This window comes from Rhinolophus ferrumequinum, chromosome 18 (assembly GCF_004115265.2).
Source record: "Rhinolophus ferrumequinum isolate MPI-CBG mRhiFer1 chromosome 18, mRhiFer1_v1.p, whole genome shotgun sequence".
NCBI classification, from domain to species: Eukaryota; Metazoa; Chordata; class Mammalia; order Chiroptera; family Rhinolophidae; genus Rhinolophus; species Rhinolophus ferrumequinum.
In genome coordinates this window covers 24,300,950-24,525,050 of record NC_046301.1, presented here as the reverse complement: position 1 = coordinate 24,525,050, position 224,101 = coordinate 24,300,950, and the positions used below count along the sequence as shown (strand labels likewise).

Genomic DNA, 224,101 nt, shown 5'->3' with positions numbered 1-224,101 from the left:
CCCTTGTCCTGGAAGGAGTGGACAATGCCCTGAATACAGAAGCTCCTGGGTGGGAAGTGATGGTGGGGTAGGGGAGGTGGAGATGCAGGAAAAGCAGGCTCCCCCAGCAGCAGCAAAGCAACGACAAGGTGAAAGTGAGGTCTGGTGGGTCCAGGCCCTGGAAAGTGGTGCACCTGTGACAGTGAACTGTCACTGTATTTGCACTGAAGAGTATTTTATTTTCTCTGCCAAGAACTTCCTAACTGTTCAGGATGATATAACTGCCTTCTATTGAACACATGCTCTGTGCGACAGCACAGTTCTAACTGCTGTGTCTACATTTCACTTATTTCTCCTAAAAAAAATCAACCTCTGGGGCCAACTGTTTTATCTGCATTAAGAAAGAGGGCATGAAGGCTTAGGGCTGTTAAGTAACTTGGCTAAATTCACACAGATAGAGCCAGCACTTGAACCCAAGCTTGTTTGACTCCAAATCCACTATTCCACATTGTTTTCCAGGGATTTAGGGAACACTTCCAACAGCTTATTGTTTTGTTTTCCATTTAAGAGTCTGAATTAAGGCAGTAATTATCCCCCTCAACGAATGGACTGGATTAACTGATTCAAGAAATATTAAGTGCTTTCTATGCAGATAATGCAAGGAGGTATGTGCTGGAAAGCTAGTGGATACAACAAGATGTCCAAACATGAACATTTAAGTAACTTTACGGAGCAGCAGATGACTGGTGCCACCTGAATGGACATACCCTGCTGTGTAGAGCAACTGGTCACAGGAGGTCGCTGCGAGCTGGCATTATCACAGAAGACCTGGTGAAGGACGCTGGACCTGGAAGAAATGGGTGTAGATAGAGCAGAGGTCTGATGCTAGACTCAGATGAGCAAAATTAGCATGCTGAGTCTTTAATCAAGAGACAAGATTACAGAGAAATGGAAACTAAGATCAGAAAAGTTGGGGACAGATGGTGCAGATACCACTAGGATTTCTTTGTTATAATTTAACTTTTTGAACAAGTAATGTACATAGTTCAAATATAAAATTTATAAAAAGGAACAGAGGAAACTCCTCTTCCTCTCACATAGGTAACCACTGTTAGTAAGTTTCCTGTGCATGCTTTCAGTTTTTTATATGTGCATATACAAGCAATTATAAATGTATGTTATTTTCCCCGTTTATTAAAAGGTAGCATATGGCCTATAGAAATTTTGAATAGCAAATAATTTACTTAAATATATATATATATATATATATATACACACACACGTTTTTTTTTACTACTTAAAATAATTGTTTATTTATGAAAATATAATGGTGTTTCCCAGTGTGCATTTATTAAACAAATATCAAGAACTGGGATCCAAAATAGAGACAGTAATTTCCAGAGGTGAACTCAGCCAGCATAAATTTTCTATCTATGGCTCTAAACCCTAAAAAGTGTGGGTTTGGTTGGTGGGGTAGATACTCCTCTTCAGGTTATCGTAACACCCTGTGCATTCCTCTCCTTGGCTTTCTTCTTAGCTTTATAATTACCTGTTTGTGTGGCTGCCTCATTTACTTGATTGGAATTCTTTGAGGCAAGGACTATAGAACTCATTTATCTTTCTGATATAATGCCTGGCAGATTTGAGATTCTTAAATGAATGTTCTCATGATTTAATGAATGGAGAAAAAGGTACGTTGAATGAATGTGAATAACATGTTCCAAGGAATGACTTAAACAATATAGCTAAACCCTAGGGTGTCAGAAATTAAGGGGAAGGAATGGTATTTTATTCTATCTGGTAAATATAGTTTGATGAAACACTGTAGGGATATGTTAGGAAAGATCGGGCAGTAAAGAGGAAAAGTGAAGATATTGGGGGGAGGGGAAGAGGAGGAAAATGAAACAAGACCTTGGATCAACCAGGAGGGAGTTGGATCATGGTAAGTAGTGGAGAGGTTGGCTTAAACAGGCAGTACGGGTGTGAAAACAATTGTAGGTGGAGGGGTTAGGGAGTTCAGATTATGTTTGGAGGGATCAACTTTAAAATAACAAAAAAACATTTTTTAATAGAGAAAATTGAGGAAAGTGGGGTTAAGTAGTGAAGCCTGAGTGGTAAATGTATGAAATAGTTACAGGGACTGAGAAGAAAAGCTGATTGATAGCAACGGCTGCCTTATAGCCTTTCTGGAATAAGGCCAATTATGAGTTTAAGTAGAAGCTTTGATAAGCAATGCTTAGAGTCTATTTGAGGCTGGAGATTATGAAGTTGTAATTCTTTTGTGTCAAATGCTACCTGAGGTGTGCTGGGCTTACAGAGATGAAAAATCAACATGCCCTCACAAGGAGCTTTTGTCTAGTCGGGAGAAAGTCATCCAACCCTTCAAAACATGTTTAGTTACAATACTATACCACCTTACTCATAAATTGGTCTTATTATAACATAGTTAACATTGAAATATAATATGGCTGTCACTGATTCTAAACGTTCTGTTCTTACATGAGAAAAGTTAAACAACTTAGATATTTTCAGTTATGGTTATGCAAAGTAATTTTGATATACTTTATTTCCTGAAGCTGTTCTATGTCAAATGTTGACACCATTCCAAAAAAGAAGTTATCTTTCTGGATCCATTAAGGGAATTGTTGTTATTAAAAGTATATTTTTATCTGTTAAAAAACAAACAAAAATAGGCCATTTCAATCACTGTAGATACAAACTGATTTTATTAGGGTACTTAAAGACAAAATATTCTTTCCAGTTGACCTAAGAATCAAATCAAATCTGCTTGGATGGAAACTTGCTAAGAAAGTTAAACTCAGTCAGGTGTGGGTCCCCAGAGCTCACATAACACAGAAAACACATGTAAGCAAGAAGTACGTTTACTTAAACACGATAACAACCACAACTGGACAGAAAAAATTACACATCTGTTCAACTGAAATGTGTAAAAAGTTCCCATAGTTACTTTTCAAAATGTTATGAGAAACATGATGCCTTCCAAGTTCAAGCTTGCAAAATAACTCACCCTTTTTGTAGCAGATCCAGTCTCCAGATTGGTAAGGTGTATTTTACAGAGGTTTCTCAGAAAGCATTTGGGCTTTAACTTTTGAAAGCCAATCTTTAACCTAAAGAAAATTGAACATTAATTATAACTTTTCTTTTTCATTAATAAATCCCAGCTAAAAGGCAGTATTTTTAAAAAATGTGTTTTTGACAATAGATTCCCAGTTCATTTTATACAAATCTTTTGAACTAAAGATTACTTAGAGTTCATTTCTGAAAACCCATGGAAAAAACTATATAAAAAGTCCTTAAAACCATTACGCTTCCTCTTTTTTTCTATAAAATTCAGCTCTGTCTTACACTTCTCATATTCTGTTTAGAGGATCAGTTCTTTTTTGAATAGGACTCTTTTTGTGATCAAGGAATTCACCCTCAGAACTCCAACAAATGTGGAAACAGATATGTTTGAAAATGTTCTTTGAAAATATTATTTGAAATAGCATGAAACTGAAAACAAACCAAATGAACATCAATCTTAGTACATCTTTATGAAGAAATACTAAATAGCAAGTAAAACAAACTTTTTGAACAAACTTTTAGAACTTTTAAATGAAAAACAAAATAGTGTTGATCTATATTTATAGAACGATCTAATTTTTGTTTTTGTTCTTGTTTGAATTTATCGTTGAGTATCTTGAGTATCTTTGGAGACCAGATAGTCCCGATATTATATAAATTGTTTCAGAGCAAATGAAGGAAAACTTCCAATTTTTTTTAAAGAAGCAAGTATAATATTGATACCCAAATCTATAAAGACAGCACAGAGAAAAAATTATAGACCAGCATTACTTGTGAATATTGATGCAAAAATTCTAAATAAAATGTCATCAAATAGACATTTATATCACATTAAGAAAATAATTCACCATGACCAAGTAGGTCTATGCCAGAAATGTATGGATGGCTGAGCATTAGAAAATATGTTAATCATGCACCTTATTAATAGATTTAAGGAGAAATCATATGCTTATCTCCATAGATGGGGGGAAAGCCTTTGACAAATTCACCCATTCCTTATACAAATACTTGAGAAAATACAACTAGATGAATACTTCCTTAACATTATAAATTGTATATTATAAAAAGCCAGTATTTTATTTAATGCAGAAGTACTAAAGGCATTCTTAAGGTCAGATACAAATCAAAGATGTCTCTATCTCCACTAGTTTTATAACTGGTATTAACCAATGCAATTAGATAAAAACAATTAAGAACATAAGAACTAGAAAATAATTAAGACATCCCTTGTTCTTGAACAGGACGTTTCATCATCATCAAGCCATCAGTTCTCCCTATGTTAATTTAGAAATTTAACACTATCTCATTTTAATAAATAGCTTTTTTTTTTTAAGGAATTTGAAAAGTTGAAAATAAAGTTTGATTTCAAGTCAGTTTGTCAGCTTGGAACAAAAGTGGGACTTAAAGAAGGAATCTATATGCTAGCACTCCTCTAAGAAATGAACCCACTACCATTGAGCCAGCCCTACTCACCGCTAGCTGATTTGCTGCTCTGTGAAATGAGGACTTCTGGTTGATAAATCATCTGGTTTCCAAAAGCTGCTGAAGAATCTCAATTTGCGTGTGACATTTTACATATGAATATGCTGCAACAAATTTAAATAAAAAATAAAATAGCTTGGGCAAAATAAAATACACCTTGTAGATCAGATCCAGGCCACAGGCCTTTTTGATCTTTTGGAGGTTGACAAACTTTTTCTATAAAGGGTCACATAGAAATATTTCAGGCTTTACAGGCCACATACAGCCAATGTTACAATATTCCTGTCTATTTTTACATCATTAGAAAAAAAGTAAAGACATTCTTAGTTCAAGGGCTGTAAAAAACAGGCCCTGGATTTGGCTCTCATGGGGTAGTTTGCCAATCTGAGTAAACAGAAATTAGCCTTCAGATTCAACAAGTACTTCCAAAGACAGCCATGTTACCTGACCTCTATCTATCACAAATAACTTTTTTTTTTAAATTAAGCTTGGTTAAGTACAATACACATAAATTCAGTAGCAGTTGGCCATTTCATAATGCAGTATGTTTTCTTCCTGTTATATATTCAGGAAGCATATCCTAAAAGGGAGTTTATGCATAATTTTAAGTTACTTTCCCACCATCTGTCACATTTTAACTGCTCTTATCAAATGGTGCCATATTAGCTGAAAACTGTTTTCTATTTTACTCCAATCATGTTTTCAAAAGACAGTATTATTAGGTTTATAATTTAGACTTTTCTGCTCAAGAATTATTAAGGTGGTTCTTGCTTCTTGGCTGCAGATATACTTATTTCCGTTTCTAATCCCTTGAAGAGAATCATGTTTGATAAAGTTAAGGACAACAGCATCTATTTCGGAGACAAGCCAAGAACTTTATGATCCCATTAGACTAATGATGTGGCAAACATCAGAGGAAAAGTCATTCCAATTCATTCTTATGAATTGCTTTGGTCCTGGCCCAACCTCAGAAGGGACATTTCAGTGATTTATCTGGCCCTGCACAACTGTGAAACTTACTAGAAGACTAAAATCTCTTTCCTAGAATCATCTAAAAACAGGATAGTGAGTTTTTAAAAATAACTACATGTGAAGGTTGATAAGATGGGTATCAGCTCTCCAAATACCTTTTAAACTTCATAATTCATTGAAAAGATACTGAAAGTATCAATTATAACATTTACTGAATCAAATTTGATCCTGGATCACTAGTAATTTGATTCTAGGTCTACCCAAGACTACTACACAGTCTTCAGATCACTAACAAAACCAGCCCAGGACTAAGGATTACCTACCGTGTTTTCCCGAAAATAAGACCTAGCCGGACCATCAGCTCTAATGCGTCTTTTGAAGCAAAAATTAATATAAGACCCGGGTCTTACAGTAAAATAAGACCCAGTCTTATATAAGACCCGGGTCTTACAGTAAAATAGGACCGGGTCTTATATAAGACCAGCTCTTACAGTAAAATAAGACCGGGTCTTATATTAATTTTTGCTCCAAAAGACACATTACAGCGGATGGTCCGGCTAGGTCTTATTTTTGGGGAAACACGGTAGGTAGTGTTTGGTTGGACCAATGCCCCTGGGCTTCTTGATCAGTATCTTTAATTTCAGGAAACAGCAAACTCAAAAGCAACTCTTAAAGATTAAGAACAGTGATGCGCTAGACAAGGCAAGCCAACGAACTGCTAAGCAACGGAGCGAGCCAGTTGTTAAACACAGCTATCAATAAAGATGAAATTACATGAACTATGATGATGTAATATTAGAAACAATGGTACTAAAGTTAAAAACTCATCACTTTCTAATTATTTTACATTTTACCATTATCTATGCTCTTGAGACTATTTATATGTGTTGCATCTGCACGGTAGAAAAGTATATATACTCGTATAACGGGGTGCTCCTGAGTATCTTTTCCCCACTCTGCATTGTCATCACATTGATAATCTGAAATGGGCTATGCTGGGAGTATTTACACCACACAAATGGACAAATCCTACTGTAAATCACGCCCCGTCCCTACTTTGTAAAGTGTCAGTTTAGTTAAACATTTACCAGAACACTACCCGCTTAGGAGGGTGCCGCAGCCTCTTTATAGCTCATATATAGACCCCCATCTCAACCATTCTCATGCTAGCCCCATAAAAATAGACTCAATTAAAAAAAAAAGTTGCCTTCATAGTTATACGATAGAATCTTTTAAGGATCATTAGAAATGGTTTCCTGAGGCGGCGGGTTAGTTCAGTTGGTTCAAGTGCGGTGCTCTTAACAAGGTTGTCGGTTCGATCCCTGCATAGGCCACTGTGCTGCGTCCTACACAACTAGATTGAAACAACAACTTGACTTGGAGCTGATGGGTCCTGGAAAAACACACTTAAATAAATAAAACTTAAAAAAAAAAAAGAAATGGTTTCCTTTTTGAACATACATTGTCTTCTTTCTGAACAAGGAAGCATCTTTTCTAATGAATAGCAAACTAGGTCTGAGAAATTTTGGAATTCTAACAATGAATGTTTTAGGGAAAGGCTTCTGACTAGTTATTTTTATTTTTTGTCCTTTGTCTCTTACATCAAGTACTTTCTCCTAGGAGAAGAGTTGGTGCCCTAAGGCAACATAAATTGGCCTCAAGAACAAACAAGGATGGACTAATTTGCTCCCACCCACCTCCAGGAAGCGATTAAGTAGGCCTGGAGCAACTCCAAGCAATACAAAGGCCAGATTCACCAACAAATGGCTTGGATGCCGTTTGGGTCATTTCAGACATATGGAGTATCTCCTTCAAGTTACTTAAAAGAATATCAAAATTGGACAGTGTGAAAAAAAAGGGCATGTGTATAGAAGGGCATTATACACTAGTTTTGATTTTTTTTGTCTTAGAGTGACTGCAAATACTCTAAATGCCTAAGCTGAACTGGAAAAAGATATATACACAGGACATATGTTATTTTTAACCCACTTTTCAGATGAAAAAAATCCCCCAAATCTTGCTGGTGATGTGTGCTACACTGACACCACTATATAAAGGACATAAATCAAGACTAAGGGCCACATGCTTGTTCTTTGTAGTAGAAAGGCATCAAAAATTCAAAAGAAAGCAGTTTTCATGTCTGAGGAATTAATACCCAACTCTAAATTTGAGGAACAGCAACTTTCTGTGTTTTTTTGTGCGAAATTTGCAAAGATGATACGGTATACTGAGAATTAATCACACGCATTTTCTACTAAAATGAGAAATAGTAAAGCAGCCATTAGGGTTTTAAAGGTTATTTCCCAGTCTGTGTGAGTGTATGTGTATAATGGAGCCTTCAAATATACTCTTAGTTCTTAACATTTAACATTTGAATGGAACTAAAAAATGTCATCATGATGGCTCTGATTTCTAAAAAGTTATTTGTAAACCTAACTTAGGTGGATGGCTTTACTTGCACTATCCTACTTTGATGAGCACTGTACGAATATGGCTATCCTGCTTTCAAGCAATCGCAAAGAGTGAAAAACATCTACACCTTTTACTTTATTTAAAATTAATAAAATGATAATCAGTTACAGGTAAATGACAACTTAGTACAATTGGTTCCATAATATAAAAATTTACATATTCACAAGCACGTAGATCCTTTACCAACATCAAATATTTTAGTCAATGTAGTCAAAGTCTTCTGGAATTCCAAAATTTTTATCAATTTTATTTTCTTCAAACCCAAATTTTCTTTTGGCCCAAGATTTTATTGCAAATATGTTATCTATAAAGAAAATGAGAAATATTTTTGAGAATTCAAAACACAATCATAAAACATTTCAAGTATAATTATATCTATTGCTTTTACTTCTATTACTTTCAGAAGTATCAAAATAAGGAGTTTTCTGTAATTTCAAGAGTAATGGCAATTAATTTCAGAAGAAAATATATAATGTGTATTTTGAATAAACAGATCTCATATTTAAGAATTCAGTAAATTAGCTGCCACTAAAGAATATGTGACTTCAGAATAATCCAAAGACAGTGAAACGCTAATGGGTGCCTCGTGCCCATTTCCACAGCAGAGGCCAGGACCCTGTTACCTCAGGAATTCGAGTTTCTTCTGTTCCCAAAGGGAGCACAGTCTCTCCAGACCCTCTTTCCTCCCTGACAGAGAGTAATGGCTTCCAGACAATCAGGTCAGCGTGAGGGAGACAGGGTGAGGAGGAGGGAAAGGGTTCCTCTAAGATAGGAATAACGGTACCCTCAGTGTCCTCTAGGGGGAATTTAAAATGCATTTTACCACTGAAAAAGTGTTATATCTTCTTAAAAGAATTTATCCCAAGGAAATAAAACAAACTGTGTACAAAGATATATGGACGGATCTTCATCCCAGTATAGAAAATAAAAGCAATCTAAATGTCTGATCACCTGTGAGGGTGTCTAAGCACAGGTGTGACAGATGCAGCCAATCCCCACGTGCTTCCTGGTTGCACGGGAAGCGGGTGGATGGGAATAACGGTGTGTTTTCTTGTTTTAACTTGACACATTTTCTTTAATGAACTTATACCACCTTTACAACGAACACGTATTATAAATACAGAAAAATAATGATACAAATGCTCTGGTTCAGAGTATTCTATAAATGTTAAGCATTGTATTAGTAGTGATCACGAAGTAAAAGGGTTAAAATTAAAAAAAGGGTTCTTTTGGAGTGTTAAGTGCCGAAGTGTGTCACCTCCCCCAAATTCATAGGTTGCAGTCCTAACCGCCAGATTTGGAAACTGGATCTTTAAAGAGGTGATTAAGTTCAAATGATCCATTAGAGTGGGCCCTAATCCAATCTGACTGGAGTCCTTATAAGAAAGGGAACTGTGGACACACTGAGACTTCAGGGTCGTGAATAGGAAAGACCATGTGGGGACACAGGAGAAGGGGGCATGTACAAGCCAAAGAGAGAGAAGTCTCAAAAGAAACCAAACTTGCTGACATCTTGATTTTGAACTTCCAGCCTCCAGAACTGTGAGAAAATAAATATCATTTGTTTAAGCCACCCAGTCTGAAGTACTTGGTTATGGTATCCTTAGCAAATTAGCATATGGAGTTTGATCACTTTTTAAAATATTGTTTTAAGAAATTTAATTCCAGGTTATCAAATAATGAAATTGATTTCTAAGGTTAATACTAATACATCAAATACAATGTTAAAAAATATCCTCTTATGTAACTTTACTAACAATTGTCACCCCAATAAACTTTAATTAAAAAAATCCTCAATTTCTTTCAATTAAAATGAGACGGAATATCAGTAGATATTAAATAAATCTTTACTTTTTAAAACAATCTAAAACAACTGTTTACTTTTCTTAAGGACCTATGCAAGAATAATAAATACTACTACCATGTAGTGCTCCAGAATGATCGGTTTAGTTTTACCAGTGTCTGTACAACCCACCCATTCTTGTCAAGCACAGCCAAACACTTATAGAGGGCCCACTGCTACCTAAGACAGGTATTAAGTGTATTACAGGTATTCCAGAACATGAAGAGACTATGCCTTCAAGTTTGCCACAAGAATAGAGAGAGAAAAATCAATTTATTACTAAACAATTCCAAAGTGATATGTATGTTAGAGAGAAAAGATCAAGTATTATGTGTACAGCTTTCAAAACAGGCTCTAAGAGTACCGAAAGATTTCCAGGAAACGAGAGAACAGATGCAAGTTTGAAAGTAGGAAGTTTGGAGAAATAAACTTCAAGCCCGGATCAGGAGAGAAGATTATGAGGTACCACAGTAAGGCGGTAGCCTCTACAGGAAGGAGTTCTGATTCAGACAAGGAGGAAAACCATTTTATTACAAACCTTCTCTCATTAAAAACAAATAAAAGAACAAATAAGAGCCTCTCCACAACAATGCTGAATGGACCAATTCAAAAAGACTCCACTGAACAAGTCCTTGGGACACTGCATGTCTGCCTTTCAGACAATGTTACCCACAATCGTGATAGTTCATTCATTCCCTGTCAAATAATTTTTCTATTCTGTGGAAATTTTTATAAATGGATAAAAAAATAATTTTTTTTTTGTTTTGTAAAGAAAGAGCCTTCAGACTGGCAGAATCCCTGTGAATTAGTATGGTGGCCTATCCACGATATAACACAGAGGAATAGGATGGGCATATCATATGCATGTGTGTATAGTAGGGCCTCACAGTATCTATTCTCCACTCACTCATCAAAATGCCTGTCATACAGTCACACAAAGTCCACTATCTTAATTATTAAGCAAGGAGTTATATAATTTGTTAAATCACATTTAAAGTGTATTTACTGTCCCAAAACATTTAGTTGTGGTATTTCTAGTTATATTTATACCTGAGGTAATCTCTCATTCTATAAAACTGAAATACTGAATTGCTGAACAGTAAATATTCTCAATTCTAGATATGTTCTAGGGACTTTTTTAAGTAAAAAGAAACCAAACCTTAACTAATAATTACATAACAAGCTTTAGTTAGAAGAATTACCGATTTTTTTGTTTGTTTGTTTTGAAGACTGGGAGATTTTCTGAGGCATAATTTGTTTCAACTCCATTATCTTTTCATAATACTTTTATGTTGGAAGCAGCAAGTTGCAACCTCAAATGAAAATATGGTTCTTCACAGCTGTTTCTGCTGTTCTAAAAATATCTTCCTTCCTACATGATTTTAAAAGTTCCAAGTTCTTTCTCAGCTAATAACATGGGGGGGGGGGGAAGTTGTTCAAAATTCTTTGAAATTATAATTTTGGAAGTTTATGATCAACTGGAAAACATGAAAGGATTTTTTTAAGAGGAGAAAGGGAAAAGGGGAGTATTTGTTTATCTGTTTGTCTAATGTTGTGTTAAAGGGCTTACCAACTGTCTTATTTAATCCTCCCAAAATGTGAGATAGAATACTATCCACACTGAGCAGACGAGGGAGCAGGTTCAGAGTTCAAGAAGTCACAGAGCAAATAAGCACAACCTAGATTCCTTCCGAAGTGAGGTTAACCCACCATATATACACAGGCTGCCTGCTGCTACTGTTTGCTGAGCACGATTGGGGGAAATTACATTGTGACTCTTGTCTTACCTTTAATCTAAAAATCCACTTGCTTTTTTCTCACTCAAAATTTTGTATTTCTCAAATCCATAGGATAGCACTGTATTTATTATTTATTTATACTTTATTGGAAACACAATTCCATTATTTTCTTTAATGTTAGTGTGGTGTTTTTATCCCACTCTGTTCTTATCACTAAAGTATTATATTATTTAGAAAGTGACTGTAATAAGTAAGACTGCAATTTTATAGGAACCAAAGGCCGATAACATTGATTCTATCCATCTACTTAATTCTAAAATAGACCAGAAAAACTGATTCTAAACTTTCTGTGAAATACAAAGGTTGGAACATGGAGTCAGGGAAACCTTGCTCAAATCTCTGTTTTCCAGTGACTAATCACCTTTGACTTAAGGCATTCACTTTAAGCTTTATGATCTCTGTGTTAATGTAATCTTATCCATCCTCTCCCACAGAAACAGAATGAGGATGAGTAATAGGTGTGATCACATTATAAACTCTTACCAGGATGGAACAGTTCAATTATTATTATTTCATAATTAAATACTGTAAAAAATCAGTGTAATTTTCAGATAGGTTTTAACAATACTAATTATACATCTATATAATTCACAGCAATCATTATTTTTAGTAACTTTCTTCTAAATTTTGAGATACATAGATAATGCCTTATTAATTCACATTTCTTAGAATCTCTCTGCTATAGACCAGAGGGTATATCCATTGGCAAATGGATTAACGAGGCATTTATAGGAAGGCAGGCATACAGAGAAGACAGTATCATGTAATGGGTAAGATCTTGTACTCTGGAATGAGAAAAGCTGGATTCTAATTCCTGCTCCACTGCCTAGCACCTGTGTGACCCGGGGCTCATGGGGGCCTCAATTTCATCTCTAAAATTAGGGATAATAATCCTATCTACCTCACAGGATTGTTGTACAGATAAAATGAGAATGCATCATAGACACTTTTTACAATGCCTGGCTTATGGTCAGACCTCAACAAATGTTAGCTGTTATTATTAGCCAGAAGACAAATCTTTAGGATTCCATGAAACTCTTTAAGTTGTATGAAGGTTAAGTGATCAGCCCAAGTGACTTGTCTAGGAAAAGTTACACTAAAATTAAACTGGAAGCAATCACTGGTTTTTCAAAAAACCTTACACTTTACAAAATGACTCCTAATAAGATTTTTAAAAATAACTTTAAGTAACTAAAATGATTTAATATATAAAAACCTGTTTAATACATACATTTCCAGAAATGTCTTTTCTTGAACAAAACTAGGCACAATAGCTTTTGCATTTCACATCATAATAAGAGTGGACGAAGCTTAACTATAGTTTAGCAGTGCCATTGTAATACATACCAGTCCATCTGTTAGCAGCTTCTTTGGCTATTTTATTTGCTTGACCTGGAAAAAAAACATATCCATAACCATCTTTATCTGTCTATAAATCCTTTTTCGTATATGAACAAAGGTTATACAAATAAAATGTCTATGGAAAAAAGCTCAGTGACATATTTTATCTCACAAACCTGCTTAACTTCCGATGGTAATTTTAGATAGTTGTAGTTATGTTAGTCATTAATAGAAGGTCACAGTGAACAATTTCCCTTTCCTAAATGCCCATTATTATTGTACTCCTCCTTTAAAGACAACATGTAAATTTAACTGAGATGTATTGCTCAAACAATTTACAACATCAAAAGAGGATAAAATAATTTAAGTTTAATGGTAAGAATTTTAGTGCACGGATATATATCAGATCACAATAAATGTGACTTTAAAACAATTTCCAATGGTCATATAGTGGCCCTGTAGGAGGAAATATTTCCTTTATATTTAATTATACACCTGGCTATTAAATATGTCTATCTTGATATGTCTTTCAAGTTAATCTACACAGCATATAACAATGCCATGATCAACTGGGCATAAATATTATTTATAATGATGGCATTTATTGAAAGATAATTTATATAGCACAGAATTCACCATATGATAGTGTACAATCCAGTGGTTTTAGTAAATTCACATGGTTGTACAACCATCACCACAGAATTCCAGAACATTCTCATCATCCAAAAGGAAATTCCGTACCCATTAGCAGTCACTCCACATTCTCCCTGCTCCCAGCCCCAAGAGAGCACTTACCTACTTTTCATCCCTATAGATTTCTTTGTTCTGGACAGTTCATATAAATGAAACCATACAATATGTGTCTGGCTTCTCTGACTTAGCACAATGTTTTCAAGTTTCATCCATGTTGCAATATATATCACTACTTCATTCCTTTTTATTGCCAAATAATATTCTATTGTGTGGATATGCAACATTTTTGTCTAATCATTCATCAGTTTTTGGATATTTGGGTTGTTTGTAATATGAACAGTTTAATTATTTTTGTGTGAACTTGTTTTCAATTTGGGTACACACCTAGAAGTGGAATTGCCGGCTCAAGTGGTAATTCTACATACAACATTTTTGGGAACGAATAAATTGTTTTTAAAAGTGGCTGCATTTTTTAACAGTTCCCCCACCCAGCAATCTAAGAGTTCCAATTTCTCCACATCCTCACCAACAACTATTTCCCATTCTTTTTTATTCTAGCCATCCTAATGGTGTGAAGTGGTATCTCATTGTGGTTTGGATTTGTATTTCCCTAATGACTTAAGATGTTGGACTTCCTGTCATATGCCTAATGGCTATTTGTATATTTTCCTTGAGAAAGAAAAAATGTCTATTTAAGTCCTTTGCCCATGTTTAAATTGGGTTTGTTTTTTTTTATTGTTGAGTTGCAAGATTTTTAAAATACATATATTTTGATGGACACTCAGGTTGCCTCTGTATCTTGGCTATTTTAAGTGGAGTAAGTCAGACAGAGAAAGACAAATACCATATGATTTCACTTACACAAGAATCTAAAGAGCAAAATAAACATACAAAACAGAAACGAACTCATAGATACAGAGAACATTTTGATGGTTGCCAGCTGGGAGGGGGGTGGGGATGACTGAAAAAGAGGACAAGATTAAGAAGTACAAATTGGTAGTAACAAAATAGTCATGGGGCTATAAAGCACAGCATAAGGAATATGGTCAATAATATTGTAATATCTAGTAATGGTATCAGGTGGGTACTAGATTTATCAGGGTGATCACTTCGTAAGTTATATAAATGTCTAACACTATGTGGTAAACCTAAAACTGATATAATATTGCATGTCAATTTGAACTGAAAAATAAAACAATTATTTAAAACATATATATACATATATATTTTAAATATTGGAGACTTGTCAGATATAGGATTTGCAAGTATTTTCTCCCATTCTGTGGGTTTTCCTTTCACTTTCTTGATAATGTACTTTGACACAAAAAAAAAAGTGGTAAATTTTGATGAGTCAAATTTATCTCTATTTTCTTTGATGGCTTGAGCTTTCGGTGTCATATCTAAGAAATTGTTCCCTAATCCAAGGATACACCTATGTTTTGCCCTAAGTGTTTTACAGTTTTAGCTTCTACATTTAGGTCTTTGATCTAGTTAATTTTTTAACTATGGTATGAGGTAGAAGTCCAGGTTGATTCATTTGTATGTGGATAACCAGTTGTGCCCAGCACGACTAGATGAAAACGCGATTCATTCCTGATTAAATGGCACCCTTGTTGAAAACCGACTGAGTTGACTTCTGGACTCTCAATTCTATTGCATTAACCTCAATATCTATTTTTATACAAGTACCACACTATCTAGATTACTGTAGCGTGGTAGTAAGTTTTGAAATTGGGAAATCTGAGCCTTCCAGCTTTGTTGTTCTTTTTCAAGATTCTTTTGGCAATTCTGGGTCCCTTGCATTTTCGTATGAATTTTAGGATCAACACATCAACTTCTAAAAAAAAAGTTGGAATTTCAATAGATTTTACATTGAGTCTGAAGATCAATTTAGGGAGTATTTCCACCTTAACAACATTAAGTCTTCTAATTCGAGATCATAGGATGTCTTTCTATTTAAATAGGCCTTTAATTACATTCACTGTTTTGTAGTGTTCAGTATGTCTTGCACTTCTTTGATTAATTTTATTCCTAGATATTTTATTGATTTTGCTATCATAATGGAATTTTTACTTAACTTCATTTTCAGAGTGTTCATTTTTAGTATATAAAATACAGGTGATTTTTGTATATTGATTTTGTATCCTGCAACCTGCTGACCTCATTTACTAGCGCTAACAGATTTTTTGGGGCGTAGTTTGTTTATGGCTATGTATCTAAGATCATGTCAGCTACAAATATAGTTTTACTTTTTCCTTTTCAACATAGATGCCATTTATTTCTCTTTCTTGCCTGCCTAAATGCCCTGGCTTGAACTTCCAATGTAATGGTGAATAGAAGTGAGAGTGGACATTCTTTGGGAAAGCATACAGCCTTTCGCCCTTCAATACAATGTTAGCTGTGGATTTTTTTGTAGATGTCATTTTATTAGATTGGGAAAGCTCACATCTATTCCTAGTTTGCTGAGTGGTTTTATCATGAAAGGGTGTTGGATTTCGTCAAATACTTCTTCTTTGTCTATTGAGACTTCATGTGGGGTCCTTCCACCTTTATTCTACAAATGTATTTGACTGATTTTTGTATGTTGAACCAATCTTGCATGCTTGGGATAAATGTCAGTTGATCAGGGTGTATAATCCTTTTCGTATACCACTGGATCTGATTTGCTAGTATTTTGTTGAGAATTCTTACATCTATATTCGTAAGCAATATTTACCTATAGTTTTCTTATGATGTCTTTGTCTTGTTTTGGTATCAGGGTAATACTGACTTTAAAAAATGAGTTTTCTAATTTTTTTTTCTTTACAAGTGTTAATTCTTCTTTAAACTGGTAGAGTTCTCCCAATTCTACAGCCCCACTGTAGACTGGGTTTTTCATTGCAAGAAATGTTTTGATTTCTAATTCAATCTCTTTACATGTTATAGGTCTATTTACATACTCTATTTGTGCTTGGGACAATTTTGGTAGTTTGTGTCTTTCTGGGAATTTGTAAATTTCATCTAGCTTATCAAATTTATTGAAATACAAGTGCTCATACATTCCCTTACAATCCATTATTTTCTGTAAGGTTGGTAATAATGTTCCCTGTTTCATTTCCAATTTTAGTAATTTGAATCTTCCTTTTTTCTTGGTGAGTCTAGATGAAAGTTTGTCAATTTTGTTGATCTGCTTAAAGAACCAACTTTTGGTTTCTCTTGTTTTTCAAATCTCTATTACTCTTATTTCTTCTCTATTCATTATATTTACTTCCTTCTGCTTGCTCTTCTTTTTCTAGTTTCTTAAGGTGGAAGACTAGGTTATTGATTTGAGAGTTTTCTCTCTATATTTTTTAACTTAGGCATTAAAATGTTAATAAATTTCCCACCAAGTCATGCCTTCATTATATTCCAGTGTGTGTTGGGCCATTTTCAACACTCAGCTAGGCAATTTACAACTCTGCCTTAGCCTTCATTTCCTGCTTGCATGGGTATGAAGGTCAGCTAGAGGTGGGAGATTAGGACCTTCTCAGGTCTTTCCTGAGAGTGTGCACAGGCCTATGCATGCATGTGGCTTTCTAGATTTCCAGGAACATGTTGCTTTTCAAGGCATCTATGAACATCTCTTTCAGCCTTTCCTGTTAAGCTTTTCAGTTAGTCTACTGTTTGCCTTAACTGTTATTCATCACCTAAGATAGCTGCAAAGTTAAAACTCTTACCTGTAATTGTTTTACACACATACTCCCCAGGGGAGAGGCTGTTAGCACTGGACATACTCCAAGCCAGGTCAAATAAAGACAACCCTTTCTATTGGTGGCTTTCAAAGAACCACCAGGGACATCAAATAATGACAATTCTTTGGGAATGAGGGTTTTAAAGAGATGCAGTTCCATTCTGCTCCCTGATACCAGGAATGCAGGGCTGTTATTTTTCAAGGCTGGAGAGTATGGGTTTATTAAAGGGCAAGTTAAAATACCACAAGTTAAAACACTACAAAACACCTATTTTTGCTGAGATTCAGCCATTTTTCTTGAACAGGAAAATCTTTGGTTTGTTTCTACAATTCTGGAAAAAGTGTGACAATTTTTGCCAGCTCTCATGGAAGGGTAAATTTTCAGAGTCCTTACTCGACCATTTTAACTGCCATTCTGGCATTTATTTCTAAGAAAATTTCTTAAGTGTTTCTAAGATTTACTTTCAAGTATTTCTGTGGGAATTCAATTTTTACTATAATTTATTTGTTCTGTTCTCAAGTAATGGTCACAGCAGTTAAAATTAACATTTATTTATTTATTTTTTAAATTTATTGGGGTGACAATTGTTATTAAAAACATTTATTTTTTATAAATTATTGCTTTTACTGCTAACCTCTTGGATATTTGCAATTAATCTTGCTAATGATACTTGCTTACTGATATCAATAATTCAGCTGGCATAATGAAAAGTAAGTATTTCCTAGGAATTGAGATATAGTTAAGAGATAATACATAGCCATGTCTACAAGAACAAAAGGGTTATAGCTATTATGAGCAGAAAAACTGTTTAAAAATAAACCATGACAGAATTAAAGATAAGCTTAATTGTTGTAATCTGGGTGCTATACCCATGCTATTAAGAATCAAATCCTATTAAAAGCAACTTGTGAAACTCATAATGCTTTGATCAAGTATAATCTGCTCTGCAATAACACGATAGCCAAAATCTTATGAAATTCTTCATTACCAAAAAGCACATTTTAAAAACAATAATCTCATTGGGGAAAGGGGATTTGGGAGGAGTAGAGGTTAAAGTCTAAAAAAGTTCTCTAGATTCAGTGATAAAGAGATCACTGCCATTTACTACTTATATATTTAAATTTCTTGAATCTGTGGGTTATAGTTTTCATCAAACTTGAAAAAAAAATTAGCCTTTTATTTCTGATATTTATTGAATCTGATAGTTATTTCTTCAGATATTTTTCTGGCCTGGAAACCCTTCCTCCCCACCCAATATACACTCCTTTAGGCTACTCCAATCACACACATAGTAGGTCACTTGAAGTTGTCCTATGCTTCAGCTCTCTTTGAAAACCACCCTGGGTAATCACCTGAACTAGGGCCAATATGTGTCACCATCTAGGCTATGTGCTGCATGTGTGTGAGCTGTGCAACGCAGGGACCTGTCTATAAAATTAAGTTTAACTTTCGGTTACACTAACTGAACTGCTTAAAGTTTTTTAATTGTAAAGAATACTGCCAGGGATACCTTAATTGTAATCCAACTATTCTCAGGTTAATTTGAAAGTGCCAAATATTTTCAATTTCTCTCAAAGCTTTCAATCACATAGTATAATATCAGTTTTTCTAAAAGTTTCACTTGGTAAAGTTCCCTAAATGAAAAGACAGACTAAAACAGAAAACTGTGAAGAAAGTTATGCATATTTTCCTAATCAATTAAATACAGTTTCTTTTATAATATACTCTTTCCTTTCCGCAAATATTCACATTTCTATCTTTACATAAAAATATTAAAATTATTCAAAATGAAGCTTTAGGGGCTCTGATTTAAAAGTACGGCAAAATATCATCAATATATGCAAAAGGCAAGTCAATGCATAGACTGATTTTCTGCAACTTGCCAACTGCAGTATTTTTGGTGTCACTTTTCCTAGAAAATAATGGCGGATTTCTTTCTAGAACCAACGTACTTGGGGCCGGCTTAGCTCCGTCTCTGATTCTTCAGATTCCTAAGCTTATATTTTATGTCTTTATTTTTCTACCCCATCTACCCTCTTTACTCTTGAAATGCTTAATTTCAAAGTTGTCACTATTTAATGTTTCAACATGACGATTCCCTTACAGAAATATTAATGAAACATTAATACTATTAATAGCTTTATTTTCTCATATACATGAAGAATGGGTACCAGCCAACTAGAACTATAAAGTCTTTTTTTATTAGCAAAGTTAAAAATCGTCAAGATATGATACAAACTTACGTATTTCTTCCACAACTTGTGGGTCACATTCTTTGTATTTCTCTACTTCTGCCTTTAGCTGTTCCCTTTGTTGTCGAAGTGAAGAAAGCTCTTTTAGTAGCATGGTTCGCTCTTCCTACATACAAAAATAGTTCATGTACAATTAAGACAAACAAAATGCCATATGTTATAAGGCTATACATTTATAGACATTTTCATTTTATTTCTCATAGTTGATATGCATTAGGCTTTTGACAATATTTTATATACACATACATGTATATAAGAACAAACTTGATTCTCATTTTTTTCTGACCTCGCAAGCATCTTTTACATATATTGACTAAGTGAATGGGAATTAATAAGTAGAATGGGATGCTCATAAATAAATGTTACCAATTATGTATAAACTCAAAGACTATGTGATCATGTTAGGAAAAAAATTATACTGCCTCTTGGGTAGTTTCACAAGATTGTGTCTACATATATAAATAATATTTACGGTAACATCATCATATAATTTTCCTTAAAAGTGTTCTAGACGATTTTTCTACCATTAAGAATGAACAACCTTTAAAACTATTTAAAGATATCAGAAATAACAAAATTATAGCTTGTGGCCTCCCATCTTTTTCCTTTAAAACTAAAGAATACAGCTTTTAAACACAATATGATCCAATAAATGCCATTTGAAATTTCTAGCTATAGTTCTAACATGTAAAAGTCATAGTGCTATAGATATTCAATTCATATGTATGAAACCTGAAAAATAAGTCCAAACAAAAATCAAATATTAATACTAACAGAGGTTATGGCACAGGGTTATAGGATAAGTCTGAGGCAAAACCAAGTAGCTCATGCTGCTAATAACACTGTTTAAGGTTCCTTGCTAGCTTGTGTTTCTGAACTTGTATTTTTCTATTTTTTGCTTTCGCTCTTCTGTTTGGTTCCACAGCGAAGAAAGCTCTTTGTTAGCATTTGTACAAGTGAAAGCTTGTACAGGGCAACACGCCCTGAAGCAGCATAGTCCAACAGGACTCTGCAACAATAAAAACGTCCTAGATCTGTGTTCTCCAATGCAGAAAACAGCCACAAGTGGCTCCTGAGTACAGGAAATGTGGCTACTGGCACGGAGAAACGGAATGTAATTGTGTTTAATTTAAATGTAAATAGCCACAGATGATTAGTGTATTAGCACAGCTCAGGAGAGATTTTAAACTAACTACAGTATAAGATGGTCATAATTTGCCACCCACATCCGAATTATACATGCTCCACAATGAAGAATGAGAGGAGAAAAAGCTAATGAAGGTGGGAGAAGCAAAGTGGTGAATATCCGTGTCACAATGATAGTTCCAGAAACCCTGAAGTGGGAGCCACCTCAGACTATTACTAGCACTGACACATTTGCCAAATTATTTCACCTCTTTGTGCCTTCAGTTAACTCAAATGTAAAAATGGAGACAGTAGTAGTAACTACCTCCTTGGGCGGCTGGCAGGATTCAATAAATATACAAAATGTGCTTGGAACATTCCCTGCCTGACTCACAGTACGCAGAGTAGTTATGTTCGCTGTTTCTCCTTATCATCATCGCCAGCACCAGCTCCGTCGGCATCTTGGACAGTATCTAGTAGATGGGGGCTACGCACTTCTGAGAACTCCTGCCTGGGGAACTCAGGATGAACACTAGAGGTTATCCTTCTGAGGAGCCGTTCTGAACTACCATACTCTTCTGATAGCTGCAGGCATCCACTAGGTTTGCTACTGGTTTTTTCCTCATTGCAATGGTGCCAGTGGACTGGGTAACACTCCACAGACTGGCTGACAACTTGGAGGCATGGGTATGTCACCATTAGTTGAAAGTTCTTCTGTATGTTATTGCCAATGTTAAAGAAAGAAAAGGAGGATCAAATAAAGGAGGAGTAATTGTTAGTATCAATTGAAGAAGAAATCTAACAGCTTCAGGTGATGCCCAGAGCTTACCTTCCCTTGAATATTCTTCAGAAATCACCATTCTCCAATTCCTATCTGTGAATGTGCTGACTATTTGCATGAAAGAAGGTATGTGAAATAACTTTGAAAAGTATAAAACCACTATAAATCTGTGATATATTCTTTTCTACACTGTTTTTTAGTCTCTTTCACAATCAAGTGGCACAGATAGGGGCCTAGACAGAATGCTTAGTAGTTCCTGTTGATCTTCAATATTTTCTCAAGTCATCGATTCATACCTGAGATAATGATGAAACTAGAAAGGACAGTGATTTTTAAAAACACCTAACATAACACTATTGAAAACACTGCACTTTGAAAAATAAAATAGTAGGTTAACGTTCACTTAAATAATTTAGAGATATTACAAGGCTACAGGATAGACAATACATTGATGGTTTTCAATTTGTTCTGTGCCAAGACTTCAAAACCATGACTTTTAAGAATGTACATAAACATTTATATAGGGCTTACCTTGTGCCAGGTTCTCTTCTAAGTGCTTTGCCAATATTAGCGTAATCCACACAATAACCAAATGAGGTAGATTTTATTATTCCCTATTTTACAACTGAGAAAAGAGAGTTTAGGCGACTTCCCAAGCCAGGCAGTCTGGCTCCCAAGTTCATGCTTCTATGCTGTGCTGCCATATACACAGTACAATAATAATAAATCTCAATTTACAATTAGTGAATCCTACCAGGTCAAATGTTCATGTCCTTTCCTGAGCTCCCTTCTCTTCCGGTGGGAATGGCATACTCCTCACAGGAAATTCTATGTCCTTATTCTTCTGTTTAGAATTGACATTATTAAAGAATCTACAGACACAAACTTACCGTTTCATGTCGGCCAATTTTAGCTTTCTCGATGCTTTTCTGAAGGTTTGCATGCTTTTGGTTTCCCTCAGATAACTAGAGAATTAAAACAAATAAAATGGCTTGCTAAGATAAACTTACTAAACATAAAGTTTATGAGTCAAAAAGACAAAATGAGATTTGTCTTCAATCCAAGTCAACGTAACAAAAAGGTCAAAGATGACACTGGGAAGTAACTTCTCAAATTTAAAAAAATTAAGTACCGTAACTTATTAGGGCAGACTGAAAAAAAAAAGTTTAAAACTATTTCTTCCTATCCTATGCAGAAAAATGAATAATACACTTTCAATCTTTATTCTAGTCTTCATTTATCAGATTCCCTACCCCCATCCCAAAAAACTTGAGGTATACGATTTAAAAATTGACTTTGAAAATTCAAAATCTGTTCTATATAAATTCTTTTCAAATTTCACTTTGCTTCTGACTAGCCTTTTCAAAACACCCTAGACTGTTTCTTATATACTTGCAGTATAGTGACCTGTTTCACTAACACAGAGTCAAAAATGTATGCATAATTTATTATTCTTAAATAAGGTACTTCATGAGGAATTGATACTTTATATACTAAGTTCTCAGAGAAGAAAAAAAATCTATTAGCCTGTGGCCAATTTTATGCATGCTGTATGCACCTTAAAAGTGATCAACGTAAACATTTTACTGAGCTTAGAAAGTGGTAAATTATATGTGGAAATGGATTAAATAATACCAGCATAAAGAGACCACAGATATAGAATATTCATTAGCATGTGACTGCCCCCCCCAAAAGGACTGGTTAATGTCAGAATATTGCCACCCCTTCTTAATTTTTTAAATCTGACATGGGCCCATGACTAAATATATAATCACAGGAAATTCCCAATACTAAATTCTCCACCACATCAATTGCTATACACTAGTCAGAAATGTCAGTTTCACTTGATTGGGTAAGGGCCTTCTTAAAATATATTCCTTACCAGAGGGTAATGGTAGATGAGGGTAAAGGGGATTAAATATATGGCGATAGAAGGAGAACTGACTCATGGTGGTGAACACACAATGTGATTTATATAGAGGATGTAATACAGAATTGTATACCTGAAATTTATGTAACTTTACTAACTGTCACCCCAATAAACTTAAAAATATATATGTATATATGTATATAAATGTATAAATATATATGTATATATGTATATAAATATGTATATACATATATGTGTGTATATATGTATATAAATGTATACATATTATATAAATATATGTATATATATTTAATATATATATATTCCACCCCTCCCTCATTCGTGTTTATGATAAATAATAATGATTGGATGAATGATTTCTTTTGGCTGATTGTATGAAACTGACCTATCACAATATGACCTAGTTATATGCAAAGGGTGAATAATATACTCAGGAGCTCTTTTTTTGCTTAAAAATCAAAAACAGCATCTTGAAAAAGTTGGTAGTTTTACCCTAGCTTTAGGAAGTCTCCCACTTCTCAATATGCATGACGGGAACATCATCAGCCATCTCCTAATGGTTGTCTCATCACTGATTCTAATCCACAGCGCAAACAAGATCCACCTCTGATGCCAAGACACCACCCCAAACCAGTTATACCTCTTCCTGACAGTAATTATCTTCCTAAGTTAAAAAACAAAAAACTTCTGTAGATTTAAGAGCCAAAATAAGCACTAAAGCCCTAAATTTAGCAAGGAGATGGAGTTCTTTAAACAAGGGTTCCCATTTATAAAGTAACACTATGTTTACAAAGTTAATATTCCACCCTGAAGGATCCACGTGAAATAATTAATAAGTGTATGTAATATTTAAATTCAAGAATAGAGACTTTTCCAATGAAAAAACACACATACATGTTCGCATAACATTTTTTCATTAAAAATGTTTTTAAGGGGCAGCAGGATGGCTCAGTTGGTTAGAGCGAGAGCTCTTAACAACAAGGCTGCCGGTTCAATTCCCACATCAGATGGTGGGCTGTGCCCCCTGCAATTAAAGATTGAAAACAGCGACTGGACTTGGACCTGAGCTGCGCCCTCCACAACTAGATTGAAGGACACCGACTTGGAGCTGACAGGTCCTGGAGAAACACACTGTTCCCCAATATTCCCAAAAAAAATTTTTTTAAAGTGTTTAAAATAACTAAATAGGTAGATGTTATCCAAAAATTTAATAATTATATAAAAATAAGCCAATAATTAACGGATAAATATCTCAATTATATTAACCAAGTGTCTTCCAGGTAGGTATTGTATGTCTGCTTGTAATTATTTACAACTTAAAAGCATTTGAAAGACAGCTAATTCAGCAATTCCTTAACTCCGAAAATAATCTTATGTATTTTAAATGTAATTTCATGATTTGTCATTTTTAGTTTCTTGGTAATGGAGGGAGGCACAATCTAAACGATGTTATCAAAAGAGAAGTTTCTGCTGATTATCCTAAGTACTGACACAGTCTGGTTCAGCTCAACAGTGAAGTATTCTTGGCTCTCTGTTTAATTCCTAAAATCTCAACTACTGGAAACAATGAAAGCAACTCTTGTGAGGTGGCCCTTGCTATCAGTTATTCATCTACACATCCCTTAGAAGCAAGATTGCTATAGTTCCTAACACTGTACCTTGGAATTAAACCAAACCCAGGCCTCAAGTGGTAAGAGCCGGTATTTTTAGCTACTGTATAGCTACTATCTAAACCAGTAATCCTCAAACGTTAGCATATATCAGAATAACCTGAAGGGCTTGTTAAAACACAGGTTTCTGGGCTCCACCTCCCAGTTTCTGAATAGTAGGTCTGGGGTGGAGCCTAATCATTTGCATTTCTAACATACTCCCAGGTTATGGTGATTCTGATGCTGCTGGTTGGAGTCACCACACTTTTGAGAACTACTGATCTAAACAAAACCTGTTGTGGTAACAAACCCAACTAAATACACAAGATATTAAAATGGGAGGCTAATAGCTAGTTCATCAGCAAAAATGAATTACTCCTAAATGTTATAGCCTGAACTTAAAACAAAGTATCTTAATATTTCTGTCACTAGAAGAAATTTTAAAAGTTTACATTTACAAAATTAGAAAAAGGAGCGATGGGTCTATATTCAAGAAAGGTATTCACCATGGGATTCCTCTAAAGAGCAAACTCTGCCGACACATTTCTGTATAACATGAAGCAAGAACCAACTGTACACTGTAACAAATCCATTTCCAACTCAGAACAAAACAGCAGCAGCAGCAGCAGTATCAACAAAAACTATATAGGGGCGGCGGGTTAGCTCAGTCGGTTAGAGCACCGTGCAGCAGCGAGGTGCTCTTAACAAGGTTGCCAGTTTGATTCCCCCGCATGGGCCAGTGTGAGCTGCGCCCCCCACAACTAGATTGAAACAACTACTTGACTTGGAGCTGATGGGTCCTGGAAAATCACACTTAAAATAAATAAAAGTTTTAAAAAAAACTACCTATAATTAGTAAGAACAGGATTTCATCTTTAGATTTGAGGATCTGACACAATGCTTCTTTTTCATGCATTCCAGACCACCTATAGACACTCAGGGTTGAGAAACATAATGCCAGTGTTTTCTCAAGGGCTAATTCACTGCCTGGAGGAACTGCCTATTCATAAAAGGAACAGAAAGATTGATTCAAGCTGGCTGCTTTGGAATTCTGATTTTCTCCTTTTTAGAAATTAAAAAAGAAAATCAAAGCATTAGGGAAGGAATACAGAGTGTTTCATAGGTGGGAAAGAATGTCAAGGAACAGAGAGTGGGGGAAAGAAGTAATAGCAAGAGAATCCAGATCTGTCTATTGCTTTATCAAAATCCACGTACAATGTTATAGAAAAGTAGGTTCTATGTCTTTTGTTTCTCCTTAAAAAAAGTCAGTATCATTTAAAATTTTGTATGTTTAAAAAGTTTTGTTAAGAGTATCTAAAACTTTAAAATTTATATTTTAAGGCAATATTTCATTTAGGAATCAATCATAAGGAAACAATAAACACTATAAAGATATAGTTATATATAAAGACGGGAGCCGTGTAATTGTCATAACAATAGAAAAATGTTAAATCAATTATTTCATGGTATAAATGTGTCATAATTATGTAGCCAAAGGAAACGTTTTACAAGAATTTTTAACGACACTAAAATACTCAGAGAATAGAGTTTTTAAAAAGTGGAAACAACACTGTCAACACATTTGAGTCTATCTATGATTTAAAAAAAAAAAAAACCTGCAAGAAAACACACAAAAATTTGAAAATGTTTATCTATTGTGGAACAAACTTTAAAATTTTGTACATAATGAGCATATATAACTATTATTTAAAAAATTCTTTTCCCATTATAAGCAACATATGAATGTACTCTTAAGAGATTAAAATGAGTATTTTTGTTTTAAAAGACTCAAACAATGCAGAAGTACTTACAATCCCCTTTAGCTATCCACCTGTATTCCATCCCCACAAACACCTCCCCAGATGTGACCCCTACAGAGTCTAGTGGGCATAATCCTTGTCCTATTCCTTTGCTTTATATTTAGATACAGATCAACAGAGAGAGAACATTTTAAAACAGATATGGGATTAATCTTTACATAATGTTTTGCAATTTACTATTTTCAGAAAAATTTCCATGTCAAACATATGTATGTAAATCTACTTAATTTTTTAAAATACATTTTATCTTTTAGGGCAGCTTTAGGTTCACAGCAAAATTGGGTAGAAGGTACAAAGAGTTCCCGTACAACCCATTCCCATCATTGCAGACAGAAACTTGGCCCATTACAGCATAGCTCCCCATTCCTCTCTCCATGCAGGCCCTGATAACCTGCATTCTACTTTCTGTCTCTATGAATATCTCAAATTACTGCTGGTAGCCATCTGAAAACCATGAAAAAAAGCCTACTTGAGGACATAAACATCACAGAAAAGGCAAAACCAACATAAATGCAGAGAAACAGAATCTTGATTAAATGATGCCTGAGGAATGCTCTACCTTTGAAATTTTTTAATTTAAATGAACCTATAAATCAATCTCAGCTTTATTATTTATACCAAATAAACTTGATTTTTCTGCCATTACTACAGTAAACATTTTAACTGTTACAACAGATAAAGCTTTAACAATAGTTTATTTCATACAATGTTGGCCAGCAATGAAAGCTGTGAAATATTTTGAAAGACATCAAATTTAAAACCATTCTTATTCCTCTATACTGGGTTACAGAACAAGTCTCCAAGAATATGAGTAGGTAGAATAAAGTAATATATGCCAGGAAAGCTCTTCATTCAATAAGCTTTTATGAAGTGTCCACTGCAGACAGTTACAATACTATTGGCTCAAATCTTTTCACTAAATTCATATAGTAACAAATAACTCAAGGCATGTATTGAGCACTGAATGTTTGTTGAATATTTTTGAATTAAACTATTTTTCCTTATAAGACAGTGATTATTAAAAGATAACACTCTGTGAAGCTAGCAAAAATATAGCAGATTAACACTCCATTTATCCAGGAAATCAAATTTCCAGCAATTCAACTTCGTGGAACACATTTAAGAACCTGGAAATGGGAAAAATATACCAAGAATCCTAAATAATGGACACAGGAAAAGTGTGGGAATCCTATTAAGAAAGCAACATAAAGGGAAAGTGAAGCCACTCAATAAATGCGTGCTTGAGAACTCAAAGAACTCAGACACTCATACATAATACCTTGCAGAAGATAAGATTCCAATAATCAAAAATTACAACATGAAGAAATGAACTGTTAGAGTCACAGAAGTGCACATAAAACAACAGGTTGTCATTCCTTCCACTAGAAATATCAGGGACATGCTCAGTAAGACTACAGTCATAAAAAGAGGTATAGAAAACTGAAGAAATTACAAGGAAAAAGCAGGAAGATTACAAACTGAACTATTTAAAACCAAATTATTTTAAACGGAACTATTTTTAATTTCTAAGAAGTGATAAAAATATTAAAAAGTAATTAAGAGATATGGAAAATAGAAAAAGAAGGTCCAACAGAAGCTTTATAGCATCATGAGAATGAATCTTAGAAGATATGACATTGTAGTCAGTCTTATGCAGAATCCAATTAGAAGTCATTTAGATATTCTGAATGCCAAAGACATGCAAACTCCAACTGACGCAGTGAAGGAAGTTAGACACAAAGTTATGGAGGATTATAGACTCTTCAGACATGAGAACTGAGTTCTAATATGACAAACTCAGAGATGAGGGCTAAGCAGTAGAGGCTACTAATGTCAACCAACACCCATTCTTTGTTAGTAATGAGTCCCCAGACACTAGCAAAAATACATAGGAATAATAATGTCTAATTATTATTAGTGCTGTGGGCCAGAATATGTCCTAGGTAGGGAATCTCTGTTAAGGAACTCATCTACCTGAGAAGGAAAACCAAAATCTACTTGGAAGGGCAACCCTAAAATTATTTGGAAAGACAATGGTTTCTTTAATAAGTAAATTTTTTAAAGCAAGGGGAGACTTAGAATTAAGTATAAAGATGAGCAGACTTGTATTAATATTTTTGTATTAAGAAAACCTATACATATTTTGCAGTAAAACCATAGAAGCAACTTAATTCCTCCCTTTAACTGCCATTTAAAAAACAGGTCAGTGAGGGAAGTACTTCCTCTGCCCCTGGATAGAATTGGGAGTCCCATGACTTTTTTGGCTACTCCAAGACCTACAATTATTTTAAGTTGTCAAGCAAAGCCTTGATTTAGAAATTAGAATGTCTAACATAAAAATCGACACTCAAATCTTGATTTAAAAGTAAGACTTCTCCCCTTTTCAGCAATAGCTGGCTGGCAGTGGGTCTTCTGCTAGAGAGAGCGCACTGCCCTTTTCTTTCTTGATCTAGAGTTTCTGTTCTCCCTCTGGTCCATTGACTGCAGTTCTGCTTCCTGTCCCCCAATTCTCCCAAGGCCTAGAGAAGGAGAGAGAGAACAGGTAAAGGAGACAGGAAAAATCTTACTTAGGTACTATTGTTAAGATGCCTCACTGCTCCAGGGGTCTGACAGATAGTTAAGCTGAATCCTTGCATGGATACGCTCCTGGGTTCTTTGTCGGCTTCCCTGTTGGGACCCCCTAACTGTAATCCCCATGATACGGAAGACACATTCTAGTCCTCTGGGGCTACATACATCATTCTACCCCTCACCACCCACCTTGCCCAGTTTGCCCTGATTCTGGCTTCCAGCCTGGTTTTTCAGAGGCTCATTCCACACAGACTCTCAGTGTTAGGTTTCAATGTCCTCGGGGACAGAATTTAACACAGGTCTAGGTGGGCTCTCAATTCTGAGTGTGGCTCAGATGTAGTCCAAGGGGACATTCATGTACCCAACAAATCCCAGGATTACTGGCCAGTTCCTTACTTTTATATACGAGGTCTGAAAATTAAGTTCATGAACTTGTTGCAATGATGTTGCTAACCTTTCTTTGATATCAAAGGGATTCTTCACTACGAATTTGTACCAATTGGACAAACAGTTAACCAAGTTTACAATTTATAAGTACTGAAAAGGCTGCATGAAAAAGACAACCTGAACTTCTCACCAACAATTCATGGCTCTTGCATCACGACAATACACCAGCTCACATGGCACTATCTGTGAGGGAGTTTTTAGCCAGTAAACAAATAACTGTATTGGAACACCCTCCCTACTCACCTGATCTCGCCCCCAATGACTTCTTTCTTTACCCGAAGATACAGGAAATATTGAAAGGAAGACATTTTGATGACATTCAGGACATCAAGGGTAATACAATGACAGCTCTGATGGCCATTCCAGAAAAAGTGTTCTAAAATTGCTTTGAAGGGTGGACTAGGTGCTGGTGTCGGTGCATAGCTTCCCAAGGGGAGTACTTTGAAGGTGACTGTAGTGATATACAGCAATGAGGTATGTAGCACTTTTCCTAGGATGAGTTAACGAACTTAATTGTCCGACCTCGTATTATTAATAATTGACAGAATCTGCCAATAGATCTACCTAGATGCTAAAATTATTTTTACATAAGGAAATGCTTATTTTCCTATTCTTTCAAGAGCATTAGGAAATAATACTGTGTCCCCAAAAATAAGACCTAGTTGCACAATCAGCTCTAATGCGTTTTTTGGAGCAAAAATTAATATAAGACCCGGTACTATATTATTATACGCAGTCTTATAGTAAAATAAGAGCAGGTGTTATGTTATGTTGTTATGTTATATTACATTACGTTATGTTATGTTATATAAGACCCAGTTTTATATTATAGTAAAATAAGAGGGGTCTTATATTAATTTTTGCTCAAAAGATGCCTTAGAGTTGATTGTCCAGCTAGGTCTTATTTCCGGGGAAACACGGTACACATATCCTCACATTTTATTCCTAACATTTCCAAAACCTTAGAAGAATTAAAATTGTCCACAATTGAAATTTCTAATGAAAATGTTGTTTAAGTACTACTTAAAGTATTTTGATCCACTAAGTTATTCAGTTTCTTTAAGTAATTCAGTTTTATTAGAAGCCACCTATCTAAAATACAATAAATTACTTGCTAAAAAGCATCAAAGGGCTTAAGCTCAAATTTCTATTGAAGTTAAATAGAATTAATTTAAATTTAAAGTTTTAAATTTCTGTTTAAGCCAGTTGATAATAAACCCACATTAAATTTTTGAAGCCAAAGAAAAAGTCATAAAGAGACAACAGTGCTGAGAAATAGTGATTAAAGTACTTGCCTATAAAGACTTTTTTAATCTTTGTTAGAGAATAATGCTCTTTCTCCTTTGTCTATTTCTGCCTCTGCCTCATATAGGAGAAAGATTCAAGAAAACTTTGATTTCAAAAGATTAGAAAGGCAAACTAATTCTCTTCCATATTCTAAACAGCTTTAGCAGAGTGAAGAGAGCAATCTAACACATTTGGATGATAAACTAACTCAAGAGTTGAGAGCATACAAGCAAACTAAGACCATGTTTCCCCGAAAATAAGACCTAGACGGACCATCAGTTCTAATGCGTCTTTTGGAGCAAAAATTAATATAAGACCCAGTCTTATTTTACTATAAGAGCAGGTTTTATATAATATAATATAAGACTGGGTCTTATATTAATTTTTGCTCCAAAAGACGCATTAGAGCTGATGGTCTGGCTAGGTGTTATTTTTGGGGAAACAGGATTTGCTGCAAATTTAAGTGTTAAAAATTACTGAAAAGATGAAATGCAGATAGGTCTAAAAAATAATCAACAAAATTTTGAATTGAAGTTGTTTTGCATCTAAACAAAAGCTATTTTTCAAAAAAGAGTTATACTGCAGGAAATTTATGGTTATAAATAAATATAAATACTAGGGAACCTGAACAAAACTCTCTACCTGAATCTGATGAAATGCAGGCCTGGAAGTTTGAGTCATGTTCTTTAGTCAAGTAAGAACCATATTTTAAACAAAAAAAACCACTCAACTAACAGGGCTATTTTTTGTGAAACTACTAAATACATAAGGAAGCCAGAGAGACATTAGGAATATTGAAATATTAAAATGTATAAAATATTGATTTTTTTTTGAGTGAAATACAGGCCAAATGAATTGATATTAGGATTATCCCAAGAAATTAAGGATATATATGACTTTGACACTGCCACCACCTGGTGGCATGACATCAAAATTGTAGGTTCAGTTGTTTGTGAAGGAACTCTTTTGCAGGTTGGTTGATGTGGGGAAAAAATTTACTTTGAAAAATGGTTGTTCCAAACCGGTAACTCAAATGAAACAGAGAAGAGTGTTTGGGTATGGTCTAGAGAATTCTGTAGCTCTGCAGTCAGGCTTCTCAAACTCATCCAGCAAGCTGCTCCAAATGGCAAAGGAGAATAAGTCCTCGGGGAAGGTTTGGAAGCCTAGCCCAAAGCTACCTACTACAAAAGCAAAACAAACAAATATAAAAAAATAAATCTCTTAAGTCCTATCGTAGAACTTCTAACAAGTTTCACAGTTGTGATATTAACTGTTATAATCTTGTATTATTTTAAATTGTTTACCAATAAAAATACTTAGTTTATATATTTCCCCTCCATCACCCACCTGCAATTTTTGAGTTACTCAATTTCAACAAACATATTTAACTCTTGATTATTGAAGATGATAGAGAGAATAAAAACATTCAATTTAAAGAACTTTTAAGTGCATACAACTAAAATTTTGCAGACTGTGTTAGCTGCCTCTCTAAAAGCTTTCTTTGTAAGCAGAACCCCAACTTTGTTCAGATTGGGATGGAAATGTGCTCAGAGACAATGGGTCCCTTTTAGGTCTCAGACGATGAACTATGATGGCTTACCCACCCTTCATATACTCGTTCTTCAGACCTGTCCAATGAGACATAAAGGGAAGCATACTTGGGGAAGAGGGAATTCTGAGATTTTCCTCATGGATAAAAAGAGAGGGAGATATTGGACTTTGACAAGGGTAGATTTAGTGGCTGTAGTTGCTACTTGCATCCAAAAAGGGAAAGCCAAAAAATGTCAGAGAAACCAGTCCAAACCTCTGATACCAATGTGTGGTGATCCTGCAAGAGGCCAAACCTCCAAGCTTCTTATGTAAGATAAAGAACCCCTAGTATTTAAGCCAACATGGACCTACTTTTCTATTATTTGTAGCTGAAAATATCCTGATTCATGCACATAAAAAAGAATATGTATCAAAATATCAATGGTAGTTTTAAATGACAGAATTGCAAACAATTTAATCTTTTTCTTTACTCTTTTTTATACAGTGAATACTTTTCAAATTTATTAAAGAAAAATGTAAATGTCAATATTTAAAAATATTACAATATGAGAGCAGATGGATAGTCCATAAAGCATACATTATACACACACTAATAGAAAGTTGACTACCACACTTAAGTGCCTTGTAATGGAGTTGTTATGGGTAAGAAATTATGGGTGAGCTCTTTGAGACTCCACACAGATATACATAATCAGTAGAGCTTTGAACACGTTGAGATGTAGTTTGCTAACTGGCAAGACTATTTCTTGTAGCAACATAGAACATATATCAGCTCTGGCGATAAGAAAGTAGTCTAAGGCAGTGAACAGTTTTATTTGCTGAAACAAACGCATAAAGATGGGCAGCATTTCCCAAAGTGTGTTCCATAGAATATTAATCCCTCAACTCAGGAAAATGGGCCAAGTAAGATTCACATTTCATGATATATATGAATGACACCAGTAAGAACTTCTCAAAATTGATATGAAGTAACTAGTGTTAACATACTTCATTGATATAAATCTAGGCTTTAAAATAATATTCAAGTCTCCTAAATTGTAAAGAAGGGTTTGTTTATTCTTTCCACTAGAGGTTCATTTTTGAGGAACTACCATTTAGTGAAACTACCATTCATGACATTTTAGCTAGCCTATGCAGCCCCATCTTAAGTAAATATATGTTTTCTGCTAAGATTTTTGAAATAAGGAAAAATAACTCAAATCCAGATAACTACCCTTGACGTACTAGGGATCCATCCCCAGGCTGGTCCCCAGTGTTTTGTCCCCCGTCCCTTCTTGCTCTGCACATTCTTCCTGGGGAGGCTCATCTACTCCTACGGTTTCCCCTGCCACCTGCATACTTTTGACCTCCCAGTTTTTATCCCCTGTCTACACCGCTGCACTGAGCTGCACATATTCAGCTACCTACTGGACATCTCTACTTGAATGGCTGACAGGCAGCTCCCATTCAGTATGTTCAAAACTCAGTTCATTACCCAAACCTGCTCCTCTGTGGCTTCTAGACTCTGAAACTACTATCAACTTAGTCACCCAAACCAGGTAGATACCTTAGGTTTTTTTTTCCTTTCCTTTTTCTCCACACCCAGTTGGTTTCAAACCTCTGATGACTCTATGTACTGGTATCGCTCAAATCTCTCTCTTCCTGTCCATCTCCACTGCGACCGTCTTGGTTGGATGTCTCTGGCCCAGAATTCTGAATTGGTGTCCCCATCCTGTCTTCACTTTCTCCCATCAGCTACAGTCGTCTTAATGCCCACTGGGTGCTTTCCCAGCCCTGAAGAGTGCAGTCCAAACTCCTCGGCCCGGCCTTCAGGCTCTCTGTCATCTAGCTCCTGCCACTGGCCAGCCTATAACCTGCTCTTACCCCTTCTGTAACCCTACACACCAGCTATTTTCACAAATTGTTCACAGCTTCCAGAATGTCATTCATTTTATCTTAGAGTGTTTACATGCTGTGCTGGACAGCTCTTTTTACTCCTCAAACTACCAAACTCCAACCTGCTCATTAACCAGGGACATATATCCATTAAGACCCATCTCAAAAAACCTTTTCTTCTGGGAAGTTTGTATCCTCTTCTCCTCAGCAGAGTTTAGTACTTCTTTGTGCTTTATTTCTTTTATAGAATTCCTGATTTCCACAGCAGACACTCTTTGAGGGCAGGGATGACTTAACCATGTTTATCCCCAGCATGGAATGCAGTTACTGAGACACGCAGAGACTAATAAATGTTGTTGAATGCATGCATAAATCAACACAGCACTACCTTAGTTTCTGCCCCAACTACTATGCCCCTGATCTGGAAGCATTCCTCTCTGGCCCATAGCTTTTTCTTTTCCTTCCAGTCCACAACATACAACAGTAAAGATGGTTTCCAATAAGTAGTAATGATTATATTAACCTTACTTTTTTTGGAATTCAGTCTTAGAAATATCACATATTATACAGGAATAATTAAGCATGAATTTTAATCATTATCATCATCTATGCTACCTAAACCGGACTTTCAGAGAATATCAACAGACAGCATGTGTTCCCCATCCACACACAAAGACAGGCAACAAAGGAGAAGTCTATGTTTGATAAAAATCATTCTGCTTACTTTAAAATCTGAACTTTATAGACTCGAAGTGTACACGACTAGTGACTGTGGATTGTACCTCCTAAACTCCAGTCTGTCTATTATCCCCAATCCTAGGGCCACTGTCTTCGTTTAGGACATCATCCTCGCCTAGCCGGACACTTTCAGTGTACACTCCGGGGGAGGAGTATCCATACTGCCAACAGAACCATCTTTCTAAAATAAGGCTATTATCTCACTTCCCACTCAAAAGCCGTCAACTTAGCTACACAGAGCTCTTCATTATCAGCACCTGTCTACCAATCTAGCTGGAGTCCATTCACTCCTCACATACAACTGAGTGGTACAAAATAACTCAAGATTCTCTTGCACAGTATGTAGTTCTACACACATACGGGGCTTGCCTATAATAACAAAAGCTAAATCACTTACTATGTATTAGTCACTGCTGTAAGCAGGTCACAGAGAACATTTAATTGTCACAACTACCTTGCAAAGTAAAAAATATTAGGATCATTTTACAGATGAGAAAACAGAGGTAAAAGAGGTTTCTAGTAAACGGAAGAAGTTGGGTTTGAATCTAGAATCCACTCTTGAACCCCTATATTATATTGCCTTAACATAGGGCTCTGTATCCAGAATGTTCCTCACCATAACTCCCTTATAAACTCCCGTACATGTTTTCAGAACCCACATTTAAATGTCTCCTTCCTTAACTGTAAAGCTTTTCATCAGCAAAATTAACTATCACCCTCTTTTGTACCACCATTTTCGTCAGTCCTGCACATATCACACCATATCGCAATGATTTGCTGACATGTGTGTCTCACACGACTGTGAGGTCTTAGAGGACAGGAACTGCTAATTTATCCTTATGTCCCTCTCGTGAGTCACAATGCCTGCCATAGCAAGCACTCGCTAGTTACTAAACTGAAAGAATTTCAGTACAGGTAATGCCTATTTTTATTCAAAAACATTTCAAGTTATTCACACTGTCCAATAGTGAACCTACTTTATTCAGTTTTGGCAATAAAGAATTCAACATACTCATTTCTAACAACTGGTTTAAAAAAAATCTTTAAATTATCCTGAGAATCTATTAGTGTCTCCCGAAACCAATACGCTGTATCTGAAATCCAGTCCAGTGTCGACATCAAAATATAAACCGACCCCTAGAAAATCTGCCCCCGAAACTACCTTCCACTAGTAATAAATGGGTTGCAAACCAGAATCTGGGTGAAGAACTATGGAAGATCTTAGCAGATCTGGAAAACAAAAGAGAGTATGATCTCCATGATTCTGACCCTTTAAATAAAAAAGTCAGTGAAAAATTGCTATAATACAGACTTGGTATAGCACTAACGAAATTCTCTGAATCAGGGAATGGTTATCATTAAAACTAACTTCATATCCTTTGTTTCCTTTCATTCTCATTCACTTGTCAAGTAGCTGCCATATGCTAAGAACTGTGCTAGGTACTGAGGATATAAACTGACTAGAGATGGAGTTGAGCGAAGTAACAACTGTAGCATAGCATGGTAGATCGGAGTTACGCTCAGGCTGCTACAGCAGCAACGAAAAGGAATATCCAAGTCAGAACGGAGTGTGGAAGGATGGACAAGGGCAAGAATACAAAAACAAAAGCATGCTGGAAATGCTATTCCTTTTGGGAAAAGGCTTAAAAATGAGCATTTCTAATCAGTAGCGATCGGTTATTTCCCATACTGCCAGGAAACTCTGTATGAATAGCATGTCAAGTGCAGTAGTTACAACATGGCTCCTACCTAGTCATGTAAGTGTTACAGAACACCATCCTACATCTGTCAATATAAGACAATGTAAAATGGAGGAAGTCATTCCCTTGAAGTTGAGATTGTTCCTTCATTTTTAAGGCCAAGGTATTTAAGGAAGGGGAAAGAAAAGGAGAGAACCAGATGACAAGAAGAACTGTTTATCCTAACACATTTTGTCTTGCTTTTCCTTAGAAAAATTATTCAGAAAGAACACACACACACACACACACACACACACACACACACTCTAACTGAAATCATTATCACACTGGAATATTCAGCAAGTTTCAGCCAAAACTCTTAAAACAGTTATCAAGAAGAAAAAAACAATCTCTTGGCCTTTAATAATTTCTACACATTCTTCAGGATACAAAGAAATGCCATTTCACTTGGGAGTTCACACAATATAATTAATTTTAAGCCATGTAAAAATTCACAATAAAATCACAACAAAGACATGAGAAAAGGGTCTGGTCATTTCTACTTTCTGTGGAACCAAAACAGCTATTTCTACTAACACGGAAATACCGTAACATATACGACTATACATATATTTCAGAAGAACCAGCAGATTTAAACATGTATTACCACTCTCATCATCTCCACATAAAGCTTTTCTTGCCCGTTAAAGAGAAAAGGCTTCAGGAATGCATCTGTGTAACAGCTATCTAGAGAGGCTAGTTTAACAACTCTTTTCCTACCCATCCCAAATACTGATTTCAGCTTTGCAGAAATAAATTACTACATCATATATTCTCAGCACTGTTAACAATAATATATTTTTTATTCACATATGGGGGAAGTTTTGCTTATTATCAGAATGTAATAACACTATTTTCTAAACTTAGAATCTAACTTTTAAAAGCAATTAGATCAGCAAAAAAAAGAAAAAAACCCTAAAAATATTCTGGCAATAAAATTTTCAACTTCCCCAGTTTGGTGTATATGATAAAATCCAACCACTAAAACATCCCATAATATGGCCTCAATTTAATTTCTAACTTTATTTTTCCATTACTGTACAACAAAAAATTGCATGTTCTTTCCAAGCTGGTCACCAACAATTCACTGAATGTAATTTGCTTTAAAGTTTTGTTTATCTGTGGTTATGAGCAGGGACTATGGCGTCAGAATGCCTGGATTTGAATCTTGCCTCCCCATCTACTAATACTGTCACCTTGGGCAACTTATTTAACCTCTTGGTGCCTCAGTCTTCTCATTATAAAATGAAACTAATACCGACCTCATGCAGTTGTAAGAATCAAATGATATAAAACATAAGAAAGCTCTTCTGTGATCTGAATGTTTGTGTCTCCCCTCAAATTCGTATGTTGAAAACCTAACCCCTAGAGGTAAGGGTATTAGGAGGCGGAGCCTTTGGAAGGGGCTTACGTCATGAGGGTGGAGCCCTGCAGAATGGGATTAGTGCTCTAACCAAAGGCTCCGCCATGTGAGGATACAATGAGAAATCTGTGACCCAGGAGATTACCTGACCAGCCTCCAGAACTGAACAGAAATACATTTCTGTTGTTTATAAGCCACCCACTCTGTAGTATTTTGTTATAGCAGCCCCAAAAATAACACCAGCTCTTAAAGCTGTACCTAGCCAAGTGCGCGATAAATTTTGGCTGCCATTGTCAATATCAGCATCAGTGGCTCTCTCTGTCCCCCTCCACCCATCTAAATCTGCTCAACTTTCAGCTCAAAATAATCATTTCTAAGAAGTCTCTCTTAACTATATGGACTTATAAAAATCCTGCCATCCTCTAAACTCATATAACAATTAGGACCCATAGCAACTACAGTATTTGGCAATAATCTTACATAAATTAAATCTACATTGTTAATTGACTTTTCATAAAAAGTTAATCAGGGCCGGCCCGGTGGCTCAGGCGGTTAGAGCTCCATGCTCCTAACTCCAAAGGCTGCCGGTTCGATTCCCACATGGGCCAGTGGGCTCTCAACCACAAGGGTGCCAGTTCAACTCCTCGAATCCCACAAGGGATGGTGGGCTCAGCCCCCTGCAACTAAGATTGAACACAGCACCTTGAGCTAAGCTGCCGCTGAGCTCCCAGATGGCTCAATTGGTTGGAGTGCGTCCTCTCAACCACAAGGTTGCCAGTTCGACTCCCACAAGGGATGGTTGGCTGTGCCCCCTGCAACTAGCAACGGCAGCTGGACCTGGAGCTGAGCTGTGCCCTCCACAACTAAGACTGAAAGGACAACAACTTGAAGCTGAACGGCACCCTCCACAACTAAGATTGAAAGGACAACAACTGGCCTTGGAAAAAAAAGTCCTGGAAGTACTCACTGTACCCCAATAAAATCCTGTTCCCCTTCCCCAATAAAAAAAAAAAATCTTAAAAAAAAAAAAGTTAATCAACTATGTCTTTTCATAAAAAGTTGATTAACTATGTAAGGTATGTATCGTCCTTTCCGAACTGAAGCATAAGTTATCTCAACAGGAAACACATCTACTATGATTTTGATATTGCCCAAAGGTCTTGTTCCAGTGCATACACAGAGCAGGCACACAGAGAATATCTGTAGAAATCATTAATGCAACACACACACAATTGATGGCTTGTTTGCTATTTTAGAAAATGTTAAAGAAAAACATAAATTATAATCATGAAGCTTTTAGACTGTCTTTACTAATGAGCAACACACACAACCTTAAGGCAGAGGAGAAAAAAATGTGTTTCCTGACTTAATTTTCGTATCTACTACCAAAAAAAAAAGTCTATTCTCAAGAGATCAATACATTCCAGCACATAATTGGGATCACTGACAGAACCAAAGCGGAACAGAATGATGGGGGTCGGGGGAAGGAATTAAGAGTTCCCCCTACTCTAATCTGGAAGTAATTAACAAGAAACTCAAAGGAAGCGCACATTTTACTTTGGCAATGTGTTGAATAAATCAATTCTTCAGTGCAACCTTGAATTTGGAATCTGGTTCAATTTAACATTAACTGAGTGCCTTCTATCTTTATAGAAATCCCACCATCTCTTGCAGCATTTTTAATCTCTACCTCTCATTCAAGAAGTTAGCCACAATAACACTTTTTACTCTTCATTTCACTCTTTTATGTGTATATGCATTAGTTTCGGCACAGGTTACAATTCTTTCTTATAAAGCATGGATCTTGACTTCTACTTTTTCAAATTACCTCTGGTATGTGGTAAAATGTATTACACAGAATAGATTCTCAAATACTTGTTCTGACTGAAGGGCTACCAACCTTTTCCAAATGACATATTAAAATCCTGCTCTTCATTTGCTTCTGGAAGGCATAGAATACAAGGTATAATACTACTGCTTATGTGTTAGCCTCTGATTTGACCTCTGATTTCTGAGCAGGTGTGTAAGATTAAGCTTTGACCTGTAACTTGTAAATAGGGGTGGGGAGAGAAGGGTGTGTCACAAAATATATTGGATGCCAACTCTCAGACCAGTAGGGAGAGGAGTATATTATTAGTAACTAATTAGAACTTTCTATTCCTTAAGCATTCAGAAAAAATAAACCATGATATTATGCTCACTTCTTAAAAAGATTCACTGTAAAATACAACAATAAAAGAACAAAAACCAACCAAACAAACAAAAATAAATAAAAACAGATTCACTATACTAGCGTATTAGCAAGAATCTCTTCCTTACTTCTATTAAGGTTTGCCAAGCTCCTTCACTTGCTAAGTAGAGATTATGCTAAATCCAGAAGCAAAGAAATGAAAAGTGTACATTTGGCCTTTTTTTCTCAAAGGCAAAAAGTTTTATAAAGTTAACCAAGAAATACTTCATTAGCTATGGTTATGCCCAAGTTCAGACATGAATTGCCTAGAGCAAAGTAAGGTACAAAACCAGAAACACCAAACATAAAGAAACAAATTAATAAAGTGGACTTCATCAAAACTAAATACTTCTACTCTTCGAAACAGTTAAGAGAATAAAAATATGAATGACAGGTTGGGAGAAAAACATTTCGAAAGCATTTTTCTGGTAAAGGATTTATATCCAGAAAACATAAAAAACTGTCTAAAATGAATAAAAACAAATAATCCAATGTTTTAAAAGGCAAAAAGATCTGTACATACATTTCATCAATGAAGATATATGGATGACAAATAAACACATGCAAGGATGCTCAACATTATTAGTAACTGGGGAAATGGAAACTAAAACCACAAGATATCACTATACACTTCTTAGAATAGGTCTCACACCAAATATTAGTGGTCAGAATGTGGAGGGACCGGAACTCTCCAGGCACTAGAGTATAAAATGGCACAGCACTTTGGAAAACAGTTTGGCAATCTCTTAAATAGTTAAACATATGCCTACCACATGATCCAGCTATTCAATTCCTAGGTTTTTACCCATTATAAATGAAAACAAACGTCCATACAAAGAATATATTGATAGTCGTATACTTGTAACCCAAAACTAAAACAGACAAAAACCCCAAATGTCCATCACAGATAAACAAACTGTTGTACATCCAACAACGGAATACCACTCAGCAATAAAAATGAATGATTAATACATACAGCAACTTGGATACATCTTAAAATAATTATGTTAAGTAAAAGAAGCCAGGAAAAAGAGTACATACTGTATGATTCCACTTATAGAAAATCCTAGGAAATATAAACTAATGCATAGTGACAGGAAGCAAATCAATAGTTGCCTGGAGAAGGGGGCAGGGAAATAGTGCAGGCAAGGGCAGGAAAGACTGTAACTTGGGAATGAAAAAACTCAGGGTGATGCGTATGCTCATTATCTTGACAGTGGTGATGGTTTTATGAAGGTATACATATGTCAAAATATATCAATTTATAAACTTTATAAACAACAGTAGTTTTTGTATGTCAATTATTCCTCAATAAAGCTATTAAAACTAATCAAAAAAACTTATACATTTGAAAAATTAAAATAATTGAAAATCTGAGGTATGAATCCTCAAGCTACGAGAGCCTGAGAAGGTGTCTGAGAGGAAACATTTAGAATTAGCTAAGTAAAAACGAAGGACAAGGGAATTTGCAAAGATTAAAAAAAAAGAACAAAAACAGGAAAGTGCAGTAAGGCCTAAAAGTAAATTACCCTCTATAAAGTTTTTAATTACATAACTTTTTTAAAAAATTGCTGGGTGATGAATATGCATGTTGTTTCCTACCATGTTTTCCCGAAAATAAGACCTAGCCAGACAATCAGCTCTAATGCATCTTTTGGAGCAAAAATTAATATAAGACCCGGTCTTATTTTACTATAATATAAAACCAGGTCTTTATAATATAATAATATAATATAATGTAATATAATATAAATATAATACAGGGTCTTATTTTACTATAACTTTTGCTCCAAAAGACGCATTAAAGCTGATTGTCCAGGTAGGTTTTGTTTTCAGGGAAACACGGTAGTAGGAAAAAAATGCAGCATCATGTTTAAGAGACAAAATATGGGCAAAAGATCTGAACAGACATGTCTCTAAGAAAGATATATAAATGGTCAATAAACACATGAAAAGATACTCAACTTCATTAATCATCAGGGAAACGGAAATCAAAAACATAATGAGATACCACTTCATATCCACTAGGATGGCTAGATTCAAAACGTCAGGTAATGACAAAATTTGGTGAAGAAGTGTGAAACTGAAATCTTCATTCACTGCTGGTAGGAATGTAGAATGGTGCAGCCACTTTAGAAAACAGTCTGGAAGTTCTTCAAACAATTAAACATAATATTATCTTATGACCCAGCAATTCCCCAAAAATATGAAAACACATGTCCACACAAAAACTAATACAAGATGGAAATAGTACAGGAAACTGTGTTTGGTAAGCAGAAGGGCGTGGTATTTGGGAACTCTCTGCACCTTCCCATCAATATTCCTATAAACCGAAAAGAGACTAAAATACTAGAAAACAGTATCACAGCATGTGGGAAGAAAATTAAAACATTCTAAGGTCCTTGGATTGTTTGGGGGAGAGAGAGGGATGTTGATTATCTTTAGATTTTGAGTCAAATAATGGATGCTAAAAATTTAACAGAAACCACTACATGAAAAGACTCAGTAAAATAAATTTCTTTCTTACAAAGGCAATCTATTATTATTTTTTTATTAGTTTCAGGTGTACAAAACAATGTAGTAGTTTGACATGAAGAGACATTTTTCTTAAGAGGACATACAGATGGCCAGCAGATATATGAAAAAATGCTCAACCTCACTAATCATTAGACAAATGCAAATAAAAACCACAATGAGATACCACCTCACTCCGGTCAGAATGGCCATCATCAATAAATCAACAGGCAATCTATTATTTGTAACAGTGGTGGCTTACCTGAGATTCCAGAACCTCCAACTTACGTTTTCTTGCATGAAGAGCTTTACTTGGAAAAGCCCAATAATAATTAGATGTTCCAATCCTCTCACAGTCAACCATACCATCATCAACTAAGCTTTGAAGAACGTCTTTTACTGACATAGCAGCTAAAAGAGATAATTTTTAAAGACCCTACATTAAGACACATCATAAATAAAATTAAAAGGCCAATAACGGGAAATACTTGCAACAAATATTATACATCAAGAGTTAATAAATAAGGAGCTTTAAAAAATAACCAAAAAACCCCAAATACTCCAATAGAAAAACAAAAGTACACCAATGAGCATCTACAAAATATGCATGGTCAATAAACAAGAAAAATGTTCAACCCCATTAATAATTGAAGAAATATAAAACAAAGCAATGAGATGATTTCTTGAGTACCAAATTTAAAAAAAAATAAAAAATATAATGAAGGATTCAGGGAAATGCATACTCTCAACACGAGTGGAAAAATATGGCAGTATGTATCTAAAACCTTAGATTCATGCATGCCTTTTAAGTAGAAATTGCACTTTTATAAATTGAGCTAAAGAAAATAATGATGGATATGCATAAGGATGCTTGTCAAAGCACTGTTTTCAATTGTAAAAAACTGCAAACCAGTACAATAACTAGACTTTTCAAAGTATCTTACTGCGATGGAATACAATGCTATCATTAAATTTATGTTATAAAATATTTAATGGCATACTGTATATACATTCAATATGTATTATATAGAAAAATAAAGGTATAATACAAAATATATTGTATAGAGGGCCGGCCCGGTGGCTCAGGCGGTTAAAGCTCCAAGCTCCTAACTCCAAAGGCTGCCGGTTCGATTCCCACATGGGCCAGTGGGCTTTCAACCACAAGGATGCCAGTTCAATTCCTCGACCCCTTCAAGGGATGGTGGGCTCCGCCCCCTGCAACTAAGATTGAACACGGCAGCTTGAGCTGAGTTGCCGCTGAGCTCCCGGATGGCTCAGTTGGTTGGAGCGCATTCTCTCAAACACAAGGTTGCCGGTTCGACTCCCACAAGGGATGGTGGGCTGCGCCCCCTGCAACTAATAACGGCAACTGGACCTGGAGCTGAGCTGCGCCTTCCACAACTAAGACTGAAAGGACAACAACTTGATTTGGAAAAAAGTTCTGGAAGTACATACACACTATTCACCAATAAAGTCCTGTTCCCCTTCCCCAATAAAATCTTTAAAATATATATATGTATATATATATATATATGTATATATAAAATGTGTCTGTGTGTGTGTGTATATATATATATATATAGTATAAAAAAGTAAATAATGTGACTGGTTCTCTTTGAATGGTAGGTTAAGAGGCAATTTTTGCTTCCTTCTTTTTGCTCATTTTAAATTTTTTTCCAACAATAAACATGCACAGCCTTTTTTGCTAAGAAAATTATAATAAAACTATTATGAAACATTAAACAATAAAGAAATAAATTGGATATTACAGTTGGGGGTAAGATTAAAAATCAGAAAAAAATTTTAAAAAATAGCATGCGGGGCGGCCAGATGGCTCAGTTGGTTAGAGCGCGAGCTCTCAACAACAAGGTTGCGGGTTCAATTCCCGCATGGGATGGTGGGCTGCGCCCCCTGCAACTAAGATTGAAAACGGCGACTGGACTTAGAGCTGAGCTGCGACCTCCACAACTAGACTGAAGGACACGACTTGGAGCTGATGGGCCCTGGAGAAACACACTGTGACCCAATATTCCCCAATAAAATTAAAAAAAAAATAGCATGCAAAAATATAGTTATATCTTACAAATATTTGAAATTCATGAACAATTCTTACTTTTTGTTAAATAAAACTGTACCAAGAAATTATTGACATTTTAATGCCCAAATAGAATAAACTCTATTAAAAAGTTAAAGATTTAATAAATAAAATCAACACCAAATATGCAAAACATTCAACCTCACTTGTAAAGAACTACAAACTGAAATGTAAAAAAATTCTAGAAATGAAAACACAGTTCTAAGAAATGCATTTGAGTATAATTTGGCTGAGGCAATCTGAGAATACATATTAAAAGCCTAAAACTACCTAAGTCTCTATTTTCTATTCTATTTTCTCGGGACATTTCCTACTGACATAATATGAGATGTGGAAAAAAATGTATGGGGAGTAGAGGAAGGGATGAATAGGCAGAGCACAGGGGATTTTTAGAGCAGTAAAAATACTCTGTATGATACCATAATGATGGATCCGTGTCATTAAACATTTGTCCAAACCCATAGAATGAGCAAAACCAAGAGTGAACCCTAAGCTACGGACTTAGGGTGATTATGATGTGGGTTCATCAATTGTAACACATTTACCACTCGGGTGCAAGATGTTGGTATTAGGAGAAGCTATGCATTCATGGGATGGCGGGGAGCAGGAAGTACATGAGAAATCTCTAGACCTTCCTCTCAGTTTTTCTGTAAATCTAAAAATGCTCTAAAAATTTTTGGCTTTTAGAAAAAAATTTATGAGTAGCATGTTAACTAATTCCAGCGGCAAAATTTGGGAACAATGTAGATGTTCAACAAGAGGTAATGGGCTAATAAGCAAGTGATGTCACAGTAGGTGGTCACAGAGTTAAACATTAGGAGATGCAGATGTTGTAAATCATTTTAAAGCAAATGACATAGGTAAATGTGAGTGATGTGTTATATAAAAAAGCACATGAACACAAAACTGTACATGCAGCACAGTTCTTTCTTAGAGAAATGGACAGATACAGACACACCAATAGAAACTAAGAATAAGACATCAAAATCCACCAAAATGTTAACAGTGGTGTTCTCAGAACAGAGATTATGAACAACTTTTACTTTCATTATATCTATAATTTCCAAATCAGTTAAAATAAGCATGTGTCGTTTTTATAATCAGAAAGTATTTAAAAAATATATGTAGTGGATTTAACAGTGACCCCGCAAAAGAGAACCCCCAGAACCTGTGAACGTGACCTTATTTGGAAAAAGCGTCTGAATAGATGTAATTAAGGATCTCCAGATGAAATCATCCTGAATTTAGGATGGGTACCAAATCCAATGCTGTGTGTCCTTATGAGAGACAGAAGGGGAGAAAACAAAGGGGAAGGCCAGACAAAGACAGAGGCAGAGCTTAGAATGAGGTGTCGATAAGTCCAGCACTGCTGGTTGGTGCCAGGAGAGAAGCATGAAATGGTCCTCCCCCAGAGCCTCCAGAAGGAGCCAATCCTGCTGACACCTGATTTTAGACTTCTGGCCACGAGAACTACGAGAAAATAAATTTCTATTGTGTCAGGCCACCAACTTGGTGGTAATTTTCTACTACAGAAAATTAATACAGCTGTACAAAACTAATATACCATGTAAAGACAAAAAGTCACATTTAACAAATACTAGAACCTACATGAACAGTTTTTGCTTCTTTTGAAGTAAAAAGTACCTGTAAATAAATATGTATATTTGTGTGTACATATATGTGTGTGTCTGTGTGTACACAGGCATGCATACATCATATTCCATTTTAATTTTCTTAGAGCAGATACTCCAAACACAGGAATCATGGCCGTGGCCCAAATACATCATGAAAGGATTTTTACAAACATTCATCTCTAGCAATTTATGTTTCCATAAAGTGAAAGACTGAAGCAGAAAAGATGGTGGACATTTCCCTAAATATCCGAGCACGTCTTTGATACTTACTAATGCCTTTCTCCTTGGGAGCAATCTTCTCCATGTCTTTTAACTGGAATACATCTTTCTGTTTAAAAGTTTTTAAAAAAAGAGATGAAAAACATGTATTTACTTCTACTATATATTTACAATAATTATATTCATACAACATTGTACTAAAAAACTATGCCTGGAAATGAACAGTGCAATAGAATCAAGCATTTTGGAGCTAGAAAAAAATTGCAATTATCTTTTTCAATACCTTCAAGAGATGTTGAAATGGACAGAGTTTGCATGAACATACAATTCTTTAAAGTAATCGGAGAGGAGAACATCTTCCCACTGAAGTATAAAAACTAGTTATGATGAATCATTTGTTAACATGAGATAATCAGCTTCTCTGATTTCACTTTGATTTTAAGAAAACACCAACAGTACTTTGGTTAGTATATATCAATACATTACAGATTTAGCAGCTGTAACTAAAAGCAAAACATACAACTGTCAAGACTTGTTTACATTTACAGTTTCATGGAAGAGCTATACTTACGCAATAGGAAAATTATATAATTCATAACTGCCTATCAAGCATTCACCTATACGTATTGCATGTCCACCAAAGGAAAACATTATGAGAAGATATACATGCAGAACATTTAGTCTTACAGTTGGAAAAAATCTACACAGAATACTCCTTCCTTCTTGTAATAAGCCTTGGTTGCAGTGGTGAAAAAAACTTGGATAACAAAAGTGAAATATTTGAGAAGACTGAAGTATACAGTAATTAGAAGAGAATTATTGTGATTAGTGTTATGGAAACCTGGGTTCTATTTCTTCCAAAATAAACTTGAAAAGGCAACTTCAATAGAATGGAATTGAGACTTCATAAAAATTTAAAACTTCTGCTTATCAAGGGCACTATCAAAAAACTGAAGAGACAAATACTGACCAGAAGACAATATTCACAAAACATATACCTGACAAAAGACTGGGTATAAATTCCACCACCACCCCCAAAGACAAATTGATGGATGGATAAAGGAGTGGATGGATGCATACATATGTGATAAAGCAAATGGAGTAAAATGTTAATGGTAGAATCTAGGTGTTGGACATATAGGTATCACTGTAAAACACTTTCATCTTTCATAATAAAATGTTGGAAAAAGCATTTTTCATAATAAAATGTTGGAAAAAGGTGAAAAACATGAAGTCATTGGTCAATTTTTGTACATTGGGAATAAACTATTTAAAGGTAATACTTTAGGGTCTCAGAGAACGTGCAATGAATTACTTATGTTAGGACTCTAATGTATTAAAAAAATCAATTAATCAAACCTATTTGCAAATACCTTAGATTCCCTGGAAAAAGAACATGAACTCATTGAGACATCTGCCTATGGGTGGTCATCAAGGAAGAGCCCCAGACACACTGGCTGCCCCAGTGCGGCTACTATGTAAATCAATGAGCTTGCAAAGTACTAGTCTCAGAACTGAAATGTGGTTATTTAAGTGGACAGTGAAAATGGTCTCAAGTAAATATTAGCTCTCCTCAGCATTAAAGAGACATAATAAAGGAGAGATGAACACAATGGTTCTAGCCCGTAAAAACAAACAAACAAAAACCAAACTGTGTAAGATACCATGGAACACACATAGACACATATAATACTAGATAACTTTTATTATCCTCTTTAATAGATGAGGAAACTGAGACTTAGGTCAAATAACTTCCTTAAAGGCATAAACCTATTAGGTAAAACAGACTTCAGGTACCAATTGTCAATTATTGAGCTATACTGCTTCCATGTTCTCAAGTGTAATAGGCAAAGAATTCTTTTTCTATTACGTTAGCAACTTCATATACACAGAGGGTACCAAAAATATATATACATACTTTAAGAAAGGAAAAAACTGTATTAAAATTGTAATACAATGAATGATGCTAGCATTCATTTGATTAAGGCCACCTTTTGAGCGTACGTCATACTACACACTGCTAGACAGTAATTCAACTTGAAAACTACTACATTGATAACATCTCTTAAAGTGTGTGTACATGTTTTTGGCATCCCGTATATGTGTATGTATTTATATGAATCAATATATGAACTGAAATCAATCAATACAATCACAGTCCTGTGCTGCATAATGACATTTTGACCAATGTCCCGTAAGATTATAATGGAGGTGAAAACTTCCTATTGCCTCGTGACGCTGTACTTAGCCATCCTCCTAGTGCAACATATTACTCATGTGTCTGCGGTGATGTTGGTGTAAACAAACCTACTGCGCTGCCAGCTGTACAAAATACAGCACGTACAATTATGTACAGTACATAACACTTGCTAATAACAGTAAACGACTGTTACAGTTCATGTATTTACCATACCGTACATTTTAACGTTACTTTAGAGTGCACTCTTCCTATTTATAAAAGTGTGCTGTAAAACAGTATGCTGTTATGCCAGCAGCAGCCTCACACATCTCGTTTACTGCACCTCTTGATGCATCCTTTTCTCTTGTGCGTGACTGAACCTTGTGTTGTTTTGTACAGTAACATGCTTCATAGGCTTGTAGCCTGGGAGCAACAGGCTACACTTCACAGCCTAGGTGTGCAGCAGGCTATAGCACTGAGGTTTGTGTAAGAGCATTCCGATGTTTGCACGACGACAAAATCGCCTAAGCCATTTCTCAGACTGTATTCTGCTCAGTGGTGCATGTCAGTAATTGAGAGCAGAACTGAAAAATTTTCAATCAGAAACAGCCAATTTTAGAGAAAATTCTAACAATATCATAAAGGACAAAATAATTTTCCAACTACTCTCCCCAGCTTTCCACTGCCTGGTAGGAATTAAATTTACTTTTCTTGCTTTGAGACCATAGGAAAAATACTGCAATTCAGCAGAACAAATAATCATAATTCTCATGTACAAACTTCATCAATTTATCCTCCTAATCATATCATCGTTATGACGATACTCTGTTCTGCACTGACTTTCAGCAAGTCATTGCATGCAAGACTAGTAACGTTACAATTAGAAGGCCAACAGTCTAAAAAGAAAAGGTCCCCAGAATATTTTGCTTGTTTTACTGAGGATCTGCATTATCAAAATGAAAATGTCAAGAATTATCATTACTAATTTCGTATTCTATTTTGGTATTTTTCCCACATTCTTCACATCTGTATATATTGAAAATAGCCAGTACGTTGGGGCTAGATTAGACTTTGAAGATCCTGTCAAGTATTAGGCTAAGACACAAAAAGTTAATTTTTTTAAAAAAATTTTTTATTGGGGAATATTGGAGAACAGTGTGTTTCTCCAGGGCCCATCAGCTCCAAGTCATTGTCCTTCAATCTAGTTGTGGAGGGTGCAGCTCACTGGCCCATGTGGGAATCAAACCGGCCACCCTGTTGTTCAGAACTCGCGCTCTAACCAACTGAGCCACCCGGCTGCCCAAAGGTAATATTTTTTGTAGTTCAAAGGTATGGACTTTAACCTGGAAGCAAAGGAAAGCCACTGTATAGCAACACTGTAAACACGCTCTAGATCCAGGTGACTGGGTTTGAATCCTGGCTCTATCACTTAGGAGGAGAAACTTCAAACACATTTCCTGTTAGTGGCAGGCACAAATATCTGGAATAAATCAGGAGGCCTATGTACCATCACATAGGTGTTACACTATAGACTGATTTATAAATGCCAAAAGGCAGTATTTAGCATTGCCTCTAAAATCAGCTGATCATCTATGGGTTCGAATCCTGGTACTACCACTTCTATTTTTTGAGATCCAGGGCTGGTACCTTAGGCTGCATCTCAGACGTCCAGATCCGTAGACTGAGGATGATTAATTATAGTACTGATCTCATAGGGTTAACAAGGATGAAATCAGATCATCTGCACCACGTGAATGGCACCCAGGAAGCACTCAGTAGATGTGAGCTATTATTATTATCAGGCAGAGAGGGGACACAATCAAAAATATATGCTTCAGAAAGATAATTCTGGGTACAGTGTATAGGAGTCTGCATAGAAGAGGCTCTGCAAACATTGGGATAAGGTTCTTTTATACTCCATAGCTCACAGAAACCACAAATATTTGCAGAATTTTACTCATTCTTCGGGAAATTGGTGAATATTGATCTCTAATTTAAAAAACACAGTTAACACTGGATGACATATACGTAAGGAAAAAATGCAAAATACTAAAACAACGTACCGTCTCAAAAAATATTTCCATCATGCGGGCTCTCTTTTCCTCTGCGCTCAATCCTTTTTTCTTCGACTAAAGCACAAAAATTAAAAACAAACATTGCGTTTTTCTTAAATACTGAATTTTAAAACAATTTTCAGAAAGTATAGGCGTGGTCATGTCTGATACCAACAGGTTTGATAACTCTCAGAGCCAGACCCAGACTGATTTTAACTACTTTACTACATACCATATGCCAAATCTTGTAGTAGGTGCTGCCAGTATAATAAAAACTGTGATTGAGACAGAGCTGGCATTTTGTAGAAATTCAGTATTTACCAAATGATCCAGTGATGTGTCTGTCACTGCATTTACCTTCAAAAGACATAATCTCTCAAAAAAGAAAAAACTGACATGACTACTTACAATTGTTGAATGGGTGCATGCACCAATTGCTACCAGGAACAGAATGAGTTAATCCCACCCTGGGGAGGGAGGAAAGCTGGCTAGGAAAATAAGTAGTCCGGATGAAAAGGATTTTGGTTCGTCGACATGGGTAGAAAGGTATGCTGGGCAGACCATATACAATATTATGGAAGTACATGGAATGCTCCAGAAAGACTCTGGATAATATTGTATGGTGCATGTAGAGAGAGTGGCAGGTAACGTGAGAAAGTCTGTCGGGCGCGAGACGATGGAAGGCTGACTGTGCAGCCATAGAAAGTGGACTTTATTCTAGGCAATGAGGAGCTACCGCACAATTTCTAAAGCAGGCAGTAACAGGATGAGAGTAACATTTTAGTAAGATAATTGGAGCAGCACTGTGGAGGTAGGCGGCTAAAGGAAGGAAAACCTATCCAAGAAGAAAATAGAGCCTACTTCAGGCTACTACTATTCTATAACTACTTTTCAGCCAGTTTGAAATTAAGATAATTAACATGTAACTGAAATGTACATTAATAATAAATTTTACTATATATTGTACGTAGAGTATATATAGGTAAAGTCCAAAATTTTAAAAAAAGGGGAAAAAATGTTAAATTTCCTTAATGCAAAGATTCACATAAAATAAAAAGAATGAGAATCATCATTTCCAGAGCTCTAATGGAAGACTCCATACCAATGTCTCTTAAGTGATCTGCCTCTTTCTCAAAAATTGCATATAAATTGTTTAGTAAGAACTTTAAAACACTTCATATCACTTAAAAAGCAGACATAAATAAAATGACAATTAAAGATTGACCCTATCCCACCAAAAACTCCATCACAAAATGTGAACCTATGAAAGATGGGGAAAGGAATTTGGAATTGCCATTCTGAATATATCGTATTTCTCCAAAAATAAGACCTTGCCAGACAATCAATCAGTTCTAATGCGTCTTTTGGAGCAAAAATTTATATAAGACCCAAATTTTGCTCCAAAAGACGCATCAGAACACATTAGAATATAAGACAGGGTCTTATAATATAATATAATATAATATAATATAATATAATATAATATAATACCGGGTCTTATATTAATTTTTGCTCCAAAAGACACATTAGAGCTGATTATCCGGCTAGGTCTTATTTTCAGGGAAACAGGGTATACACCAGAGTACATGAGTCTAGTCTACTTGCAGAACCTAGAAACCCAGTAACTCATTTTCACAGTAATAGAATCATGCAGTGTTCCTTGATGAGTCGTATGGATAAAATAAGTAGTCCGGATGTTTATATTTTTCTCTTTTTCCTCTGTCCACTCTCAAACACTGCAGTTCCCCAGAGTTCTCTATTGATACCCTCATCTCCTCACACCTCTTCTTTGATCTCATCTGCTTTCAGGTTTTAACTAGCACTGAATGCTGAGTCCTCAAATCTTGACATGCGTCCCTGAGGGTGTTCCTGAGCTTCAATCTCCTGTAGCTACCTGCCTGCTGGACAGACTTCAAACTCAGGAGGTCTAATCTGAACTCCTCTCCCACATCTACTCCCCAAACCTGCTGTTCCAGATCTTGAGTTCAGTTAGATAACACCTTGATACCCCAGCCACCCTAGGTTCCTTCATCTTACTCCATTATCCAACCAATCACCGACTTCTGCCAATTTCAGTGCTTAACTATGTCACCAACCTATACTGTCTGCTTCATTCCCATTACCTATACCTCAATTCAGGCCTTCTTTATTTGTCTCCTGCAACACACGTGCAGTCCCATAAGCACACTGTCTTTTCTCTAAGTCCGCATTCCACACAGCCAAAAAGCACATCTAACGATGCCTCTCCCTTGCTCAAAACCCTCAGTGGCTCCCAACTATCCAGAGGTGTCCCACACCCTAGAATGATAGACAAAGGCCCTTTATCACCTGACCCTGATCTACTCTCAGGCACCACTCCCCACCTCAAATTTTACCATACCAACAGGGAGAGCTAAGCAATTTGAGCTGGCCTACAAAAATGAGTTGTAATCCTCCAATCGCAGAATGCTCTTGTGCATTTCTGCACCTTAAAAAAATGTTGTTGAGGGCCGGCCCGGTGGCTCAAGCGGTTTGGAGCTCCATGCTCCTAACTCCGAAGGCTGCCGGTTCGATTCCCACATGGGCCAGTGGGCTCTCAACCACAAGGTTGCCAGTTCAATTCCTCAAGTCCCGCAAGGGATGGTGGGCTCCGCCCCCTGCAACTAAGATTGAACAAGGCACCTTGAGCTGAGCTGCCACTGAGCTCCCGGATGGCTCAGTTGGTTGGAGCTCATCCTCTCAACCACCAGGTTGCCGGTTCAACGCCCGCAAGGGATGGTGGGCTGCGCCCCCTGCAACTAGAAAACGGCAACTGGACCTGGAGCTGAGCTGCGCCCGACACAACTAAGACTGAAAGGACAACAACTTGAAGCTGAACGGCACCCTCCATAACTAAGATTGAAAGGACAACAACTTGACTTGGAAAAACAGGCCTGGAAGTACACACTGTTCCCCAATAAAGTCCTGTTCCCCTTCCCCAATAAAATCTTTAAAAAAAAAGTTGTTCTCTCTACCTAAAACACCTTCTCCTCTTACCTGTTCAAAACTACAAGTCTCCAAGGCTTCATTTAGGCATTCTCTAAGAGAACTTCCCTGGGCTCGGAGGCTAGGGCTGAGTGTCATTCCCTGTGATCCCAGAACACACCTTCATCAGATCACTTGGTAGAATTAAAAAGATGTTTACTTGTCTCTCTCAGCAGACTGGAAATCTTCCGAATATGAGCTGCCTTTGCCTTCCCAGAGATTAGCTAGCACCAGGTTAGACAAAGCAGGCATAAAGGCCAGCCCTTAATTTCAGGACTGTGTGTCTAAAACCCCCTACCCTAAAATTTGAGGCTGTTTGTGCTCCCAAACCCCGCAACACCCACTGGACCCGCATAAATATGATGCAGGGTGAAAGAATAATAAGGAGACCTGTGATAACCATGTATTGCCTGGCTTGGAGAGATGAATCCGAACTCTCAGGTAGAGCAGCACCAAGAAACCATCCAGACCTGTTCCCTAAACGTAGGATTGAGAGCTAGAGTTCAATACTGCTTTATCAGCCTCCCTTCACCGTTGGCCTCTGCAGCGGCTAAATAAACCAACCATGAAATTCACAGCCAATTAGAAGTCTCCCTCAGCTTATTTCTCTAGTTCACTGGGTCTCAAACTGCCATTAGAATCATCTCAGAAGCTTGTAAAAAATACTGATGGCCAGGCACATCCCACATTAACTCAATCGGAATTTCTGAGAAGGGGCCTCGGCGTGGGCATACATGCTATTTTAAAAACTATTTCCAGGTGCTTTAATTGTGTCCCAGAATCTGGAGGCCATGTCAGGGGCACCTGTGGGGCAGTGAGAATCTCTTTAGGTCTTTAGTCTGTGGCTGCATCAGCAGAAAACAGATCCAAAGCTTTAAGAAAGGCTCCTAATATCTTGGTATTATAAACAGTTCCTTGGAGAGACCCATAGACTGCACAAAATTTGCCCCCCAGAGACAGGCAACGAGGAGAATGTAGTGTCCTGGAGACACAGTTTAGGAAAGGCTCTTATCACTCAACAGCTAAGAAAGTTATTCAAGACATACGGATGAGCTGCATCATCCATTTACATTGTTTTCAGGCTAATTTATTCATCAGCCTCTTTTATGATTACAAGTAGTTTTTATTATTAACCACAGTAGGAGGGTATCATGGCCAGAATTAAAATAACTAATGTGAAAGATGCCATATTAACCCATATTTAGAAATTTCTCAAAAAAAAAAATCAACAAGGGCTCATTTAATACTTAAAATTAAAGAAAATCTCCCAATAGTGTAAGTTAGAGGGGCATCCAAATTAGTAAGTAAGGGGACTCAAAACTTGACCTGAGGACAACAAAGGAACCTTCTCCAACTAGAAGTTACGGAATACCTAGTCAGCCCTGTTGATCAATTACAATAAAATTTTGCAAAATTAAAAGTCGATGGTATCTGCTGCCCTCAGAAGTAGCAGGTTACACTACATTTCTCCAATTCCCAAAATATGCCTGGACTTATAACAATTGTTTGCTGAACAAGCCCAACCAAATCAAAACAGCTATTAATTCACAATCAGACAAGAGAACAAAAGTTATCTTTGATCAACAGATCAGTAAACTTTTTCTTTCCCCCCAGACAAGGTTTATTAAGCTTATGCTCAAGCACAAGGAAGGCAGCACAGAGGAAAGGAAGGTCCTCAGAACTGACTCCTAAACTTTATTTCTTAATCATTAATAAAAAAATAGGAAGTATGTGTCTTACAGAAAGTTTTGTTCTAATTTGTTTCTGCATTATCCGAGGTAAGCATCTTAACAGAGTTAACAGCACATTCAAACATCAACTGTTAGAAAGCAATTCACTAGTAAAGAGAGAAGAGGTAAAAGGACAAAGTTAATGCATTTGTGCCAGATAATTCTCAGCCGTCAGTTATGGTAAGCCAATAACTCTGAAGAGAACTATGTTATCAGAGCACTCGTAACAGATTTAAGTGTGGTCCTGTTTGACTTCTTACATCCTTTCATGCCCAGGTGGCTGGGATGGGAGTTTAACCACAAAGACGCCGTTATCAGTTATAATTACATCTGGACAAGTATCTTCATATAAACACCGTACAACCTAAGTCCTTATCCACCATTAGCTCAGCAAAATAACGGCCACTTAAGGACATTGAGATACTCAAATTTTAGGTCCATTTAATTAGATGTTGATTCTGACAAAAGCAGAAAAAAAGTAGCATGAAACTCTGAAGGTTTATGAAAATGATTTGATGAACAGAAAGATTAAATTCAGAGATGATGTGGACTCTTACCAGGGCTTAACCCGTCATGGCATGTAAGGAAGACTAAGTGCAGTGCTTTCCTAATAAAGCGACCGACTCTACCAACCGGCAGTCTGAAATACCAAAGCGCAACGATACCTGCCCTTCGGTAAACGACGGATTTTCACGGAAATCACCTAGCTGGCATAAAGTGAACATTCGTTGGGTTACTTTTTACTTTTAAAAGTGTGAGCAATTCAGAAACGTACTCTCACGTTGCAAGGCCATAGAACCACTCAATTGTCAAAAACCAAGCGAGCTCTTTGGGATCCAGAGGGGTCCCTTCGAGCCTGCCCACTGCCTCGCTAACATTTTATTTCCTGGATCTTAACAAGGGGCTGCATGTTTGGTGGCCGAATCCGGGGAGCCGGAGCACAGATTCACAAGTGACTCGTGGTCTCTCGGACAGACGGCAGTTTGTGACGTACTCGGGTCACACGCTCGAATACTTCGCGTGTTTAACCTAACCCGCCGGGGAGACAGCCGCGGGGTGCAGAAGGGGAGGGAGGGGACAGGAACCGCCGCGGCTCCCGGGCCGGAGACCCAGTGCGGCGCCGCGGCCTCCCAGCTCCGGCGGCGGAGGCAGGTGGGCGGGCGCGCGCTCAGGAGCGCCCCGCTGCGCCCGGAAAGTGCAGGGTGGCCACGGCGTCGACCTGGCGGCCCCTCCGTGTGAGGCTCAGGGCCGAGCATCAGCCCCCGAAGCCGTCCGGGGCCAAGGTCCCTGCGGCCCGGACACTGAGGAGGAAAAGGAGCCAGGAACCTCAGATCTTACCATGGCGCCGGCAGCGCGTCTTCCGGCGGCGGGGCCTGCGCGGGAGGCGAGGGGCGGGGCGCGCCCAGAAGGGTTTGATTTTGGCGCCGACCCCGCCCCGGGGCGGAGCAGCGGAGGAGGTGGGAGACAGACCGCCCTTCGCCCCGACAGCGAGCAGCGACCCCTGGCGGCTCCGCGGAGAAGAAGGCCAGGGTGGGGTGGGGACTTCTCACTCGGATATAAGCAATTTGGTTATTGCTATCTTCCACAAATTCTAGAACATTCCTTCATTTCCGAACATCACTAAAAAAGAGAGTATGTTAAATAAATAAACACTCATCCTGCAAACGGAGAAAACAAGCTTTATTATGATGATCTCAGATTTTCTGCATGGTAAAGATATACACGAGAATCTTGTTTCTCCTATGTTTCAAGACAATTTAAAGTTTTATTGTAGACTAAAGCATCCAAAATACTGTGGTACTTATGTAGCTACGAACGTACAAACACTTTGATGCACAGCATTTATTCTTTTCTTTAAATAGGCAGTCAGCATTTTGATTCATAAAAGAACAAATGATGAGAGTATATCAGTATCAATGTCAGAGAGAGCAAGACTTAGTGTTCTATACAGAAAACATATGAAACAGACCTATAAAGATGGAATGTACAAAATTTAAACAGAAAAAAAAGGAAGCAAAAAGCCTTCATACTCATACATAGGATTGAAAGGCTATAGAATTGAGAATGACATAAAGAATTCTATTACAAGAATACACTCTTGTTGATGACAGAACATTCATGTCATAAAGCAAAAGCATTGTGTTTAAGGCTGTGTTGCTTTCAAAGGTTAATGGAAGTGCTGTACATTCATTGGAACAACAAAGCCAATTTATTAATAGATTTTAGAATATTAATAGCTTTCGTACATTCTCCACAGACAAACCACACAATCACTGCCACACAATTAATTCATCTTCAGAAAGTTTAAGATTAACATCATGATTTGTAGCTTACTGTCATTTAAAACAAAAAATTATTTATTTATACCAAACAAATCTTTAATGGGCACTTAGTTCCTTTATGGCAATACTAGATTCCTATTTATCAAAAATATTAAAATAACTGTAAAATTTTAAACCCTGCAATGTTTACAGAATGCAACAGTATTACAACTTTCAGTTTTAAGCAAAATTAGATGTTTGCAGCAAATAGCTTTAATTTTATCCTACCAGGAAACATCTTTTTAAAATTATTAAACTAAAAATACTCCTCCCTTTTCAGAAGCTGGTGAATAGAGAGGATATTATAGAGTCCAAATGTACAAAAAGCTTTTTCCCGTTTGAGGAAATCTGCAGATTACTTGATGGTTATTTGCTGTTTCCTCCAATTAATTCAGTAGGTATTACCAAAGCAATTATGTGAACCCTTTAATGTTAAGGATCCATGGACACTTGCTGGTGTACGGCTATTCCAGTTAACTCCATATTACGACATACCCTGTATACTTAGTAGTAGAAGCAAGTGTGTTCTCGTTTCATGGACCTGTAGTATTTATTTGCCTCAAATCCAGTCAAAGAATTAATTAAAATAAGGAAACTTGGGGACTTGTTTAGTTACTAGAGACTAAAGTTTGATCTAAATACTAAGTACCATTTTAAAAATGGCAAACAGTCATAAAAGCTTTTTATTCATGTTTCTGAATGGTCAAGTGATTCTCTATGCCCCATGTCCAGCAGGGGAGGTCTGTATGGGAGGGGAGGGGGGACTCATTGTCACTGACCTTTACATTCTAACTAGCAATATTTTACCTTAAGTGCCCAGGGGAAATTTGAATGGGTAATTTTTCAGTGCTACTTATCATGAATGTATGACAGGTTCTGTACACTTGACAAAGAGAAATCAAACAATAATGGTAATCCAGAGAAAAAGTCACTTATTTTAATATCCTTCTCAGTTTACCAGAAACCATTTTCCATCTAATGTGAAAAAATTTCACTTAAATCTATTCGTATCTTAGCAGCACTTTCCCCCCAAAATATGCTTACTATGAAATACAGTAAATGCACATACGTATCTAGATGTGAAATGTTATTTATATTTTAACATATATGATTACATATTTTGAGGGGAAAATATAGTGTTTCCTGGAGTGCCCATAGCATGTTTAGTAAAGGACAGTGGGAACAGGTCTGAATCAAAATATCTATTCCTTCCTTCCAGTTTGTGTCAATATTGACATGTAAAAAAACTAGCTTTGTCTTCAATCTACTGATTGAGATATCCAGCCTGCTTTGGTATGATGGCCGGTTAACTTCACAAATATAATTTAAATGTTGTGCAAAAAAACCCTTTAAGTAAACTAGTCTTAAGATCAATAATAGCCTGTGACAAAATCTAAATAGGAAGCCATTTTTACTTGTGAACATAAACTAAAATTAACCAATTTAAAAAGTTTTCCTTTAACAGTCTAGGAGCTATCAAAAGCTTATCTTATCTTTTATGCAGAATGTTAGTAAACAGCAGAATGAAATTCCCTCCCTAGAGTGTAAGCTCCAAAGTGGCAGGAGTTTTGTCTGTTTTCTCCACCACTACGCCTCCAGTGCCTAGAATAGCGCCTGGCTTCTAGTAAGCACTCATTAAACATAAAGGTTTAAATTCAAAAACTTATTTCACTGATGCTAGGAAACAGTATCTTAACATTCTAAAAATGTTATTGAATTTTATAACTTTATCACAGACAGTCTCAAGTATTTTTGAAAACTACCTAACTAAAGAAATACTAAACCTAAATGTAAATCTTTCTGAAAAAAATTATTTTCAGGTTGATTTGGGCATAAATTTGATAGACAACTGGAAGTAGCTAGATTTCCCTTCTAAATTTAAAAAAGTCCTATATAAGAGAGTGACTGAATTATAAATTAATAAGCAATAAACATCACATTCATATAATTATACATGAGAAATGTTTTCCTATAGTACAGTTCTAAGGTGCTTTCAGTGGAAAAAGATCCCAAAGTCATTATCGAAATGCCAAACATGACATCCTATTTGGTAGAACTGAGTAGAAAATTAAACAGTGGAAATAAACCACATCTTATTTTACAGTACCAATGAGATTAACGGTTGACTAAATTATTCTTAACATTTCTCAAAATGCATTTATAGTTTGTTTAAATTAAGTGTAACTCAAGTTCGACTTTTCTTTTTTGACTTGCTTTTTGTTTTTTTTGAAAGCGCAGAAGACCATTTTCTGACGAAAAATCAGCCGATACCATCATTCCTGGAAAACGGCAAAAATTAAACTGCTTTAGGGCTTGTTCTGCCAGGACAGCTTTAAACTTCTCAATAAAGGAATGTGCTGAAGAAAGGCTGGACAATGCTTCTGTCTTTCAGAGTGCTGCCTATTTCAATACACCAAAGATTCAGCTATATATGTAGATATATATAATACATTCTATCTTACCCTAATCATGTATACATAGTCATTTAATGCCTCTACTATTCATTAGACAATGATAAATAACCATAACATGCCCTTACCTGTAATGCTTTCACAACTTTGGTAACACTTGCTTTCTAAGGGGAAACATTTCTCAATCACATGCCTTTGGTTGACACCGTCCGTCCTCCAAAGGGCTGCTTATGGCTCTCTGTCCTAGGATACTGGTGTCCTACTACATGTGCTGACATTTTGCAGGAGGTAAAGCTTTCGCTTTCGTGAAGTGGAAGAGGAGAGACACATGTGAGAACATGGCACAGAGAACAGGACTTTTTCTTGATTACATTCCAGTGCATTGATCTGGAGTTGGGCTATCAAAAAGTAGCATGACATCTGTAAAATGCTTTTCAAAGCATTAGGAATTTCAGATTTCCCTTTGTGTTTTGATACAAAAGGAGCAGGAGAGAGAAAGTGAAAAGAACACCCAAAAAAGGATCGTTGATCTAACCCAGAATGGATGGGAAATTTGCATTTAATTTTAAGTGCTAAACTCAAGAAGCCTGCGAATCACAGATGAAAGGATTTTGCAAGACAGTCTTAATTTTTCCTAAAGTAATTGTTTATATGTAGTTATTGATAACCAAAAAATGTCACAATGTCTACTGTAAAAGTGAGGTTAGAAGATTCTCCCGGGTCTTGTGACCGAGGTTAAAGTGTACAACTACAACAGATTTTATTTTTGTTCTGTTTTTTTGGAAGCTCTGCACAAAAGCTACCATTTACAGGATTAACAAATAACTTTCAATATTCTAGTTTTTTTAATGCTTGTTTGATTTGCAAAATTAGTTTAACTACATAAATCCTTGTCCTATAAGCCATAGTTCACAGGTGTAAACTTTGCAGTTTTATAGGTTCAGTAGAAGAGATTTTTTCTTTAATCCTAAAGGTCAATTACAGAAATCAGATATGCAGTTTTTAAGGAAATTGTTACATTCAGAAATAACCTTGGAAAGTTCGCCCATGATTCCTTCCAGCATGAAAAGTCTAATATAATCTGGTCCCGCGCCGAGAAATCCATTCCAGTTAATAGTGCAAGACCTTTGTAAGGGGCTGTCCAGCTGCCCACTGTTACTGTAAGTACCGGTAGACCTTGAAACAGTGATTCCCAGAGTCTGCAACCACAACGTGACCGTCCGATGTCAGGGCCAGGCCTTGGGGGCCGTAGAGTGGGTCAGCAGATGTGTTAATGTAGGACAAAAACGATCCACTTCCATCAAAAACCTATCAAAAATATACAGAATGTTATAGGAAAAGGCATAGTACTTTTCCTATAAAGGCATAGTGATGAAATGGGAATTAGAAAACTCTTGATGCTAATGTTTTTAATATAAAAGCATTGTGCGTAATCCCCTAGATTTATTTAGGTCACTATCATATATACAATCGTTCCCTCCACTTACCTGGCTTTTTCTCCTCTCACTCTCTATGTCCCAGAGTTACTGACAAAGAACACGCCTTTGGAAACCAGAGCTTACTTACATTCTTATAGGAGTCACATTGGAAGGCAACAGCCCTGGATGGTGCTTGAAAAATGACTCTTTATTTCTCACCCTAAGCCTTCACTTCCCTCTCCAGCCTCACGTCCCTCTTTATCCCCAATCACGTCCCTCTTTATCCCCAATCACGAGAGAAAAATCAGCGCAACTAGATCACAGAAGAATGATCCTGAGTCATAATATGCAATGAGAAAATAGAGGTTATTTTTTTCCTTTTCAGAAGACAGCAAGTCATAAGAAGTCAATAGTTCAACATGTACGTTTGGATATGAAGTGGCCTTCTCTTGGTCCGTAAGCTTTTGCTATTACAAAATAAAAGGAATAGGAACACTTCTCCTTCAGAAGGCAGAGGCTGGTTTCTTTTGACCATTCTGTGTGGCCCATCGGGTGTTACAAAAGGTAGTGTAATTACGCAGGCGCTCCAAGGGCCACAACACAGCTCAACATCTGTGATTCTACACAGAAGTGCTTTGTGAACTAGGTTCCCTCTCTGGCTTCTGGTTTCCCATCAGACATGGAATGCCTCTTTCAAATGTAGATGTCCACTGGGATAATTAAACAAGATGAATATATTTCAGAAATAAAAGCATTTAGGGTTACATTGATAGTCTCTTCCCTTTTCCTGAGAAATAGATACCTATATCAGATTCAAATTGCTGACCACTGCTGTCCTCATACAAGCATCTGACTGCTTTTCGATTTAGCCAGCGCACTGGGTTCTCACATGCACTGAACAAGGCACACCACCAAGGGTGAAAAGCTCCATCTGTAAATGCATATTTAGATCCATGCAAGTGTCTACACAGAGAAATGGAAGAAGAGAATAGCCTTTCGTCGGTTTGAGGATTTAAAAGCTTTATTCTTAACTTAGAGAAAAATCCAAGTTTTTTGTATCTTGGACCCCTTCGGCAGTCTGGCCAAGAATATACAGTCTCAAAATAGTGTTTCATGTTTTTTTTTTTCTAGAATGTAACAAGTTTTATTACTTTTTATGCGCAATTAAGATGCCAAATGCCAGTCACGATACCATTCTTCTTAACCATGTTTACATTTATTGTTATTCTTCTTTTAAATTTGTTTTTGTTAACTTTTAATTTTGAAATAATCATAGATTCATAGGAAGTTGCAAAGATAGTACAGAGAGAGACTATGTACCCTTCACCAAGTTTCCCCCAATGGTTACATCTTCTATAATTAAAGTACAATAATGAAACTCAGCACACTGACATTGGAATGCGTGTGTATAGTTGTATGTCATTTTTTTTAACTTTTATTTATTTTAAGTGTACTTTGCCAGGACTCATCAGCTCCAAGTCAAGTAGTTGTTTCGATCTAGTTGTGGAGGGCGCAGCTTACAGTGGTTGATGGGGATTGAACCGGCAACTTTGTTGTTAAGAGCACCGCGCTCTAACCAACTGAGCTAACCGGCCACCCCTAGTTGTGTGTCATTTTATCACAAGTGTATATTCATGTGCCACCACTGCAATCAACATACAGAACTATCCCATCATCACAAAGCTCTCCCCCATGCTTGCTCTTTGTAGTCACACCCACTCCCCTTTCCCCGCCATCCTTAACTCTTGCCAACCACTGATCTGTTTTCCCTCTCTATAATTTTGTTATTTCAAGAATGTTACAGAAATGGAATCATACAGTATGTGATCTTTTGAAAGTGGCTTTTTTCATTCAGTATGATGCCCTTGAGATGCATCTAAGTTGTTGGATGTATCATTAGTCTGTTTCTTTTTACTGCTGAGGAATATTCCATAATATGAATATACTACAGTTTGTTTAGCCATTAATCTATCAAAAAAGCAGCCTAGTTATTTTCAGTTTTTGGCTATTACAAATCAAGTTTCTATGAACAACAATGTGCACATTTTTGTATGGACACACATTTCCATTTTTGTATGGACACACATTTTCATTTCAATTTTACATATTCTGGTAAGTGATATCTGATCATGGTCTTAATTTGCACTTCCCTAAACGTCCAGTGATATGGAACATCTTTTCATGGATATATTCTCTTCAGTGGAATTTCTCTTCATGTTTTTTGCCTATTTCCTAATTGAATCATTTAGTTCTTATACTGCTGAATTCTAAGAATCTTCATATATATATATAGGTATAAGTCTTAGGTCGTAGGTATAAGTCTTTTGTCCGATATGTGGCTTATAAATATTTTCTCCCAGTTTGTTGCTTATCTTCTTATTTTATTTTATTGGGGAAGGGGAACAGGACTTTATTGGGGAACAGTGTGTACTTCCAGGACTTTTTTCCAGTCAAGTTGTCGCCCTTTCAATCTTAGTTGTGGAGGGTGCCGTTCAGCTTCAAGTTGTCCTTTCAATCTTAGTTGTGGAGGGTGCAGCTCAACTCCAGGTCCAGTTGCCGTTGCTGTTGCTAGTTGTAGGGGGCGCAACCCACCATCCCTTGCAGGACTCGAGGAATCGAACTGGCAACCTTGTGGCTGAGAGCCCACTGGCCCATGTGGGAATCGAACCGGCACCCTTCAGAGTTAGGAGCACAGAGCTCCAACGGCCTGGGCCTGAGCCACTAGCCGGCCCCTGTTGCTTATCTTTTAATCCTTTTAACAGAGTGTTTCATAGCGCACATGTTTTTAATTTTAATGAAGTCCAATTTACTGATTTTTTCTTCATGGATTGTACTTTTGGGCTAAACATTTTTACCAAGTCCTAGGTCCCAAAGAGTGTCTCTTAAAATATTCTAAAAGTTTTATAATTTTATATTTTTCATTTAAATCCAGATTTATTTGGAGTTCATTTTTTTGTGTAAGGTCTCTAGCACCATTGAAAAGGCTATCATACCTCCACAGAATTGCCTCCGTACCTTTGTCAAAAATCAGTTGGCTGTATATGTATAAGTTTATTTCTGGATTCTCTGTCTGTTCTGTTGATCTAAGTAAAGTGATTCCTTTCACTTTATTTTTCTTTTTTCGAAATTGTTTTAGCTATTCCACTCCCTTTGCCTTTCCATATAAATTTTAAAATTATCTTGTCTATATCTATAAAAATTCCTGGATTTTGTGTTAAACCTATATGTCTATTTGGGGAGAACTGAATTTTTATTGAGGCTTGCAATCCATGAATTCAGTATGTCTCTCCCTTTATTTAGATATTCTTTTATTTCTTTCATTAGCATTTTATAGTTTTCAACATATAAATATTGAATATGCTTTGTTATTATATTTAAATATTTCATTTCTTTCAGCAGTTGTAAAGGGTGTTATAGTTTTAATTTTGGTTTCCATGTTTGTTGCTACTATATAGAAATATAATTGATTTTTGTATGTTGATTATGTATTGCTGAATTCTCTTATTAATTCTAGTAAGTGTTGTGTATATTCCCGGAGATTTTCTATGTAAACAATCATGTTATCTGTAAATAGGGAGATTCTTTTTATTCTTCCTTTCTAATTTGTAAGCTTCTTATTTCCTTTTCTTTCCGTATGTGCTGGCTAGAGCTTCCAGTATTATGTTGAATGATGAGTAGACAGCCTTGCCTTGTTCCTGATCTTAGAGGAAAAGCTTTCAGTCTTTCAACATTAAGTATGGTGTTAGCTGTAGGTTTTCATAGATATTCTTTAACAAACTGAGAAAATTCCTGTATATTCTTAGTTTACTGAATTTTTTTTTTATCATGAGTGGTTATTCAGTTTTGTCAATTGCTTTTTCTGCATCAATTGATATGATCATATCATTTTCAATTGTCAGCCTTTTAATGTGGTGGACTACACAGAGTGATTTTCAAATAGTAAAACAGACTTACATCCTTGGAATAAATCCCACTTGATCATGGAGGGATTTTTATATATAGCTGAATCATCTTTGCTACATTTTGTTAAGTATTTTTGCATCTATATTCATGAGGAATGTGGTCTTTAGTTTTCTTTTTTGTACTTAGTCTGGTTTTGGGATCAGGGCATCAGAAGCTGAGTTAAAAAATGAATTATAAAGTGTTCCCTTGTCTTCTGCCTTCTGGAAGAAATTTTGTAGAACTGGCACTCAGTCTTCTTTAAACATTTGGTAGAATTCCCAAGTGAAACCATCTGAGTCTGGAGATTTCTTTTGCAGGAGTGTTAAAATCATGAGCTATTCTGTAATACATCGTCGATATACTGCATTGTGCGTTCACCGCCCAGAGTCAGTTCTCCTTCCATCACCATATATTTGACCCCGTTTACCCTCTTCTACCACGCCCTCCCCCTTATCCTCTGGTAGCCACTATAGTGGTGTCTGTGTCTACGAATTTTTATTTCTTTGTTTGTCTGGTTTATTTGTTGCTTTCAGTTTTATATCCCACATATGAATGAAGTCACAAGTTTCTTGACTTTTTCTGTCAGACTTATTTTGCTTAGCATAATAATCTTAAGATCCATCCATGTTGTCACAAATGGCAGTATTTCATCTTTTCTTATGGCCAAGTAATATTCCATTGTACTTATGTACCCCAATAAATTTTTAAAAAGGAATATTAGATAAAATTATGAACTAAATTTTCTTAATAGTTGTAGGGCTGTTCAAATCATTTGTTCTATACTGGATGGGTTGTGGAGTTTGTACTTTTTGAGTAATTGGTCCATTTCATCCAAGTTGTCAAATTGATGCATGTAGAATTATTCAAAGAATTCCCTAATTATCCTTTTGATGTCTGCAAGGTCTATAATGGTAGTAATATTTTTTCTTTTTCTTTTTCTCTGTCAGTCTTGCTAGAGGTTTGCCAATTTTATTGATCTTTTCAAAGAACAAACTTTGTTTCATTGATTCCCTCTATTGTTTTTGTCTCAAATCTTGTAATTCCTGATCCTATCTTCACGTTTCCTTCTTTCTGCCTGCTTTGTTTGTTTTGCTCCTCTCTTTCTAGCTTCTTTAGGTGGGAGCATAGGTTCTTGATTTAAGACTTTTCCTCTTTTCTAATGTAAGTATTTAATGCTATTAATTTTCCTCTCAGGTAGAATGGTGGTTACCAGGGCTGGGGTGGAGGGTGGAGGAAATGTGAAGAAGTTGGTCAAAGGATACAAACTTCCAGTTACAGGATGAATGAGTTCTGGGGATCTTATTATAGTATTAACTGTAATCGCACAGCATGGTGATTATACTTAGTACCATATTATGTACTACTTGAAAGTTGCAAAGAGAGTAGATCTAAATGTTCTTACCACAAAAAAGAAATGGTAATTATGTGACTGTGACACAATAGTGGCTAACTCTACAGTGGTAATCATTTTGCAATATATAAGTGTATGAAATCAACACATTGTACACCTTAAACTTATACAACATTGTATCTCAATCTCAATAAAGCTGGGGGAGAAATTTCCCTCTCAGCCCTGTTTTCACTGCATTTTACAAACTTTGATAGGCTGCCTTTGCATTTTCTTTCAGTCCAATATATTTTTAAGTTTTCCTTGAGACTACCTCTTTGACTCAGGTTATTTAGCAATGTTTTTAAATACAGTAAGCAAAATATGTGGATTACAAAGGAAAACAACCATTAAAATACAATCAAAATATTACAGAATTGTGAAATAGTAATACGTGTGCTTTTTAAACCAACACATTAAATAAAAAGAAATAGTGATGGGTCAAATAACGACTGTAATTTTGAAGCAGTAATGAGCATAAATGATAATTTGAGATGTCTACAACTGTAATATGAAAATGTCTGTGATTTCTCTGGGTGACAAAGCTACAGATATTACTAAAACTACCGTGATTGCTGCCTATATTCATAATTAAAGGAAATGATTGTTTTTAATTAGAAGTTAGTAAAAATAATATTTTTGTTCAATGGACCTTTTGAATTCTATCCACAGACCCTTTAAGGCTCTATGGGATTTACTATGTCAACAATTTACTATGTCAACATGTCAAGAATGCCAGATTTAGAGGGTTTCTAAACCCTCTGGTAATAAGTTGATATTTTTTCCTACTCCGCCTTCCTTACTTTGGTACTTCTTGTAAGATTAAGAAGTACGGTCTTATGATCTAATCAATGAAGAATGAAAAACAGTCCAATTTGGGGACAGCCAGTTCTCCACTTTTACTAAATAGCAAGCGCCCCGCCCAAGTGCATTGCACATCCACCTACCTGGATCCTGCTGTTGCCCCAGTCGGCGACAATGATGTTTCCATTGGAATCCACCGCGACACCAGTGGGAGCATTAAACTGCCCATTGCCTTCTCCATTGGAGCCAAACTTCAACATGAATTCTCCTTCTTGATTAAACACCTGTATGAAATATTTTTAAACTTTTATTTTAAATGAAAACAGTTGAGCCAACATTATACATTTTAAAAATATGTATCTGAGCAGGTTGTTTATAACAAGATCTATGCATTCAGACATTCTTCAAAAAAAAAAATCCCCAAATTACAGCCCCAGATCACTTGTGGTTTCACAATTTACTGTACAAATCTGATTTCCCATTTGTTAAATCACTTTTTTTCTAGCTTATACCTGGTTATTGAAGATGTATGTGAAAAGTACTTCTACTATACATTACAAAATATTCACAAATATAAGGTATAAATATAAGGTAGAATGAGAAAGTAGAGCTATAATTTTCAACAATGTGATGCGTTCTGCCTTTAAATAAATAGCTAAATTTCAAGAACAGGCATTGTATTTCCAACAGAATGGATGATAATTCAAAGTTGGATCAGAAAGTAGCAGTTTTTTGTTAGGCCACATGATCATAATTTACTATGTCAACATATCAAGAAACAGTAGGCTGAAACTCACACCTACAAAAGGAAACTGTGTGTGTGTGTGTGTGTGCACGTGCGCAGTGGATGAGCAATAACAAAAAGGCTTTTTCTGTAGGTATTTTTTTCAGAATATGTTTTACTTAAAATAGAGAGTTTATATGACCCTAAACCTTTGATGAAATGAGGCAACCAAGAGAAGGGAGGCCGACAGAACTGGGAGCTAAACAGAACTCAAACTAACTCTCTAATCTGATATGGACAAGCAAAGAGTTGTTGTGATTAAATATTCGTATTACTAGAGTGTTACTGTATATGTATTAGATACAGAGTTCTGATTTTGAGAGAATATGTATTTAATGATAAAACTATAGTAAGCATAATTTTATCTTGATTCAGATGATACTTAATGGTTTTGAAATGTCCCCAGGATATTATTTTGAGTTTCCATTATTATGCTAGTTACACGTGTAGAAATACTCATTAACAAATCCAAAAGGATTACATGTAAGGCATCATGAGAATAAGGGTTCCTAAAACGTGAAACTGAGGGAGTGCAGATCTAATTTGAGGATGATCTCAGGACCTTTTAGAGATTCTCCTATTGCCATCTCTGTGATTATGAAAATTAAAATGACTCTTTTTTAGTCACATACATTAGGAAAGCGAGACACTTTCATCTTTAAAGGTTAAACTTACTTTAAGATAAAGAAAAAGAGTCATGACCACTTCTTGAATTACTTACTTACTTGCGAACTAAGCAAGTTACCTCTTTGGTTCTCTGGAAAGGACACAGACAAGAACCAGCTTTAACTAAGATGCTATGTTTTAAAATCTTTCATGACTCTTTTTAATCTCTTTTCACATAAAATTTTCTAGTTTTAAAGACCAATGGGAGTGTTTGCATGCTTGTGAGAATGCAATTTATTATTCTCCAATCTTTCCCATATTAAGTTCTACAAATAATCTTTTTGTTTGCTTCCTTATGTTTATCCCTCTGAGTCAGTATGTTTTCCTTGGCATAATCCAAATGGTTCAAGTATTTCTGCTTCACTTTAGAATGACGGTAAATGCCCAATTTAGTCTTACTTGTTCTGCCATGAAAAGAAAATATATACTGAAAGTAGCTAAAGAATTAACCAGACCACTTGTTAGGCCTGACCTATAGGCACTTTTCACATTTACTAACAGAGAAGTGACTTGAATCCAGAACTATTGCTAACTGCCCTGTGTTACATGGGAGATAAAAAACCCAACTATTCTATAAAATACATATGGCAACAGCTATCAAAAAGAAGCGAAAACACAAAAATACTGGTTTTATTGAGAGAAAAACTGAGTTTAACTAAAATAATCTATCTCGACTGTATTAAAAACTTGAAGTTTTCAGAATCAATAATTATAAATCATATTTTCTCCATCTAAAAGGTCATTTAATTGTTTATGAAGTATTCAGATGAAAACATATTAAGATGCAGAAGTATGAGCAGAAATTGTTTTTATAGCTTTGCTTTTTATAATGTTTTTATAACTTTGATGATATTCAGAAATCGTTTTCTGATTTCAGAATTTTGCTAACCTCAAATACCACTCCACTTGGAAGTCTTCCCTGATACTTAGAAATCTTCTGCGTACTTCTAGAACCTTATATGTACGAATGTGTAAGTAATCACTTATTGCTATCTTCCTTGCATTTTGGTTACTTACATATGTCTTATTTCCTCCTACAGTGTCAGCCAGGGCTGGTAAATAGGAGTCATCCCACATACCAATGCCAGGTGATTCACAGAGCCTGCCTGAAGCACTGGGTCAGGAAAGACTCTGGGGCCACAGTTGTGCTTCATAGAAAAGAGCAACTTGATAAACATTACTGTCTTCCTGTGGGGGGAGCAGGGTGGGCGGTAGGGAGCATCTATGGCAGGCGTTTGCTGGCCTTTGCACTGTTAGGATACATATGGGTATTCTGATTGAACGCCCAATAGTTAAATGACTGATTCCTCTATGAAGTGAGCGAAGGGTGGGAAGTGTAATAGCCTGTGTCATCCTTTCATAGTTATGATCATGACACAGGATTGTGACAGCCCCCCGAGTGTGGAGGGTTGCAAGCCCAGTCCTCGTTGCTCTCAGTTTCCCTACGCCTCTGCCACTGACTTTTCCCACTGTCCTCTTCCCTTTATCAAGACACCTCCCATAGAGGTGAGAATATGCAGCTTATTGGCATTGAGGGAGGTAGGGGGAGGGGGGACGGAGGTCCACCACTATGGTAGCAACTCTGGAGAGACCGCATGGCAGAAGGCAGGCTTGGAAGTGAGCAATGGTGGGCATCCTTTTCCCTCATCCTACCCTTCACCATAGCTCATATGCTCTACCCTTTGCACAAGGACTTGACAGCCATCAGAAAAGTTCAAACTTTTCCATTTACTCAGGTTAAAGATTATCTTCCAGGATGAATGTGGGGTGAAGGACACAGAAGAGAGAGCACCTTTAGGTGTTAAAATCCTATCCTTATCTATCTGTTCCAATTATCAACACTGACAAATCATTTTTAACTTTGGTTGCTCAATGGTTGTCTCTAAGTGCAAACTTCAGTCCTTGGCATACCACTTATGCTGTTTCCTTATTACCTTTCCTTTAAAATGCCTCACTTTTTAAAAATTTAAATGAATTTACTTACAAGGAAAACTTCACATCACTTCTATAAGTACAAAACCAGTATCACTTGATGGAAACAGAAGGCAACCCTAAAAATAAATACATGGCTCTTAAAAATGTCTGCCCCTGACCACCTGGCATGGCTTCAACGGAACATGCATCGCACCTCGAGAAGCTTGGTCTAGAATGTTATGAAACATTTTCTAGTTTCAGTAAATGAGACATTTGTTTTGAACCACTTTATTATTTCCTGATTTGCTCATAACAAAGGTCAAATCTTTCTTCCCCCTGTACCTAGTAAGAAAGATGTACTATCTACTACTTGGCAGAGGGGATGGGTGTTTTTTTCTAAGGAACACCAAGTGTGAGAAAGCATTCTAGGAAGTACAAAAGATCCTGTATGAATCTATGCTAGGGCTATTCCGCTCCCCAAATCCGTTGCACCAGAGTTCTAATATCTAATTTTGTTTGAAAGGCCTTATGATGCAGGAAATTGAAAAGGCGACCTTGTTTTAATTATTGAACAGCCACAAAGTATTAAGCTTCAGAAAGTTCTGCCTCTCCAAGTTCAAGTAATTGCTTTCTCAAATTTAATTTTCAAGTCGTTTTCATTTACACCAATTTCAAATTAAGAAACTCATCGCCACCATATTTTGTTCAATTTTCAGACTCACCAAAGAGTGTGGTCCAAATTAAAACCTGCATCTTTAAGGAGAAGCAAAATCTGATCTTTTAGATTACCTCCGTTAAGTCCCGTGTGTATACGTGAACACTACGTTACTTTCTCCCAGACTGATTTCTCAATGAAAAGTTAAAAGTTAACAATAAATGATGTGTTTATAGTACCTTGACAGAATGATTATGGAAATCTGTAATAATAATCTCATTATTGCTATTTACAGCTGCAAAATGGGGACCTGCAACAAAGATGGAAAAAAATATGCGATGATCATAACAACAAAAAAGATTATAACAACATAGCAATTACAAAACTTAATATATGGCTAAGTCATTTAAGAAAGAACAAAGAAGTTTAGTCCCAGTCCTTGACACATCATTCAGCCAGACCTCTGGCTCCAAATAACGGGGATCCTCTATCATTCTACAGTTGGGATTGTCTACTCTGACTTCTTCCAGGTCAAGCTAAGCGTTTCAGCAGCCCTAATGAAGATGGGATGAGCAATAAGCATCAAAACTCATTCTCCACTCCACCATCTGAACGTCACATCTGCTAGCTTCCCTGAGCACGTATTAGTCATTTTAGGGTCCTCAGTTCCCGCTGAGGAAACACGTGGCAACTCTTAGCAGCGAGAAAAAAAAGACTCAAATGTGTCACATTTTTTAAAAAGTAGAGCAGAAAACCCACACTTTATAATTTTGGGTGACATTCAGAACCTGGCAGAACTGGAGACAAAAGCACAAAGAAAGATTATGCAAATTAAGATTAAATGCCAAAAGCATCCTTTCAAAAAGGAAAGTTAATTAACCATCTTCTGCTTCTTCTCATAGATGTGAAAAACTAAGTAAGCTGGTGGCTACAATAGTGACACACCAAAAAGAGAAATAAAAGAGACGGTCCTTCCCTTAGCAAATACTCTGAACTCCCACGCTCTTACAATCACTTAAAACGGTGAACAAAATTCTCATTCAGAGGCTTTTTAAATAAAGCTACAGCTAGACAGAAACAGGAGTTCTAACATTGTTCCTCAAACGTTCTTATTTAAACATATTTTGTTACAAAATGAATGCTTCATTGACTACTAACATTCAAAGATTAGACGTTTGAGTTGTAAAGTGCCACCAATCAAAACCGCACATGGATTACCGGTCAACTTCCTGCAGGTGGGATCACCGAGAAGCGCCTACCCATGCTCTTGCTCAGATTTCATCCCCAGTATCTTTCCCCCAAGCCGGCAAACACACTGGGGGTGAGGCATCTTCAGCATGCTCCAACCTCATGCAAATGTGAGCAGAAGAGGCATAAAAAAGGGGGTTTACGTATTACCATCGAGTGTACCTGCAAACTGCCTGTCCCCATTGCCTCGGCTCCCAAACCTGGTGACTATTTTCCCGTTTGGCTGGAAGATAAACACGCAGCATGCCTTGTTATCCACAACAATGATGTGCCCATTGCGGTCCACGGACACTCCCTTGGGCCCCATCAGCTTTCCTGATCCGATTTTTGTCTGTTAGAAACAAGTATGGAAGTGAGGTTTACAACACTGCAGAACATGAAGACAGACATGGGTTTTAGTCAACATGGACTTGAACGTTCAAACAGGGGAGCACAGAATCATATCCCACAATGATCGCCTGTCTTGGAAAATTATCGTTGTCACGTCCCATTATCGGCTACGGATAATTATATGAAATCCTTATTTTTTTTAAAGGGATTACCACCAAAAATGTTCTGGAATCCCCTTAACCGGGATCATCGCTCCCTTCTAAAGAGGCAGCGGGATTTAAAGCAAAAGATCACTGGGTTAGGAGTACGGAGACAATCCTTCGTCACTTGCTTTGGACACATCTGGCACCAATAGATTTAATTTCCTGGAGCTTCAGATTCCTTACATATGAAAAAGTGTCAAAAAATGACCTCAGTAACCTCCAATGGTATTTTTGGAATATATATTAAAAACAATGCAGGGAAAGTGCTGAATGTAAAGTAGAGCACATATTAAGCCATCGTTGAAAGGAAGCTATGATTGTCATTATTATATATCGTAATTCATGTTGAAATCGCCAGGCATCTGCCACTGAACTTCACTAGAATTAAGTTCCACACCGCCAGAAGAGATGTCTGTTTTATCCAGCACCATGTACTCAGAGCCTACCGTGCTTCTTGGTGTCTAATAAGTACTCAATACATATTTCTTTAATATATTAACTTTAAAACTCTAGCATTATTATAAGGTAAAATGATGATTAAATGGCTCCAGTTTTTACAGTATTCTAAAATGGGAGGAAAGCATTAGATTTCTATCAAATATATATACCCTATGCATTTTAAATCTTATATATTTTTCCGAGTAGACTACAGTGGGTACTTAAATGCCCGTATACCTTTACTTCTGTAGCTCCATTTTCTAGAGTTCTTAGAAAGAAGTACTTTACTCGTTTACCCATTTAGCTACGAATTCCACAAACACTGACTGAGCACCCACTAAGTGGCACTTGTAGACAAAGACAGTAAGACACAGCTCCTACCCTCGAAGATGTCTCGATCGCATTGCAGAGACAAACGTGTCTACTGTGCCCTTAAATTAAAATGGGCTTAACGCTTACAAAACTCGACATCACAATAACTAGGTCACTCAGTGAAGTGCCTGGTATCTAGTCTTCAATTTGGTAGATTTGGGAGAATTCAAATAGGCCATCTCCAAAGCCACGTGGAACAGTGACTTGATGAGACAGGTCACTATAAACAAGAAAGGGAGCAGCCAAAAGAGAGCCTGGTGGGTGAAGAGGATGGCAAGACCCACCCTTCTCCCAGGACCCAAGGCTTACAATGTCAGAGCGAAGCAGATCCTTGTGTTTTTACAAAAGATTTCTCAGATATGTTATAAAGCAACATGCAGAACAGTGAGTATAGTCTGAGCCCATTTGTGTTAAATGCATACACACACACACACACACACACACACACACACACACACACACACACACACACTCCTGGAGGAGAAAGTAAAAAACCAAATGGTATTTATATCTTAGAAAGAGATATTAGGGGTGGTAGAAGAAACTCTTCCTTTTCATTATTGAAAAATCTACTTGCCTCTATTTCTTTTTAAATTAAAAACTTTAAATCCGGAAAAGTTACCTTCTCAAAGCTTCTTGTTTAGTTCTCTTATTTTCCCTCTATATATTAGTGCTGTCTAATAGAAATATAATGTGAGGTACACGTGTATCTTAAAATTTTCTAGTAACCACATCAAAAAAAAAAACAAAAAAGAAAGAAACAGGGAAAATGAAATTGACTTACACATTTTGTTTAACCCAATATATCCCAAAGTGATCATTTCAACATGTACTTACTATAAAAATCGTTAATGAAATATTTTACATTCTTTTCTGGGGACTAAGTCCTTGAAATCCAGTGTGTTCTTCCAGTCACAGCACATCTCCATTCAGACCAGCCCCATTTCAAGAACTCATATCCACATGTGGCTAGTGGTCACTGTATTGGACAGTACGACCCTAGACACTTCTGAGATCTCACTTACGTTATGGCATCAACTTTCACCTTTATGTGTACGATGCTCAAATCCGTATCTTTAGTCATTGCCTATATTACAAGTTATCATTTTAAACTCAATGTCAAACCCAATTTATCTTCCTCATTTCCACCATTTAAAAAATGAAAACCCAAACTAGCACCTCCTGATTTCCTAATTCCTTTTATGACACCACAGTTCCTCCCGTAGCCCAGGAGCAAAATTTCAAAGTAAAATTCATTCTTTGTTTCCATCAGTTGGAACCTTAGTTTTCTCATCTGTAAAATGGTAGCTCTGCTATTTACCTGGGTCTTGCAGATGCCAAAGGATAAAGGAAAGTGTCAAGCACAGAGTATGGCACACAATCTCCTTTTCCCTCACCCTATTCAGCTGGTATCATACTGGACCCACAAGATTATCTTCTTTCCCAACAGAAACATGAAGATATGTACAAGAAAGAGTATGGAGAAAGGGGTGGGGACTTTCCCAGAGTGGGGGTTCAGACTCTGTATAATCTTTTATTCTTGGAAGTTTGTAAATGACAGATTCAGATTTGATCTCTTTAGAACCAAGAGACACATTTACTTAGGAAGGAAACAGTGGCATTCTGGCAAGGGAATGTGTTCTATAAATTTGATTCTGATTCTGAAATCTCACCCAAAGATCAAAGAGACTATAACATAATCGCCTGCAAAGAAATTACGTACTTTCTTTCATGACTGAATGGAAGATATGTCAGCGGAATCAAAAGGAAGAGAGAAGACTCTGATTATTAAAATAAGAATATTATTACGACCCAACATTACGAACACTAGTTGTTCCTAGAATGACTCAGACATATAATACCAACTGGATGGTAATCATGCAGTATTAAAAACAGAAAATAAAGGATTACTGCCATTCTATCATGTAGTGAGAACTGGTGTAGTTCTAAAAGCAAAAAACTTAAATGTTGAACCAAAACCTCTTTTCCTTCCACTTCCCTGCATCAGTTCTAGTTTAGCTGCATTTGATTCTACTAAGTGAAAAAAGAATTACTGCGTTTGGCTTGACAGTGTGTCCCCTATCTTAAATAGAATAGTAAGCAAAGATATTTTAGACCCTGGCTCTGGAACTGTTAAGTGAAAGTATTTAGCTCAACAAATAGGTCCTTAAATTGAAGAGGGAAGAGATGAGCTATTTTAGAATATGGTTGCCAGGGTCCTTGGTATCTGTTCTGGAGTCACAAAATTTCCTAGATGGACCAGAAGATACAAGTCAGGAAGGACGATGGAGAGGAAAAAATTAGAAGCATATTAGGGCTAAGAAGTTAGTGAGTAAAAGAAAGAAAAGGACAAAAGATGTTACATCCCTAGATATATTAGGAATAAATACAAAGAATACATGTTTATGTTAAAGGTTTGTCTTTCTGAGCATCTGTTTAGTTTTACTGAATCCCATCGAAAAAGAAAATAAGTATCTCTCAGTATATGGTCATGGACATCACACTTGGATGAACTCCCATTACAGAATTAAAGTGTTTTCACTTGCTATCCTTCTACCCTTTCTTTGGGTTTTGATCAACATCTATCTTAAACAAAAAGAGGGTGTGGTGGGTATGTTGAAAGTATACCATGTCCATTCCCCCGATCCTCTAGGGGGTGTGAGCACTCTTTAGCATCTATTCCAATTATTACTAGTACCATGCCAACCTTGAGAAACCAGTTCTTCCAGGAAGAGTGTCTATTACATACAGAATACAGAACCACTGAATGATAAATGAACCCTTCCCTCTTAGATGTAAAACTCCTGTTTCAATACGTTTCACTACATTAGATATAAAATATTTCAATATAATAGATATAAAACTCCTGTTTCAATACCTACTTTAGTTTTCATTTCTGAATTTAAAAAGACAGGTCATGGTTTTGCTGGAGTATGAAACAAAAACAAAGGGTGTCTCCAAACTAGATGGATATTTTCAAGAGGTTTCTGAATAGTTTTCATTCTACTGATGTAAAAGTTGTCATATTTGGGTATGGCTTACTACAAATACAATTATGAAAACATAAAAGAAAGGGAGTAAGTTTGAGATACAGGAAGGCAAGAGATCTTTCTGTGTACATGGCCATCCTACAGAGACAATACATCGGAAGTGGGACAAACAAATCAATTGAAGAATAGTGTATAATCTGGTGAAATTAAAAACAATAGCTTTTTATTCTCCTAGAAGAAAAAAAATGCTGCCCCACACAAAACAGAGGATCCCATCTGAGGATTAATAATTACGTAACTTGTTTAATAGAAACTACATGACTGTAGTGATCTAACAACTTTAAAAAGGAAAATACAAATTCCTCCAATAAGAGACTAATGAGTGAACTTTGTGCAATCTTCAGGATTACAGAATGGATTATGAAAAGCATCATCTCTGAACATTTAGACAAGGAAGGGATAACTACCAGGAGCCGGTAAGAGATCATGAAGCCCAAATCATAGCTGATCTAATCGACCTCTTCTTTTGGACAGGGTTACTAGAGGCATTGGAAAAGAACATTTCTTAGATGCCTAATTCATTTAAGGCACATATAAAATTCAGAAATAAAATCTCATTTAATCCTTACCCAAATCCTATGAGATAGATTTTTAAATCCAAATTTGAAATAGGAGGCTATCAAAGCTCAAGGAAATTATACAATTTGCCAAAGGCCAAACAGGTAGTGAGCCACAGATCTGGGATTCCAAAGGATTGATCTGTTTGAGTTCAAGTTCATGTTGTCAACTGAAAGAGAAGCCTCCAAATGGGGAATATAGAAGGCGTAGTACACATGGTCTTCAAAAACACCTTTGATGAAGTGTCTCATAATCTCTGAACAAGTGTAGAAAATGGACTGGAGGATAATATTCTTTGATGATACCTTAGAAGAGAGATTTCTGTTAACAGCAGAGAGCTCTCTACTCTTAGGTGACTTGCTGAAAAACATAGAAGATGATGCTGGGAGTGATAACAAGTATGTCAAATGATAGAATCCCTCAAAGTATAGCTCAACTTACAATTTCTCCATGAAGCCAGCCCCCATTTTCTTTTCCTTTCGATTCCCACGGTATATACGTTACACTACAGTTTTAGATTGTACCAAAAATTTATGACTGATTAAGGACTGCCATGAATTGTTTTCTGTCATTTGTTGTGTATTAGTCTTTTTTCCTCAAGGGGCTTGTATATTTTTAAAAGGTAGGGACCACGTCTTACAATTCTGTTTCTCCCATATCATCTATCACAGATCTGAGAAAGCAGAAGACACTTCACAAATGACAACCTGTAGGTTAATTAGGGAAATGTAAATTGCGTCTTAATAATCCTTTTCTAAAGGCTGTTGTTTTCCATTGAATTGAGGTAAATCTGACGGTATGAAAAATGCTGCCTGGGTAACCTAATTGCTTTATAAAATGAAGCCACATTTAGGATATATCTGAGTAGATTTCTGACAATATCATTGTTACTCTTACTTCGTAAAACTTAGATGTAACACAGTCAAGATGTCTTTGTGCATAAAGAATAGTTGCGTATTTTATTGGATCTCAAAAAAGAAAAAGACAATTTCATCATCTATTTCCTAGTCCTTCTCTCTACTGTTTAGTGGCCAGTTGGTAGTTACTCTTACCTTAAATTTGCCATCTGAAGAGAAAATGCTAACCCATTTATTATCATAATCTGCAATGATGATGTCCCCGCTGGGATGCACAGCCACCCCTGTGGGCCGCTGCAGCTGTCCGGGAGAGCGGCCTCGTATGCCAAAACGACTTTTGAATTGGCCATCATTGGAAAATATCTGTAAAACAAATTACATTCATTGGAATGAGAACTCACACAGCAATGAGTGAGGCAGAAACAGAAACCTTTGTCATATGTACAAACTCTACTGGAAGAAAAATCTATACACATAAGCTTCCCTTTCTTTCCTTGCATTACGTACTTCAAGTCTTCAGTAAGAAATATACAACTGTACCTATTTTATCAATGTAAGTGGTTAAAGGTATACAATTAGGGGCCATACCTGCACACATTGGTTGTTACTGTCTGCGATTAATATCTTTCCACTTGTAGATGCAGCTACTCCTTGAAGATTTGTAAATTCTCCTTTATTTCTTCCTTTGGTACCTAAAAATAAATCATAAAACCACAGAAATTAAGCAATAGAGAAGACTTCTCAGTTTCAGCAAGAGAATTATTCCGTCTTCCATGGGTAATGTGAGAATGCATTATTTTAAAATTATACTTTTAAAAATTATACTTTTTAAAAAAAATCATACTTTTAAAAAAAGAGAATGTCCCCCCTCCAGACCTAATCCTCATGCTGCTAAACTCTTCCAGACCAAGCAAGTCTTTGCAAACTCACTTTTTCCAGCAAATGCCATCTTCTCTTATTAAGTTGTAGCTGCATATTAACATGATTCAAATATGTTTAGATTCCACAAAGACATGATAATAAAAACTAACATTACAGTTGAGGACATGCAATAGGAAAGGGCCTTATTTTAGACTTTTGCCAAAATCCCACCCTGTCAGCAGCTCTTAGAAAAACCATGGACACTTGACTTTCAGTATTATTTTCACAGACTCAGTATTTCATAGGCTGTATATTTTTCCTGAAAATGTAAAAGATATCCTGACAGAGCACTTTCTGGATGAAATAAATAAGAAAGGCAAAAGAAAATTAATTAATCCTAGTAACATTCTCATCTTTACTGTGTTTTTCTTCTAATGGGAGACATGGGGCAGGAGAAAAAATAGCAAAGGCATCTATGGGTTAACAGATGTCTGTTTTTGTTTCAAAAGAAGTGCTTATAACTTATTTCAAAGGGACCATGTAAATAACAATGGATGGAAACAATCAATTTTGCTCCGAAATGACCCAGGAGGAGGTTTAAATTTTCATGGAGAAAGAAAGCTATACCTCAGTTTTACAATTTCATTTGTATTTAAAAGAGCAATTTTTTTTAAAATTTATTGGGGTGACAATTGTTAGTAAAATTACATAGATTTCAGATGTACAATTCTGTATTACATCATCTAAAAAGAGCAATTTGATACTTTGCTTTTAGACATCAATGCAGGGCCTTAGGAAAGAATAGACAAAGATGCCGACAGTGCTGAACTTCAACTTAAACATGGCTTAAGCACTGCTTAAGAATAGTTAGACTCTTTTTTTTTTTTTTTAATTTATTTTTAATTTATTGGGGTGACAATTGTTAGTATAATTACATAGATTTCAGGTGTGCAATTCTGTATCACATCATCCATAAGTCACACTGTGTGTTCACCACCCAGAGTCAGCTCCCCTTCCATCACCATACATTTGATCCCCCAAGAATAGTTAGACTCTTGAAACCAGATTTTCTTTAACCTTATTTCTTTTTTATTTATTTATTTAATGTTTTTGTGGGGTTTTTTTTTTTTTTTTTTTTTTAGTTTCAGGTATACAAAACAATGTAATAGTTAGACATTTACACCCGTCACAAAAAATTTTGTAGTGTATTCAATGGACACTTGTCTTATCAGGGAGACTACTTCATGGACAGTGTAGATGCCTAACCACTGCAGTGTACACCTGAAGCTGAAGCTGAATAATAATGAATATCACCTATAATTTAATACCGTGTTTCTCCGAAAATAAGACCTAGCTGGACCATCAGCTCTAATGTGTCTTTTGGACCAAAAATTAATATAAGACCCGGTCTTATTTTAATATAACATAAGACCCAGCATAATATAATACCAGGTCTTATTTTAATTTAAGACCCAGTATAATATAATATGATAATATAATATAATACAATATAATATAATATAATACAATATAATACAATACTAGGTCTTATATTAATTTTTGCTCCAAAAGACGCATTAGAGCTGATGGTCCAGCTAGGTCTTATTTCCAGGTAAACACAGTATACATATATATAGTGACAAGATGTGGAGTACAGCATAAGGAATAGAGTCAATGGAACTGTAACAGCTATATACAATGTCAGAGGGATAGTAGATGGGGGAAGGGGAGCTATCACTTGAAACCAGATTTTTAGGTTAGGAAGTAAAACTGGTGATAGAATTAAACTCAGACTAAAATCAGCAACAGAATTTCTGGGCAGAGCCATCTCAGATCACCTAGTTCTCACCAGCTCCACAGGGTAGTTGTTTTATTGACATCCTGGACTCTATCTTGTTTACTCACCACCTCCATATGTTACCTACTCTCACTAATGTGAACAAAAATGTAAGGTCCCAATTCTCAAAACATCTTCCACAGGGCGGAGGAAACTGTTTTATTTTATTTCAAACGAGTCAGACGAGATGATCTCTTATACTTGACCCACACAGAAATGCTATAACATGCATGTCTGTGGCATCAGCCAATACTCTAAAAATGGTGTGTTGGAACGTGCTGGAGGGGGCAGGGGAAGGGATGGTTGAACAACAGCAGGTTAATGGATACAGCAAAACTGGAGGACTGGGAAAAGAAACAATTCTTCTAAAAGGCTCAGTTTATAACTACTTTTGAAAAGGTAGTGGAGGCAAGGTCGGGGTCTCTTAATACTATACACTTAATGTATCAAAACCTTTGATGAACAAAAGCATGGAAGTGAGCAAGATGAGGACCCGAGGACCAAGAAGAAACATAATACAAAAGCAGGAGTCTTACCACTGAAGTGGAACCTGAACAAAATAAGAAGTGACTCTGTAAGGACAGCCCAGGCTGTTCTAGGTCAGTCCTCACTTATGTAAAACCGGAAGTGCACTGTGGCTTAGAGGGCACAAAAACAGGGGAAAGAAATCCTGAAAACAGGAGGGGGGTGGGGCACGAGTAAGAAGCCCCTGAACAGAGTAGATGGAGATTGGTTTGCTTGTCCTTCTGGTCCAGGTAGGGACAAAAACCTGCCCGTTGCCCTCTTTGATTTAACCCTTTGTCCATCCTGCTAAGGACAAAGCCTGCTCTACTGAGAGAAGGCTCTGCAGGTGGCAGCAGTGGATGTGTGAAAGGAAGGGAAAAAATGGGGAGAATAGTGTTTAGTAGAGGTTCGGGGATGCCTTAGTTAGTCAAACAGATTTCATTTTGTTTCTGAAAAACACAGAGGTGATGTTGAAGGAGGGAGACTATCTGAGCAAAAAATACTAACACTTTTTTTTCTTTGCAGAAGGAAACACACATTTTGGAATGAATGCCGGTAGAAACGGGAAACCATTGTATTTGGGGGTATAATTTTAGAATGGAAAGACATATAGCTGGACTCCATATCAATACCACTCCGAACAAGGAAAGGAAGACTCTTTGCCACTGAAATGAATGCGAGATGCTCAGTACCTGCCAAGACTGACTGGGTCACGAGAGCAACGGAACTACGCTGCCGAAGAGAGGACCACACAGCTGGAAGGGGGTCCTCCATCCTCCCCTGAGCTCCAGGGTGATGTGTTGGCCCAGCTCTTATTCTTGGTCTCAAGTTAACTAGAGCTTGAGTCTGTTGCCCCACATGTAAATGAAATCACAGGGTTCGAGGCACGTCTGTTCCTCCAAGATTGCTTACACATTTTTAAAACAGCTAGATGGAACAGGCAGTGCCATTTTAATTTTCTAATATTTATTTTTAAAACTCCTTTTCCTTACGCCACATGGCTCAGTGTCTAAAGACCTGGGATTGGCATTACTGGTAACCTGCTCTGATTCTAACGAGCATCTTCTGTCTCATCAGTCATGATCATCGTTTCTTGTTCAAAACTCCACTGGTGCTTTTTAAGCAGAGCCGGATCACAGTGTCACTCATGAGGATTAAAGGAAACCACCAGCATACTCTTGAAGGTCAACTAATTGCTGACAATTTTTTTTTTTTTACTTGCAGTTAAACTAGAGAAATCTTGATATTGAGTAATGATGCAGAACTACCGTCTATCATCGTTATACTGAAATGACCACAGTCCAAGTGCTTATAAAGTGTTTCGTGACCAAAATAAAACAAAAAGAAATTTGTTTTAAATAGAAATTTGTTTTAAATAGAAATTTAAATAGAAATTCCAAAAGGTACAAATAATTTGGATTCATGCTTTACTCTTCCAGATTTTTAGCAAATTCTATTTAGACTATAGAAAAGTCCCCCCAAAGTATTCTAGACACATAATGAAAACTAGTTCTTTCACAATGAATCTAAATGTGGCACATATACATCACTTGTAAAATGTTTTCCCGTCTACTTTGTTGTAGAAGATTTCATTTGATGGCTACATTTTGGCTAGTAAAGTAAGTAACATGAATTTTAAAAGTCATTATAAACAATTTGGCAACAATTCCATAAGGTAATCAAACTCGTTTTTCCCAGATGTTGAACTAGCCTATGAAGCACAAAATGAATTTTTAAGCCAACAGCTTTTCCTCCCTGCTCCTCCTGGTCATCTCCACCCAGGGCCCCAGGAAGATTACAGAGGTAAGGGAATAAGGCCCTGAACTGAAATAGGACATCAACAACTGTAAACTTTTTTCCATCCCCTCTCCAGCTTAATGAGAAAATTAATGCTAAATAAATCTAGAAACTTAGAATGGAATAATGCAAGAAGATGGAACTGAGCCAACCAAGTAGGTTTGCTGAATGAATTATTAATGAGTGAGTAAATTACAACCTGCATTATTACATCATGGGAAAGTCAAATGTTCAGAATATTTACAGTACTTTCACATACTTTCTCTCATGCACTCCCTATAACGACCCCATAATTAGCAGCATAAATATTATCAGTCCATTTTATAGATGTGAATTTGAAGGTAGACATATCACAAGGTTAGAGAGACAGAGGGAAGACTAAAACCTGGGTTCTCCAGAGCAGGAGATTAGGAGATTTACATAACACTTTTTTCTGATACACACTAGGCTTCTTCCTAATTGGATTTTAGAATACCAGGTGTCTGAGGTGAGGGTGATTACCCTTTGGGTTCACGTGGATCATGAATTCCCCATAAAACCCTTTAGAAAACTCCATCTCTTATCACGTGGTATTTTAACTATATAACTGTCCGTCTCCCTCACTAAACTGTGAGCTTCCTAAGGGCAGAAACAACATCTGTCGTGTTCGCTTCTGCACCGTATAACACAGCGTGGTGCCTAGCTAGCACTCAGTAAATATTAGTGGCATCTTTTCCCACTTGACCCGTGCCAGAAGAGTTCCCAAGGATAAGTTGCTCAAGGGGTGAGGGCAGGGTTCCTATAATGACCTCAGATGCCAAATTAGCATGATCTCCTTTCCCTGAGATTTTGGGGACGGAAGATTTGAAGTGGTGGTTCGCAGAGGTGAGGCAGGGGAAAGCGGCGTAAAATATTATATGTTACTGTAAAGCCTCTGGACTCACGATAAGTGAATTTACACATCTATTTTGTATTACAAGAAAGCTCACTGCTCTAACTGCTCTAGAGTACAAATGAGTGTTCCATTCACTTACGGACTCACTAAGGTATGGTGTATGAATTACATAATTTGAAACAACTCAACTATAATTCTTTCACTCCTTCCCACATCTGGCTTCCGCCTTTGTTCGGGGCCTTTCTTTAGCAGCTGACAAACCCACGCTCATGGCGTCTAGTCAGTAAACTCTGACAGTGCCGGGAAAAATGATCCCTGGGTTTCAAGGAATCATCATCAACAGATGCTCTAAGCTACTTCCCTAAACTCATTCAGGACTGTTTTGCAATACGAGAATAACACAATAACTCATTCACAGTGGGCATATAATTAAGTTTTCAGGCGTGGGAGGCATCACATACCTCAACTTTGGGAAACTACAGTAGTTAAAGGCCATTTTAGATGAAGAGGAATCATTGTGCAATTGAAAAGCACAGGCGTCAGTCACAGACAGCTTGGGTTCCTACCCCAGCTCTCTGAGCCTCCTTTGTCAAAGATAAGGATAATTTATATGTTGTCCTGGTAATTTGGCTCTTGAGGGGCAGGGGCTGGGGAGCTGGGGGAGGAGCTCTGATTTGTATCATCTGCCCATTTCTAGAGTGTAAATACTCCCATCCTGGCTGATTTCAAGCTACCAACATGAAGTCACTAAACACAGAGTGGGGAGGTGGTTTGAGGGCCAGTATGAGCTGGCTCTAGCAAGCCACAAATTATGCTGTAGTTAGTATATTATACCATGGGGACATTAGGAACTGAAAGTGTATTATACTTACTAAGGATTTTAAGTAAGCTGACACACAAGTAGATTGCACAGTGCTTGGCTTAGGGAATGCCTGTTTCTTCTTCCTGCTTCTGTTCCCCATCCATTCTTTCCTAAACCAAAACTCCTATCTTTGACATTTTATTAAAACTCATGATTTAAAGTAACTTCTCTACACTTGTCACTTCCAAGTTCATCTCTAGCCCTGACTTCTTTGTTGAACTTCAAACTGCCTATGGTATTCTTCAACCTGGGTGGTCAAAACTGAAACATAACCTCTCTTCCTCTTACTTTGCTTATCTTGGTTGACAATGACAAAATAACAGCAACAACCATTTAGAGAGTCCTTACTATGTGCCTGCACTGTTCTAAGCCTTTATATATATTATTTTCATTCTCACTAAGTGATGTATGTGTTAAATTCATCCCCACATACAGATGAAGAAACTGAGCGCAGAGAGGTTAAATAAATTTCCCCAAATCATACAGCTAACAAACAGCAGGCTGGGGTTCAAATTGAGGAAATCAGGCTTTACTTGAGGGAATGAGCGCTTTACTTACTACGTTCTTACCTCTCAGGTTAACTATTACTTCTACACAACTATGAATATGTTAACTAGTATTACCTAGTTTGTCTCTCTAAAATGTATTGAACATTATTAGTCAGTGTCACTATTCTAAGCTCTTTTGTGTATTAATTCATTTAATCCCCCCTGTTCGGTAGGTTCTTTTTATCCCCATTTATGGAGGAAACTGAGGCACTGAAAAGTTAAGTAATTTACCCAAGAGTGCACCGATAAGAAAGTCACAGTGTTGGGGCTAGAACCCAGGGCAGTCTGACCTCAGAATCTACAGGCTTAACCATCATTCACTCATTCAGTCTACCGCCTTATACCCGTACTGCATTCAAGTCAAACAGCTAGATGCTGGATTTGGTCACCAAGTACTGCCTCTTTCCTCCTAAGTAGCTCATAAAGCTGCTATTTCCTCTCTACTGCATCAAATCACTCTTCATTCTGGCTCATGTGGACTACTGCAATAGAAAGCAGTTTCCTGCCTCCCGGGAGACATTTCCAATAGATACCCTATCATGCCTCCAGGGGCTCTGGAGATAAATATCTTAGTAAGTCACTACACTACATTACACTGCTCAGTGCTTCCCCATCACCCGTGTAGCAATGGTTCTCAAAACTCACTGTGCATAAACTTCATCGAAACTTACAGAATGCAGATTCCTGGCCCTTCCGCAGAGATTCTGATTCTGTAAATGCAGTTTGGAATTCAGGAATTCTCATTTTTACCTCAACTTTGGGAAATTACAGTAGTTAACGCACCCCAAAGAATTCAAGTGGTTTATGGACCACACTTTGAGAAACACAGGTATACAGAACACAGTCCCAGATCCTTACTAAAGAAACATAAACTTTTCTCTGCTTCTCTCTCCCTTCATTTGATGCTCCGGGATGATGGACTCGTGCAGTTCCTTGAAACTTCTCACCTTCACACATTTGTACCTGCTTTGTACCTTTATCTAAAACACCCTTTTCCTCCTTCCATCAGATAGATTCTTTCAAAGCCAGCTTAGTTTATATGTCATCTAGGAACCTTCCCTAACCCCCACTGCCTGCCAGCCTCCTCCCCCATCCCACCCCAATTTCTGTGCTTTGATTCATACTGAAAATATATTTTTTTTCCATCTGTCTCCTTCTAGACTGTGGCCTGCTCCAAGTCAGAGTCAGAATCTCATTCCTCTCTTTATACCACGACCCAGCCAAGTGTCTGGCACATAGTAGGTACTCAAACAGCAAAGTTACAGCTAACTAGGGGGGCCGGATAATCAGTGAAGAAGGTAAAATTTGAGTCAAATTTATCATCCCTGAAAATCTTTTATATCACTCAGAAAGTGATGACTCACTTTCACTAACACACAAAATTAACACATTATTTAGGGTTGTTGTATGAGCCCTAACACACATATTATGAAAACTATGTATCTTTAACACAAAATTGGTAGCACAAGGAGTTTAGTATGTGTGAGACCAGTTGAGGGAAGAGTAGAATCACAATTGCCACCTCAGATGTGTAGCTCCGAGTTTCAGTGAATTCTGGATTACAAGTGGCAGGCTTTAACTCATGCACAAAGGGACTGTTCAAATCATGAATGTTCTATTACAGTGCACCTACTACCCTGACTGTACAGACATACTTAAGGTTCTCAAGCAAAGATATAACTAAAAGAAAGTTGAACTCTTTTAATTATTAGTATAAGCGTTTCCCATTTGTAGCTAACAGTATACTTGTTGAAAAGACAAGTTCTTAGCAGGCCAGCACTGTTTGTCTTGATACTGCCTCACATAGTTCCATGCAGGGGAGTACATGGAATGATTGCCTTTGAACTTAGTGCACTGTTGTCTGGTCTGTGTGTCCCTGGCCTCAAAACTGGGACCTGACAATGGTAAGTGGTAAATCACACAGTAGGTCACAGTTTGATCCTACTTCAAATGGTCAAAGTACTTATGCAAAGTGTTCTTCTGGGTATTATTGGGGGATTATAAATGATTAAAGATACCATCCTTGACCTGAAGTAATTTACAGTCTTATTGGGAAATAAGATCCATGCATAAATAATAGTAATCACAGTGGCTTCTTCAAGAGAAGGTGGTACTTGAGGGAAGAATAAAATTGGGGAAAGAATTCATGGACAAATGTGCCCAGGTGTGAAAGCACAGAGGTCATTCAAGAAGGAGTGGGCTCCAACGCTGATTTGTCCTGCCTCATCTCCAGCCACTGCCCTCATCACCTCCATTCCTCTGACCTTAGCTCACCCTGCGTCTTTTCCCAGGATGTGTCCCCCTGAAATATCAGTCATGTGCACTCCTCTTCACCTTGCCGTTGCTCTTCACACTGCCCTCTGCCTGGGGTGCCATTTCCACCTGTCCACTTGGATGAGTCATACTCATCATTCAAGTCTTGTTTAAATTTTCTCATCTCCATAGCTTTTCATCACCTCACCCATAGCATGAGAGTTAGTTGGTCATACATCTGTCACCCCAAACGATAAGTTCCTTGAGGGAGCAGATCTCATTTCTTTCATCTCTAAACACACCTAAAAGAGATGTCTTTTGTCTCAGGTGAGAATCACAGGTGGACATGATGATTACTGATAATCTTAACAATAGTAAAACAATAACTACCATTAATTAAGCACTTACTATACATAGGCAGCCATTTATTTTACGAGAATTCTTTCTCAGTCCACCCCCACAGCCACCTTAAGAGTTAGGTAATATTTCATTCCCTTTATTTTACAGAGAAAGAAACCCGGTTACAAAAGGGTAATCCCGTTGCCCAGCTGGCAAAGAGGATCAGGATTTAAACCCAGATCTGTGCCTTTCTCCTCTCTGCAAACTGCCTGGGGAAGGAGACTGGGGTCCCTTGGCTGGCGGAGGGGAGGTTTGAATTCAACGCTGACTTTGTTCTTAATACAGGAGATCAATGGACAGTAGCGACTTAACTTTTTCTAAAAGGAAAGGTAGTAGGGAAAAGCTAGTGTCTTAATTGCATGAGCAAAAGCATATTTTTTATTTATTCAGCTCCTCCCATATGCCAGGCATAAAGCTTGGAATTTGGAACAGTTCTCGGTAGCAGATATTCTTGTTTTTTCATTTGATGGACATGGAAACTGAAGCCCAGGGAAGCTAAGAGACCTGCCCAAGTTTCAATTAAGTGGCAGAACCGGAGTGGCAGACCTGGGAGACTCCCAGTCCTGCGCCTGCACCAGCTCGTCCACTCTGCTTTGGCGGATCAACAACTTCTGCACCCACACTGCACACATGGCCAGTAAATGTATGGGGCCTCCAAGCTCTGAGCAGACAACTTATATATAACATCACGGTCTTTACCAAGATTCAGCCTAAAGTATTAACAGAACAGTATTTGCCCAAGAATGTTACAAGGAGTCTTATTTTCTCCAGTCGTCCGTGGAGAAAGTTCTCTGGTCAGAAAAGTTTGGAAGTGCTGCCTGTTATCCTTCCCCTGCCTTGGAGACTTAAAGAGCATGTCAGCAGATTCTAAAGCTTCTGCAGCTTAAAAAAAAAAATCTGTTTCCTTCCTTTAAGCTAAGGTTTCCCCAATCTATATTAGAACTGTTTTTCTACACATGCCAGTTAATACACACGCAGTGCTGTTTTAGAGATCCTGCCATGCAGGATTGAAGAGGCAGAAAGAGAAGCAGGCTGGAGCTACTTTTGGATACAGTAACTACAATGGAGACATTTTGCTTTAGAATTGTCAGATGGCTTGTGGTTTGTATTTAGTTTGCTTTCTATTGAGAAAATAAACAAAAGAAAATACATTAGTCTCAATCAACATCAACTTTTGTTTCCATATGAAAGAAAGAAAAAACATCTGGGGGTGGGGATAAGGAGGAAAGTGAGGGGATTAGAAAGCACAATCGGTAACCACAAGATTGCCACGGGGATACGAAAGTCAGTTTGGGGAATATAATCAACAATGTTGTAAAGATTTTGTAGGGTATCCGATGGACACTTGGCTCATTAGGGAGACCACCTCAGGGATGATGTAGATGCCTGATCACGCACTGTACACCTGAAGCTGAAGCTGAACAATAATGAATGTCAACTACAATTATATATATATATATATATATATATATATATATATATATATGTATATATATATGTATGTATATATACACATACATATATATGGTTACAAGAAGAGGAGTACAACATTAACAATAGAGACAGTGGAAATGTAATGGCTGTATGTGATGTCAGAGGGGTAGTAGATGGGGGGAAGGGGGTTATCACTGTGCTAGGGATATAAATGATAAATGTTGAACTGTTACACTGTTTTGTACACCTGAAACTAACTAACTAACTAAATAAATAAATAAATAAAATCAGAGGCAATAAATCAGACAAGGGAAGGAAGGGAAGGGCTATTTACATACCCAAATCTCTTGTCTCATCCTGCACCTTCTTGCTTCTGCCCCCACCCCATTCCATTCTCTAGGTTTGCCCCCACCCTCCCCTCTTTGGGGCTGCTCTCCAGCTAGCTACACACACACTGGAGGTGACCACAACTGGCAATGCACCATGTCCCCCACGTCCAGCATTTACATGAGTACAGAAGCAGTGACAGACCCTCTGCCCACAGTGCAGCCTGAGCTGGCAGATTTCAGAGAAATGCACAAAGTTATCTGATACAACGATCTCTCTGCCTTTTGGGTTAGGCAGTACTCTAAAAACATTCCTATAGGGAGTAAAAGATTGCCAACATTTTCTTTCAGTTTTCCAGATTAAGAGTGCTTTTTTTCCTAATTCTTTTTTTGCTTATTTTCGTTTCAAATTTTCTGCAATGAATATGCAGCATTAAAAGAGAGGAGGAAGGAGGAGAGGGGGAGGAGGAGGGAGCGAAGCGGGACGGGGGGTGGGGGGGGGAATAAATCATAATATCTCCAGAGAAAGAGACTGCATAAGCTCACCTAATAAAATATACCAGTGTCTCCCAACACCTCCAGGTAGAAGTTCTGACCTGCAATGCTCCTCCTTGAGACAACACTCTCCCAAGCTACCCCTTACCCAAAGCTCTGCCTGCAGGCGCCGCCTTCTCCTTACCCACTCGAAAGATCAAATCGTCTTCGATGGGATTCTCTTTTCGTTTCCCAGTGCTGTACATGCTTGCGGGTCTTTTCACCGCTTTCTGCTTTACGTGACCGCTTCCCGGGGATTTCACGCGCCTTTTCACGCCCTCGGTGGTGGGCGACACATCCGCTGACCGGATCACTTTCAGCTTGAACGGGCTGCCTCGGATGTGCTGGTCGTAGAGTCTCAGAGAGAGAGTAAAGTCCCCTTCCTTCTGGACGGTGTACAAAAACTCGTAGGTGCCGTTTTTGTTGTCGAGGATTTCTCCGTCGGCCACACTGCCATCGGGCGTGCTCAGCTCCGCGGTGATGTAGGCATTGCCGGTTTTACAAAGCTCCCCGTCTTTGTCCTTGGTTGTTATGGTAACGAACATGGGCTGCCCGATTATGGTCTGCCGCAGCCCCTCGCCAGTGGCCACCGTCTCGGATGCCACAGCGTTGGTGGTTAAGATCGTGCCAAGGTTGTGGATGGACTTCTTGAGCCCTTCGGTCTCCACGATGAAATCCAGCTGGTCATTCTCCCGCGGGTGCAGGGGGAAGTCCTGGTCCGCCAGTTCGTTCAGCTTCTCGCTCATCTGCTTCTTCACCAGCAGCACCTCCGTTTCGGTGCCGTGGTTAAGGGCCTGCGCAGTGAAGTTGCTGCAGCTCTTAATACTCTCCTGCCCCTCGAGCAGAGTATCCAGCTGCGACTGGAGGACCTGTGGGCAAAACCGAGCGGGGTGAGTGCTTCCTGCAGCTCGAGAGCTCAGCCACAAGAATGCAGCGGCGCGCTGGGGCTGTGCTCTCCGCGGGCCAGCACCGTTTCTGCACCTGCCCACTCAGCGAAGGATGTTTCATTTCACCCAGTGAATCCGGTTCTAATGCATCATCCTACACTGCATGCCCAGTACCTTCTCTTTCCGTTTCGCCTCGCCCTGTTTCTCCCACACACATATTTCCTGGTCATGTGTTTTTGACAGGACCCAGCACAAACATCACCCACCACCAAGAGCTTGGCGAACAGACTGCTATGTCTGACATCTGAAATATTCATCATTCAGTGTCTTTCCTCAATGTCCAAAGCTCCCCTGTCACCACCAAAAGGAACAGAAACCAGACAAATGAAAAGTCTCCACACCTGAACCTCAGAAGCTTTTCCTCCTTGGTTTTGTGCTCAGACATGCAGAGTGAAACAAAGCCTGCAGTCAGGGTTTACTTTGCAGTAGACGAACAGGTTGGTGTGGATGAGAGAGCAATTAAAAGGCTATTAGAGTTGTAATGAAGGAGGAAAAACAGCCCACTTTAACTTTAAGTCCTGAAAGCATCACTTTATATGCAACCTCGCCTTGTGTCAAATTATAAATTAGGACTTAAAGTCACAGAATCAGAGTTTAGCTGAAAACAGGAAGGGGAAAAAAATAGATGGCGATGCCATTAAATGACAACTCCTGTTAACTGTGCAACAGTGACACGTAGGGGCCCACTTGTGTTCCCTTTGCTGCTGTTAGAACACAGCAAGCTAGTGCCAAGAAGCGTCCCAGACATCGCGTCTCTTCCAGGATATTTGTGAGAACAGCTGGAGTCTTACTTTGTGTTTGAGGCCATAGTTGACCTCCAGTTCCATCAGTAGCACACTCTTGCGCACATTTAAAGTCTTCTGGAGCTCATCAAAGGTGGAATGGATATCATCCACAATGCTGGCCTTTTGGTTGGTTAACTGATGAATGATTTCGGAGATGAACTGAAGAGCAGAATCTATTTCTGGGAGCCTGGAAAACAGTTGTTCGAGATCATTATTATTTAACATCAACCTGGAAATAGTAAAAACAATCTACGTATCTAAACACAGTATTTTGTCCAAAAACACTTTCGGTGCCTTTCATCATCTTTCAAAAGTAAACACTGGACAACAAAAGGAATAAGACATAATTACAGCCTTTGAGAGAAGAGACTTTGAGTGCCCATGACTATTTCAATCTACCTTAGTCATCTAATTTTTATCATGGATGGCACAAAGCGCTGAAGGTCTCCAAACCCCATGGCTTTTCCTCACCCGGTAAACCAGGCTCTCTCAAATTTGACCCTATGGGTATTTTGAGCCAGATAATTCTTTGTTGCAAAGGACTGTGCTGTCTATTACCAGAGGTCTAACAGCATCCTGTCCTCTACCAGATGCCAATAGCACCCCCCCACACACACAGTTGTGACAGTAAATTGTCTCTAGGCATTGCCAAATATCCCTTGGAGGGATGGGTGTGGAGGGGATAGATCACCCACGCTGAGAACCACTGTTCTAAATATACAGCTACATCTTTTTCCCCAATTATGTGAAAACTTATCTAAACGTAGAGTTTCCTGGGAACTTCTTGCAAGTTCCCAAGTTCTTTTAATTAGTATAGAATAACCACACTTTTATCATTACAACTATTGGCAAAGAGATTTATTTTCAGCTGGCTATTTATTTCCTCCCTTTGGTCTTTCTCATGCATCACACAGTACTCTGTCCCTTTATTTCCATGCCAAGAAAAGAGCCTGGTAGCAGTGAAACGTCAGGAAAATAGAGCAATCTCTGCTTGATACCATTTTGTTGGGCTCAAGAAGGGAGGAGCCAGTCAGCTGACAATTGGTCTGTAAGTACGTCAAGCACAGCAACTAAGAAAGGCTCCTCAGAGAAGCTGGTTATAGGCACCAATTTCAGAGATCTCCTGAGATTATTTTCCTCGAGTACATTTTATTCATTTCATCATACTCAGGTCCTAAAATAAAAACGCCACCACTCATAACATAAGGAGAACTTTCCCAAGGGGCAGGGGACGTCCCTTATCACTTACTAGTTTATGACTACAGACCCACCATCAGAGGAGAATTTATTTAGGTGACATGAACCCACTGTCCCACTGAGAAACGAGACCCTGAGGCCAAGTATCAAGCACAGGTGCCCAGCGGGGAGCCAGAGGGAGGTGTGCGCACCTTTTGTTGACAGCGTCCAGCTGGACCTGGAGGGAAGCCTTGTGTTGCTCTACCACATCCTTGAGGGGCACTGTGGGGTGTTCTGCGTGCTCCCCCTCAGTGCACTCCCGACACATGGCGGTCTCACAGGACTGGCAGTAAAAGTCCATCACCTGTGGGTAACACAAGAACAATTCCAGGATTGGGGCCACGGACTGAGGGCTTACGATGCCCCTGACCTTGACTTGCAATCTCTCATTTAATTCTCACAGCCTCCCCAGGATGTCGGAAATATTATGTCCAGTTTCACAGGAAAAAAAGGAAAGAGAAACTTTTATGTGCCAGACCTCAAACAGAGATGGACTGGACTCCAAAGCTGCTACTAGAGCCACAAAACCCGCTTTTCTGTGGCTGCTTGATTAAGGCAGAACAGTGGGGGGCTGTGGTGCTCCAACGTTTTGGTCTCAGGACCCCTTTATGCTCTTTATAAATTATTGAGGACGGCAAAGTGCTTTGGTTAATGTGAGTTACACCTATAGGTATTTATCATTTTAAAAATTGAAACAGAAAAAATTTAAATATTTATTAATGTATTAAAAGCAATAATAAAACCATTAAACGTTAACATGAATAATATAATTTATGGAAAATACATTTTGCAAAACAAAATATTTTATGAGAAGAATGGCATTGTATTCCATTTTTGTAACTCTCTTCAGGGTCTAGCTTAATAGAAGACAGCTGGATTCTCGTATCTGCTTCTGCATTCAATCTGTTTCGACAGCGCACATCATACAGTCTTTGGAAAACTGCACTGTACACTATTAAGAAAATGAGAGCAAAAAAGGCAAATAAAGTCTTAGCATATTACAAATATAGTTCTGACCATGTGGACCCCTGTGAAAGGGTCTTGGGACCCATGAAGGCTCCTGGACCACACTTTGAGAACTGCTACTGTTTGGATAAGAGAAGAGCTGGACTGAGCAGTTTGCAGCCTGCCTTCACCACTTATGTAACCTCACTGTGTTTCCATTTTTCCTCTGTCAGATGGAGACAACAAGAGTAAGTTACTTCCTTCAGTAGATTAACATGCACAAAGAAGTTAGATGTTGCCTGGTACATAGTAAGTTCTTAATAAGTAGTAATGGTGATGATACTGATAGCATTTGCTTACCTGAAAATAAAACCACTTCATCCCGGTTATTATGAACTCTCAGTAATAATATAACATAAAGACTGAAAGTTAGTTTCCTTGTGAAGGTATTCCCCTTATTCTTTCAACTGAAAATAACTTCTTCCAATTTTGAATTCCCAAAGCACTTTGGGGGTGGGGGTGGGATCTGTTTCTTAAAGTATTATATACCTACAGAAAATGGTATACATCCTAATACAAACTGATAGATTTTCACAAAGTGAACGCACCCACCAAAGCACTTTTATTCATACCCCATTTATGAAATATTTATGAGATTTTAAGTTACTGAGCACAGGAACTCTCTCATCCAGAGCTTAGGTAATTCCGTGCACATAGTAGGTATTTAATAACACGGCTGAATGAGTGAACTGTATGCTGTCTATAAGAGACTCGCTTTAGATCCAAAGACAGAAATAGGTTGAAAGTAAAAGTTGGAAAAAGATATTCTATGCAAATAGTAACCAAACAAGAGATGGAGTGCCTATTCCAATATATTAGACAAAACAAAATTTAAGACAAAGGTTATTATAACTGACAAAGAAGGACATTATATAATGATAAAATAGTCAATCCATCAAGAACTATAACAATTATAAATACATATGCTCCCAAAAACAGATCCCCAAAATAGATGAGGCAAACTCTGACAGAATTGAAGAGAGAAATAAACAGTACATAATAATAGTTGGAGATTTAAATATTCCATTTTCAGTAATGATAAATCAATTAGATGGAAGACCAACAAAGAATAAGAGAACTTGAGCAATATTGTAAATTGACTAGACCTAACAGATGTGTACAGAACACTCTATTCAATAACAGAATATATATTTTTGTCACGTACACATGGAACATTCTCCAGAATAGGCCATACATTAGGTAACAAAAATCTCAATACATGTAAAAAGAATGAAGTCATACAAAGTATCTTCTATGGCCACATAGAATGAAATTAGAAATCAATAACAGAAGGAAATCTGGAAAATTTATGAATATGTGGAAATTAAATAACATATTCTTAAACATACAATGAATCAAAGAAGAAATCACAAAGCAAATTAGAAAACACTTTGAGATGAATAAAAATAACACAACACACCAAAACATATGAGAGAAAGTGCTCAGAGCAAAATTTATAGCTGTAAATACTTACATTTAAAAGAAGAAAGATCTCAAATCAATAACTTCGGCTTCCACTTTAAGGAACCAGAAAAAGAACAACATACTAAACCCAAAGCAAGCAGAAGAAAGGAAACAAAGATGATAGTGGAGGTAAGGAAATTTGAGAATAGGAAAACAATAGAGATAATCAATGAAACCAAAAGGTGGTTCTTTGTAAATAAAGATCAACAAAATGGACAAACACTATGGACAGTTATATACCAAGAAATCCAATAACTTAGATAAAATGGACAAATTGCTAGAAACACACAAACTACCAAACGTGACTCAAAGAAGAAAAAATCTGAACAGACCTATCATCAGTACACAGATGAATCAATATTCAAAAAACTTCCAACAAAGAAAAACTCAGGACCAGATGGCTTCACTAGTGAATTCTACCAAACACTTAAAGAATTAGCAATACTTCGAAACTCTTCAAAAAAGGGAAGAAAAGGGAACATTTCCTGTCTCATTCTATTACTTTAGCAATACCCTGATACCAAAGCCAAAGACATTACAAGAAAATTACAGACTAATATCCCTAATGAATAGAGATGCAAAATTCCTTAACAAAATACTAGCTAACTGAATCCAGCTGCATACATATTAAAAGGATTAGACATCATGACCAAATGGGATTTATCCCAGACATGCAAAGGTGGTTCGCATACAAAAATCAATGTAGATATCATACATCACACTAATACAATAAAGGGGGAAAACCCCACAGAATCACCTCAATTGATGCAAAAAAAAACCACACAAAAAAAACATTTGACAATATCCAACACCCTTTTTTGATAAAAACACTTACCAAACTAGAAACAGAAGGAAACTTCATCAACCTAAAGGGCATAAAGGACATCTACAAAACCCACAGCTAACATACTTAATGGTGATCCCCTAAGATCAGGAACAAGACAAGGGTGTCTCTTGCCACGTCTATTCAATAATGTACTAGAAGTTCTAGCCAGGGTATTTAGGCAAGAAAAAGAAATAAAATGCATCCAAATTGGAAAGAAAGGAGTAAAAATTTCTCTGTTAAGAGATGACATGGTCTTATATATAGGGAAAGAACACACACACACACACACACACACACAATTAGAACTAACAAATGAATTCAGCAAAATTGTGGGATATAAGACCTAGTTCATACCAACTAGGATAGCTGGACTTAAAAAGCCAGATAATAACTAGTGTTGACAAGAATGTGGAAAAATCCAAACGCTCATATTTTGCTGGTGGGAATGTAAAATGATGCAGCTGCTTGTGAAAACAGTTGACGGTTCCTCAAAAGTTAAACATAGAATTACCATATCACCTATCAATTCCACTCCTAGGTATATACCCAAGAGAACTGAAAACATGTCCACACAAAAACTTGCTCACAAATGTTCTTAATAGTATTATTCATAATAGCCAAAATGTGGAAACAACCCAAATGTCCACCAACTGATGAATGGATAAACAAATTGTGGTATATGCACACAAGGGAATATTCTTTAGCCATAGAAAAGGATGAAGTTCTGACATAGGCTGCCATAGAGATGAACCTTGATTAACATTATGATAAATGCTAGATGCCAGACTTAAAAGGCCACATATTGTAAGATTCCATTTATATCAAGTGTCCATATGGACAAATCCATAGAGACAGAACGCAGACTGGTGGTTGCTAGGGGTTAGGGCTAGGGGGTGGGGAATGAGTGGCCACTTAATGGGCATAAAGTTTCTTTTGGGGATAATTAAAAATTTCTGGAATTAGATAGTGGTGATGTTTGCACAACCTTCTGAATATACTAAAAGCCACCGAATTGAACACTTTAAAATGGTTAAAATGTTGGATTTTGTGTTATGTGACTTTTACCTCAATTAAAAGAAAAAGTTGATTGCAACTTTGAAGAGACAGCAGCAGACCTGGGTCATTGCTCCTGATTCAGGATCCTAAGTGTTGCTTGGGAAGCAAAGGCCCTGAAATCATTTTGAAGTGTCAACAACTATTCATTCGCAAGTACTTATGCTTGGGTTCTGACAGCTTTGACTCCAGCTGAAAGTTAATTGTGTGAGGTGTTGCGACTCTGCTGAGCTCATCCATCCTGAACTGAGATGCTGCTGCTGCTCCCAGGGGGTGGGTGGGCCAGAAGCTAGGATGAGCTGATCGTTGCTGACAGGTAGTCACCATTTGTGTTCATTAGAATAGAAGATGGCCAGGACCATATGCATTACTAACTGCTGAAAAGGATGGTCAGGGCCTTGCAGGCAACCCTCAGGCTTCTGAAAGTGGGAACTTGTTACTAGCAGGGCATACCAAATGAGGATCTCTCCTTTGCACCTCCTGGTAACATCCTCATTAGTCAGGCCTAAGCAAGCAACAAGGGGGTGGGTGGGGGAGGGGTTTAATGATCATTCCTGTTCTGGGACTGCCCAGGCATGAGTTCCAGTGTCTACTTTAAGTGCAAAGAACCTCTTAAATCACTGAACCGCTATACCCGTTTCTCTTTGTATTTGGACAATGCAGCCATGGCAGTTTAATTAGAAGACAGATTGTGTCACAGCACTTAAAGTAAATGACAGGCTTTCATCCACATGTGCTAATCAGCACCAGGCAGTTTATCACAGCAACATCCTGCTTTATTGTTAATTACCAGATTTTATTAACCTTCAGACGCTTGAACTGTTTTTAAAGATTTACCCATGGCAATTAACTGCAGCAATTTATCTGTAATATTGCATGCATTTGGCTTGAATCTGCAATGAGGACCCCGGTTTCAAAGCAGCAGCAGTGAACTGCAATCTATGATGAAAAAATAGAGTGATTCAAGACAACACGCTGCTAATTTTCCAAGGCCTTTTGCTGGTTTATAAATTCTATGATTTCAAAGAATCATAATGACCTCACATAGGGAAAGTGCTCAAAACATACTTTAAATAGCTTCATTCCCTTCAAGGAGGATCAAACTCTTTAGATAAATTTCATTTGTAGTGTGATTTGATGTAATGCATTTGGCAGAGAGACAAGGTAAAGTTTTAACCTAAAGAATTCTTTAATTTTGCTGGAATTAGTATCTGAGTTTCTGCTTAGCAGCCTGTGACATCCAATGATCTCTATTGCGAGGTGTGCTCAGGAAATACATCTTTAGGAATTCTTTTGTGTTTGTTCTTCAGGCACTAATGACATATTTCGTTCTCCAAGGTTCTCTAAGTTTGATAGAAAATTCCTTTTTCTAAAAATTCACAGTAATTGTAAAGAGTCAACCTCTATTTCAGTTGGATGTACCACCACTTTCTCAGGAACGCAAGCTAGATACCGGGGAGTCCTGCTGTCCCCACCAGTCCACCCAGCCGATCAACTCTTGCACAGCTCACTTCTCCAGTCTTGTTCTGGCTGCTCTGGATCAGGCCCCCTCTGTGGGTTATTCCAGCAGGCTCCCAGGTGGTTTCACTACCTCAGGCCCATTCTCTTAGAACTTACCCTCCCTCCCTATCACATCTCCAGTTACTCCGAAATGAGCAAAATGCAAATCTTAACCCGGGCATTCCAATGCTTAACAGTTTCCTTTCATAGCCCCCCATGACTTAGGACAGACTCAAGTTTCTCAAAATGGCATCCAGTGTCCTCCAAGACCTGGCCCTTTTACTTCTCTAGCCCGTCACCCACCACTTCCTGGATCCTGGAACTCTGGGATCATATAGAAAATTATAGTCCCTCTGCTTTTCCATTCTCTGTGCCACTTTGTCCCTTCTGCATAGAATACCCATCTCCTTTTTATACTACATATATACTAATTAAAAAACAAACTAAACATATAAGAATACTCACATATTGGCATAAATGTCGTATGTTACCAAAACATCAGTGTGAATGGCTACCCAATTATTAGTTTTATGGCTTACCATAATTTAACCATTTCCCTAAAATTGCACATTTAGATTATTTCTGATTTTTACTAAAATATAAAATTTTCAATTAATGTTCTTATATCAAATCTTCATTATAATCTCTAACAATTTCCTTAGAAATATTTCTATCAGTCAACTTACTGGATTAAAGGATAAGAAGTTGCATAAAAACACGCATTGCATTTTGTCAAATTGATATAAACTTTTTGAAGAGCAATTTCCCTCCTACCCACAGCTCATAAAAATATCTCACCATACCCTCATCAGCACAGGTTATCTTTTTTATAAAATTGTAGCAAACTTGAGAATATTTGACTATTTGTGAAGCTCAGCAATTTTTTTCTTATGATTATTAGCCGCTTATATATTCCCTGTGAATCTTCTGAGTTCTTTGTCCATTTTTCTTAATTTTTAAGAGTTCTACATTGTAAGAATTTGCTGGGGTATTTTAATTAAGAATTTTACAGCTACTTTCATAAAATGAATGATTAATACTTTTCTTCTTATTTTGCCTCTACTAGATTTTGAATAGATCAGGGCTATGAATAGATCTTAAGCAAATTGGGCAGCTTTCTATCTTTTCTTATGACCCAGAAGTATACATACTATGAATCGTATCTGTTTTATACAGGTTTAAAAGAATTCAGTTTTAAATTAACTTTTACTAGTTTCTTTCAAGATTATCAGTCTGTTCAAGTTTTCTTGATCTTTTGTAATTTCCTAGATTATCACCTGCTTCATTCAGACTTTCAATATATTAGCCCTTAGCACATAGAATTGATTTACTTATTTTAAAAATCTTCTTATCTGTATTAAGGTCTCTTATTAGCCCTATTTTGATTTATCTATGTTTCCCTTCATTGCTTTATCAGATTATTTCATTACTTTAAAAAATTCAGCTCTTAGATTTATTCAACTGTTTTATTATTTTCAAACTCTGTTTATTTTTTCTTCTTTTATGTTCCATATATCTTGCTGTTTTTCCTAACGGTTTCCAAACTGGTTTTCCTAAGAGTTGAATTGAACTCTTTTTAAATAAATACTTACGCCTATAAAATTTCCTGAGTACAGATTTAACTTTACCCTGTGCCTTTAACAGAGAAGGTTTCTACTTTCAATATTTTGTAATATGTCTAATTTTGCTATTTTCTTTCTTAGATTAAATAATTATGAGCTTTTAAAAAAGATTTGGGGTTTCTTCATAACATACGTTACTATGCAATTTGAGTGCATTGGGGTGTAGGAACTTGGTTTACACATTGGGAAAAATGTAGTAATTTTTGTGACCTAGTATATGACCAATTTTAATTGCTCAAATTCTCACCATCTTAAGAGCTTAGCTTCAGCATATGCCTTTTAATTTGTGGGAGGCAGATTATCAAGTGAAAGTACTTACTCTTTTCTCTGAAAGTCATCCTTCCTGCTTCAAGTCCACTGATGCTATTCTTGTTCTACCTGTATCATCTCCAATATGGACAACTCAATAAACTCAGAACTGATGTCTCTGCTACTCCATTCCTCTATGTAATGCCACTAATACTCATCTCCTCTTTAAAGGTTGTAATGCTTTCCCACTGCGTATGGAATTTAGGTCAAATATTTTCTCAATGACATTCAAAGCTCATCACCGTTTCTCCCTATCTATCTTACCAGGCCCATCCTGTGTTCTCCAGCCCACCTGTGTTCCCACCCCACCCCTACTCCCACTTCTGTGCTCTAGCAGCACCGAGCTACATGCTGTTTCCTGAATTCCACAACATACTTACCTTTACTTATTGAAGTAATCGTTCCAGTTGTCACTATTTCTCAATCTATATGATTGCTTTTCACATCCCAGATTTAGACCAGTGTCTACAGAAGGCCTCCTCATGTTTCTAAAACACCCCTATCAAGTCAGATCTCCAGAGAGCTCCATACCTGGATGACATTTTATACCCAATTAAAAATGTCCTCCTAGTCTAGTATTTAGAATGTGAGCTCCAGAAGGAGACAGCCTCAGTATTCACTAAGAGACAGTGTGAGAGATGGTCAAACTGCTTTTGAAGGCATCACTGAAAGTTCCTTTTACAAAAGTTACATGGTAATTTTCCCTTATAATACAGTGCATGAAAAACTTATAGTGATTGATAGTCTGGTGTGCTTTCAATTAAATAATTAAAGATAGCTAATCCCTGATGTCTCTTTTATTTTGGTTCCCAAAAAGCTCAGGGTGCTATTTCCTCCTGGTTTAGCTTTTATGATGTGTCAATTAGTCTGTGACTTAAACTGCTCAAGTCTGTTTCTTCATCTATAACACGAAGGTCACTAACTCCTACTTTGCAGAGTGGTGTGTAAGAAACCAAGCATGGTGTCTGGCACATTTATTCAACAAATAGATACTGATTAACTCTGCAGAGACTAAATATACAAATGGACAATGGCCAGGCCGTATGTAAAATTAGTACTCTGACTCACAAGCTACCCAGGAAACCGACTCCATATCTACAATAAATAACCCAGGAAGTCAGCCTGCTATAAATCACATTTGTAGGCAGTCAGACTGCTACCTCTAATAACAATCCAAAAAGCTAAATAACTTCCATAACAACTGGCCCCAAACTAGGACGTGATTACTAATAGCACCCCTAATTTTTGTCCCCACTTCCAACTTAGGACCAATCAGAGACAGCCAAATATGTACCCCTAAATTACCACACAGGATGCCCCCCCTTCCAGGTAACTGGCTTCCAGCTTCTCCATGCCAACGTCATTCCATCAGGGCACACCTGAAGCTTTCCCTTTTTTTCCTACGATAGAGCTTTCCCATTCCTCTGCCTGCCTTTGACTCTCTGCCAAAACACAAGTGACGGTGTCTAACTCCTTGATATAGCAAGTTGGGAACACAGAGCCTTTGCTTATTCTCAGCTGGTCGGTCTCCGACGATTTCCACACTTTCATATATACCTGTGCTTATCGCTAGAGGTATAATGGTGAACATGGTCCCAGCCCTCCTGGAGCTCACCTTCCAAAAGGAAAGCCAGCAGACCAAGAAGTCAACGAACACACAGGTGAAGGCATGCAGAGGGCAGTGAATGCCATGAGGGAGATCAAGAAAGTGATGTGATGGTGGGTAACTTGGTGTCAGAGGTGGCCCGCCTTAGCGCTGTTAGACAAGACTGCTCTGCAGGAGAAATCTGAGCTGACACATAAAGGGTGACAATAAGCTAGCCACTTAAAGAGAGAACAAAGAACACTCCAGGGATAAGGAACAGAGAACAGCCAGGCTCCAAGGTGGGAAACCACAGGGCAAGTTCTAGACCTGTGAGGCTGCCCTGTAGTGGGCAGAGAGAATGCTCTGAGATAAGGCACATAAACAGGAATTATGGCCAATAATAATGGCTTTGCTCCAACTATCTTTTGTCGCTTGAATGTCTTATTATACCCGAGCCTTATATTATGAGCAGTTTCCAACACTATTGAAGTGGCCATCATATAAGGAAAAAAGGAGATAAAGTGATTAATTAGGAATAATTTTAATAGCTAACATCTATCTAGAGCTTTCTATATGCTTGATAGAACTTAGACATTTAACTCGCCCCTTATCCTCTATGGTAAATACTATTATTACTTCATTTTCGTAGATGAGGCAGTGAGACACAGAGAATTTAATAAACTGGAAAAGCTGACACAGGGAACACGTTGAAGAGCAGGATTTGAAGTCTAATTCTCAAGCCAGAGCTCTCGGCCACCACAGAGTCTGCCTCTTCAGGTCACACAGCCATTGTAAGTCCGTTATTTGATGCAGGTCCCATTGAGTTTATAACAATCATTGTACTTTCTAGTGGCAAGAAATAGGTTTGGAATTCATAGTCTGTGATCTATGATCAGGGACTTCCATATCTTCCAAATTTGATTTATGATTAAGGAATAGGGTCTAACGGAGCATGAGAAAAATGTCTCTCACAGAACTGTAATCAACATTTCAACAAACGTCCCCAATTTGCTGAACTTATCCAGTATTAAATCTTTATCCATAATTTATTACACAGATGTGTATGGGGGTCAATGTATGCCCAGCTTGTGAATAGTTATGGGTTTGGTCTCCTCGGAAACCAACAATATGAGCCTTATAAGTGGACACAATGAAGGTTGATTTCAGTATATAAATAAATTTGGTCAGAGAAAGAAAGCAGGCAAAATAGTCTGTGGGCTGGCAGAAATCGTTTTTAATCTTGTCCAGGTGGAGTTCTGTTTTCAGGTAGCACCTCCGAGTGCCCTAAGCCTACCCAAATCAAAGCGGTCCTGCTGCCAGGCCGTGACTTACATTCCCATCGTGGTTTGGGCAAGACAGAGGCTTTCCCGCAGCCACTGCGGTGACGGTCTCCAGGATGGAGGACTCCTCAACGTTGCTACCTGGCGTTCGCTGCAGCACGTCCATCAGGTTCGTGATGAAGAAGTTGTTCTGAAGCGCAGCCACCCCCTTCTCGGGCAGGATGGAGGTCTGGCGGCACACTGGGCAGGACAGTGTTAAACTGTGAGCGGGAATGTAGTTCTGCAGGCACCTGTGGCAGAAGCAGAAGCAGGAGGACTGTCAGCTCAGTGCACTCACCGAACAGAAGAGCTACAATCACAGGTACCATCCACGTTCTCAGCGATTACCCGGGCTACTTGGCAGACACTCCCTTTGTAGTTTCCTTCACTGGGAAAGGGCTATTTCTGAAACCAAAAGGTAACCTGTATTTGCATTGGCCCTGTCAAGGAAAAGAAAACTCATTGACAGAAAAAGTCGAGAACCGTATGACTTCACTGTTCTGTGGGATATAAAACTGAAAGCAACAAAGGAACAAGACAAACAAGAAACTAAAAGTCACAGACACAGACAACAGTTTAGTGGTTACCAGAGGGTAAGGGGGGAGAAGGATGGTAGATGAGGGTAAAAGGGATCAAATATATGGTGATGGAAGGAGAACTGACTCTGGGTGGTGAACACACAATGTGATATACAGATGATGTATTACAGAATTGTACACCTGAGACCGAGGTAATTTTACTAACCATTGTCACCCCCAATAAATTTTAATTAAAAAGAAAAAGAATACTGTCATTGACTTCGGTAGTGTTTTCTAGAGCCTTGTCGCTACACAGACTAAAGTGGACAAGCAGCATTGGTCTCACCAGGGAGCTTGGAGGAAATGCAGATTCTTAGGTCTTACACCAAGCCTAATGAATCAGATCCTAGGCGAGAAGCATTGGTTTAGAATATCTAGTCTGGTGTTCATGAATTTTTGGGAGAAACATGTCACACTTTTTTGTTAGCGTTGAAACTCTTTTTACATACTAAGTCGTAAGCAGATCTCGGCTGTTGGAAACACATCACAGTAGCGGAAATGTTTTGTTTGAAGCAGGAATGGGACAGCCAGAGTCACACTGACATGCTCTCTTCTTGCCTCACCTCAACAGGCATCAACTTAATTCATTTAATTAGTGAAAATGTATCACTAATAATGACCAGCATATGTACTGCCCATTAAATTCAAAGAATTACCAACAAACCTATGAAGAAGGTGATATCGTGATAGCTTTTAGACATATAATGAAATTCAGGCAGAGAGGGTAAGTTACTTGCCCAAAGGACTTAGCTAGTCAGGGGAAGTCAAACCAAGGCAATTTGGTGCCAGAGTCTATAAACTCTAAATAACTACATATACAATGTTTTCCAGTTTGTTGGCCAAATAGAATTTGAAAAACCAATGATTTTATCCCAAGGAGGTTAATTGACCTTCCTTATGTCACAGAGGTAACTAGGGCTGAATAAATACCTGAAAAGAAAAAGCTTTTGCTAAGGTCTCTAATGACGTCTACATCCAACAAACATTTTTCAGTCCTGTCTCACTAGACTTCTCAGCAGCATTCATCAAATTTGATCACAATGCTCCCATCCTCCCACCTCCTTTTTGAAACTTTATCTTCCCTTGGCTTATGCAACCACACTCACCTGGTTCTCCTGTCTGCTCTACTGATCAGACAATTAAGTCCACGAACTCATCCTAGAAAAAGTGCTACATACCTCATTGCCGAATATCACCACGGTCACCTTAGAAGAACTCGCCTTGGGAAGCTATGCACCGAGGCCAGCACCTAGTCCATCAGAGCTACCTATTGTCGTGTTACCCTTGATGTCCTGGCTGTCATAAAAATGTCTTCCTTTCAACAGTTTCTTTATCTTTGGGTAAAGAAAGAAGTCATTGGGGGCCAGATCAGGTCAGTAGGGAGGGTGTTCCCATACAGTTATTTGTTCACTGGCCAGAAACTCCCTCACAGACAGTGCAGTGCTGAGAGCTGGTACATTGTTGTGATGCAAGAGCCATGAATTGTTGGCGAAAAGTTCAGGTCCTCTCACTTTTTCATGCAGACTTTTCAGCACTTCCAAATAGTAAACTTGATTAACTGTTTGTCCAGTTGGTACAAATTTATAATGAATAATTCCTCTGATATCAAAAAAGGTTAGCAACATCGTTGCAACAAATTCGCAAACTTAATTGTCAGACCTCCTGTTGTTTCCACTGAGTCCGTACACTTCAGAATTAATCCCGGCTCCACTGTAACCCCTCTTCTGTCCCTGGGATATTATATCTGTGTGCCTGGCTAAAGCACAACACTCTCATGTTTATATTTCTTCCCACAGGTATCTCCTCTGAGCCCCAGATCTGTACACCAACTGTCTTCTTAACATTTCCTCTTTGATGTCTCACAGGTTCTAAAACTCAACATTTCCCAAACAAACCGATGACTACCCCCCAAATTGTGTCCTCTTCCTGTCTCAACGAGCAGCACCTCCATCTCATCTAGGTGGGTTGAGCTGGACCTACCAGACAGGGCAGGGGACAGAGCCGCAGAAGACCAGAAGTGCTGCTTCTCACCTGTCAGAACAAGGAAATGGGGGCCAAACAACAGACCACTGGACACTGAACACTGGGGAACAGGGCAGCTCTGCCGAGCTCAGACTGAGTGGCCCTCAGCACCATAGATAAAGAGTGCCAGGCTATATCAACTGCTGCAAATCAAATAATGATCTTACCATGTGAGCCAAGGGACACATGAACAATTAGCTGGTATTCATGTTTTAGCTACACCTATTAAGTGAGAGGAAAACAAAAATTACTCTTCCATTTAGCCATCTTGGAATATGAATCACAAAGTACTGACATAAAAGTTATGACAGAAAACACAGCCAAAGTATAAAATGAATAAAGTGAAAAGTATTGGTACTACCTATGTCTACCTATATACTACCACTGAGACAAACAACAAAAACTCTGTATCCACACATACACAAAAAACCTCACAACAAAGAAAGCAAAACAAACAAATACAAAACCACAACTACCAGTAACAAATCTACTTTCTCCCTCCATCCATCACCACCAAAAATGTGGTTATTCTGTTGCAGTTAAGACCCTCCAAAGTAAATCCACTCAAAGCACACTCAATCAGACAACTAATACATGCTAAATTGGATGGCAGATGTAATTAGTATTGATCTGAAGCCACTGGAAATACTAACTTCCTATTCTATAACAAGAAGCAATGCTTTTTAATTATGTGTATTAAATGATAACAGAAAATATATTTAACATAATGTTATAAAACATAATTACCATGCTTGTTTTTAAGAAAAGAAAATATAACCGTACTATAGAAATACTTAAAGTAGGCCATAGATAAACTAATTACTAACAATCTTTTTATGCTTAATTGTTTATGTGGTAGGTTGAACAAGGGGATAAAGATGTATTTTGATAACTGATTAACTCAATGGGAAAAAAAACTATTCAAAAAAGATAAATAAGGAAGTATATTTTCACATATAGCAACCTGCTTATTCTGGTAATTTATAATTATGTCATATATATATATATATAATTTTTTCATCTGAAACATCACAATATTCAAATGTGCCATTAGTATGTGTCTTCTGAAGTATATTGGGAAGGAAGCTCTCTCCTTTTAACTAATCCTCATATATCCAGGTATCTTACCTGATTTGTTATATGGGAGGAAATGATAGATTTTTAATTGGCCTTCACCAAAGATCCTCTGTGAGAGAACTGTAGTTGGCAAAAAATTGTTTCACAAAGAACAAAGGAAAACATTTTTTAATGTCTTAAATCTTAAAATATTTAATGTTCCATCTCCTGTGGAAATAAATTGCTTCTTCTCACTTGTAATTACTTGAAATAAAGTAAATTATTGGCAACTTGTGATTATGTTTCTCGATTTCTACCAGAAGCACAAAAGATTTATTGTCTCCTGTAGTTAACTGGAGAATTCTGGCAAGAACCCTTTATGGAAGGTCAGTCTGTGAGACTTCCTTCTCCGTGCCCCTAGGAGGCTTACCTCTCGCAGAAAGTGTGCAGACAGGGGAGAACCTTGGGGTTCTTGTACCGTTCCAGGCATATACTGCAGATCAGAAACTGCTTGTCAATCTGGCGCACCACAGGACTTGGGATGTTCGTGGCTTCACTGGCCATCCTAGACCACTGACATGGGAGGCCAGCTGTCTTTGACCCTGCACGCTGCTGCTGGTGGACAGAAAAACCAGAATGGAAAAATATTTAATAATCAGTAAGTGTGAAGCAATCATTGTCTCATTCATGATAGGCATTGTTTTATAAATACAGGTAGAATTAATGTTGATGACCTCAAAAGGACTATAAACAACCCTCATTGCTCTAGAGGGAGTACAGTGAGCGGCCTGTTTGCTTTGTAAAGAAATAATCACAGGTTCACCTTGCAAACAAAACCAATGAGAAGAAGGTGTGTTGTACAAAGAGCGGTGCTTGCTGGGTTTCAAAGCAGTGGTAACTGAGGGATTAAATATTTACGTAGCTATGCCTTTAGCCAAAGGACTTAAATAAAGTCCTTTTTCAGTCTATATTAAATAGAATAGTCTTTTTTTTTTGCCTTTTAATTGTTTTTGTTACTCAAAAAAGGTTCATTTTTTTTTTACTTAGCTTTCTGATGCTGTGATTGTGCCTTCAACACTTTCACAACGATATTCTGCCCCTCAATAGGGAAAGCAGGCTTGATTCTTTCACGGACACACTTAGCACATAAAGAGCCACCATAGGCCTGGCTGACATGTTTTTCCGTTTTAAACAACCTCATTAGAACTTTAGGTCTCACTGCACGAACTCTGCGTGGGAACACAGTCGGCCTGGGCACACGGCACATGCAGATTTTGGTGCTTTCCCAACCTTCTTAGTATAAAGGGAAACAGTCCTATTACTAGGGGTTCAGCACAGTCCAGTTTTGTTAGAAGCTGTATTGTAGGACAGTCTCCGATAGAATGTCAAACACTGGACCATTCTGAATGCCTGTAGACACCGTCCCCAGATGAGCAAATAGAATAGTCTTATTAAAATAGAATATGTTTTCCCACTATTATACTCCAGGGGGATCAAATTATGCCAACCCAAAGTATGCCACTTTGACATAAGGATCATTTTGAGCAGAAGCCAATTCAGAAACAGCCGACCCAGGAGGAGCACTCTGCCCTCTTCCATCTGCCTAAAAGCAGAGCATACATTTCCTATTTGTAAAGGTGCCCCATTCTCCCATACCAGGAAGAGAAGACTCTTAACCACTGGAGATGACACCAACAGGAGCCTGCATAATAAACCTTACTAAACAACCCTTTCCCACAATTTACTGCCCCTAGGAGTCCAACTCCCTTTTCCTTTGTCTAAAGACATAGCTATGCCTTTAGCCATGACTATATTTGAATATATATTTATAGTCTTTTTAAAATAAAGTCCTTTTTCAGTCTCCACAATTTGTCACTATAGGCTCCCAGGTCTAACCACCTCTTTGGGTTTTTACTTCTTCCCTGTGAAGCCCCCACGCATGTAAAATTGAAACTAGTAAACCAATAACATTCAATAAAATATAGTATATATTTCATTTTTTTTAAATAAAATATGTGCATCCTTTTCTCCTGATAATCTGTCTTTTGACAGTTTAATTCACAGCCTTCAGACACAGAACATAATAGTGTAGAGAAAAAGTTTTTTCTCCCCTATATACTGTTAATACACAGAATAGGAATAATTCAAATTTTTAATTAAAAACTTTGTATGTAGTTCAGAGTGTTTCTTTCAGAACTAAAGGTATATAGATTTCATACTAAAATGTATTTTGCCATGGATCAGGGACAAAGACTAGAGTTAGTCCCTTTTTTAAGAAATGTGTTAGTATTCATGTATAGGCATTTGAGGAACCTGATGAAGGGAATTAGTTCAGGGGAGGTTTCAATTAGTGAAGAATCATGCTAGAAATGGAGAATACTGTGTTTTATGTCATAACTTTTTCTTTCTTTATTCTCTCATAGGCCCTTCGCTTTCTTCTCTGTTGCCCTCTTCTAATTCTCCATTTCTGTCATGATCCCTCAATAATTGAAAACACAGCTCCTTTTATCATCTTAAGAATTTCTGCCTTATATTCCAAACCAAGACTGAGCTAAAATTCACTTCCTAATTTCCTAAATACGAGGTATGATCAAACAATACAGTAAATGTGTAAATAAAAAATTTATTACAGTAAAAGCCACATTGTCATTAATCCCCCTCAAAATACTCCCCCTCGTTCCGAACATTTATCCCATCATTCTTGCCACTTTCTGAAGCAGTTCTGGAAGTCCTCTTTTGTGAATATCTTTAGTTGTGCTGTCATGGCTTCCTAGATGTCCTGAGTCATTTTGACTTTGGGGAAGAGCCAGAAGTTGCATGGTGCCAGATCTGGTGAATAAGGTGGATGAGGACACACCGTAATGTTTGTATTTGACAGATATTGCCGTATACCAGAAGCGATGTGTGACACAGAGCGTTGATGAAGAATGATTTATGGCACACATTAAAACACACCTTCTCTCAATCGTAGCTCACACCTGATTGACTGCACTGAACAAGTTGAAACTTGTCACACACTGTTACTAAAATTCGATTCACTGCTTCCCATATTGAAGATCACTGTCTTTCTGTTGGATAGCATTTGGCAGCAGCATTCACCATATTTGTTGATCACAACGGAAAGGCTCCGTCACGTATTTCTTCTAGTACAGCAATTTCTGTCAAATAAAAACATTGTGGTGTGTCCTCAGTCACCTTCATCACCGGATCTGGCACCATGTGACTTCTGGCTCTTCCCCAAAGTCAGAATGATTGAGGACATCAAATCAGCCACAACAGCACACAACTAAAGACACTCTCGAAAGAGGACTTCCAGAACTGCTTCAGAAAGTGGCAAGAATGATGGGATAAGTGTGTTAAAAATGAGGGGAAGTATTTTGAGGGGGATTAATGCCAATGTGTCTTTTACTATAATAAATTTTTTTCTTTAAACATTCACTGTATTATTTGATCACACCTCATATTTAGTAGCATTATCCACATCCCTCCAATTCCCAAGAAAGTTTCTATTCTCTTTACAAAAAAAAAAAAAGTTAATTTTTATAACCCTGGGCAGGAGGTAACAGTCTTCTCATTCTATAAGACTTTTAACAAACAAGCTCAGTTAATAAATTTGCCAGAATGCAAACTCAGGGGTGTATCTCTCTAAAACCCATGGCCTTCTCTCTCCTTAAGTCACCATACTTTCCTTGACCTTGTGTTTTAAGAAAGTTGTACGATACTATGGAACTTGGTTTATATATGAGTATAACATTTTAACTTGGCCTGGGACCTATGTTTGAAGCTGGGGAATATACCATATTTACAGAATCAACAATTCTACACTTTCTAAAGAAAATAGGCTTTCCCAAATATAAATAGTAGTTCTTCTTTCTTCCCACCAAATCACCAACTTTTTAAAAAGTACATCAACTTTTATTAAGAAAAGTCTGCTATTTACACATATTTGAGTATAGTTACATCCATGACACACCCATCTTCCGACTCTATACCTTATAGATAAGTTCTTTAAAGAGCGTGATTAATAAACAGACAGAACCTTGTGACTGCACCTGCCATACAAGAGTATCAGGCGCAAAGAAAACTCACACATTAGTTAAACATATAGGCATCTAATTAGCCAGCGTTATCTGCTAGACTTTCATAGAATGTCTCCCTAGAGTAGAGGGAGAACTAGAGTAGGGAATGATACACATTGAATTCGATGGAGCTCATCTCTCAGGAGCTCAAAATATTGGCACTTTGCTTTTCTTTAAAACCATATCCCTATGACATCAGACAAGGGAAGGAATGGATTTGCCTATCTTTAAGATAAGGAAACCAAAACCAAGGGTTTAAATGACTTGCCCAAAGTCATCCAGAAAAATCAGTCAATCAGAAAGCTCAGATTGCAAGTTTTCTGCCTTATCTGATAAGTCAATGATACCTAATCTTAAACAAGTTTAGCACTTTACTGGTGTATGTGTGTGTGTGTGATAAAAATTATAGAGTGTTCACTTCAGCAGCACTAAAAATGGAATGATAAGGAAGATTACCAAGACCCTGCAGCAAGGATGCCATGCAAATTCATTACACTTCCATATTTTTAAAAAATTATATTGGGAGGTCGGATGGCTCAGTTGGTTAGAGCGTGAGCTCTCAACAACAAGGTTGCTGGTTCAATTCCCCCACGGGCCAGTGAGCTGCGCACCCTGCCACTAAAGATTGAAAACAGTGGCTGGACTTGGAGCTGAGCTGCGCCCTCCACAACTAGACTGAAGGACAACAACTTGGAAACACACTGTTCCCCAATAAAAATACATTTTTAAAAAGCCACAAAACAATTACATTGAACTTTTCAGCTAAATTCAGTTAAAAATCATTTCATTTTGAATGGCTTTTGAAATTTTTCATATTACCCTTTGAAATAATCAATCATGATGGGTAATACAAAAACTAGAGAGAAAACATCATTGTTAGATTTTACTCTTTAAAAAAAACAACAACAACAGAATTTTGGATTTTAGGCGAGGAAAAAAACATTTGTTTTAATCAAATGATATATGAAATTTCCTGAGCTGACATTTTTTTCTCTAAAGCCGAAATAAAAAGCATTTCATTCTAATTTTGTGATCATTTATTGTAGTGGGTGAGAGTCTTTGTTAGCATTGGTAATTTATATGGTAAATTAAGTTTACACATTAACACTAATTTAAATTCATTACAACTTTACAAATGTGTTACAAGTGACCTGTTGAAGACATCTGGATTTTCAAGGCTCCTAGAATCAACACAAAAGGTTTTCAGCCCCAAAAGTTCCCCCAATGGAGACTTTGCCAGGATACGGTCATTCCCTGAGTATAACTAGATACCCACAATAGGAAGACAATTTGACTACTCCTAATGGGATAATGTGCTTAGAAAAATGCAGGCACAGAACGAGCTAATAAGCACCATGGGAAGCCTTCCACCAGTCTGAATATGCCTCTAGGAATATACACACAATATACAACAGCCTTTAATCAAAGTGTTTGAGTGGGACCACAGTTTCTGGTATCCTTGGTTAGAAAGACAATAAATACTTATCTAAATTCTCAGCTAGATTCTGCTTTCCCTATCTTGGTTTCCGAATCGTCAAAGATCCTTCTGAACTCACATAACCAGCAGAAACAAGTGCACCATAATAAAGGAGGTCAGGATATAGAACTATTCTGCTGGAAATCAGCAAAACTAATTTCTGGAGAGATGCATGTGAAAACATGCATGGGGTGGACTTTGACCCTGAAGGAGCCTGAATGCTTTTGGATGCAGGAACTAGCACCAGACACATGGACAAGAAGACAATAGAAAGGAAATGGTAGAGGAGTGAAGGAAGAAAGAGACATTTTAAAACTATATAAATAGTCAACATGAGTGTGATATTGACATTGACCAGCTATGAGAGCTTTTATGTGGGGAGACTGAGGTTCTTTACTGGTGGAAAAACAACAGCAATACTGCTTACAGAAGGGTTTGCTCCCCTTCTGTAAGGGGAGCAAATGTCACCTTCTTCATCTGACCATTCTGTTTAAAATTGAAACTTGCCTCCCTCTACCTGTCCCCTAACACTTGCTACCCCCATCCTTGCTCTATTTTTCTTCTTAGCACTGGTGACTTTCTAATATAGTCTGTAATGTATTTATTTTGCATGTCGTCTCCTCCCCCACCCTACTAAGACATAGGATTCACCAGGGATTTTTGTCTGATGCTTACTGCAGTAGTCCCAGCTCCTAGAACTCTGACTGGTACATAGTAGACACTCATTTTTTGAATGAACTGAATGAATGAAATATGAGAATGGACTCAGTCCCAGTAGCAGAAAAGAGGGGCACTTGCTGAATTGCATGATAAAGAGCATGGTCATTACCAGTCATGTGAATGTTTTCACTTGACATTAGACAGTACCTACCTCCTTGTGTGATAGTTGAACGCTTAGCAACATAAGCCATCACCTCCAAGGTAAGTAGTTACATATTTTAACACACTCACTATAGGCAGGAAAAGAAACTGAGAACTATTGAGGACACATATGCATAGACATTAAAAGTCAGAGAAGGTTGATATAAATTTCGCTTACCAACTAAACACAGCTTGTTGCGGGTAAAACAATGCAACAATCACATAACAAAATCCTTGGGCATAGAAAAATCCAGTCCCGGCAGTTCTTTCCTCTCACCCTCTCTGGTATTTTTCCTGACTCACTTTCTGAAATCTCCTACACCTTGGCAGAAATTATGACCAAATGGAAAAGAAGAACTTGATAGGAGGAGATGAAATGAAAAAAAAAGAAAAAAAGAAAAAAAAAAGAAAGAAAACTATCCAAACTCTGTATTACTGACACCAGAGTGAGGAAGAGCAGGAAGGGAGGATGGAAGAAAAAAGTCAAACTGAAAAACACTCTTCTTGAGAAGGGGAGAGAGTTGGTGAAAACTTGTCTGGCTGGTCTAGGAAACACGGTTGGGAAACAGGTCAAGATTCCTTTGGAAAACAAAATTTTAACGTGATTTGTGGGTAAGAGGCAATAAGCATATTTCATTATACATCATCCTAAAGGCACTAGATTCCATTTCCATTGTTTAATATTAATGGTATTCCTGGGTTACTCTCTCTCTTTGTTGCTACTTAGCTGAATTTATTTATTAATATCATTACATTTTGTATTGTTCTTGGACCATTGACAGTGGTGCGAACATACTATAATAAAATCAGATTCTCAAAAAGGTAAAAATCTTCTGGCACATTTATAGAAAGGAAACCTTAAACCATTAGGACTATCTACAACTCACAATATGCTACCTTTTCCATGCCAGGACAGGTGGTACCTTGAGCTCAAGACATGGGTTTAAAACATGGTTAAAGAAACAAGGTATTTTTAATTTTTAAAATTTGTGAGCATATTATCATTCGCCTGCAATAGAATTTGCATTGTGACGGAGGACTCAACTAGAAGAAAAGAGGACAATCTTCAGTGAAATTAAAACAGGGTGACCTAATTCCAGTTATATCACGCTGCTATCCCAAAAGGGCCATTTTGTAAATGAGAAGGCCAGACGCAATATCTTTCCTGACAGTGTGTGTGTGTGTGTCTGTGTGTGTGTATTTGGGGGGGAGGGAAGGGCATTCAGGGAGCCCTCCACTTTAACTTCTCTCTCTAGGCAAGGACGTGCCCAAACTTTCCAAGGGTTTTTCTTCTTATTTTGAGGGTCAGAGTTAAGACAGCTTCCCTAGACTGCTGGGTTTTGCTATATGGAAGCTGATTCCCAAGCCAAGCCCCCAAATTGCTTTTATGATATTTATGTCTATTTCCTCTACTTCTTTCCTTAGGATAGATAACTGTTCGCCATTGCTTTCTTCATAAAAGCCCTCATCTTTTGCAGTCAGTTCTTAAGATGTGCTTTAGGGTTTCTAACTTCCAGAAGGCTGGGTCTGTTAATGGAGTGTTAAGTGGTCAGGGTAATTGACATTCATCTTACAGTACCCTGGGAAAGTCATGACGAGTGCGGTCTCCTCTCCCCACATCCATCACATTGCCAAGGCTCTTCCCTTGCTTTCCTGGGAACTACACAAAGAGGCTGAATATTCTGGGATCACAAAAAAAGGCGGAGTACAGCCAGGGCCTTACAGTAGGGGGAAGAAATTGATTCTACATCAGAACTTCAAAAGACACAGGCCTACTACCAGCAAACCCCTTTTTGGCCCTGGTTAATAAGAAGCATTATTATTTAATGCTGTTGTTGATTAGTATAAATGTTCATGTAAATTAACACATTTTCAACAAGGATAATAAAAAGCACTTCATGAAGGCAGAGGGTAAAATAGAAGAGAGTAGAAAGACGAATGCAAAAAGCAGTAATGAGTATTTTCTTCAATGATGCTATTTGAATTATTATACTGGGCTCATTTATTCCTCAGTATCTGGTCTAATCTCAACCTCCAAATTCTAGGAGGAAATCTGATCTGTTAAATTCAGACAACCTGCACAATAATATTCAGAGAACCGTAATAGCCAGCCCCACTACAGAGCAAATTCTACTCTGACACTAAAACCCTTATGTAAGTAATAAATGGGCTGCACAGATGGCATCTGAGATTTTTTTTAAAAAAAAAGCCATTACAAGTGTGTGCAAACTATAATTTTGCCACAACTAGAAGTAATTCAGTCACATTTTTAAAGGAAAAAAAAACAATAGTAAATAATTTGGCAGCAAATTTTTTAAAGTTTGAAAGAATTTCTCTTGTATACATTTCAATAATACATACAAATAATTGGTTAAAGTCTTAGTTTTATCAGAGAGAGAATGAAAAAAAGGCACAAGGGAGTCTTAAAATTAAGTTTAGCTAAATTTTTAAAAATTGCTACATACTTAGGATTTTTTTTCTACTTAATAAAAATAGATAAAAGAAAGTTGCAAGTTTGGAGAAATTAATGTCTACAGATAACCAAACGAAGCACATTTTCCTTTCTTAGTAAGACAAAGAAGGACTATGGTTACTTTATTTCACACGCCAAAAAATCCACCAAGCTTTTATAATATAAAGAACAGCAAGTCATCTCAGGATTATAATAAGAAATGTGGTGAAAATGGGTATAGATTTTATTCTCCATTTCAAAAATGTGTGGGTTACATACGCTGCTTTCCTATTTCTCCTAACGGCACATTCTATCAGAGAACCTTTCCACACCGGGCGGTGTTGTAACCTTCCCAAAGCAAATCACTGTGTCTCTCTAGAAGAAAACTGGAAAGGAATACTTAGAGGTTTAGGAAGAGCCACACTGTTCACGTGTCTGCAACAGAAAGCGGCTTTCTCAGACCACAGCACACATGAAACTTGGCATTGTGTGCTTGCTCGGGGTGGGGCGTACATTATTTAACAAGACAGTGGGTTAGGACCGGTGCTGCTGAAACATCTGCCGGAAAATAAAGAAAGACATCAGGAAATAGGTGCACAGCAGGCAGCGGAATCCTCGTACTTGAGAAATCAGTTGAAGAATCTGGGCAAACAAATGGCTCTCCTTACATATTCTAATTTTTTTTAAATGAAAAAACCCTCTAACAATGTATTCAGGAGAAATAAAAGTGCCGTAATATGATCTAAGCCAAAGATGAACCAATAATTTTTCAAATGCCTCATTCGGAATCTAGATCTGTCCCTGAAAGCTATGACATTGAAACCATCTTTTCTTAAGACAGAAATATCATTTTATCTTTTTGGTTAAGAAACCCACTTAACGTTCAATGTTTAGTTTTAAATAAATAGCCAGTCTTTCTACTTGCTTCCCTAGCTCCCCAAAATAAGGACTAATGGCAGGGCGTGGTATAGTTGCAGGAAAAGCTCTCTCATACAAAGATAATGCTCGGTGTTTCAGGGGAAGAAAACCCTAAGAGCCAAGCCAAGGATTTTTTTTCTTTCTCTCCGTGATCCTACCAGTGAACTCCACCCAGACTTCAGTCTATGTCAAAGGCAGGGGGGAAATATCAGAAAAAAAACCCAAATCATCTCCTGAATATTTGCCGCTCATCAATGGCATTCAGAATTCAGAGTGGGGTCATGCATTATGAATGAAAGGGTTTCCAATGGTAACAGGGAACCGTGGCACTCAACCCCAGGGTTCTCTATAGAGGACAGGGTGGGGGAAGGGTCGAATCGCACATTCTCCTCCACCCTAGGGTCTTGAGGAAAGAATCCTGCAAATGAAATGGTCTATCCCCATCTTTGTACCCAACACATGCAAGGGGGAAAAAATCTATTTAAAACAAGCCGAGATACACATTAAAATAAAGACTAGTGGAAATAAAAAACTAGTCAGATCACATTAGGAACTTGATAAAATCTTGCATGACTTTCTCCCGGTTCTTGTCAATTTGGTGCCTTTGTTACAGCAAAGAGTGGGTCTCGCTCTCCCTTGTAGTTACAGAGCAGCCGCATTACCGTGACGGGAGATGGGGTGGGGTACAGGGGCCAGAATAGAGGGAGCAGGAGAAATCAGTTTACCCACCTGGAACAATACTAAGCAATCCGAACATTTAGGACCTATCCATTTCTGCAGACAAATTAATCAACGAGGCAAAGCAGTAAACCCTCCCAAGCCTGTCGCTGCAGCTCCGCGGAAATCCAAAAGAACAATGCGCATTTCTGCCAACATCTCAAGTTTGGAAGCCCCATGCAAAGAAACTGGTTAAAAATCCCCTACCATGCAGTGCAGCCATCATCAGAAGCCCAGCATATCTTCTGCTCTAGGGAGTGAAGTGCCAGTTCATGAACAGAACAGAGGAAGAGAAAAATGGAGGAAATGAGAAGAGGCTCAGGCAAGTCTGCAGGAATGTTTCTGGGTCCTTAACAAGTGGGAGACCCCTTTCGGCATTCAAACCAATCAATCTTTATCTTAGGACATCTTTTTCTCACTCAGCGTCTGTTGAAAAGACTGCAGCAAACCAAGCAAGGGATTATGGGATAGGGATGCAGCAGCGAGCTGCAATGAGATTCGTGGGTGGCTCGCTCTGCCCTCTGAGTCAGCAGTCAGCTGTTTCCATGCTCCCGTGCTGGGCCGCTCAGGTCCATCACTAGAATGTGACTGCACAATTAACCCAGGGAGATGCAACCAGGGCATGTCTCCCGGACAGGCACTGTGCGTGTTACAAATCGGAAAGAGGGTGTGCTGATAAGCAAAAGGGGGGTGCAGTGAGAAGGGATTCTGGAGGGATCTGGAAGGTCCCTCAATAGGAAAAGTTCAAATGTAGAGGAGTGTTGCGTGAATGTGCAAGCACACACTTCCTTTAGAGAAAAAGATGATCTCTTTTCTTAGACTTCTCAAGCAGCTTGGAACACGAATGTCAATTTTAAAACTGCAAACCAGCTTAGTTGAACAAGCCTTTAGGACTTTTTCCCCTTTCGGTATTTGCCCAGGAAATAAAGGACAGTTCCTCTAAATCAAACAATGCAAATGACATTTCTCAGTTTTTTGTGGCTCTAATCATTGAGAAAAATCACAAAGTACATTTATTTGCTTTTCTGATGATGCAAAAGTTTTCAGTTAAAGTTTGAGAAACTTGACAAACTGTACATATATACATAACTTGATTCCCTATCAAGTCATTAAATTTATTTTTAAATGTTTCAGTCACTTAAAAATGATCAGTAAGGAACCATATAAAAATGATTAGATCCTCACATTACAAATTATACTGTAGAATAAAAAAATTGTACCCGTCAGAATGGAATTCACAATCATTCCCTTTTTCACAGCAACAAAAACAGTTATGGAATCATATTGCATTCTATTCCTTGGTTAGTCACTAGTTTAAAAGTGGATACTAATCATTTTTATTTGAATTATAAAACTGTGAATTTGCATATTTAATATGCATCCCATCCTTTCCATGCAGTCAGGGATTGCATTGAGCCCTGTGAGGGACCCTCAGCTCTGCAGAACAGTGATTACCTTGGGTGGCTGGAGTGGGGAGCGGGGCCATAGAGAATCCAGGGAATTCGACAGGTCCCGGAAAATGCACAGACATGCCAATTTTAGCATACTATTCCAGGTGGTACATAGTTCTTAAAAGCTCAAGTTAACATGCTGCTTTTGTTTTGTTTTTGTTTTTGTTTTGTTTTTTTAACAGCTTTATTGAGATATAATTCAGACCATATAATCATGCATTTCAAGTGTACAATTCAATGGCTTTTAGTATAGCCACAGATATGGGCAACCATCACCACAGCCAATTTGAGAACATTTTCATTACCTCCTAAAGAAACCCTGTACCCTTCAGCTATCACCCCCTACCTTGCCATCCTCCACAGTCCTAAGAAACCATTAACCTACTTTCTGTCTCTGTAGATTTCCCTATTCTGGCCAGTCACATGAATGAAATCATATAATATGTGGTCATAAGTGTCTGGCTTTTGTCACTTAGCATAATGTTTTCAAGGTTCATCCATGTTGTAGCATATATCAGTATTCTATTCCTTTTTATGGTTGAAAAATATTCCATGGTATGGATACAGCACATTTGTTTATCCATCTGTCAGTTGATGGAGATTTGGCTTGTTTCCACTTTTTGGCTATTATGAATAATGCTTCTGTAAACATTCGTATACAGGTGTTTGTGTGGACACATGTTCTGTTTTAGAAGTTTACAATTTAATTAGAACCAACTCCTGAAACTACAGGCAGGCTACCTCCACTCCATTTTTCAATGTCCTCTTCCTAAGACAGGCCATCACAAAGGTGCCTGATGTGCCAAGAGAGGAGTCCCCTCTGCTTTTCATTTGTGCTGCTGAGCCCGTCCCATAACCAAATTCATCGAATGCTGAGCCTCCCCCTGCACATCCTCTCCCCTGACTTCTCTCCTTCTTTTCCCCCACTCAACCCAGGCATACAATTGGAGTGAGTCTCTGTGCTCTGAAGATGGTGGGGAAATGGGAGAGATCCTTGGTCCTGTAGCTGGGTTTGTAGTCAGAGAAGGTTCGCCTACTCATTCAATCATTCATTCCAATGAACCGTCATTGAATGTCTAGTATGTGCACGGCACTGAGTAGGCACTGAGGATGCACAGAAGAATGTGACAGTTTCTCAGTCCTCAAGAAGGACAGTCTAGTGTGGGAGATGGATTAGCAAGCAGGCAACTGTAACTCGGACGGGTAAGCGCTTTGACTACAAAAGGAAGTAGACGCTCTGGAGCTCATAGGAGGGACATATCAGGGTGGGAGGAGGGGGGTGTATTTTTGGCATGGAGCACAACGCAGGCAAAGACTTGGAGGCAAGAGATGGCTCGGAGGAAATGAGTGATAATTCAGTGCGGCCCGAGCCTGAGGTGAGGTAGAGCAAATGGGGGGGGAGGGGGGGTCATATGTTTTTCTGATCTTTTCCTGGAAAACAGCATTACATAGGATAGTTGGATTCCAAATACCCTCATCACTATGGCGTAACTACTGTCTGAGTAAGTGGGTTTGGAAGGCTCAGCGAAGAACGTAACATGCACAACATTGTTTATTGTAGGAAAATGCAGCCTTATTCTTAGCACATGTCTTGGCTGGCAAATGAATCAACTGTTTGTAAGTTGGCCCTGAGTTACCACAGGATGTGTTAGCTGGCCACAGCATCGTCCCCTTGGCACTACCTGGCAACAGGTAGGTAAGTGGTGGTGATAATGGCTGTGGGTATATAGCAGCCCAGTTTCTTTGAATTGGAGTTTGCTTGTACTGAGACCTCAAGCAGCCAGATGGTGGGGCTGCAAGAGCAGAGAAGAGCCTAAGATTCCTTGGGATTCTTACTAACGTCTTGGAGCTGTCTTGCCCTCCTCACTGTTTTCCTCCAGTTGAATAGACATTAGAGAGTTAACTGTCATCAGCCAGTTTGACTGTGATGTACACTCAGGGAATATACAGACAGAATGCATATGCATAAGAACAAGACATGTGCTGACTAAACTGGGTTTGGTAGGATCTGGGGAGACAGTTCTGAAATTTACTGACCATCTGTTATGTGCCCAAACCCTTTACATACAGTCTGTCTCCCCAATCAAGGAAATTGCTCCTGGAAAGTAAACTCTCTGAGATGGCACAGAAGAGCATTTATGGTCTGGCCTGTGCCATCCTCATTTTTCCCCACTTTCTGTTCTCTAGCTCCTAAGACATGCCACCATGTATATTTTTTAGCAGTGGCTCTCACACTGGAATGGCACCAGACCCCTGATGAAGGGGTGGGACATGCATTTGGAAATGTTCAGGGACATACTGATTGTGTATTTGGGGGGTGGGATGGGGGTACTACTGACCTTTAGTGCCTGGGAGCAGGGATGCCAGACACCGTCCAGTGCATGGGAGAATCCCATACAAGAACATGTGTCCCCTCAAACTGCCAAGAGCTCCCCCTTTGAGAAACACTAATCTCCAGGCTCATGCCACTTGTTCTGCCAGGAACACGCTCTCATCCTTGCGTGACTCCTTCCTTTCCCTAGTTAACGCTTTCCAATCCTCAGAACTCAGCAAAGACACCACTTACTGTAAGAAGGAGTCTCTGCCAACCCCTCCAACCCCAGACCTTCCCACCCCGTCTGAATCGGGTGCCACTCCCGTGTGCTCCACAGCATTCCTTGCTGGAAATTATTGACAGCTCCATCTTTCACCTCTATGTCCCCAGGCCCTAGTACTGTATCCATCACATAGTAGGTACCCAATACGTAGATGCAGAATAACAAATATCCTTCTGCAAATGAATAAGTGACATAACAAGATGCAAAGGTAAATGATTACCTCAGAATTGGAAAACAGTTGGATCAGGGACCACTGGGGAGAGGCAATTGTTCATATCTGTTTAGTGGTTTATAATTTAGAAAACACCTTCATAATACAAAGCAAAGCAAACCCAGAAACAGATAGAGCCGGCACAATTATTATTTTAGTGGAAACTGAAGTTCAGAAAGGTTACGTGACCAGCCCACAGTGGAGTAGCCGGTATGTACCACAGGTGAATTGGAGTTCAGGTCCCGTGACTGGCATAGTTCCTCTTTCAGGGTGCCAGAGTGCCCTGCATGGATGGGCTAAAGCAGGAGCACTTATCAGGCAATTGCACAGTGGAACAAAGCCAGCTGATTAGAGAGGTGATGTGTTCCAGGGAGAGACAGATACAATGAACTAAAAGGAGGCAACCTGAAATCAGGAGGCTAGAAACTCTGCCTAATGCAACCATTATTTAGTTTTTCTTATTTTTGCTTTCAAAAAAATTTATGAAAATTCTTGCCCAATGATCGTCTGCAAGAGGATGATAAGGAACAATTATTTCCAGCCTTCAGGTCAGGAGAAGAGAGATTGTTATAATGGATTTCACAGGGCTCCATCTGCGGCCCCTCAAAACCAGGTTCCTTCGAGCCAGTCCAGACTCTTTTTTTTTTTTTAAAAGCAAGGAAAAAACTGTATTAAAATTACACTGATGGTAACCACTTTGAACACCTCTTGTAATTGCAGAAGTCAAACGTGACTTACATTCATCTTTTGTTATAGGTATATATTGAGTATCACAATTTTAATTGTTTTTCCTTTCTTTTTTTAAAAAAATAATTTATATTTTATTAGTTCCAGGTGTACAGAGCAATGTCATAGTTAGACATTTAAACCCCCCATAAAGTGATAGCCCACCCCACCCTGCCCCTCCACAAGCTACTACCCCCTGACATCTTACATAGCTGTTACAATACCATTGACTATCTTCCCTATGCTGTACTCCACATCCCATGACTATATCTACCTACATATTTAGTTATAGTTGACATTCAATATTATTCTACTTCAGCTTCAGTTGTACAGCGCATTGGTCCGGCACCTACACAGTCTATGACATGATCCCCCTGGTAAGTACAGTGCCCATCTGGCATCTTACATAATCTTTACAACATTGTTGATTATATTCCCCATACTGTATTAACTATCAATTTGTATTTCTTAATGCCTTCACCTTTTTCACCGTGCCCCTCATCCCCATTTCCATCTATCACCCTGATAGATCTAGTACAGTCCAGATTCTTTATAGTCAGTTTGGGAGAGTGGTTTGGCTTGGACCCCAAGAGACTTCTTTCCTCTATATTGGCAGCGGCTCCGGAAGGTCCCCCACATTAGGGGGTTAGAGGCCATTCTTTAGTGGCTGTAGGGAGGTCCTAGACCAAACAGGACTGTTTGAAAATAATGGTGATGAAGCAGAAAGAATCTTCCCTTTAAGTGTCCTTAAGAAGCGAGATGGTCCAAGTTGGCCTTAATCTAGTGGTGTTATATGGATAGAAATGGATTAACCAGGAAACCAGCTGACCGAGTTGCAACCCAAGAACTCACCCCAGAATTGGCCTGCCCTTGGGATTACCATTTAATGTTATACATTTCACAAATAATTATGTGCCGGGTGGTATAGTAGGCACCGACGATACAAAAATAAATAAGATGCGAACAGACCTCTTAAAGTCACTCCTGGGACAGTTTCCTACCTCTAAGTCTCAGTCATATTGATTGGGTCTCGGGTATCAGGATAACCCTTCCCAGACAGGCGGAGTATTTGCAGTAAGGGACCAGATCAAGCTCTCCTGAGTCCCCGCCTCGTGTCTTAGTGTCTCCTCTAGACTGCCTGTGTGTTTCCTACAGGCTGCTGCCCATTACTGACAGCATAAGCCAGGTGCGGTCTGCTCAGCACAGAGCAGAGCTCTGGCTCTGTTGATTCCTTGATGTAATCCCCATACTTTTACTAATGTCCTCTGAGCTCATTTTACCTTTCAGGGCTCTTTTGTCATGTTGAATCATACTGAACAGATAACTAAAATTCATGTCAAAAAGGAAATTCTGGTGGGTCTGCTATCATTTACACATAAGGAACCCAGGATGCTTTCTTTTCTAGGTGCTTGTAAACCATCCCATTAACATTCCTCTATAAAATTATGTTCCTTAGCCTGCAATGTGTGGGTTTCGTCTTTGTACATGAAAAGGGTATTTTCCTATCTCCGGTCTGTAAGACACTCACCTTTTCCCTAAGATCTCATAAAAATCAGGGTCTGTGATTTGGCAATCATAGCTATATGTTCTTCAAAAACCTGAAATGTCATTTGTTGAAGCCAGGAAACTTAAAATTGAATTTGATCCCCTGGGTTTTCTATTTTTACCTACTGTATTTGTTTCCTATGGCTGCTGTAACAAAGCAGCACAGAGGAGGATGTCTTAAAATAACAGAAATCTATTGTCTCACACTTCTGGAGGCTAGAAGTACAAATATCAAAGTGTCAGTTTCCCTCCAAAGACTCTAGGATAAGATACTTCTTGTCTCTTCTAGTTTCTGGCAGCCCCAGGCATTCCTTGGCTTGTAGGTGCATCTACCTCCATGGTTACATGGCTGTCTTCTCCCTGTGAGTCTCTGCATGACACTCCTCTCCCCGTGTCTCCATGGTTACATGGCTGTCTTCTCCCTGTGTGTGTCTGCATGACACTTCTCTCCCTGTGTCTCTGATTTTTCTTCTTCTAAGGATACCTGTCCTATTGGATTAGGGCCCACCTTAACTTGATCACATCTGCAAAGATCCTATCTCCAAATAAGTTACATTCATACTGTGTTTCCGCAAAAACAAGACCTATCCAGACCATCATTAGACCATCAGCTCTAATGCATCTTTTGGAGCAACAATTAATATAAGACCCAGTCTTATTTTACTATAATATAAGACCGGCTCTTGTATAATAAAATGTAACATAAGACCGGGTCTTATATTAATTGTTGCTCCAAAAGACACATAAGAGCTGATGGTCCAGATAGGTCTTATTTTCAGGGAAACACGGTAGGGACTGGGGTTTGGGACTTCATCATGTCTTTTTGAGGAACGCAATTCAATCCACAACATCTACTGTGGGTAAAGGGTTAACAGAAGGCCTGGGCTACTGCAGGCCTGCCTGAGAATGACCTGGGTTTCCCACAGCACTGTTCCCTTGAAAACAGTAAAGATACATGGGGAATGTTATGTCTGCCTTACTTATGGTGTGCATTAGTGGAGCTGTGCGATGGCTACATAACAGGATGGCATAAATGATTGGCAGGTAAAAGGAGCTATGACTTCTGTGTGTCAAGGTGACCCCCACACCCTTTGGCTCTCATCCCTGGCACATATATCCCAAGCAGGTGAGCGGGCAACGGAAGCTTCTAGGTCTCCTGATGAGATGAACGTACTGTATCTCCTGCTCTGTATCCTTTGCCAATACTTACCAACCATATTATTAAAGCCTGCTTGTGTCTTGTGAGTCTGACTGGCAGCTCAAACCTATGACCCCAGCTGTGCTGCTGGCCTACCCTGCAGAGTTCCCTCTCATTAGCCTTCAGAAGCCCCTTCTTAGCAAACCACCAGGCTCGGCCATCCACTGATACATCAAACTCCCCAGCAGCAGGCTACCCTTTCCTTATTGTCTGCCTTGCTCTGCTAATAAAAATAAAAAGCAAAAGCAAGCCAACAAGACACTTTTGTTTTGCCATTGTTTGGCCTGGCTAATTCCAAGTTGACTCTACCTATCTTAAGTATGCCTGGAACATAACCTCCCAGGCCTAACTCTCGATTCCTAACACCAGTATCAAGTTGAAGAGAAAGACAGACCTGGCCCAGGCCGAGCCCAGATCTGAGTCGGGCAGAGCCCAGGCCTGACTGCCGGCTGCTGGCCGGGAGGTGGCCGATGTGGGTGCGCAGCTAATAATGCCTTACTAGCCGCTGACTTCCTCTCTCCCACATTCTTTCTTCTCTGTCCCATAAAATGGATGCTTTTTAAACCAACATGTAGTTCAGAGACAATCTCACAAATGTTCGTATTTGTTGACCAAACTACCCCACTTTTAGGACTCTACTCAAAGGTAATAATCACATATATGGGCAATTCTCAGACAACCGTGGCCCAGGCCAGGCGGAGTCCCGAGCGCATTCACCGCTCCCCACGCTGGGCGCGGGTTTCCATGGCAACAGGCTCCTCCCCCAGGGAGCCAAGCTCTCCTCTGGCTAAAGCAAAGCAGGCGCCTCCTCCCCAAAGGCCAACACTCGGCTTGTACAGTATTACGAAAGTCTCTTGTATCCCCTTTCTGTAGGATTGTCTTCTAACCTTATTTCTCACCGGGAAACAGAACCACTCTGTAAAATAACTGATTCAAGTGATGGCGATGGGAATACCAAGGGAAGGGAGAGTCAGGCCTGCAGTGACAGCTACAAAAACTGAACTACAGGGACCGCCCTGGCTGGACCCTTCCAGCACTGTGGGTGCTCCCACTGTGGCCCTTTCCCACCTCCCGGGACTGCGGCTCTCCTGGCCTCCAGCCCTCCAAGGGTTCTGCCTCTGGGCTAACGTGACCACGGTGCTAGGGAATGAAGGTGGGGCTTCCTGACGTTTAGAGGCCTGAGCTCACTGAGAACTTCCAGAGTTCAGTGCTTTCCCCCCAGGATGATACTAAAGTAGGAGTCTGGGCACCTTGGTAGAGAGATAGTAAGGGGAAGCAGAGTTTGCCACCCCAAAATACGCCTTTTTGAAGATATTGATTATTTTAATTGGTTATTTTTAAGACACGAAAGACTCAGGAAAAACCTTTGGCCTTCCCCATAACTGCCTAAATGAATTTAAGACAAAGAACGTGCTCCAGGAGGGGCGCTATCATCATAGATGACCATACTTTAATCTTTAGTGTGCCACTCCTAGATTTATGAGTTCCTCTCAAAAGCAAGGCCCTTTTGTTCAGTCTTCTTGTTGTTAAAGATAGCCTAGCAAACATTTACCACACATTTGCTTTTCATCCCCATGTGAATTGCCTTTCTCCCCTTTGAAGTCCCAAACCACGACCCCCCCACCCCCACCCTTCACCTTATCTCAAAATGGCATATAAGCCATAAGTGCCAGGTCTGTCCCATATTCATATGGAACTCCTGTATGTATATACATAATGAATTTAGTTATCTTCTCCCGTTGATCTGTCTCATGTCAATTTGATTATTACACCATCTAGAGGAAGTTTGAAGAGTAGAAGGAAAGTTGTTTTTCCTCCCCCACAATATCCTTGGTATCTAAGGATAGTGGAACTTGACATCACCTGCAGGAGGCTGTCTCCCGCATACATGTAATCAGGAGAGAGTATTTTCCTAAGCAGTAAATGTGGCACCATGCCACGCGGGTCACTTATATCCCAGTATTACAGTCATACTGCAGATGTCAGCATGCAGCTGTAATGAAGGCACAGGTTCTGAAGACACATCTGTATCTGGTCTATGTTCAGGCTGCTCATTGCCTCGATAAGCGCTTTTGTAAAATATTACCTCATAAGGCTGCCCTGATGACTAAATGGTATAGTGTGTAAGTGCCTTAGCACCTTGCTTCATGCACAGCAGGTCTCAAGTTGCTATCGTCAGAAGCTGTGTGGTGCTGTAATGGAGAGTATGGGCCCTTGTGCTAGGGTTGATTTGAATCCTGGCTCTGACACTTATGACTTTGAGTAAGTAATTTCACCTCCCTGTGCCTCAATTTCCTCATCTATATCACGGGGATAGTAACCTACTTCAGAAGGTTATTGTGAAAACTAAATGGTTTAAGAGATGCCTGATAATATAGTAAGTGGTGAATACATGTACTAGTATAGTACTAGTACCAGTAGTATTGCCACTCCTAGATTTATGAGTTCCTTTAGGAATGACTAATGGTTCACTTTTATATTCCTAGGGCCTGGCTCGTGTAGGGGTCCAATAACCATTTATTTTTTGGATAAATCAATAGACTAATAATACACTACTCCCCATGAATTCTTTTTTAATGCCAAATGAAATAAATCAATAAATGAGACTGGGCAGAATGCTGCAAAATCAGAAGAGATATATCCATACACTTTTATCATACTCGCCTGGACACAGCCTCCCTTGGCCTTCTCACCCACTTAGCACTGGAGTCTCCTAGCTGGTTTTGACACAGTTGAGCAAGAGGCTAGAGCGCTACTTTGTTGCTCTTGGCGAGTCCTTACACTAACTCATAATCCCAAGCCAGACCTGGAAGGAAGAAGGTCTCTGCACAAACCCGCCTGCCCCTCGTTTTTGTAAAAAAGGGGCCTGGTGCTTTTATGCTGGTCAGTGGCCAGTGGAAGTAAGTCCTCATTGGCCAGTGTCTTGCCTTTTGAGGCAGCGGCCTTCTTGGAATGATAAGAAGACAAACCATTCCTACTAGCATCTTTCCAGAGTCTAAGTCTTCCCCCTCTGATAAATGTCATCGTCTCTGAACATGAGAATGGGAGGCCTTGCTTTCATGTCCTTCTCTGAATGGACATGCTCCAAAGCAAATACTGAATCACCTAGTTCTCTCCCTCAAGATCTGGCAACATGTCCAGGCTGGGTGCCAGGAAGCCACAGTGCAACCAGAGGCAAGGGGAGCAGGGGCAGGAGAGCAAGAATAACTAGGCTGCAGCACAGTGGGTCTGCATACTGGCCAGGTGGGGCCTGCCAGGCCTAGGGTGCCCTGCCCACACCTATGAGGCCGGGTACGGGGTAAGCCGCCTTGGTGCTCAGTCAAGCCATCCATGGCCTGGGGTCCAGTGCTGAGGTCACCCTGGCTCTTCTGGGTAATGTGTTTCCTCCTCTCGTGTGTCTTCTTCCCTTTTTCTCCTGCCCTCTCCCTACTCTCCACCGACTTCTTTCATACAACAAGCTTTTATTTTAGTTGTTCTGTGTGCTGGGCACTGCACTGGGGTCAACATTCAGTCACTGTCCTTAAGGAACTTAACGCACTTTCATGAGAGACAAACAAAAAATCTCACTTGCATCATCAATGACATTAACAAAAATAAAAATAAATTCAATCTCAAATAAATAATATCTATCTGTGGCCTCTACTCAGCCCCACCAAGGATGCTCATGGGTGATGCCCCAGCCGACTGGGATGGCCCCCTGTGGTGGATGATATTCTGGACCCTGGAATCAGACACACGTGCGTGCAATTCCTAGCTCTGACACTGACCAGCAGTGTGATCTGGGGGAAATTGCATAATCTCTCTGACACTCCCTTTCCTCACCGTAAAAGGACAATAAAAGAGTGACACCTCATAAGATTGTTAGGGAAAAATAAATAAGTAAGTAAATAAATAAATAATAAAAAAATAAATAAATAATAAAAATAAATAAATAAGATAATGCCTGAAAGATGCTTAGCACAGTGCCTGGCACATCGTGAAACTCAAAAGATGTCAATTAGCATTGTTGTTTTAATTACTCAAGAGACTAGAGGTCAGCAACTGTCTCTGTAAAGGGCCCAGTGGTAAACATTTTAGACTTTGTGGGCCACACAGTATCTGTTACAACTACTCAACTCTTTTGTTGTGGTGTGAAAGCAGTCCTAGATAATATATAAGTGAAGGAGTATATAGCTGTGCTCCAATAGTACTGCATTTATAAACATTGAAATGTGATATTTTATATGCAGCTCACATGTCACAGAATACTATGATTTTTTTCCACCCAAAGTATTTAAAAATGTAAAACCATTCTTAGCTCACAGGCTGTACAAAAACAGGCAGAGGGCTGGATTTGGCACGCAGGCTGTGGTTTGCCCACCCCGATCAAGCCTAATGAAATGGCTGGCACTTCCTTTCATGGATTTTGCTTCAAAGAAAAATCCACTTGGTGGGTCCATAATACCCTAATTCAGCGTCTGAATATTAAGACACAAACCCCACAAACTTTAACAAGGTTACACACCAAACCAAGGACAGCAAACATCCCATAACGGAAAACAATACCTACAATTTATTTGTGCACAAACAAAGGTAAGTAAACAATACCCACAATTTACTTGTACGCAAGATAAGATATAGAAAAAACAATCAGTTCCTTAGATGCACCACCACCCTGTGTTTCGTAGACAAAAGCAAGCTGTTCCCACAGACTCACTTCTCAGGGCTGCGCACAGAAAAACCCAGCTGTAAGAAATGTCACAGAGGACCACAATACCCCAAAATTTTACACACAGGCTGCAAGAAGACAGAATATGTGATAAGTGAAGAAGGCTAGGGAGAATGAGGGAGGGCGGGAGGAACCTGCCAGAAACAGGCCAAGTCCCACCACTGTGGAAACCAGCTTGCAAATGATTTTGTGATACAACAGCTCCCCCAGAAATGTCTGCACTTCCTAACTTCCTTCTTTCCTTGCTTTCTCCCCTGCCTTCTTAAGCATCTGTGGGTGGACACAGGACATTGGGTTTTACTTTCCACTGCAATCTAGGAAGAGTATTACTCTCTGGCTCATATCAAATTCCTCACAGTCTAGAAACTCTTTCTCCGATGCTATAAAAAGGCCATATTCCAGACACATTGCAATTAATAATTAAACCTGTTGCCCTTGATTCAAAGGAAATGCAAAGGCTTTCTTATAAAAGCCATTCCAAGTATCAAATCAGCTCCTGTACACCTTTGAAAACTATGTGGGATCCATGTGCTCCTGTCATTACTGGGTAAAGGATCTGCCCATCCAGCCTGACTGAAATGCTGGGCAGTCCTCAAGGTCAGATGTCATAGAAATGCCCTTTGATTCGGTGGGGACTCTCCTCTGGGAAGAACACGGCCGAGGGACAGATGTGTATACATAGCTCAAGTCAAAGATAACCCGCTGGCTCCCTTCAGAAGTGCCTCTTGGTTTGAACTGCTATCTGATGAAGCAAGCATGCAAGACTTCTCTAGAAAGGAAAAAGTGAGGAATTGGGACCTGGCGAGGAAACCTGGCAGGATGTCCCCAGCTGCATTCAATGTCCCTTCCTTACCCATCAAGAAGCATAAGCCTGAAGTCACAGGACCTGGAGTTTTCTTACCCTACCACATGGTGTGGCATTGGTTCTCTATGAAGGGATAACCACCACCCCTCTGTCAAGTGGATCTCCAGTCTCAGACCTGGATCACAGGCATAAACTCCATCACTTTTCAATCCCACGGGGGACGGGGGGTTTAGTTCACTCCCCCAACCCCAGGTCTGACTCCTAATCCACTCCCCTCCTTGTCCCAGCAGGGCCTCTCCACCAGTCCTTGGAAGCAGGAAGGCATAAGACTCATCCTTTCATGGAATCAGAGGTATTTAAAGTTGAACAGGACTATAGAGAAGATACAGTCCAGTGGTTTTAAAGCCACAAAACACTTTCTCTAAAGAGCTGGTCCTGGTCCTGGGGGCCCTGCCAACACGCTCACCTCTCCCTTTTGCTGTGTCCCTGAGTCCTCTCTTCAGAACATTGGGCCATATCCAGTCTGATCACCATCATATAGACAAAGAAACAGGTTTGGGGAGGTGACGTGACTCCTCCCACACCACACAACTAGCAAATGGCAAAGGCCGACACAGAACTCAGGCCTGAGTGCATGCCTCTCTCCCCCTGCCCCAGTGCCCTCTCTTGACATGGAGCTAGAGGTCTGTGCAGGCTGCCTGGTTTCCTGATGATGATGGTCACTCTGTGGAGGCTGTTCCACAACAGAAAGGTCTTGCTAAGTAAGAATTAAACACTATATTCAGGAATAACAAACAGCTCTTATAGCACAGCTGGTCTGCTTGAAGGTTAATGGTTTCGAGTTTATGAACAAACTCTGCAGTCGAACAGCAGGAGTTCCCAAGATAGACGAAAAACAGGAACCCACCCCAAAGGATGAGGGGACGAAAAGGTTAAAACTCCGGCCTTCCACATGGCAAAGGGCAGGGAAAAAATAAACCACGACATCCTGTTAGAGGGGGATTCACAGCGAAGAGACGCCTGGGAATAAGAAGAAAAAAAAGATAGTAGACGGAGGCTAAATAGTGTACCAACTTTGTAGAGTTAAGAAGCTGCATATCTTCAGAATGACCTTGACAATAAAAATCTGACACTAAAACAAATACAGAAGAGTGGAGGTTAAATCATTAGCAGCTGTACAGACTGCGTATGAAACCTTTTAATCTGGTCAAATTTGACACACAGATTTGCTCCAAAGATCTTTGTTGTTGGCATGGATGGCTGGCGTCTTCCGGCCCTTCTCTTTCATGCTCCCTGAGGGGCTTTGGTGGAATTGCCATTCTATTTTTAAAAATCTGTTAACACATGGTTCTTTGGTCCCCAAAGTGGAAGAACCCAGTCTTAATTTAGACTTGCCCATAAAGCTTATTCATTGTAAAAACAGTTTTTATTTCTGTTTTTCTATTTATGCTACCTGCCAGGCCTCTCCTAGCAGCATTCTGGGACCTTTACTCAGCCCTTCTGTGGCCTCTGGCTTCTGCTCTTCCCTCCATCATTCTTTCTGTCTCTGCTCTTTCCAGCTTTTCAAGAATCAATCACCCCACTACCTCAAGTCCAAATTCTGAGATCTTAAGTCCAGAGAAAGAGGTGGCTTCTCCTGAGGAAATGGCAAGTGGGTCTTCATGGAGGGCTGAGGTCCTCATAGGGCACCTCGTGCCTGCGGGTCCCACTGCCCCCACGCCCCGGCTTCAAGGCAGCCCGTGCTCCCTCAGCTGTCTGCTCACACGGTGCCTCTTCTCTGAGGCCTTCTCTGACCCTCCATCAAAGTGGGTTGTCCCCTCTTTGTGATTTAGCACTCCATCCTGTTTGAATCCTTCATGACAATTATCACAGTTTGTAAAGACGCATCTATTTGCTTGCTTAGTTAGAACCACCTCCCTCACCAATCTTTAAACTCCATGGGACAGGGTCACACTCCAACGCGGACACAGCACACATGCAGTCTTGGCACATGGCTTCCAATAGTGCATGGTATAGAACGACTGAGTGTCCAACTTGACCAGACATGACCTGGGCGCTGTGTGAGCAGCACCTCTCTGGAGAACACAGGCTTCGGGGCCAGGTTCTCATGGAAGACGCCTTCAGAAATACTTGCTATGCTTGCACCTCAGCTAAAGATACCTGTGAGCTCTATTTGTAGAAGGGATCTGTTAGGAAAATGGTGTCAACCACATTAGGAAGACAACGTAACCTGCTTAAGAGTTACACGTACTCTACAGAAAGAATACTTTTCATATTACTTCCTGAAGATGTTTTCATCCAGTCATGGAAGTACACTTGATAACACATTGATATGGTTACTGGATAAGTGTAAATACTGGGAGTAATAAAAAGAAACAGCTGTTTAGAGATTCTGTAAGTCACTCCTGCTTTTTCATGTATTCTGAATGAGTGAGCTCTTACAAGATGTTCAGTCCTAGAAGCAGAGGAAGGAAACTTGTACTGATGAGAGACGCCACACAGGCAAGGACACCATTTACTCCTAGACTCAGTCCTTTCACAGTGGGTGAAGGTTCTTTGATATTCTTTTTTTTTTAAGTAAGAGAAAAATACTTACTGCTTATGCAAATACGTAGTTTTGAAAGAGTAGTTCAAACTACGAGGTAAAATCTCTTCCTTCAAATAGGGAGCCTAAAAACACACTGGAAAGAAAACACTACCAAATGAGATGTTCTGCTTTTAATTAAGACAAAGAGGAACAAGAGAGATATTATCTGATAAAAGTTGTCTTGTTTGTCAAAGAGAAAAGAGAAAAGGAGAGGGTGAGATGCAGGCCACTCTGTGACATCCACTGAGTCATTCCTTCCCTCCACTTTCAGGGAGCAATGAGGCAAATGCTTACATGGCCCAAGGTGGTTTTGCACTAAGGGGAGACAAAGCAGTATTATGGTGATTGCACCCCTTGATGATTACAAACAGGGAATCACATTTTCTCTTGGCCAGCAGGAAACAGAAAGAGCTTAAGAAAACAGAAAGGATAACCTTTGGTGGATGGACACAATTCAACCCATAATAGGAGCCTTTGAAGAGTGTTGAGCTATAGAGCAAGAGGGGGAAAGTGGTTTTAGTAAAGACGGACTGACAACACAATGCAGAATACGTTGGAGGGAAGGGAAGGAGCTGTAGGCTGGGAGTGGAGGGTAGAGAAAAAATAGGTAAAATATATACACATTTCAAAGGAAGAGTTGAAAAGATTTAAGCATTAGCAATGCTAGTATGTTATAAGTCTAGAACATGACAGTTTGCGGAACATTTTACCTCCTTTGATCTTCCTGACTGACTAGGGAAGGCTGACACAGAAGGCTGTGTGGCTGGCGTCTTCAGGGTTTCCGGCCTGGAAGAAGGACCAACGGTGAGGTCACCCAACCAGTAAGGGCAGCTGGCAAAGGCAGCTGCATGTGCTGAATTTGAGGTGGTGACAGTTAAGTGAAGCCATTCACTGGGTCACTGGAAACCTGAGCCAGCTGTCCTCTCTCTAGACATAGATTTGGGAGTTAAACACATTCGAGTAGTCCTTTAATCCATGAGAGCGGATAAGAGCCTTGAGGGAGCGCGTGTAGGAGAAGAGCTGTGGGCTTTGCATTTTGGCAAATTCCAAAAGTTAGATGATTGCTAGTGAGTCAAAGCAGCATGTAAACAGGTAGAGGAGAAACCGCTAAATTCTCTACCTCCAAAGCTGAAGAAAAAGAGTTTTGAGTAGCAGTTTCAGTGCCGGGAACCATAAGAAGGTGGGAGAAGAACAGGAAGAGAACTGACTGAGGTTTCAGCTGGGGGAAGACTTTGGATTTTAGTATGAAGACAGTGGGAAGAGGAAGTGCCGGGGAAAGGGAGGCAGGAAAGAGGATAACAACACAGGGCAGCGGGATTAAGAAAAGGATCTGTGGGGATTTATTTTAAAGTCCTGGTTTTTTAAGATATAGCTTACGTAGAGTAAAATGCACTCTTTCGAGTGTTCAAGTCTATGAGTTGTTTTGTTTTTGTAAGCATAGTCTCATAACCACCACCACCACTATCAAGAGGGGAACAGTGACCTCACCCTCAACATTCCTTCTGCTGAGGGGCTTTTTGAGAGGAAACCAAGGTGTATTTGAAGTCAGAAGGAAGGGAAGCCGTGCTCAAGGAGAAAGGGATGGCGCTCACGAGGGAAGGAAGGGTTAATTGAGGGAGAGAGGCCCTGGAGGTGGTATGGGGGCAGGCAGCAACTCAGAAGGGGTTAATTCTAGGGAAATGGAACATTTTCTCTCTTCCTATGAAGTAGGAGGAAGGATGAATGCATTCAGGGTCTATGATATATTTGGGGAGTGGATTCCTAAAGTTCTGCCAGCAAAACCATCTCCTGCTGAGCAAGATGTTAAATGTCATATTCCATAACTTCCGCCTTGGAGATATTGTTTCCTATTGCAATTACTGACTGCAGGAATTATATCAAAGTGAAATACAGGCTGGTTTTCTTTGGGCTGTGTGCCCAAATTCTGCTGCCATGTAATCCTGCAGCAATTTTGGAACTCAACTTCACAATTCTCCAAAGTTAAGTACACGTGCATCTTTTCCTGTATCATCCAGTGGCAAAACTTGGTAGCAAAAATGGTTTCAATCCTCATAGATGCATGTGACAGCCACAAACGACTCACTGCTGAAGAGCTGGCTTTCCCAGACATGTCCTCGGGGCATGACTTGGTGGAAGAGATTCTCTGCTCATCATGTTATACTTTTGACTTAAAATCACCCTGAAGTGCATTTCCCTACTAACACCCATGACGTCGCTCTCCTCATCTTTGCAGTCCCATGGCTGTCACCCAATTCAGGTGTGGGAGGCAGGAGAGTGCTGAACTGTAATTCTAAAACTGTGGGTTTCAAGAGTGGGTTGGGTATCAAGTTGTGAGTGGCAACCAGCCTATGTAAGCCATGAAATAGGACAGAAAACAGCAGAGGGCTAAATGTGATCTCATGCGACTTTTGTTTCCTGGAAATATATACTGTCTATCGTGGACCACAATGTAAAATATGTTTCTACTGTGGATCACAGGCACAGTCACGTTTGGGATATTCCGTGTAGAAGTGTACGGATCCTCTGCTAATAGTGTGACACTAGGCAGGTGACTACTGAATGTCCTTGTGGCTTAGTTAGATCCATAGTCTGTACAATGGGGAAGGTAACAGTATCTATTATACATATGGTCGTTGAAAGGATTACAGAGAAAACGCATGGAAAGCATTATGGACTGACTGTGCCTGGTTAATTAATAGTCAATGCTTATTATTATGATTTCTTTTCTTGCCTAGATCTATAGCCCACATCTTTGTTTCCTATTCAGACCTTCATTCTGAGCCCAGAGCTGTGAACCCAACAGCCTGCCTGATCTCTCCTTGGGGTGGTTCCATGTCATCTTCAGCTCAACATATCCAAACTTGAACTCAACTCATCACCACCTTCTCTATCCAATCCTCACCCCTCCCACTGCCTCTTTAGGACCCCAAGCACGCAGACGCCTCTGCGGCTCCTTCTGAATTCACTCTTATCTCAGCAGTACCAGTACCTCAGAAGATGATCTAATTTGGAAACAGGTCTTCAGAGGTAATCAAATGAAAATAGGTCATGAGGGTGGGCCTCAATGCCGTATGACTGGTGTCCTTATAAAACGGGGAAATTTGGGCACAAAGACGTGCATAGACAATGTGAAGACACAGGAAAAACACCATCTGTAAGCCAAGGAATGCCTGAGGCTACCAGAAGCTAGGAGAGAGAGGCACAGAATAGATTCTCCCTCACAGCCTTCAGAACGAACCAACCCTGCCCACACGCTCTAAAGTTTCTCAACAATCTGGCACTAAAGATCCTCTCTGATCTGTCCCCCTCCTCCCTAGTGAACTTTAACACACACACCCCCCCGCCCATTGCCCTCTCCCCGCCGCCGACTTCCCTATCTAGACCTTCTGGTCAGCTTTCCTTCAATCAGACAGGTCTCCCTGCTAATCCCCATCTGGAAGATGGCTCTCCACCTTTGCTTGGGATGTTCCCATAGCCTATTATGCCCCACCTACTTTCCTTCCATCTAAATCCTGCACATTCTTTAAGCTCTAACTTTAGTCCCTCTTCCTCAAGTATACTGTCCCTGAGTTTTTGGCCTATGGTTTTCTCTCTCCTGTAAACTGTCACTGTACTTATTGTCTGTATCATATAAATTGACACTTGATTATGTCATGTTCACATAGTTCCCTAATGGTTTCTTGTGTAATATTCCAGAGTTAAATTTTAAGTGACTAATCTATATTAGAAACCATTTTTCCAGATACCTTCCTAGATTTGTTTTCTCAATAAAACATCCTTTCATCTAGAGCTTCCCACAGTTCTTGTATTATTTTAACATGTCATCCAACTGAGTATTGCTGAGCATTTTGGTTTAGTGAGAAGGCTATCCTCGATGTGACTCCTAACTCTTTCCTGGAAAAGTCACTGGACTTCTTGGAGTCTTGGTTTCCTTACCTCTAAAATATTACCTCTCAGAGCCCTTGTAAAGACAAGATGGAATAATTTATATGGAAGTGATATTTTTCAGGTAAAGATTTGTTCAAATGTGAGATTAAATCATTATTATTGCCTCAGTGCCAAGTTAGTTCAGCTAGTTAGCTGCTATGCTGATGAAATTATGGGCTTGTGATCTGGTTCTTCAAGATTCATGCCACAGGGGCCAATAAATTTCAAGACTAATAAAGAGTGAGAGGAGGGATGGAGAAAATTGCAAAGCACATCCTGTTGAGTCATCAGGGTTATCTTCATAAATAAAAGATGGAGAGCATATAGTCACCTCAATCTATCTTAAGGCATGCAGTATCCCAAGCTCTCAGCAGAAATAACTGACAGTCCCTGACATAATCAGCTCTGGTGCAATAAATCCATAAGGTAATACATTATGCCTAAGTCAAGAGTTTAATTTTTTTTAAAATGAATTCTACTGTTTTTAAGACTGAAAACTAACCAAGAATTGATAAAGATGCCCGCAATACAAAAATCAAGTCAACGTCTGTCGATTTAGAATCTCACTATGGTTCATCTCTTGAGCATACTGAAGTAAGGAAGAGCCAAACCCTCTCACTCTAATTGCCAATGAAGATGAGCTTTCGTAGAATACAGTCAACATTCACATCCCGAAACCCTCAAACTCTGTCTATAAAACTCGCCAAATGAACGCAGACTTGTTGTTTTTATAACTTAAATGTTTCTGTTTTAAAGGGGTAAATTAACTTGTTGTCTTTTACTTCACCTTTGGTGTTTATTTGTTCCACAAACTTTATACTCTGGCTGATGATTTCGAGTGGAATCAAGTGACCATTTTCAAGTTGTGGACGCCAAAAACAGTATGCATATTAAGAGTATAAGTATTGTAGCAGTCATTTTATGTAACATTCAGAAAGCCGGGCTCTGGATCTCTACGCTCTGGTAGATCTAGGACACAAGCAGGTCTGAGTGTCTCCACTTGGAATGACTCCCCTCGGTGAACTGGGGAAGCACAGTCCCTGCGGACCTCCCATCAACAGATACTTAGTTGAAAGGCTAGGTAACGATGATTGACGAAACCACTTGATTGACGAAACCACTTGTAGAGAAAACAGGCAGCACTTCTGTGAATGCATTTATCCCAGGGACTTGATGAAGAGGAAATGGTTTAGGGAAAAGATATTTAGGAAAAGACATCTATTTAGTTCTATCTAGATTTAGTTTTAGCATGGAGCATCCTGTGTGGAATAAGCCCCAAACATGCCAAGAATATTTTGTACCACATTACAAAAGAAAAACAGTTCCCATGCAGATGGAATTCAGAATTTCATAACCCGACAAATCTGTCTTCTTCACGTTACAAGAAACTGCTTTAACTATTCAAAGCAAATTCTTAATTATTTCCCATTCTTGGTATGTAAAGGCTTTTTAGAAAGTAGTATGAATTTGATATATAATAGATGCTTATTACAGATTCAAAAACTTCATTTTAGCAAAACAATTTATGTGGACTACAAGTTCCTTGTAGAGGACGTCCCTGAGAAATCCAATTTGTTTTCTTCTAATGAAATTGTACTAAAAATGAATAAAGCACACCTTCTGTGGGGTCTGTAGCTGAAGCTCAGAAATTAGAATAAATGTCACAACAAAAAGGAGCCCTTTGTCCAGGGCCTCCCCACACTTTTCACTCCCACCTCTTCCCTTGTCAGACTCCTAGATCTTTTCATGTTGTTTTGGTGGGTGGCTGGACAGCTCTGAGTGGGTTTTAGCCTTCAGGCATCAATTAATTTACAGTTTAAGTTTCTGGATCCAGACGTTTGGGGAGGAAGGGGATAAAGGACACTCAGAAGGTAATTGCTTCTTGATGGCTGAAAATAGGGAGAAACAGCAAAAAGGCTGCAGTTAGCCCCTGCTTATCCCTCCTCTAAGCAAATGGCATCCCATCACATCACTTCTTCATACACTACTACGTGACTTCCATGTGACCTGGAGCAAAAGACACCATTTATCATTTTAGGCTCATTTGTTACAGAGTGTGTGGGACAACAGACTAACAAATCATTGCTTCCCTAAAATGGAAATAGCTTTGTAAAAAGAATTCTTTTTAATCTGGAGATCACATTCTATAACGATTTGTTAAATTAGGTTTTGATAGTGGCTTCATTATTGGCTACGATTTCAAAGAGAAAGATATCTAGTCTTTCCCATTTCTTTTCTGCAGCAATCAAGAAGCAAACATTCAGCCAATCTGAGCACATTTTTATCTACTTTCCTTGGGTAACTTTTGATTGGCCATGCTAAATAAGGGGGTATCCACAATATGTGCTTACATTTCATAAGAGGTTCACTTTTATAATCTCCTTCTTTGACTAACATGGCAGTTATTTTGACTTTCGTATGCAGTATCCAATGCATGGGGTTAGTGCAGGAAGCCGAGCACATATGCTGAACAATCAAGGGGAGCCAGCTGCCCCAAATCTGCAAGAAGACAATTCTCTCCCAAATACCAAGGCGATTACTGCACACTGAGATAGCCTGTGCTTCTGCTAAGGCAAATGTAGCATTAATTTTGAATTACACAAAAAGAGGAGGTGTCAGAATTGACCTAAAGCTTCCCTTCTTTTCAGTATCCTGCAAGTTCCTGCCCTTTTCCTTCCCCCTCCTACGCTTCTACGTCGTTCACTATTTTAATTCCCAGCAGAATCCTAACTAACGCAGACTGCCCAGCTAATAAGATAGCAGGCACCCTCCCATTGTGTCCAATCATCAGCAAATGTAGGCAAACTAATGAGATGCAAATCCCGTTCAACGTGGCTAATGCCTTTCTTATCCCTAAGCAAAGGCCCAGAAAACTCACCCTTTTTGGAGGGTTTATAATATAGCTTTGACGCCATTGTTGAACGAGCAACACTAATTTAAATAAATTGGAGCAACACTAATTTAAATAAATTGCACGTACTCAGCAAAAGAGACAGTTCTTTGTTTAGTCTGAGAAGCTATATTCATGATTAAGGAGACCTGATTTCATCCTGTTAATTAAGGCGAAGCTCAAGGATATCTATCATTTACCCTCCAGCAATGCCCCCATTATGGGTCATTTTGGTGCTCGCCCAGTCACTGATGAACGGCTTGGTGGCTGGGAAAAGAGCACTATAGGAATAAAGCCAATCAGCAAATAGGAGTGTCGGGGTTAGGTAGCAAGTGTCACTTTGCCTGCGTCATGTTGAAAGAGCCAAGAACACAACTTTCGCTGCCAAAAGAAACAAATCTCGGGTCAAGGGGCTACCTTGATTTCCTCAAGAAGTGGTTATAGCTGAACTAGGGAAGAGGGACCTACCATATTTCTCGGAAAATAAGACCTAGCTAGACCATCAGCTGTAATGCGTCTTTTGTAGCAAAAATTAATATAAGACTCAGTATTATATTATATTATATTATACCTGACTTTATATTATATGAAAATAAGACCGGGTCTTATGTTAATTTTTGCTCCAAAAGACGCTTTAGAGTTAATGGTCCATCTAGGTCTTATTTTTGGGGAAACATGGTACCATGGCCCTTGACCTGGTGAGGTGAGGAAATCGGTTAATATGTGGAAGGAGGATGCCCGATAATATCTGAAGTTACCACCAGGGCTTGAAAATTCCTTCAAGGCTTAAGTTCTGCCTTTTACACTATTGTATTAATACTTTTCAGATCATAAAACAAGGGGCCTGAAACATAGTATTTGTTAAATAAATCCTGTTGGCTGACAGACTGAGCTTAAAAAACATCTTTCCTTTCTTCTACCTGATTGGACTGAACAAATTAAACACAACTGAGTCCATCTAATCTTTCACATTGTGGGTCTTATGTCAGATCTCCTCTCTCTCTCTCTCTCTCTCTCTCTCTCTCTCTCTCTCTTTTGTTAAGGAGGGCGCAGCTCACAGTGGCCCATGAGGGAATCGAACTGGCAACCTTGGCATTATTAGCACCATGCTCTAACCAACTGAGCTAACCGGCCACCCCAGGTCTCTCTTTTTCAGGAGTCTTAAACTGAGAGACTTTCCATTTTTGCTTCCTGATTCTCAAATTCACCCTCTCTGAAAGTCAGCAATGAGAGTCCTGAAACAGTAGTCTTGACCCTAACAGGAGATAAGCAGGTCAGCAAAACTTGAAGCGTCTCTTGATATTTTGGTTTAAATCAATGACTACATTTAAACTTAAAAAGACATCCTTCAACAGCAGGCATTCTGAAACCTGAAAAACATTTGCAATAAGGAGATGATGATTTAAAAGTTTAATTACCTCCCAGAACTCCAATTGCCTCCAGCATATTTCTACAAATTACTCTGGCTCCAAAAGACTGCACGTCTCAGGTTGATTCATTCACTGCAGATCAGAACTTCTATTAATATTTCAGCATTTTTAAACTGTCATAAATTAATAAAGATGCTGACAGATACAGTGTTTTTGTTTGACTCCGGGCCACATCCTTATCTCCCTGCCAACCCCTTCTGCCTAAATAAATTTCATCTAGACATCCAGTATGTTATGCAAAAGAAGAATGTATTGAAAATTCTAGGGTGAGCCTATTACTGTTCAAGGATTAAGATGAGATTCAACAGCAGGATGTGTAAAAATAATAGTTTCACATAGGAAGGAACCAGTATTAGTAAGACAAAATATTTGCCAACAAAAGCTCAGTTTCTGAGGTTGAATTTCCACTAACCTCTCAAAAATACATAAAAGCTGAGTGGCTAGTAAACAGTGGCTCTGTGCCACTGGATTTACTCCTTTTCACCTCCCTTTACCTACTTATCTAGAAGGTTGCATTTGCCATTTCTTCTAAGACCAAATACTATCCATATCAAAGACTATTCTCTTCCAGAGAAAATAATAAACTAAACTCACAGGTGATTGACTTACAGGGACTCTTTCAGACCTGCCAACCAGCAGGTCAGATTTCAAGTCTAATACATAGAGCATAAGAAATAATGTTGGTGATGGAGTATGATAGTAACTCAACCTTGACTCAAGGCTTTTAAGATAACAGTCTCAGAGGGCTCTCAAGCAGACACCCTGGAATGTATTTTCTCACGAAACCCAAAAGGAAAACGTCATGGTTCCGATCTGTGTCATTAGCAGCAGCATCAAAAGTATCTTGCCAGCACCTGCCAGCATAAACCTTTAGCGCCTATACAAATCAAGCTAACACTGCCTTTGAGGAATTTGTCATCCAAGATGGACTTGGTGTAAACCAAGCAGTGTCATTTTTAGTAGAGTGGAGAGAAAAGGAGAAAGTTCTAATAATGTTATCTCCCCAGATTTCTGGATGGCATTTTCAAAGGTTCCTTGCGCATTCCTGTATTATCCGATTGGGTTATGGCCACTGGACAGGAAAATTGGCACCAAGCCACACTTGGAGAGGTGGTGAGTTACTGCTTCTCAGAAAAGGCCAAATAAACAGATCACTCCTGAGCCTCAAAGTAAGAATATCCAGCTTCTTTCCAGAGTAGTCAGTGGACAGAAATTCAAAGGACAGAATTTAACACAAAGGCAAATCAAAGAAAAGGTCAGAGTGTATGCTGTCGATTCTCACAGAGATTCCCTGACCCGTTTGTATTCAGTACCTCATGAGAAGTTCCTTCCACTTGTGTTTCAATATGAAGTAGAAATAACAAGCTGACCAATCAGGAAACCATGCAAGTCAACATTAAAATAATGATGCAAGAAAAATAATTCAAGGTGTAAGTGCCACATTTCATTTCGAAAGATACAATGGAATTTTCACTGGAGGATTTAATAGACATAGAATTTTCCAGGAAAATAAAAGCAGTAATTGGAAAAATGTCCTGAGAATACCGATAAGGGGACACTGTCAAGGTAGTGTCCTACATTCCATGATCCAAAGTAAGAGTCATGGTATATACCTACATGGGATAGTATAGAAAAGGGTAGAAAGAAAAGGGAGGCTACAGGGAAAACAATGTGCAAATATGAGGGGAGATCTATTGTTAACCCTTCTGCACCCAGTCCAGAACATGACTTAATCTTTTAACCATGAAGACATTTCATTAGCCTTGCCTAACTCAACCAAATCCATATTTACCGTAAAGGAGGAGGGAGGTGGAGGTTTTGTTTGTTTTTTTAATTGATCCTTAATTGCTACAGGCACCTAAATTTGAAGAGGCACGTAATGTAAAGTGTGTCATAAAGAATTTAATCAAATGCTTCTGTTCTGAATCATTCCTGCTCTTTTGCTGCTTTCAGCTGAAGGGCAAGTAATAGGTTTGCCTAGGATGAAGTCAAATAGAAATCTGAGACTAGAGGTCGAGTAGAGCTGGGAGGCAGTGAACTGAGCACAATACCTCCTCCCACCTCCTGGACAAGGAACACGGAAATGCAAGTTGTCATGCAAGAAGCCCATAATTATATTCTCGGCACCAAAAAAATGTATACACATTTTAAGAAAGGAAAAAACTGTATTAAAATGGTAATATTCAATATGCACCGATAACAAAAGAATACAAGTCATATGTATACACTTTTTTGGCATGCCTCGTATTGATGTAAAAGTTAATCTCCATTTTTTAGAAGAAAATAGGCTAAAAAGTGTTTAGTAAAAAAGGCATTGGTTTGGGGGAGAGTGTTATCACTTTGTGAGGGGTGTAAATATCATTGCTCTGTACACCTGAAACTGACTTAAAAAAAAAAAAAAGGCACTGGTGTGTATACTGTCACAGGAACAGCCACCACCTCCCACCCTAAGGGCTAACCTAACCTTTGGGTGTCTAGAATTATAAGTTCTTTACAATGAACTATTTTAAAACCATTTGAATCTAAAGCTGTCTCTGTTTCGCAAATTGAGGCTGGTGATTTCTCGGAAGAGGGACGGGGTGAAGAAGGAACCCTGTGTCTATGGTGCTGGATTATATATAGGTGGGAACGAACTTGGGATTCACAGAATGCTTTGAATCTCACAGACATTTCACGTACAAACCTTCTGCTGCCACCCCCAGCCTTCTACCTGATTTGTCAGAAGCATGCCGACAAATCAACATGAGGCACGTATTCTTTCAGAATACGTTTATCAACGAGAGCCCCGAGAAGATCCGAAAAGCAACATCTCTCACCTCTAATAAGCCAGAACAGTAGTACGAACTTGAGCAGAGGATAAGAGTGGAGGATCACAGGAAGAACATCTAGTTGAGTAGTTTTAGGGAAACGGCCAACATTTAAGAGAAGGGGTGGGGGAGGAGGAGGAAACAGTTTCAAAAAATGATTAAAGTTAGTGCTTTAAGATTGCAGAATATCTTTTTTTTCACCCCCTTCCTCAGTGCAAAATGACGTTAAAAGCTTTCCTTCCGAAGCTCTGCGCATATTTCAGGAATGGCAGAGGGCCCTGGGCCCCCGGGAGACCACCGCTGGGTCCGGCCTGGGAGCGATGCAAAGTCAAGGGTTAGCACTTCCGCAACCCCAGCGGACCGTGCCTGCAGGCTCCTGCCACCACCGGCCAGGCGGGCTTCCACCAACCGCGCCAGGATCCGGAAGTGGAGTCTGTGCAGGCTGGCCGCACACCTCGGTCCCCCTGGACCTTGCCCAGAGGTCAGGTTCCAGGTGGGCAGGGCTCAATGGAGGCAGTACTCACGCTCTGCCCCAGCACCGCAGCCCGAGCGCTGACTTACTGCGTGACGGCGACTTGCTTGGCAGATAAAAGGCGCGCTGGCCGGAGGGGGCAGCGAGCGGCTCCGCCTCCGGCGGGGCTGAGCCCCCAGCCAGGGCCGGGTGTGCTCGCTCACACGCCGGGCAGGCAAGCCAGGCGTGGATGCCTCTCCTGCGCACCTCCTTCTCCTCCCCGCAGCTGTGGTCCTTCCTGCGTCGGGTGGTATCTGAAGGTGACCCTGCTTTATCGCCCGCCGCAGTTACTGAGCACTACGCTGAAGTAGTGACAACCGACCAGCGGAGGAAAAGCTGCCTCCTGGCTGGATTCGAAAGGGCCTTATCTCGGAGTCCTTGGTTCCAAAAGGCTCTCTGGTTAGTCACTTCCATTCTGTTGTCCATACGCCGCGAGGCAGAGGCAAATCCTGGATTACATGTCACCCAGCTCGCGCGCGCAGCATTCCCAACACGGCCAGGCAGCGAATCCCCGTACAAAGCACGAGAACAACACGCAAGTTGGTGCCCAATTCCAGAAAGATTTCCCAGCGCGATGACTAAAGGCTCCTGCAGCCAGCCTCCAGGAAGGACCAATCGCAGCCGGGCAGGGGGTAGGGGTGGGGGGTGGGGGGAGAGAGGCTTGGCTCAGTTTTCAGGTCTACTCCTGAAAGCACGTCCTCCTTGCCAGCCCTGTAAACACAGATGCAAACTCTGTCCCTGTAGGGGAAGTGACTTGAATTTGATGGGGCGGAGAGAGCTGAAAAGGGCCAGCATCCATTACAGGAGAGTTCACTATTAAAAGCAGTCACAACTACTGAATGTGACAAATGGAAAAAAAATCTCTGCATTTACTTTAATTCTGACAAATGAGTCAACGATGACACAATCAGCACCAAAAATGAAGAGAAATTACTGTCTCTTGGGGTCTTAACCCAGTCTTTATATTATATTTTATATTATACTATATTTTATAAGACCGGGTCTTATATAACATTATAATAATATAATATAATATAATATAATATAATATAATATAATATAATATAATATAATATAATACAATATAATACCGGGTATAATATAGTATAATACAAGACCGGGTCTTTATTTTTGCTCCAAAAGACGCATTAGAGCTGATTGTCCAGCTAGGTCTTATTTTCGGGGAAACGGTAGGTTGGGGAAGGGAGTCTCCCCCTTACCCCTCTTCCTTCTTTCCTTCCTATCTTCTAGAAACATTCATGAGTGCCTCCTATTTGCCTGACACTAAGCTGAGAACAGAAAGTTGGAAACAGGCTGAAATCTCTAGCCTCAAGTGCCTTAACTAATGGGGAGGGTGGTGAGAAAAGGGGAGGGCAGGGAGACCAACAATTTCAGAGCATTGTGAAATCGCTAGTGTAGAATGTATGCCCAGAGGGTTACAGGAACATAGAAGCAGGTTTTAAATCATGCTGGAAATCAAGGCAGGCTTCCCAGAGTAGGCTGCATTTGAGTTTTGAAGACTGACCAGACATCAGGTAAAATGAAGAAAGATCTGAACCTCTGAATGGCCTGCAGAAAGCAGGGAGGAGGAGTAAAGTTGAGTCATAAGATTATTGGGGGTGGCAGGGAGTCAGAACATGAAGGTCTTATATGCTAAACTCTGGGATTTGGCCTTTGTTTGGAAGTTCTGGGGACCCACTGAAGGATTTCAAGCAGATGAGTGTCTGGATCAGATTTGCGTTTCAGAAAGATTACTGTGGCAGTCCTATGGAAGGCAGATGCCTAGGAAGGGAGTGGAGGTGGGGCTGGAATAGATGGGAAAGACTCCAAAAATGTGAGAGGTGGAATCTTTAGGATTTGGTGCCTGGTAACAAGGATGGGGAGGGAGCTGCAGGCTATCACCCAGGTTCTGACATGGGCAGCAGGGTGGATGGAGGGTACCATTCACCAAGAGAAAAATGAAGGAGGAGGAGCAAGTGAGACCAGAAAATGAGGAGCTGAGTTTAGACGTTGGGCCTGTGGCTTCTGTGGGACATCCAAATGCAAATGTCCCAGCAGGCGAGACAGCCACATGGATCTGTAAAGTGTTTGGGGCACTGTGGGCTAGCTATCTCACTTGGGGCTGACAGAGCTGAAAAGGGCCAGTTGTCCACTTATAAGTAGAAGGCAAATATAGGAATAGAGAAAAACTCATTTAGTTTGCTATGGCTGTCCTAACAAAGCACTACAAATGGAGTGGCTTAAACAACAGAAATGGATTGTCTCACAGTTCTGGAGGCTGGATGTCCAAGATCAACGTGTCAACAGGACATGCTCCCCCTGGCGGCACAAGGGAGGACTCTGTTCCAGGACTCTCTCCTAGTAGCTTCTGCTGGTTTCTTGGCTTGTGGCAACATAATCCCAGTCTTCACATGGCGTTCTCCCTGAGTGTCTTGTGTCTAAATTTCCCCTTTCTGTGAGGATACCAGTCATACTGAACTAGGGGCCCACCCTACTCCAAGATGATCTCATTTTAACTAATTACATCTGCCTTTATTTCCATGTCTTATTTGGAAATTACCATATTTCCATATAAGCTCACATTCTGAGGTCGTGGTGGTTAGGACTTCAACATATGAATTTGGTGGTGGGGGGTACAGAATTCAATCCATAACATTCACACATGAATTTCATTATTAAGAGCAGGATTAAATATGAGATGAGGAGAAATGCCAGCTTTATGTGGGCAAAGAGAGCAACTCTGGATGGACACAGAGAAAAATTATTAGAAAGGTACATGAGGTGTGGCCCACAAATAGGGAAGATAAATGTTTAATAAAGGAATGATTAACATTGCCAAATGTTAAAAAGTCAGACAAGATAAAGCCAGAAATTGCCCACTGTCTTTGGTAGAGTGACAGTCGGTAGATGTAGTGGTCAGACTAGTAGATGAACTTCAAAGGCTCACTTAGCTCCAACATTTTATGACTTGAAAACCATTGTCCAGGCAAAGCCATTGAGAGAAATATGGAATAGTGGACATTTGTTTGAGTCTTGCCACCCATGCCACAACCTGCTTTCTTGGCCTCCCTTGCAGTTAGGGCTTGAAACTGTGACCAAGCCTCTGGCAATTGGGTGGAGGGACACTAGACTTCAGTTTGCATGAAAGCAAGATGAGAAAGAAGACTCTAGAGAAGCCATTTTCTGTGAGGTGGTAGAGCCCAGGGGAGAGGTATGGCCTCTCAGGGCCAGCAGGGGCAAAGGTCCTAATAGCTGTCCAAAGGAGTGTTTCTAGTACCTGTGCTCAGAGGAGCAGTACGAGGGCTCTTTCTGGAACCATCTGGTGGTATAATTTAAGCATCGTTCTTAGCTGAGTAGCCTCTGAGACTGATTCTCTGGATTTCTTAGAGATCCTCTGAGCCATTTAATGTTCTTTTTAAAAAATATAACAGTTTTATTGAGACATAAATCACATACTATAAAATTTGTCCCTATGAAGTGTATAATTCACTGGGTTTTAGTATATATATTCACAACCTTGTGCAGCCGTCACCACTATCTACATAATTCCATAACATTTGCATCATCCCCAAAAGACACGTCCTGTACACTAGTAGTTATTCCCCATTCCCCGCTCCTCTCAGGCCCTGGCAACCACTAATCCACTTTCTGTCTCTATGGATTTGCTTATTCTAGACATTTCATATAAATTTAATCATACAATACGGGCCTTTTGTGTCCGGCTTCTTTCACTTAACAACATTTTTTTAAGGTTTATCCATATTGTAGCATGTATCAGTACTTCATTCATTTTTATTGACAAATAATATTCCATTGTATGGGTATACCACATTTTGTTTATCCATTCATTAGTTTATGGACATGTGGATTGTTTCCACTTTTTGGCTAGTATGAGTAATGCTGCTGTGAACATTTGTGTACAATTTTTTGTGTGGACATACATTTGCATTTCTCTTGGGTATATACCTAGGAGTAGAATTGCCAGGTCATATGGTAATTCTATATTTCACAGTTTGAGGAACTGCCAGACTATTTTCCAAAGCAGTTAAACATCATTTTACACTACCAGCAGCAATGTCTGAGGGTTCTAATTTCCTAGTGAGTATGAAGTGGTATTTCATTGTGGTTTTGATTTGCATTTCCCTGATGACTAATAATGGTGAGTAACTTTTCCTGTGGTTACTGGCCACTTGTATGTCTTCGTTGAAGAAATGTCTATTGAACTCTTTTGCCCATTAAAAAATTTTTTTTTTTAACATTATGGTTAAATATGCATTTTTAACTATTTTTAAGTATACGCTTCAGTGGCACTAAGTACATTCACTTTGTTGTGCAACCACCATTCTTTGACCATTATTAATTGTCTTTTTTAATTTATCTTTTTTTGTTGAACTTTTGTATTCTAGATACAAGTCCCTTAGCAGATACATGATTTGAAAATATTTTCTCTCATTCAGTAGGTTGTCCTTTCACTTTCGTGATGGTTTCATGAAACCATCCTTTAATAAATTCCTTTTATGCTCAAACTCACTAGAGTAGTTTTCTGTTGTTAGTAGCTAAGAACACTGACAGATGCACCGGGTTCTGTAAAATGCCGCCTTTTTCCTTTTTCCTTTTTTTTTTTTCCTATAACAACCTGTCTCATGTGCTATCTTCTACTCAATATTGCCTTAGGACTTGTTTTTCTTTCCTAAAGCTTTTCCTCATCTATCTGAATCCTATCTACATCTTGCATTGCCTGGGCACAGACCCAACGTATCAATGGCTGCCACAAACACAATTGTGAGCACAACTACCAGCAGCCCTCCCCCTTATTTCCCACCTCTATCCAGTCCTGAGCCAGCACTTGGCACTCACCTGCAATGCCCTCCCTCTCTCCAAGTCCTCCCACTCCGCGCTCATCCCTCTCCTCGGTAGTGCCATAGCCACACAGGATCTTATCAATGAGGTCAATATCCGATTTAATCTTTCCATCATCTTCAGTGCCCAGGACAAGACCTTGCAAACACCTGTAGCACAGCAAGTACATGCTAAATTGAATTGAATCTTGTGCCCTATTTCTTTAATTTTATTTTTTTTATTCTAAAATAATATTTATGCAGTCTTTGATTTTAAACTTTCTCTTAATGGACACATTTGGAGGGTTAGGGCCTGAAACTGGGGTGCAGGGCAAATCTAGGGTGCTCAGTTTGAGACTGGAAGAATGGAATTCTTTGGGGGATTAATCTCTAGGAGTCCCTAAAATGGTCAAAGAAAGTAAAGCAGCACAGGTGAACGTCTCAGGACCCAGAGAGGAGCAAGAGTATTATTGGAGGCATCGCGAGTCTAAAGCGAATGCATTTCCTGGCAGACTCTTCTGGTGGCTCAGGCTCCAGAACTGCCACCGATCCGGGCTTTGGTTCTGTTTAGTCTTTGTAGGTGTGCTTCTCCCCCCTCCTTGCTCCTGTACCTGTGAAACAATCTTAAACTCTTCAGATTAGGAGTGACACAAAAAGCAGCTGTTGGAAACAGCAGGAAATAGCCTGTGTTTATTCAGTCATACCCCCACCCCACCCCCGCCGTGTTTGCTGAGCACACACTTAAAGCGAGGCACCACTCTGAACACAAAAAGAAACAAGATTTGTTCCCTGTAATAAGGAGGTGGATGATGAATGCAGCGGGGGGAATAAGACAAACACAATTAACTACACTCCAACGCACAATGGACCCCTGAGAAAAGAGGCATAAACCCTGTTTTGAGGATTCAAGGGAAGAAGAAATCGCCCACTTTTCCAAACAGTGAGAAAGGCTTTATGGAGAAGGGAAGGAGAAAGAACTAAGCTTTTGCCTAGAAACTGAGAACCTCTAAGCCCTAATCTGTGTTCTCGTAGCTCCCAAACTAGTTGGGAAGAAAGTCACATGTACAAGTGGCTGCATTTCAAGACCACATATGATAAGACCAGTTTGAAAGAGTCACAGGAAAGTGAGAGATCACTTCTCACTTCCTAGCAGAGTAACTAGGAAAGACTTTATGGGAGGGTGGGCTTGGGCCCTAAAAGATGGAAAGGATATTTTACGTAAAAAGCAATGAAATACTCTAGAAAATTTGGAAAACCTAGTGAAGTATAAAGAATAGAATAGAAATCATCTATAGACCCACTACCTACAGATATATACATTGCCAGATATACAATATGCTTAATAAATATTTGCAATATGACTAAATGCATAAATGACATTACCATTTATTGTCTCTATTTTTTCCTCATGCATATTTTTACTACGCACGTAATTTTGAAACCTGATTTTTAAACACATATCATACACACATTTTTAAACAATTGAAGAATATTCCATTGATATATAATTTATGCAACCAATTGCCATAGTGCTTATATTTATATTGTTTCTAAATTTCCAATTATTATAAATAAAACTTCAATGACATTGCTAAACACAAATTTTTGTCCACAGCTCTATAGTCTCAGCATAGATTCCGGTAAATGAAACTATCAAATCAAGGTGTATTAACATTTCTAGGGCTCTCAAGAGAGTAAAACATTGCACAATTACTTTCAGAAAGGTTGCACCAATTTACGTTCCCCTTAGCAATGTATGAGATTGACAGACACACCTTCACCAATCTGGTAAGAAGAAAATAGTAACTTGGTGTTCTTAAATTTTGTATTTATTTGATCACTAGTGGTATGAAACATTTAAAAATAGGCTCATTTCCATTAACATCTCCTGTAAGTCGCCAGTTTACATTCGTTGTCCATTTACCTTTGGGGAACTTGGAGAGAATCTGCAATTCTCTGTCAAGCTTGGTTCTCCCATGGCTATCATGGTGTGAGCATCCTGCCATAATAAGTGTGAGCTTATGTTTTTAAAGTTATGTTATCATTCATTCATTTTCCTTCCTCCTTCCCTTACTCCCTCCCTTCCCCCTTCTCTCTCTCTCTCTCTCTCTCTCTCTCTCTCTCTCTCTGCCACAACATGGCCCCTAAACACAACCAACCACTTCATTTGGCTCAAAGGAACTGTGGCCTTTTGTAACCCTGGAGGGAGAACTAGTGGTATCAGAATTATTGAAAGGCAATATTTCCAGATTGTCAAGGGACACTTAGTCGCTGTGACTCTTTTTTAAGTGCTGATTTTAGAACCTAACCTCCTCCTACGCCAGAACATTAAACACCACAGTGTCCACCAATTGACTTCCCGTGTCTCAACAGAACTGCACTTTCCTGCTTTCGTGGTATCTGTTCCTGCTGAGCCTGGTGTGGTCTTTTCTACGTCTTCCCCAGTGCACAAAACTGCCTGTCTCTGATTACAAAGCTCAGATAGTGGCTCTTACATGAGGATAATCTCTTCCTCTGAATCCCATCACACTGAATTTGCAGTGCTTCCACTCTGCCAGGTAGTCTGGTTTTTTTGTGCATCCAACTTATCTCCTTCTTTACTTTGTAAACTCCTGAGGCGTCAACAGGAGCCTACATATTGTCTTTCAATAATTCTGTGTTTTCTTCATGTCTGGATTCATGCAGTTAGCAGGAACCCAGAAATGTTTTACAAATTAAAAAATTAAATGCCATTTAACAGAAACACTAGGGGAGTAAAAGCTACTTTGAAAGGGAAACGAAGGTTAATTTTAATTGTACAGTAGTCCCCTGTGATCCAGTTTTGCGTTCCGCTGCTTTGGTTACCTGTGGCCTTTGGTTACCTGTGGCCAAGCACAGTTCAAAATATTAAGCGGAAAATTTCCACCTTACTTTATCTCATCATGTAGGCATTGTATCATCTCACGTTATCACAAGAAGGGTGAGTACAGTACAACAAATATTTTGAGAGAGTGTACGTGCACATAACTTTTATTACATATATTGTTAAAATTGTTCTATTTTATCATTAGTTATTGTTGTTAATCTCCTACTGTGCCTATTTATAAATTAAACTTTACCATGGGTATGTATATATAGGAAAAAACATAGTATATGTAAGGCTCAGTACTATATGAGGTTTCAGGCATCCACTGGGGGTCTTAGACTATATTTCCCATAGGTAAGGGGGACTACTCTATTGATTGTAGTAACGTTATGGATTGAATATGTCTTCCTCTCAAATTCATACGTTGAAACCCTAACCCCCAGGTTGGGGGTATTTGGAGATAGGGCCTTCAGAAAAGTAATTAGGGTTAAATGAGGTCATAAGGATGGGGCCCTAATCCAATAGGATTAGTGTCCTTATAGGAAGAGGAAGGGACACCAGAGCTTTCTCTCTCTCCACTAGCATGCACCATGAGAAGGCCATGTGAAGACATAGTGAGAAAACACTGTCTGCAAACCAGAAAGAGAGCTCTTATCAGAACTCCACCAGATAGCCACCTCGATCTTGGACATCCAGCCTTCAGACCATGAGAAGATAAATTTGTTTTTTAAGCCACTCAGTCTGTGGTATTTTGCATGGCAGCCTGAGTTAACTAATACAGAGGTAATGGTAAGATGTTAGGAAGAAATGGAAGAAAGTCAGTCTAAACAAAGGAATATTAATATATCAAACAAAGAAGTCACAGAATCTCATGTTGAGACCTTTTGGGGTAGAAATGAAAGGACGAATTGGGAAACATGCCTCCTTTTGTCTCATCATAAAAGGCATAAAATGCCCTCTAATTCTGCAGCCACTTAAGTCCTGTGTGGCAGAGGAATGAAAACTGATAAAAATTACAACTGGAATCTAGGCATTAAGAAACTGAATGGGGCTAAACAATTAATTTTAGATCGACTATAAAGTCAGCAGAGGCAAATAAGCCCTAAAATAATATTCAAAAACCATTGGGAGGTTGACAAGGAGATTGTTACTGGCTTCCATTAGAGTAAGAGCAGACTTTCTTATATTTTCTTGAAATGATGACCTATGATCATCTTAGGCTGATCCATTAGCCATGGAAAGGTGCTCCCGAGTCTCTAGGGACGTCACTCAACACAGGCATCAGGCCATCTCACAGCACCGCACACGACTTCAAAACCAAATATGAAGGAAGAACACACTGGAAAGCCAAGAGAGAAAGAGAAAAACTACCCCTGAGGCCTTCATTATTGTTCTCAAGTCCTTGCCAAACACTCAGTCATCATAACTCTACATATTTTAAATATGTGTCATGCTTTTGAAGTTTGAAACAAACAAACAAAAAAGACTTACTTGGAAGAAACAAAAACAATAAAACTAAGCAAAGGAATTTTTTAAGAACTGTATTTCTTAGGACTATTGTGATTTAATATCTTTTCAATTCTTGCATTAGAGATGAAAAAAGAAAGGAATCGTGAATGTGTTTCTTTCAAAATCTCCTTTTATCCAACATGTGGAGAAAATATGGAGACCACTGAGTTATTTTCTTATTCTTTACATTAAATTTCAATGTATTCTGTATCCAACTTCCAAAATACACACACACACACACACACACACACACATACATATATACTTGATACATAGTTTTGTTTTTTTTTTCTTCAGTGTTAGATTTGTCTACACGCTCACTTCAGGTCAGACATTTGATCAACATCATTACAGATACATAGTTTTTAAGAATACATAAACTTTTAATTAGTATAAATTACAAACAAAAAAAACACAAGTCCTAAGGCAACAGTTCAATGAACGATCCACAACAGGGTACACACCATCCAGATCAAGAAAGAGGACATTACCTGCATCCCAGGTGGCCCCTCCCAAATGTAGTTTGGAGCTAGATCTATGTTTTTCATAACAACAATATTATTTATGATAGCAAGCGCCCAGATCAGCCCACAGAAGCTAAAAGGGCTCATGGATACACTGCCCTGGGGCTAGAGGGACAAGTCCATTTACCAGGGGCTTATCCAACTTCCAGATTCCTTAATCAATTACACAGTGCTCACACCAATACAAACTAGTATGACCATCCAGTGTTACTGGAAAGTCATTTTGTGATACGTATTCAGATCCTTCAAAAATGTATCTCTTATGCTTTAGTAATTCCAGTTTGAACATGTTTCCCAAAGCAATATCAGAGACACGGTTGACAGCATCTAAGAGCAGCAGCTCTGAGATAGCTCTGCCACTTCTTAACTGTGAGATCTGGCACAAAATATTTAGCTTCTCTGTGCCTCAGCTTCCCCATCTGTTAAATAATTGACAAAGATTAAATGAGTTACAATGCATAATGAACCTGAAACAGTGCCTGTCACAGTTAGCCATTCAACAAATGCTAAGAATTATTAGCTTTTATTACAAAAACATTCATCACTGCATTATTTATAATGGGAAAAAATTTGAAAGATGTTAAATGACCAGAAATGTGGGAATGAACACATACACTCTTGTGCATCTATACAAAAGAAAATAATGTACCACATAGTGGTTAAAAATGAGGCTCTGCAGCCTGAATGCCAGCCTGCGCTTGACCAGCTGTGTGACCGTGGACAATTTTCTTTACTCTCTGAGCATCAGTTTACTCACCTGAAAATAGAGACTAATAATACCTATCTCAAAGGGTTAACTGGCTCGTATACATAAAGCACTTAGAACAGTCCCTGCCATACTATTGGTGCTTAATCAGGGTTGGTTTCTCTGTTTTCGGTTTCAGTATTATTGCCTGATTGCCTGGTGGCATATCTCCACATGAAACTCCCCAGTCAGTGGCTGAGAAAGTGCGTGTCCTGGGAGGAGAAGGAGAATGGAGCAAAACGTAAATTCCCCTTGGAATTAACAGAAGGCATTATAATACAAGCCTAGGCCTGGATGCTCAGGGCACAATGACCATGTGAAGGAAGTGGAAAGAGTTGTTCCACTGGCAGCACCGCAACGGATTGCTTTGATTAAAAGGAAAAATTGAAAGGCCCCCAAACAAAACCTCCCACCCCAGCAACAAACAAGTCCCGGTGAGAGAAAGGAGCTGGGGTGGTTTTCCTGATCTCCAGTCCCCAGCTGTCCAGCTCTTTTCTTTTTCCTGCCTGCTGCCCCCACCCCCCACCCTTTGGGCTTTTCAGAGATTAAGAGACAGGGAATGGAGAAGACAGATTTACGTCCACTTGGGGGAGGAGATGTGCAGATGTGTAATAATTGGGAGCTCCTCTGATGTGACCCTACCCTGCTCCTAAAGCTCTGGGTTGGGGTGTGGACACACGCTGGCTGTGGTTTCCGTCCTCAAGTAGCAGGTTTACCACCCGCCTTGGAAACCCGGCTAGTATTGGGATGTTTCTCTGACCCAGTGACCCAATTTCCTGGAAAGGACAAGGATCAGCGGTCGCCACGCCCTTCTTCACCCAGCCCTATTCCACCCGGACCTCAGGTCCCTTCACTGTCAGCAGGTCCCCTACCCCAAGGACTCGGCTCCTCAAAAGCCACACCCAGAAGCTTAAGACATCACCAGGTCTGTGTGCAGACGGGGAGCCCTGGTCGGCATGGCCTGTGAGAAAAAGGCAGCCTCACGCTGGAGGCCAGTATGCCCCGAATACCCCTGGACAGCGATGGGAAAGGCTGGGCGGGGCCCATTGCCCCCACCCAGCCCTGCAGTGACAGCTCAGACAATGGCACCCCTCAGTTCATGGCATGTGTTGAGTGTGGGAAAAGAGCTGTTTTTTTCAGGCCTTGTCACTGTCTTTCCTTGTCACACAGTTCCAGCAAGGCTTCTGGGGCTTGGAGCGTTGCTGCTACCTTACAGGGATCCTTCTATTTTCTTTTCGTAATGGACTGGCATTAATTAGTATTTATGCTGTATCCCCAGTGTGCCCAGAACACAGGGAGGACCCAGAAGACACAATACCTATCCTCGCTGAGGGTATATTTAAAGGGGCCACATTTCTAAGAAATCACTGATTGCTACTGTTTTCTTGTTAAAAGTGATCTTAATAGAATCATCCAGTGAGGGGCACTGGTCAAGAATCCTATATCCTGAGAGCCCTGGCTCTTGTGGCTGGGTCCCCAGTGATCTATCAAAGGGATTCGGCTCTCCTGGCCATTCTGGAAATGAAGTTATTGCCGCAAAGCACTCAAGGGCCATGGGAGGAGCCGACCTTCACAGATTTCTCAGGACTTCTGTAGCCGACAGAGGCTCCTCAGCAAAAGCTTCTGTATTTAAAATTAAATCACCCAGCCTTGCAACCAGGAATATTTTGTGAAACTCCATGGATTTGAAACGATCTTGGAAAGCACACAAGTGCTCTTTGGGGTACATAGTTCTGAAGCCAGGTTACAGCTTCAAAATTCAGTTTCAATTCTGTGTTCTACACTTTGGGGAAGATCCGAGAAGCCAAACCAGAGGGAGAAAGGAAATGCACCCAGTAAGAACTCTGTCCTCGAAGGGGTCCCTGGTGGGATCTCAGTATATATTTAGCTTCTTAACACATCAAAGAACACACATTGGAAACTGCCTGCCCTGAGTGGGTTTATACTGAGGTTTTGAGGGAGCTACAGATTGAAATATCTTCCTCCTACACAGCCCTTAATGAGAGAGGGAATTTTCCAAGTTAGTTCCAGAGACTGGTGTCAAGAAGCTTATCTGATGTTTGCAAAGTCAGAGGTTGGCCCTTTGGCTCCTTGTGGTTTCTAGAGTCAACCATTTGAGGAACTACACAGAAGTTTTATTTGCACAACAGCTGCAAAATGTGAAGTGTGCCATTCCCTCAGTGTCATTGTCAGGCATGGTACTAAAAAGTGCACGCTAAGAGTCGGCAAATACACCTGGTGGTTAAAGACCTACATAGCAGGAAATGTGCTCCTTGAAAAGCTGAATAGGACTGCAGGTGTGATAAGGCACAGTGTTCCCAGCAGGTGCGGCTTGAGGTGACATGATGCATATCTAAATGGCTCCCAGGGGATGCAATCCCAGTCTGTTTCCGATTCACCTTCCAGGTTTTCTGATGTGTCACCATATAGCATGGGGCCCACCAGTGTGGCAGGGCCAGGACCCAGACACATCCTCTCAGCAGGCCCTTCCTGGCTTTGGGCTCACTGGAGCAAAGCTGTTATGCTTTGGCACTCTCACCCATTTAAAGGAAGTGGTTCTTGGCTTTCCTTCTTAGCTGCCAATTAGCTTCCTGCAGGAGGTCACATTTTAGTGGCAGTATCTGGATGGATTCTTGAAAAGCTATAAATATGAATGCCAACTATATTTACCAGGAAATCCTAATTTCATAACACAAGGTTATGTACTGTATACCTTCCTAATGGTTCACATTTCAGGTCACTTACTAGGTGTGACTCTGTGCAAGTTACTTAACCTCTCTGTGCTCCAGTTCCCTTCTCTGTAAAATGAGGACAACTGTACTTACATCAAAGGGGTTGTTGAGGACTGAGTGAGACAATACATGTAAGGGCCTGGCATACAATTGGTGCTCAATAAATGACAGCTATTATTACTTTCAGTGTTTGTCATTGTCATAGTATTTCATCCATCCATGTTTATTCCTTTGGTTTCATAAGCCAATGAGAACAGTCCTCAGTATTTAAAAGCTCTGGGAGAATATTACTTTTTATTGTAAATCTCCTATTTTAGCATTAGTTTATGTAAATTCTGTATCCACAAATACGCTGTCAATTCTGTATCTAAAATAGTCTGAAATTCCAGGAGCCTGGCAGCCCACCATTCTGATAAAAGAAGTCAGGCAAAAGCTGTCTTTGTGCCTGGTGGGGTCTCCTGGAATGCAGCCCTCCTCTCTCTCAACAGGCCTCTTCTTTGTTCTTTCTCATCTTGCCATCACCTTGGGGTTCACATTGGGTGCGGAATGTAAGAATGCACCGACCTGAAGCCAGGATCCGTGAGGCCTCAGGCGGAATGATGCACATGCCAACTTTCCTTGCTGAGCCTCCCCCGACCTGGGGCAACCCTGGCAGAGTCCAAAGTTCTGTTCCTTAACAAGACCACCCCATGGGGCAGCTCATCCCCTCAACCCCCCCCACCCCCATCTTTCCCCAGGCTCTCAGACCACTGAGGGAGACCATGGCCTCACTTAGAAACCCCCTGGTGTTTTCATACACTGTACTGAAACATTCATGCTGCCTTCAGTCGAATTCGCTTAAAAAATAACCTTTACATCTGATTTCATTCCTCCAGAAGTTCCCAAAGCACGTTGGCTTTAAATATGCTGTATTTAGACAATAGATACAAATTCTGGGGATGAGGAGATTTAAATAAGGCACTAAAAGTATTAAAGTCCTACGATTCACCTTCCACTTTATCTAAAAATTAAACCACACCTCTTCAGGCTCTCATCCATATCAAACAGACTGTGAGCTCACTGACTTCACACCATGAGGCTCATCAGAAAGGAAAAGGCAAAATTCTCTGATCAAAGCTGCCATAGGTGATTTTTCTGTTCAGCAGAAGGCAGGAATTTTCAAAGCAATTCCCAGGGCTTTAGCTGTTCCATCCCTTCGCCCTCCCACTTACGGTCCAAGTGACAGCATGTCCCCTCTCTTGCTTCATCTGTCCCTCTGCGCTATGAGAGGTGTCTTACTTGGCACCAAATGGGGCATAGAGACGATGAAATCAGGCCCCACAGATTGGTGCCTGAACAGTTTTCCGCCCTCAATCATTCACATGCCAGAAACCAGAAAAAACCCGCAGATGGGCTGGCTAAGCCCATTTCAGGTTTCACTTCCATCTGACACAGTGCCCTCTGGCTCTGCTGCCTTCTCTCTTGGGTAGTCAAGGACAAATGCTCTAATCGCCTGGGGCTGTTCTTTCATTCCTGAGCCCCACTGCAGAGGGCCACAGAGCTCTTGGAGCACGTTTATGGGGCAGTAAAACTTTACAGCCTGCCCGCTCTAAACCGTTCCCACATTTCTGAATAGAACGATTTATGACATACGAGACTACTTTAGTCTGCCCTTTGAAAATACCAGCAGATATTAGACCCTCTCAAAAGGGGTCAACTGAGTTACATCGGCGAACAGCTGGCTTACAGAAACCACATACTAGAAGCAGAGAGCTAAACTCCTGAGTGTACACAGTTAAGTTAGAAAATGAAACAGCCTTTGATTTGCACATCACTGTAGTAGCCCCTACGCGCTGCCGCTTCCATATTGCTTTGGTATTAAATCTGGCACCAAATTGCATCCCTCTCCCAATTTTTTGCTTCCCTGCTCCTTTCATGCCTGGGTTGATGGGGATTGCTATGAGCTTTGTCAGCAAATCCTAGAGAACCGATCTTCTTGTGCTGTCTTCAGCAGGCAAAAAATTAAAACCAGGAAAAACCCAGCCACTGAATCACAACTACCGAACAGTGCCCAGGATGCACCAGCCAGTCAGAAGAAGCATCATTACACACTCAGGAGGGTCCTTACCCCTGTTCCGTAACAGCCATTCTTGTGCATCAGAGTCGGGCCCCAGGCTCCTCGGGTGTGGGGACTCAGCTCTCTGCAGCCCGCAGACAATTGGGCCCATTATAGTCCTCAGGCTGCCGAGTTAAAGAGTGGCCCTTACAAAAATATAAACAGCTTGTTAGCACAAGCCAAGGGGGCGGGGCTGCGGTATCAGGGGACAAAGGGAACCAATGATCAGTCTCTCTGGGCTCTGTTAGCTTAAGATATTGTATTTCATTCTGAAGTAGGGGAGACTGAGCAAGGGAACACTGAAAAGGAAGGGCCAGAGTTCTCCTCTGTACAACCCAGCAGCATGACAGGGGTCCAAATGGAAAACTTTAATCACTGCCTGCAGAAGATCAGTTTCAAGGAGGAGTCTGTATGCCTCACACATAATAATAGATATTTTAAAAGCCACAGATTCTTGTGTTGCATTAGCCATCTTTGGTCTTCCGGGGTTAATAAATGTAGTATTATTCACTGAGGTTCAAAGGAGTTTTTCAATCAAAGAACAAAGTCCAAGGAAGATGCTTTTATGACACATTTGTTTTGTTGACTATAATATCTGATGAGAGATACTCACTGCATCTGCAGAGAAAAGGCTTAATTTGACTGGTACGACTTCAGAACCCAGAGAAATGGGCTTATTTTATTCCCCCAATATAAGTGGCTCACACACATGTTTTTAAATCTCGCTTCATCTGATCATATATATGCAAACAAAGCAGAAGTCAGTTCAGTATATTTGGAAGAAGAAGACGCAACAGCCGTGACTTTTTTCGCTCTTCTAAACATAACTAAATTCTGCTTTTAAAGCTATTATGCCAGCTTAACCTTGCAATGCCCCATAATAATAACCAAGAACTAGAAAATGACTGTGGCTTTTTTTCCTTTATATGATTTCTAAATAATCCACTGAGGTAAAAATAAAGTTAAGAAATTTGGTTTATTTGTGGCATTGCATAAATGACAGGCATACAAAGTTTGAGGAAATTACAGTCATTACAATTTGGGATAGTCTCAGTGTTTATAAAAGGGAGAACAGTGCTATCAAAATTAACTAGCAGAGAAACAGAGAAATGTTGAAATATACTCATTTTCCATAAATTCTATAGCAAGCCCTTCTGATTTTGGTTATAAAAATAATAATCCAAAGAGACTGTCCTTTCTAATCTATATTTAAAAATATTTATGATTCTGCCACTGGTGTTTAATCTGTATTAAAGTAAGATCCCTCCAGCAGCTCTTCCAAATGAGGCTGCTTCTGGCTCTTCTTTTCCAATGATTGCAAAGGAGCTCTTACATCTGTACTTGCATGGCTCTTACTTTAAAGTACAGATGATACACAAATGGCTAACAAGTGCATTAAAAATGCAAATCAAAACACAATGAGGTACCACTTCACAACCACTAGAATAGCAATGTGTGTGTGTGTGTGTGTGTGTACAAATACACACACACACACACACACACTCAGAGGGAGCCAAAAAATGTATACACAATTTAAGAAAGAAAAAACTATTAAAATTGTAATATTCAATATATACCGATAACAAAAGATGGATACAAGTCATGTTTGACTTCTGCAATTACAAGAGATGCTCAAAGTGGTTACCATCAGTGTAATTTTAATACAGTTTTTTCCTTTTTTAAAATGTGTATACATCTTTTTGGCACCTTCTGTATACATAATATGCCTTATATGCTATATATATCCACATATATATATGACTATATATAGTCATATATATATGTGGATATATATCATATAAAAACCAAAACAGAAAATAAAAAGTGTTGAGAAGGATGAGGAGAAACTGGAACCCTAACACACTGCTAGTGGGAATGGAAAATGGTTCATTTGCTGTGGAAAACTGTTCTGCAGTTCTTCAAAAAGTCAAATGCAGAATTACCACATGACCCAGCAACCCCACACCTGGCTATATACCCCAAAGAACTGAAAACAGGCACTCAAACGAATACATGTATAGTCATGTTCATAGCAGCATTATTCACGATAGCCAAAAAGTGGAAACAACCCAAATGTCCATCAGCAGATTAATGGTTAAACAAATTGTGGGATATATATAGAATGAAATAGTATTCAGCTATAAAAAGGAATGAGGTACTGATATATGTTACAACACGGATGAACCTCAAAAACATTGTGCTAAGTGAAAGAAGCCAGACACAAAAGCTCACATATTATATGATTCCATTTATATGGAATATCCAGAACAGATAAATCCATAGAGACAGAAAGCAGATTAGTGGTTGCCAAAGACTGGGAGTGGGGCTTGTGGAGAAACTGCTTACTGGATGCAGGACTTTATTTGGGAACTAGACAGAGGTGGCGAATGTATACCGTTGTGAATGTGCTACACGTCACTGAATTGTTCACTTTTGTGGGTTTTTTTGTTTTAAATAAAAAGCTTAATATCTTCTGAGTTCAACTGGAGCCTTCCCTGAAAGGTTATCATACAAGTTTACTGAAGATTTTGTAAAAGACTTATTCAATTCATTCATGCATGCACTATCTATGCATTGTTCAGCATCCATGAAGCGACAGATTCTGTGGGGAAGCTGGGTGCCAGGAGGCCCACTTGCACCTTCTCCTCTATCAAAGGTGAGAAAGAACAGAATCATGTAACGGGGAAAGGAAAGTGGCAAGTAGGGTGTGAGAACTTGCTAAGCAGAGGTATGTGAAAAACTGAATCTCTTGGGGGAAAGATGTTTCCCAATGCAAAAGGAAAAATAAATAAACTACTAAAAGTTTTTAAAGAATTTTAGATGTCAAAACAAGTAATGTGACTCTCTTTCTAGTTGGGATGAGGACACAAACGACGGGAAAAAAACAAAACTAATTGTCAAACTTTTTCTCAGTTTTATTTTCAGAAAATAACCATAGAACCTCAGAAAATGAGAGATTTTCTAAGTAATCTGACCACATATCTTCATTTTTCAGATGGGAAATCCGATGCCCTCCAAAATTAAGTGACATGCCCAGAGTTATATAGTAAGATAGTAGCAAAACCAGGGGTAGGATTCAAGTCTCTTAACTCCTAGTCAAGGGTTCTTTCTACAATATCGTACACACAAAAATTAAGACATCAATGCCAGACTACTTTTCACTGAGCATGTCTCAAATTCTCTACCTCTCCATAGTATTAGCAGACACAATTCCTACGCTCTATAACCTCTGAGTGTAATGACCTACCAAATGTTGGACATTCTCAGTGAGTTTTTTATGTCTTTATCATATATTTTGTTAAAAACCAATAAAGAAGAGGGAAATTCACAAGTTGTAATCTGGGAAGGACTATATTTGAACTCAGTTCATTTTAACACAGGTAAACCTCTTAGAAAGGTAGGACAGGAAATGAAATGAGAACAAGGAGGAGGAAGAGACTTTGAAAACATAAAAGACTTTGCCAGGAATTTTATCAAGAAAGCACAACTACGTAAGACTGAAACTCCCTGACAAAGCTGTTCCACACATGCCTGAGGTCTATTTCTTTCCTGACCATCTTATCCCTTGGCATTGGCCTATTGCTGTTATTAAAAATAATACACAAAATAATTACAGAGAGCGATGTATGCTCTTTTAAAAGATGGGGAAATGACATCACTAAATTTCAATCCACTAGATTGAAATTCAATCTAAATTCCAAACCATTAGATTATGCAATTCAGAAAATTGCTATACGCCCTTTAAGAATGCTCATCATCCAATTAAAATTTTACCCTTGATCCAAAACGGCCGCCTCTTAGTCATCCACCTCTTGGCAACCTGAGGCTTCAATTACCCATAAGCAGAGCTCCATCCAACCCTTCTAAGGAGCTGAAGCCCCAGTGAACTGACTTTGTTCAACATCTCACAGTGTACTCTCTATCAAACCCCTGATTTGCCAACATACAAAATACTGTACTGAAGGAAAAACATTAAATTGTCTACTGATATTTTTTTAAAGTGATATACAGATAATATTAGATTTCCGTGTTAGAAGACCATGTAATAATATGGCTCATGGAATTAGGGGGAGCCACAACAGAGGCCCTTTGGATAATATACGGATGAATGGTCAGATCCCTTAAGTCTTCCTAGATGATTCTAGATATTACAAACTTCTAAGCCTAAATTACCATTTTTCCCTGAAAATAAGACCTAGCCGGACAATCAGCTCTAATGCGCCTTTTGGAACAAAAATTATTATATTTTTGTTATTATATTATATTACATTATATTATATTATATTATATTAGACCTGGTCTTATATTATAGTGAAATAAGACCAGGTCTTATATTAATTTTTGCTCCAAAAGATGCATTAGAGCTGATGGTCTGGCTAGGTCTTATTTTTGGGGAAGCATGGTATATATTTTAAAAATCCATTACTGTCATTTTTAAGGAAATGAAGGGGATACGTAGGCAACATGGCTTAATAAAGAGGAGAAGCTGAAGATTTAACCATCAGTGGCACTGAAGGACTTTGTAGCTAAATGGACTGCAGAGAGCTACAATCTTTCTTGACTTTGACAAGGCTGTTGATTTTGTTCTGCTTAGCTGCTCCTCAATGCATTGTAAATTATGGATAAAAATCACTCACTCTTAGGTCAGCCCACAACCTGTTAAAGAGACGAAAAGTTCTGAGCATATTCCATTAAACTGTCATCCTCCTCAAATGCATTCATCCTTAGTAGATGAGACAGTTTATACTCATGTGGATGTTCCATATTTATTATTCTATAGGATTTCTTTGGACTTCTCTAAGAAAGACAGTGATAGCAAGGCTTAAAGTCAGGTTTCATATGAAGTTAAGCAATGAATGAATCTCTGCTAACCACACATCAACATGAATGTATTTTTATTTTTCCAACCTTGCTGATGGATTTTTACAAGCCTCTCTGGTCTTTTGCTCTGACCCATGCGACCAATGGCCCACATTTGTAAAATGATGGGTAAAGTTAGGCTGTAGCTGTGGAAAGAGCAGTCAATTGACTTACATGGTGGGCCGAACCATGGCCTTGGGCCCATTTGCCCATCACCTAGTCCATTGAGATGAACCATGACACGCTTCAATACCTCAAGTTTTTCAATTAGCTAGAGACCATCAGTGAATTTGCTGAAAACCTAGCTCAGAATTAATCCCAGGACCTATATAATACAGGGTTGTTTTAGATCCAAGTGTAATGCAGGGCTTTCACCAATGACGCAAATGATAGAAGAAAATGTACCATTAATTCTGAGGAAGCCGCAAGATGAGTCACCCCTTCAGGAGTGGGAGCAGCACTTAATAATAATGGTAATGATATGTATACAGCATCTGCTATATGCCAGGCACTGTTCTAAGAGCATTTACATGTATTACTCATTTAATGCTCCAATTGACCCTAGGCAGTAGGTAGTCACTCTCGTTTTACAGATGAAGAAATGGAAGATAAACATTCATCAAGATTGAAGGGGTCGGTCGACTACCAAGAGAATAAAATTCCAAAAGGAGTAGCTCAGAGAAGGAAAAACAAACAGTAGAAATAAAATATGGGGGTAGAACTAACTAAGGTTAGGTAGGAATAAAAATATCGGGAGGCCCTGCACTAGTTACGCTGTAACACACAAGCGTAAAACGACAGAAGTGCATTCTCTCACAGTCTGGAGGCCAGCAGTCCAAAATCAAGGTGTTGGCAGGGTTGGTTCTTCCTGCGGGTTTTGCCATTGTCACTTGGTTTAAGATGAGGAGGAAGCACCCCTTCCCCCTGCCATGGTTCAGGGTGGGACAGAGACGCTCATACCACGACAGTCTCTCTAACGGTGCAAAGAAAACCTCAAGGTATGTGATGGCATTGGTGTCACAAAATAGTTTCTGGCCACCCCCTTAGCAAGTCCTTCACAGTGGACTCGTCTTGCTTTGGATCATGAGTGTAGACAGCATCTACTAATTTTTTCTTGAATTAGTAGGGCCTCTGTTTACATTGATACGGAAAGCATTCTGTTTTAGCACTAAAAAAGAGAAATATATATATATGATTTGTGACTATAAATACCTATAAATAAATTCTGATCTTTCCATGAAAATATTGCTCAAACATTCTGAAATTAAAATTTATCGTATTTATGACATGGTAATGCTTAATTAGAGTTATCTTTGTATAGAACTTTCTTTTTATAAATAACATGTTGTACAAGCAAACTTTGAATTTTTAATATTATATATTTTTTAGAGTACATAAAATAGCCTTCACTACTTTGTGGTAGGGGATTTTATTAGAATCTATTGCTTTTTCTGGAAAGTACCAATCAATGTAATATTATCAATCTATTTGGGCAACTCTGACAATTTGTGTTCTCTTTAGGCCAGCTTTCCCATGTAGGCAAAGCTTGTTTTTTTTCTTTTTCTTTTTCTCACTCTTTCCTTTCTGGTCATTTCTTAAGGTCGGGAAGAGCCGACTCTTTGTGATCTGAAGAGAGACATGTAGCAGACAAGGTGTGGCTGCAATTCAGTTGGAGGACACGGAAGAATGGCCCCGGCTTGGGAGGGCAGTGCTATAGCATTCAGGGACTTGGCATCTGGGACAATACTTGAAAAGCAGCCCTCAGGTGCAGCCGGCTGGTTCTTGGGTTCTGTGTAATTCTAGGAGAAGATTCTGCTCAGGGCTGTCCCTTGAGTCCTAACAAGAATTCCTTCCTTAATGACAAAGCATGAGAATGTGGGGCCCTTCTAGCTCCTTTTACAGGTTTAATGAGGGTGAAATGGTTCAATTTTTTTGAGGTTCACCTGAGTATAAGCACTATTTCCTACAAAGTCTCTTTTAAACCTCCCATGTTTCTTCTTTTTTTCCAAAGCATGAAATTCTGAAGACAGTTACATCCCATCTTTAGTCTTTCGTTTAGTTAGCTTCATTGAATCACAGAATGTTAGAGCCAGTGTAACCTAAGAGGTCATTACGTCATAGATAAGTAAACTGTGTCCCAAGGAGCTGAAGTGACCCAGTTCCCACCACTCAGACCAGATTGTCCCTCAGGCTGTCACATGGCTTCTCAACCTCAGCATTATTGATATTTGGGGCTGAATAATTCTTTGTTGTGGGGACAGTGCATTGTAGGATGTTTATCAGCTTCACTGGCTTCTACTCACTAGTTGCCAGAAGCACCTCTTCTCCCTCCTCCATTGTGACACCCAAAAATGTCTCCAGACATTGCCAAAGGTCCCATGATTTTGCCCGCAGGGGAAAAATCAGCTCTGGTTGAGAACCACTGGTCTAGCAGTTTTCTCAGCCCTTGCTTATAGTGGTCTAAGGAACAGTCAGTTTTAATAACAACAGCACCTTCCTTTGTTCATGCCCACTCATTGGCTGCTCATTGAACCCAATCTTTCTTAACTAACTACTCCTTAAGTGAGCACCCTTGTCATGAAAAACCTCTCTGGTCCTGCGAGTCTCCTCATGTAATTTCCCGTGTCTACATCCTGTTTACCCATGTCCTTTTTGAGCTCCCTGAGACTGGAGGCACATTCTGCCTGATTAGCATAACTCATCCCAGAATTGTCCCTACTGCACACAGAGCTCGCGACAAAGAAGAAATACAATAAATGTTATTGGCTAAACAACTCCTCAGGGAGGCCTGGCTCTTTTCAAACACGAAGACAAAGTTGCTCAGATCACACATGTAGACATCGGAGCAAACATGAAAGGAACATCCCCAGAAAATGACAGACTGGCAGTCCCCGCTATGGTTCCAGATCCATGTACACTGAGAATGCAAGAGGCGGCCGAGTACCCTCACACCAGGGTCGCACAGCCTCTGAGACGGATGTTTTTTTCGCTTTAGGTAAGTGAGGTTGAAACTGAGAAAACTTGGAGTAAAAAGACCCACAAGGTCAAAACGAAACATGCTGAGATTTCCAAATTTTATTGTAAGTGAATAGCTGTTTTGATGAGGAGCCTGCCATTCAAGGAACTAACCACACTCGGTGCTCTTTTGGCCAGAAAGTTTTTGTGAAAAGAATCAACAGTGTTCTCAGGGAACTACAGTGAAAATGACTCATTCATTCATGCAGTCATTCTTTTTTTAGTCATTAGATGAATACATAGAAAGACAAAAAGGGAGACAAAGGGCAAAACACTGTGGAACAGTGCTGCCGAGGGAACATCAGGAATGTCTGTCTAGGAAATTTGCCCTAGAAAATGGTATGTGAACATGGAATAGGACACCATTTACACAATTTGACTCCTATAAGAAGGAATGACATTTCCCACCATAGGGAAAATGGCAGGGGCAGATGGATGCTTTGGGTGGAAATGCATCAGCAGGCATGAGGCTGGCAGCTGGGCCTGTGCTTCCTTAGAGGTTTCTCATGTCTGAGAAACACCACTCCACTTTCCCAGGACAGGAAAAAGCAGCAGTATTGACGGCAATGACCTGAATTCCAAAGGGCCGATCTTGGCCATGCATACAGTGGAATTTCACTTTAAGGTCAATCACAGGTGAGCAACACTGAGCTCACCTATCCTTACACCTGGGATCAAAAACACACCCAGGCAGGGCGGCTGGTTGCCTCCGGTGGTTAGAGCGCAGTGCTCATAAGACCAAGGTCACAGGTTCGATTCCTACATGGGCCAGTGAGCTGCACCCTCCACAACTAGATTGAAAACAACGACTTGACTTGGAGCTGATGGGTCCTGGAAAAACAAACTATTCCCCAATATTTCCCAACAAAAATTAAACAAACAAACAAACAAACAAAAACCCACCCAGGGAAGAGCCAGGGAGAATGGGGCTCTCCTCCAAGTGCCCAGAGGGCTTCTTGTCACTGAAGCTACTCCTACCCTCCAAGGAAGTAATTAAGGTTAAATGAGGTCATAATGGTGGGGCCTGATCCAACAGGATTAGTGGCTTCATAAGAAGAGACTCTGGTTCCCTCTCTCTACGCACATACAATGATGAAAGGTGAGGACACAGTGAGAAGGGAGATATCTACAAGCTAGCAAGAGGGCCCTCTCCAGAACCCAACCATGCTGGCACCCTGCTCTCAGACTTCCAGCCTCCAGACCTGTGAGAAAATAAATTGCTGTTGTTTAAACCACCTAGCCTGTGGCGTTTTGTTCTGGCAGCCCTTGGATGCTACTGTAGTAAAAAGAACCACATACTCCCCCTCCCCCCATGAACTAGAATCCCTGCTATGAGAATACATAAGCTAGTACTTAGAACAACAGTACAAAGCTCATTATGTGAGAGTTAGCTCTTGTTATCATTATTATTATAATTATAACAGCTCATTCTCCTGACGTCCCCCTTCTCATCCTTTATTATCTTTTTACACCCCCAGAAGGTTCTATGTAACAGTTGAGACAAGGGTATAAGCACATCTCTTTGAGGGCAGGGTATCCCCAGCATTCAGGACAATGTGGCACAAGTGGGCACTTGATATATATTTACTGAATGAATAAATGAATGAAAGAATTGCTCTGTGGGGCGCCTAAAGGAGCTAGCAGGAGTGGTATTTTTCCCAAGGGACTTTCAAAAAATATTTTTAGGCATGATTGCAATCCTGAAAACTTGGCTTTCAAAGGCTGTGTGCTCTGAAAGCTAAGGTATGGGACCTGGGAACTCTTGCCTCTGCTTCCGGCCATGTCCCAATTACCTGCATGACCTGACGCTGTCTAGAGCTCCATTTTCCTGACAAGAATAATAATACCCACATCCGAGGGGTATAATAAAAATTAATGCGATGGAACGTGAAATGTGCCATGAGCTTCACAAAAGAAAACCTTACATTATTATCAAGCAAAATTATTAACTTGTACCCAAAACAGCATCGAGTTAAGGGAGATGATAATTTTCTGAAGACAAAGTATTGCTCTTGTTTTAGTTTGCTTCATAGAGGCAAGGTTCGCTCTCTGAAGAGAAAGCAAATCTATTTTATTCATTGTAGGTTTCAAATAGAAAGTGAAAATATCTGCCCTCATCTCACCAGCTTAAGTACAACTTTAGTTTAGTATTCTGAGAATTTGACGTGGGTTGGAAGAGAACTCCAGGGCTGCACGATGCCTATCCAGTTAGCCATGACAGATCTGGCAACAAAAGTGTGACAATTAAACGTTGTCCTCCTCCTAAACTCAGAGCAGCTGGCCATCTGCATTCAGGTCCCTGGTGTGAGAGCTGCAGGGCTGCCATGTCCTGAGGTTTACACACACAGACACTGGTGTCCAGCTCCGCTATGATACTGCCACGAATAAGGTGTTGATTTTCTAAACATCCCTTAAAAAACACTCAGGTGTCATGTCTCAGATAACCATGGTAAAGGGAGTTTACAAAAGAAAGGGAGTTTCTTTTCTTTAAAAAGAAAAGAAAAATCCAAATGAGAAAGAAGTATTTTTTTGTATATCTAGCTTATTGTCACTTCTACCTTTTGTGCTTAAAATTTCATATATCTGACACTCTCCTGCAGTCAAGTTCAATTCTAGGCCCCTAAATATAGCAGCTTTCCCCAATGCATTTTCCTAGATCTACTACTATACAACTTGCTATACAACTACCATACAACCCCCTTCACATTATTCCCAATCCTGCTTCCCGGAGTTCTGCCTGTTGTAGTCACAGTGAGGCCGTCCTTGTTGAGGTGTTAGAAATTCTCACCTACGCAGCAGTCAAGAGTGGAGAATGTTGTCCTGTGCACAACATTTCCAATCACTGCCGGATGGAATCAATATACCAGAAAAAAATTGCACCAGCACGTGACAAAGAGATGAGAACAGGGATCATTTAAGCCTCCTGAAAGTATCCAGCCATTCAAGAGTTGCTCGAATTTTGTTCAGATATATACGGTTAATCAACATCTTGAATGCATTTGATAAAAGTGACTTGGGAGATATGGTTTGTTCATCCTTGAGAGTTTATTTTCATCTTATCTGTCTTTACAGCAAAGCACCAAGCCTCTGTACCTCTGTATCGCCTTGGATACAAGGTGGGCACACAGCAGGCATTCAATACACATTTGTGTGCTGAAGGAACAGTTATGATCAAACCCAGCCTCTCATCAATACAGACACAATTCCAGACGATATCGGGAGTGGAAACTTCATGAAAATTGGGCATCACCAACTCCCCCAATGAAGTGCTTCCACTCAGTTAAAAATCACTGTAATGGACAACTGCCCTGGTTGCTCAAAAAAAAAAAAAAAACAAACAAACAAAAAAAAAAAAAACGTCAATCTCATTAAAAGTGCAGGGGGTGGAAAGACTCTAGGAAAAAAATACAAGAGACATACCAAATACAACGTGCACATACGTTCCATTCTGATTCTACAAACTATAAAAAGATGCTTTTGAGACAATTTGAGTAAGAACTAGATATTAGATAATATTAAAAATTACTGTTAATGTTTTAGGTATGATAATTATGTGGTGGTTATGTGTTTTTTAAGCCCTCATCTGTCATCCATGTTGAAGTATTTAAAAATGAAATGACATGTCTGGGATTTGCTTTCAAATAGAACAGGAAAAAAACAAAACCTAGCCAAAAACGTTGGCGAAATATGGATAATTATTGACACTGGCTTTGGGTGCATTGAGGTTTGTTATGCTATTCTTTCTACTTTTGTGTAACTTTGAAATCTTCCAAAAGAAAAATATTTCAAAAGTTACTGAAACCACAATCTCCAACCCTTGAACTAGAATGTACCATCTTTTTTCCATTAGCTAATTCAATGCATACTGACTGAAACTCCACTATGTTGACAGCATTGGGGTAGGAACTGCGAGGGGTCCAGAGTGACATAAGACATGATCAAATATCAATATGTCTAGGATAAATATCTATAGTAGTTGATATTTGGCCACTGGGGCATGGAAAACCCTGATCCTTCCCAGATGTTGGATACGCTAATCTGCAGCCCAACAGCCTGAGTTCTAAAGCTGGATACACCCTTTACGAACCAGGCAATCTTGGGCAAACCACTAACATTTTCTCAGCCTCCAGTTTCTCATTTATGAAAAAACAGCTACTGGTAGTACTCCCTTCATAGGGTGGTCATGTGTATTAAGTAAGATAACAATAGGCCCAGCCTAGTACCTTCCTAGGCTATTGAAAAGGAGTCGCTAATAATAGTTCACATTATTTTCTGGTTATGAGCAGACCATCAGTAGCCCTTCATGAGATTAGAAAGAGGTGGTCCTTTCTCAGGGCTGGAGTAGCTCTGAACAAGGGTGAAGGGCTTGGTGAGTGGATGGATGACTGGTTTCACCCCATAAGGGTCCCCCTTGTCTAGGGCTCACGGTTACGCTATGTAGGGCCTCTGAATAGGTTTCCCAGGCCCACCCTGATCCCTGTCAAATTTCCCAAGAGGAATAAAAGCTCCAGAGCTTGCCTACGATTTAGCATGTGGGCGAATGTATTCAGCACTCAGAAAGCAGATGCTAGGCGTTAACAAACTTGGTTGGGGATTGTTGTGGCAGAATTGTCAGGTTTTAAAAAAAGCATCTATGCAGTAGATGTTTTGTAACTAACTCCTCACAACACTACCCGCTTCACGACCACTCTGCCCTCTACTAGGCTGGGGTAGGGCTAAACATGCCATTCCTGATTGATTTTAAAATTGTACAGATGCTCCTTGACTTATGACCCAATAAACCCATGGTAAAGTTGAAAATATTGTAAGTCAAAAATGCATTTACTACACCTACCCTACTGAACAGCATAGCTTAACCTAGCCTACCTTAACCACGCTCATCACAATATCCAAAAAATGCCGGCAACACAGTAGACTGTAGAGTATCATTTATTACCCTTGTGATCACGTGGCTGACTATGCTCATTGACACGGCCCAGCATCACGAGAGAGCGTCGTATTGTCCAGGAAAAGATCAAAAGTATGGTTTCTACAGAATACTATGGTTTTCGCAGCATCACCAAGTTAAAAAACTGTGAGTCGACACATTGTAAGTTGAGGACTGTCTGTATTCTCACTTCTCCTAAGTGGCGGTAATAGGGATGGTGACTAATGCATGAACGAAGATTAATTTCACTTGAAATGAAAGTTACTTTATCATCAGCCTTGATTACACTTTGTCTTGTTTTGTTTCTGCCTCCTCCTTCTCTTCCTTCTCCTCTCCCCCTCCTTCCTCAATTCAAAGGCTGACACTGTTAGCCCCAACAATCAGGCCATTCTCTTCCACATGTATTTTGCTTCGCAGTGGACTGAAATGTACCATGAACATCCCGGCTGCAGGCGCCATTGATGCTTCCATGGATAGTCAGTCACACAACTGCGCATCTGTTTTGTCCATGCAGATGAAGCTACAATGTGCCTGATTGTATGGATGCCGTTGCAGAGAGACACATGCCTCATTCACACAAAGTACTGTGGGGAAATACACATGGCTCACATGTGCGCCATATTTAGGCATGAGTAGATGCCACGCATAGACCGTCAGAAATCAAAAATTCAAATCCATTCCAATTACAATCCATCTGGAAGGCTGGAGAACTATTTCATGAAGTTGGTGCTTTTGTCAATGTTATGGCAAAGGATCACAGGGAGCCTTCAGCAATTCTAAATTTTTTACATATGCTATGGTTTAGGAATACTTACTTTTTCAGTAAAACATCTTATATATATGTATATATTCATATACACCATATATACTCACACATATACATTTGTATACATTTATGAAACTTGAATCACACCAGAAAAATGACAGGTAAAAATGCTACCTCAAATAGTCGAGTAAAATTACACCAAAATTCATATACCAAGGTACAGTGTGATAAGCAGGGCGTACTAGGTCAGACAATTAAGTCTGCGAACTTGTCCTAGAAAAAGTGCTACAGACCTCATTGCTGAATATCACTACGGTCACCTTCGAAGTACTCCCCTTGGGAAGCTATGCACCGACACCAGCACCTAGTCCAATCTTCAAAGTAATTTTGGAACTCTATTTCTGTAATGGCCATCAGAGCTGTCGTCATATTACCCTTGATGTCCTGGATGTCATAAAAATGTCTTCCTTTCAATATTTCTTTTATCTTCGGGTAAAGCAAGAAATCACTGGGGGCCAGATCAGGTGAGTAGGGAGGGTGTCATTTGTTTACTGGCTTAAAACTCCCTCACAGACAGTGCTGTGTGAGCTGGTGCATTGTCGTGATGCAAGAGCCATGAATTGTTGGTGAAAAGTTCAGGTCATCTCACTTTTTCACGCAGCCTTTTCAGCACTTCCAAATAGTAAACTTGGTTAACTGTTTGTCCAGTTGGTACAAATTCATAAATGAATAATCCCTCTGATATCAAAAACGATTTGCAACATCGTTGCAACAAGCTTTGAATTTAATTGTCAGGTCTCATATTACACAGTTTTTCTTTGAATAATCCAGTAACTAAGACTCTTGCCTCCCAGGTAAAAAGTGTAAAGATAATTAAATAAATACAGTATGTTAAATCTATACATCAAAGCACAGTGCATGGGTTCACATTTTCTGAGGCATGCAGTCACAATGATATATTTCTTTCAAGAATCGACCAGAAATAATGGGCCCAAGTCTATCATGAATAACAACCTCTCTGCTCTTCAATATAGATTGATTTCTTGAAGAAAACAAATTGCCTCCACTACTAGAGAATTTATATCAAACAAAAATCTCTTAAAGAATTTTGAATAAGTACTAGATTAGAGCTGAAAAAAATCAACACTTTGAGAATGTATTTTTAACAATGCAATTAAATCAACCACTATTTATTACTATACTTTCTAATTTAACAAACATTATTTTATATCTTTAAGCCTATTCAACCAGTTTCATTTGTGAAAATGGAAAGTTAACATTTTGAGTTATTTCAACGAAAATATAGTTTTAATCTCAATTGTGATTATCCAATATGTGTGTTATTAAGGTCATTTTCTTCTAACTCTGTGCTTTCCACTGCTTGCCTTCAGTCACTTTATAGCTATATACAGGTGTTTTTTTCTAGTTTCAAAAGCAGTGAATGATCTTTGCATCAATTCAATTTTCATCTATTATTCTACCACACAGAAATGATTACTTAAAAATTTAGCATCATCCCAGATGGTTTTCTAGACAAACATTATTAAAACAGTGCTTATTAAAACAAACCAATGCACAGTAATTTATAACTTCTTTTACTTTTCTACCAATATATCATGGATAACTTTCCTTATGGAAATATTTAGTGCTATAAGCTCATTTTTCGGTGTGTAGTTGCATAGTATGCTGTTTTATAGATGTAGAATAATTTATTTGACCAATCCCCTAATGTGGGTAAATTAATATTATAAATACATGCAGAAACAAAACAAAACAAATCAACCTATCCTTGTACATTCACTTTTGCAAATTTAAGTAGCTGGCTATATTTTCCCTGTTTTTTTTTAAAAAATCACTATATAAAACTCTAGAAATAAATTAGCAAATGAGACTTGGAAAGTACATGTATTCATATTTTTTATTACTTAAACATATTTTGTCATTTTCTATGCTTCAGAGCCAGAAAACATACAGAAAACATATTCTAGGTGAAGGGATATAGGACCACTTTCAACAACACTTGCAAACCTATGCCCATTTGGGAACAGAACCCCTGGCCTGCCTCCTCCCTAAATTGTGTTGTTTGTGAAACCTTGACCACAGTGCATCTGCATCTCTCCTCTCCTGAACTTTTCTCTGGCCAGTTGCTCCTCTTCTTCCATTCTTACCATGGGAGAGGTACGGTTCTCTGTCACTCCATGGTCTTATGTTTAACCCAGAGGCAAAGATAATTCAAGCTGAGAAATAGCCACGCTAATTCTAAGTATGGCAGTGAACTGAAAACAGATACCTTCTTAAAGACACCAAGGGTAAAGCCAAACATGAAAACTAAATAAGATTTCAAAATAAACATTGTTTCTTTGTCATTTTGTTGGACAGCTTTTGATCCTTTTGTAACACAAAATTTTCATTCAGGCCTTCTTTCTATGTTGCAATTTGCCACTGCATCATCCTTATGTCATCATATATATTTTCAATGGCCTATTTGTTTAGAGACTTTTTCCTTTTCTTATTGCCAATTCTGTGAACAATGAGTTATTTCAGTGGGAAATGCCATACTATCTTTGCAGAAAGATCATGTATGCAATTGTATTTCTTTGTGCTTTCATTGATTTGGTTGGTGTATTATAAAAGAAAGTGTTTTTAAAAATACAAAATAGATAGCCTAGGTTAAAGAGAAATAAAATTCAAATGTGCTTTTTGCTCACTGGGCATTTATGGTTCATTTTTAGCTTGGAGTCACCAACTGCAGGGCTTAGGGAACTTGACCAAGGTCAGACAGCGAGGAACAAGTGGAGCTCAGATTTGAACCCAAACATTCTGGCTGCAGAGTCCAAATTCTTGATATTACTATATGGCTGATTCTACCCCACACAGCCAGCTCTGTGGTTAAGTAAAAGATTAAAATAATAATAACAACAATAATAATAATAATAAGGGCCTCTACTCAAGAAGAAAATTTAATCTGGTCACCAGACACTCCTGGAAAGTAGAAGCAACACCAAACTGAAACCTGAAGATTAAAGTGAAGGCTGCATAGTTGATACTGTATACCGAATGCAGGCATACCAGATTCTGTACACTTTCACGCTCTCGGAATGGTGGAAATCAATTTTATCCACCCAAAGCAGAAGAATTCTTAGAAGACTCCTTAGTCTTAGAAGAAATTAAATATTCCCACTAAAGAAAAATCCTCCCAACACTGCCGTTTGGGATCGCCCAAAGCAGCAACTGGCTCACTGCCGGATAATTCTTCAAAGGAGATCCACTAACTGCCAAACCCACCAATCACACAAAGACTGCAATCAGACATTGTAGATCCTCACTCTTAAGTACGTGTGGACTGTCCAAGTTCACCAGACATCTGAAAAAAGAGGAAGTCTAAAACAAAAAAATCCAAACAAACAAAAAAGGAACTCACAGTCCACAGAAACAATACAGGGAGCAGAAGAAAGGTTTTTAAAATCCACTGTCTTTACTATCTTTAGAGGCCCTTACCCCTAAAAGAATATATTGCATCAGAATACATAGGAAGAAAAGATAGTTCACATTGAAGAAAATGAAAAGGCAATGCTGCAAAGGACTTTCCAGTACCAATAGTAGAGACTAGACGGCAGAGGAGTAGCCTTCAAAGTTCTGAGAAAAAGATGATTTTCATTTGAGAATTCTATACCCAACCAAACTATGAAATGTGCGGGTAGAATCAAGTCATTTCAGATACGTAAAAATCCTTGTATGTACCCTTTCCTTAAAAACTACTGGAGGATGTATTTCAGAAAAACAGAATTAAATCAAGAAAGAAAAAGACATTGGGGTCCAAAAAAAAGAGAATCCAAAACAGGAGAATGAGAATGACAAAAGCAAGTCCCAAAACAACCGCATAGTGGGAGTAGAGGAATAAGCAGCCCAAACTGGAGTGGAACTGAGGCCTAAGAGAGAAAAATCTCAGAGGGGAGGGAAGACATGGAGCCAATGAAATGTTTGAAATTTTTTGAATGAAAAAAAAAAAAAAAGAACATTTATGTGATATATCTGGTGGATCATTTGAAAAAAATATTAATAATAGGCCTGTAGAAAATATAATGAAAAAAATGAAGTGATCATTAGCTCTGGGTAAAAAAATGCAGTATTGGGACAGCCAGGTGGCTCAGCTGGGTAGAGCGCAAGGCTCATAATACCAACATGGACCAGTGAGCTGTGTCCTACACAACTAGACTGAGAACAACAGCTTGACTGGGAGTTGGAGGGTGGGAGGGGTGGGGAAATGCAGTATATAAAAGGAAACATAATTATAGTAAACTACTTGGCTCAGCAGTGACAATATTTACATAGTTATAATAATATAAATAATGATTCAATCAAGACATACTGTAATTAAGTTGCTGGGAAAGAAAGAGAGAAAATAGAGTATAGGAGAGGAAGCTAAATTCTCATCTACTGTGACTGATAATACCTAAATCGATCAATAAATAGTAGTGTATGTTTATGTACGGAAATTCCAGGAAGGATATATGAGAGGCTGGTAATATTCCTGTCTTCAGAGTGGGAATTAGGGAGGCTGGGGACCAGGGTGAGAAGAAGATTTTTCATTGTTTTTATCCTTTTTTTTCTTTTGAATTTTGAATTCTGTAAATACATTGCTATGTGAATAAAAAAAGAAAAGAAATAGCAGAAAGAGGACAATTTTCACAAGCAAGGAAACAAAGAATGGCTAAGAATATTGAAAGGCGTTGTCTTCAGGGAGGAGGATTGGGAGATGGGGGAGTAGGGAGGTAAGAGACTGCTATGGATAATTAGCTTTTAAAAATACCATTTTGTTTTTAAATTTAATTTAACAAAATTTCATTTTGTTTTCAAAATTAAGTGCATGTATTTATTTATGTAAATAAAAAAGTTAAAACAACATTGGACTATGAGGACATTTTTCAGGGAGATGCTAACTTAATTGTATAGGTAAACTGGGTGAAGGAAAACTTACCACAGTGGGAATTTGTGCAGATGTCAACCCTGCGTGAGCAAAATGCTAATGTCCTTAATAACACTTTTCTTCAAACACTTTTTGTCTACATAGGTACAGTACAAAGTGGATTTGTATGCAGATAACAAAAATAAATACAACTTAAGTCACAAAACAGGGACATGTCTATCAGGTTTCTTTACTTCACAGCACATGTTTTAAGATGTAAATTTAGAAAACTGATTCCAGAGTACACAATAAGAGTTATGATTTTGGAGAATCAATAATCTACAAGTTTCAGAAATTCACAGAAACCACCTAACTTCATTAAATCAACTATGCAAAGCAGTCTTGTATATGACCGCATGCACTTGGGTAGCATAAAGGTTATTTTCCCCATGAGTTCTTGGAGAAACTAGGTTCTTACATGTTTTAGGGTTCCACCTTCAAAAAACTATCACCCGTAAGAAAGACATCCTCTCACCCCTCAACTCTAGAGAGCATGGTATATGTCTCAACTCCTTTCTTTAATTCACTTGGTCCAGTGGTAACTGATCATTTGAGCGCACGTGGCCAAAGGAAGATTCACCGAGACGCATCCTGGTTTCCAACTCTGTGGTCTGTTGGAGCTGCCTCACTGGGAAGAGTCCTTCTCATCACTAAGGTACCATTTTCACTGAAGCCTGCAATGGCAGAGACCAACACCTCCTATCCCTCTTGCTCTGCCTCAGTTCAGAAGCTACTGTTTTGCATTTACTCATTTACTCACTGTGGTGGTGAATTCTATGTGTTCACTTGACTGGGCCACAGGCTGCCTAGACATCTGACCAAACATTATTCTAGATGTTTCTGCAAGAATGTTTTTGATGATATTAGCATTGTAATTGGTAGAATAAAGCAGATTGCCCTCCATAATGTGGGTGAACCTTATCCAATCAGTTGAAGGACTGAACAGAACAAAAATACAGACCCTCTCTTGAGTAAGAGAGAATTCACCAGCAGACTGCCTTTAAACTTCATCTGAAACACTGTCTCTTCCAGCCTGTCACCTTTTGAACTAGACCATTGGCTCTCCCTGGGTCTCCAGCCTAAGGTCCCACTCTGCAGACCAAACTTGCCAACCTCCATAATTATGAGAGCAAATTCCTTATAATAAACAAACAAACGAACGAACAAAGTAAATAAATATCCCATTGGTTCTGTTTCTCTGGAGAACACTCTCTAATACACTCCTTCAAACAAATTATTATTGAACACAGACTATATGCCAAGCAGTAAGCTAAGTGTCAGGATAAAGGGTTAAAATTACAGTCCAAACCCTTGAAGATTTAGGAATTTGGCAATAACGTAGACAACAAATAGTTTCTTCTAAGAGAAAGTTGGCAAGTTGGCCCCACATAGAAAGAATGTGCACATGTGTTTCATTTAGGAGCTGGAGGCTTCACTGGGCTTATTCATGATTAAAGCCTGACCAAGTTTGCTTAAGCACTTGGTTTTTACAGTTTTGCTTTATTTGTTTTTTCCAGTGGTTGTAAAGGTTCCAGTGAAAGACTACAAGTTTCCACTCCCTAATAATAAGTCATCTGCAGAGGACGTAGTGCATTTATTGGCTGGTGGTCCATGGAGTAACCCTACTACCCTTCTGTATGGGTCTTAGATATAGTTTACTACCTTGGAATACTGCCCAATATTCAGTCATCTAGGAAATGTGTTGGATATGCATTGTAGAGGTTGGCTTGTGAAAACTAGATGATACAAAGAAAACTTACAAGTGTACTGCCTTGTCTTTTAGTTCTTTGAGCATGAACCATTCACTAATTAGGGAACTCTCATGAAACCAAAACTGGGGAACAGACTATTCCAAGGGATTCTTCTGTGCATCATATTAGATGTAGAATAGACTGGAAAGAGCACTGGCTTTAAACTCAGACAGGTCTGAGTTAAACTCCTGTGCTTGCTTCTTAGTAGCTGGTGACCTTGGAGAATTTATTCAACCTCTCTGGGCTTTGGCTTTCTTTCCTCTAAAATGGACAATACCTTGCCACAGGATTCCTGTTAGGACTGAATGGGACCATGCATGCACAGTAATAAGGACAGTGCCTGCCATACACTACACATGCTCAATCAATGGAGGTTACTTTTTAACATGGAGCGTTGGTGTACCTTTGATCCATGTCTGTGCTTGTAAAAGTGGGGGTTGGTTATAAACATTTACTTGCAAAGTGTTTCTGTGTAAAGGAAGGATTACAGTCCTCATTTCAAAATTTTGTATTGAGTTTTTAGAACAAAGGACCTATTTTAGTTCAAGTACAAGAAAACCTTTGTTACTCAGAATACTAGAGAATTGGTGGTAAATGGATGGCCAAAGAATCTGGCTAGTAAAGCGTTAATTCACACTGGGCAAGATGATCTGCCTGGTCTCCCTCTTCCTCCCGGGGAAACATAAATGTGAATGAAAGAACAGAAAATGGAAGGCCTTACTGTTTGAGAGGCGGAGATCTAGCCCCCAACCCACCCCATTCTCCCTTAAAAACTGAAGCCCGGAAAACAATCATCTTCTAAAAATCCTTATACTAACTCACAAGACTGATTTGTTTTCCTTTGGGGAAGCTCATGAGATCAGTGATTGTTGCTGGATTATCTCAGAAATGCTTATTCCTAGAACCTTGGTGGGGTGAGGAGGGGAGTGTCAGATAACACAGCTTACTGAGCTCAGTGATTACGTTGAACAAAGAAATTAAGGACGGGAAGGTAGGGGAAGAGAAGGGGAGAGAAATTTCAAAGAAACATTTCACTCAGAAGGTTCATGACAACACGTTTCAAAACTGTAGCGTGAAGATTGCAACTGACTCATATTCTAAAAATTGCACTAAACAGTTCTGGAAAATTGTAAAGTAGAGATGTAACAATGGAAACGTATTACGCATTGCCAAACCAAAAACATAGTAAAGTTGTAACTTTCACTTAAGATAACTAAAAAATAAAGGGGCATGGGGAAATGTCCAAGAAGACACAGTGGAAATGGAAGACATAGTGGAATACTAGTGGAAATTAGGTGATCCCATACTACATTTTCATAAAAAATTTCTGAGTATTTAATTTTCACAAAGTTTATCTGTCACCGAAGTAACTGGCAGTCACAGCTTACTATATCATTAAACTCAAAGCTACTATTAGTTCTCCAGAAAGGCTGGAGTCCAATGCAGTGCTGATCGTAGACCAGTTTACCCACAAACCATCGTGGGAGATGGTCTTCTCACAGGTTTAGAGGGCTGTATTTAAATTCTGATTAACTTGTTCAAGTATTAGAGTTTGAATTATAGACCTCCTCCCAAAAAGAAAAAAACATCCAAGCAGAAATTCAAACGGTCATACGGGAATGTGTAAAAATTCAGTAAGCTTTTTATACAAGTGGTACAAGAAAGCGTTCATTTCCTAAAGACTCTACAAAGGCTCCATATTGTCTTGGGACCAAATTCAACGTCCTCATTCTGATGTTGAAGTTGGGTAGAGTCTCATCTTACGTCTTTGTCTTTCTAACCACACTCAACACAGGTTAAACATCTGTGTTCCATGAACCACACTGGACCCTCTACATCAATCCTCTACGTTCCTTACAATAATGCAGTGGTGATCCCCATTTACAGATGAGGAAACTGAGACTCTGCGTGTGAAGCAAATTGCTCACACACCTTTGGAATACAGCTCCCAATCATCTGATTCCAGAAAGAAGGCCTATCTTCTTTCTCCCCATAAACTATCAAAACAGAGACGCCAAACCCATGCCTTTGGAGCCACTGCTTAAGCTGTTTGCCTTTGGGTGAAAAATGCCTCCACCTTCTCTGCTTACCTTCCAGTTCTAGACCATTCCTCAAAGCCCTGAATCTACTAGCCAGAAGGACCCTGATTATACTCACAAACACCAATGTCCCCTCTTCCAGCGTTTGATTAGACAATCTAGCACTCCACCCAATACTTTCTTTGTTATACTCTGTGTTTTTTTGTGTGTAAATCTTTCTTCTAAACATGGTGGCAGATAGCTAATTTTTAAAATTGTCATAAGCTTCCTTCTTTTTTTTTATGCTTAGGAGAAACAGGGTAATCCAATGAATAGACTTAATTTAAAATTTTCTGCATTTTTGTTGCCCACTATATAACTATATATTAAGAATAATTTTCTCTTTGGCTTGCCACTATGTAAGAGTAAGAATAATATACTTTGAAATAAAATTTCCAATGGAATCGCTGTTTATTTTAAAAAGCAATTATGGTTCATAGTATTGCATAATTGAGCTCTACTACTATTCTTATGACTCTGATATAACAAGAATCTTTGATCATGTAGGACAGAGATGAATTGAATAGTCATGAATAGACAGCTAAATGTTAGCCAGCACTCTCACATTTCCCCTTGATTTTTCAACCATCATCATGAAGAAGTTCAAAAGAATGGATCGGAGTTTTACCTTCTCCCTCTGTCCCTGGACACAGTTAAGTACATCTTCTGTTAGGAGTGAATTTGCCAAAAAAAGACAACAGGAAGGTTCTAGAATAGAGAGGCAACTAGATAAACTCCTTAAGGAAAAATATCAGTTGCTTATGTAAACTCAGGTAGGCAGCCCTTCAGTTGGGATTCCCCACAAGCAACCTGTCATTCTCAAGCCAGAAATGGGCAGAACTTGATGTTCCAGGAAAGGAGGTAACTAATGTATTTAACAGTCAGCCTGGGCTACAGCAGGAAGACAGATGTCAAGTAAGTCTGGTTCCAAAGGACACCGCAGGTCAGTCCCACTTAGAGGAGGATGGAGTGAGAGAAATCAGCCATTCCTGGGTCGCGGCCCTGAGGCTGCATGGTGCTTTGAAGGGAGTGAGACCCTCAGTGGGGCCGCATAGCGCCCCAGCTTACATCCTCATCCTTTGAAGCTCGTTCCCACCTGGTAGCAGAGGCTGACAGGGTGGAATGTGTTCATCTAGGATTCCAGTGAAAGAATCAACCACTGTCTTCGCGCAGTCATTAGGAGAGAGAAGATTATGCCAGGGTGGAGCATCCCGGCCCAGCCTGCGGCCTTGGCAGCTCAATATGAGGGCTGATGTGGCTTCTGCCCACCCCTCCCCCCCTCCTAAGAAACACATTTCGAGGTTTGGGCAACCAGAATCTAACCGAACACCTGAATCCTATCTCCTTCCCTTTTCTCTGGGCTTTTTCCGCATTTTAACTTCAAAACTCTCCTTCCTTTCTCATTGATAGTAAAATCTTTGGATCACAGGGGCTGTGTTTTCAACTTTGGAGAACCGAGAGACGAGCCAAAGGACTGAAAACACTATGGTCACAGCTTTGGGAGGTTTTTCATCACCATGGAGGGGAGCCCGGCATCTGTTTCATCACTCTGGTTTTGCCTGCTTACCCCAGAGCTACGGAAAGTGAAAAGGGGCAGTGGCTAAAGGATGCCGATTCCATTTACGTACGGTGCCATCTTGGTTAACAAAGCTGTTTTGAACAAATTTGGCTTATGTTCATTGCGCTGGGGCAAGTGCTCATCTCCTTCACGTGAGTCCCTGCCACCTTGTATGCACAGCTCCCAGGGTCAGCCTGGAAGGTTCCCTGTGCCTCATCCATGGGAAGGAGGGTGGTACCACTCTGGTCTTTGCACTACAATGGGGACAGTGGGGAACAGCCAGACAGGCAGAGATTCTCCTTTCCTGTCACTTGACTTGTCCCCAACATCCAAACAAAATAACAGCAGCCTTAACCCAGAGGGGAGAGGCAGGGAGAATGCAGCCATCACATTTTTAGGTCTCCTGAATTTTTTCTACCTCTGGCAAAGAAGTTCTTAACTGTGGAAAGGGATGTTGAATGCTTCTGCTTTGCTCATGGAGACATACTATTTTTCCATCGCTTGTGTGAAAAATGCCTGGCTTAGGGAAGGCTAGAGGGAGATTTAGGAGATATGTGAACTGGGAACTTTTGAAATCATCCTTCAACATCAGTGCTGCTTGCGTGCCTGGACAATCTATGGTCCCTCTACCCGCCATCCCCCTACCCCAGAGACACTAGAAGGCAGCTTCAGGACAGTTTCCAGGCCCCCCAGAGAACAGATCAAGCCTCCCAATCCCCATTCACCCCATCTCCACCACCAGCAGGGAGAGCCAGAGAGCTCAGAGTGGTCCACATGGGGAGAGAGGGCAGGTGTGGTTACTTCCTACCTCAGGGGCGCATGGTTACCATCCCCATCACCAGGGGCCAGCCTCTCTAACTTGCAGTTAGGGGAAAGTTAAGGAACTAGAGAATTTTCCTCAGTCAAACATCCAGAGAGATCTATTAAGGAGTAGACACTCAGCCAGAAAGACAGGGGACTTCAGAAAGAATGAGGCAGAGAAGTGTTTCTTTAAGTTAACCAGAAAGCGTAAAAAAACACAGAACTCAAGCTAGAAGAGGCCCCGGGAGAGCAGCTCGTCCAGCCCCTGCTCCGCCCCTGCAGAGAAGGAAAAGTCCAGGGCTGAGGTTGACCTGTGGGCCAGCTTCACCAGATATGCTTTCTTTGGCAAGCACAATATTCTTTTAAGTGTTTTTCTCTTCATTAGTTGCCAACCTTTAAAGCTCTGGAGATTTCATATTAATACATGCAAGACTAGATTTCTAGGTTCCCTTGATAAAGCCGATCTGACAACGCTGGCAGATACCGAGGTATGGATCACACCTGTCCTCCCTAGTTAACCCCCATCAGGCTTGTGTGCTCTCTGCTGGCCTCTGGAGACACTGACTTTGCCATCTTGGGCATGACCAGTGTTTCCCTACCTATAGGTGATGTTTCACCCAGGGAGCGCCGACCAAGTATCCATACCTGTCCTCGCACTAGTAAGTCAGAATCAGGGCCTGGGAAGGGACCGAGGCCTTCAAAGAGTTTTAAAGCCTCAGGTGATTCTACTGTTAGGTTTAAGAATGGCTAAGGGTAGACCACGAAGGGCAGGTGATACGTTATTCTCTTCTTAAAGCTCCTCAGTGGCTCATTTCTCTTTCACCATTTTTGAAGTTCCTCATTATATCCTATCAAAACCTGGTTTTCTCTTATTCCATTCTCAGCAGCTCACACAGCCTTGGATTTTTTTTTTTTTAAAGCTTCTTAACTACTTATTTTGGTGGGTCCCTTCTGAACCCCTTCTCTAGTTTCACCAACTTCTTTTTAAAGTACAATGGACAAAATTAGAAACAATACTCTAACTGTTAGTTTACTAGAGTAGAAGTATTTATTTCTGGTTCTATCATGTCATACTTAATATCTCAGAATCACATTAATTTCTTTTCACAATGCTTTTCTTTTTACTTAAACATCATCTGGTTTTAGTTAACAAGGAATTCATTTGGAAAGACCCTAGAAACCACACTCCAGGATGGAAAACCAAGATTTGGAGCAAAATTAAAGCACCCAATATCAAGTCTCATTTTCTAGTTAGAGGGACACCAACATTTCCCCAGGGCCATAACCACGGTTTAAAATTAAAGGGGTCATACGCATATCCATAACAGTTTTAGTTCTTTACCTATAAATTAATTTACAATCATTAGGTTAGTTGTTTTTAGGCAATTTCTAAGCTAATTTGATGACTTTTTCTGGGGGTTGTTATTTAAAATTTTTCCATTTTGTAGGTTTTTTCCTTTCCTACTTGCTCTCATTAAGCCAATCCTCAACTTTCAGGTTATAACAGAAATGCTGCTTAGTGGAAGACGGAATTGGAACACCAGCACAAATTTTAGCAGCTCTCTATGAGATATCACTCATTATACCCATTTTTCAGATTTAGGAAACAGGCCTGGAAAGCTTAAGCAGCTGGCCCACAGTTGACTGCCAAAGCCAACATCGCCTGAGTCTTGCCACTGGCCGGCGCTTTGGGAAAGGTGAAGCCTTTCGTGGCCATCATCAGCCCCTGACGCTGGATACCAGACACCACATCAAGAAACCGAACCTCAGAGACGGTGGGAGTTAGGCTTTATTTAGATCTGGCAAGAGCAGAGACTGCGTCTCTATATCACACACTCGGTCCTGAACCAGATGGACGTGGAAATGCACAAGAAACACTGAACATGACATACTGGAGCCAGCTGACACTGTTAAACGCTCCTTGGAACCCTTAGGAAAAAGCCAAGGTCCTTTCACAAATGTATAAACCACAGAGAGACCCTTGCACGATGCCAGCTCTGTAAAGTTGGAAATCTTGTTCAGAAATAAATATAAAAAGGAAGTTGAACTTCAAGATGTTCTTCAGCAAGCGACAGAAAACACCACACCCCTTTTTTCACCCTCATACTTTGGGGAGAAAGGAGGGAACTGAGGTCTTTTCGCTTTCCGTCGTCCATAAAAATGTCTGCCCTGTTAGAATGCAATATGTGAGGAGGGGAAGGGAAGGAGCGAGCTCGGAGCTCTGAATCCCAAAGCCACACCGACACGCTACCCGCCCTCCCCGCCGCAGCCACGCCCAGGTCCCTGCAGGACCGGCCGCAGCGCACAAAGCTTCCCCCCTCACCCCACGGCAGGAAAATACGGGCCTAATCTAATTGTTTCCACCCAACAGTAAAATTCAGCTTCTCCCCTTTCTGAAAAAGGGGCGGAGGAATTGGGGCCGGACAGGGCTACACCCGCTGCCGAGGCCCGAGGTTCTTTGTGCATCCGTCCCCATAGCACAGGACCTGTCCCCAAGCCAAGCGCTAGAAACCCGGCACTCAAGCCCCCTCCCGCAGTCGCCTAGGTTGTCGCCAGCGCGGACCACCTCCGGACAAGGCGTGGCGAAGTGCCTCGCGAGGCCGACCGCAGCCGGATCCCCCGCGCTCCGGCCTCTCCTCTCGCCGCCTCTGCGTCCGGGCCACCGGGCCGGACGCCTTATGAGCCCAGCCGCGCGGAGCCACAGATACTCACGTTTCCAATTGCTTCCGCGAAATGCGCGCACTGCCCCCGCTACTGGTAATTAGACAGAAGAAAAAGTGCTCTGAGAGCCGCCTTTCAGGCAGCGCGAAGTGACAAGCAGGCCGCCAGCTGAAAGCCCCTCATTTTCTGCAAGCTCACTCAAAAACGCTCCTCAGGGCCGTCAACGCAGCTGCCAGGTTTAATAATTATGTCAGACAGCCCCTCCCCCCATAAAGAGACACAAAGATGACAGCCTGGGGACTGAGGTCCGCAAGTTTAACCGCAGGCACCCTAGCTCAGCCCCAGCGATGCCGCAGCTGCAACCACTGTGCAGAGACCCACCAGGGAAAGGTTCAAATGCCAGCCCTGACCTAGGAATTCTCCAGAAACCTCGGTTGTTTCCAATGCACCCCGAGCATAAATACGATACTCTTCCCAACGGCATTTGTGAAACAAAACAAGAGGCCGGCGCGTCTCCCGTTAACCTAACTAACCTACGTCTCAAATGTAAAGGGGATTTACTTAAAGGAACGCAGCAAACCTCAATCAGATGTCTGCTTGATTGCTGGGCATTGGTGGGATATCCTGTCGCTATGCAAAGCGCAGGAAGCTCATGCAACTGTGCTTCCCTCACGTTTTGGTGGCGCCCACGAACGCTCCCGCCACTCCAGAGGACTCTGGCCAACAGAACCTTACTGTCTCGGGGGGTCCTTGGCAGATCCTCCTTGACCCGGACCATCTCCAGAGTGCGGACAGCTCCTCGAGAGCGACTGGATTTGACCAAGCCGGAAGGAATTAGTGGTTTTGGTTTGCAAGTGAAAGTGCTTTATAAAAAGTACGGTATATATAACCTACGTACGCAGGGCGCACCGCAGCCGGGCGGCCACGCCCCGCGGGCTCCTCCGGGTCCCGCCCCGCCCAACCCGCCGCACCTGCCTCTGCCAGGAGTGGTTTCCGTGGAAACTCCGGAGAGCCGGTTCTCCCTTCGGACGCGCTGTTACCCTGACAACTGCGACCTAGCATTAGGCGGTCCAGGGAAGGATGTCAATGGATGCCTGTTTTCGATCATAGATTCAAAGAGATTCAGAGAGTGATAGGGCAGGAATAGGAAGGCAGTGACATTTGGGAATGGAGGCGGAGCCGCGCGAGCCCACCCATGGGTGGAGTTAAGTGGACATCCCAGACCCCTCGTATTGCATCGCTCATCCCTCCCCCTGACCAAGCGAGTTTAAACGTGGTTTTAGAATGAATTCCATCATTCTCTTCAGCATATTTACTTTTATCTATTCTGCTTAAGATGCTGTTTTAAAGTTATTTTCTACGGACTCAGCACTAACTAGCTCCGGGTAGAAGTGAGGAGAGGCTCATAAAGATGTGTGGAGAGGAGACCTGGGGAATGATAGTATTTGATTGTGAATGATCTTGTGCACAGAAACTTCCGAATACAACCTAGCACCGTCAGGCTATGATGCACACATGTTTACAAAATTAAATGCACTATTTCAGGTGAAGGTTTTGGGTAGGGAACAGGAAAGGGTGCATGAGACTACCCACATATGTTTACAATTTAAATGTTCCTATTCCATCTGGTTACTTTGGGGTATGGACATTATACATTCATCAAATCACAAATAGGAACTAAAAAATAAAATGAAACAAGTTCATGAGCTTTGTGTAAGGCATAACAGGACTGAATACACACACACACACACACACACACACACACACACACCGTATTGGTTTCTCCTTACTATAAATTGTATATTTCATATCTGAGTTACTAAAAGTTAAAAATCAGTGGCCTATTTGAATTAAGATTTCACTGCATACATTACAATACGATGATAATCTCTGGGTTGAGACTTCTCATGCTGGTTGTCAGCTGGGGGCTTCTCTCAGCTCCCTAAGGCTGTCTACATTCCTTCTTAAGGGCCCCTTCCATCTTCAAGCAGTTAGGACACATTGAACCCCCTATGCTTTACATCTCTAACTTCCTTTTTTATCTACTGGCTTTTAAAGGGATCGCATGCTTAGATTAGGCCCAACCAGAAAATTTCCCTTTGCCACATAAGGTAACAATCATGGGAATAATATCTCATCAAACGCACACTCAAATGGTGAGGGTCATTGGGGGTTATTCTTAGAACTCTGCTTACCATACCATATGACCCACCCATTCCATTCCTCGGTATTTACCCAAGAGAAATGAAAATATATGGTACGCAAAGACTTATAGGTGAATATTTATATTCACTGTACTCATAATAATTAAAAACCAGAAAAAAACTCAAACGTCCATTAATTGGTGAATTAATAAAACACCTAGTGGTATATCCACTCAGTGGATGAATACCACTCATCAGCAGGAAGGCACAGACACCTCACATGTGTATGAACATGGAGAATCCTCAAAAACATGGTGCTAAGAAAAAGAATGTAAAGGCTATTTACTTGAAATCTCTGAGCATTCCAGGTGAGAACTGAAGCCACACCCTATACATGAAAGACAGGGAAGAGATGGAAGAAAGAGGTAGACCACTCCAGATTGGCTGGTGGCAGTTTTAACCAGCAGAGGAACTTGTGAGTTTTGTGCGGAAAGATGAGATCTCTGCGCCTGCCCAAAATTTATATAAAGGCCTTAACTGGGTTCAGTCATGTACACATCCAGGTGGTCTCAACAACATATTAACACATATACTATTTCAAGGCTGTGTCCTTGGCACAGCTTCGAGTGAGAAGGTAAGTAGAACATACATGCCAAGGTCATGGGAGGGGTGAGAAACCTCCGATTGCCTGGGTCCAGCTCTCAGGTCAAGTGGTAGTCACTTCCTCTCCATTACCTCCTCCAACAAACACAAAAGACGACACACTGTATGATTTAATTTATACGAAATTCTAGAAAAGGCAAAACTATAGAAACAGAAAGTGGATCAGAGGTTGCCAGGGATCAGGGGGTAGGGCGAAGGGACTGACTGCAAAGGGAAACAAGGAGACTTTGTGGGATGATAGAAATGTGCTGTATGGTGATTATGGTGGTGGTCACATGACTCTAGATGTTTGTCAACATTCATTGAATCGTACATTAAAATCAGTGAATTTCATTACATGTAAATTGTACCTTAACAAAATTGACAAAAAGGATTATGATTTTTATATTTTATCCAGCATTTTAAGGTGTTCTATGTTGGGAGTTTCTCTACACATTGAACTTACAAAATCGAAGACTTTCTTAGGAGTGTCGAAATGTGCCTGTGTTTTTAAGTCATGGTCCTTACCCTGAGTAGAACTGCATAGTCATCGATTATTGTCTGTCCTCTCTGTGCTCGACCGTAAGTTCCACGTGAACAGGATCATGTCCATGTTCACCCCTGTACCCCAGTACCTGTCCTTTGTGGGCCTTTGATAAATATCTATTGAGTAAATGAATTAGCCCCTCCCTCAGGGCAATTTGAACACTGGAAAATCTGATTACACGTCTTTCTTCCAGCTGATCTCTGGTTACCTTCAATTCCAGTACTAAATTCTTTTCTCGACCATAATTGAAGTTGGAGTTAGAAACCTTTCATTTCGCCCCATTATATTACAGCAACTGTTTATCCTGACTGCTGTTCTCTGGGCTGGGAACCCAGGGTACACTCAGAGTGTCACGATTGGGCTGATAGGAGAGGAATACAGTGACCAAGGGTAGATTCTTTGGGCTGTTCTGACTGATCCCACCAGTTTCCTGCCATTTCCAGTCTTCTTTTGTCACCGCAGACTAAGCACCCTATTTCATTTCAAGGCTTAAATTCAAGGTTTTCTTTTTAAGGCACACGTGATTCATCTAAACATTAAAAAAATATACCTATATTAGTCAGAGGGCAATGTCATTTGGGATCAGGTGAAACATTAACAAAGCTAAAGAATGTAGAATCCTTTGGGCTGGAGCTGACAGCATCCTCAGAAGGGAGGGTGGCCAGGAACACACCAGTCATTTCTCTGTTTGGGGAATTAATTAGGCCCTCCATTCATTTGACCTTGGCCTTCGGTTACTTACCTGAATGACACACCCACCCACCCTCCCCTTCCATGTTAGAACTAAGGTGCAAAACTGCCAAGTGCTAAAATCCTTCCTTATTATTGTGATCTATTAACAGAAAAAATATCATGTAAGAAATAGACATTTCTCTTGCCTTTGTTCTTAGTATACAAATGCATTAGTACAAATTGTGTGAATTTGACAGTCCCTCTTAAAAATATGACATAGCGCACATTAGTTATTTGCTACCCAGCACCTATTCCCCCTCCTGCAATAGGACCTCAAATTTTCGGAGGAAATTTGGCTCGCATGGGATTGACCCCACCCCAAGTTCCACGAGTGGGCTCTGATAGGCTTAAAACAACTGGCACTGCCACCTGAATTAAAACAACGGGCACACCCCAAGTCAACTGGATTAGCTTGGAGACTGGGACTAACCCAATCAGAGCCCAACAAGCCAAAAGATATTTGCTGGGGTTTTGGGAAAAAATAAGCCTCCTTTCTCGTGTAGTTCTGGGAGATTCCATTTACTCTGGATGATGTGTAATGAGGATGTGAGTTTTGGAGCTGCTGCAACCCTTTTCCCTATAAAGGAGATCTCAGACCTGCCTTTGGGGCCACCTTGTGGAGCCTGAGGATAAAGCCACGACCATCACAGGCAACGTGGGGAGGAGAGAAGCCTGGCCCTAGGTGGCATCTTTGGAGCTGCTAGATTAAAGTCACCTGAAATCAGTGCCTCTAGGTTTTCACTTACCAATGAATCAATAAACTCCCTTCATCTTACAAGACAGTTTGGTTTTCAGTTTTGTGTCATTTTCAACAAAAAGTAAATGTGACATTTAGTTTAAAGATCCTCAGATTATAAAACTAGAGTATCATTTAGACATCACCTCAAAGTTCTATTTTGCCTGCTTTTTCACAGACCTTTCATAAAAGTTTCACCACCAGTTTTCAAGCTTTCAGACTCGTAACATCCGGACTCCAAGTTGACTGATGCCCCGTGTCCAGGCACTTGGTAATTCCCACTGACTTGTTCTTCATAAGGCTTTTGTCCTGCTACTCAACAGAGGATCTGTGTGCCAATTTTTAAAGGAAAAGCCCTAGAAAAGGTTAAGGATGAAAACAGGCAGAGTTGGGACCCAAATCTGGGTTTGCAGCCAAAGTCCATGTTCTTAAGCCGTTCTCCATGTTGTTCTCAAGTCAAGCTTGTCCACCACCGTTGAAATCATTCCAGTATTTCATCTAAATAACAGCCATTCGTTATTACTTTCCTTGATACAACGGAAATCATGAAAGCTCTTTCTTGTCTATAAGTGAACCATCCTGTTCACTGAAAGACCCCTGTTCATATTGCCATATTGCATTCCCTGGTTTGCAAAATTCAGAAATTGACTTGGAACAGGCAGAATAATAATGTGCCATAGATATTTTTCTGTGTAATAGAGATATTCCCGAAGAGTGGAGAGAAAAATCCGTTGTTAAATATGATAATAACAGCTAACATTTACGAAGCACCAGTCTCTGTACCAGGCACTGAGATAGTTTTTTTCCATGCTTTATCTCATGGAATTATCTCAGTAGCTCAGTGCAGCAGGCACATGGCACAAATGAGGAAGTTGGGTACAAAGCGATTAGCTCACCCCAGATCCCAGGGGATATAAATGGCAAAGCCAGACTTGAGCTCAGGCGGCCTGGTGTGACAGCCCCTATGTGTTCTTTCTTATCATAAAAGTAGAACCTGCTGGAAAAGGTTTTTGATAAAGCCTTTCAAGGAGAAGAGAAAGATTTGGTACTAAAGATATTTGTGCCATAATTCTTTCCATGCTGCAGGTCCAGACTTCTATTGATCAGATTTGAAGCATAACTCTCTTCTTATCATTCACCCAAGACATTTTGTGGCATGTTTAATATTTCACTGTTAAAGCAACAATCACAATATGGTAATCCTTAGAGCTTGGAAGAGATGTGTCTATATCATGCTCTGTAGAGAATAAGACAGAAATGAGCTTCTCTGCCACCAATGGCTTTTGTCCAAAAGAAGAAAAGAGGCACTCAGCTCTCTGAGTCATAGAAACTTCTGTCATTTCAGAGAAGCCACCAGCCACCAACCAGAACCCACAGGCCAGGGTGGAGAGGGTATCCTTATTCAGATAAGGGCTGCACGTGACCATAGCAGGAAATAAAATAAAACCCAAAAAGGAGTTCAGAGGAGGACGATAAAGATGCTATGAGATTGCGCCTTATCCCTTTGGACCAACACAGCCTTTTTTGTTTCCCAGGAACACTTGGTCCTGTGATGTTTGCGGTCAGTGATTCTTGGCTAGAACTGGATGGGGGTTGTTCCAGAGCAGGTGCTGCAGGTCCACGGAATCCAGGGCCGGACCCCTGTAACCTGGGGAGCAGCTTCCTCCCTCAGGAGGCTCTGGATGCTTCAGCTAGAACAGGAGCCCGCGAATGCTATTGGTTCAGAGCTTGCTCTCATTCTGTCCTCCCACACAGTGTCTTTTCATCCTCACTCCTGAAATGCTCATTCCCAATAACTCAGACTGAAATACCTTTGACATTAAACACCTGCCACGCATCTGTCTATACCCTGCCATTGACTCTGTGAACAACAAAACCAAACCCAAACTCTTAAGGTCAAGTAACTAATGGAAGGAAATCACCCCCATGAAACATTCTCTTCCTTCTTTCTCCTGTTGAAACAGTTTTTAAAATAATATAGAGCTCCCCAAGACATAGTCAATAGAATTCGATTTAGAAAAATTCAGTGTTTTAGACACACCGTGATTCTTTATCCATAATTTGGCAAATTTGATGCCAAGTTCACACCACACTCTGTCTAGCAGTCTCCTGAAAATCCTGAGTCCTCTGCAGTTCTGAAACCTTGGCGTTCAGGGAGGGGCTAGAGACATAAGCCAGGAGAAGCAGTGGTCAGAGAGTGTCCGATTCAGGAGGCTCCCAGACTTGCATTTATGGTTTTGAGATAAAGTCCAACTGAGTAGGGAAGGGAGTGACCTGCTTCCTTGTTCTGCAGTTCCTGACACTGCTCAGATGTCCAGCTGGAAATGGGAGCAGGCACTGAAGGTAGGAGCCAGGCTGCAGGGAATTCTGGGTGGTGCTCCAATGATCAGAGGCAGACATGTCCTCTAGGGCCCTGGCTGACAGTCTTCCAAGATTAAGTCCAAGATTAACTGAATGTCTCTCCCTTTCTCAGACTCTCTTATTTCATCTGTATGAAGAGAGCAAGTGGGTCGTTTTCTCTAAAACACAACTTTTCTTCCAACCGTGTGAAACTCCCCATGCTCTGCCCAGCCTGGTGCAGCCAGTGGGGCTTAGGGGACTTCTGGGGTAGTGACATCTGCTGTACTCCCCCCTGGGAAGGGCCTGCGACTCCACATGTGGCCAGTCCCTGGGGATCTCTTCCTCTCTCGATTCGAAAATATGCCACCTGCCATGCTCACTGAAAGTCTCAGTATGATTCTGGAAACACCTGCTTGGCATTTCCCTTCTTTAGTATCTGCTTCAACACTGTCTGGGATTTATGCCGCCATCATTTTTCTAGTCAGTTTTCCCAACTTCTTTTCTCTTTGGAAAATCATAATGGTGGTAACACATTGGAAATCCCACAGTATTTTCTAACCAGGGCACATGAGGCGGGAAAGAGAATGAAAACCCTCACACGTATCCACCATCAGGGCCAGGAGTGCTGCTCGTCAACATGTGAAAGTGCATCAGGGAAATAGCTGGGTTCACATCCGTGCATGTGTGTGAGTATATATAGATATATATAAAGCAATATCATTATTGAAAAGTAATAATGGAAGAAAATTTAACAAGAAAAAGAGCCGTTATTCTTCCACTAATGAAAAGCTGTTTTGGAACTGTGTATTCCATGCCTACCTTTGCCAGATGCATACACTTTATAGAACATACGCAGTTTTATTTCTTGACAGAGACATTCCTGCTGACAGTGACATGCTCTCAACAGCTCCCCACAGCATACCGTATAATCTGTATTTCTATTCTAGCAATCATTTCCCTGCACCACGCTGAGTATTTGGGTACCACTCTCCCTTATTCCTGGAGGGGAGAGAGCAGCTCGCATTTATCTTTACATTCTTAGCACCCAGCGCTGTGTGTCTGGTGCAGAGTTGGCAGTTGGTAAAGGCCTGTTGAGCGTGGGATTACAAATACAAAGCAGTCAGAGCAGAGGAGTCTAGACTGAGGTTATTCCTGGTCAGGGAGCTGTGAGTTTGTATAGAGTCCCGAGTTCATGGGATCCTAGACGGGAAGCTCTTGGGATTAGAGAGGAGGTCCTGAAATTTTCAAAAAGCACGTCCCTGGTAAATTCTCAGTAAGATGTATTCCATCAGCAAGACGCGTAGCAGACGTGCAAAGGGACCGGGAAAGATGACCGCTGTGGGTCAGCGCTTGGTCAGAGGCGGTCGGTGGACTTGCCGAGTCACTGGCTCTGAAGCTGCTGGCTGCCAATGTGGTTTGAAAGAACCCAGCGTACCTGGAGCCTTCAGCTCTCATTAACCACAGTAATGAAGAACACATGCGATTTAAGTCACTCACGAGCCCCGATATGATTATCAACCTCCACCTGAGTCTGAATCAGGTTCAAAGCAAAGAGCAAAATGAAAGGCAAACTAAATTTCATTGTCAGTGAGAAGGTCTGGGAGGGACTCCAGAAAGACGGAAGTGGTGACCACATAGTTTTTAGATCACACCAAATTCTCTCGTAAAAAAAACAGAAAGAACAACTAAAGTAGCAAAGCCATCCCCACAAACCCCAAACTATAAGCAAATAAGAGCAAACCACCATAGCCACAGGCCTGTATCGTAATCAGTGTCTGTGCAGCAGAAAGCAGAGGGTGCAGTGAGGCATTTGACAGACCGCTGAACAGGAGAATCCCAAAGTAGCCATTAGGTATTCACTGGAAAGCATGCTGGAACAGTTTGAGACAAGCAGCTGAAACTAGAAGGAGTCTGTCCAGTGCAGTAGTGGGTGAATGCAAGAGGTCCATGGTAAACTCAGTCTAACGCCCCTGAACTCCCAAAACAGTCCAGCCAGGGCCTCCTTCTAGCATACAACTCCACACGGAGGAGAAACTGTGCAATCAAAATAGAGCAGGTCATGGACAACAAAGACGAGGAAAGAAGGTCCAGACAAAAGTGGTGGAGGGGAACAGAGCCAGGACATCTCAGAACACAAGACACACACTCTCACACACATACACACAATCACACAATCAAAAAACAACAGGGAGCTCTGGAAAGATAGAAAAGCTACCCTGCCACCTCTGAAAGCTAAGGAAAACTAGTTTTGCTTAAAAATGAACAACAGAAAAATATAGTCAAATTCCATGAAAGTTCTTAAGGGGAAAAAGAAGGAACAAATGCAAAATAACATTACTACAGACATTGTAAGCACATTAGAAAAAACAAAAAAGTCGTCAGAAAAAAATCACAACTATTTTAACTTTCTCTTTCAAAATAAGCTTAAAGATCCAGCTATCTTTACTGAAAACAAATGTCCCACACGCCCGTGCTATTTCATCCTGTTCCTCATCTCTAAAAAAGAAGGAGTTTTAAATCATACATTTTAAAATAAGTTAAGTAGAGAAAGAAAATAAGCCATTCATTAGGTTTTAAAAACAAAATTTTGGATCCTTTTGTAGTTCATAAGTGTGATGACTGGGTGTTCACACTAGATGTGCCTCTCTCAAATCTTGCAAGTTCCTTGTTACGAGATCGGCACATTACCCATCTGACATAAAACAACAACAACAACAACACAATTTTGGCTATAAAGTGAGACCATACCTCTTTCAGAAAAACTATTAAAATAATACATCCCCTTCTCTCGCCAAATCACTTTGAAAATTCAAACGCAAGCTGTTTTACTTTGGGGATAAAAGTATGCCCCTTTAATGCGTGGGACATACATTTTCTTTTGTGTTCTCTATCAAGAAAATGCAAATACAGGGCCTGTTTGGTACCAGACCAATGCTGCCTGAATTTGCAATTAGTGGATTGTCCAGAAGAGGGCACTCATTCCCTAGGCTACTCGAGGGAGCCGCCTGACACAGTGGTAGCTGAGTAGCAAAGAACAAAAGAGGCGCTTTCCGGCCAGAGGACTGAGAACAAGGTAAAGTTTTAAAAAGCAAGAGAAACTCACCATTTAGTGCTGCCTCTCATAATCTCCACAAACAGCCTCTAACTCGGCCACAACTTGCCACAGACACGCTGAATACTGCATTATAAAAAAATAAACTGGAAAGCACCTGGGTTTTTTTTTTTTTCTTTTAAAGATATTTACTTAGTTTAGTAATTCCATCCGAGTAATACCTATTTATTCAACAGTCAACTTTGCCTGAGTTGTGTTTTCCCAGAATGAGAGGTACGCAGGCGTTACTGAATCCAAAACCAATGTATTGTAACATGAATCGTGTTTGGTGGGACAAATGTATAGGTATAACTCAGCACTCCCCACCGATCATGCCCTCTGTTCTTATCCCTGGCTTTGTTCTAGCTTACTGATGAAAACACATCTCTTCCACATGAATAGTTTTACTCAAATAATTATGCTTTTAAAAACTTAGAGCCACTTTCATGGTCTGTTTTTCAGAAAACAGTAAATATTCCTCGGCAAACACAAAGATAGGAATATCTCAGAGCGAGCAACTCAGAGCAAACACACAAATGGAAACCCCAACCCTTATTTACTTACAGGTCTTTAAGCTCCTAATATTGACATTAGTTTCTTAGGTCTCCTGTGCATTTTCTTTTCTATAGCAAACAACAGGACTTTAATCTATAAAGAAGCATGTTTTTGCTGCTCCAGAAAGATGGGTCAATTATCCCCCCAAGGACGCAAGAGTGAACAGTGCTGCAGAGCTGACAGGCTTGTGTTATGGGGAGCGACAAGGTAAGAAGTCGTGGTTAGCAAAATACGCTCCTTTGCATAAACTATAGAGATACATTACAGAATGCAGGCGAAAGAACCCGAACAAGAGACAAACAATCGTAAGATTACAGTGTTTGAGAAGGATTTGGCTACAGTTTTTTTCTTAGGGTTTGTTTGAAAGTATTACATTGAACTTCAGCATGCCTTTCCAAAAGGTATTTTTAGAATTAATTATCTTAAAAGCTTTGAGTTCCTTGGAGTTTTATCTATACGGATATCTCTTGGCCTAAGGGACCTTAAGGTATTGAATTAAGTGAGTCTCCTCTTAAAAAGCAACAGCTTCCATATATAAAGAAAGCGGCCACACTTGCAGTGCACAGGCTGGAACACATTTGGAAAAGGCCAGGTGTGTCTGGTAGAAGCACTACTAAGGGGATGAGAGTTGTTGCTTCCACAGGCATTTTACCCGATGGGGTAGACTGGTCAGGAAAGGGGCCTGTGAAGGCTTGACAACGGGTTCAGCTGTACCTGACACCCTGCTCCCAGGGTGGTCCTCAAGAGAAAAATTAGGTGGCAGGCACACAGAAGAGCCCTCCAAAGCATTCCTGCCCCAGGCCTCCTCGATTTCCTCTCTGGATGGACTAGGAAACGAGGGTGAGGCCTGGTGTCCCCTGCTACCAGCACCCCCAGAACCAAAGCTAACCCCTCCCTCTGATCACATCCTCTATGAGTGCTGTTTTTAACTTCAGTTCCTTTCAGCTCATTGTCTAGTTAGTGCAGGAGATTTTATCCTGGGGCTTTATGAATGGGTACCTTCAGGGTCTGGAAACCCTGAAGTCATGGGTGAGATGTTTGGTTATAAAAATGACCTGTTTTTTTCTTTCCTGAGAGGATGAGCCTTCGCTTTCATTGGATTCTCAGAGGGATTTCCAGCTCCCAAAGGGCATGTAAACCGCCCCAGAGGGACTGTGAATGGACTCAAGTCAGAGAAACTCCCACGGCTGAGTGATCAGCACAGCTATCAACACTTGACAGGCAGAAGAGCCAGACAGAGCTGACAGAGCCTCTCATAGTATGGAGATGACAAAGGGAACTTAGAGGTAATCTAGCACGATTCCTTTATTTTATAAATAAGGAAACTGTCTCAAAGCCACAGGTCTGTTGTTCGGCCAGCCCCTGGGGCTCCTAACTCTCAATTGGGAGCTCTCTCCATAATACCACCCACGACGACCAAGCTCTTTTTGTTCTAATCCTGAAAATTGTGTGATGATACGGCAGGAGCGAGATGACCCCCAAAATAATCAGTCATTTTAGACTTTACAGGGTTTCTATGAGCAGCATATTGTTGGTAGTGTGGTCTCTGGAGCATAGTTCTTCCTCTTATTTGTGTCTTTAGGAAAATTATATCTTTCTAGGTGCCTTGGTTTTTTTATCTGTAAAGTGGGAATAAAGTAGCACATACCATTTAAGATTCTGCTGTGAGGATTAAATCAGCCCATGTATTATATATTATATATAATGCTTTAGAATACGGTCTGACTCATATTAAGTACTCGTCCTCATCCATTATTGATATTTTAACAAATATTTATTGAGCATCTGTTGTATTCAAAGCATTGTGCCAGACACCAAAGATATAAAGACAAACGACCCAATTTATTCCCTCCAGTCAGGAGTAGTGTGTGAGGGAACCACAGTTCATTAAAATATAGGTGACAAGAGCCTTGATAGTGGTTGGCCCAATGCACTTGGTAACTGGGAGAAGCACTAACACAAACTTAATGTCTTAAGTTTTCCCTGACACTCAAAATGCAAACTTACGCAGGGAAAACAATGGTATGCTCTCTGGATCTACCTGCCAAGGGACCCTGGAGGAACTGAGGGTCAACAATATGCCAGTGCAAACATTAGCTGCTCTGGCTACAGTAGGGGCAGGGCTGACAGGAGCTGCCAAGTAGCAGGTTGAGATTGGAGGAGTGAAGCTGGGGCGAGGGCAATGGACTGGGAAGGGGCTGCCTGAGGACCAAACACAGCAAAGCTGCCAGGATACCCTGGGATCTGATTATGTCCCAGAGTTAATGAGCCAGCAAGAGCAAGGACACTGAGAAGCAGAGCGGGGATTAAGACATACATAGTCTGGGTTTATCTCCTCTATGGTGGTTGTGTGTTCTGTGTTCCCTTTTTGAAGGCAAACAGCCAAGGCTCCAAGCCTATCAACCCTCTGGGTAAAATATAAAACCCTCTGTATTAGTAAGGGTTCTCCAGAGAAATAGAACCAATAGGATATGCTGCCATCTGTAAGGCAGAATTTCATCCTCTTTGGGAGACCTCTGTCTTTTCTCATAAGGCCTTTAACTGACTGGGTGAAGCCCACTTACATTATGGAAGGTAATCTGCTGACTCAAAGTCGACTGATTTAAATGTTAATCACATCTAAAAAATAATTTCATAGCAACATCTAGACTGGTGTTTGACCAAACAATGGGGCACTATCAGTACCATTGTCTAGCCAAGGTGACACATAAAATTAAGACACCCTCTGACTCTTAACACTCACCAAAGACTGTAAGACCATGTGTAGTCAGGAGAGAAAGGGGGTGGGGGTGGGGACTTTTAAGTTTAAAACCCTAGCAAATCTGACCCTTTTCTTCCAACTCTCAGTTCGCTTGTCACCTACCCTGGAAAAATATGGCATGAGTTATGTGTCCCTCCTCAGTGGAACCAGTGCCCACTGCCTGATGCTATGACCTTGTCAATTTTGTGCTGTAACCCTGTGCCTTTTCTGACTCTTGTCCTTTGTTGTTGTACTACTGAGCCTAGCTTCCATTGCACCTACTACTATGCACAGCAGCACTCAATATGCAAATGTGTTATATATATATTACATAATGTAAAGGTTTGTGCAGTGATAAAGTTTCTGCTTTTGGAATTGCATCTGAGCTTCCACCCCAACGAAGAGAGGAATTCAAGTTCCCTGACAAACCTCGAAGCCAAGAGACCCTAGGATCCCAAATGGCCGACAGCCTGCATATTTGTGTTGAATGTTGAACTGACCAAAACACACATCGTGCTTCAGTGATGAACACTAGTCTTCTATGTAAGGTGCTAATAGAAATACATATCTTTCTTATTCACCGTCATATAGCAGTCATGAGTCACTTCCTCAGGGGTGGGGGTTCATATTAAAGATTTTAACGTGGAAGATTCTAGACTCAGTCCTCTGGGCTTGTCTGTCATTCCTTCATTCACCCTAAAATCATTTCTTGGATGTTGACTATATACCAAGAGCATGGTCCCGGCTTTCAAACAACTCATGGTGTGGAGCTCAATATTTCACTGAAATATGGTGTGGCATATCTTCACAAGGATATGCCAGATTCACTTGATATTTTGCCATAAGGAAATGGAGTGAATTTCAGGTCAAAAGGCCATGCTGCTTTGTGACCTTCTCTTTAAATCTGACACAGTAAAGCTTTCGGCATTGTGAAATCCTGGGCGGCTTCAAATTGAAGCCATTTCTTCTCTAGCAAAACATGGTATGTAAGAGCGCCCCCTGTCGGGAGGTAAATTCCGACCCTTTAACCATTGCAAACTTAGAAAAACCAACGACAGTCAAGAAGAAAAACCGATTTCTCTGGCCAATACTTCAAGACCGAACTTGGAAACCCAGAAAGAAATAGAGAAAGATTTCCTTTGTAATGATCATAAAATTAGCATACTGTCGAATTTTAGATTACAAAATAGAAAAAGAAGTTTGACAGAAATATGACGGGCACCACCACAGGGGAGAGCAATTTGTTATCATCTAAATAGCATGAATGCAAACGGAAAGTATCAATCAGTAGGGGATGGCTCAATAAATTGTGGCAATATTCATATATTGCAATACCACATATCAGATAAAAGAAACAAAAAGATGTACATGTATTAATATGGATATATTTGGAAATAGTCTTGTGAAAAGAGAGGCGCAAAAGGCTTTTTATACCTAAAAAGGAACAGAAATACCGTACAGTACAGTATATAAAAATATACACTAAACAACAATATATATTTCGAAATTATAAAACTCTGGCTGAAGGACACGTACCAGTTTCAGAATCATTACTTCTGGAAAGGAAGGAAAGGAAGGAGATACATGGGATGGCAGTGAGGATTCCAATGGTTATTTATAAAGATTTATTTCTTTTAAAAAAATGTATAAAGAAAATATTGTAAAATGCTAAAATGTGTTCAATCTTAGTGTTTGGCACGTGGGTATCTGTTAAATGATTTTTTGTGTATTCCAACATTTTTTTTCGGAAGAGTATCTAGAAAGTAGTCACGGCTACCTCCACCCACTTCACAAGTGTGGGAACTGGAAGTAGGAGACCCTCCAACCCCATCGATTTAGCTCTCTTATTTTAGAAGCTAGAAAAAACAGCAGGGCTAACACAATCTTTAAAGGGAGAAGTTTTAAATATTTTTGGCATGGATTTCTCCCATAATGGGCGATTATCAAATACTTGTGAAATAGATGGGAAATGCTGTCCAAAAGTGCTCATTTGCTGCCCATTGCATGCATTCATCATCACTGACCGCGGCAATTATAGACGAGGCCTGTGACTTCAAACCTTGTTACTGCCCTGATTCCTACGGCTAGTCTGGGCCAGTGGTTTTCAAATTAGCGTCTACACCTGTCACCTGGGAACTTCAGAAAAATGCAGTTTCCTTGGCTTTGCTGCCAAAGACACTGATTGGGTGGGTGGGGGTAGGGACAGGGGTGGGGCTGGTGGGCAGCTGGTGCAGGAGTTATGGGTAAGGTGCCCTTCCAGATGCTGCGGATGAGGGTGGCTTGCAGGCTGCACTTTGAGGGACAACAGCCTCAGCATTTTGGCCACCTTGGCTCAATACCTGTCTTCGTTTCCTCTTCTTTGAAAAAAAAAAAAAGGGTAAAAAGAAGGCCTGGCTTACTGCTGCTGAACATGAGACCTCAGAAACCAGGGCAAGGCTCATCACCCAACCTCATGGGGAAAAAAAATACTGGACTAGTCGCCAAAATGAAAGTAGATTATATGTCTAGTTAGAAATGGAAGCGGCAAGTTTCCACTGTAAGTGCCAAGGGTGGCGGTAGGATGGTAAGGTAATGCTTGAAAGAAAGGGGAGTCCAGTCTCTTCCCCATTTGATTGGCACAGGGAGAAAACAAGGAAGAATCCAGCTGAGGAAGTTCCTGCTAATTTACTCACAACCACCATTGTGTCCTGACATCTTATCACTTATTCATGTTTGCAAAGTGCTCTCAGCCTCTCTGATAAGAAAAAGGGCGGGAGACAAAATATTGGCAACATGTTCATATTATTTCATTGAAGCAGAGGCTCAGCATAGATATGAAGATCGCCACTGACATCCTGAATACAGAACTTGCTAGCAGGACAGAGGGACAGACTGGTGGCTAGAATGTCAGAATGACATAAACTAAACCTTATGCTACACACTGCCCCTCACCTGCCAAGCAACATTTCCTTTACAAAGTCCTAGACAGCTTCTGTAACATAGCAACTGTGAACGGTGTCCTCTCTGCTGAGATCTGGGAAAGCCCTCAGTGCTAATGCCATGGGCATTGGTCATCTGGGAGGTTGCCCAAAGGTGACACCTAATGAGTCTATGGGAGGCTGTTGAAATGGCCTACACACCCTCTTCCCGCTCCTGAAAAGCTAGGTCACAGGCACCAACCCAGGCTCAGCCAGGCAGCTCCATCTATTTCAGGACTTTGAACCTTGCATCAGTGAAGCAAAGAGTCAGGGATGAGGACGTCATCTTTCAGGCAGTGATGATGATGGCAGCAGAGCAGTAACCATGTCCAGAGTCTGGGGTGGGCAGAATCATCAAAACCAGGTTCTAAGGCAGAGTTCTGGCTGCGTTCTGGACTTGGGGCTGCCTTTATTCCCACAGTTTTTATTCTTCCCAGTGGCTCTGTGAACTATCCAGCATCCCTTCAGTACCTCTACTTTTTTTCTACTTTAATCAGCCAGAGTTTGTGTTCATTGCTTACATCTAAGAACCCTCATTGATTCAATCAATACCTCAAAGAAGGGAAGAGTTTCAAGTAAAGGAAACTACCTACTTAAAAAAAAGAAGATCCCCATAACTCATTCCAGAGATGATAAAGTCAGGAGCTTCAAAGACTCGTTTGTTATTCAGGATGAAAACACGTCAAAGATCTCTTCACATTTAAGAAGTGGCACAAACAATTTGCTCAGCCTTTCCTCTTCTAGAATTTTATCTCCAGGAACACTTACACAAGCAAGGATATTGCTAGTTGTTGGGCTTGAGCTATAAGCAAGATGGTGGTACCATTCTTTGGGGCCTGATGGAGGAAATAAGCTGAATGGAAGGGGTGGGAATTGAGGATAACATTTAGGAAATGTCCATTTTGAGATGCTCCTACAATATCTGAAGGAGGTACCAAGCCGGTACTTAGAAGGGTGTCTGGAGCCACAGATATTTGAAGGAAGGAATTTGGAAGTCAACAGCAAATAGATGGTGTTTAAAGCCATGGATGAAAACACCTACCGTGTTTCCCCAAAAATAAGACCTAACCGGAAAATAAGCCCTAGCATGATTTTTCAGGATGACATTCCCTGAACATAAGCCCTAATGTGTCTTTTGGAGCAAAAATGAATATAAAACCTGGTCTTATTTTCGGAGAAACACAGTAGGAAAAAGAAATTGAAAGAGAAGAATGAGAGGGCATACATAGAGATGAAGGATAGGGTTACCCAGTAAAGGATACTGGTTAAAAGTGTCTAGTGGGATAAGAGGAAAATTTAGAGGATATTGGATCAGGAAAAATGAGAGAGGAGAGTGACTCCAGAAAAGGGAGCGAGCAGTTGTGTTGCACCTTGCAAGATGGTCACATTACATGAAGCTGGACTTGACAACATGGAGGTCATGACCTTGATGAGAGGAGTTTCAGGGGAGTTTCTGGTTCCAAGAGCCAGAAGCAATTGGAGAGGATTGAAGAGTTAATGGTAGGTGACAAAGTAGAGATAATAATGTATTGTAGACGACTTGGTGGAGAAGATTTGCTATGAAGTAGAACAGAGAAAAGGGGGAGAAACTCAAATATCTGGTGATAGAAGGAGAACTGATTCTGGGTGGTAAACACACAACATGATATATAGATGATGTATTACAGAATCGTACACTTGAAACCTATGTAACTTTACTAACCATTGTCACCCCAATAAATTTTAATTTAAAAAAAGGAGAAGCTGAGGATCTGTAGAGTCAAGAAAAGACTGTTTTTTGTTTGTTTTTGTTTGTTTGTAAATGATGGGTAATTCCAGTACATATTTGTATGTTAGTGGGAATAGTTTAGTAGAGAAGAGATTGATGGTACAAGAGAAAGTGAGACGACTGGAGGAAGGAAGTCCTCCTCATTTAGCTAATATTCAGTGCTTACTACACGTCAGGCACTGTTCTAGCTGCATGCCTTAGAGCATTGAGTGACCCAGACAAGGTGGCCACTCTCATGAGCTTCCATTCTGGGGGGAGTTTAGGTGAAGGGTTGGCTTTTGATAGGAGACAGGTATAGATGGGGGTACATTTGTAGGTTTGGGGATGGGAAGAGAATTGAGCTCCCCTCTGGTGGTGTCTATTTTCTCAGCTAAGTCATCAGCTAACATTAATGGGGGAGGAGAGGAAGGTCCTATAAGAGATGTGAGGAGAGAAGAAAATTATGACATTATTGCCCCGGGGAAAGTAAACTCCCAATGAAAATTGATAGGTTCGGGTTTATGGTCATGAATGTATAGTGAAACCAGCCTGCCTGACTGTGTGATCACTTTTTCTGTTAGAGTCAGCTGTTCAGTAACAGGCAGGTAGAAGATCAATATTTGAGGTAGTCAAGGTTGGGGTTTTAGCACAAGGGTATGACTTAGAGAAGAGAGGAGCACGGGAGTTGAGGAGGTCTGCCAGGGAGAGGTTATTGTGATGGATCTTGTCATCTAAGTGGTGAGGAGAGCAGTGATGGTGGCAGATTAGGCAAAGGTGGGGAAGGTAGGAACATCAATGAACCCGCACTTTTGGGATGGGGTCCTGGCACATATAGGAGATCTGGGAGGGAGGGGGATAGAAGCTAGGGATGGCGGGGATGCTCGTAGGACAAGGTGTATGGTGTGACAGTGATAGTGGAGTGGTTGGGTGGGAAAGAGGCTAAGGTTGAATAGTGGCCCCAAAAAGAAATGTTCATGCCCTGGAACCCGTGAATGCGACCTTATTTGGAAAAGAGCCTTTGCAGATGTGATTAAGTTAAGGACCCTGAATTACCCTAGTGGGCTCTAAATCCAATAAGCATCCTTGTAACAGGAAGGGGAAGACATAGACACACAGGAGAAGGCCAGGAAAAGAGATAGTCCTTGTGCCTGAAGCCACCAGAAGCTGGAAGGGGCAAGGAAAGATTCTCCCCTAGAGCCTTCAAAGGGACTGTGGCCTTGTCAATACCTTGATTTGGGACTTCTGGCCTCTAGAACTGTGAAGGAATAAGTTTCTGTTACGTTAGGCCACCCACTTTGTGGCACTTTGTTACAACAGGCTTAGGAAACTAATATAGGAACTTAGCAGCTGTGGGGGGGTGGGTCCCCCACATGGATATCAAAGTCATTGAAAATGATGTCGAAACAGAGGTTGAGGAGACATTAATGAGCCAGAGCTAGAGTTATTAATGAATAGGGCAGGTGATCAGAGGTTGGTAAAGACAGCAGTGAGGAAAGACAGGCTGTGATATCACCGGATGGCACAAGCTTCAAATAAGCTGTGGTTTGTGAAGAGAAGAGAAGATAAATGGTAAGGGGTATGGTCGGGGAGTTGCAAGGGAAGCAGTGTCCTGGGGGCACAGTCTGGTTTCAGTCAACACAGAGATGGAGGGTACAACTTGGAGATGGGTTTGGAGTTATGGCATCTACTGATCACAGCAGAGAGGCGGGTGCGGTAAGAGGGGGCGATGGGAACATTTAGGGGACACAGAGAGCAGAACAAGGATGAGAGCTGGGGGACAAGTGACCGGAGGCTTCACCTTCTCATGAGACTGAGTTGATAGGCGCGTGACGCGTGCTGCACTGAATCCTGCGGTCTTGAGAGGGCGCTGGGTCAGGCTGTGCTTCTGGAAACTCAGCTCAATTGTTTGTGGGCCTTGGGGGACAGCTCCCTCTGACAGCTTGAGGACTGTGTGGGGGCCCTGTCACGGACACACCTGCATGCGGCTGCCTGGAGGAACTGCTGCAGCACGCACACGCAGGTGGCTGTATAACTTCTCAGTCATTTCCTCAGGGCAGAGCAGAAGCGTTTGAGCTTGTTTATCTAGATTAATGTCCAGATTATATCTCAAGATTTATATTAATGTGTATCTAACAATAAGGGGTCTGTTAAATAAATTATGATACGTTCGTACAATGGAATGTTATGTGACCATTACAAATTATGTGGTTGAAGAATATGGAAAAATGATCATGATAAATAGTTAAGCACAAAAGTCAGATTACAAAACATGCCTTGTGAACCCCATTTGGCAAAACAAAGTTTATCTACAGGCATGTGTAGATCTGGAAACAGACTATACACTAAAACTATAACAGTCCTCTGTAAATAGGAGTATGGAACATTTTTATTTTCTTCTTACTTTACTGTATTTTCCAAAAAATGACAATGAATATTTATCACTTTGGGGTTCTGGGGGAAAAAAAATTAGTCTTGACTGAATACACTTCTCAATTATTCTCTCTCTCTCTCTCTCTCTCTCTCTCTCTCTCTCTGTCTTTGAGGAATAAAGAAACTTTTGAAATTACTTTGCAACTTTCAGGGACCAATTGTTGTAAGTAAGAAAAAAAAATTGTGAAAATAAAGAAACTTTTCATGGTTTCCTTTGGCTCACAATCCATGGGAGACTTCCCCTTACAGCTCTGCCCTTCCCACCTCACACCCTTCCCACCCCTGAACTCTGTCCGCCCTCACAAATCCGCTGCTGCTTGAACTTGATCCTTAGCGAGTCCTCCAACACTGATTAAAGGATCTGGACTTGGAATGACCACAGTGTTCTGGATTTGTGGATCTTTTCTACAATGTCCTGAAAGAGTGACTTTCTGGAGAGGGCTTGTTCCTGTTTGAATGTGACACCCACCACGTGCACAGTTGATTTTGTTTTTCCTTCTTCTTCTAAGACCTGTCCTTTAAGGGACCTGGCACCTTGAAGGGAGTCCAGGGCCCACATCTTCATTCTTCTAACAGTAACCCTGACTGCTTCCAGGTTGGGGCAATGACCCTGCCCCCGCCAGGCCCTTCTTCCCCTCCCAATGCAGCTCCCCTAATGCCTCCTGGCCCTTGGCCTCGGATGCACTTCCTGGCATGGTCCCTACCCGTGGGGCTCAGGATTAACACTTCTTCGGTTTAGACTTAGCCTCTGGCTCCCTGGTTGGGTCTGTCCCTCTGGCCTCTTCCCTGGTTGGGTCTCTGAAATCCAGGAGCGAAGAAGGGAGGAAGATGTGGACAAATCTCTCTCTCTACCTGTCTCCAGTTTTTGCATTTGGTTTGAGTTGGCTCATCTGTTAAGAATTTTTTATTCTGGAAGCATTTTCCTCAGTCTGTTGAGATCTTGCTTCCAGGTATACCCTCTGTTTGGCTCAAATAAACTCATAAAAATTCAAAAAACAAAAAACAACAACAGAAAAAACAAACCACCCCTAAAAAGAATTTTTAATTCTAATTATGTTTCAAGCCATCTACAAATATGATTTGCATGTTGTCTCTGCTCTTTTAAAAGACACTGATGAGCCTATTGAATGGGCTCAGGATGGCACTGAAATGCAGGTCTGATTCTCATGGGACACAGTAACTAAGCCCAGCTAACATAGATGACTCAGCCTGAATTCTCCACAGGTTGACAAGGCCAAGGTCAAAGGCCTTGCTGAAATCCCAGCACAAAATTCTCAACACTCCCCTAGTCTGCCGGGCCAGGTTTTTCCTCCATCACTACTCTCCTGAGCGATTTAAAGCCTCACTCCTCCAGTCTGTACAATGACAGTGGCAATACTGGTCTCAGGCTGCTGTGAGATAATGTGTGTGAAAGCATTTTGTGGCTCATCATTTAGGAGTGTCACCCATTTGTCAGCTGAAACCCTACCAAGACAAGGTTGAGAGACCCGCGTGACTTGTTTTTGTGATCTGTACCCCTCCCAATGATCACGACTTCTCATTCTAAATACTCACAAATCATCCCTTGACTAATCTGTTCTAGCTTGTTGCTAGAAATTTATATCAGACTCAGGGGCCTAGAGCTCATGAAAGGAATCTTCTTCCCTCTTCTCAAAACTGAAGGAAACCACCATACTCTGATGTATCCCTGACATGGGAGTAGTATCCAGACACTGAATAGAACTCCAATAAATCAGCAATAAAACGATAAACAACCCAGTGGAAAAACTGGCAAAGGACATGGATAAGCAATCCACAGAAGAGGAAACCCGAGTAGCCAATACAAATACCAAATGATGCTCCACCTCATTTGTAATCAGGGAAATGCAAATTAAAATCATGATGAGAAACCATTTTGCACCCTTTAGATTGGGACATATTAAAGTCTGACAATTCCAAGGGCTATGAGGACACGGAGGAAGTGAACTTCACACACGGCAGTGGGGTGGGAATTAGGTGGCTCTGGAGAGCACCCAATGGCAAGATTTAATTAAGCTGGAGACATGCAGACCCCACTCTCAGCAAGATGGCACCTGGGTATGGACCCGAGATCAATTCTTGCCCATATGCCCAGGAAGACACAGACCCAAATGTTCACAGCAGTACTGTTTATCAGGAGAAAAAGTACAATCGTAAATGTTCCTCCATAAGAAAATAGATTTTAAAATCACAGTATAGTTATACAATGGAATTCTACTATTCAATTAAAATGAATGAACATGAGAAGGGGTATAAGGATGGCTCCTAAGTCCAGGTAATGTTCTACCTACCCTGTTTTAAAGCTAACTGATGGTTACACAGGTGCAATCATTTTGTAATATATTCTTTGAACTGTATCTTTAAGATTTGTGAATCTTATTGAATGGATATTATGCTTCCATAAAAAGGTGTACCAAAAATGAACTAACGTGAACTACATGTATTATCATAGATCGATCTCCAAAACACAGGGTTAAAAAAACAGAGGTTGCTGAAGGCTACCTAAAGTATAGTGCCATTTATGCAAAGTCTGAAAATTTGCCAATTAGGTAAGTTGTTTAGGGATACACACAGATGTGGCAAAATTATGCAAACACACATGGGGTGTGGGGGCAAAGGGAATGGGTTTAGGAAGGCCATATGCAGTGTACCTGAAAACTTTTACTTTTTAAGCTGGGTGGTGTGTACACAGGTATGCCATTGAACGATAATGTATATTTTTGTGTGAAATAGCATACGTAAAACTTTTTATAAGAAATCCAGACGCATTATGTCTTATTCCAGTTTTCTTTTTCTTTTTTTTTTAAAGTGTTTTTTTTTTTTTTTTTATTATTTTTTTTAGATTTTATTGGGGAAGGGGAACAGGACTTTATTGGGAAATGGTGTGTACTTCCAGGACTTTTTTCCAAGTCAAGTTGTTGTCCTTTACAATCTTAGTTGTGGAGGGCGCAGCTCAGCTCCAGGTCCAGTTGCCGTTGCTAGTTGCAGGAGGCGCAGCCCACCATCCCTTGCGGGAGTCGAACCGGCAACCTTGTGGTTGAGAGGATGCACTCCAACCAACTGAGCCATCCGGGAGCTCAGCGGCAGCTCAGCTCAAGGTGCTGTGTTCAATCTTAGTTGCAGGGGGCTGAGCCCACCATTCCTTGCGGGACTGGAGGAGTTGAACTGGCAACCTTGTGGTTGAGAGCCCACTGGCCCATGTGGGAATCGAACCGGCAGCCTTCGGAGTTAGGAGCATGGAGCTCTAACCGCCTGAGCCACCGGGCCGGCCCTTATTCCAGTTTTCTGATTCTCTCCCTTTCTTCAGGATTCTCACAGATGAACTCAAAAACTGAGAGTCCTGTCTGCATGTCTTTCTTGTGCAAAGGGGAGGTTATGGTGAAAGCTCTGAAGCCAGACTGTCTGAGCTCAAATCCCAGCTCTCCTATTTGCTAGCTGTGTGACCTTGGGCAAGCAATGGAATCTTTCTGTGCCTCAGTTTACTCATCTGTAAAATGAGGATTGTAACAACACTCCCCTTATCAACGAATAGGACGTTGATAAGATTGACTGAGTTAAAATGCCGAGAGCTGTGCCTGATATGGCATACACTGCATGTTTTTGTCCTGATGTTGAACTTGCCAGGACAGAAGTCTGGACGGCTAAAGAAGATGAGTGCTGTGGGGCTAACCCTCGTTTCACTCTTGGCTTGTTGATCCACCCTTTCCAACCCTCCTCTTAACAGAAGGCAGAGAAATGAAATAAAAGCAGAGCATCCCCATATTCTGATCTGACTGTTTTCTTCATGGTCCATCCCGACCTAACGGCCTACTCCTCCTTTTGCCCTCTTTATCTGCCCTTCACTCTAAAACCCCACCGTTAGCACCTGTAGGTAGCACTCTTCTCAAGCCTGGCTCCCTGATCTTCTGCCTCAAAGGCCATTCATTTATTTGTTGGGTCTACATGGCATTTAAAGTTATTTAAAACAGTTGCCTACATTTATAAATCAGGATACCCACGAAAGTCTGGATCCTTCGCTTCTCTTGAAAAATTGGAAGATCTGGCAACATAAGGCCCATATCCACATGTGGCAACCATCGATTTGGGCAGAGTGGCGGCCCCAATAATCTCCATAGCCCTCCCTACTGCCTTAGCCCAAGATGCCACCCACAAAGGACAGTCAGAGACACTTGGCCAGGGTGCCAGGGGGCACTGAAATGCACCCAGGCTCTGCTCACCCAGCTGTGGTCCTGACACACAGAGATACATCAGCTAGAAGAAGGGGCCCCTTTTTCTAAATGACACAAAGATGCCATACGGGCTTGAGGCAGCCCTATTCTGTCCCCTGGCTTGCTCTGGACATTTGAGTTAGCAGGATGGCCCATGCTTTCCATTATAGTACCATTGTGTTCCAAGTCCCTCTGCCCATCTTTGAAATTTGAGCCCCTTGTCAAGTGTATCTACCCTTTAAGTTCCTGAAGTGTCTAAAGGTGACTTTTCCTTTGTGGAGAAAATATTAAATCATTTAAGTCAAATCATTTATCTGAAACTCCCTGGAAATGCGAATTATGTGTGATGAGCATAGGTTGGCATCACCACGGCACGTGTGTCATCACTCCTGCCTCCCACACCTGGACAGCCACTACTAATCACCCCCAGACCAGCAACCTGGTGCCTAGTGGAGGGGAAGCTGTGCGTGTGTGTGTGTGTGTGTGTGTGTGTGTGTGTGTGTAGGATGGGACAGAGAGGGTGAAGCCAGAGGGCAGCGCCGCCATGTACCTGGTGTGGATGGCCACCCTGAGATATTTGGAGCCTCTGGAATTTCTTCATAATCGCGTATGTCTAACCCTCATCTATTTTTCTCTGTGATTTGCCAATACAAAGCCTTCACCTGAAGGAATTACCTGCAGATTTGTGGGAACAACAAGAAAAACACTGAGCTTCAAGATTGTGCAATTCAGCAGATGATTTTGAGGAGAGGAAAAGCCAAAGGGATGAAAGGTGCAACTCTTAACAGCGAAGGAAAACCAGTTGTAATTCCACAGAGCAGAACCAACAGGAGGCCGGTGGATTCTAAAGACACCGCCTCTTTCTCCAACAATAGTCTCCTTCATATTTCTCTGCTTGGAATTTTATTTCTGAGCAGCTCCCATTTTTCTTGACTATTTCTTTCTTAGAGTCTCAGATCTTGAAATGTGCATTCTATAGTTAGCAATATCTAACCAAAATGTCAGACATCTTACAGACCACCACGTGGGGGCTGTACTATTATTTATTCCATCTAAGGCTATAATTGGGGTATATATGGAATCAAAGGTCCCACCCCACATCCTTCCAGAGTCACCAACGCTTTTCTTCTTTGACCCAAATTAGATGCAGACCCGAGCTCTCTCCACGGCCTCTGCGAGTCCTTTTACCAAGTCCTCAATGCTCAGATGAGAATTGCTTTAACTGGGACTTTGTAAATTGGAGGGAAAGGAGGATATTGGGACATGATTTGGAAGCAGCTTGAGGTGGCAGACATACTTAAGTCTCTTTTACTTTCAAGTTTCAGGTTTAGTGTTTTTTGTACCTTTCTTTCAAACAAGGACTGCAAACCCAGTTATCAGATTTCTACCCAGGACTGAATACACACTCACGGGCTGCCAGGGGGCTGGGGGTGGGGAGGATGGACCAGAGGCGGAGGTGAGCAGTGAGGGTGGAGTAGACACACAATGAATAATTGCTGCCCATATGCCCCGCTGCCACCACCACCACATACACACCCTCTCAGAGACTGGCAAAGAAGGGACACTTTTTAACTTTCACACGTTGTTTGCCCTGGCCATGGGATGCAGATAGAAATGTTGTGTGAGAATTTTAAGATGCAGTCTTAAAGGGGGGACATGCCCTTCTCTCCCTCCTGTTTCTGACTGGCTGAAATCCAGACATACTCAAGCAATGAGGCAGAAGCCGCGTGTTGAGCGTGGTGAAGGAGCAAGAGAGAAGAAGTCTGGGTCCCCGAAGAATCCTCTTACTCATAGACGGCCTCACTTCTGTCTTCCTCCATGAGATCACTGCTATTCGAGGTTTTAGGCTAAACTGACCCCTCTTTCCACCATGGTAATTACTCTTATTTGTATCTGAGTCAGGCCAGTGACCTTACCTCACGAGAGATTCTTTGCCTCAACACCCACCTAAGTCAGCCAGCTTTGTTACTCCCACTTAGTGTTAGAGAAAGAAAAGAGGGGATATAGGTAGGGGGATGTATTCTGGTTCTATCTTAAATAAAATGAAGCTGAAATACAAAAGCAATTTTTAAGTAACTTTAAAGCCTTGCCATTTGTTGAGTTGCTTAAATGAGCAGTTTCAGTTCCAAAAGTGGAAAATGATGCATCCAGATCACACTCAAGGGCTGCTCTGTGGTGTGAATTATACGTCTGCGCTCATGTGTGTGCTTGTCTTATGATGCAGTGTCTTATATTCCCAACTACATGGTAAGGGTACAGGGACCACATCTAATGCACGTTTTTGTGCCCTGGACAGCCTTTCCTAAACGTGCTTACTGGGATTATGCATGTGCGTCTTTATCAGAATTGCTTCAGGTATGTCAATCGTCTGCACGGTCGCATATGCCTTCCTTTATTTCCTTGCTTTGTTTCCCTTCTCCTAGTTTACGAAGAAATTTTAAAATGTCTCCTCTCAGTCACGTCTCATGGCTTTCTTCTCTGCTCTGAGAATTAGATGCAAATAAGTTTGACTTGCAAATTCTAACTCAGCAGCTGAGTTCTTCAAGAGGCGCCCATGTACCTTTGCTTTTTTCTACATTAGCTCTTTCAGGAAAATCAGTTCATTCTTGCAAAATGCAGAAATTCTTATGTCAAAAGCACCAGTATCATAATTGCCTTGTCTTGTGGTGATCTTATACAACTCTTGTTGGAATCGCAGTAAAATAACAATCTGTCATCGGTAAACACACTTTAGTAAATGCATAGGGTATTTATTAGGTTGGTGCAAAAGTAATTGTGGTTTTTGCAATTTTTAACCTTTTAAACCACAATTACTTTTGCACCAACCTAATATATGCTGTCTTACAGTCTTCCTTCAATGACTTTACTTTTTTTTATACTTCCTGCAAAGAAATTTACTATTGCGTTAAGCTATTTCATTGTCACGTAGGTTTAAAAAAAACATGTCCTGTTAGAATCTTCAGCTATATGCTTTAATCTTACTATTTATAACCAGAAGAGAAATTAAATCAGTGCTTCCAAAACCAACATTTCAGCCTCAAAAGCCAGCTGATCCAGACTCAGTCTCACAGCTCACAGAAGCCCTCCTGAATGTGGACTGTAGGTAGCTCCCATACTGTTCACCTGGGATTCCTCATGATATTTAGGAAGAAGCACCCAAAGAAAATGGTCAGCAGCAGCAGCCCTCATTCCAAAATGCTTCTTTTCTACAAGTGGAGGCCACGTCCAGTCTCCAGGGCACAGGTATAAGCTGAGAAGTTTGACACACAGCCAGTCAATAATAAACCAGGTGAGCTTGTTGAGTCGGTTTGTGGAGCATGTTTTAATTTTAGCTGTTCCACATCAACTAACAGGCAGAATTTTAAAAGAAAGTCCTCTAATTAAAAATGGAAGGTGGGGAAAAAAAGAAAACAGAGCCAGGGTTCCCTTCACCTCTTCAAGGCAATAATCTGCATTGGTACCCACACTAAAAAGTCTGGGAAGAGACATAATAATACCCTAGACCTGAGAACTCGGGAGCACTGGTCCTTCTCAGTGCTGCTTCTACATTTTCTTCGAGCAAGAATTTCCATGAGACCTCATGTTGCCGAGAACAAGCCCTCAAAAGCCCAGGTCCTGTCACTGTGATTCCAAGAAGAAACCTGTGTACAAAGCGGACAGCAGAGACCACATGTTCTGCAGGAATAGATATTCATTCTCCCTTCTCCAGCTAAAATTAAGTGAAATAGGTAGCAAAGTTCATGGAGGAATTTTGCATAAGCAGAAAAACCAAAGTACTTGAGGCAGAAACTGAAGCTGCTCTTCCCTGATGCCATCTCTTTGCCCTTTCTTTATAGGCTGTGTCAGCCGTTATTCTTCATCGCTTGCTGCCACTAGCTAAGGTCAGGTTTCGGCCATTGATTGCCCAGTTTCCTGTAAGAACCTTCTACTCCCATTCTCAGAACCCATTCAGCCTCCACACACTTGCTACAATGATTGTTTTCAACAGTGGTGTGCACCAGGTTACTCTCACAGGGACTCTTTGGGTGCTTTCCAGTTGCCTTCAGAATAAAATTTAAATCCTTATCTTAGCCCTCAGTCCTCCCTGCTCTGGGAACTACTTACTTCTCCCAGTCTCCTGTCCTACACACTCTTTGCCCCCATCTTCCAGAATCAGCCCCAAACTCATCGTGCTGTTTTCTATCTTTGCACAGGATTTCCGTTCTGCCAGGCGTGTCCTCTCCCTTCATCTGTTCCCCTGCTGGCCGTACACTTAGTCCCTATGGGTTCCCAAACTCAGGAAGCCTCCCCTCACTTTTCAGTACCCACCTCTGGGCTCCCTCCGTGTCTCGGGCACATCTCTGCCAGGGAGTTTACCTCACTGTGTGATAAACGTGAACTGCTGTACCTCATAAGCACCACTGAAATATAAACTATATGATCCCTGCAGGCAGGGCTCTGCATTATTCATCAGAGCTTGGCACAGTGTCTGGCACAAACCATATATTCAGTAAATAATTGATTAAGTGAGTGGATCCTCGGTCATATAGACACAGAGTGAAGGGAACATGGTGTTTACTGCAAATCAGGACACCATGGAGCCTTCCTCTTTTTTTCCTTTTCAGTGAGTCTCTCCCATTTCGCCTTCTGTTTCCACTTTTTACTCTTGACTCTCCATAGGTACCAGCATTGTGGACAGGGCCCTGAGAATATCTTGAAGGGGGGAAAAGGGAGGAATGTTCTAGAAAGTTCCACTTGCCTATTCCTCTGTCCATTTCCATCTAAGTTCCTAATATCCCTAATCATATTGGATATTGGGTGTGAGCCACAACAAAAATTTGGAGAAGAGGGAAAGAGGTTGGGAAAAAAGAGGGGGGAAAACACTATTGTTTTTGTTTTTTTTTTGGTAGTACCAGTCCTATAAGATGAGGTTATAATATAATTTCAAAAGAAACTTTTGAAATTGAGAGAGTTACAGATGAATATGCAAAGAATAGAAAAATTAACCTTCCTATGCATATGTACAAGCCATTGACTACAAATGTTCTTCTTCATTGCTCCCTCAGATCCATTTTCTTCCCAGCTCCTTCCCCGGGGAGGCTGACATCTCTGGGCTGCAGCACCCAGGCTCTTTGCCCCTGGCTCTTAGGTCAGACCCCTGGGAGGCACCGTTAGTAGTTTAGAGAGAAAGAGGAGAAAGAGGTTGAAGTATTCATTTCCTTTCTCCCTTCCTATCTCCCTGGCTTCTGGCAAGTTTCACGTGTCCTATTTTCAAGAGAATTGCAAGGCTAGTCATGGACAGAATGATGGTATCCACACTTATTTAAAGAATATGGTATCTGTAGCATTAAGTAAGTAGACTTTGTAAATGTTGTTGCTATACGAACAGAGGAAGCCAGAGAAATTTTGACTGCGAAGGTCTTTTGGGCTACAAATAGACAGTGCCAATCGAGACTTTCTCTGTATCTCTCCTTTGTATCTCTCTCTCCTGAAACAGAGCCGCCCCTGCCCACAAGTCCTGTGCTTGGGCCCCTTTCCCTTCACTCATATAACAAATAGTGATAGAGTGCCCAAGAACTTTAATCTGTGGTCATGAATTTGAGCCACGATGATACCCAAAGATCACTCCCACGCTCCCTTTACTCAATGGCCAAAGTCAAATGTTCTATCTGAAAGCCAAATATCCATTGCTGCTTTCTTCCATGGTCTTTGAGATTCTTCATTCTTCTACATCCAGGACAGAATGAGAAATGTAGAGTGTTATTCACTGTAGAAAAAACTGACAATACAGATAAATAGCTCTAAGAGAGTGTGTGCTAGAGCCTGTATCACTCACCGAGGTCAGACACCGAGCTAGGCACTTCCACGTGCATCACCTAATTTAATCTTCTTACGAAACTCTGAGGTAGCGAGCATTATTTTCTTCGTTTCATAGATTAGACAACTGATTACTGAGAAGTTACAAAACTTGCCCAAGGTTACACTAGCTCCTGACTGCCAAGGCTGGATTCAGACACACAGACGCCAGAATGCTTGCTCCTAACCACCACACTCTACCACTATGAGAACTCAGACAAGCCTGTCACCCTCTCTAAGTCTGAATTCCCTCCACTGAAAATACGGGGGCAAGATTAAATCATTTTTTGAAAGTTCCTCTTGCTCCCAAACTGTGCAGTTTTGCTCGGGAGGCTGCTTTATCTCTACCAACCACTAGGTGGCGCGCAGCCAACCGTGCAATCGGGTTTCCAGGGCTGCAGGGCGAAGACCTCTTTGCCCCCTCAACTCTCTCTGATGCGGCGTGGGAATGGATTAGAAACTTGTTCCCAGTAGTAATAGGTGCAAAGCAAGCTGCTTCCACATGGCAGAGCCAAGAGTTTAGCCAGTTGATCTGACTCCTTTGGGCATGATATTTCCATCAGCTGTTCAGCCGCTACTCTTAGTTAGTTGACTGGTAAGAGAGGAGACATGGGGTCTCAAGCCCAGGTCCTGTTAGCTCTTTTGATGAACTTTATGTTTCCTGCCAATGGTGTATTAGAATCAATATTCAAGATAAATAATGGTGAAGAAGTAGATGCATGCCACATCAAGGTGGAGGCTCTTAACCAATGACAGAGAGAATTGCTGTCAATGGCACATCCAAACCCATTCCCTGAAATCCCTGAGAGGAGCTCTGACCAATAGCCCCCATTTGAATGTGTGAAAATATATCAACTGAACGTGGCTTGTGAAGGTGAAGCCAGAGTCAGGGACTTGCTTCCCACAGCAATGGATCTCAAGGACACAAACGCCATCTTCATGGAGAACGTGCTGCTCTGACAGCCTCAGGCACTGAGAAGGTATAGGAATTGTCCTCAGTATGTTGACTCTTCCCTGCTGGTGGAGTAAATGAGATCCTGGCCAGCCCCACCTTGGCTTGCCTTGGCTGCATGCTCTGAGATAAACCCTGGAGAATGGCAATGGGGCACCAATGCCTCGGGAGTTGGAAAGTGAAAGGGAATTACCGAGACAAGGAATGTTCCTTCTCAATGCTCGGCCTAAGGTTCATGGGTGTACACATTTGCTAACTAATAAAAATGGCAGTGACAGCCAGACAGCAAACATTTCCAAGGAGAGAAGATACAGTTCAAGAAGGCGAATAAGTCTATTTCATGAGGGTACAAGGATCCCGAGTGTCAAAGTCATGGTTACTATCTCTGCCCTCACTGCACAAGCAGCTCACACCCAGTCTTCAGATTCTAAGAGCATCTGTGGAGAGATCTGGTGACTCAGAGAAGTCACACCAGTTGCTCTGGCTAACCGAAGTCTTTGGGAAAAGTGATAAAAATGACTGCTAAAAAGAAGACCTGCTAAAGAGAAGGTCACTATGTTCGTTTAGAACTGCATTTTCCAATTTGGATTCCGGTTTTCTTAGTGGAGGGAAAAAAATAGTGCAGTCTCTAAAAGATAATTCAAAAAAAATTAAACTGACATGATTTATTTAGAAAGTGTGGTTTGTAAACATGGTTCCACAAGAATGGAGTTTCTCTCTTCCTACAGCTAAGTAGATCACCCAAACACCCCACGAGCTAGAAATCAGCTCTGAATCCAGCATCAACACGCTTGTTGGGAGTAATTAACACTGAGTCAGGTCCAAATACATGTTGGGAGATGATACCACTTTAATCATCTCGTCCCACCATATGAAGAAATACGCACTTATATTAGCTCTAGGTCACTGAGTGTGGCTCCGACATTTATGAGCTTGGAGTCTTGTCAGGCTTAACAAATAAGATCACACTCCTAGCTCCTTTGGTCCCACCGTCTTCCCTGGCATTGGCTGTTCTTCCATGAAATGTCAGCTCTCAACAGTGAAGAGAACAAAGCAAGCCAGAAAATTAACTAGAGGAGAACTAAGACACCATCTGGTGGCCATTCATTATAAACCCTTGCCTCAGATGCAAATGCCTTGCTCAAAGGAGCCTGGTCTTTCGATTTGATTTGTAGGCTGCAAGGATGTAGTCTGTGTTACCTGAGAAAGCCTGAGAATACCCAAATTTCGACAACATGGCAGGCTTTTTTCCCTCAATGTAAAGTACTTGACCCCAAATTGTATAACAACATCCTCACCATGCGGGACAGGGAGGGAGCTCCTCTTTGAGCCTTTCACAGCATGAGAAAGAGAACGAATGATTGGAGTCACAGTGTTTTACCCCTTAGTCATGAGGGCTCTTGAAAGGAAAAAAAATGCCTCAGGAACCCTGATTTGTTTTTTTCTATGTTCTGCAGTAAAATAGAAAAGAATTATAAATAAGTAAAGCCAGTCTATCAGGTTCCCCTTCTCATTTAACACTTCCTTTACTGACTACAGATCATTTTAACAAAATGAAAGCATTACAAACTTAACCTTCCCCAAATCCAACCTTTTGCCCTAGGCTCCCTGACCACAAATGGCTTTTGTCCTCTTTGGTAGATGGCACTGACTAAAGTGACTATAACTTGGCATTTATTGATGGCTAACCACAGAGCAAGGCTATCCCTGAGCAAAATCCCTAAGCAAGAGAAGTTTCTCTCCAGGGTCCCTCACCCCCACCCAGCGGGTGGTCATCCTTCGTCCTCAGACCACCTCTCTCCCTAACTCTCTAACAGCCCATCCTGACCAAAGTGGGAAGTTTGTGCCTCAGTTTTGAAGAGTTATGCTTGCTGAAGTAAAATACTCTCTGATGTTTTCATTTTAAAAGGGGCTCCACAAAACCTGCACGAGCCAAAGGATAGACTTTCTAATAGTGTAATTTGGGGGTAGGGATCGTGCAAGTTGAGGAAAGTGGCGATGAGCAATAGCCCTGCTTGAAGCCCCTCCCCTGTAGTGAGCCCTTGCTTTGCATGCTGGTAAGGCTGGCCCTCCAGAGAGGATCTCTAAGACCCTGAAGTTTACTCCCTAAAAAACAAATACCCTTCTCCCTGATGCTGGAACTCCAGTGCCCACAGCTCTCAACTAGACGAGCCAAGTACCTTTACCACGTTTTTCTCCTACTGTGGTTGGTAGCGCTGTGTTCAGACTTGTCTGTTCTGAAATAAATAGTTGGGCACTTCTCAGAAACGGGTACTTTACGTTAATTAACAGGAAGAAGATGAAACAGGAACCCAGCTTAGAAGGAGCAGTTCACCTCACAGATCAGGAGTAACAAGTTGAGGATGGGGGTGGGGGGGGGCGGGGGAGGGGGAGGGGCAGAAAGCCAGGGTGTAGAGGAAGGAAGGGGATGCAACAGAGCAGGTAGAAGTTTTCTCAGGCACAAATGCATTTGTTTTTCCTTGTCTGGGATTAGAACACGTAGAAATAAGGGCAACTGTCATCACTCACTTGCCAAGACACTTTAGTTAAAGCTAGAGGTGGCGAGAAATGCATCCCATTCACAAAGACCAAAGGCCAGGACAACCTGTGAGGACTGATGGCCCTGAGATCGTGGGGGAAAGAAAGCCTGCGTTTCTGATCTCATGCACCTCAGATTTTAAGCACTCCCCATAAGCCATGGGCATGAGAGTTTGTCAAAAGTACTGAGCCACTGAAAAATTATGAGGCATTAGTGCCAAGGTATTACCTTGAGAACAGAAATACAACATTGGAAAAGGTAAACATGAAGGTGAATAAGAGGTTAAGAAAACCAGGGTGTTATG

The 224,101-nt window shown here is 39.9% G+C and overlaps 2 protein-coding genes, 2 non-coding genes and 1 pseudogene across 12 annotated transcripts; 1 reads left to right on the top strand and 4 right to left on the bottom strand.

The window, feature by feature from the left end:
- Nucleotides 1-7,956: 7,956 nt before the first annotated feature.
- MND1 (meiotic nuclear divisions 1) lies at nt 7,957-57,513 on the bottom strand. Its single transcript, XM_033134807.1, has 8 exons — nt 57,461-57,513; nt 51,399-51,464; nt 47,208-47,265; nt 43,471-43,619; nt 22,424-22,498; nt 19,619-19,733; nt 12,979-13,023; nt 7,957-8,293 (listed from the first exon to the last, which is right to left on the bottom strand). Exons 1-8 carry the CDS (start codon nt 57,461-57,463, stop codon nt 8,187-8,189), a joined length of 618 nt encoding a protein of 205 aa, XP_032990698.1. The 5' UTR covers nt 57,464-57,513; the 3' UTR covers nt 7,957-8,186.
- A 268-nt stretch (nt 57,514-57,781) lies between these two features.
- On the bottom strand, nt 57,782-190,338 carry TRIM2 (tripartite motif containing 2). 9 transcript variants are annotated; one of them, XM_033133942.1, is made up of 12 exons: nt 190,320-190,338; nt 109,447-109,631; nt 105,374-105,611; nt 94,830-94,981; nt 93,448-93,628; nt 91,855-92,578; nt 80,069-80,172; nt 79,676-79,843; nt 73,823-74,003; nt 72,664-72,734; nt 68,549-68,689; nt 57,782-62,162 (listed from the first exon to the last, which is right to left on the bottom strand). In XM_033133942.1, exons 2-12 carry the CDS (start codon nt 109,578-109,580, stop codon nt 62,010-62,012), a joined length of 2,247 nt encoding a protein of 748 aa, XP_032989833.1. In that variant the 5' UTR covers nt 109,581-109,631; nt 190,320-190,338; the 3' UTR covers nt 57,782-62,009. The 9 variants fall into 9 exon arrangements, with proteins under 9 accessions (XP_032989833.1, XP_032989834.1, XP_032989829.1 ...); XM_033133943.1 differs by lacking the exon at nt 190,320-190,338 and adding an exon at nt 189,636-189,783 and having other exon boundaries at nt 73,835-74,003; nt 109,447-109,628; XM_033133938.1 differs by lacking the exon at nt 190,320-190,338 and adding an exon at nt 162,214-162,343 and having other exon boundaries at nt 109,447-109,628.
- On the bottom strand, nt 110,056-110,417 carry LOC117037674 (60S ribosomal protein L34-like; annotated as a pseudogene).
- On the bottom strand, nt 156,395-156,459 carry LOC117038613 (small nucleolar RNA SNORD78). The gene has a single exon (XR_004425703.1). It is a non-coding gene; the product is annotated as a small nucleolar RNA SNORD78 (small nucleolar RNA).
- An 8,978-nt stretch (nt 190,339-199,316) lies between the features above and the next one.
- On the top strand, nt 199,317-199,423 carry LOC117038572 (small nucleolar RNA U13). The gene has a single exon (XR_004425671.1). It is a non-coding gene; the product is annotated as a small nucleolar RNA U13 (small nucleolar RNA).
- The last annotated feature ends 24,678 nt before the right edge of the window (nt 199,424-224,101 follow it).

What these genes read in the sequence shown, in the direction of transcription:
- MND1 (XM_033134807.1), bottom strand. An exon ending in TGGAAATATTTTTTGAGACG is followed by an intron (nt 47,266 to 51,398) that starts GTACGTTGTTTT and finishes ACTTTTAAACAG; the next exon opens with AAAGATGTATTCCAGTTAAA. An exon ending in TCCCAAGGAGAAAGGCATTA is followed by an intron (nt 43,620 to 47,207) that starts GTAAGTATCAAA and finishes TATCTCTTTTAG; the next exon opens with CTGCTATGTCAGTAAAAGAC.
- TRIM2 (XM_033133937.1), bottom strand. Translation starts at nt 162,243, where the DNA reads ATGCACAAGAATGGCTGTTACGGAACAGGG. An exon ending in GCCCAAACCACGATGGGAAT is followed by an intron (nt 94,982 to 105,373) that starts GTAAGTCACGGC and finishes TGTTACCCACAG; the next exon opens with GTGATGGACTTTTACTGCCA. An exon ending in TCCATAATCATTCTGTCAAG is followed by an intron (nt 68,690 to 72,663) that starts GTACTATAAACA and finishes TATTTCATACAG; the next exon opens with GTGTTTAATCAAGAAGGAGA.